Below are 286,283 nucleotides of genomic sequence, written 5' to 3' on the forward strand. Positions count from 1 at the left end.
GGGTGCCACCTTGCTTTCCCATGACCTCGAGAGGACCTAACATAACCCACGACTGATTCCTCTAGACCCTGCCTAGAGGACTGGGTCTTTCAAAGCTGCACTCCCCGAGATGGCTATCAGGAGCTCTGGTTCTCCTGGACAGTGAGATCTAGAGCCTCTTCAAATGCTTGCAGACTTAGGGGACAGGGAGAGGGTTACCCTGACAGTCATTTCCATCCCTACCCTTTCTCTTTGTCCTCTAAAAGGAAAGTCTTCTTGAATATTATGCTTCTTTGCTGGGAGAATTCATATGTGAGTAAGTGTTTGTTTTGAAACAGGGTCTTGCTATATATTCCAGGTTGACCTTGGTCTCACTATGTAGCCCAGGCTGGCCTCAAACTTGCAGCAATCCTCCTGCCTCAGCCTCCCTGGCTCTGGGATTACAGGTGTGCATGCACCACCACATGGCTCATATGTGCTTAATGGAAACAAACTCTCTAAGAAAGTTAGGAGAGCACTAGAATTTGCACCTCCATTTTACACTCCCCTCTAAATAATTGCCCAGGTGGGAGCAGATGGGTTACCCTTGTTCATATGAATTTTCCTCAGAAGAAGAGTTTTGGGGAAAATTGTGGGTTCAGGGCTCTAAACTGGGGCTTCATGATTAACTTCAAGCAATCAATGAAGCTTTGAAAATTATCTCAAAATTTTGGTGAACATTTATATATTCTTCTGAGATGGGGTTCATAGCTTTATCAAATTACTCAAGACCCCTCGCCCCAGCATGGACTCCAACATGCTGTAACTAAACTAGTTAAAGATCCCTGCTTGGATTTGCCTGGGCTTCTCTGGCGAACCAAGGTTTTAGGGCAGTGGAACCCAACAAGTTCTGCCCCAGCTCCCTTGTCTCTTCCCTCCCAAGACTGTTCCCCCTCCTGGCCATGACTTCCGCAACAGCGGCCACACAGTCACCACTGGGAAGTCACCTGGAGTCTCAGTGCTCAGCTGGATCACTAGAAATCTAGGTGGGCCAGAGAAGACAGTGGATGTTGACAGGGAGGGAGGAATAGAAAAGCTGAAAACTAATTTGTTTTACTGGAGGGAGACAGGTCTCCCAGGAACTCCCAAAGCATGGTGGGCCAACTTGAGCCTTTCTAGGCAGCCTTGCCAAGCAGGAGTAAGGAAACCCAAGGACGTTTTTCCCCAGAGACTGCAGTGATGGACACACTCTTAGGAAACCACTGGGTCCATGTACAATGTGAACTCTAGAGGTGACAGTGTCCTCTGTAAGGAGGCTCAGTCTTAGATGCCTTCCATCAATGACCTTGTTAGATCTTCTTTTTCTATAGTATATTGTTACAGCCTTCCGAGACTCCTCCCCCACCCAGCTGCCACTTCATGGCCCATCTTGTGCTGAATTTTACCCCACGATGTGTCCAGGTCCCGGGGCCTGGGGTCTTTGCAGATGTAATTAAGTTCAAAGGAGGTCATATTGGGTTAGGGTGGCCCCTGATCCAGTCACTCCTGTCCTGGTAAGAGGCGGGAAGTTCAGATTCAGAGACCTGCCGATGGGAAGGGAGATCATGAGACTAGGAGGAGGCAGGGACAGGAGTGAAGCCGGGTGTACAGGTAAAGATCTGGGGACTCCTGCCAGCTGGACAGGCTGTGGCAGACTCCCCTCGGAGTCTCCAGGGGGAACCCCTGCCTGGTTCACTCAATTTTGAATTTCTGACCTTGAGAATTGTGAGCCATCTGGGAGTGGTGATGCAGGCCTACAATCCTAGCACTCTGAGAGGCAAGGCAGGAGGATCTCAATTCAGCTACAACCTAGGCAGCTTAGTGAGAACCTGTCTCAAGTAATTTCTTTAGAAAAGCATGGGAATGGCTGGCCATGGTGGTACTCACTTGCGATCCCAGCACTCAGGAGAATCACTGCGAGTTGAAGGCCAACCTGGGCTACACAGAGAATTCAAGGCCAGTTTGAATTACATGGTGAGACCTTGTCTCAAACAATTAAAAGGATCTGGGTGTGGTGGTACATCCCTGTAATCCCAGCACTAAAGAGGCTGAGGCAGGAGAGTCACTGTGAGTTCGTAGTCAGCCTGGGCTACACAGCAAGACATTGTCTCAAAAGAAAAGAAAAAGAAAGGAAGAGAAGAGAAGAGAGGAGAGGAGAGGAGAGAAGAGAAGAGAAGAGAAGAGAAGAGAAGACAAAAAAAATCAAGAGAGACAGAGTCTCTTTAAATTGCTAAATTAGCTAGGCTGGGCTCAAACTTGCTAGCTTCTGCTTCAGCCTCCCATAGTGCTGGGGATTACAGACACCACTGTACCCGGCTCATTTCTGCACTTTGAAATTGCAACTAAGCATCCTCTATGGTAGTGTTTTGTTTTGTTTTTTGTACCAGGGATCGAACTCACAACCTTGCACTTGCCAGGCAGGCTGAACTAAATCCCGGCTGTGGTAGAGTTTTTAGCACAATGAAAGGACAGAACTTACACGCAGCCCTGGTAATGCCTGGCATCTGGCTGGCATATAAACTCCCTAGTTACAGCACTCGCACGGGCAATTTCTGCCATCCACAGTGCTGGTAGGAATTGCTGGTTTCCCAGCCTCCTAGCTGGGAGGTCCTGGGGAGCCTCACTGTGCCTCAGTTTCCTCATGGGTGAGACAGAGATGTTGGCAAGGGTATCACGGTAGTGCTTAGTCCAGTGTGGGCACTCCTGTCCTTCCAGGGTCCACTGCATGCAGCAACAGCTTTTGCCCAGCTGTGTGATTCCTTTTCTCTTTTTAAAATTAATTTATTGTATTGGTACATGTTAGATATACATAGTGATAACATTCATCATAGGGAATTTGTACCTCTACATGATTTTGCTTCTTTTTTTCTTTTCATTCCCCTCCCTTCCCTTCAACCCCTCTTCCCCTCCTTATTTTACTGTGTTCCTTTTCCTGCATGAGTGGTTGTGCACTCCAGCTGGAAGATTTCCATTCGGCTTGTGTCCACAAGACTCGAGTTGGGGCCCCTTTGACCTTGTTCTGGGCTGGATCCACCACTGCTACACCATGCCTGTACTAGGTGCTCAGTGGATTGCTTTTTGAGGACAGGGTCTCACCATGTAGGCCACGCTGGCCTCAAACTCTCTGATCCTCCTGTCTCAGCCCTGAGTGCTGGAATTACAGGCATATGTCACCATATCCACCTGGCAGATTTTTTGTTTTTTGAGATAGGGCTTCACTATGTAGTTCAGGCTGAAGTTGAACTCACTATGTATCCTAGGCTGGCCTCAAACTTGCAGAAAACCTTTTTTCTGAGCCACCTGAGTCCTGGGATTACAGGTACATACCACCACATCTGCCCAGCAGACTTTTAAATTACTAAGAGAGTGTCCATGAAGTGAACAAACTAAACACTTATGCCTTGAGATCTACCTTTGAAACAGTATCAATGAGGCTATGGTGGCTTTCCTAACAATAGCCCATCCTGCTTTCTCCACAGTGTTCTTTTATCTTGCTTTTTCCTCTTTACTTGGCCTAAGCTCACTCTACAGAGCCAGTCTCTTTCTCTCCCCTCCCCCTCCCCTTTCCTCTCCCCTCCCCCCGCCCTCTGTGTCTTTTTCTCCAAAACAGGGTCTCATTACATAGATCAGGCTAAACTTGAACACTACATAGCCCAGGCTGGCCACAAACTTGTGGTGTACCTCCTGTTTCAGCCTCCCAAGTGCTGAAATGTCTCTAGCTCTACACTTTTTTCAAATAGACTTTGGGGGGAAAAAAGTGTCCAAGAGGCTATGTGTTGGTGCACATCTGTGATCCAAGGTCTTAGGAGACCCAGGCAGGAGGATGGCTAGGAATTTGAGACCATTCTGGGCTACTTAGTGAGTTCTGGATCAGCCTGAACTCAAACAAACAAACAAAAACAATATCCTATGGGGGCATAGGTCAGTGGCAAGGCACCAGTTATGTGTGCACAAAGCCTTGGATTTGATCAATCTCTAACACCTCAAAAAAAAAAAAAAAAAAAAACATGCAACACCAACATCAATTTAAAGCAAGAATCCAGAGAAGAAAGATACCTCAAGCTGGGCATGGAGGCACACACCTGTAATGCCAGCACTTGAGAGGCTGAGGCGTAAAAATCACTGTGCATTTAAAGTCCAGCCTAAACTCACTACGGGTTGCATAGTGAGTTCAACTTCAACCTGAACTACACAGTGATATCCTGACTCAAAAGCAAAAAAATACTAAAAACACCTCAAAAGAAGCACAAGAAGCAGTCTGAGGGGGCTTGAAGACTCCCCATGCCCCGTGGTGGGCAGGTTGGAGCTTGAAGCACCAGGGTCTCAGCCCGCTGGCTGCAGACTGACTCCCACTAGGGCCAGGAGCCCCACTTCCCTGCCTTGCCCTGTGGAGAAGCTGAGCTTACCGGATCTGGCTGTAGACGCCCCTGCTCAGGAATCAGGCAGATACAGCCCTGAGGCGCGGCCCTTCGAGTTCCTGCAAGCACAGGCCTGCCTGGAGTGGTGCCTCTGACACACAGCTGTGCCCCCTTTCCACTGAGACCTCAACCTGCGCCAGGACGATGGCTGCCTCTGCTCCTCACTGTCAGTGGAACTTCTGAACCTCCGTCCACCAGTTTAGTTACACTGCCAGCTTGCTTCGCTATGCCATTGTGGGGGACGCACGGCCTCTCCAGCTCCCTAAGACACCCGTGCTCTAAATGCCTAGAGGCTGTGAACAAGCTTCGTGTATGGCCAAAGGGACTTTGCTAACGATTAAGGTTAAGGGCTTAAAATCAGGAGAGTATCTTGCACAGCCCTAATAAACCAAATCTGATGGGTGGCACGCTCTTTTACAAGCCTTTTTCTCGCCAGGTGTGGTAGCAAACACCTGGAATCCCAGTGCCCAGGAGGTTGAGGCAGTAGGATCTCAGCCTGGGCTACAGAGTGAGTTTAAGGTCAGCTTGAATTACACTGAGTCCCTGTCTCAATCGGCCAGTTTCCTCAGGCTGCAAGCAATCGAAGGGAGAGGCATTAGAAAGGACTCAGGTGGCCGTGGCTGGCTCAGGAAAGCAAGAGTCCACATGGAAGAACCAAAGACAGGCTCTAGGAACTGGAGGGTGTCCCCAGCTGACAGCCAACAAGAAGCAGAGACCTCAGTCCCACTGCTGCAAGGAACAGGGAACACTGTCAACAATTTGGAGGAGTGTGGGGTGGATTCTGCCCAGAGCACCCCCTTGTTTTCTGCCGATGAGAGGAACCAGCCCAGCCAGACAAACCTCTGAGCACCCCCAGGGATGTGCAGTAATAAAAGGTGTGGATCTGGAGCTCTGTGTCTGTGGCACCTGGGCTATGGTAGCAATAGAAGACTCACAAGGCCAGTGAGCTCGGCACCGGCAGGAGCAGCATCCATTTCTTCACCTGCTGAGGGCCTGGCCCTGGACAGGCGTGCAAAACACCCCGTCGTGGGAATGAATGGAAGCCCCCCGCCCACCCCGACCTACTGTGCACCAGGCCTTGATTGGGATCCAGTGCTCCATGCCATAGGCTCTTGGGTGTCCCTGCAGTAGAGAGAACACAGGCCTCGGACCTCTGACCCTGGATTTTATGTCCCCATGGGTAAGTGGCAGCCATTCCCAGAGACACGATCCTGACCCTCTGTACCTAGTGTACGGCTCCTCTGAAAGTAAGCCAGACTGCCCGGGAGAGCGTGTGTGTGTGTGTGTGTGTGTGTGTGTGTGTGTGTGTGTGTGTGTGCCAGGTGTGGTGGGCCCCACCTGTAATCCCAACTCTCTGGGAGAGTTGTCAAGTGTAGGCGTAGGCAAGAGGATCTCAGATTCAATCCTCATGTGGGCAATGTAGCAATTTTAATGAGATCCTGTCTCAAAAATAAAATAAAGGGCAGGGGGTGTAGTTCAGCGGTACAGTGCCTGCCTGGCAAGTGCAAGGTCCTGAGTTCAATTTCGGTTACCAATAAATAAATAAAATAGCTGGCAGTGTAGCTCAGTAAGTCCTGGGTTCAAGCTTTAGTACCAGCAAAAAAAGAGTGTGTGCAAGACAGGGCACTGCAGGCAGCTGGGACTGTTTCCACGTGAGTGTAACAGTGCAAACACATTGGTGTGAGTGAGTACAGGAGCCATGCTTCCTAGAATCCCACGTGAAAAATTGTAGGACACCCAATATCTTCAATGTGACATTTGAAAAGATTTTCTTCTGCTGTTGTTTTGTTTTGTTTTTGAGACAGAATCTCACTGTGCAGTTCAGGCTGACCTTGAGCTCACTATGTAGCCAAGGCTGGCCTGGAACTCTCAGCCATCCTCCTGCCTCAGCCTCCTGAGTGCTGGGATCACAGGTGCGCACCACCACGCCAGACTGCAAGAGTTTTCTTACATGGTTCCTTGAAAGAATGAACTCTATAAAATTTGATTCATGAAAACTCCACATTTCCCACCACTTTTCAGGGATGCTATCACTATGGAATGAACTAGACCTGCTTGGAAAAACAATGATCTTAAGCTTGGCACTTGACAGCGTCTCAAATTATGACGGCATTTTCCTTCCAGACAGCTTTGTTCTTAGTTCAGGCCTGGCTCAGAGGCAAACATCTCTGCACTTGCAAACAGGGGCTCTAGAAGCAGCCCGTTGCTAGGGAGTCCTGTTGCCTAGAGTACTTGAGACAAGTCAGAATCCTGGGACCAGCCAGGCCAGATGCCGCACGCCTGTCATCCCAGCACTCAGGAAGCTGAGGCAGGAGAATCACCACCAGTTTAAGGCCTGCCTGGGCTCCATAAGTTCAAGGTCAGCCTGCACTACATATTAAGATCCTGTCTAACCAAAACAAAAATCTGGGATCAGAATTTAGAAAACTTTGAGGTCTTTGAATTAAACCTTATGAAGGATTACCTGGTGATTAGCCAGCAAATAAATATTTAAGAGACTACTGCCTGCCAGGGGCTAGGCTAGCCCTCCCTGAGGCCTCCTCCATTTGCTAATGAAGAGCTGAGCACTGGCTCACCCCAAACCCAAGCCATGCTGTCCATCACCCCAACTCACCGCTGTTGAGACCCGCTCTCCTTTGGTGCCCTGGGCGTGGGTTCTGTCCACCAGGAGCACACAACTTCCTGCAGCAGGGGGCCAGGCCTGGGCTCGGAGGCCGCTCCCACACCCCACTGCCCTGCTCACCCTCCAGGGTACTCGGTCTGCTGAAACCCGCTGGAGTCACGTGTGAGAGGTTGTGCCTGTCTGTGATAACTTTTTCTGAAGCAAACCTCTTCCCCAGGACTGGAGTACAGCTGGGATATGATGGAATTGGGCCACTCAGAAGCCCCCAAGGGTGCTAGAAAGACCACACTCCTTTTAAACAAGCCGATTTTTTTTTTTTTTTTGGAGGTATCTTTGTTTGTTGAGACAGGGTTACAGGGTCTGGCTATGTAATACAGGCTGGCTCTGAACATACTATGGAGCCCAGGCTGGCCTTAAACTGATGGTGACCCTCCTGTCTCGGCTTCCCAAGTGCTGGGACGACAGTCCTGTGGCGTCATGCCTGGCCAGTCCCAGGATTCTGACCTGTCCATTAAACTCACTGTGGAGCCCAGGCTTGCCTTGCACTCACCGAGACCCTCCTGCCTCAGCCTCCCCAGTGCTAGGATTATAGGCATGCCACACCCGGCTTTGTCAATGAGGTTTTTAAATCCTGAGAGCTTCCCTGGTTTGTGCCCAGCCCTCAGGCTGAGGGACACACAGATGGGTTGAGAGGAGACATCCCCTTTACTGCCCTTCCCTTAGGACCCCAGCCTAAGAGAACCCGGCCAATTCGGGGCACTGCAGGCCTCTCTGTCGCCCCCTCTAGACAACGAGGCCGAGCTCTTCATCAGTTTGCTCCCCGCCGCGCCCCCTCGCGGCTGACACTGTTGGGACCTGCGGGGCCATGAGCTGAACTCTGTACGTGGCACAGCTAGCTGTCGCCTTCAGGGGCTCCGCTGTGAGCCGTGGGGATGGAGACAGGCATACCTTGTCCCCCTGTGTTACCACCGCAGCCTCTTCCCGCGGGCTCAGGAGAGAGGGAGGGAGGAGCGGTGTCAGTTAGGGCTGCCGAGCGAATGCTCGGTTTGGGGAGAACCAGCCTGCCCCGCAGTCCCCTGGGGCCTGGCCCTGTTGCCCCTCTCTCCCCTCCAGCCCCACCCTTCTATGCTGATTCTGGAGGACCATTTTCGTGCCTTCTCCTTCGGTGATGAACCTCCCTGGCACTAGACAATACCTCCTCTGGTGTGGCTGCGCACAAGCCTGTGATCCCAGCATCTGGAGGCTGAGGCAAAAGGATCGCCGTGAGTTCAAGACCAGCCTGGGCTACAGTGGTGAGACCCTGTCTCAGCAACAACAACAAGACAAATAAGTTTTTCTCTGTGTGACAGAAAGCCCAAAATGACAGTAGATTAAATGAAGTCACTCCATAACTGAAGGCCGGAAATCAGCTCTCCAGGCTAGAAGAAGTTCCAAAGGGCAACGTTCTTTGATCTGGTTCCACAGTGCTTTGCACAGGGCTGGAAGAGCTGCTGAGCTCCAGGCACCGTGGATGTATTCTAGCACAACAAAAAGCAGGAGAGAAAGACGAGAAAGTTTTATTTGTTTGTCTTTGTCTTTTTGAGACAGTTTTGCTATGCAGTTCAGTCTGGTCTTGAGCTCACACTGTAGACCAAGCTGGCCCAAAGTCTAGGCAACCCTCCTGCCTCAACCTCCCAAGTGCTGAGGTTATGGGTGTGCACACCACACCCAGTCGAAACCGGAAAGTTTTGACCTTTTCCTTCGAAAACACTTTCAGAATATCACACGAGGCACTTATATCTTAGTAGTCAGAACTTTATGTCACAGGCACAAGGAACAGCCAGTGACACTTGGCGATGTTGTCTTTATTCTTGGTGGCCAGAAATTGGCATCATTAATGAACACAGGATAATGGGTTTGTGGGACAACAAACACACCTGGCTATACACATCCTTGCTGAGGATATAATATGTGACTATGTACCCCAGACTGGCCTCAAACTCACAGCAATCTTCCTGCCTCAGCCTCCTGAGTACTGAGATTGCAGACATGAGCCTCCAAAGCCAGCTCAGAGAAGCATTTCTTTTTTTTTTTTTTTTTTTGTCTTTTTCCTTTTTACCGGTACCGAGGATCGAACTCACGACTGCCTGCTTGCAAGGCAGGTACTTATGCCGCTGAGCTAAATCCCCAGCCCCTCAGAGAAGCATTTCTAAGTAGATCTGCCAAACCTCTCCACTATGTCCACAGCTCATGATGTTGGAGAGTGACTCACAGAGTTCACCAGACCACAGATCTCCATATTACTAGATGGATTGTTTACCTAGCAAACTATGGTGACCACATGGCTAGATATTTTATATTTTGGCAGTACTCAGGATTAAATTCAGGGTCTTGGTACTGAGCTACATCCCTAGTACTCTTTTATTTATTTAGCGACAGGTTCTCAATAAATTACCAGGGTGCGACTTGAACTTGTGATCTCCTGCCTCAGCCTCCCAGAGTACTGTAACTACAAGTGGTGTTTGCTGCCATGAACCATTTACCATCTTAAAGCCTGGCATGGCGGGGCATGCCTGGCATCCCAGCACTCAGGAGGCCAAGGTAGGAGGGTGGTTGCGGGTTTGAGGCCAGCCTGGGATACACAGGCAGGCCCTGAATAAAGGTGCCCCGCCCTGCCAGGACTGTTGTCAGCAGCTGCAGGCAGGCACTGTGTACCAAGCCGGCTCCTGCTGCCCTGCATGAATTTACAGCGAAATGTTAGGGGAGTGTGGCAGAAACAGCGCTGAACAGCAGGACCCAGCAGTGCTGCACAGGACACTCTGGGAGGTGCTGCCTGTTGTCTGCCTGAAGCTGGGACCAACTGAAAAGGCAAGGTGTGCTTGGTGCCAGGAAAGTGTGATCTCTCTTCTCTACTGGGGAAGCCACCAAAATCAAGGATGCTCTTGCCAGAAATCTGGAGCACAGCTACACGTCTTGTTATGAGGATGCCTGGCTGCTCGGGATGACTCTGAGTGACACTTGGGAGCTAGGCAAACTCCCGAGGAAGGAAGCTTTTAATACCTGAAATTCCACCTGTTGGTGGTGCACACCTGTAACCCCAGCACCCGGAGGGCCGAGGCGGGAGGATCGCTGTGAGTTTGAGCCCAGTTTAGGCTACATAGTGAAATCAAGGCCAGCTGAACTACATAGTAAGATCCTGCCAAGAGAGACAGAGACAGCCCGAGAGAGTGCAATCTACTGAGTGAAGTGGTGCATCAGGACTTAATACATACAGCACAGTTGTGTTAAATTATGGGCAGACAGAGACTTGAGGTAACAACACTAGCAGTCATATAATGATGGAAAAGAAACCCCTCTCAACCTGCTCCTGGAAGGAACACCCAGAGCTCCCTGCCGACCACAGATGAACCCCACAATATGCCCCTTCACACACCTTGCGATGTTAGGCTGGGCTGTAGGATCCGATATTCAGAATTCATGAAATTACCCACTGCAAAATCTAGTTGTAAAAATCACATCATTCAATGCTAACGTCGTTCTCAGAAGCCTTCAATACAGAGTGCTTTGCTCTCAGCCTTCCCTGAGTTTGAGTGGGAGACGGAAATGGTCTTCCCCGGAGAACTTGGGAGCAGAACTTGGGAGCGGAGGCGTGTGTGGCAGCTGCTCAGTAACAAGTGAAGAATGACACTTTCTCCCTTTTAGAGTACACTGTGTCGGCTGGCGCTGCTTTTTTTTTTTTTTTTTTTTTTTTTTTTTTTTTTTTTCTTATGTGAAGCACCAGCTTTGCAGCACAATGAGAAACACGTAAAATATTCAGCTTCTCTAAGAATCTAGGTACTATCTCACAGTAGGCTTTGGTAGTGTGCACCTCTAGCTCCAACAATTAGGAGGCTGAGGTAGGAGGATCACCAGGAGTTTGAGGCCAGCCTGGGCTATATAGTGAGTTCAAGGCCAGCCTTGAGTATGTAGCAGAACCGTTTCCAAGAAAGAAAGGAAGAAAGAAAGAAAGAAAGAAAGAAGAAGAAAGAAAAGTTACTGTCTTAAGGAGTATACTTTTTTGGAGTATACTTTATTGTTAAATATATTTACATTGTTGTATAACTCATCTCCAGAGTTCTTTCTGTTTTGTGAAACTTTGTACCAATTAAACAAGAATCATTGGGCATTGTAGTGCATGCCTATAATCCAGCACTAGGGAGGCCAAGGCAGGAGGATTGCCATGAGTCCAAGGCCAGCCTAGGCTACATACTGAGACCCTGACTCAAAAAAAAGATTAAATTAAATAAACAAACAGGAACCTTCTGTTCTCCTCCTCCCAACCTCTGACAACCAATCAGCTGTCTGCTTTGTGTCTCTTTCTTTTTTTTTATTTTAAAGGTGGTAAAATACAACAGAATAAGATGGAACCAACCGAGACAATGCAGTGAAACTGGTACAGAACTTCAGAGCAGGATACTGGGATAGTAGTAATAGGTATCACAGTATACCTCATTATCTTCACAATAGTTGTCCGTTCAATCAGGTATAGTAAAATCAAACCAAAAACAGAACACTATAAAACCACTCAAACAGAATATTGAATAGAGCAGAACAAAGCAAAATAGTGAAAAAATATTTACCTTCAAGGAGAAGATAGAAAGAAACCCCCCCATATTTGCTATAATGCGTATGGTCATCCTCCCTTGAGATGCTCAGACTCTGGCCCCAGGTCAGCATCCAGTTGCTAACAGGGCAGGGGTGGGGGTGAGGAATAGGACGTTAGATCCTCAGCCAGAGCGAGCGCTGGTAGGCTCATGGGAGACGCTGACTTGTTCTCTCCCTGGTGCACGCTGTGCTTTGCTTGTGCCAGGGCCGCTTACCAGGAAGGAGGGCGTGTTGCTTTCTTACTATTTTGTGTCTTTCTGAATCAGACTGCCGGGCATGGTGGCACACTCCTGTAATCCTGGCACTCAGGAGGCTGAGGCAGGCAGAATGTTGTAAATTCGAGACCAGCCTGGGCTACAAAGTAAGCCCAAGGCCATGCTGAACTGCATAGTGAGACCCTGTCTCAAAGAGACAAAAGAATCTGACTGCTCTTGGGACCTCATTAGGAGGCAGTCGTTCAGCATTTCCTCTGTGTGCCTGGTGTCCTACACTTGGCCTGATGTCCCCATGGTTCACCAACATCATAGCATGTGCTGAGTTAGAACTGCCTTTTGTCATTTAAATAGTGCTGCGAGCTGAACCCAGGCCCTCCCGAATACTTCACAAGCTACCACTGAGCTGCAGTTCCCAGACTGGGTCTTTCTGAGTTACACAGGCTGGCAGGTTCTGTTTCCTATAAAGGCACCTGTGTTATCCCAGGCAGCAGAGCTCCAGGACCCCTGCCTCAGCCTTCCAGAGTGCTGGGATTACAGGCATGCACCACCACGCCTTGCTATCATGTTTATGGGGTGAGTGAAAGAACCAGCTCAGCAGAGAATGTAGTGTTTTTGCAGGATTTATATAGTGAAGAAACAGTCTCTAAGGGGCTGGGAGCCCGCTGGCATATGAGTGGGTGTTTGCCTGTAATCCCAGCACTAGGAAGGTTGAGGCAGGGTGAACCCCACAAGTTCAAGACCAGCCCAGACCACATAGTGAGATCCTGTCTCAAAGAGCACAGATCAAAAAAAAAGAGGCTGGGGCTTTTTCCAAAGTCAAGAACTTGATCTTGGGCTGGAGATTTAGCTCAGCAGCATAAGTGCCTGCCTTGCAAGCGCATGGTCCTGAGTTTGATCCCTGGTACTGAAAAAAAAAAAACAAACCTTGATCTTGCAATGTGCCGTGTGGCCACCCAGTAACGAACCTAGCTTCCTGTGGGCCTGGGTGTGGGGGGCTGGTCCGCCCACAAAAGTCATAGGGACTGGGAGAGCAGGCACATGGAATGCAGAGTCCGAGGTCCCTGATGCATTGTTGCCCAGAGAGGGGACAAGTGGCCCTAGCACCCCTCCAGCAATGACATAGCCCCCTGGGATCCAAGTCTTGCCAGCTGCTCACAGGCTTCACAGCTGAGTCACTTCCAGTGAGGCACAAGACAGCACCTCCATCTCTGGGAGCTAGGATAGGGCTGCCTGGGAGGTCAGAGTCACGTTCTGTATAATGGCACTGTGCTTAAAGGTGTCCCCCAAGGTACATGTTACAAACTTCACCCCTCAAAGTCATACTTACTGTTATTTGGAGGGGTGCCTTTTGGGAAGTGACCAGGTCCTGGGGCTCTGCTGCCTGGGGTAATACAGGTGCCTTTATAGGAATGGAAACAGAGCCTGGGTTTGTGGCACTCACTTGTAATTCCAGCACTCAAGAGGCTGAGTCAGGAAGACTGCCACAAATTTAAGGTTGGCCTGAGCTACCTAGTAAGTTCAAGACAAGTCTACACAGGGTCTTCCTGAACACACTATATAGCCCAGAATGGCCTTGAACTTGGGGCAATCCCTCTGCCTCAGCCTCCTGAGTGCGGGGATCACAGCTATTCACCACCATACCCAGCACTGCCCATTTCCTTAAATCCCACTGGCCCACGTACCTGCATGAGTTCTTTCCCTTCTTGTCCACTACCAAGTTTCCCTCTTAGGACTCTGTTCTCTCTATACATTCTCAGCATTGCTTCCCGTATTCACCCACCTCAGCCAGTACATTCTAAATAGATATCCGGCCAACATTTTAATTTTCTTATCAAAGTAATCATTTGCATAGCTTTAAGAAGTTGAGGAAGATGCAAGAATTATGAAAAAGACAGCCAGACACCGTTTCACTGGGTGTGGGGGCTCCCAGGCTGTAATCCCAGCACTTAGGAGGCTGAAGCAAGAGGATACATTGTCTCATGATAAAAACAAAGGAATGAACAAATCCCAAACAAAACAACAAAGAAGCCAGGGCATGGTAGTGCACACCTCCAAACCTGAGCACTCAGGATGCTTAGGCAGGAAGGCACTGCTCTTCAAACTGCTAGCATAGAATTAATTTTTTTAGTTTGAGGCAACTGTCTTCCCACTCACCCTTCCTGGTCCCCATTCTGCCAGTGTAGTCAGCTGATAATTTGGGTTAAAACAATGGTCAGTAAAAGCAAAACAAAAAGTTAGTCACTGTTTATATTATTACTACTGTGTAAACACTATTCCTGTTTATGTATTCTCTTTTTTTGGTGCTGCAGATGGAACCCAGAGCCTTGTGTGTGTAGGCAAGTGCTCTGCTGCTGGGTTTCAGCTCTAGTCTGCTAGCTATTTATTTGTTTATTTATTTAGTTGGGTTTTTTGTTTTCTGAGATGGGGTCTGTGTAGTCCAGGCTGACCTTGAACTCACTGGCATCCTCCTGCCTCAGTCTGAAATCATTAGCTTTTAAAATGACCCCCCTGACTGGGCATGGTGGTGCACACCTGTAATCCCAGCACTCGGGAAACTGAGGCAGTTGTAAACTCAAGGCCATCCTAGGCTACAAAGTGAGTTTATAGCCATCGTGAACTGCATAGCGAGACCCTGTCTCAAAAAGACAAAAAAAAAAAAAAAAAAAAAAAAAGACCCTCTGGAGGCAGGCATGGTAGTGCACACACAGCTCTCTGAGTTTATTTTTGTGAGGGTGTGGGGAAAATTGAGACAGGGTTTCTCTGTGTAGTTGAGGCTGGCCTCAGTATCTCAGAGATCATCGTGTGAGCCACCACACTGGCTCTCAGCCTGCTGTATATTCATACTGTGAGACATATGGTAAACTATATTTCTCATTTCATGCAATTTTTTATTTTGCCTGGAATTACTATCCCCCCACACACACTTAGTTTTCTGTGCATTTGAAACCACACACTTGCTGTTGGACGTTACCCTCAGTATGTCCTGATGACATTCTACCAATTTTCCTTTCTCGAAGAAGTCTCTTGGAGTTCTTTGATCTAATGCAGTCGCAGGCTTCAGCAATGCATGGACTGGTCAGCACCCAGAGTGACCAGAGCAGAGCTTTGAGTGAGCCTTGGAGGAGCTGTCCAGATAAATTTTTCAGTGGATCTAAGGCTGGATTTCTGAAGAGGGAGAGGTAGTTAATGTGCACCTGGGTTATATGTGTGTGAGTGACAAGGTGATTTTTTTTTTAACTGTTTTATGGCTCCGTGGCCTGTAGGCTGTAGGTAACTTTTATTTGCTCTAGATTTTGAGTTACCTTTGCTACAAATGCAGGCCCATTGTTGTTGCCAGTGATCAAGGCTAGGCTATAACTAGGGATGTTTTCTTACAGCAGGATCCTATAGATTTATATTTTCTTCTTAGTACAGGTAAGGGATGGGAGGTAGGGGCTGGTGACACAGATGCTGAAACCTGAGCTGGCTGCAGGGATACAGGTGCCAGCATAGCAGCTCGAGCTTGCAGAACATATGGTAGGGGCAGGTCTGGTGGCTGGGGTTGATGTTTCAGTCAGTTGTATCCCTGTAGGGGCCTTAGGTCTCTGGGCTACATTTTTTGTGTCATTGGTGGCAGGTTCCCAGACAGCAGCAGGAAGCAGTTTGCTCTGCAGATCATCCCTGCAGGAGAGTTTGGCCAAAATAGTTTTTTCCAAGCGGCACTGATTGGGATCATTCCCAGAATATCAGGCCCTGATCTCTAGGGCTTATATGAGATAAGTGGGCAGGAAATACAGAGGCTGAATGGCTTGTAAATTGGGGTTTAGTTTATATTAAGGGTATCATGTGACCAGCTGTGCATCACAGTGACCAGCTGTTTCTAGGAGACAGGAGCAACTGGAACTGGAACAGGAACTGTTACCTGGGCAACTGAGAAACTGAAGCACACTGATAGGAGGTGGGCATTTTCTCTTACATTATGAGCTCTGGTCCCGATTCTTTAAGAAAATTTCTCCATAATATTTTGTACTTGTTATTTTCTGTGTGAACTATCAAACTATTTATGCCACACATGTTTCGGATCCAGTAAAACACAACCATTGGCCAATGCTTTGTGTTTCAAGCAATACAGTAGTTGCTGCATAACTCAACAAACATACCTCCTCCACCTTTGGTTTCGTGGTTGAAAGTTTCCATTGCAGTCTTCTGTTCTGTTGAGGTTTCCCTATCAATATTTCCCTCATGTTGAAATGTTGACATCGGCAGTCCCAGTTTGCTTTTATTGCCATATACAAGGACAATGTTGTATCTTTCTGAAATTCAAAGATTTTACGATACAATTCTTTGTTTTGAAGTTGCAAGATTTCATTTGGAATTTCTGCTTTGTTCCTGTGCCGGTCAACTTCTTAGTAAATGTAACATCAACTGGAAACTGATAAACCAACTGTCCGAATGTCACTTTCTGGTTAGTTTTGAAGATGGGAGCAACAAGTCTGTTCACAATATCGTTGGTTTTATCACTATGCAAATAAGGACCTGATGGCTGAGTTCCAGAATAAACGTCTAAGCTAAAGAACAGTAAGTCTTCACATCTGCAAGGGCATATTTTGATCCATTGCTTTTCCATAAGTCCTTTACATTCCTGTGATCCCCATGAGAAATCTGTAATAAGTACACCAGACCTATGAATGCTTTCCATTCAGCTAGCGTAGTGGCACTAGCATTTCAGCCTTTAAGTATTTCACAGCATCTTGTAGCATTTCACCTGTCCCAGTTCCCAATGTTACATGGCAGTGCTGACAGCCTCTCCAATACATTTCACTCCTGCCACCATTTTGCAACATTTTTGCTTGTCAAATATGTACTCACATTGCTGATTTTTTCTTCATCTGAATCAAGGAAGTCTGTATTCCCTGTGTCTGTATCAGTCAGTTCTGGCTCCATTTCACTGTCACAGGAACTTTGGTTCACAAGACCAATGTCAAAGTCATCACCATCATCATCATCACCCATACACACCTCTTTTCTGTTATGAACGCATATGTTTCACCATAATGGATCATCTTTATCTTCCATGTGTGAGTAATCTGATAATTCAATTTGATCTTCCCCAAAACTTGCAATACTGATTTTTCATGTGCCATTGTACCAAATTGGGCTACTTTTACCAAGAAGAATCCAAAGAAAACTCTTTTTTTTTTTTTATCAATACCGGGGATCGAACTCATGACTGCCTGCTTGCAAGGTAGGCGCTTATGCCGCTGAGCTAAATCCCCAGCCCCCAAAGAAAACTCTTAAAGAACAAATCCTGGAGTGGTGTGGGTCTACTGGACCCTTTGTGATGCTCAGGTAAACATACTCCAAACCAGTTAACAAGAGAGCATAAAAGTGGGTCCAAGTCACATTTTGCCACTTTTACACACATGTACACCCACTGCCATTTGTCACACCAAGTTGGTAAGCACAGATTGCTGTCTCCAGGTGAGGTACTGAGATGCATGGCTGCTACTATTATGCTGAAGTACAAATTTATAGTAGAAAAGCAAGGGATGGGTCCACTGAACCCAGTCCTGTGTTCTAAGAGCTTAAGCCAGCCACAGCACTCTAGTCCTGCCATCTCTCCTCACCAGTACTCTGGGGGACTCAGCTCTGCTGTCTGGGTCTCGTTTCCTGTTGTCTTTTCTCCTTTCTTACCTTATTTGGGGGAAGCATAGCCTTCAGCAGCCTCCTGAGACCATGAAAAACTATTCTGAATTATAAATGACTAAAAATGTTTTTGCATAGCTTTACCCTTTTTATTAGCAGGGTCTTGCTATGTAGTCCAGGCTGGCCCTGTGCTCACAGCCATCTTTCTGCCTCAGCCTCCTGAGTGCTGAGATCTAAAGTTTTTTTAATAGGTGAAAGCAGGCCAAATTCATGGCTAAAATTGATTGTTTACTCTATGCTAACACAGTGACAAATTCTTTAATCCTTCCTTTTAAGAAAAGCTTAACAGGCTGGGGATTTAGTTCAGCAGCATAAATGCCTGCTTGGCAAGCATGAGGTCATGAGTTTGATCCCCAGTACAACACACACAAAAAAGCTTAACATTTTTCCTACTCAACCAAATGTGGTAGACATCTTTACATGTTGGTAAAGACATATGTCATCTTTTGTGTGACTACTCCATCATACAGTGGCAAGCGTTGTAAGTGACAATGAGCTGTCCTGTGCATATATTTTGTCTTTTTTTTATTAGTACATGTTTGGAGCACACAATGAGTGCATTCTTTTGGTATCTGTACATACCATTAATGTTTTTCTAGTCAAGTGTGATGGTGCACTCCTGTAATTTCAGCTCCTAGAAGGCTGAGGCAGGAGCATCATTGGGAATCCGGGGCTAGTCTGGACTATGTAGTCGGACACTGTCTCAAAAGACCAAAATAATAATAAAAGAGGAACATTTTGATCTGTGACCTTAGTATATTCACACACACACACTCACACTCACTGCACCATGGAGTGATAGCAGCTGGTGTTGGCTGAGGAGCAGTGTCCCACCAGGTCATGCACAGAGGCTCCTGAGCCACAGCACAGGGAGTGGTGACTGTAGTCGCTGGGGGTGCAGGAGCCGAGTGTCCAGGTCCTGCCTCGAGCATGCGCATCAGGTCTGCAGTGCCACATGTCCCACCTGCAGCCAACGTGGGTCCTGCTTTCTTGATGCTCTTGTGATACTGTGCCGCTGGCCTTGCTCTGGGCCACTCTCCTGGTGGTGGGAAGGAGTACCCCAGGGCCTCCACTTCCCTCCCATCCCACACTCTCCTCTCTGCAAAGATCCTGGGGCTCCTCATTCTCTTCCTTTTTCTCTCCTTTCTGGCCCCCATGGCTGTGAACCTTCAAGTTTGGGGCAAATCCTTTGTGTTTTTTGACACAGGGTCTCCTTATGTAGTCATCGGACCTCAGACTCAGTATGGAGCCCAGGCTGGCCTTGAACTCGTGTAACCCTCCAGCCTCAGTCTCAGAGTGCTGGGATTACAGGTGTGCACCACCACCCCAGCTCTGAGGCAAATCCTTGGTGGTCTCAGAATGTGTCCTAGAGGGACTTTCACCCAACCCAGCTGTCAGTGTTGGAAGCTGAAAGCCAGGGAAGGGCATTGCCTTTAGTGCTCAACTGTCACCTACAGGCAATTCAGAGCTGCCACAGGCAGCCCAGAGCCGGGGCTGGAGTGGAGTCCCTCATCTGGGTGGCCAGGGAAACTACCTGCAGGAGGGCAGTGTCCTGACTTCTCACAGTGATGATTCCTACTGCCAGGGTTGCCTTGAGGCTATGAAATATAAACAGAGTAAATGTTTGAGCAGGATTTCTTTGTTTGTTTGCTTTTGTTTTGAGGCAGTCTATATAGCCCATACTGCCTCCAATTTACAGCAGCTCTCCTGCCTCAGCCTCCAGAGTGCTGGGATTACAGACATGTGCTACAGCACCCGGCGCTAGTGTTTTAGATCTCTTCTCCGAAGGTCACAGGTGTTTATCACACAGGACTGAGCTGGTGGAGATCACAGACCCACCTGTCTTTCTAGACTAATCTCTTCTACTCTGCCCCTGCAGTTTCCCCTTCCAGTGTCCACAGACAGACTTGGGCCTTCCTGATTTATGGGTTCCCCTTTCCCTAGCTAGGTCCACCTGGTAATGATTTTCTTCAGAGTAACCCAGGTGTCTCCGTAGGGACAGTTTCTGCTCCAGTCTCCATGGCAACACTGAGTTGCCATGGTGACTCGGAAGCTGTTATTGGAGATCCTTAAAGAAGCATTGCGCTGCATGTTGAAAGCCTTTTGCTCTGGCTCTGGTGTTCGGGTCAGAGTGGGGACCCAGATTGCAGGTGGAAAGAAACCAGGAGGCAGAGGGCTGGGGGTACAGCTCAGCAGCACAGCTCTTGCCTGGGAAGTGTGAGATCGTGAGTTAAAAAAAAAAAAAAAAAAAAAAAAAGGTGGAAATTTTAAAATAGTTAAAATAGTTACACTACTGATTTCTCCAAGTTCACTGAAGAGAAAGATTTGTGCTGGTATTGTTTGGACAATTGAATGCAGATGTCTTGTGCTCTGGGTGAATGAATTGGGGATGACAGTATGCAATGTATGTACCATTGTTGCCCCCTGATTGATGTGTTTTGAAATTTTTATGTATTTAGTTGTCGCTCTTTGAAATAAAATGGGTTTGAAAAAAAAAAGAAACGGGGCAGGGGTCAGGCTCATCATGGGGCTCTCTCTAGGAGGATGAGGCATGGGGCTCTGGAGGTCATCAGTTGGGTCTATCTTCAGCCAGGTTGCTTGCACCTGAATGCCAGCTAGGTATGACCACAGGACCACGAAGCCACGCACAGGGATTTGGTCCAGGCCTATAAAGCTCCAGGGTCCACATGCCTTCTTGAGCCCAGGGGATGAGGCAATATAAGAATGAATACATGAGGGGCTGGAGATTTAGCTCAGCAGCATAAGCACCTGCCTTGCAAGCAGGCAGTTGTGAGTCGAGATCCCCGGTACCGATAAAAAGGAAAAAGGCCAAATATATATATATATATATATATAAATGAATACATGCTTTCCTATATTGGTTTATTTAACTAATATTTTAAATATTTTATTAACAGTTTTTTGGTTGGGCTTTGTGGTATGCACCTGCAATCTCAGCTAATTATTTAGGAGACTGAGGCAAGAAGACTGCAAGTTTGAGCCCAGCCTGTGCAATTTACTGATTTAGACAGTTGCTTCAAAATAAAAATTAAAAAGGGCTGAGGGTGTGACTCAGTGCAAAGGCTCTGGGTTGGACCCCTGGTATCCTGGAACCCAGGGCCTCTTACATGGTAAGCATGTGCTGTCCACTGAGTCACACGCTCGACTCCCAACCTGGTCAATATATTTATGTTTTTTGAGAAAGGGTCTCACCATGTAGTTCAGGCTGTCCTTCAACTGGTGATGATCTTCCTGCCTCAGCCTCTTCGGTGGTAAGATTATAGGTGTGTGTCACCGTGACCAGCTTGAATGAGTATTTGACAGTCACATTTTTCATCAGCTTGAGAACACTGTGAACTGCTTGCTACTGCTGATTTAAATGGCAGTGTTTTATATGTGTCCATATATAACACTTATACCGCACACTTGAGGGATAACACTGAAAGAAGGGAGAGAGAAGGCCGCTTGTAGGGGGTGAGGGTCTCAGCCCCTTCCATTTTTCCATCAAGGCCCCTGGTCTCTCCCCCCACCCCGAGTGTCTCCCCCCACCCCGAGTGTCATCTTTGTCAAGCCAAAAAGAAGAAGAGGAAGAGGAAGAAGAGGAAGAAGAAGAAGAGGAGGAGGAGGAGGAGGAGGAAGAAGAAGAATCAGGTCCTGCTGGGCATGGTGGTGCATGCCTGTAATCCTAGCTTTGGGGAGGCTGAGACAGGCCACAAGGTCCAGGCTGCATAGTGAGGTCCAGGCCACAAGCCTGGGCTGCATAGTGAGGCCCTGTCTCAAAACAAACAAACAAATACACAAAATAAATGCACATTTAAAAAACCAAGGGCTAGGGCTGGGGATTTAGCTTAGTGGCACAAGCACCTATCTGGCAAGTAGGAGGTCACGAGTTTGATCCCCAGCACATACACAAAACAAAAAACCCAGAAAAACCCAACCAAACAAACAAAACAAATCAAGGTTTGGGCTGGTGGTATTGCTCAGCAGCATAAGCACCTGCCGGGCAAGTGCAAGGCTCTGACCTTGATTCCTGATATCCCGTCCACCAAACAAAAACAAAAAACACAAAACAAAAACCCAAAAACAACTCAAGGGCTGTGCCAATTGTACTTTGTGGTCACCTGGTTGGACCCAATGGAAACCACCTTGCACCCGAGTCCCTTGCACCCGAGGAGAATGTCACTCCTCAACTACTGTGGTAGGACCCCTCCTACATGTTGGGTGGAAGCTTTTTCTTTTTCAGACACGGGTTCTCTATGTTGTTCAGGCTGGACTTGAACTCATAGTGATCTTCCTGCCGCAGCCTCCCGAATGCTGGCCTGCAGCACAATGCCCAGCACTGATTTACAAAAGAACTGGCAGGACTTTCAGAAGAAAGAAACTTAGAGAAGTTCGAGGTGGAGGAAAGGAAGTCACTCCTAGCTCCATCCTTCCGCCGCCCGCGTCTGACCCCACAGGCAGCCTCATGACCAGTTCCTCGATGGAAAGACAGTCAAGTTCCAGCTCCCGGGGCAGCCTGTTATACAGCAAAGTGAAAGAACCACATTAGGCTGGGGATTTAGCTCAGCGGCATAAGTGCCTGCCTTGCAAGCAGGCAGTCGTGAGTTCAATCCCCGGTACCGATAAAAAAGGAAAGAGACCAAAAAAAAAGAAAGAACCACATTAACACCTGTATGTCACCTGTCCATCTGAACTCTTCTGATCCTACCACCCATAACTGAAAAATGAGATCATGTTGACTTTATTGGCCAATTTAAAATGTTATAGATGGAGCAAAGTGCCACATACTTGTACTCCCAGCCCTCGTGAGACTGAGGCAGAAGGTCCCCATGAGTTTGAGGCCAGCCGGTTACCATATTGTCCCCGAGATGCCCCTGAGCACGTGGTGAACTTCACTCCTGCAGGGACTATGCAACCTTGGGCACAGTGCAGAGGCTCAGCAAGCACTGTCAGGTGTAGGCATCCATGCATTCACCTGCAGGGGTGCTGGGGTTATTGCTCTGTGTGCTCAGGGCACAGCCTCTGGAATCCATGCCCAAAGAAATGAGATCAGGACAGGCTGGAAGCCAGGACCACCCAGCCTGTGGGGCAGCTGAGGAGCCAAGCCAGGGCCGGTGGCTGCAGCGTGACCAGCGTGTGGGACGTACCTCAGCCAATCTCACCTGGAACCTTTTCTTCCATCCCTCCTGAAAATTTTTGGATTTTGAACCCAGGACCCCTGCACTTAGCTCATCTCCAGCCCTTTTGGAAATTTTTATTTAAATTTTTAATTTTGTACCTGGGCATGGTAGCATGTATGCAATTCTAACACTTGGGAGGCTGAGGCAAGAGGATCAACTAGTTTGAGGCCAGCCTGGGCTACAAAGTGAGACCAAGGCCAACCTGAACCACATAGCAAGATCCTGTCTCAAAGACAAAAAAAAAAAAAAAAAAAAAAGTGCTGGGAATTTAGCTCAGCGGTGTAAGTGCCTGCCTGGCAAGTACAAGGTCATGAGTTTGATCCCCAGTCCCTAAATAAATAAAATTTTTATTTTATTCTTTTGGTTTGGGGACTAGGTCTCACGATGTAGCTCAGTGATCCTCCTCCCTCAGTCTCCCGAGTGGTGCAATTACAGGCATGTGGCACTATGCCCAGGTATTTTATTCTTGTCAAACTGCTAATATACCCAGGCTAGGCTTGAACTTGTGATTGTTGTGCCTCAGCCCTCTAGAGTGCCAAGATTGATGTGTGCCACCATGATGGCTCCATATTCCTTACGGGTACATTCACAGCTGACTGGACTGAGCCAGTTTTATTGAATTTATTTTATGAGGAAAAAGACAGCTAAACTTGGGCTCCTGGTTCTGGCTCAGTGACACCCAGTGCCAGGGATGCCATTCACTGCCCCTGGGAGTATTTCTCACCGTCCAAGTCACAGTGGGGGTGGGGCTGCCCAGCACACAACGAGGCTGTGGCAGGGGAACTTGCTTCATCAGGAGCTGGTGCACTCACACAAGGCAGTTGCCCAGCTTCGCAACCATGGGGACAATGTCACTGTGGTTTCACACTAATATGTTTCCCCATTTTCTGGTGGGAGTGGAGCTCTGCCAAGAGACCGCGGACCTTCAAGAAGGGGTATCATTACCTAGTGGCGGGCTCAACCCGCCTGAGCCAATGTGAACACACACAATAGACCCTGTTGTCAAGCTAGGTTGGCTTACGCCTGTAATCCTAGTATTTGGGAGGCTGAGGCAAGAGGATCACGGGTTTGAGGCCAGACTGGGCTATGTAGCAAGTTCAAGGCCACCCCAAACTACACAGTGAAACCCGTCTCAACCAGGTAAGCGCCTCCAGCGGGCGCCAGAACCAGTCAGGGTCTCTTATGAGCCTACCAGGGTGTGCGCTGAGAATCAAACATCCCAGCCCCCACCCTGCTTTAGCAACTGGGGACAGAAGTCTGAGCATCTTTCGGGAGGATGACCATGTGCAATACAGCAAACGGGGGTTTCCTTCTAGCTTCTGTTTGGAGGCAAATGTTTTCTCTGTTTTGGTTTGTTACCATTATTTTGCTGTACTCAATATTCTCTTTCAATTGGTTTTATAATGTTTTTGGTTTGATTTCGCAATACCTGGTTGAATGGACAACTATTGTGAAGATAACAAGATATAGTATGATACCTATTACTACTATCTCAGTATCCTGCTGTGAAGGTCTGTACTGATTTCACTGTGATGTCTCTCAATTGGCTTTGTTGTCTTGTTCTGTTGTATTTTTATTACCTTCAAAATAAAATTTAAACAAACAAATAAACCCTGTCATTGAGAACTAGCTTGGTTTGGTTTTTCTTCAGTACTGGAGATTGAACCCAGGGTCTCTGCACTAAGCTACATTCTTAGCCCTTATTTTTGAGACATGGTCTCTCTATGTTGCTAAATTGTTCAGACTGGCCTGAACTAGTGATCCTGCCTCAGCCTCCCAAGGGCATGGGTCACCATGCCCGGCTCAGCTCACTCTTAGGATCAGGTCCTAGCCTGTCCTGGCAGAAAACCCAAGGCCAGGGCTGAGCAGATGGCATCTCCCCGGGGCCAGACTCCTGTATGGAGCCATGTTGTCCCAAGCCGGCTCATCCTCATGGGGCCCAGACTGACCCGTAACCCCTCCTCACAGACATGGCATACCCATGCTCCAGTGTACGTGACGCAGCAGCAGTCCTGCTGCCAGCAGCACTGGAGGGACAGGTGACTGTGGGGGCCTGTGGCCGCTGAGTGCCACTGATGCAGTGCACTGAGCTGGGCGTCCTCCCTTCCTGCGTGGCCTAAGCCCCAGTGCTCCTGGGTCTCTCTAGGTCCACGGCTTCCGTCGCAGGCCAGATCTGGGAAGGCTGCTACACGTGCGCATGCATGTGTGTGGTCCCCTCTGTGGCTCTCTCAGGTCACGGGAGCAGTACATAGCACCCTCGCTGGAGTCCTGCATGTCTGTTAACTGCTACAAGCTAGCTTCGTTCAACAAGGAGAAAACAAAGGAGAATGACGTTTTCTACACCACAGACCCAAGGTCTCAGATCAGCCTGGGATGGCTGCAAGCAGGATGCAGGGCCACACAGCACATTATCTTGGTTTTGAGGCAGGGTCTTGCTTTGCAGTGCAGACTGGCTTTGAACTCAAGTGATCCTCCTGCCTCGGCCTCTGGAGTGCTGGCATTGCAGGTGTACGGTACCATGTCCAGCCTCGGCAGCGCTGGTCAAGACCACAACAGACCAGCTGTGTCATCGCAAAGTAGACTCCTGATATGCAAAGAGCTCTGGGCAGGGCCAAGCCAGGAGTCCCGGTTATCTCACCCCAGGGCAAAAGAAGAGCCAGAATCAGGGCACCTATTTGAGCAGGTAGGCAGGGCTGGGCGGCCCCACAGGATGCTCCTCACAGGGCAGAGAGCTGAAGTCACTGCCACTCTTCTCCCTGGCCCTGCCAAGCCCATCAACAAATTCGGCATAGAGAACACATTCTCCCTGGCCAAAGCGGCCGCCTTCACCCCTTCTGGTGCTGAGCCGCAGATAGAACTGCGGTGAGGATTAGTTGCTGGCTTTCCAGGATACCTGGCTCTTCTTCCTCCCAGCCTGAGCTTGGCTCTTTCGGGAGCCTGTGAAGGCCAGTGGGTCCCCCCACCCAGCTGCTGCCTGCCAAGCCCTCCTGCCTCACTGGACCAGCTGTGTCCCCCCCCTCCTCTGGGGGACCCTGCAGGCCGCCAGCCCTGTGAACTCTGGTAGCAGATAAGCAGACCCCTCAGCAGGGTGTGAAGGCTGGTGCTGGGTCTGGACCAGGTCCATGCCAGATTCCCTCCACTGTGTCTCCACCGCAGCAGGCTGCTCCAGGCCAGGAGGATGGGCTTGGCCTTTGTCAGACAGCTCCTGTGGGGTGACAGGGAGATGAGGCCATGGGGCAGCTGGGCCTCACACCCGAGCATTGCAGCTCAGTGACAGATTCCACACGGCAGTTTCTCAGCCACCTCCACATTGGCTTTCTTGGCTTCTCTGGCTTCTTGGATTCCAAAGTGAAACAAAACAACAAAACCTCCAAATCCTCAAGTGGAACAAATAAATAACTGATGATATTTACACAAGGAGCGAGGGTTGGGGAACTTGGATAGGGTCCCGGCCCCCAAAGGGCTCAGGCCTCGCGTACGGCAGGGTGGCTGTGACTGACAGAGGGGGGTGGTGAGGCCACGGGGACCTCATCCCAAGTCCCAGAAGGTGCTGAGCCCCACAGACAGGTGATGAACAGCCAGACGCCCAGGCTCCCAAGTCACATGGCACAGGCAGCGAGGACACATGTCCCAGCCCAAGGAGAAGCCGCTCCCAGGGATGTCAGGGGCCGCCTGGGGTCACCCGCGCAGGCTGGGCCTCGGGGTTTTGGCGCCAGCTGCCTACATCACAGGAGTGGAGTGGGACTATGTGACCAGGGGGATGTGGAACTCATTTGTGTCGAAGACCAGAGGTCTCCGTGGAGGGTTGGGGTCCCTGTTGGCCTTGTGCAGCAGCTTGAAGAGCCCAGTTCCGATGTTCATGGGGATCCCCATGATGATGCACTCGGATACCCCTGCAACGACAAGGATGGGGTGAGAGAGTGTCACGCTTGAGGGTTCTGCCGCACAGAACTGGCTGATCTGGGCGCAGCGCTTGCCTTCCCTCCTAGAACTGGGCTGTATGTGGCTGGACAGGTGGGGAGGACGGCGCCTGTTCGCATGCAGTCCAGCACTCTGCTGGGGCCGGCTGGCCTTGGGAACTGCAGCAGGCAGCCTCTCAGGGCTCTACTCAGCTTTAAGAGGCGCCTGCTCTCTGAATCAGGCAGGAGAGGGAGGGCCTGCTATATTCTGTGCTCCCGAGGCCCGAGAGCCAAAGTGCCACGCAGAGAGCCACCACGAGGTGAACGCTAGCTAGCAGTGGCTCACGGTGTGCTGAGGACTAAGAAAAGGAGAAGATGGGTGGTGGGTGGCCATGCGGCGCCGGAAGGGACTGACTGGTAGCAGGGGGAGCAGCAGGCGGGGGGACCGCAGGGCTGCAGCACAGGCCTAGCTTCCTGCTATCAGGAGCGGGTATCAGGTCACAGCCTATTTTCGGATTTTTTTTTTGGTACTAAGGATTGAACTCATGACCTTGTGCTTGCCAGACAGGCACTTAGCCACTGAGCTAAATCCCTAGCCCTATTTCTTTTCTTTCTTTTTTTCTTTGGGTCGTACCAGGGATCCAACTCATGACCTTGTGCTTGCCGGGCAGGTACTTATGCTGCTGAGCTAAATCCCTGGCCCCACAGCCTATTTTCAGGCAGGGTTGTTCTTTTTTTCTTCCCCCTTATAGGGTCTCACTCTGTAGTTTAGGCAGACTTGAGTTCACAATGCAGCCCAGGCTGGCCTCAAACTCAAGGTAATCCTCCTGCCTCAGCCTCCTGAGTGCTGGGATTAACGCGCTGCCATGCCTAGCTTTTATTTCTCTGGTACTAGGAACTGAGTCCAGGGCCTGTGTGCTGAGCTACACCCCCGCCCCTTTTTGTTTTGTGACAGGGTTTTGCTCAGTCACTGCCCAGGCAGGACTTGACTTTGTGGTCCTCCTGCTGGACCTACAGGCGTGTGCCAACACACCAACTTGCTCTTCCTTTTGTTGGGGTCTTGGCCCTCCCACCGTCCCTGCACCTCCTTTGGGTCCAACTCCAGTGTCTGATTTTTCTTTTCACCTTTTACATAGTGGTGCTGGGAACTGAACTCTGGGCCCTGAGGACGACAGGTGATACGCAGCACTGAGCTGTGCTCCCAGTCCCCACCTCCCTTTTTCAGGAGTTGTCATGCAGAGTGGGCATGGAGCTGCACATCTGCAAACCCAGCTGTGTGGGGAGGCCTGGTCAGGATGATCCCGAGTTCAAGGACAGCCTGGGGCATTTAGCAAGACCTTGTCTCAAAAGAAAAAGAAAAGGTACCCCCTCCCTCCACTCCTAGTCTGTGTTTACTTTTCACTATTCTAAACTGCTGGGGGTCAAATCCAGGGCCTGCACACTCTAGGGAAGCACCACGTACACAGCTCTGCCCATGCGCCTCATGAAAGGAAAGGATTTGCATTGGGGGAATCGCTGCCGCTGGCATTCAAATCAGTCCTCCTCGAGGTCCTACCTGACTGGTCCCTACTTCGCAAATCCAAACAAGCAGAGGTGATGCAACAGAAAATGGCTGCTGGGAAGCAGAGCTCTGGCCTGGGATCCCTGCTGGGGATAAACTTCTGAGCCCTACTATTCTTCACCAGCTGCCATCCTGCAGGGTCTTGCTGGAGACAGAAAGTTGGGAACAGAGCCCAGAGCTTAGTCCCCACCCGGTGACGACAGCACCTCCTGCACTCCTCTCTGGTGGCAGGGATTTCCTTGCTGAGAGGGGCTGGATGTCACCTCCCTGTGGTGGCTCTGATGAGGGGATCCTGCATATATGGTGCCCAGTGCAGGGCTGAGCATCACAGAGGACATGCTGCTCCTTCTTCTGAAAGACGGGACAGTGAGACACCCTGCCACTGTATGGGTGGCCGTGCCACCTTTGGGTCACACAGAGGGTGCAGGGTCAATAGGGCCAACGCCAACCTTGAGGGGGAAAAAGATTTCCATGTGTCCGGACCGGCAGAGCAGCCTGTCACACAGCAGGAGGAGGGGACATAGCTGCTTCTGCAGGTTTAGGAGGCTGGACTGCTAGGTTTCAGTTCTATGACCTGTGACTTCTTTTTGGGGGTGCTTGGTAGCAAGGTCAGGGCCATTCAACTGCTCAGCTCCATTCTCAGCCCTTTTTAAATTCTGAGACAGGGTTTGGCTAAGTTGTCCAGGCTGGGCCACACTAGCTTCCAAGTAGCAAAGATTTTTTGTTTTGTTTGGTTTTTTGGGACAGGATACTGCTATATAGTTCGGGCCAACCTTGAACTCACTTTGTAGCCCAGGCTGGCTGGGAACTCAAAGTGAACCTTTTGTCTCAGCCTCCTGAGTGCTGGGATCAAGGTGTGCAACACTACACCCGGCTGTGGTTTTATTCTTTTTGGTACTGGAATCAAAACCAAGATCTTGTGCTTACTAGGCAGGAGCTTGTGCAGCTGAGCTATGTCCTGGCCTATTCTTAAAAAGAAAGAGTCTGCTGCTTCATCTGCTCAGCCTCTAAGAAGTCCCAGCCTCGGCCTCAGCTGTGAACAACAGACACCTCTGGCGAGGCTCCCAGAGAAAACCTAGAAAACCTACCACACACGGAGTCCTTCTGCCCGAAGTAGGCTGCGTCAAAGAGGTGGTCAGCTGTCTTCTCGAAGGAGGCCAACATCAGCACGCTCTCCTTCATCTTGGCCAGGCCGAACCTGGTGATGCCCAGGACTTCACCCTGCACCAGGGGACACAGTTAGGGGCACCAGTTACGCACCTTCCAAATGCTGTGTAGCAAAGCACAGAGAATCTCACTTGTTAAAAACAAGAGTACTTATTTCTATGATAGCTCAAAGAATCAAACAGAGAATTTTTGTCTGTTTGGCAGTGCTGGGAACTGAACCCAGAGCCTTTGCAAGGAGCAAAATTCCCTTCCCTTTTAAATTTTGCCACAAAGTCTCAATCAGTTGCTAAATTGCCCAGGCTGGGTTTGAACTTGGGATCCTCCCACTCAGCCTTCTACAGGGCTAGGATTACAGGGGTATGCCACTATGCCCAGCTTAAACACAAAACTGAAAAACTTCAAGCAGGAAGTTAATTCACTTTAGTGACTTCCATTCAGAGGGGTTTTTTTTTGGACACAAAGCCTCACTATGGAGTTAGACTGGCCTTAAACTTCTGACAAATCCTCCTGCATCAGCCTCAGAGTGCTGGGATTACAGCTGGCTTTGCTACCGGGTGAAACTTGGGGTCCCAGGGGCTGGGGATTTAGCTCAGCGGCATAAGTACCTGCCTTGCAAGCAGGCGGTAGTGAGTTTGATCCCCGGTACCGATAAAAATGAAAAAGACAAAAAAAAAAAAAAAAAAAAAAGAAACTTGGGATCCCACACAAAACCCCATATCCAGCTCAACTCTCTGCCCACAGTTCTCAGGCTGGGATGTTACCTGAGCACCTGCCCTGACAGACCTCGCTTGTGGTTAACGGCGACATCTTATTTCCCTCTTGCCCTGAAACAGTGTTCTGCTGAAAGGAGTTCTGGGGAGGCCCAGGCAGCTGGGCGATGCACCCCACGCACCTTGTAGGTCATGAGGTCGGACAACAGCATCACGTGCCTGCGGTCGATGCTCATGCCGTGGTTGACCATCGTGTACTGGATCTCATTGATGATGGTCGTCCGGGCTGCCTCGATGCCCAGAGTTTTCTCCACCTGCAGAAGACCGGGGTGAGTGCGGTAGCCATCCTGGATGTGGGGGTGACTTCCGCCTGCTGCCTCCTCAGCCCAGTAAGTTCCAAGCGAACTTGGCTGTTTCCTGAGATTGTAGGGAGGCCTGGGCTGTGGCAGTGAGCAGAGGAGCCAGCCTGCAGATGGCAGAACGGCTGTGCGATACCTCATAGGTATTGTTGGAGCTTGTCCGGGTGCCTTTCACGCCATGGGTGGCCATGACCGCCCGCAGGTTGTCGCCCTCCACCAGCAGTTTGTACTTCTCCTTCCCACTCTGCTCATCGATGTGGATGACGGCTCTGGACACCTCAGGGATGCCCTGCACCACCACCTGCACCCGAGACAAAGACACCCAAGACTCACAACCTAAGAGCTCAGAACCACTGTGCTGTAGGACTGAATACCTGGGGTGCTGGTTAGAGACCTCCACTAGCCCCACTCCCAGCAGGGTTTACCAGTGCCATGCTGGACTGCAGGGGGCCTATGTGCTGCTGGGCAGCAGGGAGGGAAGCATACAGTTTCATAAGTGGACAGAAAGGATGCCAATGGCATGGCAGTGTCACGAAGGAAAAACCTGCCAGGCACGGTGGAGCACGCCTATAATCCCAGCACTCAGGAGGCTGAGGCAGGAAGACCACTGTGAGGTGAAGGCCTACCTGGACCACGTAGCGAGACCATGTCTCAACACACACACACACGCGCGCACACACACACACACACACACACACACACACACACACACACACACGAGACAGAAAAAGAGGAGCAAAGGAGACCCTGACTGATCCCAGGGAGGTGTGTGGTCCCCTCCTGGTGACCGTGTCTGCCCTCCCCACTCACCTTGGGGAGCTCCTCTTTCAGGAACTGCAGCACGTAGTACATGGAGCTCTTGCTGCTCTCACGGGGGGTGACGCACACCACAGCCTCGCCATGCACGGCCACATCGCCGGGCTTCACGCGCAGCTTGGAGGTGCAGATGGAGTAGCGCACCGACTCGGCGTTCACCTGCGAGCAGCTGTGTTACCCACTAGTTGTGGGGCGCCCCTGACATGTGGCTCCACCCGTTCTCTTGGTTATCGGCCCTCTAACAAGCCTTTTCATCATTTTACCCCACATCACCCACAATGTGCAATTTTAATACCACGCCTGTCCACGGTATTCTGTGTGGACAGTGTGGGGATCTCCAGTAGTCATCAACATACACTGCTTTCACCCCAAGAATAAGCCTCTGCTCCAGTGAAAATTCCTGCTCATTATAGGGCAATACACAGCCCTGCAGGCAGTGCCAAGGAGGCTGAGGACCTAGAATCGGGGTCCCTTAGCTCCCATGTGCCTGAGAAAGGCTGACAGTCACTTGGCTGCTATCTCTGAGACCTGTGATCACAACACTATGTCATGGTGACCGGGCACTGTGGTGACTGGGCACTGTGGTCTATAGGTTTTAAAACCAACGTGAAGCTCTGTCCCCACCCCAGACTGTCAGTGCCTGTTCTAGGTTTAACAAGTGTAGGCGACTCACTTCCAGGCGCAGAAGCCGGATACGCTCTAGGGACAGCTTGACCAGGATGAAGCAGTCGTCGGGGAGGAACACTTCTTCAATGTACTCTGAGATCTGCGGTCCCGGAGTGGAATGTCAGCCAGCCCTGATCCCTTGCTCTGGTGCTGGCCCTGGCTTGCTCATCGCCGTCACCCTCCCCAAAAGGATTTCTTACCTCCCCGAGGAGGGTTTTCTCAATCCTGCCTTTCACCAGGCGAGCATAATCGGCGTCGTCATCCTTGTCCAGCTGGGCCGTGATAATTGGAGTGCTGCGAGGAGGAGACAGGCTTAGGGCACAAGGAGGGGCCACCTGCCCAGCACTGCTCTGCTAACCCTAAGTGCCAACTGTGATCAGCATGTGATTACTTGCAGTTAGGCGGCAGCCTTGCGGCAAAGGTTCCTTTGCTCTCATTCAGCTGCACTATCTTGGGAGCAGCTGCAGAAAATCCTCCCTGACAAGGCCTCCCCAGCTCTCCTCTCTGCTCCTGAGAAGCAGTTCTTTCTGTTCTGTTCCCCGTCAAGTGGGTCAACTTCCTCCATCTCTGTCCTGTACACCTCCTACCCCTGACCCTGGTGGTCAGCTGGTCCTCTCTACTCTGGACACGTGCTTCTGGGGCTGATGTGACCAGCCAGACCTCCTGCCATGCTGGATGCCACTGCTGCTGATCTAGAACCAGGCATAGCTACTTTTCCTTTAATATACTGGTTACCGTTTGTTAGATGCGCATCACAGCAGAAAGCATCCTTTTGTCACTGCAGGCAGATCACCCACAAATCCTACCATGAAATCAGCCGGGAGGTCACAGAATGACACGCAGTCAGGCTTGGTGAGGTCAGGAACAATGACATCAAAGAGATGAACTCTCCGGACAGCACTCTGATTTTTCTAGCCATTTGTAACACGTTCTTTCACATGATTTGTAGCCATAAAACTCTACTGCTTCCATTTTGTCCTAATCTGACTTTGTCACCCTCCTCTTTCTTTTTGGAGATAGGGCCTAGGTATCCCAGTCTGGCCCTGAACTCAGATATACCCTCTTGCCTCAGCCTCAGGCCAGCAGGACTATAGGTGTATGGCATTAGGCCCAGCTGCCTCATCTTCTTTAAATGGCATTTTAAAATAAACATGGCCAGTACTGCAACTGTGGCCCCGAGTGTGAGACACCGCCTGCCCCTCATAGCACCACAGGTATGGATGGGACCTGAGGGTCACTGCTTCCCACACAGCCCAGCAGGGAGCCGGCCACCTGATGGCCTTGGAGGCGTTGATGATCTCCTTGATGCGGGGCACACCCAGGGTGATGTTCATGGAGGCCACGCCCGCGAAGTGGAAGGTCTTCAGGGTCATCTGGGTGCCCGGCTCGCCAATGCTCTGTGCGCACAGGGCACCCACAGCAGAACCCGGCTCCATCTGCGCCCTGGAAGGAAAGGTGGGAAGAGCAGGTGATGTGACGGAGAGAAGCCGGGCAAAGGTGCTGGTGACAGGCTCTGGGTTACTGAAGATACAGGGCTGCTACTGGGGCCAGGAAAGAAGGGGCAATAGGCCAGGCTGTGCCCGTGCCAGAGGAGACGCCTGGCATACACTAGTGTGATGTCACAGGGAGGCTGGCAGCACATGTGAGTGACAGGCCAGCAGTCATGCCAGAAGACGCACGGGACGCTTCTCTACAATTATTTCCCCATTGTGGTGCATTCGGCCTCATGACCCCCAGAACTCTTACAGGAGAAGTGGCAAGGCACACCCTGGGGTGGTTCTGTGCCCATGGGACATGCAGGAGGGACCCCTACCTCATGTACTTGTCCCTGCAGGTCTCCAGGAACTTCTCTAGCTGGGTGGGTGTGATCCGGTCCAGCTGGTACAGCACTCGGGGCTGGAAGCACAGAAGCCAGATGCACAGTTAGGGCCAGAGGCACCACCAGCACCCGAGTCCTCCCACGTCTAGGAAGGCCGCTACCTCTGTCGTGCCGTTATCATTGATGCCGTATTTGTCTCTGGTTTTCTTGATCTTCTCAGAAACCCCCTTAATGAACTTTTTTATTTCCTGAAGGATGACAGAGCAAATGTCAGTTATTTCTCAGTAACCTGGATGATGTGATTCATTTTCTAAGGTTTAACAAAATACTGTGTGGACACTTGTTCTACTACAGGCTTTCCAAGGGTCACCATCCCACACGTGCCTGGACACAGACTCCCCAGCCAGGTGTCCTTGGCCTCTACTCTAACCACTCTCAGGCCTTGCTGCTCGCAGCCCACCTCCCCACAGGGAATGGGGCACTGGTTCCCTGCCCTCCTTGTTCTGCACATGGCAGGCCCAGCTGGATTATTTGCACTTTTTGCGTCTAGAGTTTCTCCTGACGCTACAGTGAAACTTCCCTGGCAGGGAAAAAGAACGATAAGCAAAGCATACAGAACTCAAATTAGCCATGATCAAAAAATCTGTAGCCAGGCATATCATAGTCACAATTCCAGAAATTCCACACCAGAATAAAGTATTAAAAGTTGTTAGGCGGGGCTGGGGATTTAGCTCAGCGGCATAAGCACCTGCCTTGCAAGCAGGCGGTCGTGAGTTCGATCCCCGGTACCGATTAAAAAAAAAAAAAAAAGTTGTTAGGGAAAAGAAACAAATCCTATAAAGGAAAAGGAAAGCCCATCAGAATCACAGCTGACTTCTCAGCACAAACCTGCCAAGTCAGGGAGAGCTCTGAGTGAGGTTTTTCAAGCCCTAAAGGAAAACAACTTCCAACCCAAACTGATGTGCCCTGCAAACCTATCTTTCAAAATTGATGGAGAAATAAGATACTTCTTCAATAAAGAACATTTGAGGAAATTCATGACCACCAGACCAGCACTCTGGCATGTTCGGAGGGACATCTAGAAAGAGATAACAAAGACTACAGCTCCATGAACCCCAAAAGGAGGAATCTACCAGGTAAGGCAAACAATTAAATGGGGGGAGGAGGAGCCCACAACAGAAAAATAACACTACAAGCACAAGTCAATACATATCAGTTACAACCATCAATGTTAATGGTCTCAAGTCACCAATCAAAAGGAACACACTGGCAGACTGGATCAAGGAGCAAGATCCAACAATATGCTGCACACAAGAATTACACTTAATTAAAAAAGAAATTCACAGACTGAAAGAGAATGGAAAACAGTATTCCAGGTGATAGACAGGAACCCAGAAAAAAGCAGGGGGAGCTATTCTATTTGCAGGCAAAGTGAATTTCAAGCCAAGACTGATTAAGAGAGACAAAGAAGATCACTACATCCTTGTAAAGAGAATAATCCAAGAGAAACAGTTAACAATCATAAATATATATATATGCACCAAATACCAGTGCACTGCAGCTATGATGCCTGAGGTAAACACATCGAGGAAGCATAGGTCTGGAGACATCACACGCATTTCAAGAAAACAAACTGTTTCAGAGACCATGTCCTGCTGGCCCCGGCCTCTGTCTCATGATCCCACCTGTCCCCAGCTCCATGGTCCCTTGCCATACACAGCCCAAACTCCGCCATGGCTCCTGGACACCATTCTCCCAGCAGACATGTGGCTCTGTAGCCTCCATCTATTTTAACCTTGCAAAAACAAACCTCTGTATTTCCCTACAGGCTATCCTGAAATTTCTAGTTATTCTCTTTTCTGAGAGCATACACTAGAACCTTATTTTTTTTTTTTTCTTTTTAAGTTCTGGTTTATGTTGCCCAGACTAGACTTGAATTCCTGGGCTTGAGTGATCTTCCTGCATGAATTCCTGGGGCTCTGAGTGTGGATCATCAGGGCTGGCTGGCTATGTTCTTCTGTTTAAACACTGGATCCTTAGTTCATAGGCTGTGCTAGCCCGGTGCCGCCTGGCTTGTGAGGCCTCCTCATGAGAAACACAGTGCAGGTGACCCCTCACTGAAGGAGACCAATGCATTTCCCAAAGTCTGCTGCCAGGGTAGGGATTTCTGTGATGTCATCTCTGTCTCCAGGAGCCCAAGTGGCCAAGGGCTTTCTCTTGACCGCCTGTGCTGGCCAACTCTTTCTTCCCACTAGGGAAGTGTAGGGACATGTGGAAGGGCTTTCATCTAAGAAAGAACTTTCATGAATTTGCAAGAACTTTACATTCTCAAGAGACTGCTTTCGAAGGAAATTCTCCAGACCCATTAATCAGGAATCCGAGGCTCCATTTGCCGATAGTACTGGTTATTATAGAGGTGGGGGAGGACGTCCCTGGACGGTTCTCACTGTCCCTGCTCTACTGCTCAGTGGAAGGAAGGGCCTCTTCCCCACTACTGCCGCTGCCCCTGCCACCTGTCTGGCCATGGCTGGGCCCTATGCCCCGACGGCTGCCATCTGATGTCCAGGTGTTGAAAGCTGCCTCACCTGTTAGCACGGGGAAACAGGTAAGCTCGCAGCTCAGAGGCAGTCATTTGGGAGGAGCTCTGACCCCAGCCACGAAAAGGCAGACACCAAACTATGGTCTGGCGGGCACTGGGGATTACTTCTGGCATTACCACATGGACAAGGGAAAAATGACTTTTCTTACACAGAGGTTAGGACAGAGATCCTGGAAGTTTGGTTAAAAAAGACAAAAGCCGATCTGGTGGGAAGAAAAGCTGAAGGATGGTACTAATAATTGGGTTAAGTCAACAACTCACCATCCTATAAGGAGCCCAGACCGGAGCCCGATGAATTACTCAGCTGTGACTCTCACACTCAGGCCATGCGTGCTCGGAACAGTGGCAGCCCGGGCCAGGCCCTGGGCCACTCGGGCTGCCTCTGGCCCTCAGCTCTGGTTTAGGGGGGGCTGGAGAACATTTGACAACTGAGACAGGGCTGCCCTGGCCACTGGATCTGACACCCACCTGAGCCCACCAGAGACAGGGACTGGAGGGCAGGGACAGGCGGTGAGTCTCCTTCATCCCAGGTCTGCCACGTGGTGACACACGGTGCGGACAAGCCAGCCTCAGTAAACAGAAACTGCCTGTCAGGGGGTTACCAGCAAGAAAGGAAGCAGCATGAAGCGCAGCCTGTGCAAGCCAGAACCAGAACCGGAACCAAAATGTGCTGCCTCTGAGGCCAGCAAAGTCCTGCAGCCCCCCAGGTACTCTCTACGCTTGGCCCTCACACCATGCTAGCACAGCACCTCTCTGTACTTCTCATAGCCCATCTCAGTTAAAGTCTTTCCGGGCAGCCTGGGGTTTAGCTTAGTGGTATAAGTACCTGCCTGGCAAGCTTGAGGTCAGGAGTTCAATCCCCAGTACCAAGCAAAAAAAAAAAAGCAATCAATTATTTACTTAAGCTGGGAGTGGTAGCTCATGCCTGTAATCCCAACACTCAGGAAGCTGAGGCAGGAAGATCCTTATGAGTTCCAGGCCAGCATGGGCTACAAAGTGAGCTCAAGGCCAGCCTGAACTGTATAGCGAGACCCTGTCTCAAAAAAACACACACACAAAAATTCTTCGAGGGCAAAGAGAAAAATAATTAAACATCAGCCTGCAGAAAAACCAAACTGCAATTTAATTTATTAAAAAGAGGGAGAGGGGCTGGGGATTTAGCTCAGCAGCATAAGTGCCTGCCTTGCAAGCAGGCAGTCGTGAGTTCGATCCCTGGTACCGATAAAAAGGAAAAAGACAAAAAAAAAAAAAAAAAAAAAAAAAAAAAAAAAAAAAAAGAGGGAGAGGAAAAAAAAAGACGAAAACTGAAGGGAAAAAACCAAAGGTACTCAGGCCAGCCACAGCCTGGAGGTGACCCAGCACACCTGGAAGAGGCTCTTTCCTCCTTGTTCGAATCCACACAAGAGACAGAGACACAGAGACGGATGGAGATGGAGGGGGAGGCAAGGACTCCCTTAGCACAAACACTCTCCCTTGAGTTTCACTGTGTTACCCAGAGAGAAGCTCTTTCCAGCCTGCTCCTCTGCTGCACTGGAATTATAATCACCGCACGAAGGCAGCCATGAACTGACCACTCCATCCCTTCATCTTTGATCTGAACCGCAGCCCAGAGTGTGAAGGACTTCGCACATTGACAAACCCCAAACAGCCAGTGAGAAAATCCCTAAGAGGCTATCACGGCAACAGGAAGAATGAGGAAGGCTTGATAGAGGGGTGGACTGCAGCAGTCAGGAAAGAGTGATTTAAGACACACCCTGGGGTGGCTGAGGAAGGAATGGCCCCGGGGTAGGAAGCGGGCAGGGGCCGCTGACCCCGAACAGGCTCAGAAGCCAGTTTTCTCACAGCTCATTTGCGACAGACAGACAGGGGGTGTGGTCTTGGTGCTCACCAGTGAGGCTCTGTGTGGACCATTTTGAGCCTCTTAATATGGGAACAGTTGTGTGTTAGTTAAAAAGCAGCCACTACCAGGGCTGGGTGTACCTCAGGGCAGGGCGCCAAGGCCCTGGGCTCAATCCTCAGCACTGCAACCATGAAAACCCCCCAGCACAACAAAAGACCCCAACAACCAAAACCCAACAAAACTCATCAGATGCAGCTGCGGTGCTCGGCACACAGGCCCCTGGCGCCCACGGGTGGGCGGCAGGGCAGTGCATACCTGCAGGAAACTGTCCTGGCAGCACAGGAACTCGTTCTTCTTCATGATGGCCTCAGTGCTCAGGGCCAGCTCGTTTTTGCTGAGGGCAGGCTCACTGGGACACGGGTACACGGCCTGAGGACGGAAAGGAACGGCTCAGGGTGTGGGGTGGGCAGGAGGGGTGGCACACAGGAGAGAAGGTCCTACGGATCTCCCAGCTTACCCACTCGGGCTTTGAGCAGCCTGTCATTTTTCTCCCCACAAACTTCCCACCTTCTCTGCCTGCCTCGATCTCTGAGACAGGGTCCTGCTACGTGCTTCAGGCTGGCCTTGAACTCGCAGTGATCCTCCTGCCTCAGCCTCCTTAGTGCTGGGATTATAGGAATGTACCCTCACATCGGCTTATGCCTACTTTCCACATGAAGGTGAAAACCAGATAAACTGATGCTCCCTCTGTCTTGTGCAAAGACTTCCTCCTTTGGAGGATGCTGTTCCATTATTTTCTGACATCTACCCCAGCCCAGATTGACTTAAAAACGTACACTGTTAAACAACAGCAGCAAACTCAGACATTTCAGAAGTGAAATCGCTTTCACGCCCCTCAAGCTGCTGAAAGTCCTTGCACCTTCACTGGCTGCATATCTTCCTACTGTGAGGCCAGGTCACTGCAGATGGCTTCTCCACTGCCAGCACCACGGAAAAGCACTTCCGGCACATTCAGGGGGGAACTTCCGTATGTGGGACTGCTGGGTCAAAAGGCTCACGCATGTTAATCCAGATCAGTGCTGTCAAACCACCCCTTGGGGGTTGTTCCAATTTAAACTCCCAGGTGAAGGTGTGAAATGAGCCTGCTCTCTGTGCCAGGACTTACAAATTGGTCTGTGGTGTGCCACTAGACACAGACAGAAACAAAAGCCTTACAACTAGCATTTGATTCTTGCCGACACTAGACTTGCAAATAAATACTTTTGGGGGCTGGGGATTTAGCTCAGCGGCATAAGTACCTCGTGAGTTTGATCCCCGGTACCGATAAAAATGAAAAAGACCAAAAAAAAAAAAAAAAAATTTTTTTTTCCTTTGAATACTGAAAATTATGTAGAATAACACAAGGAGAAAAATATTAATTCCTGCTTAGGTGGAGGTGCCTAGAGAATGAAGCTCATGTTCCAAATGGCCACACGACTTTAAAAAGCCTGCAGCATCTTACTCTGATGTTGTCCAGAACCCTCTTGAACTCCAGAGGCTCATCCTTCCCCTCCATGGCCGCAGGGTCTAAACCGTCTCCCCCGTAAATGAACTGGATGATGTCGCCGGTGGAGCTGCGGACCGTAAGGTCGTACTGGGAACAGAGGTCTTCGAGGGACTTGACAAGCCGTCTCTGAAGGAAGAGAGAGCACAGCCACATTACTGCAGCCCACCCACAGAGGGTGACACACACAACTCGGAGTACAGGGGTGCAAGCACTTTCAATTCTTTGCCCACCTAGGGTTCGACCTGAGGACCTGTGCAGACGAAGCTCTACCGCTGGGCCACACCCCCACCAAGGTTATGATACAAAGGGCTCTGAGAGGCTGAGGCAGAGGATTTTAGCTCCAAACCAGCCTGGGCAACACAGGGACTTAGCAGGATCCTTTCTCAAAACACAAAAACTGAGAAAAGGGCTAAAGTCTAAGGCTGTGGCTAAGTGAAAGGCTGTGTGTTCAATCCCCCGGACTTCGATCACGTAAATGCATTATTGAGAATCCCTTTAAATGCCTCCAGACCCTGAGAACACCACCACGGGGAGCACCGGCCCAGCTCGGGCAGGGAGACTGGAAACGCGCTCCAAGCTCAGTGCCCACACCTGGAATTCGTGCAGTGTGAACTGCACTGTTCCCCAACTCTTCTGCCTGACAGATGAACTAAGGCCATGTTTTATGTTTTCAAAACAATTTAAGCCAGGACTCCTGCAGACGTCGATATGAATTACAGAGGGCCAGAAGCAGCCCCTTTCAGCGAAGGGGCAAGAAGACAGAACAGGGATCACACCAGCAGGCGACACCCACGTCCTCAGGCGGGAGGAGCCTGTGGACAGCAGCATCTGGCCACTCAGGCAACCTGAAATCCTCCTCGGGGCAACTAAACCACAATCCCGCCTTGCCAGGTGGACCTGCTCTAGGTTATCACGCTGCTCTGCAGTCACGCTGTCTACTTCAGAAAAGATAAGGACAAAAACCAAAGCCAGAAGCCCTTCACCTCGGGAGCATCTCAGAGGCTGCTGAGGCTCGGAAAGCAGCAGCACAACAAACTGGAGGGGTTTCCACCAGAAGCTGATTATGAGCATCCGCCAGTGCCCAAAGGGCCACAAGAGAGGCCTGGGGACCAGTGTCTGTGACTCCATTTCCATCCCCTCTTCCTTCCTGTGTGCTGGCCATGCCAGTCTCTGGCTCTGCAATCCTGGTCTCCTTATGACAAGGGCCAAGCTTCCACAGAGGGGATGGAAGGACACAAGGCACTGGAAGGAGTTAAAAACATGAAAGACGGTGGCTGGCTGCAGCTCAGTGGCAGCTCTGGTTGCATGCCTGGCACAAGAAAAAAAAAAAACTCACCACACAAGTACACAGGGAATCATGGAGGGAAGATGGAATCATTGGAGACTGAAAAGAAAGCCTTGCTGTGGCCTCATGAAGAACACAGAAGGGATAGTGTTCAGTCCTCGATCACTGGGGGCATGTTTCTGGCAAGGAATAAAACTCAAGTACAGGCTGGGTGAAGTGGCACATGCCTGTAACCCTGGCATTTGGGAGGCTGAGCCAGGAGCACTGCTGTGAGCTCAAGGCCAGTATTGCCTATTATGTAGTGAGCACAAGGCAGCCACATGTGAACTTTACAGCAAGACCCTATTTCCAAAAATCCTTCCAAAATTCTCAAGAAACAAAAATCCCCCACTTTGTCCCTTGCCCCAGTCTGTCACCAAGATGAAGCAGCTTCCTCTCTAATGTTGTTGGTGAAGCCAATGAATGTCTCAATACTGAATGACGTAAAGAGTTGTCAGGTGGGCACTGGAATACTCCTGCCAACTAGAGGATGTGTGCTGTCACTCCCTCTCCACATACTGGGACTCAGGTGTGGAGAGGTTCCGTGGCCTCGTCTTGGACACTCTATGGCACACGCCCCTCTTTAGTGCAGCTTTAGGCTGTGTGACTCCAGCCTGACCTTGGTCACTCGAGGAACACACAATGATGCTGAATACCTAATTAAAACTCTCCCCTTGAGAGAAGGTAAGGTGGAGCTCACTGTGCAAAGCCTGTACATACTGAGCAGCCGAAGCTCCACGCCCTGTCTGCCTGGTGCCAGGCCTCTTCTGTTACCTGCATGTACCCGGTCTCCGCTGTCTTCACGGCGGTGTCCACCAGGCCTTCCCGTCCAGCCATGGTGTGGAAGAAAAACTCGGTTGGTGTTAAACCAGAATAAAAACTGTTGGCCACAAAGCCTTTGGCAGCTGGGAGCTAGGGAGGGAATAAAAGAAAAATCAAACAAAAAAAGAAGGCTCAAGGCCCATGATTCTTTTTTCCCTTTGGTACCAGAGATCGAACTCATGACCTTGTACTTGCCAGGCAGGTGCTTACACTGCTGAGCTAAATCTCTTGCCAAGGTCTACGTTTTTAAAACTCATATAGGGCTGGGAATATAGCTCAGTGGCATAGCGACTGCCTGCCAAACAAGAGGTCCTGAGTTTGATTCTCGGTACCAAAAATAAATTTAAAAAACCCATACAAATTAGAAAATGCCCCACCTTTAGCCTATAAATAGTCAGGCAACGTGTTCTCATGAGACAGTAAGTACTATGGCCCTACCTAAAGGAGATGTGACTCGGACAGATCGGCTTCATTGGGGGCAGGATCACCAGGTTCCAGCAGGATGGCACTGGTGCCAGGGGCAGGTCAGTGGCCCAGAGGAGGAAACCTAAGCTTGGGCTGGCATGTGAAAACAGGGGCAGTGGGGCTGGGGGTTTAGCTCAGCGGCGTAAGCACCTGCCTTGCAAGCAGGCAGTCGTGAGTTCGATCCCTGGTACTGATAAAAAGGAAAAAGACAAAAAAAAAAAAAAAAAAAGAAAACAGGGGCAGTGCAGGGCCTGAGGGCAGCCCACCCGGTTCCCTGGGAAATGACTCTCAGGGGCATACCTGTCTGCCTCTCGAACCCAACCCTCTGCTGCTGATGTTTGTAGGGTTACATTCTGTGACACTGGAAAGGTCCTAAAAGTGGCCTGTAGTGCAGGGCACATGACACTTTGAATGCACTGGTGATCGTACTCTACACTTTAATGGACAGACCCTGTGACTGTGAAATCTACCTAATGAAAAAGCACACGAAACGGTGCAGAGCTGTGGGTCTGGACTGGTCTTTATCCTCAGAGGATTGTTTGGATAAATAGGACTTTAAAACTCCCCTGATCCACTCCTGCTTACCTTCGAGTGTTTTTCAAAATGCGGCAAGGACCTGTTTTCAAAGCCATCTGGCACTCGGGAGCCACTGATGGCCTGCTGTCCCACGCAGGCAATCATCTGTGATATGTTAATGAAGGAACCTGGGGAGAGGTCCGGATTGTAGCTGTCTGCTCCATGCATGCAGACTCAAGGGCTGACACGGGGAGAGGCTCAGCAAGGCCCATGCTCCACGAGCTCCTGGCCCCGGTGCGGTGAAGGACAGAGAGGGACAGGATGGGGAGCTGTCACTCAAGGGGAGGACAGTGAGGGCAGTTGGCCCAGGAGCAGGACCGGGTTGAGGGGAAGCCAGGTGAGTCTCCCTCTCCCTATCTGCTGTACTGCAGATGTACCAGGGCATTGCACATGATGGGCAAGTTTTTCTATTACTGCACTACAGTTCTAAATTCTTTGAAAATTTAATCTTGAGACCAAGTATCCATAAATTGTCGTGCAGGCTTAGGGTTGGGATCCTCCTGCCTCAGCCTTGAGTATCTGTGATTCTAGGTGTGTGCCACCACACATGACCAGCTGAGTCACGAAGAAAGCAGCGGCCATCAAGTTGGCCTTCTGAGGATTTACAGTTTGGACACAAAGGAGGGCTGGGAGGGGGACTTCAAAGTGGGCAGAAGAGCAAGATGCAAAGATGGAGGAATGGAGCCAGGCATGGTGTGACATGCGTGTAATGCCTGTACTTGGGAGGCTGAGGCAGGAGGATCACAAGTTCAGGGTGAGCCTAGACTATTATTGAGTTCAAGGCCAGCCTGGAATACATGGCAAAACAAAACAAAAATACTAAGACAAAACTAACAAAAAACACCCTAAGTGCCAAAAAGACAGAGGAATAGGAAAGTGTAGGGTAGATACCAGGTACGAGGAACAGAAGCAGAACAGAGTAAAAAGCAACAAAGTTATAGACTGGACTTTATCCCTCAAAACCCCACAAGAGGCAGGAGGCTGGAGGCTCTCACTTGAATGCAGCACTATGAAACTCGGGGCTGGGTACCTAAGAAGTTAATTTGCCAGAGGACTAAACACATTTCTAAGACATCCCTAGATTCCTTCTAAGATCAAGACTGCTAACGAATCCCTCAAACCCATAAATCCACCCACGTTATTCCTCCATAGCAGTTAAGCTTCCTAAAAAGCAAAGAATTGAGGAGCCCCTTTCCATGGCTCCCAGCCTGTGTGAAGCTGCGACTCTCACAGCCCACGCGCAGGGGCCTCGCACCTTTAGAGCCGCACAGTGCCATGGTGAGGGGGCTGTTGCTCTTGTCCAGCTCTCGGAGGCAGGCACTGCCCGCGTGGTCTCGGATCACTGACAGCTCCTTCAGGATCAGGGCCTGGGGGAGGGAGAAATGCTTTAGGGTTGTGCTCACTGGCTCTGCAGGTCACAGAGGCTCAAAAGCAAGACGTCAGATTTCCAATCTGTAATGTTTTCAAGCCTTAAATTAAGGACTAAAACCCCCTTGTTTAGACAAATCCCCGTCTTCTACAAAGTTCTGGAACTGGTTTGTAGAGCAAGAAGTTTTAAAGTCACAAAAACTGAAAATTAGTTACAGTCCCCAGAGGAGGCTGCACATGGTACTGTGTGCAGAGCTGCTGGTTAGAGGGATTGCTCCAGTCACTAATGCAACTTGTCTTTTTTACATTTTCTTTTTCTTGCCAAGCACAACTTGAATTTGCATCAGCTGACCATGTGCCGAGGTGACCCAGGGGACCACTTGGGTCCACATGTGTATACACCTATAACCACTCTCACCCAGCTTACCACACTGAATCAGTTAGGATGCACAGCTCTGTTAAAAACCACTCCTGACATATGTCTGAAATCTCAGCACTCGGGGGGCTGAGGCAGGAGGACTGTGGTGAGTTCCAGGCCAGCCTGAACTGTGTAGCAAGATCCTGTCCCCAAATCCAACCACTGGCCCTCCCGAGGCCTTGTGACATTTTCTAGCTAGGTTCTCATAAGCCACACCCACTTCGCCCTTTTACTAAGACTCAGTGAGATCATGGTTGAGCTAACAGTGATCTCCCACGATTCTGGTTTCTCATGCCTCCAGCCACTCAGCTCATTAGGAAGCTTCCTACTGCTTAAGCAGCCACCCATTCTCACTTTGGTAAGTCTCAGAGCCACAGGTGTAGGAGAGGGCAGAAGAGACCCCCAGTCGGGTACTCCAGATTGCCCAGCTGCTGCCCAAGTGCATGTCAGTCTCTTGGGGGTGGCAGTGACTATGATCCACACTGGGGGTGCCTTCAGTTAAGCTGGTTCCAAATGTGAAGGGTGGTGGGCTGGGGATGCAACTATCAGACATGACTTTTCCCTCTCCTTGTGTTCCCGTCTTTCTCTCTCTAGTTTTTTCTTTGGCTTTTTGTGACAAGGTCTCGCTACGCCAGGTTGGCCATGAACTTATTGCGATCTCCCTGCTTTAGCGTCCCGAGAAGTGCTGGGCTTTGAGTCCTGTATAACCACACTTGGCTCCAGCCTCTTTAAGTACCACCCAAATGAGGCACAGTGGCACACACCTGTAATCCCAGCTCTCAAGAGGCTGAAGCAGGAGGAGCACTGCAAGGTTGAGGCCAGCCTGAACTACTAGCAGATCCTATCGAAGTGAGACCATGTTTCACAAATCCAAAAAGACTGTTTGCTCAGAGCTGTGCTGCAGTTTCTATTAAAGAGTGCTGAGCACAGGGAAGGCAGAAGCACTGGGGCCACAAAGGGCCAGGAGTAGGTCAGAATAAGAGCAGCACATGTGGCCATGTAAACAGACGACTTAGAAGCCAGAAGTGATGACCTAACCACAGACCTGGCCTTGTTCACACATGACTGCACAGCGAGACTGCAATGCACGCAGAGCCACTGCCCTGAGTATCCTGCTCCTCTGCTACCTTTTTCCAGGGCTTGTGGCCCAATCCTACAGCTCCCCATGAAGCTCCTGCTAGGCGTGGCTGTGGCGGTCCGGAAGGGAGGGCTGGCCTCACCTCCAATGTCTCCTCGGCGGTACAGCCGGGCTGCTGCTGAAGCCTGCCCGTGTTCAGAGCCTCGATGTACTCGTCGCACTTCTTGTAGCCGGCATTCAGGAGCTCGTACTTGGCCTTCAGCAGGCCCTGGCCAGGGGTGACATCCCCAATCCCAATCGAGAAGCCTCGGTTAGCTGTGAAGAACGGCACACGGGGCAGAAGGGGCATGAGTGCTACTCAGGAAAGCTATGAGAGGGAGCACACACCTGTGCCATCAGCACGCCCACCTGTGGGGACAGGTCCCGCACGGTCCGAGGTCTCCATGCATGCCTGCAAGTGCATGGTACCAAGCCCCGCACCTCCTGTTTCTCTCCTACACACACTTGCCTATGATAGTTTGATTAATAAATTAAGTACTAGGGGCTGGGGATTTAGCTCAGCGGCATAAGTACCTGCCTTGCAAGGAGGCGGTCGTGAGTTCAATCCCCGGTACCAATAAAAATGAAAAAGACAAAAAAAAAAATAAATAAATAAATAAATTAATTAATTAAGTACTGTAAGAAATAAACAGCCAGGCACGGTGGCACAGGTGGTGGCACTGGACATTGACATTTCATTACCTGGTGCCTAAAACACGACCAGATGGCCAGGGACCCATCAGGAAAGATTTTAACATGACAGACAGAAGACAACAAGCACGCTGAGAAAGGAAAATGAAAGGATATGGGAAATTCAGGTAGCAACCATGGTGAAACTGAGTATTCTCTCAGAGGAACCAGAGAAGACACGTCTAAACAATAGAACAAGGCAGAATGCAAAAGCCCAAAACTAACCAACCAGTAGGACAGAGGAAAAAACTCCCACCTACGTGCAAATAAGAAAAAAAGATATGTGTGCCTAAATATATCATAAAAAAATTTTAAACTATGAAAATGTTAAGATAAAAATGAACCTAGACAAAAAGCAACACCTCCCCCCAAAATAAACCTAAAGAAATGTGGACCACTTGCCTGTAATCCTAGCATCTGGGAGGCAGAAGCAGAAGAATCAGAGTTCTTCTGAGGCCCGCCAGGGGCCTGTAGTAAGTTTGAGATCAGCTGAGCAAAAACCAAAATCAAAACCAAACAACAGTACCAAAACAAGACAACAAAGTAGGTAAAGACAAGAAAGTAACAGGGTATCCAGGAGCTCTAAGATGCAATTAAGGAAGTTCCAAAACAGAAAGAGGTGAAAACCAAGGCAGAGATCAGCGAAGGAATAATACACACAGGTGTCCAGAACTCCTGGACCCAGTGCTGCACAGTAAAGGCACTTAGTGAGTGGTGCAGCTCACCTGTAGAGGGCGCAGTTAGCAGGCAGCAGGCCCTGACTTCACTGCCCAGCCTGCAGGGCAAAAGCTTAGCCAGTGCAGAAGGCAATGAACAAAAGACCTGCAGGGAGTGTACTTACTATGAACTTTCAGAATAAGAGCAAGGAGAGAGGATCCTGCATGCCGGCAGGGGGGAATAACAGTTCCAACACAAAAGTTGAACAGCTATATACTTTAACAATTCTCAAAAGCCAGAGTAGAGCAATACCTTCAACAGTCTGTAGAAAAATAGTTTCCAATCTAGAATTTTATACCTAGCGAAACAGCCACTTGTTTATATAGTAGAATAAAGTTGTCGCCCTGGTGTGCAAGTCACATGGTACGTATGTCTCATGCTCAAAGCACAAGCAGAGGAGGGGTCGACCACAGCTCCAGTCCATTTGGGTGACTAGGCTGCACTCAAAGGGTGCGAGGGCCGTGCAACAGCAGCACAGGCCTTTCGAGTCACATGGCCTCATGTGGTATAGCATGGCACTATGTGCTTCTGAGCACCACATTAGGTTCCTCAGTGACACCAGAGAGCTTAGCTGTGGATAGTGGGTGGGGGCCACAATCAGGGGTGCTTGGTGGTGACACTCACACAGGTAGACAGGCGCCAGCCTGGCGAGCCGGGACATGGCATCGGCGGCCTCGTTCTGCCCCCAGTCCCGCAGCAGGATGTAGAAGATGTTGTTCTTGGAGCCTGAGCCCAGGGTCCCTTTGTCCATGCTGCCGCACATCAGCTCGCTGTTCTGGATGGTGACGTCTGCAAGAACAAAGCTTATTTAATTTTGGTTTTCTGAAATAGGATCTCACTAGGTAGCCCAGGCTAGCCTTGAACTTGCAGTGATCCTCCTGCCTCCGCCTCCCCATGCTGGGATGACAGGCATGTGTCACCATGCCTGGCTTACATGTCATCTCTGGGATGTTCCTAGTATCAGAGGAAATCACGTATGGCAAAATGCTTTGCTAACTGTGAAGCAGGCCACTAATCACCTAAAGTCCTGGAGACTAACAGGATGTCATGAGTAGAACAACAACATGAAATTCTTATCCAGAAAGAAAAGAAAAGCTAGACAAGAAGCTAGAGTGGGTGGAGTGGGTGCTTAGCATGTGTGAGGCCCTGGGTTCAATCCCAGCACCACAAATAACATAAAGTACATCTCTATTTGAGGCAGAGTCTTTGCTGACTATGCTGTCAAGAGAGAAAGAGACAGACCGACAGACAGACAGACAAAGACTGTTCTTTTTGCTGCTGGAGACTGAACCCAGGACTTTGTGCATGCTAAGTACCCATTCTACACTCCCAGGAGGTAACTTCCAAAGAAATAAACCTAAGTTAAAATGATGCAGGACAACAGAAATCCTGACCTTCAGAGACTCTCTGCAATCCAGTGCCTCGGCATGAGCCCCAGGGAGTCATCCTTCTCCATGCTCGAGCAGCCCGAAGGCCTGCCCATTAGTGTGGTGTGGTGAAGAGCTTTTACCATAATGGTGTGGCTGGGTGAGATTGCTGGAGACTATGCTTGGGTAGGGCTGCTTTGGACAGACGCAGATGACAGGCACCGAAATCCCCTTCCCGTTAGACCTGGTCTTCATGTTACCAAGCAAACTGGGGGCTGGGGCTGGAGCAGTAGCGTCCACCTAGCATCTCAAGTGAGGCCTTGGGGGGGGTTTGATCTCCAGTACCAAAAAAAAAGTCTTGTGAATTTAGTAGTTGTATCTTCTGAAACAGAGCACAGTTTGGGATCCTATGTGAGCTCTACACTCAACATAAATGGGGACTGACACCTGAGAGAGGATGTACAAGCTACATTTTCCTGAAGGTTAAACTTCCCACCAGAGGCTGGAGAAACCTGGATTTGCTCCCTGTTTCTGGGGCCCAGTGAAGCTGATTCCTGGCTAGCTCTGCAGCCGGTCCTAGGACCCCCGCCCCAGCCCAGCTCATCCACTCACAGGAATCGTTGACGCAGAGGTCCTCGCCCTTGCCGCAGTACTGCTTGCCCTTGGTGCGCAGGTTGGCTCTCACCGGATTGTCATCGCTGGGCCTGAGGATGACGCTGAAGATCTGCTTTCCGGTCCACAGGGTGACAGGCTGAGGTGCAGAGGAGGCCAGAGAATCAGGGGTTGCGGTTGGTCTCGATAGTTCTTTAGGTAAGTTAAGGCGGGCTGGTTGAGACTGCTCGCAGGGCCGGGCCCCACCCAGACACACTGGCTCCACCCCACCATCCACATGGACTCTGACGCATGTCCGAGTGCACACACCTTCAGGATGGCAGGGTGGGGGAGGCGAACTTTGACTTTCTCATCCTTGCCCACCAATATGGAAGCGATTATCTGGCAAGCCTTGGCTCGGTCGAAGAAAGTGTCCTTGAGCGTCAGCAGGTAGGCCCCTAAGACCGTTGCCGGCCAACACAGAGCGGAGAGGGTGAAACCAGGAGGGTCACGGCTTTCAGCCTTAGCATCGGGCTGGATGACCACCAAGAGCCTGAACTAAAACACAGCTAGGGCCGGATACAGGGCTCAGTGGCACAGCGTCTGCCTAGCAGTGGGAGGTTGGGAGTTCAATTCCTGATACCAAAACAAACAACCACACACAGTGGCTCCCTGGCTTCCACCTCCCATTCAACTCTGGGCTCCCTGGGCAAGAACATTTTATTCACTGCTGTACCCAACAGAGGGCCAGACACTGGGCCTGGCCTCAGCCCAGTCCACAGTAGGAGCTCAATGAGCACCTGCTGATTCAAGCCAAATACTTCAAGGAGGATCACAAGCAAACTCAGCGAACACACAGAATTAAATGACTCCAAAGCTCTTCTGGTCCACAGGTATCACCGTGAGCAAGAACCACTGTTAACCACTCAGAGGTGCTTTCCAGAGGGCTTCGCAGACCTACCTGTCAGAAAATCCTGAATAGCAGCAATGAGCGGCTCCCCGTTCCTCGGGGTCACGAGATTTGCTTTTGTCTGAAGGTAAAAGAAGCACAGCCCATTAGCCACGCTTGGCTGCAGGATGCTCCCACTCACCGTGAGCAGATAGCCAGCCTGAGGTGCCGGAGCCGGGGCCTCTGCTCCCAGCTCCCTCATCTGCCCACACCACGGGAGAGGAAAAACACAGCAAAACTGACCCAGGAAATTCACAGCAGCACCCAGAGGAGATTGCAGCAGGGGTGTTTCGGAATTCTAGAAAGACTCTGTAACTCACTTCATTTATTCTTATAAGTAAGTGTACTTCCCCAAACTATTTTTTTACTCTTGTGGATGATAGGAAATGCTGTGTTCCACTGAAGCCAGCCAGTTTCATGTTATCTCCACAATCATGTTAAATTTCTCTCGGTTGAGACATTAAGTTTTAACAACAATTGATTCAATGACAGATTCTAATTCTGTGGGGCAGGGCTGAGGATGTCACCTGCCTAGCACACCAGAGGCCCCGGGGTCCACCCCCAGCACCAGGTGGTGGTGGCGAGGGGCAGAAGGAGGGAGGAAATCTGCCGTGGCTCAGAGCCCAGGCACTCTGATGCTGGGGTGGGGGGTCTTGCTGCACCTGTGGCTTTTCTGAACTCTTTGCTGTCACTCCCTGTGACAGCCACTTCTCAAGCTCCTCCCAGGGTGCTGACACTCAGCTGTGTCGGGGCCAGGACTTGCAGCCGGCTCCTCACCCTGCTGACTCAGGAAGCCCTGTGGTGGGCCCTTAGGTGGTCCTGGGCTGACCCAAGGGTGTGGGTGCAGGAAAAGCCCCATACTGTGGGTCCTGAATGCTGTGGCTCGAACCCTGGTGAGATTCTAAACATGACTTTTCTTATAAAAGTAATACATGTCTGTTATAGAAAGCAAAAAACCAGGTGAGCTAGTGCATGCCTGTGATCCCAGTACCTGGGAGGCTGAGGCAGAAGGATTGCTAGCCTGTGAGTTCGAGGCCAACCTGGCTACAAAGTGAGTTTAAGCCCAGCCTGAACTGCACAATGAAACAACCCACCCCCAAAAAACAAAACAAAGAAAGTCCTATATATGTATACAAGTTAAAACTATGCACAGAATAGTAAAGGTATTAGTGTTAGACTGGAAATGGTACCAAGCAGGGCTGGAGATGTAGCCCAGCGGGTTCAATCTACAGTATTACAAAAACCGAAACAAAAACAAAAGAAACCATGACAAGTGTTGTGTAGGTAGGGATACAAGCCTGAGATATATCAGTTCAGCGGGGCACAGTGGTGCACCCCTGTAACCTCAACATTCTGGGAGGCTGAGGCAAGAGAACCAAAAATTCAAGCCCAGTCCAGGCAACTCAATGACTTACATAGATCTTACCGCTCTAAAAAACTTTCTAAGAGGGGCTGGGGATGTAGTTCCACGCAAAGGCCCTGGGTTTAGTTCGGTGTTCAGAACGTAGGAAGCCAGAGCATCAGAAAGAAAGGCTGAATCTCTACACCTGAGTCCCTGCTTGGGGATATTAGGTTCAGGAGGACAGAGCTCTCTTTCCCAGCACCGTGCTGCAGCAGGGAGCATCAGCCGGCACTGCAGGGAGAGCCTGGCCCTTGTCCCCCAAGACCCCATTGCAGTGATCCCTGCAGTTCACAGCAGCCACTCGTTCCCTGAGTGTGAAAGAAATGGTGGAGTCATTAGATTGCTGTCAGTGTGACCTTTAAAAAGACAGAGAAGCATGCAACAGGCCTCGGGAAGGCTTCCTTTCAGAACAGTTCAGGAGAAGGTAGTGGTGCTTAAGGGCTCTTCAGTTACTGGCAAAGCCCCAGCAGGGCACCATCTCCCACTTGGTATGCAAGGTCGGTGTTGTTACGCCTTTTTAGCCAGGAGGGACTGGGGACTGAACCCAGGGCCCTAGCACTGACCCACATCCTTGGTCCTCTTGAATCTTTTGAGACAGGGCCTTACCAAGCTGCTGAGTTGCCCAGACTGGGCCGACTCATGAGCATCTTGCCTTAATCTCCTAGCGTGCTGGGATTACACGTGTGCAGCACCACATCTGACTGGCATTTTTCTCAGCCACGGTCTCACTATATAGCTCAAGCCTGCCTCAAACCCACCTTGGTCCTCCTGCCTCGGCCTCCTGAGTGCTGAGATTACAGGCTGCGCCACCACACCCAGCTCATTGTTTCAGAGCGGGTCCTCATGTATACACACTGTATTTTATCCCACAAATCCATATTATAGGTCAGAAGATACCCTTATTCTCCTAAAAAGCACTTGCAATGACTGTGGGGGATGAGGTGTCACTTTGTAGGCCCAACCCCCTCTAACCTGCAATTTACAATAGCCGCCCTGGTATGCGAGAAGGAGGTAGAATAGGAATGCCTGTTCTTAGTGAGCCCTCACCCTCTGGAATCCATACTGTGAGCTGGCTTTGTTTTGCAGAAGTCTTGAGGAAGTGGCTGGCCACCCTTTGTGACACTAACAGCAGACAAATTAACAACATTCTTGAGCTAATGAATTTCTTCCTGGGCTAGAGAGGTTATGAGAACTGGTTGTGATTATTTACCTCACTTAGATAGCTTTAGAATAAACATTGTAGTCTGTCACGTTGTAGCTTGCCACAAAGAATGCCTTTTCACTACTTAATTATCTGGGCTCTGTGAACTGATCGGGTTTACTATATATGAATCCTAAAATAAAGATTGTGCGTACAGTGCAGTGCAGTGCAGTGTAACGCGGTGCAGACAGCAAAGGTGTCTCTCCTGTCTTTCTTTTCCAAGCGCTGTACCCCCCGTGTCCCGACAAGGCGTGCGTGTGTGTTTACCTTGCCCGGAGTTCAGAGTGCCCTAGACACTCACGACAAATGACCACTATACCTTATTACTATAACTTCTAAAGGAGACTGTTCAAAGGCTCAGAAGAACAAACAGCTCCCGCCATGACACCCCAGGCAGCCAGTGGCCTCCAGAACAGCACAGCCAGGCTCCCGGGCACTGTCAGCAGTGCTGCTTCCACACAGGCCACTACCCTGCCCTTCCTTCCCCAGCGCCACCCTGGCCTGGCCCTACCTACCCCCATGAGAACCAGGGCCTCAGCTTTGGCTTCTTCCGTCTGGGGAAGGTGAAGGTTCATCTCGTCGCCATCAAAGTCGGCATTGTAGGGGGTGCAGACGCACTCGTTAAACCGGAAGGTGCGGTGGGGCTTCACCCTGGCCTGCGGGGCACCAAAACCAGCGGGGACAGGACTTAGTGCACAGCGGGAGGCCCCTGTGTCACCACTTAAAAAACGGCTACCCAGACAACTGGACTTTCGATGAAGGCCGTGCATGTCTCACGGGCTTCGTGGTGACACATGGGTCACCTCTGGGCTCACACAAGGTACCCTTTATTAAGGCAAACCAAGGCCACGAACATTACACTATGAGGTGGATGCAGACGCGGGAGCTGGGGTCAACAGCTCCCAAGGGCCACAGGGTCGCAGTTTTGAGTACCAAAAGTTTCACTAGAGAAGGCAGATTAAAGTGCAAAGCTCAAATAAATCCCCGAGTTTATAAGGAGAGAAAGAGAGAGTGAAAACAAGTCAGAAACCCAAGCCGGTCTGGCTGGAAGTCAGGGAGCAACAAGCTTTTCATCTCTAAAATGACAGTAAAGGAAAGGAGGTGGCCATTTACGTTGCACTCCTGCACAGACCGAAGCTCTGGGCAAGCAATGAGCCCTGATGCTTCCCAGCACAGAGAGGACATCTTGCAAGACTTCGGGGGACACATAGGAAAGGGAAGAGAGTACAGAACTGGGGTTCACCTCACAGACCTGTGGCATCTGAACTTCTGCCTTGGCGTAATGAAACTGGGGTGGCTGGAGCACAGGAGCCCCCTCAACAGAGGGGAGCACATGGCACCCTGGGGTCTCCTCCCCAGCAAGCAGCCCCTGATCTGACCTTTCTTCACACTGATTCCAGCTCGCAGGAGGAAAGAACCGAGAGGCACCTATATGCCACACACGGTCACAGGCGGGGGGACAGAGCTGCACTCCAGGACAAAGGAGCTGGCTTCTTCCACGGCGACCATGAATTATGAAAAGGAAGGGGGGTTTGCTGGGGAGCAGCAGGCTGAGCCCCATCTCCAGTGAAGGCAGTGGGCACACATTGCACCCTGACTCTGCCAGTCTCATGAGAGAGCTCAGCAAATCTGCATAAGGACTGGAGAACACAGCCACTGAGGAGTGGCTGTGTGTGTGCAGGTGTGATCAGGACCTGGGTGACACACACTGTTCCTCACAGGAGTCAGAGGAAGACTCACAGAACACTAGGCAGGGAGCTTGTCACGGAGAACGTGAAGAACAAAACGGGGTGGAGAGTCTCCAACACTTTGCATATGAAAGATAGAAATACAGCCCTCTATTCTTACTACTCTCCTATCTGTTTTTTCTTTTTCTTTTTTTGTTTTGAGACGGGGTCTCACTCTATTATCCAGACTGGCCTTAAACTCGCTGTGTAGAACAGATTGGCCTTGGAACTCAGGGCAATCTTCCTGTTTCAGCCTTCCTAGTGCTGAGATTATGGGCATGTATCAGCATACCTGGTCTTCTGTGTGTATTTGAAACATTTCAAACAGCCCCATTTCTATTGAAAATGCCCGAAAGTGCAGGAGGGGAAGAGGACGTGAAAAGCATGAAGAAGTGTCACCTACATGTGCCAACTCCACACCAGGAATATAATCATCATGTACTGCAAACATGTGCTAATAAAAAATAAAATTACAAATAAGCCAGGTGTGGTAGCATACGTCTGAGATCTCAGCACTCGGAGGCTGAAGCAGAGGATTGCTGTGAGTTCGAGGCCAGTCTGGGCTTCACAGTGATGACAAAAGCAAAGAGCGACCTCACACCCACCAGATGCGCCATGATGCTCAACTTGTGCAGCGAGGGCTGCCGGTTGAAGAGCACCACGTCCCCGTCGATGAGGTGCCTCTCCACGATATCACCGAACTTGAGCTCCTGGGCCATCTTCTCCCGGTTTCCATATTTCAGAAACCTGAAGGTACAGTGGGAAAGGTCACCTGAAGTGGGCGCTGTCTCCTCAAAGCTCCCCACCTGCCGAGCAGGGTCCTTCCCAACACTGGCATTCAAGGAACCCAGACTCCTCTGTACTCAGTCATGTGCTACCCCACGTGTTGGGGACACAGCCGCCTGGGCAGCCGACTCCACAGCTGACGGTAAGAACCTCCCCATCTGTAACTGTGGGAATGCGAACCAAAGGGGTCTTGGAGCCACAGAATTAGGCATTAACCAGCTTCTCCCCCAGGGACCCGGGCTGCCAGCTCATCTCGCTGCACCCCTGGCTCACAAGGACGGTGGAGGAAACCTGGATACAGAAAACGACCCGTACTGGCCTATGCCTCTAGGTCCAATTACATTGTTATTAAAAACACTGATGGGAAGGGTTGGGGATGTAGCTTAGTGGTAGAGTGCTTGCCTAGCATGCACAAGGCCCTAAGTTCAAACTCCAATACCACAAAAACAAAAACAAACAAATCAAAGGGAAGAAAAAAAATTTTTTTTTTGAGTCAGTCTTGCTATGTAGTTCAGGCTGGCCTTGAGTTCATTATGTAGCCCAGGCTAGCCTGATACTCACCAAAATCCTCCTGCCTCAGTCTCCTGGGTGCTAGGATTATAGGTGTACACTACCAGGCCCAGTGAGAAGAAAATTTTAAAAAAGACAGAACCACCTAAGGGAAATTTAAAATTAAGCTGTTTTACTGCTGGTCTTTGGCACACAGCTATTACCCTAGCACCTGGGAGACTGAGGCAGGAGGGCTGCCTTGAGTTCAAGGCCAGCCTGAACTACATAGGGAAACTGCCTCAAAAACAAAAACAAGGCCAGAAATATAGGTCAGTGGCACAGTGCCTGCCTGGCAAGCTTGAGGTCTTGAGTCTGATTCCCGGTACCAAAGAAAAAGAAAAAGAAAAAAAATTTACTCAAACTAAACAGTGAGAGAAGTGGGATAGCAAAGTGATGAAAACAGGACATCATGGCAATTTTAATTTTAGGAGTCTAGAATTTAGCACTGAATATACCCAGCCAATTTCTGCTCGGGGGCCAGGTAGTATTTGCATGTAATCTACGCTCAAACAGAGCAAGGAAACCAGGCCCGTGTCATCTGTCGGCCCCAGGTGCGTGGCTCTGAGGTCTGAGCTGGGCCCACGAGGGCTGGGCAGCAAGCGCTGGCCACGAAGCTGCACCTGGGCGCCCCGGACTCCTAAAGGAGCTTCCCACAGCTGCGCTTCCGCTCACGGCTTGCTGCCCGGGCGGCTGAGAGCGCGGGGGGCACTAAGCCCGTGCTGACTATACGGGGAGGTGGCACCTTTTCATCTGCGTGTGTCTCTGCTGGATGAAGTTGGCCCCCGGGTGAACTTCAGGGCCATTTCGAACCAGTTTCCTTAAAAAGTTGATGTTGGCTTTGTTCACCTGTGGGACCACAATGAAAAACACGGTGAGAGGCTTATGGGTTTTTTTGGCACAGGGGCTTGAACTCAGGACCTTACGCTTGCCAAGCAAGCACTTATGCCACTGAGCTAAATCTCCTGTCCTGCTTGTGGGTTTTTATAAGCTGCCAAGTGAATTGGATCCTGGCCTTAGCAGTTTTTCATTCACTGGTACTGGGCATTGAACCCAGAAGCACAAGACTGATGTACATCTCCAGCACTTTTTTATTTTCTGAGACAACGTCTTGCTGAGTTGCTGATTTGCCTAGGCTGGGCTTAAACTTGCAATCCTCCTGCCTCAGCCTCCTAGAGTGCTGGGATCACAGGGGTTCCACCCATGCCTGGGCTTCCTGTGGACATTCAAGGAGAAAAAGGGGAACCAGCTGGCAGCCTGCTGCCTACACTGTCAAGTGAAATATCAGACTGGCACGCGGGAGCCTACATTCAGTCTCCCTGAACTGGAGGCCCAGCCATGCCCCTCCCTGGCCTTTGTTTTCTCATTTGTAACAAGAATAGGCTGGGCTGAGATGCAGGGAGCTTCTAGCACACTGTGTGGCCCTGAGAAAGAAGTGGGGATTTCATGTGTGATTACTTACAAGGGGTTAAAAAGCTGTGACAGTAGCCAGGCATAGTGGTGCATGCCTGTAATCCCAGCACTTGGGAGGCTGAAGTAGGAGGATCACAATGAGTTCACGGCCAGCCTGGGCTACATATTAAGTTCAAAGCCGGTGTGAACTACATAGGGAGACCCTGTCTCAAAACAAAACAAAACAACCAGAAACAAAGTTGTGACAGGAAGCCTAGCACCTTGGTGGATGCCTATGATCCCAGCTACTTGACAGGCTGAAGCAGGAGGACCGCAAACATACTATTTTGTTAAAAACAGATAGGGATATAGTTCAGTGGCACAGGGTCCCTGGATTCAATCTTTAGTATTGAGAAAGAAGAAGTTGCAGCCATGCCCGCCGTGGCCTTGTCCTATAATTTCTTGGACAGCTGCCTGGTGGAGCAGCATTCTCAGAAAAACAACTTGAAACCTGCATATAACTCATCTGAGCAGTCGGCACTGGTTTACCAAGGCACTAAGTGGGAATCTCCGGGGTATAGCTCAGGCCCTGCAGTCATCCTGGTTTCCAGAGAGGGGAAAAGAAGGCCAGGAAGACCATTTCCACTCATGCCTGTGAGCCGAGGACAGGTGCCTCGCCTTTCCGATGCAGGACACTGGCCTTGAAATACTTAGATTCTGGCTCAGTGATTCTAGTTTTAAAAATACCTCACATCAAGCAGGTGAACCAGGAGCTAGGAGTGGTGCTGACCACTGAGTTGCTTTAACAGTAATGTCATACATGCTCCTAAACCAACCGGCAGGACTGACCCTCACATAACCAAACTGCGGCAGGGGTTTACCAGGGACTTACTAGCCCCTGTAACTTGGAATACCAAACTACAGTACAAAAGACCGGGTTTCTAATGAAGACTTGGGCAGCTGCGCGGTCCCTACCTTCTCAGGAAAAGTAAGGATTTTGGCCACGTGAACTGGGACGGCGACCTCGTCGATCCGGAGGTTGGGGTCAGGCGAGATGACTGTCCTGCCGGAGAAATCCACTCTCTTCCCCGAGAGGTTGCCTCTGAACCGCCCTAAACCAGAGCACCGCGTGTCATACACCCCCCCCCCCCATACCTTGTGTGCTGTTTAGGCCCAGGGTGAACGGTGAGCTCAGTAAAGTCTGGGAGCCCCGGGAAGAGACAGCCGGCACTCACCCCCCCAGCAGGGCACCAAGCTAGGCACCAATCCCCGCACTCGGGAGGCTGAGGTAGGGCGGTGGCTGTGAGCAGGCAGCGGCTGCTCGGGAGCCTACCCTGCTTCCCCTTCAGGCGCTGCACGAAGCCGCGGGTCCATTTCTTGGGCGCCATGTTGAGGGGGATCCCCGAGAGCTCACTGTTGATGTAGAGGGCGCACTGCAGCTGCAGGAAGTCCCAGTCCTCCATGATCATCTGGGTCTTGGCACCGGAGATGCGGTGCTGCGGTGGGGAGGGAGCGTGTCGGTGGGGAGGGAGCGTGTCAGTGTGACCTGGGCAGGTGCCGGGCGGGTCAGGCTCGGGGGATCGGGGGCTCAAGGGTGCACCGACCTTCTTAATCACGTCGTTCAGGAAGATGATCTCGGTTAGCTTCATCGTCAGGTCATCCTCGTTGGTGCCGGACTTCAGGTCGCTCACCACGGATGGGCGGATGCACAAGGGCGGCACCAGCAGCCTGGTGAGAATCAGGTCAGAGGGCTTCCCGGCCTCTGGGTTCATGAGCAGCAGGGGCACGTCTTCAGCCGGGATCCTCTTAAACAGGTTCAGAACTATCAAGGGGTTCAAGTTTTCCTACCGGAAGGGGAAGGAGGGGATGCTGGGTTAGTCCACGCACGGCTTTCTGTGCACCTCGACACCAGAGCCCGAGAGCTCAGTGCCCGGCAGGTCGTGCTGGGAGGGCACTGAAAGCCAAAGCCCACGGGCCCTTTGTTCCAACTATGGAGGCCTCTCATGATGAGTGCAAAGGGCGTGATTTCAGAACTGACCATGAAGATTCTGCTATGAGGATAGCAGAATCTACGAGGTGGTAGCCCTCACCTGTAACCCTAGTACTGGGGAGGCAGAGACAGGAGGATTACTACAAGATGGAGGCCAGCCTGGGCTACTTACATGATAAGGTCAAGGCCAGCCTGTACTACACAGTGAAATCCTAACTCAAAATCACCCTTAAACAGCACTTGGGAGGCTGAGGCAGGAAGGTCTTTGTGAGTTTGAATCCAGCCTGGTTTACACAGTGAGTCCAAGTCCAATCTGAACCACATAGTGAGACTCTGTCTCAAAAAAGAGACCAAACAAACAAACCAACCCCTAAAGGCCCCAAAACATAACAGTAACACTTTACAAGTACAATTAAAAATCTGGTATTAAAAAAGCACTAGGGAATAGGGCCTGAGGCTGTAAGCCTAACTACTGGAGAGGCTGAGGCAGGAGGATTCCCGGTTTGCAGCCAGTGGAGTGAGACTGTGTCTTAAACAACATGAAGTGGCCGGGAGGGGGCTGCAGACAGCCTGGCTGCGCTCTCGGGTCCTGGGGCTGAGCAGGTGGCAGCCGCTCACCTGAGCCCTCCCCAGCAGCGGCTCCACCTCCTTGTTATGCTCAATGGCCGTCTCGAAGGACTGCAGGAAGCTGGACACCATGGGGTCCACCACCTTCTTGTTGGTCTTGTACTTCTCGTGGATGATCTTCAGGAGGCCGCACTTCTTCACCGTCCCTGCAGGGGGAGACGGTGGGTGAGGGAGAGGACAGGTTAGCCAGTGGGGTCAGAGTGGGCACCTTGGCCCAGGAAGCGAGAAGAGCCGACCCAGAGTCCCAGGGAAGGAGGGCGAAGGCGGGCGCAGGGCGACACACCGTTGAAGGCCCCGCAGTGGTGGCACACGCTCTTCTTGCGGCACTTGTCCGAGACCTTCTTCCGCAGGCCCCGCTTCTGCAGGTAGGTCAGGCCGGGCCGCTTCAGGTGATCCAGGAACTGCTGCCTCTCCTCCCGGGACAACAGGATGTGGCAGCAGGTTTTGCAGATCATCTTTGAAAGAGGAAGCAGGAGCCAAAGGGTAAGCGACGAGGAAAAGGTCACCCCTTTTCTGCACACCACCCCTTGTCTTTTTGGTTCATCTATGCAGTTCAGGCTGGCCTGGAACTCGCTGTGTAGCCCAGGCTGGCTTTCAATTCGGGGTGCTCCTCCTGCCTCAGCCTCCTGAGTGCTGGGGATTATAGGAACGCGCTATGATATCTAGGTCAGAACCCTACTTCTTACAAATCAAGGACTGTGTGCTTACCTGTAAGACGCCGATGACGGCCCGGAAGTACCCCACATGGAAACATGGCAGCTCCAGGTCAATGTAGCCGTAGTGGCCCAGGCAGTCAGCCAGGTTCTTTCCGCAGGTCTCACATGGTCGGTCCTTCTCACTTGTACCCTTTGGGTGAAAGCACAGGTGGTGACCAACGGAGATCACAGGGCAGGCCAGCCCACCCTCTGCACGGCCAGGGACTCAGCAGGACCACGGGGAGGATGCAGTGCTGGCATCAGAACTGTGCTGTGTGTGGGGTGGGGCGGGGCTCACCATCCTGTGGTCCAGCACCCCATGCAGCAGCGGGGCGTGGCTGTTGTCCTGGCTGTACAGGTTCTTGCTCACCACCTGGATGTGCGCCTGCTGGCGCATCTCCTCTGGGGACTTCATTCCGAAACAGATGTGGCTTCTGCAGCGAGAGAACAAGGCAGCACATCAGAGCCCACTACCAAAAAATGCCGTCCCTCCATCTCCCTCCCCAGTCCCCGCCCCTCTGGAATGAAGCGCACTCACGCCTCTGCTGACATCCCTTGTCCTGCTGGCAAGGCTTCTACTCTCCCTATCAAATGCACGCTGCTCTCCAAGGCCCCACAGGTGACCTGCTCACAGCTGAATCTCACATGAGGTTCCTGTCTTACAGCTGTGTGTGTGGCTTTAGAAATCCACTCCCCGAGGCTGGGGATTTAGCTCAGCGGCATAAGCGCCTGCCTTGTAACCAGGCAGTCGTGAGTTCGATCCTGGTACTGATAAAAAGGAAAAAGACCAAAAAAAAAAAAAAAAAGAAAAAGAAATCCACCCCCCCACACCGTCTTTTTGATCTTACTTATGTAATTCAGGTTGGCCTTGAACTTGTGGAGGTCTCTCTGCCTCAGTCTCCCGGTAGCTAGGATTACGAGCCTAGCTTCCCTCTACCCAATCTGGAAGTCCTTCTTTTGGATCTGGTGACCCTGCACTGAAATCTTCTCCCTCTCTGGTTCCTGCATCTTTAGTCTACCTAGGGCTATGATCCTTCTCGTTCTACCTGCTCCTCCGAAGCCACTGTGTTACTCGGGTTTATACAGGTGCCTGTCAAATCTCTACTGACGAGTCAGCTACTTCTGTCCCCCTGCACACACATCCCCTCCAGACAGCTCTACCTGGATACCTCACAGGAACCCCTACCTTGGCATATGCAAACTCAGCCCCAGTACTTTCTCCCCTGTATCTGTCCCTCCTCATTCTTCCAGTAAAATGGATCTTTGCTGTGTCCTGGGTGCCATGGGTACAGATCAGACACACAGGGAAGATCCCTGCCCACATGGAGCTCATAGCACAGGACAGAAAGACGAACCCAGGCATGGCCAGTTCTGCAGCCCTGGCTTCCTTACCGACCATCTAGCATGGATGGAACATATTTAAGGAGAAACTGCATTCCTGTGAAGAAGTATGAAGCACCAGCTTTCCCGCACCCCTTGCTATTATTCTCTTGGTAAGCAGCAGAACAACAATTTACACACAAGTTACATTGCATCACGTATTTTCAGGAATCTAGGGCCACACAGAGTGGTATATGCCAGTAATCTCAGCATTCAGGAAGCTGAGGCAGGAGGATCCCTGACAGTTTGAGGCCAACCTGGGCTAAACAGAGAGGATCCATACCCAAGTACTCTACCCAAGTACTCTTGCATTTCATTACAGGACACGCGCACCCTTGAACAGGTCTCCTCTTGGAAGGATGATGGTACGCAGAAGGAACAGATGCAGAACAGTTAAAATAATGTGACGTGGTAAGAGTTTAAGGAGATGACTTTACATGGCTGCCAGAAAGCCTCTCTGGAAAATGGGCATTTCCACTAAATTCTAACCTCAAGGGAGCCATCCATAAAGCGAATGGGAGGACGGACATTTCAGGCAGGGAGGATGACTAGGGCCAGGGCCCTAGGGCCCGCACAAGCGTGGCACTGTGATTGTCTGGGAACCAGCCAATGCAGTGGAGCACAGAAAGCTCACAGTATAAGATGAGATCAGCAAGGCACACGGGGGCTGGGTCATGCACAGCCTGGGAACTCTGTAGGAAAGCTAAATTTCAGTGAAATGAACAGCTGTTACAAGAGGCTTTTTATGCTCAAGGTGTCATAGTTTAAGTCTGTTTCTTAAAATACGACTGGGGTTAATCTCACACTTGCCACTGAACTACATCCACACCCTTTTAAATTTTGAGACCGAGTTTCACAAAGTTACCCTGACTATACTCAAAACTGGGATCCTTCTGCCTCAGCCTCTTGAGTAGCTTGGATTACAGGTGTGTGCCACTTCACTGGCTCTGTTTTGCATATTTTTTTGTTCTGTTTTGTTGTTTGGAGACAGGGTCTCACTATGTAGTTCAAGTTAGCTTGGAACTCACAGTGGTCTTCCTGCCTCAACCTCCCAAAGTGCTGTTATTTCAAGCATGTGCCACACACCCAGCTCTGATTTCATTTTAGTCCAATCATTTGGATTTGTAAGACTTTACCCTATCTACAGTAGCTACTTGGGTGGGTGTGAGAAGCAGGGTGCTTACAGAGACCACTTGGAAGGTCACCAAGGCAATAAACCTACTCCAGTCAAAAGCAGCCAAATGTGCCAAAAAGGAATTCTGTCTGTCAATCTCATCTCTCCCTTACTTTCTCTCTATCCATCCATTCTATTTTTCACCAAGCCTCTCAAACACATGTGGATGACTGTCCCACCCTCCTGCAGGGCACCATCATCCCATGCCCAGGTTGGTGCCATGGTCACCATGATCTCTCTACCTGAATTCTTTCCCTGATGAATCAAAATAGATCTTTCAGAAATCTTATCAAGATACTCTATTTATTATTTTAGATTTTTGGAGACAGTCTTGAATTCACTAGGTAGCCCAGGCTGGCCTAAAACTCATGGTGATCCTCCTGCCTCAGGCTTCCAAATGCTGGGCACATGGGTATGCATCACCATACCCCATCTTCTCCCCTGCTTAAAAAGTTTTCGAAGAGCTAGGTGCGGCGGTGCACTCCTGTAATCCCAGCACTTGGGAGGCTGAGGCAGGAGGATTGTTGCGAATTGAAGACCAGCCTGGGCTACAAAGTGAGCCCAAGCCAGCCTGAACCACATAGCAAGACTCTGTTTCAGAAAGACCAAAAAAAAAAAAAAAAAAGAAAGAAAGAAAAAAAAAACCCAAACCAAAACAACAATAAAACAAAAATTCATCGAAGGCTCATCACAGCTTGCAAGATGATCCCTTTGGTTTGAAGCCTCCTGCTTTGTTCTGCCTGGATCTATTAAATGGCCTGAGAACTTCCTCTGATTGCCCTTGTACTATGTGTACCGCACCCAAGGTTGACTTGTCTCCCTTCTCCGATTGCAGGAGGCAGCGAAGGTCGGATTCCCGCGGCATCCTTGGTGCCCAACCTGAGCACAGCGCACGGTACCTCCCTCACTTCCCACTGTGATAATGATGCGTTCACTTTCCACTCAGGAGCAGTGGCCTTGACTCATAAATATGCGCGTTAGCAGAAAGGTAAAACACTCACTCCAGCCAGGGGCAACTCTCTGCTCCCTTCCGAGACCATCTGCCAATTTGGGGCTGGCAACATCCTTCGGATCAGCAAGTCCTGCCTCCGTGCGAGGTGTTTCTTGGAAAAACCCGAATTAGCCCCGGGGGCCGCCCCACATCGCTCCCCTACTGCGGAAAGACTCGCCGAGAGAAAGGGGTCCTCAGTCGAGCGTGGAGGCGCACGCCTGCAACCCCCACCACCTGAGAGGCTGAGGCAGGTGGGCTGCAAGTTCCAGTCCAGCCCGGGCAACTTAGCGAGACCCTGCCCCAAAACAGAAAATCAAAAAAGGGCCGGGGATGCAGCTCAACGGGAAGGCCCTGGGTTCAGCCACCAGCACTGCAAAACAAACCACCGCAACGAAAAGGGCTCTTGGTGTGACTCCAGGATACTTGCGCCCGCATCGCCCAGCCTCAGCACCCTCCCCCGCCTGGCCCTTCAGCTCCTCTCACTCCATCTTACATTTTCTTGGCCACATCTGTCTCTCGGAACTGCTCCTTCACCATTGTGCTGGCTGCCCCGTCGCCCTCCTGAGGACTAGAGCGCAGAAACGAAGTTCTCTGCACCTCGCGGCTGCTGCTGGCAGCCCTTTCAGACAATTGTGGTCTCCCTCGGCCACCGTAGAGCGTCCCACGTGTTTGCTTCCTCTTCCGGGGCGTCTGTCAAGAGCGGCTCTGTGTGCACCGCTTTTGCTCTCTCTTTCTCCATCGCCACCTCGCGGCACCTCTTTGAAACTGCACCGAGGCCTCCACAGTGTTTTAAAATCCCATTTCTGGTCTACTTCTCCAAGACCTTCTTCAGACGGAGGCGAAAAAAAGTAGGCACAACCTTTTGCATCCTGACCTTTAGATGTCTGGAGAGCCAAAAATTGCATCTGGTGGAATTTTTTTTGTATCAGGGATCCAACTCACAATTTTGCGCTTGCCAGGCAGGTGCTTATGCCCCTAAGCTAAATCCCTAGCCCTGCAAAATCTTTATCAATATCAGTATTTTATGAATTAAGAACCTATAACTGTTTAAGAGAAGTTAGGTGCTAAAATCAACCTGCCCAGCAAAGAGAAGACCACTATTTAGTCAAACAAAAAGGAAAAGATGCAGAAAACGGCTGTACACGAGCGCCTCAGTTTGTAAAGTTATTTATGGTGGTGGAGATGGTGGTGATGGTGAATTTAAGGTCTTTTTTTCTTTCTTCTTTTTTTTTCAGACAGGGTTTCACTGTGTAGTTTAGACTGGCCTTGAACTTACTATGTATTTGAGGCTGGCCTCAAACTCAGGGTGTTCTTCCTGCCTCAGCCTCCCAAGTGCTGGGATTACAGGTGTGTGCCAACACACCTGGATTATAGTCTTTTTTAAAACCTAGTATTGAGGGTTAAACTCAGGGTCTTTGCAGTGAACTATATCCACAATCTTTTTTCTTTCTTTCTTCTTTTATTTGGGCAGGATTTTCCAAAACTGCCCAAATTGTACTCAAATTTGTGATTTGTGTCTCAGCTTGAGACAGTGCTATGATTACAAGCATGAAGCATCATGACCAGGTAAATTACATTTTTTTGGTGGGGGGGTTTTGTCTTTTTGAAACAGGGTCTCATTATGTAATTCAGGTTGGTTTTTAGCTCACAGCAATCCTCCTGCCTCAGCCTCTCATATACTGGGATTTCAGGTGTATGCTACTAAGCTTTGCTGGACTTTTTCTTATTCATTGAACTACTTACATAGCATTTACATTCTATGGGGTACTGTAGTTAATCTAGAGATGATTTAAAATACCTATGTGTGAGACAGATTACCTTGTAGCCAACTAGCTGGGTAAGTGGGTGTGACCAGTCAATCATGGAAATCCAGGACTTGGTCATCAAATAGTTCCTAAACACTGTGCCTAGACCAATCAGAAAGTGCCATTTTCAATTCTTCTGGTGCTAAACCAAGCAGGTTTTTGATAGGACAGCCTAGATTTGACATCAATATGAGGAACGGGATATGAAAGACCTCTGCCATTATCCTCTGGTCAGTTAGCTTTCTCAGTGTTCCAATCTCACTCTGCAGAGCATACATCTCTTCCCCCCTCCCCCTCCCCCCTCCCCCCTCTCCCCTTCACCTCCCCTTCCCCCTCCTCCTCCTCCTCTTCAGATAGGATTTCACTACGCAGTTCATGCTGGCCTTGAGCTCACTTTGTAGCCCAGGCTGGCCTCAAACTTGCAGTGATCCTCCTGCGTCAGCCTCTGGGGTGCTGGGATTACAGGTGTGCGCCAGCACACTGGGCTTGCAGAACATACTTCTTTTCTTATCTCTCATAAATATAAGATCTTGCTATATTTTTCATCCATCTTGTCCAGTTCTTTGTTCAGGACCCCAAGAACCTGGAAAATGTTTACTGAGCCCCAGGCCCTGGTGACATGTGGAAGCCAGGTGTGGTGCACATGTTTGTAATCTCAGCTATTTGAGAGGCTGAAGCATAAGAATCACCTGAGCCCCAGGGTTTGTGGCCAGCCTGAGCTTGTCACAAATAATAATAATAATAATAATAATAATAATAATAATGATAGCATATGGGTAGATGTGTATAAATTATAGGCAAATCACACATCATTTCATATAAGGGACTCAAGCATGAAGGGTTCTGTTTTGGGCATATAGTGGATCCAAATCCCTATGGGTTCAGAGACTGACATAGCAGATTAGGGTATAGGAAAACAGCTAGCCAAGTGGGTGTACCAGGAGGCATGTGCCCAAACCGTGCACTGGAACCAATCAGAAAGTGCTGTCTTCTGCCGTGGTAGCACGTCACATGCCTGTAATACCAGCACTGGGGAGGCTGGGGCAGGGGGGTGGCTGCAAGTTTGAGGCCAGCTTGGGCTACATTATGAGTTCAAGGCCATCTGAACTGCACAGTGAGACCCCATTTCAAAAAAAAAAAACATACATGGACACACAGACACACACACACACAAGCGCTGTCTTCAATTCTTTCTTGGACAACTCAAGATAGCTAAACTCTGGTCAGCCTGGGGCCACAAAAGATGGCACCACTGAACTCAGGGTCTCCGTGCTGTCTCTCTCTTTTTTTTTTGCTGTGCTACCTGTATCACAGTGGTCAGCTCTTGCCCCATAGCATGTGTTTTTTTTCTACTTTAAATTGATCTATACTAGCTCTGCAGAGCATGTTTCTTTTCTTACCTTTAGTAAATGTAAAACCTTGCTGACTTTTGTGCTTGCTTTGTGCAGTTCTTTGTTCAAGACAGGAAGCACCTGGAAAGAATCTATAGGAGTCTCCAAGACTAGAGCAAGATTGGGATGAGTGATTTACCCATCACTAGAGCTCAGGAGGAGGTCCTGGATTCAGTACCACCGTGGAACCCTTAGAGATTGTGTGACTTTGGGCAAGTTATTTACCTTCATAAATCCTTCTTTCCTCATCTAGAAAAAAGCTGAGGACTAAGTATTTTTCTTTTTTCTTTTATTTTCTATTTTTTTATTTTTTAAGTACTTTATTTCTTATAGTTGATCAAGTTAAATGGCAAAATAAAGTAATTAGCAGGTAAGGGGCACAAACCACCCACCCAAGGAGAACTGATTTACTATTCTGGAATGCTCAAGCAGCCCTTGGAGCCTGCATCCTCTTCTGGGCTAAACTTTTGAGATTCTCCTGGTATCCCTTAGACCATGGAAATGTATATTTTTTATGTATCTGTTCCTCCTTAAGCCAAACAAATTTTTGGATCATGTGAATACTAGATGTGCACTTCTTTTTTTTTTTATTTTTATTTTTTTAGACGTGCACTTCTTAAGGGCTAACATATGCAGGACAGTACAAATAGTTTATAAACTATTTAGGGCCGGGTGTGGTGGTGCATGCCTATAATCCCAGCACTCGGAAAGCCGAGGCAGGATGATCGCACATCCTGCCCCACCTGATGCCCCACCTGATGGCTTCAGGCCATCCTGGGCTAAATAGACAACCTGTCTGAAAAAAACCCCAGCGAAACAAACAAAAATCTTTTAAATCAGACAATCACCATAAAAATCTTAGATAACATACATATGCATTACAAAACATGCAGTGTGCCCGGTACCGATAAAAACAAAAAACAAAAACATGCAGTGTGGTACACGGGAGACAATAAAGGTTTTCAGTTTCAGCCGCTTCCCTAGTTGTAAGAGCTATTGAAGATGTCTTACGAGCCTATCTACCTCTAGCTGGATGAAAACAGTTTAACTATAATTCAGTCTAGAGAGATTTTTTTTTTTCTGGTACCAAGAATTGAAGCTGTGCTTGCCAGGCAGGCGCTTATGCCACCGAGATATAACCTCCAGCTCAGAGACATTTTGAATAGGAGAAATTCAACCGAAGGAATTGAGCTGAAACGGAACACGTAGGTTCCTGAATTTAGCCTCTGAAACTATTCTGCTTCCCGATTGGCCAGTCCAGCAGCTCAGGGGTGTGGCTAAAGGTCATGGAGGCGGGGTTTTGGGCATTTTCAATCAGGCATTGACGCGGTCGGCCTCCCCGCTGTGGATACGCCCCCACGCTGGCGCCGCTCGGGGTCCTTCCGTGCGCTTTGATACGATTGGCCGAGGGAGAGAGTTTCTCTTTTCCTCCCTGGCTGTCTGAAGATCTGTTGCCATCATGGTGAGTCGCCGCAGACTTGAGCGGTCATCCGCCCCATATACGAGCCATCCTTCGTCCCTGAGTCCCGCCGTCGGAGCTACAACCTCCCGTAGCCCGGCTGCTCTTCTCTGGTTGTGTCTTTTGGGGGTCGGTCGTGTAGGCTCCCAGAGCCGCTGCCGAAAGTTGGGGCTGGCTGGCTGCGCTGTGGCATCGGACACGCCGGGCTTTGGGCTTCAGGGCCTCACAGCCCGGGACTTTTGGGAGCGATTGCCGCGCTGGTCGATCTCATGCAGCGCGGTGGATGGGTGGGAGAAGCTTCGGAGGCGCGTGTCCGCTGCAGCCTCCAGTTGCGATGTGCAGCTTGCAGATGACGGCAGCCCGCGGGTGAAGAAGGAGCCGCCGGCCCTCGGGCGAGTGGTGGCGAGTGGCACCGCATCTAATTGTAAACTAGAACACTTTTGGCCGAATGGATTCTCCTTTCCTGTTGAGGAAACGGAGGTCCCTCAAAGGGATGCCGCTAAAAGGTGGGCTAGCCCAAAGGCGTCTCAGCTCCATCATTAAAGGCTCGATACTTGATTTAACTCACCTTGAAGCTATTTTTGTGCTTATCCTTAGTTTTCAAAAATTAAGTATCTACGGGTTCAGCTACTGAAATGAAAGAACATTTTTTAGCAAGTCACTGGTGACAAAGCCTTTGCCCCCCAAAGTTTGGTAAATTTATTTCTGGTCAACATAAACTTGGCAAACGGCTATCTATCTTGGTACATAAAAGCTGTTGGGTAATTCAGAAAGGAACGTGGTTTTCTTGTAAGGCCTTTGAGGGCTTTTAAGAAAGGTAATGGGTCGTTTCCGGTTTCCGGTTTGTGCAGGATTATAACCAGAGTTCTGAGAGTTAATATTTCTGATTGAGTACAGACATGACTAGGTTGGAGGTGATTTTTGCGCCTAAGGAAACAGTTGGCAAAGTCTGGGGACATTCTAGATCAGCACCACAAAGTAGTAGTGTATAGTGATTGGAGACCAGGTGTGAAATAGACAGCACCCGGCCTCCCCAAGAATTACCCAGATTAAAGTATCAGCAGTGCAGATGTTGGAAAATGAAGTGGGTTCGTGAACAACTATAGGAATCCAAGCAGCCAATTGATAAATTTGAAATTTAATTAGCTGAGCTCAGGATTGCTCCTGTACACATCCCGCTGTTTCAGAGTCCCACCGAGTGGTCCCGAATTGGAAAGTAACAGAGCTTTTAAAACCGAGAACCACAAAACATCCTGTTAGAAATAATTTAGCTAGAATCTTTAATTAATTTTTGGTTGACACCTGTATCCTGCTGCTTTTGTTGAGCAGGTTATTTTTCTGTTGTGAGTACAGCTTGTTCTTTTCTTTTGGAATTGTACTCCAGGTAATTTTCCATTCTCCTGAGTCAAATACAGGGCACCAGATAAATGTGGGCTAAAGATAGCATCAGTTATGCCAAGTTATAACAAAACACTTCCCGAGCAATACCTGAAATTTAGAAAGGGAAGAGATTTACAGATGAACAGAAAACTGGAGTATGGTTTGTTGGTGCTGTGCGAGGCATTTCCTGGGAGGTTGGCACTGTGCAGTGTGTTCAGTGTAGGTGGGAATTTGCCCTTTTCCTCTTCGTTGGAACCTTGCTGTCCATGTCTGGTGGCTTTTGAATATTTCTTTCTTTTTTTTTTGTCTTTTTCTTTTTTATTGGTGCCAGGGATCGAACTCATGACTGCCTGCTTGCAAGGCAGGCGATTATGCCACTGAGCTAAATCCCCAGCCCCAGAATATTTCAAAAGTTTAAGGGCATGAATGTGTGTAATCCCAGCCTTCAGGAAGCTGGGACAGGAAGATATGACCAGTGTGAACTACATAGTGAGAGCGTGTCTCAAAATTGAAGAATTGAAACTGAGGAGTTGCCTTTTCTTGTTTTATCTTTATTTATTCATTTATTTTTTGAGACAGTCTCACTATGTAGTTCAGGATATGTGGAGCCCAGGCTGGCCCTGAACTCAGTGAACCTCCTCCCTCAGCCCCGAGTCCTGGGATTACAGGCATGAGCTGCCTTGCCCAGTGAGTTGCTTTATGAGTATTACTGAATTCTAATTAGCCATCTGGCTATTGACTGTTATGTTAGTATAGTTGTAGGTAGTGGGAAGTTGTAGTGCCAAGCAAAGCCTGAATCCTTTTATTGACCAGTATTCTAACATTTTCAGAATGACACAGTAACCATCCGGACCCGGAAGTTCATGACTAACCGACTCCTCCAGAGGAAGCAAATGGTAAGGAGGGGCGCATCATGCCGTGGTTAACTTATTCTTTGTATTTCATTATAGTTACCACTAAACTTGTTGTCTTCTCTTAGGTTATTGACGTCCTTCACCCTGGGAAAGCAACAGTACCTAAGACAGAAATTCGGGAAAAACTTGCCAAAATGTACAAGACAACCCCAGATGTCATTTTTGTGTTTGGATTCAGAACCCATTTTGGAGGTGGCAAGACAACCGGTTTTGGCATGATTTATGATTCCTTGGATTATGCAAAGAAAAATGAACCCAAACATAGACTTGCAAGAGTAGGTACCTTTGGTTTGTTCAACAGCCACTGCAGGCTTAGGGTTAGTGCCTTGGTGCCGAGGGTGTTGTAGAATGATCAAGACCACAGAGTGTAGGAGACCAACGCGTAGACATCTGAAAACGCAAATGGATTAAAATAATCTTTTTTATCAATTTTTAAAAAATTTTTTTTTATCGATACCAGGGATCCAACTCATGACTGCCTGTGCAAGGCAGGTGCTTATGTTGCTGAGCTAAATCCCCAGCCCCTAAAATACTCTTAATGTATTGTGGAGGTTCAGACTTTGAGACTGGAATTTGAGTGGAGGGCAGTAAAATATAATTTATGGAGATGGGCTGGGGAGCAAATAACAGGCCGAGGTTGGAACAGCAACTTGGTACCAGATCTCTGAGGTCTTTTAATACCAAAAGTGAATTCAGACAGCAGGATTTTGGTCCTGTACTGAGCACCGAGCCCTCGAGTGGATTTCAGCTGTGAACGGGGCCAGCTACTTAGCTTGTAGCTTAGTGGCAGGCGCTCTCTGGGATGTGTCTTTGTCCTGCCCCCTTCATCACCCACATACTTTGCTCCAAGTTACTGGGTTAGTCATGCTGTACATCTGTAAGGGAAACAGGTGTCGTAGGTACTGCACTGTCATCATTGGGGGTCTGGGGAGGCCTGGCTGAGGAGGGATTTGAACATAAGATCCTTATAAAACCCTGGGAATCGTCTGCTGGGCCCCAGGAACTACAGATTTAAGAGTAGAGGGGGCCGGAGGTTTAGCTCAGAGGCGTAAGTGCCTGTCTGGCAAATGCAAAGTCCTGTGTTTGACCCTCTGTGGCCCCCCTCCCCCCCCCCAAAAAAGGAGTAGACAGTGGAAGCTGGGCCTGGTGGCATACTTGTAACCCCAGTGCTCAGCAGACCAAGGTGGAGGATTGTAAGTTAGGGCCAGCTTGGGCTACAGAGTGTGACCCTGTTTAGAAAAACCAAAAAAAGTAGACAGTGGAGATGAGTAGGAATGTAGAGAGGTAGAGTTCTTGGTAAATAAAGGTTTCGTGGCCTCCTAGAGAAGTACTGAAGTGGGAAAAGGCCTCTAAAAGAAAGCCAGTTGGAAGGTGTTTTTTTGGTACGTGGGCTTAAACATGACTTTGCAGGGGGCCACCTTCTCAGGCCCCTCCCCACCATTAGAACTAAGTTTTCTGAGTTGCCCAGGCTGGCCGGAAGCTGAGATCCTCCTGCCACAGCCTCTCAGTGCTGTGATTCCAGACAGGTGGTGTCTTGGAAGTGGGAAAAGTTTGGGCTGCATTTCATAATTCCCAACTTACACAGTTGGGATAATGATGCATAGTGTTACAGATACTGAATGTGCTCTTGTCTCCTGTAGCACGGCCTGTATGAGAAGAAAAAGACCTCAAGAAAACAGCGGAAGGAGCGCAAGAACAGAATGAAGAAAGTCAGGGGCACTGCGAAGGCTAATGTTGGGGCTGGCAAAAAGGTACAGATCGCAGGCGATGCAGGAGGGTCTTAGTTTCTGGAAAGAAGCGGTTGTGTTTTCTTAATAACCTTTCTTAATGTTTCTTCTTTCCCTCTTCTGGATTACAGAAGGTAACGTGCTTGGAGATGCCACCTAGCACAGTAGTGTCCTTGACACCCAGTAGAGTAGCTTGGCCCACCCTTGTCAGTGCGTAGATCAACCAGCACGGGGGCCACACTGGTCAGGGATGTGGTGCGCCTCAGGTGCCTCATGGGAAGGTGCTGACTCCTGATTGGCACAGGCAGCGGGAACAGACTCGTTCCCTGGGGCTATTGGTTTCTCATCATAGACTCTGGTTTCCAAAGCAGTGGGACCAGTGTGGCCCGTGCTTACCTGGCCACTGGAGAGGCACCCTGGACCTTGGGGTTGTGTGTTTCTCCAGTGAGCCCAGACTCCGGTGATTTTAATAATGATAGCAGCTTTTGTATCTGCTTTGCTAGCTAGTTATAAATAGTTGGGTGAAATTAAGGTGCTGGGTTATGAAAACAAATAATCAAGTGTTCTGTAAACTCTTTTTTGCCTTTTTCCTCTACTGTCTTGGATTACTGTTCATCAGAAATGAAGTGTCTGGCAGGTACTGAGATTGTAGCACGGTGTGGGGTTGCAGCGCCTTCACTGAGATTGCTTTGATGCTTTTTGCATGTTGGCTTTGGAGGAGTGTCACACACTTCACCCCATAGTATGATCACTTACAATGCCAGGGCCGAGTTGTGAGGGTACCATATGAGCCAAGCGCACATTTCGTCATGTAGTGTTTGGAAGTTAAAAGGTGCATGTTGAGTGGTGAGGACTCATTGGAAGCAGGTGGGTACCGCAGCCCTTGTCCCTTTCTGCTGTCCTGGGAAACACCATGCCCAGAGTCCCATCCTCTGGAAACGTGGGTGTTAGCTCCTGGGAGGGGCCCTCATCTGCGCAGCACTCTACCCTCTGGAGCTGGGGCACCAGTGGAGTTTTGGGCAGCTGTGGTAAGAAACTGGTTCCTGGATTTCTGCTGGCATCCTCAAAGCTGATGTTTGCCATCTACTTCCATTTCCTTTAGTATGTACCTAAACTCCCACTTTCTGCTCCTCCCCGTCTCCTGCATTTGGAATTGAACCAGGGCCTCATATAGGGTACACAAGTGCTCTACTGTGAAGCCACATTCCTAGCCCTTTCTAGCCCCGCCCCCCCCTTTTTTGGTAGAAAAGTTTTTGTTAGTGGGATATTATATCAGACTGGTAGCACTTTTCCTACAAGCATGTGCTCAGAATGGCCCACCATATTTCAGATGCATCTGTGTAACACATAGATAATGCAAAGTGGTTTATTTGGATAGTTCTCAATGATTTCATTGTGGTGTTCAGGATAACTGGAACAAACATCCAACATCAGATAAATTTTTGCACATTTGAACAGCCTACGTGTGTAACCTGTGAAGTACGCTGAGCCGTGCCATAGGGTTTGAAGCTGCAGAGGCCACTGCCTCTGACTGGCTTTCCTGACTCCTTGCCTGGCGAGGCAGGAATCCCAGCCTGCTTGGACACCGATCACAGAGATGTCCAGAGCACAGGGTTGGCAGTGAGCTGCTCTGCTGGTGAGAGCTACTCTGTAACCAGTTGTGTTCCTCTGCCACAGCCTCGAGTACTGAGATTACTGGTGCTGCACCACCATACGCAGCCAGTAATGTTCATTTTTTTTTTTTTTTTTTTTTTTTGTTTTATTGAGACGGGGTCTTGCTATGCAGTTCAGGCTGGCCTTGAGCTCACTTTGTAGTCCAGGCTGGTCTCGAGCTCGCAACATCCTCCTGCCTCAGCCTCCCGAGTGCTGGGATTACAGGCGTGAGCCACCATGCCCAGCAATATTCCTTTTAATTCAGTTTGGAGTCTTGTTTGTTTTTGAGACAGGATCTCCCACTGAGTAGTCCAGGCTGGGCTTGAATTTACAGGGATCCTCCTGCCTCAGCCTTCAGAGTGCTGGGATTACAGATGTGCGCCACCACACCCAACAAATTCAGTTTGGTTTGATGTTAACATTGATGCTTATTCTTACCTCTTAGGTGTAATGGAGTTGTCTTTTAAGCCTAAGTAGTCTCCTAAATAGGAATTTTAGTCTTTTTACTGCAGTTAATTCTGCTTCTTGGGCTGGGGATTAGCTCAGTGGCACAAGTGCCTCCTGCCTGGCAGGAGTTCAGTCCCTCCTGGTACCAGGAAAAAAAAAAATACTGCTTCTTGATTTCAGTATTAATTTGTACTACTTTGGGCTGTGTTTTTTTGTTTTTTTTTTTTAAAGTATTGAACTGAGCTTTAAAAGGGTTGCCTGACCCTTTTAGAGCTCTTCCACTAGGGCAGGCTTAAACTTGAGCATGTGGGGAGTCTGAGGCCTGAGGTCTGGGTGGAACCAAGGATCCAAGGCCTGGCTGTCACCCAGACCCCGGCAGTGGCCGGGATGGTGGGATGGTCTCTCTGCTGGCACGCCTTGCCACCTCATTAACATCACAACACAGCTAAGATGTGCTCATAACCCGGAGGGGGTGATTCAGTGATTGTGTGTCAGAGAAGTATTCTGGGTGCAGTTATAAAGCACAGAACGGTCATATGAAGGTACCTGATTGCATGCACTTAACTGCAAGGTTATTTTGGAGTTTGGAAAGGGACCATTAACAAACTGTTTCTTTTCCTCTCTTTCCCTTCCCTGCCACTGATTCAGTGAGCTGGAGATTGGAGAACAGGTATAATTCCAGTTCTTAACATAGATGAGTAGATTCCCTGGTTTATGATGCTGTAGTGTAAAAAAATCACGTGAAATAATGTTTGTATGTAGATTTGCAAATGCTCTGAGGAGTGGTAACCTGTTAAAATACTAACAGTGACATGACTGTTTTGTTTAATTGTTTTTAAAACTTAGTAATGTTTAATTTATTTAATTCCTAACTTGAATGTGTTTGTTGTTTCATTTTTGTTTTCTGTTGCTTATGCTGTCTCACAAATGTAACGACCCTAGGTCACTAATGTCTGTTCTGCATGAATGTTGTTCATTTTGGAATTTCTTGAAGACTTGAAAGGATTTCAAGGCAGTTGCTGACTAAACTTCTCCCTCTTGCTTCACAGCCGAAGGAGTAGAGACTGCAGTGCCTGTCTGTGGTGACGCGCCTTTTTCTCGGGAAGATGAATAAACTGTAAAAGCTCCCTGTGTCTGGCTGTGTGGAATCTGTGGGCAGCGGCTTACTGGGGTGTGACCCCCATGCAGGTTTCCCTTGGTGGCTGTGTTCCTGTCCGGCAGGCACTCAGGCTTGGGCGGTGGGGGGGGGTGTTCTTTCCTCTTAACAGCAGGAAGGGGTCCCAGAGCCCAATTTAGTTGTCACTTCAGTTCTTTGAGGGCTTTGCTAGATGACACTGACTGGATCACATCTTTGTTTGCCATGGAGTAATCAGGATCTGTCACCTGTATTACAAGTTTGTATTTAGTGGGCTGTGGGTATCTTTGTGAGTGGGCATTTGAGGGCCGCTATGTTCTGCTGAATAGGTGGGTGTGTGTGTGCTTGGTGGGTGGATAAGTTGTCTGACTCTCGTGACTTCACAGGGTTATGCGTGCCTCTTCATCACATAGGGTTGTAGGATGGCTGTTAGAGGTGTCCATGTGAGCACTTGAGGTATCAGTCACTGGGCATTTGCATGGTGGGACTCTGGACTGAGGGGTGTTGCAGGGTAACCAGGGCGGGTTAAGAGTCAAGGAGCTTGGGTGTCTGAGCTGGGGAGAAGATTCATTGCTACACTGGACCATTTTCCCTGAGGGTTATTGATTGGTTTGATCTTAGGAGGCCCATGTGGGAGCCAGGTGTGGAAGTGCTATTAGGAACCATGTCGGGATGGTCTCAGGAAGCAATGGACCACAGGAAGACCTGGTTGGTTAGGCAGGAAGAGAGCCTAGAAGAAAAAGAAAGTGTGGGCGGGTATACCCTGGAGGGCAGAGGCGGAAAGAGGTGTGGGGTGGCCCTGCAGGCTGTGGGGCGCTTAGAATTGCTGCACTTGGGGATCTCTTAGGTTTGTGGGGCCTATGGCCCTGTTCTCTGGCTTGGGGATCTGCTCCCTTGCTAGCACCAGGTGAAGAAGGGGCGCTCTGCTGGTGGGGGCAGGCGTGGAATGCTAGGCCCGTGAGCTTGGGTTTTGTGCCCAGAGTGGCTGGCTGGGGATGGTGTGGGGGCAGGATCTTAAGTGCTGCCGCCTCTGAGCTGGGGGGAGGGCCCTGGAGGGCCACAGGCAGGGTACTGTTGGGGGCCTGACTCAGAGCAGGAGCAGGAACAGAGCGAGGGAAGCAGTGCAGTGCAGGGAAGGGTGGGAGGGGTCTCTGCCCCAGCTGGTGTGCGGAGCAGGGGAGCCCCAGTGGGTCGGAAGTGGGCATCAGAGGCCGAGAAGCAGAGGCTTTGCCATGTGCACAGCGAGGGCTCATGCAGTCTCTGGAGAAGAATTTCCATCAGGTTGGGATGTTAGCAGAAGTCAGCATGGCTGTTAGACTTGGGTGGCATTTTGAAACTTGGCATATTTTACATGAAGATCTGGATTTCCAGCCCCCTGAAATACCAGGTGATCATGCCCTACCTGCCTCTGTCACGACCGTTGTGGTCAGAGGATTGCTTGGTGGTCCTTGTGTTCTTCTCCAGCCTGCACCCAGTCAGCTCTGTGGATTGCTGTCCAGTCCATGTGTGTGTTTTGTGGAAGTCACTTGGTCCTTTGTAGGGCTTCCAGAGGCTGTGCTCTGGCGTGCCTGGTCAGGCTTTTCTGAGACAGGACACAGTGTCGGAGAGCAGTGTGAAAGCTGAGGTGCGAAGTGACTATGTGGCAGGAAGTGAGGGCTTTAAATTGTGGACAGTTGTGATGTGGAACTTGGGGATTCTTGGAGATGAGCACTATGGGCCCTGTAGTAACTTGTGGCCCAGTGTTGTCAGCAGGCTTGGGAAGACCGCGGTGAAGACTGTGAAGCCGACTCCTTAGTGTACTGCAGAGAGCACATCCTTCCCTTCCTGCGGGGAGCATAGGAAGCTGGCTTAATGAGGGTGAGCAGGGGTTTTGGTGCTGCTGGGGGCTGAATCCAGGCTTGGTGCATGGCTACAGGAGTGCTGTGCCACCCAGGTTTGAAGAGATGAGAAGGAAGCTAGAATTAAGTTATAGAAAAGGGGCGGGCAGTTGACCATGTTTCTGCATTTGGAGTGCCACTTTTAGGTTGAGGTTGTTCTTGCACCACCGTCTTTGAGTTGTTTCTGGCGGCCTGTGCCTAAATGGGCAACTCTGCTGCTTCCACCCTGGCTGCCCTTAAACAGCATGTATGTGCGCAGAGCTGAGGCAGCACCTGTTTTAAGCTACATGAACAGTGATCTCTAATCTGTGCAGAGAGGTCTTGCCTGCCTGCGCAGGAGAGGGTACAAGCAGCTGTCGGCATTGCCGGGCACCAGCTCACTCATTCACTGCGCACCTGCTTTCTGGTGGACATAGAATAGCATGTCAGGTTTGTGAGTTGTCTTTGTGCAGTGTGCTAGGTAAGGTGCCTTTGCTATGGGGATATTGAGCAAGAATTAGGTAACCAATGAAATTATTTACTGAGTTGCTGCTTGTGTGCTGCCAACTGGTGGGCAACTTGTGACACCCAGCTCAACTGAATGAGCGTGGTGCTGGGTATGGAAGGCCCACCTGAGGATTGTTGGTAACAAGAAAGGGAGAGGAAGAAAGAGGTGGTGCTGTTGATTCTCCTGGAGGAGCTTGTCACGCTGGTTTTCCGGTTAGAACTTGGAGGTCTGGTCCTTGGCTGTCAATTGAGGGCGGCTGTGGTTCTTTTAGGGGGAGTCCTGGTCCTTGAGTGTCACTTCCTGGCTCCAGTGCAGATCACTCAGCCTGCTGGCACAGACTTTCTATCCTCTACCACTGGCCTTTGGGCCTTCCTGGTGCAGATCCTTGATACAGACTTGCATGATACAGGCTTGCGTGCTAGCCTTCAGCTGGACTCAAGGAGAAAATTCCTATGGCTCTAGGTCTCAAGCCGGACTTGTGTGCAAGATACTGTGGTAAGATCCAGAGCCTCAGCTGTCTTCTTTGGAGCTCTGCTTCATGGGTGGGTCTCTTGCACTCTTGCATTTGAGTCTGGGTGAATATTACAAAACAATCTTAAAACTTTTGTGACCTGTATTTAATCTTTTGCCTGGTAAACTGACTATAACACTGTGTACCAGTCCCTGGTGCGTGGGGGTGGTTCTGCAACCTGGGCAGGTAACCTGCTGCTGCTGGTTGTGGTGGTACATGCTGGTAATTCCAGTACATAGTAGGCCAAGGCAGGAAGATTGCTGCAAGCTCAAGGCCACGGACTACACAGCAAGACACTGCCCCAGGACCCATCCCCCCCAAAAAAGTGGTCCCTAACCTTAAGACTGAGGCTAAGCAACTTGGGTTCCAATGACCTGGCTTCTGTCCCTTACCATGGAGTAGCAGTGATACTATTAATGTGATTGGAAACTAGAGCCAAAATCAGTAGCAGAAGGCTGGGCCCTAAGAGGTTTCTGGGAGAGATCACACAAATGGGGCAGCACAAAAGATCTACAGCCAGACATGGTAGTACATGCCTATAATCTCAGCACTGTGAGGCTGAGGCAGGAGGATTGTTGGGCGTTCCAGTCTAGCCTGGACTACAAAGAGTTGAAGGATAGCCTTAACTATAGTGAGACCCTGTCTCAAAAAGCGCAAAAACGCTCACACGATCTAAATAGAAGTACAGGAACAGGAGTCTAATTTGAGACCAAAAAATAGTGTGGGGAGGCAAGGTGGGAGCAGCCTTCCTACAGGGGAAAGAGACTGAGAGGGTAGGAGCAGGCAGCAGTCACTCCCCTCTGCATCAAGATCCAGGGTCTTGACTGATGTGCCGGGCAGGGTTGCACAGCATGTTGCTGGTGGGGGGAGTCCATTTCTTAAAGGTGTGAGGTTGGCTGTGTGAACACAAGATGCTCCCAGTTCTGAGGGCTTTGCTGGGCTCTGGTGGCTGACTGTCCACGGATTCGGATTTAGCTGTACTTGAGCCAGACAGATTGAGCCCCCCCTCCCCCCCAGTGTCCGTGGCCTGGTGGGCCCTTCATGCAGGGAGTCCCTGGAGGGAGCAGACAAGACCAGCAAAGGACTTGTGCAACTTTTGGCTGAGTACAAGAAAATGCTGGAGATAGGCCAAGGATATCACCTGCCTGACAAGTGTGAGGTCATAGAGCCCGACCCCTGGTACAAGAAAAAAAAAAAAAAAAAAAAAGTGGAGAATTAAATGCTCAGCTCTGGGCCTACCATCCTTGTTACAGCGGAGTTCCTCCTCTGCACGGGAAATACTTAAGCTGTGACTGCTCAATGTGTGCACAGGAAGGGGCTGACAAGGTGGCGTCCAAGCAGTGCCCCTGGAGAGGACAGGGCCTGGGCAGCCAGGTCCTCACCCTGCAGCAGCCTCCCACCAGCGTGGCCCTGGTCCCTGCCCTGGATGCGCAGAGGACCTGGGCTTGTGCCTCCCAGGCCCTGTTACAGTGCAGACTCACTGTGGGGTAGGGGGAGGTGGGATGTGGTTGGAAAGAAACCCTACCCATCTTTTGCAGTGACCTGACCTGTGTGGCTCTCATGCACTGGAAATAATAAGTTCCCTGGTGATGCAGCCAGGTGGAGGATTTCTTTTCTTTCTTTTTTTTTTTTTTGGTACTGAAGATTGAACTCACGACTGCGTGCTTGCAAGGCAGGCACTTTGCTGCTGAGCTAAATCCCTAGCCCCAGGGAATTTTTGACTAAAGATTCTGTAAGGTTCATTCTGCCTCAGAATTCTGTGTCTCTAGTTAGGATACTGTCCCTGTCCCCAGGAAACTGGTAAGTGAAAGGTCATACGATTCCTTCTAATAAAAATAACGCTGCCCCTAGTGTAATCTCTAGTACTTAAAAGACTCAACTAGCAAACATTGGAGAGCATTTATGTGCTAGGTACTGAGCGAGATAAGCATGAATTTAACCTTTTACACTCTCGGAGATACATTTAGCCCTATTGTTTTATTGAGACAGAATCTTGCTGTGTAGCTCAGGCTAACCTCAAACTCTGATCCTCCTGCCTCAGCCTCCTAAGTGTCGGGCTTGTAGGCATGCACCACCATGCCTGGCTACCCCCATTTTTCAGGGGAATTTGAGGCTCGTGTTAAGGAACTCGGTCAAGGTTGCACAATTCTGAAGGGCATTTGTGCCGAGTGTCTATGGGTGTGTAGTCTGAGGCAGAGATTGTACGCAGGTCTGTACAGCTCCATCAGCCTCATCTGAGAACCTGCTAGCAATGCCAGCTCTCAGGCCCTGAAACAGAAACAGGGTGCAGCCCTGTGGGTGATCCTGATGGAGCTAAGGGTGCAGGAGAGCACTGCAGAGGGAATAGCCCAAGGCCAGGAACCACAGTGCTGCCCACGCGTGGCCTCCCTGGTGGGGCGAAGGGATCCCCACAGCCTCCCACAAGGGGGCACTGTGGGCACAGGCTTGGGGGCTGCGGGCTTTGTTGTCAGAGTCCCTCTCCCTGTGTTAGCCCGAAGAAAGCTGGGTGCCAGACGCACGGGGAGGTCATCCTTCTTCGGGAAGGTCTAATGGGGGCGGGGTTCCTGTTTATAGCATTCGCCCCTCTTAGGGGAGCTGGGCCTGTGGCTTTCGGCTGTTCACTCGGGCCTGGCGGTGTCTGCCCATCAGAGCAGCGCAGCGCGGTCTCTGCAGTTCCTGTGTACCCAGCAGCTTCTGCAGCTGCCCAGCCGGGCCTTTTGCAGTTTCTCTGGGGGACAGAGTGTCAGGAGCCCAGCAGTCGATTGTGGCCAGCGCTGAGCTCCATGGTGCTGGGCCTCCGCCGCCTCGTTCTCAGGCAAGCTTGGGTGGGGACCCTAGTGCAGGGTGCCAGACCGGTGCTCAGCCTTCGTTCTGCCCCACCACGCTTCAGGGCCTCAGTTGTCCTTCCCTAGGGTGAGGAAGTGACTCTGAGAGGGATCCTCAGATCTTCCCTGGGGAGCGGAGGACAGACTTGAGTCATGCTCCTCAGAGGCCCCAGGTTTTGAGGGGAGCCGTCAGCCCTGTCACAGGATACCCATCCCCCTCCCCCTCCCACCGTGGCCGCTTCAGCTCCTAGGGATTCGCTGCAAGGCGGCAAGGCGCAACCTATCAAATTGGATTTTTTAGAAGTCCAGATCTATAGACACCCAGGATTTGCCTCTACATTTCTGTTGTGCGTTGTTGGGAAGAAGGGAAGATTTACGCGGAGCTCTCCTTTCCTTTTCCCTGCAGGCTGTATTTCTTTTGAACGCCGCTGCTGGGGGTGGGCGGGGCTTCGGCATCACCTCCTTAGTCTGGGCCGGGCACAGGTGCTCTGTGGCCAGTCGTCAGACCAAGCTGCTCAGGGCCAGCAGGTCTCTGGCACTGTAGTGTTGTAGATGTGTGTTTTGCATGGCCCAGAGTCGAAGGGGCTTCAGGGGAGCACCTGGCTCAGCCCTGTGCAAGGCACTACTGGCTATGTGCTGTTTGGGAACCCCCTTGCTTTTTTTTTTTTTTTTTTTCTTTTTGAGACAGTATCTCACTATATAGTCCATCAGGCTGGCCTTGTGCTCACTCTATTGCCCAGATAGGCCTTGGACTTAAATTGATCCTCCTGCCTCAGCCTCCCAAATGCTGGGATCACAGGTATATGCACCATATCTGATTAAAATCTTTAAAAATTTTTTCCCCATGGCCTCACACAAGCTAGGCAAACATTTACTACTGAGCTACAGACCTTGCTCTAATGATATTTTTAGTGTGTTATTTTTCATCTTTTTTTTTTTTTTTTGTCTTTTTCTTTTTTTTATCGGTACCGGGGATCAAACCCACAACTGCCTGCTTGCAAGGCAGGCACTTATGCCACTGAGCTAAATCCCCAGCCCCCCAGTGTGTTATTTTGAACTTGCCATTCTTCTGTCTCAGCCTCCTGGGGGTACAGGTGTGTGCTACTGTGCTTGTGAGATTAGGACTTTTTCACTCAGAGCCACCAATGCAGCAGGGTCAGCCCTTTCTTGACCCCAGCAGGGCCCCATGCTGTGCCTGGGCTGTGGGTGAGGCTCCCATCCTCCACAGAGGCATGGGGCACTAGAAGTCAGCTTGTCATTTTGTTTCTCTCTGCTGCTGGGGATGTGGGGTACTTTAGCCCAGGCCTTGGGGACAGGGATCTGGGAGACTCTTCCTGTGTTAAGAGGAAGGGAGAGGGGTTTCTGAACAGAAGCTCTGATGCCTGAGGGAGAATTTACCACTGAAAAGTGGGGGTAGGGTGGGGGTGGTGGTGGTGGGGGGCATTGCTGGGATTGTGTGAGGAAACCTTTCCACTGCAAGCTCAGCTTTCTGTCCTCTCAGGGTACCTGAGGGGGGTCTGGTCTCCCTGTGGTCTCTAACACTTATTATTTAGCCCCCCCCTTTTTTTTCCATAGTGGGCTTTAAACCCAGGGCCTTGCACATGTTAGGTGAGTGCTGATTTTTAGCCACTACTCAATTGAGTGTGAAGTGTGGTTACTCATTAAGCTGGCCTTGAACATAGCAGGTAGCTGGGGCTGGCCTCAAACTCACTCCTGCCTCAGTGATCCTCCTGCCTCAGTCTCCTGGGTGCTGGGATTGTAGGTGTGCACTAGTGTGCCCGGATTTAGTTGTGTCACTTTGGAAGCCAGTTAAAAGAAGCACTAGACCTGAGAAGACCCCAGCTCCGTTCGTGCAGGGCTGTCCTGGGAGAAGAGTGCCGTATCTCCCGGAGTGTGGAAGAGGCTGGGAAACAGGTTTGGCCAGATGGGAGAATGCTTTCCAAACTCAGAGCCGACGAGAGGGAGGGCTGCCTGGGACAGTGAGAGTCCATCAGGGTGGATGGACAAGAAGACTGGCTGCTTCCTCAGCGGCCTCGCCACAGGCCCGGCTTGGGGGCTTTTAGGGTTTCCCATACCTCCAGCACCCGAGAGCTGTGGCTGCTTCTGACTTTGTAGGGACTTCCTGTCCGCACAGCTGGGATTGCTCCCAGCCCAGATCTGTCATGTCTCACAGATCCCGAGGGCTAAATTTGGAATTTAATAACAATACTTTGGATTTATGTCGCCTGTTTCCTTGGAGGCACTTCATCTGTTATCCCATTAATTCTAATGTCCCTGGGCGGAAGGTGAGGGAGGGTGAGACAGGAGAAGGAATCTTCTTGGCTTCTCCACCTCCTGAAGGTGACAGAGGCAGCTAAAGAAGGAACAGCCACTCCACCTCGCCTCCTGAGAAGGGGCTGTCCGCTTCATGAGGCCCACTGGGATGAATGTTGGAGGCATAGTATATTGGAAGGTTGAGTCACAAAAAAAATTTTTTTAATCAAGTCTCACTGTGTAGTCCAAGCTAGCCTTGAACTGGTAGCAATCCTCCTGCCTCAGCCTCCTAACTGATAAGATTACAGGCCTATGCTACCACACCCAGCTTTCTACAACAAAGTCCAACAAGGCATGTAGGATCCAGCATGGGTAGGAGCAAAAGGCCCCAAGGTGCAGTGGGAGACCAGTGTCTGTGCAGAGGTTTGTTTGGAGGCCTTATAGGTTGGATCCTGGGGTAAAAGGAGGATGTATTTGAACCCAGTTTGGAAAGTGTATGGGGTGAACCCTGTACTTACACTCTGGCACCCAGTTTGGTCTAATCACCTACTTCCTTTTTTTCTTTTTGTTTTTTGGTTCAGGATCTTACTATGTTCAGGCCGATCTTGAACTGCCACTGATCCTCCTGCCTCAGCCTCCTGGGAACTGGGATTATTTGAGATTCACCTAGTGGGTGGTTTCCTATTTCCTAGCCATGGGATGCAGCTGCTGCCCTTGCAGTGGCTCACTTTTCCCAATGGAAGGGTGGCCCAGGGTGCTGCTGGAGAGCAGGATAGGTCCCCCAAGTGTGCCGGGGGTGGGGACTGAGGACTCACTTGGAGGATGAGCTCTGCTGGACCTGGCACCAAGGGTGGGCAGGAATGGGAGAGACGAGGCCCCGGTGGGGGACTCTGCTGGGCAAACAGAAGGATTTTGGGGTTCAGGCTCCCACCACCACCTGACTGTGACGTCCACTGCAGGTGTTTTCATTTCAAGCCCTGGGATTTGGATTTTGGGCTACCCTAGGCAATCGGTCCAGCCAGCAGTGCAACTTCCAAGCTAGGCTCCAGCTGCTGCTCACCACCCCTACATTAGGCGAGAAAGGCCCAGAAACCATGGCTCAGTCTGCAGCATGCGGCCATGGGAAGTCACCCTGAAAATCATGTTCTGCACTCTCCTCCCCTGGTCCCACATGAAAGTTGGGGCCGGGCTTTAAAGCACAGGGAAGGAATTTCCGTGGCAGGGACCATAGTAGGCCTGGGGCGAGTGTGGAAAGGGGCCTGGCAGACGTGGGCAGCGGTGTGTGCTGTTGGGTGTGGCTCAGCCACAGCACTGTCAGTGGCAGAGCCCCTGTGTCCTCCTCCACCTGTAGTGACAGTGTGGGTCCTATAAGCTTGCTCCTGTCTGGATCCCCGGCTCCTCCTCTCACCAGCTGGACCCTGGAGGCTCCTGTCACCTACATTCCCCTCAGGACCGGGCTGGGAGCACCTCCAACAATCCTGGGACACCATGAAGCAGCACCTGTTGACTGACTGACTGATGGACTGGGGCTGTGGCTGTGTCAGGACTGGGATGGGGGAAGCAGAGGTAGGGAGACATCCAGTGGCTGGGCCAGGAGCTTGGGAAGGAGATGACTTTGGCCGCTAGGCCTGTGAGATGCCAAGGTTTAGCAGCTCTCCCCCACGGTGGACAAGACCTGTCCCTTGAGAAGAGCCGTTAGATTTAGTTTTCCATTCCTCTCTGTCCACATGGAGAAACTGAGGCACACAGAGAGAATTTCCTCCTGAGTTGGGCACGGAGCCCAGCTCTGCCTTCTGTATCTCCCAGCAAACTTGAGTGTCCGTGGGGGAACCCTATGGAGGGTTGAGTACTGGAAATGTACATGAGGGGCTTTCTCAGTGGTCACTGTGGCGGTGGTCGGTGGGTGCTAGAGTGGCCATGGCGCCAGAACAGTGTCAGTTGGAAGCTGAGATGCTGGCTTGGCAGTTCATGATCCGTTTTGGCACGCTACTATCCCTCACCGGATAACTATCTTGTGGGTGGGTGGGTCTTGATTGGCATAAGCCAGTGACAGTACGGCATACTGCATGAGCTGTAAGACCTAAGCCAATCAGCGCATGGAACAGCCCCGGCCAAAGGGACTGACTCATGTTGGTCCAATCAGAGTTGGTGAGGTGGTTTACTTGACTGTTGGGAAAGGATCTCTCAGGTTCCAGATGGCCTAGCGGGCAGATGTAACGCTCGGATGCACCACAGACATTTTTCTGTCTCCGCCTGGGGACAGAGTTGACCTTTGGAGCAAAGAAAAGCTGAGAGGATATCAGAGAAACAACCAGATCCTGACCAAACCTGCCTATAGAATTTATATCCCTGGCCTCTAGCTGTGGGGCTAACAGGTTTGTTCAAGGTAAATAACTGTTAAATACATCATTTAAAGTAGTTTACGTTGGTTTATCTGTTACTTGTTGAAATACATTTTTTGTTTTGTTTTGTTTTTTTGGTTTTTTGTCTTTTATCGGTACCAGGGATCGAACTCACGACTGCCTGCTTGCAAGGCAGGCGCTTATGTCGCTGAGCTAAATCCCCAGCCCCATATTTTTTCATTTTAATAAAATTTATATGCTAGCTGTTGTGTAAACCTATAATCCCAGCACTTGGGAGGCTGAGGCAGCTGTGAGTTCAAGGCCAGCCTCAACTACATAGCAAGACCTTGTCTCAAAGAAAAAAAAAAGAATTTATATTGTATAAGAGGTGATCAAAGTATGTGAGTGGTTAAATTAAAAAATTATTACAGTAAAAACCATATTGCCCCGAATCTCCCTCAAAATACTCCCACTTAGAGCACACTTATCACATCATTCTTGTCACTTTCTGAAGCACTTCTTAGTTCTGTTTTGTAAATGTCTTTATGAGTGTGATAAAAAATACAGTGAATGCTGCTGCCAACAGGATGTCCAACAGGAGGACTGGCTCATTAAAAAAGAGGACAGGCGCTGAGGAATTAGCTCAGCGGCAAAAGCCCCAGCCTGGCAAGCATGAGGTCTTGAGTTCCATCCCTGGTACCAAAAAACAAACAAACAAAAAACCCCCAAAACAAAAATGCTACCTCTAAACACATGGGACTTTTGGGGGACATTCTAGATCTAAACTGTGATAGTCCTCATCTTTTTTATTCACCAGATCTGTCACTGTGTGACTTCTAGCTCTTCCCCAAAGTAAAAATACCCATGGAGCCAGCTTAGCACACAGAGATAGCTATAACAACTCAACTAAAGACACTCATAAAGGAGACATCCTGAACTGCTCCAGCAAGTGGCAAGAATGGTGAGAGAAGTGTTTTTAAAACAAGGGGGATCAGGCTGGGGATTTAGCTCAGCAGCATAAGGGCCTGCCTTTAAGCACCTGGTTGTGAGTTCAATCCCCGGTACCGGTAAAAAAATATATATATGTACAAAGAAAATAAGTAAACCAGGGGGGATTGATGGCAATGTGTCTTTTACTGTAATAATTGGTTTTTAAAAGAATTTAAGCATCCACCATGGTTTTTGATCAGATCTCATATTGAAGATTTTTCTTTGTTTAGATTTGGTAGCATAATAGAGAAGAGAACTATATGGTCCTCACCCTCCATGAGCACAGAATCTAGAAGCCACGAAAGGAGAAACGCAAACATCACACAGAGTCACACAGACACAGCCAAGGTGAGTAGCAACAAGAACACAGCAGTGTCTTGGCTGGGTCATTTACTCCCCAGGACTCTGCTTTGAAGATCTAGTTTTGTGTGGCTTTCTCCATACTTTGTGTGAATCCAAGGAGTTCTGGAAATTCTCACTGATCTGTGACCAAGGATAGGGACAGCAGTCAGAGACCACTTTGAGTGTCAGAATGGATAGACAGAGCATTTACGTTAAGGAGCGTGACATGTCACTGGTGGTCTGTGTAATCCTAGCATTGTCAAGGAAAATAGCCTCACTGGTATTTGGGTGACAGGTAGTGATGGGCCGTGAGGGTGCAGTGGCAGAGTCAGTGTGGTTTTTGCTCAGGGTGGGCTCTGAAGCTCTGCCCGAGTCCCTATTTAGGGAGATGCCATCTCTCCACCAAGCCTGGAGGGTGAGTGCTGAGATCTGCTGAGTGCTTTTTTCCTGACAGTGGGGCAGCGTGGGCTGCCAGCATGGTGCCCAGCACTGTCAGAACCATGGAGATATCTGGCTTCCTACAAACTAAACATCATCACTGCCTTGTAGAAACCGGGCTGAGGAAAAGGGTGACTTCAGGACAGGGCAGAGCTGACACATGCCCCCTTGAGAAGGACACATTCAGAAGGGATGGCCCTGCCCACTCTGGGTGGGTACCTGTGAGTGAGTGGCAGGTGGCTGTGTGCCGTCCCATACATGGGGTCCTTTACCTCTTTTTTCCTTTTGGAGAGTGGTGACCAGTGGGCTCCTTCCTGGAAATCTATAAATGAATTAAAAACATCAATTTATAAAGAAAATCAAGTGTGTTCAAGACCACTTAGCAAACACATCTAAGCACTTGTGATGAAACAGCACGAATGCTTCATTAATGCGATAAAAGCCATAGATTATGGCAGACCTGATTATATATAATTCAAAGTAGCAAGGGACAGACATCTGTCACAGCTGTGCCATGACAAAAATATTGGGATGGGGCTGTAGCTCAGTGGTGGAGAGCTTGTCTAGCATGCACGAGACCCTGGGTTCAGTCCCTGGTACTGGACAGATAAATCTGTGATTGCTATTTGCCACAGAGTCACTGGAATGGTTCTAATCATGGTAAGATGAATTGTTATCTAAAATTACAACTATAGGGCTGGGAATTGAGCTCAGCAGCACAAGCGCCTGCCTTGCAAGCACACAGTTGTGAGTTCGATCTCTAGTACAAAACAACAACAACAAAAACAAAACAATTTTAAAATCTTACAGGATCATAAAAATGAAGTTGTAATTTTTCCTACCCATGTTCTTAGACCTTGTTTATTGAGACAATATCTTGCTGCATAGTTCAGGGTGACCTTGAAGTCACTAGGTGGCCTACGTTTGCCTTAAATTCATAGTGATCCCCATGCCTTGGGCTCCCAATTACTGGGATTACAGTCATGTATTGGAAGCCATTGAAGCTGGAAACTAACCACAAATGCAAAGCTGGGGCATGGCCTTCTCAGGAACAAAGAGTGCCTGGGGCAACCACCTGAAGAAGCTGCTTCAGCCCAGAAAAACACCTAGCCCCTAGATAATCCAAGAGATGGGTTGCTAGGCGAAGGCTACCAGGTGATATTGTGTTGCTAAATGTATAAATGAATGGTGGGAAATGGGTGTCTTTCCTCCCATCAGGAGAGAGGACTCCACCTGGTCCCAGCTTTCTGTGTTTTGTCTTCATTTCTTTACCTTCTCTCCATCTTTCATGGTGCTCACCCTGGGAACCTCCAGAGCCTCGTGGGTCCCAGCAGGCGGGTGGGCTGCTTGTATTCTATCCATGGATCTCCTGGAATGTCTTTGGATCCTAAATGAAGATTCCCTGAGTGGCAAGGGCTTGCCCTCATTTGCGTGTGTGTGTATATAAAATTATGTAGGTATATGCATAAAATTACATAGGTGTATGCACCTATATACCCACATATTTGGGAATCCACCTACACACACACATGCACACACACACACACACAGAGAGAGAGAGAGAGAGAGAGAGAGAGAGAGAGAGAGAGATATGTGCCCAGAGAGACACAAACAGGCCCACTCCCAGGATGTGGGGCCACATGCACACATCTCTCTCACAAAAAGTGTGTAAACAATGCACACTTACTGATTCATGCCCATGGAGCTGCAAGGCACAGGTTCACATGCCCAGTGTGTGGACACACAGCCGGGCTGTATAGCCAGACCTTCCCCCATGCAGAAGCCCCCGAGCTGCATGTGGCTGCTGTGTGGCAGGAGTGTGGACAAGGGAAGTCAAATTTACACCATCTGGATTCTGTCCCCCGGCACCAAGGAGCTGCAGAATAGTGTCCAATCCTCTCTCCCAAGGTGCAAACCAAGGAGCCAGCAAAGTCCCTAATCTGTCACCTAATGGGTGACAGGGATTTGCTCAAGTCGCTGTGCCAGCAAGCCAGTCCATTTGGTCTTATCTGACCTCATGAGGGCTGCAGGACCGTGGGCCCAGGACAGTGCCATGGTGCCCTCAAAGGAAATCATTCTTCATTGGTAATGAACATTATGTCTGCAGCAACTAATGGCCCAACCTCCTATTCAGTTTATGTAAAGTAAAACAGGCCATATGCTGCTGCTTTCAGAGTTTGGGTGTTTAAATTAAATGTTGTTTAATGAATATTCAAACCCATTTGTTCCAAAGTTGCGCTCAATGTGGCAGCGGCTTTCATTCCCCCCTTCCTCGAAGCCCCCTCCCCGCACCAGTACCCAGGGTATTAAGCCATTAGAACAGGGTGTGAACATCCAGGCATCTGTCTTCCAACAGAAAGTTGGATATTAAAATGCCGGAGCAGATGACAGTATAAATAAAGACATACAGTGAGAGGCTGGTCTGGTGATTTTTTTGTTTGGTAATTAAGACTGAGGAGGTTTTGACTTAAGTTCTGTCTTCCTGAGGAGCAGAAGTATATGCCGAGTCCTGTCCTCCTCTTTGCTTTGCCCAGTAGCCCAGGGAGCCCAGGGAATGGCATTCACGCTGGAATTTCTCTCTGTGGAATGGGTTGAATGACGAATGTCAGCTTGGTGGCGTGAGATGCAAAGTGGTTGCCAGCCGCTTCCTCCTGCTGAACGCCGTCTCATTTTCCTCAACCCTTGTGGAGTGAAGGCCATAGCTTTATGCCCATGGCAAACCTGCTACAGTCCAGAATGACAGGATCTTGGATTGAGCCTCTCCCCTTCCCATGGGAAGCCAGGCTGGACTTGGAGCAGGCGGGTGTGAGACAGTAGCATTTGCTCTGGCCACCTCCTGGTCCTCCAGCGTGGGAGGCCTCCTCTGGACTTGAGGCAAGGCTTGCTGTGGGCAGTGGCAGGAAGAATGGTGCTCATCAGGGTCAAAACTCTACTCTGGCCCTGTCTCACCTGTGCCTTGCTTCCTTGTGACTGACCATGTAGTCTCTGAGTAGACGGTGGGGCTGGTGGGCAGTGTCCAGCTCTTGGGTGTCATTGCCTTTCAGCCCCTGGAATGGTGCCTATCCTATCTCCTTCTGGGAGGTAAACATCATTTCCCTGGGCTCTGCTGGGCTTCTGGCCATCTTGCAACCTTTGTACCTCTAAGGGACTGCATAGGAAGGACCATGAGCCAGATGACAGGGACCTGCATCCGCTTCTTCCTAGGCTGCCATACCCCACTGGGGGCATGGGCTTCTCCAACAAGCCTTCCCACACTCCATGTTCACATATACCCCCTAGCTGGGGGACCCAGGCCTGCCTCTCCCACGCTCTGCCTCCCTAGACTCTAGTGCCAGTTCAGTGCTGCATCACAAAGGCTGCAGGTTCTGCAGCTCAGTAAGCACCCAGCTGGGGAGGGAGATCCCAGCCTCCCATCTTTTGGGCACCCCTACTTCAATGAGCTAGTCTCTTGGAGCTTCTTCCTCAGGCTTTGAGGCAACTTTGTATGCATGATGGCTCGCCCTCCTTTCCTGTCCCCAAATTACCTCCCAACCCAAGAGCTCACCGTGCTTTTTTCTGATCATACAAATGGAAGACCCTGAAGCCTCCCTCGCCAGCCCTGAGCTGTTCCATGGCCCTGTCTCCACTCGGACACTCCACCAAATTTCCCTCATCTCTTCTCTTTCCTCTCCTACCATCCAAGCCAGCACTTTCTCGACTGCACGAAATAGCCACACAAGCATTTGTTGTGCAACTACTGTGTACCATGTGTCAAGTGCGGGGGTTTCCAGGGCAGCCAGGAATGGGACCCGGGAGAGAGGGTCAGGGTGATGTGGTGAGAGTCAGAGCAAGCACGGGGTGAACACAGCTTGAACCGGGATAGCCAGCAGGGGAAGAGGTGTGCAAAGGGTGTCGGGGAATGGGAGTCGCAGGAACAGGTTGGGGAAGTTACGGGTTTTGAAGTGTGAAGCACCAGATAGGGAGAGGTAAGCCGCGGGCTGGTTTCCTGTCTGTCCTGCACTCCCCTCTTCAGCCACACCAGCTGTGACTGACTTCAGCAGCCATGGCTGCTGCCAGCCATCCCACCGGCGGGGAATGATGCGATGCAGGTGCCCATTACAGAGCCTTACCTTAACTTACTTACTTACTTTCTTTCTTTCTTTCTTTCTTTCTTTCTTTCTTTCTTTCTTTCTTTCTTTTTCTTTCTTTCTCTTTCTTTCTTTCTTTCTTTCTTTCTTTTTTTCTTTCTTTCTTTTCTTCCTTCCTCCCTCCCTCCCCCCCTCCCTCCCTCCTTCTTTTCTTTCTTTCTTTCTTTCTTTCTTTCTTTCTTTCTTTCCTTTCTATACTGGATATCAAACTCATGACTTCACGCCCACCTCAACTTTTCTTTTAGGCTTGAATTCTTTGTTTGAATTCAGAGTTTTTCTTATCCTTGATTTCCCTTTGTTTTCTTGGGCTGTGCATTTCCTGCAGGATCCAGAGACCAGAATGTGGTCCCTGAGCAGGCTGTCCGTTCAGCTGTGTCTCTGTTCATATTGTCACTTTGCACATAGCAGGACACACACCCTCAGGAAAAGGACCCGCTTGTGTCCCTGTAGATTTCTGCCTGGCCCAACCCTCCTGTACTCTTGACTTCCACCCACTCACCCACTGACAGGAGGGTTGGGACCTCCTAGGAGAGGGATCTGTTTGTTTCTTTTTTGTTTTTGAGACAGTGATTTGCTATGGATTCCTGGCTGGCCTTGAACTCATAGCAGTCCTCCTGCCTTAGCTATGCAAATGCTGGAATTAGAGACACACACCACCATGCCCCATTTGTGACTCCCTACTTTCTTTTCTGGCCTGGTTGTACAGGTGTGTGTGTGTGTGTGTGTGTGTGTGTGTGTGTGAGAGAGAGAGCGAGAGAGAGAGACAGACAGACAGACAGACAGACAGAGACAGACAGAGAGAAAGACAGACAGACTGAGAATGGCAAGCAAGCTAGTGTTCCAAGCTTGGAATCTATTCCTGGGCTCAGAGGAAGCTGATATCCCTCCCTCCCAACTGACCTGGCTTCTAAATGCCTATATGTGCTTTATCTACAGCAGAAGTTTAGATCCTACTTTAATAGAAACCCTGGTCCTGAGCCCACACCAGGCCCAGACTCCCCAGAGTGGTGGGTGAGACTCTCAGGATAAGTCTTCCTTACAACCAGAGCCAAGCAGTTCTGGAACTCAGCATGCTATGAGGAAACCATTCATTTGCTTCTTTATTCTTCCAATCTGTACCGTAGCCTGAGCTGGGAACTGGGGAGAGCAGAATGAATGAGATTATGGCTCTCGTCCTCCAGAGGCCTGTGCTCTAGTGGAAGCTGTGGGAGGGTTTGGGGATGTGTGTTGAATGACTTTGGGTAAAACAGCCAGTCACCTGCACGGGGTGAGGAGGGCTGACATCAGTGAGACTCTTACCAAGCTCTTTCTTGAGGTTGACTGTGTCATTTGATTACGTCCTCATTTGGGACAGAAACACCCAGCTTGGCTTTCCAAGATCCGTAGAGTCAGATCCTGTTGACCCTGGACAATTCCAGGGATCCTTTTTATTACTTAGGGATAAAAATGATAAAACCTGAAGACCCCTGTATAGTCCTGAAGTAGTGACGAGACAGTGTTCAGGGCAGGGACAACTGGTATACCTGAGTCCACGAAGCTTCCCTCCTGGTTTCTCATGAAAAGGAGAGTTGGCTTGTTTGTGATGGTGAGATGGCAGAGGAGACCAGGAGCCAGAGGCTTCGTCTGTGTGACTGGAAAGCAGTGCTGCCTCCCTAGAGTGGCTGTGGTATGCACAGGGGACATTATTTCTGAAAGCATTGAGGAAAGATCAGTTGTGATACAGTGAAACAGTACTCAGACTTCTGCCTGAATTTCTTATATTTCAATGAGATTTCCCCTCAGCAGCAATGAATTTCTCTTTCTTTCTTTTTTTTTGAAACAAGATCTTGCTATGTAATGCAGGTTGGTCTTGAACTGCTTTATGTAACCCAGGCTGGCCTCAAATTCACAGCAATCCTCCTGCCCCAGTTTCCCAAGTGCTGAGAGTACAAGTGTACAACACCACACCCAGCTAGCAATGAGTTTCTTAAAACCAACTATCTTCTGGGAATGGTAGTGTATGTCTGTATTCCTAGCACTTGGAAGGCTGAGGCAAGAGGATTGTAATGAATTTGAGGCCAGCATGGACTACTTAGTGAATATAAGGCCAGCCTGAACTACATAGTGAGACCCTGTCTCAAAGAAACCCAAAAAACAAGCAACCATCCATCCATTTTACAAACTATCCATCCATTCAACCATTTGTCCATCCATCCATCCATCCATCCATCTATCCACTCACCCATCCATCCACTCATCCATCCATCCACTCATCCATCCATCCATCCAACAAACCAACCATCCATCCTTCCACCTGCTTGTCTGTTCATCCATCTGTCCATCCATTCATCCACTCAGCCATTCATCCAACCAGCAAACAAGTCAACCAACGAACTGGTCAACCAAAAAACCAATTCCATCTAATCCTTCCCCCATCACAGTACCTACGTGTTTCTGGCAACTTAGAATGAAAGGTAGATAGTGAACAGACAGCCTTTCACACAATTTTACTTTAGAGACAGTATTTTGTTAAATATTTTCTAAACCACTCCAGCCAAGAAACAAGTTTATTCTTCTTTTTACTTTTGTGCTGGTACGCATTCTCTACTACTGAGTTATAGCTTCACCCTGAGGTGAGAAATGTGAGCAACACAAAGGTTAGGTAATTGTTCCGAGGTCACAGAGCAACTCAGGAGCAGAGTCATAACTTAAAGCCAAGCCTTTGACTCCAAACAGCCTGCTTGCCAATAATCCAGTGGCCTTGCAGGGCTGTATCTTTATGTAGTGGAGGAGAGTCTCAGTTTCAGGCAGTCAAAACAATCCATGTCCTGCCTGGGCTGAGACTTCCTTAGCACAGGTCAGCAAGAACAAGAATATTTCACAGATGGTTCTTCTCTTCAAGACAGCTGCACCATGAGGCTCTGAGCCCTGAGGCAGCATAATCTGCAGACTCACCCTTGGAATAGGAGGAAGTCTGTGCAGCTGTGGGTACTTTGGGCCCTTGAGAAGGACCTTGTTTTTTTTTTGTCTTTTTATCGGTGCCAGGGATCGAAATCACGACTGCCTGCTTACAAGGCAGGTGCTTATGCCACTGAGCTAAATCCTCAGCCCCGAGAAGGACCTTCTAACAGCGTGGAGTCTATCCCTGACCTAAGAGGAAAGAGGCGTTGAATGATGCACCCAGCTCCTGGGTGAATGACCCAGAGCAGGCAGCAGGCTCATGGCTATTGGCAGCATCACTGGGTACGTGGAGTACCACCCACTAGGCCTGCTCCTGTGTGGGGCTGGGCACTGCCCAGTTAATTTAGATAAAAAGGAAAGCCAGCTGACTTGTGGAAGCTGGACCTTAGGGGCCAATACACAGAAAGATGGCTTCTCTGTCTGCCTCTCTTTGAGCTCTGTCCCATCCTCCTCACTGCCTGCTCCTGGCTTCCCCATTTGGGACACCCATTCCTCCAGCTTCCATCTGCAGAACACTTAACTCACTGTCATCGTGATGTCCCATAACCCCAAACCTGTCGCCATCTTACTTGGTTCAAACTCTTTCTTTCTACATGTTACAATTTCAAGCCAGGTGAACGGTTCCATAAAAAGATGTGAGGAAAGCCAGAGGTGTCCAATTCTGGAAACATCCTGCTCACCCTGCTTCAGAGACCCTAAAGGAAAAAGCACAAGACACAGGAGATGCCACCATCCTAGAGACCAAAGTTCACCTGCTTGTTCTTGTTGTATTTTTTTAAATGAAATTTATATTATTTACACACAGTGGAGCACTATTCTGCCATAAATAAGGATAAACTCGATCATTTGTAGAAAAATGGGTGTACCTTGAGAACACAAGCCCTGGCTTACCCTGATCCCCCTCAGAGCCGGGGCATGGTGGCCATGTCTATAATCTTGGTACTTGGGAGGCTGAATAGGAGGAACACTGTGAGCTCAAGGCAGCTTGAACTACACAGTGAGACTCTTTCTCAAAAAACAAAACAAAACAACAACAACAAAAAAAAACAAACAACCACAAAAAAGAACGTGGAGCTAAGCTATAAGAAGGTGGCTATTACTGATGTACATTTCTTGATGTGGGCCAAGCATCTTTCTGAGCACTTCCATGCTGTAATTTACCTCATGCTCATAACAACCCTATGTTAGAGTTGATGCAGTTGAAGCAGATAGGGTAGTGAGTTGCTCAAGGTTGCAAAGCCTATTAGTGGCACAGCAGTGATGGACCACTTGCCTATCTCCCTACTGTGTGACCAGGGAGTGGGACACTTCCCAGGGGCGTGGTGCCTCCTCCTGGGTCCCTAGGAGCTGCTGGGGGTGTTGCACCGGCGCCCCACCAGCCTGTCCTGCTCCATCATGCCAGTCATCAATCCCTTGTGCAGCACAGCTGGGACCAGGCTGCAGACCCTGTCTCCGCTGCTGTGTTTGCACACGTCTGATGAATGATCCTGCTGCTGCAGCTCGAAGGGCATCTGTGGAAAGTGGTTCTGAGCAAGATGTTTGGAGACCTTTCTCCACATCCCATTCGTCCTCAGCCATCAGGGGCTAGAGTGATGTAGATGCTTGCTAGCAGCCCCGTGGGAAGCTGGAGTCCAGAGGTTTCCAGTCTGGAGTCAAAGGGTGCAGGGGCAGGGCTGCTCCTGGGAAGTCATATCCAAGATGGCCCAGATGGTGTGGGGTTCATCTCTTCTCACTGTGCACAGGAGGAGACACCAGGATTGTTCAAGACAGTAGTGCAAGGTCAACCAGCATTAGTCCTGGGATGGCACCCTGAAGATCAAGTCTGGCTTTTGAGATAGCTGCTATCATGCATGGCACCCAGAAGGTCCTTTGACTATCCTGATCAGCCTGTGAGGTGATTGTTACTAAATCCGTTTTACAAGCAGGCATGGTGGCACATGAGTGTAATCTCAGTACCTGGGAGGCTGAGATAGAAGCATTGCCCTGAGTTCAAGGCCAACCTGGGCTACATATGAGTTCAAGGCCACCCTACACTACATAGTAAGACCCTGTCTCAAAATAAAACAAAACAAAATTCAAGATAAGGAAATTGAAGCTCAAGGATTTGGTTCCAGATATGTTTGTATTATTCCTCATGCGTCTCTTTAATATTAAGACCATCTTTGTATCCTCCAGGACACTTTCCTTTTATGCCTAGGCTGTTTGTATAGTGGCAGTAATTCCTGAAACTACAGTCACTCTTGAGGTGGTCAGGCCTGCCCGGAGAGCCTGGGGTCAGATCCAGCTCCTCTGTGTTCTAAGTGTGGCCCAGAGCAGTCCTTGCAATTGGGGAAGTCTCAATTTTGACTTTGTAAATTAAGGATAGTAATGTCAGACCTGTAGGGCATTTAAAAAGATCACATGACTCCATCCTTTGAAGGTACTTATAAAATACCGAATATGTAAGTGGGAGCCACTAAGTTAGTATTGTTCATAAGGAGTACCAATATTCACTATCGAGTCTTAGTCTAAAAATCTGAAATCAAGTTTTTCCTATAGCTTTTGGCTTTCTTTTCTTTTAAGGTAGAGTCTTTCTATGTAGCTCAGCATGGCCTTGAACTTGCTTAGCCCAGGCCAGTCTTTAACTTGAGGGGATCTTTCTGCCTCAGCCTCCCACCACATCTGGCTAGGCCTGGTTATTAGGGTTTCATTTATGTATTGTGGTCTACAGTTGAGTAATGGGCCTCCAAACACCCCACTCCTAATTCTGGACCCTGTGAATATGTTACCTTACCTAGCAAAGGTGACTTTGTAGACATGGTTTATGAGGGTCTTGTGATGAGGAGGTAATCCCAGGTTATAATCTGAAGGGCCCCATGTAATCACAAAGATCCTTGCAAGAAGGAAGCAGGAGAATCAGGGTTAGAGAAAAAGCTATGGCGGAAGCAGAGGTGAAAGACAGAGAAAGATTTGAAGACTGTTTACTGCTGGCTTGGAATATGGAGGAGGAAGCCACCAGCCAAGGAACATGGGACACCTCTGGAAACGAAGAGGCAAGGGAACAGATTTATCTACAGCTTCCAAAAGGAATGTAGCCCTGGGCTCTCACTTCCAGAGCTGTAAGACAGTGAGTTTGTGCGTCCTAAGCCACAGATTTTGGGATAATTTGTTACTGCAGCAATAGGACATGAAGGCAAGAACCTTGTTGAATATTTTGTATTCAAGTTCTATCGGCATTTGTGTGAACCTGTGCTGGGCCAGGACGATGCTGGGTACTTCCACCTGTATGCATTTTTGTGAGGGGTGATTGAAATGCATGATGAATGTTTAAATTAAAAGTAGTTTATTACAATACAATGCTCACTGCCATAAATTCCCCTCAAAATGTCTCTCCTGTTTTCAAATATACTTTCATTGTTCTTATGGTTTTCCGAAGCAGTTCTGGGAAGTCAGTCTCCTTTCCTGGGTGTCTTTACAAGCTGTGATTAAAAATACCGTGAATGCTGCTGCCGAGTGCCATCCAACAGAAAGGCAGGCTTGTGAAAACATTATGGGTTGTCCTCATCCACCTTATTCACCAGATCTGCCACTGTACAGCTTCTGGGTCTTCCCCCAAACCAAAATGACTGTGAAAGAGAAACGTTTTGAATAAATCAGACTTGAGGCAGCTGCAACAGGGCAATTAAAGACACCCAATGAAAGAGGACTTCCAGAACTGCTTCGGAAAGTGGCAAGAATGTGGGATAAGTGTGACTGACTCAAGGGGAGTGTTGCGAGGGGTTCACGGCAATGTGTCTTTGAGTGTAATAAATTAAAAACTTTAACCTCTCACTCCAGTTTTCAATCACACCGTGTGTAAGTAGCACGTGGTGTGGATGCAGGGAGCGTGGGCTTTGATGTAGAAGATCCTCCAGGAATCTCAGCTCTCCTGCTTATTAGCAGAACGGTCTTGAGCCATCATCTGGCCTCTCTGACCCATGCTTTCCTGTGCCTCAAAGGGACATTTCACACATGGAAAGTACTTACCACACGCTCAGTGCTGGGGTGATGTTCGCTCAGTGTTGCTGCCTGCATCTGCCATCAGATGCTGTGCCCTTTTGCCTGGTGAACGCAGTCTCTTGGGGTAACAGTTAGGGCCTCCTGTCTTGGGGGCTGTCTTGGGTACAGCCAGCCCATCCCACAGTCCCAAGGACAGAATTAGGACCAAGCACTGGGGAAGAACTTGCTTTTGGCCAGGGTTTTCCAGGAGTGGAAATAGCTGCTTGGACCTTCTTTATTTTGGGGGACTTTGGTATCATGACTGTCCCTGCTCAGTCTCACTCTGTAAAGGGCTTCAGATGGGCACTTCTGCTCCTGGGTGGGTGGCTGTAAACAAGGATTGCATTGGCAGTTCTTCATTTTTCATTCTACTTGGAGCTGCAGGAAATGGAAGTAACCAAAGTTGAGTTTAATCTCATAAAACCTTGGCCCCCAGCCTTCATTTTCATCCAGATCATCTGCATTTGATTAGAGTCCCCTTTGGAGGTCCTGTCTCATTCATTATGTCCCTAATGCTCTCAACAGGTCTCTCAGGGAGGCGCTAGTATTCTGTGGCTCCTAATGTTCAAACATGATGCACAGGAAGCCATCCCAGCCCCAATTCTGCCAGCCCCCATCCTGACTGGCCAGGGCTGCTGTCCGAATGGTTACTCATTTGCATAGTACTCCTGGCTCTCCCCAGCCTGCAGGTGAGAAAATTCAGATCGCAGAAGGATGTATGCAAGGTTGCACTTGGACCTCTGAGTCTGAGAACCCATGAGCTCTTTTCTCTGTCCGAAATGCCCGTCTTTATGGCAAATTAAATCACCCTGGCTTTAAAGACCCTATTACAATGCCTTGGTTTCTTTTCTTTTTACCACCTCGGAAGCGGCTGTAAAAATATTAAAACCAATTGCCATCATCTTTCAGACCGCTGCATTTATGAGATGTAGCTTTCAAATGAATGGAAATAATCGGAAACTCCCTCCCCGTTCCATTCTATGGGGGCATTGCAGATTTATACAATATTTCTGAAAGCTCTTATAATAGGGCATATGCACTTAGGGCATTAATGAAGTCGGCTCGGTGCTTGCTAGTCTCATTTCATGGAGCTAATTGTTAAGTGTTTTGCATACTTACAATTGAACTAAATTATCCCAAGCTAGCTGGTTTCAGGAAGTGTTAATTATATTTCAGTAAAGGAAAATCAAGGCTAAAAAATCATCCACTTAGAGCTTATCTATTTATGAACATCTCATTCTGGAGATCTCAAACATATATTTTAACGCCATGTGGAATATTGAGATTAATATTTCTTTACCAAAGAAACCTTTATTCTTGCCTTGAATAGGCACCCTTACCCCCCCTTTCCAGGGTTATTCAGCAGTGTGTCTGGAAGTTGAAAGAAGCCTTCTTTTGTATTTCTGGCGCCTTGGATCTTTAAGGTGGATGCCAAGAACAGCATTAGCCCCATTCATCTCAAGACCAACTGGCCTTCTGTAAATGATATTAAGTAATTAATTTATGGGTCCTGCACAGGCCACTTAGGACCAGGTGCTCCTTGGCTGCTGAGGTTTGAGGAGGTCATTTGCATGGGAGCTTTCACCCATGACTCAGGTTGGAGAGGCTGAGTGGCAAAGGGCTGTCACCCAGGTCTCAGTGTGTGGGTGGGAGAAGAGAGGTCTAGGTGGAGGAGGGGAGCTCATGGCACCTGTACTGCCCTTTCACACTCTTCTCTTCCTTTTCAGAGGGTAAAAGTCAGAGTGAGTGCCTGACAAGCTCTCTGAGTTCATTTCGATCCAAAATTCAATTTCTCTCTTTTCTTCTTTTTTTGAGATGGGGTCTCACTATATAGTTCAGGTTGGCCTTGGACTCACCATGTTGCCTAGGTTAGCCTCAAACACACAGCAATCTCCCTGCCTCAGCATCCTGAGGGCTGAGATCATAGGTGTGTGCCACCGTACTCAGCATTAGTCTTGTATTTTTTTTAGCTTTCTGTGCATTTGCTCTGCCATACATTCTTTTGCTTATATGGTACGCATAGATTGGGCTGTGAAAGGTGCCATAACAGGAGAGATAGCTCAGCCCAGGGGCTGGGCAGGGGGAGCTGAGGACTACAGAGCACCACCTGTAGGGTTGTCACAGTACATGGATGCAGTGGTCCCTCTGTATCCACAGGGGTTCGTTTCCTATGATTTCCCAGTGGTACCGTCTGAAGACACAACTATATAAACGATGCTGTATTTGCCTGTAACCTTTGCAATCCTCCCATCTACTTAAATCATTTCTAGATCACTCATGATACCTAATACAGCATAGATGCTGTGAAAATAGTTGCTACACCTCATTGTTTAGGACAAAATGACAAGGAAAAAAGTATGTACATGGTGAGTACAGATGCAATCTTTTGTTGAGTCTTTTCTGTCCAAGATCGGTTGGATCCTCCCATGTAGAATGTGTGGGTTCAGAGGCACAAGTGTAGACCAGGTCATCAGAAACATCTGAAGGGTTCATGAAAACCCAGAGTGCTTGGCCTACCCTGGAGTTTCGGTAGATCTGGGAGGGCCGATATTGACCCATCCAAAAGGAGGGCCCAGGAGGTCTAGGGGTCACCTTTTGAGAATGTCTGTAGAGAACGGGGGATGTGGAAAGTTATACCTGGAGACCATCTCAATTTGCATATAAATCATAGGCATCATGGTCAATTCTTTCTGGATGGCATCAGATGAGACAGGTTTCCCCCATTGTAAAAACCACTTTATCTCATCAAAAATGACAGAGAATAACCCATGTACATTGAGCCATGGATGTTGCGTGGCTGGCTAGGATCCTGTTCACCGCATATCACCCTTTCAGAGCAAGAGTCAAACCCACGTTGCTGCCAAATGACAAGCACATCTTCTGGAGGCCTCCAGGGATGGCTGAGCATCACGGGACCTGGGTTGGAATGACTTTGTGGGAGGGTAGTGACATGAATGCCAGATCTTGCATCCAGGTCTGCCTTGCTATTAGCCTACATTTGGGATCTGGATTCTGCCCCCTGGAAGAGAGAGGAAGGGAGATCATAAAGCAGAGGAGCAGGAGGAAGAGGAGGAGGAGCAGGAGGAGGAGGAGGAGGAGATGAGGGGGATGATAGTATGGCTGTTTACCTGGGACTGAAAGGATAAATAGTTTCTGGCACTGAGGCAAAGGTGGGGTGAAAAACATTTTGTTTTGCTTTTGTGTTTTGAGATAGTCTTCTTGTGTAGTTCAGGTTGGCCTTGACCTCACTGTGTGGCCCAGCCTGGCCTCAGACTTGCAGTGATCCTCCTGCTTTATTTAGTCCCCTGAGTGCAGGTATTGCAGGTGTGTACCACCATGCCCAGCTAAACATTTTGGGGAGAGGGAACTGCAAGGTGCAGAGAAAAAGCAAGGCTTAGGGCTTGGTGACAGTTGCAGCAAGGGTACAAAAGCCTTGACTATTAGGTCGGGCAGTGAGGCTTCACTCTGAAACACTGGTGATAGAAGATGCTTGAATATTTTTTTTTTTTTGCCTTTATTTTCAGTGATGAATCAACCAACCCAGAGCCTTATACTACACCCCTGAGCTACATGTCCAGCCCCCATCACTTGATATTTTATGGAGTGGGAGGAGAACAACTCAAGAATTGCTGTTGTGTGGAACCGGGTGACAGGGGAAGTCTGGCAGGGCTGGGAGACCAGCTGAAAGTGAAAGGAATTGAGATGAAACACAGTCGTTGAGCTCTTCAGCAGTAGTGGCCACATTTTGAGGGCTGTGTTGCCATGTGTGACTGGTCACTACCATGGGGTGGTCACCTGGAGGACATTCTGGTTATTGCAGAGAGTCCTTTTGGACGTCGCTGCTACAAGGAATGCAAGTGGGATTCCCTACTTCAGTCAGAGAGGGGAGTGACCCAAGGAGGACCAGAGAGGAACACTTCCAAGGACAATGTGTGGGTGGAGCTGAGAGAAGGGAGGTGACAGAAAGAGAGAGAAGAAGGCCCTGACCACCTTTGCCCCCAGGAGCTGGATGTCTGCACACCGCTGCCTCTGCTTTCATACCAACTCGTTTGTGTGGGCTCTGTTGCTTGCAGTGATTGCTAAACAGAGGCCCCCATCTATCTATCTGTCTGTCTGTCTCCAGGATGGGCACCTATGTGGTGCTCAGTAAAGCTGACCAGTTGTCACATTAACGAGGGACCAGGATGATGGAAGGGCAGAGGAGGATGAGGCCAGGGGTCTCCTTTCATTCCTTCTCCTTCCCCCTCGAAGCAGATGGATGTCCTAGGGACTGGCGAAGGAAGAATGTACTGTCTTCTCTTACCCTTCTGGCAGCCAACACCCCTCCTCCTACCTCTTTCCCTACTGGTGACATTTTGCGTGGAGGGCACTGTTTCTGATCGTCCCTTGCATCACACACCCGCACATCAATTCAGGTGGCAGCTTAGAGCCAATTAAAATTTATAAGCCACAGGTAGTGAGTGAAATGCGGAGGATTAATTTTCTCTGTGGCGTTTTCATCTGTGTAATGTCACAGGCGCTCCTCCAGTACCCGTAGGATGGAGAGGAGGAGGCACCTCCCCCGCCAGCGTTGGGATGTAAATGCTCTAATTGGTCCCACTGGGCTGGAGTGGGTGTGGCTCCACCTCCTCCCGGCCTGGCAATGAGCAGAGTCAGCAATCTGGGCGCAGGCCATGCTCCCACACAGCCCTGCCATCCTCTCCCGACTGGTGAGGAGCTGCCCGGTCTCTGGCCAGGCCCCCTTGTTCTCTGAGCGATCCCCAGGGAGCCAGGCATGAAAAGGCTCCTCTTGGGCAGGACCACCCTCCCCGGAATAGCTTCCTGGAGCTTAAGGATAGAATCTTTGCCAATTAGGTGGGCAGCAAAGATGCATTCAAGTTAATCCGGCAGCAGTGCCCACCTGTGCCAGAGAGCCCACAGAGCAGGGAGGATTTACCAGGGAGGAGCTGTAACCCAGGCAGGTTTCTGAAGCTTTCTTATAACCTAGAATGAATGTCAACATTTCTCCGTCTCGGGGCCCTGCGACGTGTAGGAAGAGTTCAGTGTTACAGCCAAGCCCTCACAAACGATGCCTTTATGATTATTGCTAACAGTAATGATAAAATATCCTCCTGGCTCCAAGTTCTAGTCTTCATGCTTTCCTTGGCTTCTGTGAGCCTCATCCACCAACACCAAATTCCTATCTTGCCTCCTGCCTGGGGTTTGTGACAGTGAGGAGGGATGGTGGGTAGGTGTTATGATTTACATTCATATGGCCCCTCTAAGCCTCATGCAGTCATGGATGGGGCTGAATCTAGTGTTCGTGATTGGCTTATTGTCTAGTGCTAGGACTGATGGTGTGTGTTGCACCCACCTAGGCACAGAGCCAATGTACATTGTAATGGCAGGAAGAAGGTATGTCTTTCTCTTTTTTGCTGTTTGGGGTTGCTGTCTGCAGCTGTCATAAACCGCTGCCCCTCAGCCATGTCATTTTGCCTTGGAGCCAACTGAGTATGGACTGAAACCTCCAACCTGTAAGAAATAAACCTTCCCTTCCCTAACTTTGGGTGTCAGGTATTTTGTCTCAATAATGACAGAGAAAAGTAACTAAGACAGTAGGTCACCATGAAAAGGATGTGCTCAGTGTTGGTCAGGGATTATCATCACCACAAAGCACAACTGAGGGCCCAACCCTGCAGAGATAGTGGCTTAATCCATTTTCTGGGGCTGTAACAGAATACCTGAGCCTGGATAGTTAACAAAGAAAAGTGGGTTATTGTGGCTTGTGGCTCCAGAGACTTGCACAGGTATCAGCTTGCCTCTGGCAAGAGCCACATTCAGTTCTACAGGTGGCAGAAAGGTGGGGACACGTGGAAGAGAAGAAGGGGACAAAGGAGTAGCCCACTTTACAGTGTCCTGCTCTAGGGGAAAGCAACTCATCCTTTCAGGAGGGTGGAACCCCATCAGCCCTACCACCCCTTTTTTGTTTGAGATGTGTCTTGCTATATAGTTGAGGCTGGCCTGGAAGTTGCTATGTAGCCTAGGCTGACCTTTAACTCATGGGAATCCTCCTGTTTCAGTGTCCAGAGTGATGGGATTACAGTCATGCACACCTGGCTCCCAACCACCTGTTAAGGCCACACCACTTCTCAGCTCTGTCCTTCTGGTGATATGAATGTGAAAGGAGATGACCCTTATTAAAACCACGCAGATGGCTCCCTGCTCTAATGACCTGGGGGAAGAAGTTCAGGACAAAAGCTCCTTTTACTTTTAGAGGACCCTGAGACATCGGAGTGAGCCTTAGTCCAGGTTCACTGTTGCCAGCAGCAGACATTGACTCTGGCTGATTTAAATGGTAAAGGAATATGTTGAAGGAAAACAGGATGGTTCAGGGCATCAACAGGGAGGCGGTGGCCAGGTGGCAGGACCACAGGCTGAGCCACACAGGGCCATGTCACCACTGTGCTCACTGAGTGTGTGCCTGGGACCCTGCTTGGGTGCCCCGAGGAGCTCCTGGTATAGGTCCTCTCCTGCCTCTTCCTCTCCAAGTGTTTTAGTTACTTCCCTCATTGCTGGGTCAAAATGCCAAAAATGAAGGCTGCAGAGGTTGATTTTTGTCTCATGTTTCAGTCCATAGTCGGCTGGCTATGGCAGAGGAGCCTGTCAGAGGAGAGCTGCTCATGGCATGGGGACAGGAAGCAGAGAGAGACGGGCGGAGCTGGAGAGCAAGAGAAACCCTTCCAAGCCCTGCTCACCCTGACCAGACTCTACTCCCAAAAGCAAGCCAGCTGTACTACCTCATAATCCAATCACCCCCAAACCCACCTATGATCCACTGGAGAAAGACTGTCTTCTGAGAACTCACAAGGTAGGATCATTCATGGCATCGAGACTTGGATGTGGGTATGCCTGCTAGTGGGGAGAGTGTTACCCACTTCGTGCACTTGCAGCAGCTAAGCCAGGATCTTGGCTCAGCTGCTGCACAGGATCAGAGCCAGCTCCCAGTCATGTGCAATGTGAATAATTTGGGGACGGGCTACTGATTTCTGAGGTAGGGAGAGGCTGTGTGGTCCAGAGAGCTTTTCTTCCTTGCCCAGGTTGAAAGAGCTCAGGGTCAAAGATTCTAGATATAGATTTGTTAGAGCAGATGATTCTCAGAAACTTCCTCCCTACTTCCTTGGAGGGAGGAGGAAGATGCTTTTGGCATGCTGGGCAGCAATCTCTCACAGCCTGGTCCCATTTCCCTCTTGTCATTACCAAGTGCCAATCAGGTCAGAAAAATGACTCAAATGAACATTCTCTGCTTCTTGAAATCCCCTATTCCTATTCCTTTAGGCCCAGTTCGAATGGACTCTTTTCCCAGTGCAAAGTTCCTAGTATGGTCCCATGGGCTGGAGCTCTTTGTTGTGGCATAGCTAGAACCCCAGGCAGAGAAAGAGTGAGTGAGAGACAGAGAGAGAGATAGAGAGAGAGAGGAGGAGAGGAGAAGGGAGGAGAGGAGAGGACAGGAGAGGGGAGAAGGGAGAGGGGAGAAGGGAGAGAGAAAGAGATTGAGAGATTTCTACTCCTGTAGAGCAGGGTCTCAGTTTGCATTCTCTAATATTGCTCACCCCTGGCAAATGATAGGAGTGCAGCAACATTTTAGGATGTCTCAAAGGTGTCCCATCTCATTTCTTTGTGATAGAGGTGCTGTATGGGAGGCTCCTCCTATGGCTAGAACATGGGGTAAAGGGCATGGAGAGGCCAGAGATGAGGCAGGGTTCAGAGCAAGGCTGGGGAAAGGAGGCTTTGTCCTGGAGCTGTGGGAGGAGGCCTGGGAGAGGCTGAACCACCGTGTCATACACTGATTCTGTGGCAGTGGTAAGGTGGAAGGCCATGGCTGCGGGTAGAGGCTGGGTGGGGAAGGACTGCCAGGGGACTCACTGTTCTAGTGACACGGTATCTGGATTGGATCACGTAAACTAGTGGTCAAGGAGAGGAAAGAGGAGGAGGAGGCAGGAAGAAGGGGCCAGTGGCCTCCCATGGTAACGCACAATCTCAAGAGAGGGGTCAGAAGAAGCCTGAAGACCTGAGAGGTGCACCCTTTATAAAGAGGGAGGGAGTGGGCACTCTACAGCAACGGAGGACTTTGACCTGGAGGGCAGGGAGACGGGGCTGGACAGCAGCCTGGCAGCCTGGGGTGATGGTTTTCCAGATGGGGGTGATGCTGTACTGTGCAGGGAGACAGGTTGCCGTGGGCTGCAGGATAGGGTGGTCCAGTATAGGCCACAACTGCAGCCATTCAGCAGCTTGCAAGACACAAATAGCCGGAAGTGTGCACAGCGTCCCTTGGCATTGTTAATTAGCCCTGAGACACTGTTCCTTTCGAGGGGTGACCCCATCACACCTGAGCTGCTGCAGACCTACCTGCTCGGGAGGCCGGCGGGGTCAGCCTGTCCACGGTCACCTGTCCCCCTGTTCTTCTTCAGCAGTGCCCCAAATAATCATCCAGTTCCCATCCCCGGGCCCCTCCTTTCCAAGGCGATGGCACTCAGATCTTATTAGTTAAGAGGGAGACTGATTTGCGTAATGGAAAGTCACGGAGAGAGAATGTGGTGTAAATGTTAATCGTTTTTTTAACTTCGCATTATGTGATCCGTTAACATTAATATTTAATTTAATGCAGTCAAAAGATTAATGCCTATGTTTATTTCTAAAAAAGGCAAGGATGCTTCAGGCTGCTTTTTCAGCTTGCTTGAGCTTTGGGGGAAAAAAAATAAAATAAAACAAAAACCCACCCAGCACAGAAGAAATGTATTCATGCCACAATAATACAAATATCCTCTCCCCACCCGCTCTCCCTCCTCAGCTCCTAAAAATAAGCCACAGGGTTCTAATGGGGACACTGATTAAATATTCGGCTCTGTAATTTATGCCCAAGTAAATCCCAACAGGAACCAGAGGCCCTGGAAATCTGTTGTGAAATAATTATCCTGAATGACATTGTGGCGATGGGCTGTGAGGGTGCTGTCAATAATGCATTAGCCCAAATCTGTTTGAAATACGGCAAGGAAATTACACGATCTTCATGGGAACCTGAAAGAATTATCAGTAAACAAATTTAATCAACTTGATGTTATGCATACCACTCAACCTCTTATTATCTGATCATCTGGGTTTAGAACACGCCGGGGAATTGAATGATGCGGGCTGCGGGGCTGCGGCTGCATGTGTGAGCGTCTGTGTGTGTGTGTGAGCGTGTGTGTGTGTGTGTGTGTGTGTGTGTGTGTGTGTGTGTACTTGATGGAATCAGCCGCAGGTCTCTGCATTTCCTCTCCTAAGCTGCATAGTATTTGCATTTTTCTCTTCGCCTGATCGCTGACTGCCAGCTCTCATACCGCTCTGGTCCTTGCATTCCTCTTCCCTTTCCAGGGTCCAAGGGCTCCATCTGCCTTTTACTTCCCTTTTGCCTTCTAATGAAGGGTGGTCATCCCTACTTGGGCCACCTGGGGAGATTATGGCAGAAAAGAAACAGTCTTGCTGGGTATAGTGGTACATACCCATAATCCCAGCACTTGGAGAGCTGAGGCAGGAGATTTGCTGTGAGGCCAGCCTGCGCAGCAAAGTGAGACCCTATCTCAGAAAGCTTAAAACCTGCACCGAACAAACCAAACCAAAATCCAAGCAAACAAACAACACTAAGCCAAACCAAACCTAACCAAACCAAAACAAGAAAGGCCTTATTACCCTGGGTTCTGGGTGAGGATCTGACACTAATTTATGGGGTGCTCTCACTTGCATCCCTTTCCATCTCTGCGCCTTAGTTTTGCCACTTAATAAAATGGGTCTTGGGCTTGCTGGTCCTTGTGATTTCATGACATTTTCCTGGGAGTGTGGCAGCTTATCATTTGCTTGGCTTGTGCTGCTTGTCTATTGGGGACTGCAGGGGGAAGGGGTGTCTCACACCCACACAGAAAGTTGGAGGCAGTCTCCACAAGAGAGCTTTCAGAGCTACTTCTTATAACCCCTCTGCAGCCCAAGACAGAGAGTCATTTTCTGTCTGCATGAAAAGCCAGGAGAAGCATTTCTGAACCCCCTGGGGCTGGGGTCAGGGAATGTGGTTGGCCTTCCCAAGTCTGCAAATCCTTTCTCACCCTCAGGCCTGGGTTTCCCTAACAGGGGGAGGCGGCTTCCTTTCCTAGCTTTGCATTCTGCATTGCTGTCTAAAGTCCCTCAACTGCCTTTAACTTTGTGCTTTGAGGAAGGCAGTCTACTGTCCACTTCCAGGCTGTCAGCCTTCCTTTTACTTCCTGTGAAGGGGGAGTGTGTTCTTGGGTACCTGTGTCTGTTCCTGTCCTTAGCATTGGGCAGGATAACAGTGACACTTCCTGGAGACCAACTACACACTATGCATAGAGCTGACTTTCCCATAGGGCACCAGGAATTAAAGACAGGGCCTTGATGAGAGAGGTGCCCCTGTTATAAAGAGCCAGGAGCAAAGGGTTACTGACACCTGTCCAGGGTACTGAATAGGTTCTTCTGTCTCCAGCCATCACTGCAGGCTGGACCTGCATCCCACATAGTCCCAGCCTAACAAATGAAAGCCTAGATCTGATGTTGTTCAATATGGAAGTCAATAACCCATGGTGGTGTTTGAGAACTCGAAATATGTTTCTGTTGGATGGCGCTAATTTAGGTATTAAAACCATTTATATTATAAGTGGAGGGAGTCCTAGGAGGTAATGTGGGGTCTCTCTACTCCCACTTCTCATGCAAGAGCTCCAAGGCAAGTTTCTCCTCCACCCCATGTGATGGTTTCTAAAAGAGAACCCAGTCATGAAAATGGAGGAAGAGATCTTGGAGGGAGGAAGAGATCTTAGAGAAAGGAAGATTGGCACCTTATTTCATTTTGCAGGCAGGGAAATTGTTACTGCCCTTTATTTGCGTACTGGACAGGGTATAAGATAACTGGAGTGGTAAAGGTAGAATTATGGTCTCTTAAAGATGTCTGGGTACCCACTCTGGCAACCTGTGGATATGCCGCCTTATATGGTGAAAGGGGCTTTGCAGACCTCATTAAATTAATGACTTAAAATGTGGGATCATCCTGGATCATCCAATTGGGCCTAATCTAATCACAACTCCTTGGGAACTGAGAACTTTTCTTGACTGTTGTCATAGATGGGGTGATGGGGTGAAGAAGAGGCAGGAGACGTCAGAGGTGTTAAAGAACTTGCCTTGCCATGGTAGACTTTGAAGATGGAAGAAGGGGGCCACCATCCAAGGAATGTAGGCGCCCCTGGCAGCTGAGAACACCACCAAACCAGATCCTGTTCTGCAGGAAACATGGCACACAACCCCTTCTGGCTTCTCTTGCTGGCAAGAGAACACGTTCAGGTGGTTTTCAGCTGCTAAGTTGGTGGTAGTTTGTCACAGAAGAAACAGGAAACAAATAGAGATGGTGGGCTGGAGAGAGGGTGCTGAAGCCTTGTGTGGATTGCTCACGAGTTGAGTGTATATTTTGAAATGCAGCCACATGCACTTGAGCTCTTCTGCTGAGGCTCAGCCAAGCAACTGGCTGCAGGGGAGGCTTTGGGGCAGTCCCCAAGGGTGGCTGTGAGAGGGTCAGAGGGGGTCATGTGAGCAGCTCTTGGGCATGTGCAGTGGAGCTCTCTTCCTGAGGATTCTCCTGAAGAGCTCATGCATATGTTCCGAGATGCGTTTGGGACTTACTACATAGAGACAGTTAACAAAGATGGTAAAGAGACTACCACACTAGAGCCATGCAGTACTAGTTAGATAGGCTGGGTTTTACTAAGTAACAAATAGCCCCAAATCATAAGGTCTTAAGACAATGAAGATATTTCACTATTTGTTACAGCTTGTGTCTAGAATTCCCCTAAAGCCTCACAAAATCATAGGTGGGGCTTTTTCAGAGGTAGCTGAATCTAGAGTATATGACTGATCATGGTGCAATGTTAGAATATTTTTTTCATGCTAGAATTAAGGGTGCTAGGATTAAGGGAAGGTGATTACTAATCAGTCTGCTAATTGGCACCACCCTAACCCTGGTAACCAGCACACAATATAAGGGACAGAAAGACGTTGTCTGTTCCCTTGTTTGTTGCTTTTGCTGTCTTCTCCTGCCATGGACTGTTTCACCTCTGGGATTCCCCCTCTGCCATGTCACCATGCCTTGGACCCAGCCAATTATGAACTGAAACCTCTACAAACTGTGAGCTAAATAAACCTTTCCCCCTTTAACTTCAGGTGTCGGGAGTTTGTCTCTCAGCAATGAGAGAAAGATGACTGAGACACGGTTAGGGTTAGTCTGACTCTGTGCATCCTGATGCAACTCAGACTCCTATGACAGTGACTAAACCAAGTCACAGGGGTCCACTTAGCCTCATGGGACAGAAAATATAGTTTCACCATGTGTCTGGAACAGGAGACATTTACTGACCAGCAGTGGCGACCGTCAGTTGCCCTCCCTATCGTTTCCATCCTGTTCCCAGGCCCACAGCAGGAGAGAGCAGGAGAAAGGAGCAGCAGAGGAAGGGAGGCCAAGAGAGGAGGCCTTGCCTCTCCCCCATGGCAAGACTGCTAGTAAGCATGGGAGGAAGCCGAGGGTGCGAGCACTAAATTAGATGTGCAACTACAAGTTCAGGCCAGACTGGACTTTCAGTTTCAATATCGAAAATGAAAGGAGGCTGGGGGCTCTTCCTGCAATGTGACTGCAAAAAAGGAACTAAAGATTCATCAGCGCATGGATGAAGGCAGTGCTTAGAAAGTCGTGAAGCTGTTTTTAATGTGCAGTCCACTAATTTCAGACTCTGTTAAACTGTCTGCCCATGCATTTAATCCTCAACATGATCCTTTCCAGTAGCCCCTATTATTGCCTTCATCTTTACATACAACAAAACTGAGGCTCAGAAGGAGCAAGTAACGTGTCCCATAGTGCAGAGCAAGCAGCTAGCTAGGACTGGAACCCAGATTTGTCTAACTTGTGGCAATACTCCTGCCTCAGCCTCTCACGTGCTGGGATTACAGACATGCATCGCCATGGCCAACTTTTTTTTTAATGGATGCACTTTAAATATCTGCTTTACTGTGCCGTTACCTTGATGTAAGTGACTTTTCTGGACAAGGAGAGACATGGCTGCAGTGTCATCCCTTTTGTGGGTAAAAGACTTAACAGAGCCTCAGGATGTACTAGAGGGACCCAGCATTTCTGCCGGCTTCCTCAGTGCCGGGCACTGATAGTACCTGCCATGCGTTACCTCATGGGGCCCTCTCTTAGTGACTTTTCTAATTGCGGAGACAAATTTGACACCCAAAGTTGAAGGAGGAAAGTTTTATTTAGTTCACAGTTTGTAGAGATTTCAGTCCATAATTGGCTGGCTCTGAGGCAGGGTGGCACACGGCAGAGGGAAGCTGTTCATAGCAGCAGAAGACTGCAGAAATAGAGAGACAGAGAGGAAGAGGGAGAGGGAAAAGGTGAGGAGGAGGGGGAGAGAAGGATTAGGGCGGTGCTAATCTGGTCATTGGACTGAGCCAGCAGTCACCCGCCCTTAATCCCAGCACCTTCAATCCCAGAATTGCACTACAAATCAACCCCACACTAGATTCAGCCACCTCTGAAAAGACAAAAACAAAGCCTATGACTGCTTAAGACTTTCTGGGGGACATCTAGACACAAACCATAACACAACCCCGGGGTGTTCTACAAGTAAACAGCTTCCTGCTAGGAGGCATCAGCAGATAATATAATTTGGCTAACATTTGAGGAGATAGTAGATTTAACCCAGGTGTAGAGATGTGCAGCTGTAGTCCCAGCTCTTCGGACACTGAGGCAGGAGGATCACTGGGAATTTAAATCCAGCCTGGGCTACATAGTAGAGTTCAAGTCCAGTCAGGAATACATAGTGAGATTCTGTCTTCCAGGGGGAGTTGGAGATTTAGACCTTGATTTCAGAGTTTTCAAAACACCCAGCAACAATGTCCCAGTGAATGAGTTTTGGAGGAGGGAGAGGCCATGCTTGTGTGGTGCAGTGGAAGCCAGGAAGGTGGCAGGTGATGGTGCTTTATTAAGCACTCATGGGAGTTTGGGGACAGAGTAGCCAGGTCTGATGGGTACAGAGACTGTGTAGGAGCAGTGGAAGCGAGAGGAGAGCCGGGTGCAGTCAGATGGGAAAGCCAGGCTGAATTTGGTGCTGTTCTCTTGAGCCCTGGGGACTACATCGAGCGAGACCTGGCACCCTGATGGTGGTGTGAGGAGGAGAGGGAGAGAAGGATTAGGGCAGCCAGGGGTGCTGGGGCAGCTGCTCAGGGTCATGATCCTCTTAACATAGAAGGTGGGAAGCATGCGAGGCTTTGATCAGGCAGAAATAGTCCTCAAAAGTGAGGCATGTTCTGGGCTGGAGGAGACAACAGGAAGTGTCCCAAAGGCAGCAGGACAGACGCCACTGCATGGAGATAGAGAGGTGGCACCAAGCAGCACTGAGCAACATCCTGAGCCCTTTTTATTTTAGCCCCTTAGTTTATCTGACTCCCTGTGAGCCCTTTCCTACAGGGGATCAGAGAAATGCAACTCGCCAGTGGGTAGGCTGCTGGTCTTGTCTGTCTCCTGTCCATTAAAATGTTCCCATTCTTTATTTTTATCTTCCCAGCGAGACTGTTTAAATGGCCCTCATGGGACTGACTCAGGGTAAACACTCAGCCTCCTCTCCAAGATGGCGCCTGGCTGTTGGAGGAGTTAACTGCATCCTCCAGGCAGCAGGGAGCGGGGATTGGTTCTGCAGAGCACCCTCCATATCCAGGGACTCCTCTGATCTGTCCCTTGATGAAGGTGTGATGGCCTCTTCTGGTCTTCTGGGAGAGGAGTTGCTGGCAGAGTCTGTGTTGTTGACTGTGTGTCTTCAGGACACAATTTCCCGGTTCTGTGGCCTCTTTTCTTTGCTCTCTGGCCTCCCTATAACCTCTGAGTGTTCTCTGTGATGAGGAATGGGAGTGCCACTGGCATTTCCTGCAGTCCCTGCTGTGCTACCACCCCCTGCCATGTTGGGAAGGCACGGATGGTTGGCTTTTCCTGGAGATTGCGCCATCTTGCTAGTAGACACAGGAAGTAGACCAGAAGGCCTTGGCTTTCCATTCAATCTGGAATGGAAAGGGGCGGCTTCGGGAGAGAGGAAAGGGAGAACACACTGGTCTCACCTTCAGATTCTCCTCCTTGACTCCATTTTTCTTTCATATAACACTCTAAGCAGTAAGAGATGAACACCCTGGCTTTATGAGAAGTATCCCGCTCCAGGCAAGACGGTTCAGGGAGCTGACTGTTTCCTAAATTGTAGAGATAGACAGGTAAGTCAGGCTTGGCCAATCATATTCCCTGATTTCATTGGTCAGTACTGGTTCAGAAATGGACATATGACCCATATTGGTGTTGGCCAATCAGATTCCTTGACTCTGCTGGCCACTGATTGGTTCAGGGATGGACATGTAACCCACATCTGTGCAATGAGATGCAGCCCTGGGGACTTGTTAAAACTTAAAATTTTTAAAAAAATTTTATTTTGAAAGTGGTAAAATACAATAGAACAAGACAAATAAAGCCAACTAAGATTGTACAGTGAAATTGGTAGAGAACTTCATAGCAGGTTACAGGGATAACAGTAATAGGTATCACAGTATATTTCGTTATCTTTACAATAGTTGTTCCTTCAATCACATATATCAAAATAAAATGAAATATAGAACATTATAGAACTTATCAAAACAGAATATTGAATAGAGCAGTACCATTAATCAGAATAGAGCAAAACAGTAATAAAAATATTTGCCTTCAAAGAGATGGTAGAAGGAAATCCCCCTTATTTACCATGGTCAACCTCCCAGGAGATGCTCAGATTTCTGGTGCCCATTTGCTAACGGGGGGAACAAGATATGGGGGGTAGGGGAAGTAGGATGTTTGACTCTAGGCCGTGCACCAGTAGGTTCACTATTGCTTAGCAGGGAGGCATGCTGGTTGCTTGGTTTCCCAGCTTCATAAATTCCAACATGGTGTGGATTTCAGAACACACTGGTGGTTCTCCCCCTGGAGGGGCCATAGTCTGCCACACTGCAGCCACTTAACAGGGAGGGGAGCTGCTTGCTTGGTTTCCCAGGGTCCTAAGTTCCAACATGGCGTGGATCTCAGGAGCCGCTGGTGGTTCTCTCCCTGGAAGGGCTACAGTCTCAAAACTTATGATTTTTTGAACCACTGTCTAATTTACACAAGATCTTTAGTGTATAGATCTTCAGTGTTTAATTTGAATTTTACAAACATATATTTACTGTGTAGACAACACCCAAATTAAATTAAGACATTTCTATCACTTGAAGAAATTCCCACAGCATCTTTTCCAGTCAGTTCCAGAAAGTTTCTTCTTGCCTCTGTTCAGTCAGCACTACCTTATCCAAGCACACACCAGGGCCAACCACTGTTCTGACTTTTATTGGCAAAGATTATTTTTCCTGTACTAGAACTTTCCATTCTGGAATTTCACTATCTTCCATGATCTCTTTGCCTTAATCTAATGTCACACTAGTTTGATTACTGTAGTTTTATAGTAAATCTTGAAACCAGGTGGCATACATTTTCTTACTTTTTAAAAGATTACTTGAGGTATTTAGATTTTTAAAATTTTCATCAACATGTTAGAACCACTTTTTAAAAAGCCCCATATTTTGGTACTTGGTGACAGGGTCTTTGGGAGGTAATTAGGGCCCAACGAGGTCCTGAAGGACAGGGTTGGTGCCCCTAGAAGAAAAAGCAGAGAGCTTCTTCCTGTTTGCATGGACAAGGGCCAAGGGCAGGCCATGTGGACACACAGTGAGAAGCTGGCTGTGTGTGAGGCGGGAGGGAGTCCTCACCACAGTGGGTTGGTGCCCTGGCCTCAGATTCCAGTTTCCACAACTGCGAGAAAACAAACCTCTGTCCTTTAAGTCAGTCAGTCTACGTTATTTTGTGATAGCCAAGTAATCTAAGTGTAACTTGGTATGGCAGGCTAATATACTGACCTGTTGAGTTCAGTGTTCAAAAGCTCCCTTCCTCCCTCCCATCCTTTCTCCTTGCCTCTCTTTTCTTTCCCTCCCTTGCTTCCTCCCCCTCTTTCCTGCTTTCCCCTTCTCTGCCTTTATTCCTCTTTTGCTGTTTCCATCCTTTCCTTCCTTTCGTGTTTTCTTTCATATTCTCTCCTCTCCTTCCCTTTCTTATTCCCTCTTTTTCTTCTTTACTTCCCTTCCTGTCTCACTTCCTTCTTCACTACATTTTTTTAAATCCTTCTCTTCTTCCCTTCATTCATTCCTTCCTTTTTGGAGAGACAGTCTGAACACACATGGAAGGACACCAATGTATTTCATGCCATGGCTGGAGCGTGGTCCTGCCCTTTCGGACACAGCAGATCTCTGCAGTTTTGTTGCGGAGCATAAAGATCTGTTGTTGAGGCCAGTGATGTCACAAAAGCACACAGCTTTTGATGGCACTTGTTATGTAACCCAGGAAATATTGCTGTCTTTGTTAAGCGCTGTTAGTGTGGATGCTCCCTCTGATGAGGTAAGGGGTGGGGCAGGAGTGGGGAGTGTGTGGGAAACACCCACCCTGTTAGCACTGAATCTTCATTGGCAAGAGAGGCAAACCTAGCTCGTGTGTTTCCCAGACACTTGGTTCTCAAGGTAACGCTCTGAGATGGACAGTATCATTGTCCCATCTCGGAGATGAGGAAGGTGAAGTTTAGCGAGTTGAAATGTATAAATCTAGGCCATGAGACAGTGACATTGAAACCCCATTGTTCATGCTTCCTATTTGGAGACTCTGTCTTGGTTTCCTGTGGGCCGCACATGGTGAGAGACAAGGGTTTGCAGGGACCAAGTATGAATCTCACCATTATATCCAGCAGATATTAGAAGAGCAGAGACAATGAGAAAATGATTGAGCACAGCAGAAACATCTTCATGGAATGATGTTAAATTCAAGATTCAGGAAGAAAAAGATCAGGAATCCAGGAGCTCCTTAGGAATTCTCAAGGTCATAAGTTGTTCCTAAGAGTCCCTTGTTCTTTCTTTTCACTCACTGTGTGTAGTTAAATTTTTGATTAAGAATTAAGAACCATTTAGTTAGTAGAGTGAAATTATTGCCCCTACTGGATATGAAAGCTTGGGAAAATGCAGGCACACATTGTTGTGCAGTATTTGAATAATATAACCTTGAGATTTCTTAGCAAGGTCAACAGCCCCATACAGAACCACATGTCAAAACTGCTAACTTAAGGACTTCTTTTGATTTTCTAAAACTTGCTATTTCTTGGAACACTACTCATAGGATTTGTGCACTGTACACTGTGCAAGTGAGCATGTACATATTTGCTTTATTTGCAAGAATAATTCACCTTGCACAGCAAAAGTACGACAAACACATCCTGCTGAAGGACCACAGCTACAAGTGAGACCCACCAGTGTCCCTTCAGCCTCCAACTCCAGATGTCACTTTCTTGCTTTTGACTTTTCACTTGATCTCAGGGAATTCCTTAAAACCAGTCATGTCTCTCCATTATTGAGCTTTAATTCCTACGTGAGAATGGTGGTACTTTTTTTTTCTTTTCCCCCTTTCCCATTCCCCCTCTCTCCCTCCTTTCTCCCTCTCCTCCTCCTCTTCCCTCCTTCTCTTCCCTTCTTCTCCTTCTCCTCCTCCTCCTCCTTCTTTCAGGGTCTTGCTATATAGTCCAGGCTGGCCTTGAACTCACTGTGTAGCTCAGACTGGCTTTGAACTCATGGTGATCTTCCTGCCTCAGCCTCTGGAGTGCTATTACAGGTATGCACCACCATGCCCAGCTCTCTTGTTTTCTGACTGACTTTCCCTTATAATTGAGATTTGGAAAATCATTTAGATGTCCTGAGACATTTAAATTCAGGAACTTTTTGTTGGTTTGTTTTCTTGGGGCAGGGTGTCTCTATTTAGTTTAGGCTGGTTTTGAACTCTAGATGTAGTCCACATTGGCTTTGAACTTGTGGAGATTTTCTCGCCTCACCCTCTGGAGTGTTAGGGTTACATCTGGTGAAGCTCCACCTTGTGAAGGCACCATCACCCATCAGCAGTGGTGAGCAGGGACCAAAGCCTGCGTGCATTAACTTTTGGCAGAGACATTTCAACGTGAGATTCTGGTATCCACATCTACCTACCTCCAAATACAGGCCTGGGTGTAATTCCCTATCACTTACTGGTTGATTTCTCACTGATGTTGTAAAATTTAGAATGACCATGGTTTCCTCTTCCTTTTGGCTACAGGAAGCATCGTCTGTAGCTCTGCAGAAGGGCACAGTCTGCCTTTCTGCATGCTGGTCACACGGCTTGCTTTATGCTTTTCCTGCCCTTTCACCCCTTCGTTGTTCATTTCCCTCTCTGCGTCGGACATGTTCATTCAGGTCACCTCACATTTGGATCTAATTAGCTAATTAACTGGGCCCAGACTGAGAAAGTCTAAGAGTCGGATGTGCAGAGCAGTACAACGTGCCACCATGTGAGGTCACGGGAGGGGTCATCGGAGGTGTGGGAGAGGCTGGAGGACCATTCGGCTTTAAGAGCTCGGCAGCTCCCAGCTTTCCTGATTATAGCTTGGAAGTAGGTCATTGTCCTGCTGTGCCCATAGCCATCCCCCAACGAGCTGCACCCTTGTGCTCCTGATGAAACCTTCATCCCGCACAGGCCCCCATCCTCGGGCTGCACAAGCTAATGAGACTCTGGAGCCTGGGGATGCAGGCTGCCTGGTACTAGCAGCACAGATGACATTAATAGCATGTGACTAGCAGTGGATTGATTGAGTAAGCAGATGTTAAGGCTTGGGCTGGTAATGATTCATGACTATTTGGGAAAAACCTGATAGGGATGCTCCCACTCTGAGAATTAATTAGTTTATGCTTCATCAGTTGTATTGAGCAGAGCGTAAATAGCCCTTCTGAGTATTGAGCTCTAGAGTCAGAGGAATTAGCATTCCTTGCACCTAGCCAGACAGGAGAAAGGGTGGGGGCCTTCTAGCCATAGAGGAGCAGAGGAGGAGCAAGGGGACAGAGGTGTGGGTATTTGATACTTGCCTTCCCAGCATCCTCCTCTCTCTCTCTCTCTCTCTCTCTCTCTCTCTCTCTCTCTCCCTCACCCTCTCTCTCTCCCTCTCCCTCTCCCTCTCCATCTCTCTCTCTCTCTCTCTCTCTCTCTCTGTCTTCCTCTGTGTGTGTGATCACATGACCAAGGCTGGGCCAGTCCTTGGCCCTGCATTGCCTGGACCACAGCGGTTGGTTCAGGAATATGTTTGTGTGACCCACTCAGTTACTATGAGAGTCCATGGGACATTTTCTGGGAATTTAGGGAGAGTCATTCTTTCACTTTTCCTGAAGAGGAGGAAACTGCAGCAGCCGTTATGGTACATATATATTAATTTTGGTCTGTTGTTTTGACCTTTTGAGATGGGACTGGAGGTCTCACTAGGTTGCCAAGACTGGCCTCAAGTTGTTTGCCTCAAATGATCCTCCTGCCTCAGCCTCTTGAGTAATGAGTTATCAACTACCAGGCCTGGTTCCATATTGTGATGATAGCTCTTAAGACAAGGAGTCACTCCCAGCCTTGGAATTTCCCCAGCTGGTGCCAAGAGCTGAGATAACTGTCCTTACTGAGACCCATTCAAGTCATTAAGTTTATGGTGACCAACCAGCTGCTAACTGGAACAGCTCATCTCCTGCATTTTGAACTGCAGACTGATCTGTCTTCATTGCAAGCTTGACTGTCTAATCATTTTATTCCTCAGCCTAAAAAATCCTCCCAAGCTAGACACAAGGATGGAGACCTAGAGTCCTACGATTTGGGAGGCTGACCCAAGAGAATTGCTTGAGCCTCAGAATTTGAGGCCAAGTCTGGGCAATGCAGTGAAACCTCAGCTGAAAAGATTAAAACCAAATTCTCCCAAGCCTGCAAGTAAAAGGTCAAACACCTTTGTATGGCATTCAGGAGGTTACTGGTTCAGCTATGAGGTCTGATCTCCTCCAGGAGTCTGGAGTCCCACAGTCCCACTCTGTGTCTTCGCATACACTCTTCCCTCTGTCTGCAATTCCTGTCCCATCTCTGTCAGTGATGTCATTGTCCTCTGTGGTGATGTCTCTGTCCTTTCTCTCTTAAAATGTCTGGTAGTCAAATATTGGTCCCCTCAGATGAACTTCTGAATTCCTTCTTTGAATTATTTTCATGTATTTCCTTTGTTTCACATTATGGATATTTCTTGGACTTTGCCTTTCAAAGTTCTTCTTCTGGTGAATGTTATTTTGCTAATCTCATTCTAATTTCCAGCAACCTTTCTTGTTCTGTGTTTCATTGTACAGTGAACTTGCTTCATGGATGGTGTTTTTTTGTTTTATGAATGAAATAGCTTCTTGAATTTCTGTGCTTTTCTGTTTGCTGAATGTTCAAAGATTTGAGGGGCTGGGGATTTAGCTCAGCCGCATAAGAACCTGCCTTGTAAGCAGGCGGTCGTGAGTTCTATCCCCGGTACTGATTAAAAAAAAAAAAACAAAGATTTGGACGAAGACCCTTGGCTTGATCAAACTTTAGTCAGGCTTCTGAACTTTCTCCTAGGCCCATCTGTATGTTTCCTCATACACTCACTTTTAATCACAAATTCTGCAAAATCAGCTTAAGAAATAACCCCTGACCTATACTTGGTAACTCCCAAATCTGACTAAAATTCCTTACTTTCCATTCTTGGTATCTGATCACCTAAATCTGCCTTCAACAAAACAGTCTGGTTGCTTCAGTCAGAATTCGCCATCAGACTTGATGTCTCCTCCAAGTAATTTCCATCCGTTGGCTTCCTGCTCCTTTGGCTACAGGTCCTCCTTTGACCCTGTGTTTTGAGAATGGAGCCCAAGTGTGTAGTGGGGTCTCTTCCCCTCTATTGCAGTGATCCCAAATATAATTTGTCCTTATTCACTTCTTTTAGCTTTTGTCTGCATCTTTCTTTCTCTCTTTCTTTTCTTCTACTTCTTCATTGGTTCATTTTTCTTTATTCTTGGTTTCTCACTCTAATGTTGGAGACTTGCTTCACATGTCTGCTGATGCCTAGTTGTCCACGTATCCCTAAGCAAGAGGGCTTGGGAGCACTGAGGTCATAGGGTGTTTTAGTTTATATCTGGATGTCCTCCCAGAGCCTTGTGAACTAAAAGATGAGGCTTTTGGAAAGTGACTGGATCAAGGGGCCTTTGACCTGACTTGGTGTTGGCAGGTGGGGCCTGGTTGGATCTCTTGACCTCTCTCTGCTTTCTGTCTGCCCTGTCTAGCTCTCCTTCACCATGCCTTTCTGCCATATGGAGCCAGCCAACTATGCATTGAAATAAACCTCTCCTCCCTTAAATCGCGGATGTAAGGTATTTTGTTCCAGTTTGAGAAAAATGACTAAGACACAGGGTCCCCCACGAGGCTGAGCAGGAGCTGTTATTACTCTGGGAGGGCCTGAGCACAAGCATACAGAGGCTACACTGTCTACATGAGCTGTCATCTTGCCAGCCAGTTGATTCCAACTCCTAAGAGCACATTCTTGCTCCGCACTGGGTGACTTGTGCTTTGATGTAGGGCCCATTGGAGTGTGGGATGGTGGGATGAAACAGGTGATACTCCTTATAAAATCTTTCAATAAACTCCTGTCTTTTCATGCCCTATTTTGCCATTCCACCTTCCTTCTAAGGTGGCTACTCTTAGTCTTAAACTCTGCTTGGTTGGACATGGCAGAATGGCTGCCTCATTGGTGGCACCCTATTCTTGTGTGTTCTAGGCTGCCTCTCCTCCCATCCTAATTCACACATTTCTGTTCCCTGGAGGAACAGAAGAAGATAGGAATGCCTGCTCTCAGCCCTTCCATTCCATACTGTCCTGGCGGTTCTAGCCAGATTAAAACTCAACACTGCTAGGAAGGATTTGATGATTTATAACTGAAAAGTATAAGAAGTTAGGCCTTGCTGGGTCTGTTATCATCAGGAGTATCTTGAGGCTCTGCTTCGCCCTGTGTTAGCTTACTTCTCAGGCAGGGTCTCCAAAAATGGCCCAGCAGCACCAGGCCTCCTGCTAGCAGCTGAAGTATAGAGAAGAAGAGGTCCTGGCCCTCTTCTCATTGTCCCCGCTGCAGATTCCAGCACATCAGTGGCCTGATTACTGTGGCCGTGTCACTTTTGGATTCATTTACTAGTTGGCAAGATTTTATTTTGAGGAAGGGCTTGACTGGTGCTGAATTTCCTGAAAACATCTCTTGTCTTTATACATAGTGATTCTTTGCCTGGGTTCTTGGGTCACATCTTGCTCTTCTCCAGGTCCTGAATTCTGCATGAGTTTCTTTTCCACCTCTGGGCACCCACTGCTGCAGAGAGGAACACTGGGAAACCTGAGAATGTTCCTTCATTATTGCCTTGATTACTTGGCTCAGATGCTCTTTGGAGTTTGTTTCTTGAGTAAATTGGTCTGAGATCACAAATTTCAAACTAAGCCTGCAGTTTTCCAGGTCTTCTCTTATTTTAGGGTTATCATCTGTCATATCTTTGACTACTCTTCTGTGTTTTCTTCTTCAGGAATACCAAATAAAAGCTTGCTGGGTATCATTTACCTGTCCTTCTCATCTGTCACATTGTTTTCCTAACATTGTAAGTCTTGATTCTTCTCTTTCTAGTTTTTGTTGCTTCAAAGCCATTCACGTTTCCATAACTAATTTTTTAGTTTCCTTCTATTTCTTTTTTTAAAATTGGCATTAATTTCTTGTCATCAGCTTCAGTTTTACACTTTCCTTTTCCTTTCTTAATTTTTTTTTTTTTGAGACAAGGTCTTACTATGTAGTCCAGGAAATCCATGAACTCATTGTATAGCCCAAGATACTCTCAAACTTGTAACATTCCTCTTGCCGGAGCCTCCCAAGTGCTGGGATTGCGGGCGTGTACCACTATGCCTGGTGCACTTGTCTTTTTCAAAGAGCTTATGTTCTTTTAAATTTTTTTGGCAATCTACAAGAATCTCTTGCCCTCTCAGCCCATGCAAGACCTGATGAGGGGAACATGTAAAGATCCAGGGTACATGAAAGCCATGCTGAATTAGCTCACAAGCATTTATTTACTCACAGAGCATTCTGAGTCATCATTTCTGAATCCAAAGTTTGGTTGACTTAAAAGATTAACTTTTTAATAAATATTTTTGCTTTTGATAACCATTCCCAAAAATTTTTTTTTAAAAAACCAGACCAAATGACTGAATGTCTGTTTATCCTGTACTGTTATATGGTCACAATATTTAACCTTTTTTGATTTTTGTAAGGGCTCACTGCTAAGAGTTTGCCTTGATTCTGAGAGGAGACCTTGGACTTGGAGTTTTCAGCAATTCTGGAACTGTTAAGACTTCGGTGACTCTCAGAGATCAGCTTTTACATAATGAGATGGGCATGAGCCATTTGGGACGGGTGGAATGTTATGTTTTAGATTTAGAAAGCCCCCTCCCCCTCAAAGACTCCTTTGTCAGAGTGGGGCTTTTGGATGGTGACTGAATCATGGGGACAATATACTTATTAGTGGATTGATTCATTGATACAATTCATAGCTAACTGGGCTGTTAGGAGGTGGGGCCTCAGTGGAAGAAGTGTGTCACTGGGGATGTGGCTTTGGAGGGTGTCTCTCCTACCTGCCTCCTCACTTCTGTCTCTGCTTCTTGGCTGCCATGACGTTAGCAACTTTTTTCTGCCGTGTACTTCTACCATGATATTCCTGTCTTAGAGCTGGTCAGCCATGAATCGTAACTCCCAAACTGTGAGCCAAATTAAATCTCAATTCCTTGAAGCTGTGGGTGTTGGATATTTTGTCCCATTGACAGAAAAGCTGATGAATACAGTCTCTTAGTCAGCTAGGACTGCCAGAACAAAATACCGAAGGCTAGGTGGCTTAACTAACAGGAATTTATTTCTTACAATTCTGGAGACTTGAAGTGCACAGTCAAGATGCCAAGTGGTCTGTGTCTGGAAGGTGGGTTGGATAACTACCTTTTTTTTGCTATCTTTACATGGCCTTTCCTTCATGCATATAGTTGAGAGAGAGAGAGAGAGAGAGAGAGAGAGAGAGAGAACATATATTCTAAGATGTCTTATTAGGTCTTTGAGACACCCCACCCTTATGACCTCATCTAAACCTAATTTTATTCCCCAAAGACATAATTTTCAACTACCATTGTAATAGGGGTTTTAAATGCCAACATATAAGCTTTGGGAACATTATTAGCCCACAGCACTGTGGTATTATTACTATTACCAAGTGACAACACCTAGATTATATAGAGAATCTAAAATTACAGATACTATTTTAACTCACTCATAGCTAGATGAGAGAATTCCCCCTTAGTTCCAAGAAATCAAAACTTTTCCAGAATTTTTTCCCCCCTGTATTCAATTTGACACAGAACATGCCCTGTTCAGGGGTAGGATAGCAAATATAGAGAATGATTCTGTCTCCTACCCTTAAAGATACAGCTGGGGTGAAGGAAAGAGCCCTATCTTTAGATGATAGCGTCCACCTGTCCAGACAGGAGACAGGGCTTTGAGGGTGGTGTGACACTGGTAATGGAGACCTGAGCCTATTATCTGGGAATCCAAAAGGTCTCTGAAGAGGAGCTACTGTGCCCACCATATGCTCAGGGGCAGGCAGGAAATTCCATCAATGGTGACACAGTGGCAGCCCACACCAGATAGTTTCCTGCTACATCAGGCTGCTCCATAGAGGGGCCTTTGGGGAAGAGGATGTTTTGTGTGGAGCCACCTTGGACGAGCTATGTTTTTGTGGGAAAATTGAGGTCTTCACAAGCTAGAGCACCCAGAAGCCAAATCCCTATATGCCTTCATGATGTCACTACAATCCCAGCAGCTCTTACAAATTCATGGCATATTTTGCATGGGTTAAACTCACTTCCATTGAGTTATATGCTTTGTTATCACTACAGGCAAGAGGCTTCAACCTATATACAGGAGACAGGCTGAAGGCCCAAAGGAAAATTCCTCATGAGGTGGCATTTGTGTGGAGGACCAGTCTTTCCAGAAGGGACCCAGGCCATTACAGTAACTTCCACTACTCTTGTGAGGTGAGTAGCTATTCATCAACACCCAGTATGTGATCTGTGTGCACCAAATTTTCTAAAAGAATACATTTGCTGTCTGTTGGTCTTCATGGACATTTACTTGCCATGGAGGACACAGAGGTCCAGAGAGATCTGATCTCTCTCTCAAGGTCACACAGGTAGGAAGTATGAGAGCTGGTGTTCAGACACCGATCTGTCTGACCCCAGAGATCATGGGCTTTCTGTCAGGCTAGGAAACATGTGCTTGAAAAGTAGAAAATGGTGTTGATGATCTCTGATGTCCACAGGAGACTGAATAACTATGCTCATCCTTGGGGTGGCTCCTGGGAATCTGTCATATTACTCGTAGGAGTTTGCTCTCAAGGAGATGTGGGGCTCCAAGGTTGCTTTCTGCTCCTGCCCTATGAACTTGGAGGCTGGGTTTTCAATTGTAAAGAGTTATGCCTTGCCACGTGGGCCCTGAGTCCAGATGGAGCCAATTGTCATAAAGTATCTTAGAAAGCCAGTCATCCTGTCATCTCTTTTACTGGTATGATGATGCCCTTTTGCTGAAGACACCTGTGTGCTCCTCTTTTGGGCACTTGTGCTGCAGAGAAATGGAGCAGCTACTGGAGAGGAAAGTGGAGTTTTGAGAGGCAGTTTTTCTTTAATAAAAACCTGAGTACAAAGCGATCCTAAGCTAGAAGGAATAGAGAGAGGACACAGGATGATGCAAGGAGACAGGAGAAGTGGCCAAAGCCATGGCCTGGAGTGGGCAAGGGAGGGAACTAGACCACAAGATGGGGGTGGCTGTAAGGGGACACTGAATGGGACTGTGGTGATCCTATACTTCTTGCACTCTCCTGCAAGAGCCCTGTAGCTTTGTCCAAGGGAAGACTGGAGCTCCATTTCTCTTAGAGCCTCAGTTTTGGTCTCTGGTAAAATTTGGGTGATGCTACCTCCTCTCCAGAGTCACAGGAAGTATTACACAAGCAGATGCAAGTAGAGCCCTCAGCATGGGAAATAAGAGTGGGCTCATTGCTGCACAGTAACGGTTACCATTGCAGTGTGCTTTGTGCCAATCTTTCACCAAATGTAGAAATAAATAGTTAAAAACAATATCAGTCTTCACATACTGTTCTGTTAGATGCTTTCAGCACTTACGTATATATTAAGGACAGTGTGCCATGTCATATAGTTAACTGTGACAAAATTCAAAAGCATATGCAGTTCATTCTGGTAGGTGGGCTAATACTTCACTTTAACTAATTCCTATTGTAGACATCACATAAGCTGTTGCTTGCTGTTTTGTTATACACAGCACTGTTTTGAACTTCCTCGTGGCACTTTTAAATTTTATTTTAAAGGGGATAAAAAAGAATAAAATCAATCAAAACAAACCAGTGTAAGAGATATAGGACTTCAAAACAACAAAATTAACAATAATTACCATAATGCCTTTCAATGGCTTCAAAATTGCGGCAGATACCTTTGGACATAGTTAAAAAATCAAACAACAAAATAGAATAGAATAGAAACAATAAAAACAAAACAATGAATGCAATAAAGGATTTTAAAACAAGTCAATAGTAAATCGAGAATTGCTACCTTAATATATCTTGCCATCCTTGAAATGGCTTCTCCTGCCATCAGATTTAACATAATCAAACAGAACAAATGAGAATAAAACCCAACGTAACAAAACAATAGAAATGATACAGGACCTCAAAACAAGACCATAGGGAATCAACAATGGCCACAACCCTCAGAAGGAGATCCCCACTAGATGCCACGCTGTGAACTGATATCCTCTGAACCTATGAGCAGACCCCTGGCCCAAGACCTGCAAGGTCAATGAAACAGTAACGCACCACAGGCATCCAATTGCATTTCACCTCCATAGCTAGCATCACAGCCTGTGTTTCTCCAGATAAGGCAGTCACATACAGGGGGGACGAGGGAGGATTGGTACTTCTTGTTTGCCAGCCTGCATGCTGGAAGGGGTTTGGGTCTAGCTGTTCCCAGTCCAGTGGTGGCCCGTGCATGGCGCTGCTTCTCAGACTGGGCTTGTTTGCTGGTGCAGCATTGTTCTGTCTTCCCCCAGTCTGCAAATGGCATTGACTCATGGGGAGAGACTTGGGTCTAGCTGTTCCCAGTCCAGTGGCAGCCTACGCATGGTGCTGGTTCCCAGACTGGGCTTGTTTGCTGGTGTGGCATTCATGACACTATTTTTATTCCCTTTTATTTCTACCAGTGCAATTGCAGCTGAACTGAGAATGATGTTTTTCACCTGCCTCTAGGTAGAAGGAAGAGAGGGGATTGGAGCAGTGCTGAATGATGGTACCCAAAAAGATACAGGAACTGGTGTGATGTTGTTGCCCTCAAAACCCAGGCAACACATCCCAACAGTCTCAGGCTACATCCATTTGCTTATGGTTCAGACCATTGATGAGATGTAGGTAAAATCTCCTAGATCCTTGACAATTAACACAGACTTCTGTGGCTGGATATTCCTCAGTTCAATACTGTTGTCTCTCTGGAGACAGCATCCCATGCCACAAGTTGAGGGCCCAGGCCTCCCCTTTAGATAGTAGGTGTAGGGACCAGATTGTCACACCTGAGTTTCTGGCTGATCATGTATAAATCAGGGTGTGCACACCCCCAGCTCAGATTTGATTAATATGCTAGCATGGCTCACAGAACCCAGAGAAATATCTACTTCCACTTACTGATTTATTATACAGGATGTTACAAATGAAATTGATAATGAGCACTAGTGAAGAGGCGGTAACTCAAATTGGTTTTTAGCACTCACTGTGAGATAGGAAAAGGGTGGAAAATTAATTTGACTCTCGTGTTCAATGGTGGGGTCTTTGGAGGTGATTAGGATTAGGTAAGGTTATTGGATGGAGTCCTGGGATTTTACAAGAAGAGGGAAAGAGATCAGCATACACACAAACACATAACACAACAAATTTACACACACACACACACACACACACACACACGTGACATGCTGTTTGAACTTCCAGCTCCCAAAACTGTGAACTAAGTCTGCTTCCTTCATAAAACACTCAGCTCAGGTATTTTGTATGGTAACAGAAAATGGACCAATTTAGATGGATAGGGCAAGGTGTTGGGGACGATTGGCGCTTCCGTGCTCTCAGGTGATTTGCCTTCCAGGACGCTTCATATGTTCTGGTCTTTGAAAGCTGTCCAAATCCTGTCCTTTGGGTTTTCATGGAGGCTGCATTACATAGGAATGACTGGCCATCGATGACCACTGTAAACGTCAGTCCTTCTCTTCTCCTTGGAGGTTAGGAATGGGGCTGAAAGATCCAGTCCTCTAATCTTGCCTAGTTTGTTCAGGTGACCAGCCGCCATCCTGGAGCCACCCATGACTGCCAGCCATGTCACCTTTTAGCACACTAAAGACACCACTTTGGAGATTCTAAGAATTTAGGAGTGTATGCTGGGAAACAAGATCAAAGGACAAAAGTACATGTGTGTGTGTGTGTGTGTGTGTGTGTGTGTGTGTATATAAATGGTAGTGAAGTTTTATTAAAGGTTGAAAAGAAACAGCCTTTGCAGAACAAGTTTGGGCCAAATAACTGTCGGAAAAGTAGTACACCCTACAGTGTGAGGGTGGGTCAGCATACAAGACAGAACACAAATATATATTTTACAATATAATAATACATATATAATTTAAAATTTTCCAGTCACCAATAATATTCTTTAGCAAAGTCAACATACCCAAAACATTATGACCTCAACATGTAATCAAAATATAAACACATTATTAACAAGACATTACATTCTCTGCCCCCCCCAAGTACTAAGACTTTTAAAAAATCTAATACAGGGCTAGGAGAATAGCTCAGTGACAGAATGCTTCCTTCAAATGTGCAAGGTCCTACTCTCAATCCCTAGTACCATAAAAAAGATTTAAAAAAAAAAGGGAAACAAAGATCTACATTCAGTTATACATAGGGGTGGTAGATTGTCAACTGGTGGTCAGCGTGTAACACTCAGCTGAACTGAGTCAGTATGGTGCTGGGTGTGGAGGGCCCACCTGAGGACTGTTGCCAACAGCATAAAAAGGAGACCTGGAGAAGTTGTGGGGGTGTTGGTTCTCCTGTTGCCATTGGTTCTCCTAGAGGAGCCTGTCGAGTTTCTTTCCTGATATGAACTTGGCTGTTAGCCTCAGAGGAGCTCGGGTCTATGCCTAAGGGTGGCTGCGGTTCACTTTAGGGGAGCTCTGGTCCTTACCTTGAGCTTTGCTTCCTGGCTCCAGTGCAGATCCCTCAGCCTGCTGGCACACACTTTCTAGCTTCCACCGTTGACCTTTGGGCCTTCCAGTGCAGATTCATGAAATAAACTTGCATGCGACATTGTTCTGGGCTCTAGGCCTCCAGTTGGACTTGTGGGGGGCATTGTCATGGGCTCTAGGTCTTCAACTGCTCATGGAGGACATTGCCATAAGATCCAGGCCCTCAGCTGGATTCTTTTGGTCTTAAGTGTGTAGACAGATTTCCTGTACTTTTTTGTACCGGGGATCGAACTCATGACCTCACGCTTGCAGGCAAGTGCTTATGTCAGTGAGCCAAACCCCCAGCTCCAGCACTTTTTTGTGTTTGGCTATTTGGGTGATTATTATAAAATAATTCTATAAATTATGTGTCCTGTATTAAATTGTTTTCCTTGCAAACGATGACTACAATATGTGTGTAATATAGTGTGATAATTTGATACATGCATACAATGTATAATGACCAAATAAGGTAATCAGCATTTTCATCTCCTTAAACATTTGTAATTTCCTTGTATTGGGAAACTTTGAACTCTTCTCTTCCAGTTCTTTATCAAATATATAATAAATTGTGAACTGTATTCACCCTATTATGCTATAAAACACTAGCCCTTATTCCTTAGGTCACTGTATTTTGGTACCCATTTTCCAAACTTTCTGTGATCACTATTTTACTAAGCTCTAAATCTTTGAGATCTAGTGTGTGTTTTATTCTTCCAGCACGTCCTGGTAGAGATGCTAAATTTTGAACAGTTAAATTGAAATATAGTTTTCCTGAAACAGTAACTTGCATTTTGTGGGAAAATATTTTATACTGTTTTAGTTTCTTATATCTTAAAATAATTAAAATTCAACTCAATAAAATTTTGTTTCAGCCATGTGTAGTGGCACACACCTGTAATCCAAACTCTTTGGAGGCTAGGGCAGAAGGATTGTAAGTCTGAAGTTAGGCTGGGCAATTTAGTGAGACTGTCTCTTAAAAAAAGTCAGGGTTGTAGCTGAGTGCTTTCCTGGTGTGTGAATCCCTAGTCCTGCTCCCTTCCCCATGCAGCAAGTGGTCGTCATGTTGGATAGTGCAGGCCTGTGCCTTTGCCTCTCGAAGTATAGTTTCTGGACAAATAGCATCTGCATCTCCTGTGAGCTGATTAGGACTGCAGAACCCTGGGCCCCACGTAATTCTCTTGAGTCAAAATTCATATTTCACCAGATTCCTCACATGATCCCTGTGCTGGCTTCTGTTTGAGAAGCCTTGGTCTAGATTTCAGGCCGTGAGGTGGGGGATTGTGTAAAAATACACAGTATTGTGTATTTTTCATAAAAAGAGAAGCCTCCAGGAAACCATGGTAACTTCCTTCCAACTTTTCAAGGCTCTTTGTGTGTGCAGTCTAGAGTGGAAGGGCTAAGGCCACAAAGGAAGGGGGCTGGGGTAGGAAGGAGGGGACTCAACCCTCTAAAGCTCCCATAGCATGATCTCACTTCATTCTAGTACTGAAAGACTTCGACTTGGAAATAAATCAGTTAATCTGATTTTAAATCCCACTTCTGCGAATCATCATGTATCTGAGCCTCAGTTTATTATCTGTAAAATGGAAAAGTAATAACTCACTGCCAGGGTCTATGTAATAATGGTATAGGCAAGAATGATTTCTCCCCACTCTTTTCTTAATTGGTTATATGGATGAATAGGTTTCATTTTGGCAGATTTGCTCATGCATGGAACACAGTAAGGTTCATATTTGCTGTAGCTACCGAGGTATTTCTGGGCTGGGCATGGATTCCAGTCTCTATTATAACTACTTCTCGTAGACTGGCCGAGACTCTGCCTGGGGAAGGATGGTTATAACTGCTTTTAGCAGGCTTGTGGTTTGAGGTGACAAGGTACATTTTTCAGTCCACACCAACAAACCCAGCCCCTGCGTGCCTGCATCCCACTGAAAGCTCATTTTTTATTTACAGCTTCAAATTGATCTGGATCGATCTATCCTCAGACCTTTTCATCAGGCAAGTGAAAACAGAGAAGCAGGAAGGGAAGGCTGGGGCACCTCCACACTCCCTCCATCAGTGGGTGGTGCTGGGGCGCTGGTCATCTTCCAGTGACTGGGACGAAACAACGTCAAAGCAGAGCCCTGGGTCACTCAGGAAGGCAGGTGGGTACCCTGGTCCAGAGCAACCTTTCACATTTCCCTGCAAAAGACCCCATCACCAGCTCACCAACCACATCTGGACTTCTGTCGAGTAAACAAAGAATTTCTACTGCTCTCAGGCAGGCACTAACATTAGCCAAGTAAGGGCTCTTTGGGGACTGGAGAAAGGAGGTTTGCATTTGAAAATGAACCACTGTACATGGATTTATGGCATTGCTTTTCTGACAGAGAGAGGGAAATATTTTTCTCTGGGAGATTAGAATTTACTAGTGGATTCAAGTGTAACTTTGGAGAGTGGCGGAGGTATTAGATGTGGCAGTATCACGGTATTGTTTTATTGGCAATTAGATTTCAAACTGGCACGAATGTATGAAAATAAGGCTCAATTATGGGCCTGTGAAGTTTCCCCACCATCTGTCAACAGTTTGCTCCTTATGCCACAGCATGTGTACCTTTGGAGGGGAAATGATTTAATAGCCCAAGTGAAGAGGTACAGCTCACCAAATCATGCTGGGGTTTATAGCCAATGCCTGCATTTATGATTTCTGATGCAGGGAAAGAAAATTTAAACTTGAGCATCCACATGTGGGTACACACACACATATATGTGCGTGCACACACACATTCCTCCCAGGGACTAAAACTGTCAGAAATGCAATGTAACTTCAAAAGAAGCGAGCTGAGCTTTCCCAGTTTATAGCTGCAGAAAAGTATGTCCAGGGATAGCCAGTGACTTATCCAAATGATTTGGGCACATGGTCAGAGCTGGAGCGACAGCCACTAGGACACTTTGGGTGAGAGACAGATGTGCTGGCAAATGTGTAAGAATGAGTTCTCTGAGAAAATGAAGAACCGGTCTGTGGTTCTTGCCTATGTCTGTGGTGTAAACACCCAAACAGTGACTGATTTCCATGGTATCAGTGTGATGTCACTGAATGCAGATTGTATGAGTTGGCTTTCTTGTTGCTGGACATAGTAGCTGACCCCTAATAGCTTAAAGGAAAAGATATTTGATGTGGCTCACAGTTCAATCCACTGTAGACTCACTCTAACTAAGGGAGAAATGATGGAGGAAGAAAGTTGCTCACCTCATGGCAACCAGGAAGCACAGAGAGAAGGCAGGAGCCAGGGACAAGAATACAGTCTTCCAGGATATGTACCCAGTAATCTTTCCTCTCTGACTGAGCACCACCTTTAAGCACATGAGACTTGTAGGGAGACGTGATAGATCTAAACCCTAACATTCCATCTTTGACCCTTGCAAAAGGATTATGCCCATCTCATTATGAAAAATGCATTTAGTCCATCTCTAAGGATTGCCAGAGTCTTAAACGTGTCACTGTTGTTCAAAAGTCTAAATCCAAAGTCTCCTTTGAGACTTATGGCAATGTCTTAGCTGTGAGCCTATAAAAATAAGAAAGACAGTGAAACACTTCTGGCATACAATGGCAGAGGGTAGACATTCAAGTTTGAAAAGGGTGCAATAATGGCATACAAAGGAGTAGGACCAACACCAGATCAGAACTCAGTAGGGCAAACACTTAAGTCCTGTAATTCTAGGTCCATCACCTAAGGCAAGTTGTGGTGAGATGTGAACTCCAAGGGGCTTGGGCAGCCCTGCTCCATGGCCTTGCTAGTTGTAGCCCCCATGGCCTCTCTCGGGCTGGCTCTGCTCACGGCCTGTACTTTTCCTCAGCAGATGTTCCAAATTCATGGCATTTGCGGTGTCCTGAGGTCTCCACTTTACCTTCAGGTTCACTTTTCACAGCTTCTCCCATTGTCATCTTAGTGGCTCCTCGTGCTGGCTGTGACCCTGTCATACATTTTTGCCTGGTCTTCTAAGCATTCTGAAATCTGAGTGGTTGTATCCTTGATCCTGAAACTCTTGCATTTGCCATGTGTGGGAAATCAGCACCACATGGATGATGTCAAAATCTGCTGTGGTCTGAGCAGGAGCCTGGGCCTTTTGGACCATGGCTGCGGTGGCCTCTGAGTGCCTGGATGGCTCAACTCAGGGAGATACTTCCCTAGGTGACTCTGAATGAAGTGGGAACTTTGGAGCTTTCTTCTTGAATAGTCTTTCAAATGAATTTAGTCTTTTACCTTCCTGAGGTTTTGCTGGGTGGGATCTTTCAGTCATTTCCTAAGATGCACTGAAGGCATATTTCCTACAAAGCAAAGTTCTTGTGCAAAGTTCTAGGCTTTTTCATGTTAATCCTTTCAGCAACCATATTCTCCTTGGACTCAACTTTATATACCCTTCCTTTCTGGCCAAGCTATGAAATTTTTAAATTCCACTTTTTGCTCCTGATTCTCAATATAATTAAGCACAGCTGGCAGTGTGAATGCTGGGCTGCATTGAAATTTCCTCCCCCGGATCAGTTACTCTACCTCTCTTTAAATTCAGCCTCACGCACAGTTATAAGAGATGGGCAAAATGTAGACAAGTTCTTTGCCAGAAATAAACACACATAATCTGCAGTCCAATTTCCAATACAATCCTAATTTGCATCAGAACACTGCATGCCTGGTCTTTAGTATTCAAATTCCCATCAGTATCCTGATCTTCTGACCAGAAGGGCCCATCAGGTTCTCTCACAGAATTCTAGGGTTTCTCTAGTCTGCATCTCCAAATCTTTCCTTTTTTCTTTCTTCCTTTTTTTTTTTTTTTTTTTTTTTTGAGACAGGGTCTCACTATGTAGGTCAGGCTGGCCTTGAATTCACTATAGCCCAGACTAGCTCACAATCACAGGGCTCCCCTGCCTGTCTCCTGAGTGCTGGGGTTATAGACATGCACTGTCACCTCCAGCTACAAATCTTTTCAAATTCTCCTTGCAAGTCAGTTTCAAAGCCTTCTGAATCACAGCTAAGATACAACCAGTAGTGACAGTAACAACCCCACTTCTCTTGGAGTAATTTTCTGTATCAGTTATCTTTTATATCACTGGACCCAATACCCAGCACCTACAATGTAAAGGAGGGTTTGTTTAATTTGGCTTATAGTTCGATCCACAACTGGCTGGCTCCAAGGCAGGATAAGCATGATAGGAGGGCATGGTGGAGGGAAGCTACATATTGACAGCATCGAAGAAAAGTGTGGGGGCAGGGACAAGAATACAGCCTTTTGGGTCACACACCAGGTGAGCCAACTCCTCTGCTCAGGGCCTGTCTCCAAGCACATGAGACTTGCAGGGGCTTTCTATCTATCTATCTATCTATCTATCTATCTATCTATCTATAGTTTATGCTTAAGATTTTTAACATCAAAAGAAGTCACAGAAACAAGAACTATATTATGATGACCAAGCAGCATGCTACATGAGAAAAATCAAGACAAAATTAATTTATAAAGTAAATGTACTAGCACAGAACAAGTACAGTAGTAGATATTTAATCCAGGCTTCACATGCATAAAATGATCTGACCACAGACTTTATAATAAATTAGTTCCTAGAACCCCAAAATGCCAACCATTCTGACTGCAAAGGGCTTTATCCCGCTGGTGAGCATTTTGAGAGAACTTCTATATAATAAGAAAAACTGGTATGACACTTAAAGACTGCAAAAAATAGAATGCAGTTACAAATGTATTTGTAATGCAATTCTGCCTAACATATACACTGCAAATCTTACTACTGAAAAAAATTTAAAAACGTAAGATCACCCTGAATGAAGGTTAAAACCTCATCAAAGAAAAATGCTTGTCATTTGTATATCATTGGTAGAAAACTTTTAAGACTTGTTGAGGGGAACAGGGAACATATCTAATGAAGTCATTCATTTAAGATCCATTCAAAAATGTTCATGAAGTTGGATCTGGCTGCTTATACCATCTTGAAATATTTTACCATGAGTACAGCTTCTATTCTTTTCTCAAAGTGAGGTCCAAAGGCCTGAAAGAATTCTAATGTGGGCCCAGTAGTAAAAATCACAACTAAACTCCCTATGTGATTTTTGTACATACTGAAATGCCCCATAGGAAAGGGCAACACTTAAAAGAATGGTCATGAATATAAATATATTTCTGCCATGTCAGAATTCTCTGTAAGTTTATGATGTGAATATCGCTTTTCATTTTAAAACAAGTCCCAGGCATTAAGAGAAGCATTTAGACCTCACATACAAACATGTGAATGTATGTAAACATTTTCTTTTGAGGTTTCCACTACTTTCAAATTAAGTTATTTGAAAAAAAGACAACATAGGATGACAAGTCTTGGGAAACTTGTATTTCTAGTGAAATGGAGCACCTGAAACAAGATAAAAGGATAATTTCTTAAATGCTCACACATTTTAAATCATTCTAAATTTAAACCTAGATAGCATCCCTAAAATTAATCTTACTGAGATTGTGCTATTGTGACTTACTTAGATAATCACAGTTAACTTTTCAAATCCTTTGCATAAAGATGGTGCTAAAATAAACAGATAATGCTGTATCTGGCAACTATGTAAATGGATTGCTAACAATTAATTTTAATAAAAGTCTGAAGAACTCTACCCCTAAAATAAATCCTACTGCCTTTTCTTCTTTTTTTTTTTTTAAAGGATAAAACCAAGGAACATAAAACAGAATAAAACCAATCAAAATAAACCAGTATAAGTGACACAGGACTTCAAAACCTTATGAAGTCAACAATAGTTACCATGATGTCTTGTTGTCTTCAAAATAGCTACAGATACTTTCAGACATAGTAAAAATCAAGCACAATACAATGGAATAGAAATAATAAAAACAAAACAATGAATGCAATAAGGAACTTCGAAGCCAATAATAAACCAAAATAGCTACCATAATGTGTCTTGCTATCTTTTAAATAGCTGCACATGCCATCAAATTTAACATAATCCAATAAAACAAAAGAGAATAAAACCCAACCCAAAAATACAATGAAAATGATATGGTTTCCAGGCAGGGATCACCTCCTACTAAGACCTGGTTCTCTCTCCCCACAGTCTGCAAATGGTGCTGACTCACGGAGAGAGGCTTGGGTCTGGCTGTCCCCACTCCAGCAGTGGCCCATGCATGGCGCTGATTTCTAGGCAGGGATCACCCGTGAGTGAGGCCTGGTTCTCTCCCCCAACAGTGGGCAAATGGCACTGACTCATGGAGAAAGGCTTGGGCCTGGCTGTCCCAATCCAGCAGAGGCTCATGCATAGTGCTGATTTTCAGGCAGGGATCACCTAGTAAGACCTGGTTCTCTCCCTCTGGGGTCCGCAAATGGTGCTGACTTATGGAGAAGGGCTTGGGTCTGGCTGTCCCTGCTCTCTGGCAGTGGCCCGTGCAAGGTGCTGATTTCCAGGTGGGGATCACCTCCTGGTGAGGAATGACTTTCTCTTCCACAGTCTGCAAATGGCCCCTATTATCTATTTCATGTGTTACTAAAGAAAAAATTTAACTGAGGAGGTAGAATTATAACATATGTGTTTGCTGTAGATTTATTCAAAATGCTTACTAATTTTTGGGTTCCCCTGAAGACTACATAAATTGGGACTTAAAAGGACAGGTAATGTATGGAGACAAACAAGCATAGTTAAGACTTTCTACTTAAATGACAAATTATTTTCCCACAGAGTGAATAACAAAAAAAATATTACACATTCTGTCTCCACTTAATAAATGGAAGAATGTGTTTACAAGCTTGGCCACCAAGTGAATGCCTCCTTCTTATTTAAGTCAAATGACAAAAAGCAATTCTATCTACAGAACAATAGAGAATGTTACAGTAGCATCCTCTATTGTAGACTATAAGAACTAATTGCTACATTTAAATATAACTTCAAAAAAAAGAGCCTAAAATAATTAAAATTAGACAATTATGAAATGGTTAATTCTATCCAGGCTGGTAACAAATTTTCCCAGGTATTAAATGGCAACATAAGCAGAATGCTTAGTTGGAAAATGAGGATCAGACACTTTCTTCTTCATCCTTCAAAAGATGATTGATATACTCAGCACCTGCAAATTCATATTGATCAGTGTCCCTTACCATGTCATTATCACCAGGAGGGAGCCAGATTGGTTCATTAGTAAACTGAGGATCAGAGTTGTCCAAACCAAATTCCTCAGAAATATTTGGTCTAAAGAGAGCTATCCCACTGTATCTCAGCCAACGCTGAGTATGGATGTTGGCAGATCCTGTTTGAGGATGACAGCCTAGTCGTTCCTGTAGGTCCCTGTTCAGAAAGCTCTCTAGGACGCTTGGAGCTTTTACAGATAGAAAATGTGGGATGTGAATTTTTCTTTCCAAAACAATTTTCAAGAGCTATTTGATTGAGTTTTCATAAGGGTTAGCAAAGCTCTCAGCAAGATGAAATGGAGATTTTCTGACCAACATCTCAAACATTAGTACTCCAAGACTCCACTAGTCAGCACTGAGACTGTTACCTCCCTCTTAACTTCTGAAACTAAGTATTTTGAGTGCCACAGAAAGCGCTCATCCTGTCTCCTGGCCGTAATCTTTCCTCACCCACAGGACAGTCAATGAGCTTAACATGCACTTCTGAGTCCAGTAATAAATGGTCCAGTTTCAAAGTTTATAAAGTATTCCTCTCTCATGAAGATAATTGAGTGCCAAACTGACTTCTGCAGAGTAAAATCTGGCATGTTTTCCAGGAAGTATTTTTTGTATGTAACACATTAGATCTTCTCTATTTGTATAGTCTAGAATGAAGAATAGTCTGCTTTCTGTCTAAAAACATGAATGCAGTTCAACAAGAAAAGGATTTGATGCCTGCTCCAAAACATGCTTCTCTGTACCTGATCAATATAGACAAGCTCTTTTCACAACTTTTATTGCGTAAATATAATTTTTAAAAATTGAACCAACGGTAATTTGTGTAACTTCCTCTTCCTGTTACCTAGAGCAAACAAGTCTTGAAGAACTAAACAGGATAAAGCTTTGCTACTTTCCCTGGTGTTCCCTGCCTCATTCTCTTCATCAATTTGTCCCAAACCCTCATGACTTGAAGGCTCATATGAAATGACCGTCTGCATGGTCTGAAGCCATTGGCATCATGGGTTCTGGTGGCAAAGAATGTTGCCCTCATTCAACTGTGGCAAGTCTGTGGCCTAAGAACAAAGACTTTCCAGTTGAAACACTTGTGTTACCTGGTTTCCAAATCCCCTTATACCGTCTGTGCCTATGGCAAAGTGAGAATGCCTGTTGAAACATTCGGCTTGAAAAGTATGGCCATTTGCACAATAAAGCTTTCTCCAGAGGCATGCACCTCTGTAGTAGCTGCATTTATCTTTTGAACAAGGCATTTCACAATGCTCTGGTATACAATGCAGTGCATGAATTAAGAGTTGTTTATCCTTCCTGGCAAGCATGAGGTCCTGAGTTTGATTCCCAGTACCAAAAACAAAACAGAACAAAGAAACAAAAACAAAGAACCCCAAAAAGAGTTCATTATCCTTGTTTAGCTCAGAAAGCCTGTAGGCTTCTTTTAACTTCAGTGGAGCTGATACTCTACACAGGTCTCTTTTTTCATCTACCAATTTCATGCGGAAAAGCTATTCATTGTCAAAAGAGCACACATCTCAAACTTCGTTGCCAAGGCCCTTAAAGGAGAGGAAAGTCTCAAAACTTGTTATCATGTTGTCTCTTCCCATAATCAGGGTCTTTTGGGTGGAGATGTAGATCATGGAGGTGCTGGGGAAGAAGAGACCATAGATGGGATGCACTTCTTCTCAGGAGAACTGGCACAGAGGGTGCTCAGCAGTGGCCTGACTGCCTGTACTGACCATATAGATTGGACTTTGACATAGTCACTACCAAGTTATTTCTGGGCCTGGGCCTGGCTGGTTATATGAGGCTTCTCAGTATCTTTTGGGGCCTGTGGCTATGACTTTAGTCTCTCACCCTGGACTACTCTGATTCTGTAGGCTCTCTATCTGTCCCTGGGGAGATCTTCTAGGCCTGGTGAAACTTGCCTTTGGAGTCTTTCCAGTTTCTGAGCTGAGGGAGATTTTTGTGTTAGTACCTTGCTTTTGGTAGCTCACTGTTGCTTAGTCCTGTGGAGACCTTCCTAGGGTGTCTGTGACAATTGGGTGGTTGCTGCAGTTTCTGGATGGAATCAGTTGTCTGTACCATGTTGTCCCTAAGGTTATCTTCAAATGGCTCAAATTGTTTTCACATAGTGTTTCTTTGTCTGAGGTCTCATGGCTGCAGCTTGCTGTTGACGGTCTCTGGCCAAGTGAGCTCGGGAGCTGACTCTTACTGGAGTGTGATGGTGTTTAACAAAAACTCCTAGGGTTCTGTTTGGGAATGTTGCCAAGGAAGTAGGGTCATGCCTTGGGGTTCTACAACCTGAGTCTCCTCACCCCTTATCAGAAGAACAAACATGTGGCTATCTTTTTCTTCATAGTAAATAAATGGCCACTTACTTATTTTTTATCTATCTAAAAGATAGATATCTTTTAGATATCTAAAAGATAGAGGTATCTTTCTGTTGAAGCTGAATTCAGGTGCAGGGATGTAGCCTGGCCCAGGCATGGCTGAACTGAGGATAGGAAGATGCCTCAGGGAGCAAGCTAGGTCATAGCTGAGGCCACCTGGAGACTTTCTTCTAGAATACTTTTCCTTGATTAGCATTGTCTGTTGCTCTGAGGGGTCCTTGAACCCTTCCCAAGGTCCTGCTCAGGTTTCCTGCCTTTTCCACTCAACTCCTTCCTTGTTTTGAATAAATATGGGCCACCCAGAGACAGTCTGTCTGTCTGAGCTATCAAGGTTATGAGCTTTGCAGAGGATTTTGGTCTTCCTGGAGCCCTAAAGATCATACTGCTTGTCCCATTCATTTGTGCCTTAGCCATGCAGTTGTTTGGGGGATTGGGGATCTAGGCCCAGACCTCAACAGCTGGTTCCTGAACAGGGACTTGACAGTGGAGACATCTGCTGTGCTCTTGGGGTGGAACATGGCCCCTGATGAGCATCTACTTCATTTTCTTCGGAAAATCCCCAGGTAAGTTATGGGGAATTCCCTGTCTGAAATGCAGCAGAAACATGGGGTAGGGCTGCTTTTTCTCCCTGTGGATGCAGGCCATGTTGTCCCTAAGGTTATCTTCAAATGGCTCAAATTGCTTTAAAAGCTTGGAAAAGAATCCCTGAAGCAACTGATGCTCAAGGTTCCTTTAGTACTATTAAACAGGAGGCCACTGAATCTTTCCTTACCTTTATAGGAAGATTAAATAAAGCTATTGAATGGCAGCTGGACATAGCAGCAGCCTCTATTTTAAAGCAGTTGGCATGTGAAAATGCAAACCAAGACTTCAGAAATGCTTTAAAAGATGTTTATGTGAAACCTGCTACTACCTTGGCTCAAATGATTTCAGCTTGCCAATATATAGGGACTCAAGCACATAAAATGCAATTGTTGGCTGCTGCTTTATGGCCTCTTGTGACTTGTTTTAATTGTGGAAAACCCAGACATGTACACAAAGATTGTAAGGCAAAACCTAAAAATAACAGACCAGGTATCCGGTGTCCTATCTGCAAAAATGGGAATCATTGGGCCAGCCAATGTAGTCAAAACTCTCAAAATAATAATAATAATAACAATAATAATAATAATAATAATAATAATAAACAAAGCCAATCATTAGGAAACCAGATGGCAGGCGCATTCCCAGCCCAGGAACAACAGGGAACTCCCTTCACATCACTTCTTCTAACAATCCGCTCATGCCACCAAGGGGTGCTCTGGTATAGATATATTGTTGGATGAACCTATCAACTTGGAAATCAATTTGGAATGGGGTGCTGGAGGTGAACAGGTGTTCCAGCACTGAGAGCATGTGGTACAGGAGGTGAGCTAGTTTATCAAAGGAGCATGGTATGAGTACATAAATGAACCCTAGGGAACTTGGAATTTCCAATTGGAAATAAAGTTCCTACTGCTTTTCATAGTCCTTTACTTCCCAGGACAACAGACCTACTTTTTCCCTGCTCACATGCATCAAAAAGAGGCATTTTTGTGATTCCCTGTGCTCTTGATGTTGATTAGACTGGAAAATTGTTGCTTCAATTGTGGTCTGTCTTACCCATTCAACTAGAATCTGAGGCCCAACTAACTGTCTTGCCTTAGGTCTCCTCTAAAACTCGGGATGTTACTTGTGGAAATCAAGGATCCGGCTCTCCTGTGGTGGCTGCTGCTATTCCCCTGGGAGATGGATGCCCTACCCTCTCTTTAGCTATTGACCACATTTCCTTTTCAGGTTATAGCTCCTCTATTCAATGCTTTATGGGGTCACGCAGATCCTACTGATGTGATCTCTGACTCTCCTTCTCTACAGCAGGCCCTTCAGAGCATTGCTCACACACTCACTGCAGTTACGGTGGATCAAGTCCCAAAGGGCTGCCCTCTCTCCTTACTCATTTTTCAGCCCCTTTGCTCACAGCAGCTCTTGTTGCCATCCAGAGCAACCAGGTATTTGTTGTTGAATGGTTGCGTTTTTTGTTTTGTTTTGTTTTGTTTTGTTTTTTGAAGATAGTCAGATGCAACAGAACAAGACAAAGCCAGTCGGGACAGTGCAGTGAAATTGGTACAGAGCTTCAAAGCAGGATGCCAGGATAACAGTAATAGGTATCATAGTATATCTCATTATCTTCACAATAGTTTTCCATTCAATCAGATATAGCAAAATCAAACCAAAAACAGAACCTTATAAAACCTATCAAAACAGAATATTGAATAGAGCAAAAACAGTCAGGATAAAGCAAAACAGTGAAAACAACACTGGCCTTCAAAGAGATAGGAGGAGATCCCCCATATTTGCTATACTGCATACGGTCATCCTCCGCGGAGATGCTAAGACTGCTGGCCTCCAGTTGCTAATGCGGGGGATGGGATGTTTAATTCTCAGCCTGTGCTCCGTAGGCTCACAGGAGATGCTGACTGGTTCTCCTCCTGGCTCACCCACTGCAGCCACTTAGCAGGAAGTGGGGCTTGTAGCTTTCTTGCTCAGTGCCCTAAATTCCAACTAATGGTTGCATTTGCCCCACTCACCTGGCTGTGGTTTATTTCACATTACCCAATGTCTTTACCTTCCCAACAGTACTTGAAATTGTTCTAGTTACTGCTTTATTTCCCCTTTGCTTGCAGAACCCCTACAGTCCTTTCCAAGATCCTTTTATATGAGACCTCCTGCTAACTGGCCTGTCACAAATCTGACTGGTCAATTTTTAGTTATACATTCTAAATTTGCAAGAAATTATTGTAATTCAATTTGATTAAGGATGTGTTTGAGTGCACTCTGATATTGTAGGATGTTTGTCAGTCTGTCTGTGTATTGTTTGTCCAGTCTGTTTGTGAGCAGTTGTGAGCTAGTGATTGTTCACATGTGTAGAGTAAAAAGCACAAGTATCTGTACAAGAGTGCCCATGAGGCACAGAGTACCTGGGAAACGCCCTGAGGGCATGGGGTGCTGGAGGTGAACAGGTGTTCAAGCACTGAGAGCACGGGGTGTAGGAGGTGAGCTAGTTTATCAAAGGGGTGTGGTATGAGTATATAAATGGGCCCTAGGGAACCTGGAGAGTTCTCAAGGATCCTGATGGGCTGTGTGCTTATTTCTGTGTTTGTCTGAATCTGCACAGATCATCTATCAGATCATCTGTCCATGTTTGTCTATTTGTTTACTCTATAAACAGCTGTTCCTTTTATTTTGTGTTCAGCAATTTCTCTTTTTTCCTTTTTTTTTTTTTTTTTTTTTGCATTTTTGGATCATTTGATCAAAGGTTTGATTGAGTTGTGAATTTACAAAACATGCTTCTACCTTGGTTGCCAGCTGGCCCAAATGATGTAAAGACTGGATGTGTAAGTGTGATATATATTGTTGTTTATTGTGGACTTGAGAGTGTATTTAAAAAAATAATGGGTTAAATATTATGTTTGGGTTTTTCATAAGATCAAAAAAATTAAGATGGGTAAACAAAATCCCTTAGATTGTTAGACGGGACTCCAATTGATAAATAAGAAAGCAGCTGCCTGGAAACATTTTTAACCAGTTCATGTTTATTGATTGGAGGCCCCAATAGTCTCCATAGCCTTTTGGGAGACACCTCAATAAATTTTCTTTAAAATATATTGTTGTGATGCACTCACATTGGTCATTGTTAAAAGATTAAATTTTCTAGACAATAAGGTTCTTATTTAAAGATGCTCTGATATAAGGGTTTTCATGTAGCTATGACAATTGTTACTAACCTGGTATATTAATGTATTCATGCTTCCAGATATACTGATTTTCCAAATTGTAAAATGGGGATTATATATGGTAATAGACTTTTTTCATGTTCAGACCTGAAGCTGGTTCTGCTGGTACCAAAGACTTGTGAGATTCACATTCTACTAAAGGTCAATAAATTGGAGAGAAGCTTCTTATGTATTAGATAGGGATGATTGACTAAAAGGGATATTTTATGTCAAAATTATAATTTGCATTGTTACAAAAATGTCATAATTGTCATGATACAATGGTATATACAGTTTTGATTTCTGATTTGCTGTGTAAAAAGTGTAGCTGTTAACACTCTGTAGGTATTCAAATGTTAAAAGTGTCCATGGATAGTAGAAAATAGGTTTCATTTAATGTTCTAAGGTGCTTCATATTTAGATAAATTAGTAATGTTAAGCTTACTGCCTCTAATATACTGTATTGTTATTAATCTTTTCTTCTGGATGTTCAGAAACTGATGTTTAGAGACCAAAAATTAGATATACAGATGGGCTAAAAGGATAGCCAGTATTTTGGCCCCAGCCCTTCAAGGTCAGTGGGGACCCAGGACATTAAAGAACCTCTGCTTGCACCATCCTAAGATACTCAGTGAGTCCCCAGTCTTCTGATCAAGAAGATTATGAGACCACAGAGGAAAGTGATCTTCGATGTATGGTGTGCCTAAGGAGAGTCACCAGGAGAAAAAAAATCTCCCAAGCTTTGATAGAAAGCAACTTGGTCAAGCAATGGCCACGACTCATCCAGATGGCTGACACTGATAGAGGAGCCAAGAGGTGCTATGCATGGTTCTAAGGTAATTCCTGAGACGATTTAACTGACCTTGATAGAAAGCAAGAAATGCGGGTCTTAGCTTAACTGGGTCTTGAACCTCTTGCAGAAAAGTATAATTTCAGAAGGTGTAGTGTAATGCCATAGTGAAATGTTAGCTGTAAAAGCTCAAATCACTAACACCTTCTGACAATTGCTGGCTACACTGGTAACTGACTACTGTTATAGACTGATGGACTGTACTGGGTTTCAATTGTGGGATTTCTCCTAACACAACTTCTCCAGCTTCAGCTGGTCACCTGTCTCAGGGAACAGTGAAACAAAAAGGAGGAATATGTTGGAGCCCTTGAAGTTGAATACACACGCCGGGCTGCGGCATGGCCCTGGGCATGGCTGAACTGAGAACAAGAAGACGTCTGGGGGGCAAGATAGGCCACAGCTGAGGCCACCTGGAGACTTTCTGCTAGGATAGTTATTCTTGATTAGCATCATCTGTTGCTCCGAGGGTCCTTGAACCCCTCCCAAGGTCCTGCTCAGGTTTCCTGCATTTTCCACTCAACTCCTTCCTTGTTTTGAATAAATATGGGCCACCCAGAAGCAGTCTGTCTCAGCAATCAGCGTTACAAACTCTACAGAGGATTTTGGTCCTCCTGGAGCTCTGAAGATCATACCGCTTGTCTCATTCATTTGGGCTTTCGCCGTGCACTTGTTTGGGTATCTAGGCACAGACCCCAACATCTTTCTATATGTCCTCTTGTCTAATCTCTAATGTATCTTAACTACTGTATTAATATTTTATGTTTGTTCCAGCAATACTATTATTCTTTGTTCAGAATGATTTTTAACCTGCTTTAGTTTGTTTAAACATAAATGAAGATATGGATAACTGCATGTATGTTTAAGTGTATAGGATTGACAACCATGTTACTAAGTTTCTGTTGGACAGTTGAACAGACCTGTTTGCAGTCTCGTTGTTTGAATTCCCACTTTATATGTTCCACTTTTGTATCTTGAAAAACTATTTGTAAAACGACAATATGTAAACATCAACTAGTGATTTCTTACTGTTTATTTTTTTCTCTGAACGTATGCATTATTTCTACCTATTTTCTGTTTCATTGAGTCTTTCTTTAAATAAAATTAAAAAACAAAAACAAAAATATTTTATGTTTGTGGTACCAGGTCTTGAACCCTGCATCTTCACATTGAATTACGTCCTCTGACATGTTTGTCAGATACTCACTGAGTGACAGTGTGAACTTACTAAGTCACAGCATTTGTCAGGTTGGACTCCACCTTAAGATCTCTTTGCGTCAGCCACTCAGAATATTGAGATTCTTCCCCGATTCAGTTGCAGTTTAAAAGCAGCAAATGAACATGTGTAGATACTGTATTATTCCTCTGGTATGAGAAACTGGAAGTGTAAATAAGGATCAAAATGTGTTGTTTAAACAGGTAGGAGAACTAGGGATGGGGAGGGAGAAAGGAATGAAGGAAAAAAAATTAAAACATGATGAGAAAAGAAGGAAAAAATGGAAACAGTTTTCTGTAAATTAGGAGGGGAAGAAAGTTGAAGGGAGAGCAGGGGAATAGGGAAAAAAGATGAAGCAAGATATATCATGTACAGGTACAAATTCCCTATAGTGAAGGTGATTGTCATGTATACACCTAGAACATACCAATAAACTTAATTGGAAAAAAAAAACAAAAAACTAGAAAGCTTTCTGTGATATTAGGTATTGTTGACATTTTCACTTCTAAAGCAATATATGTGCACTTGTACTTCCCATGTGGCAGGCACAGGGCAGAGGGGTCTTTTCCATACAAAGGAGCCATTTTCTCTGAAGGTGCAGTGCTGGGTATTTATATTTGGAGAGCTGTGAAATTTTAGGATACTTTTTTTTTCTGAATTGATTAGGTCATCATTCTCAGTGAAATAGGGAATACTAAGACATTCCAGAAATTTCTAGAATATTTTCCTTAAGAGGGAGAAATGTTGATTTCAAACCAGCTTCAGGGCCAGTGCTTGGTGGATCCATAATAGGTGGCAGTTTTCACATGTATACAAATTATTCATTCTTAGCTAATGAATTTAATGCCAAAGCGTAGTGTTCAGTATTATGACACAGAATGAGGCCAGCCGGCGTGTGGTGACTGCATGGCAGATACTCTTTGTAGAACCTAGACACTGTCATCCCACTGGGGATGGTGAACACATACAGCACTTTGAATCTTTCCTAGTAATCACTTCCTGTCCTCGCATCCCAAGCAGCCCAGGTACCTGTGTCCCAAGTGGATAGCACGCACTTTCTAGATATGGGAAAGCTGTAACCATTCAGTGTGTAGTATTTTTGTTTTCTGCAGAAATTATTCCATCAGCATAACTCTGCTGGCTTTCCTGTGTGCTGTTGCTTGTAAATGGTTGAACTGTCACTTGCCTTTTTTTTTTTTTTTTTTTGGAACCGGGATCCAGCTCATGACCTTGCACTTGCTAGGCAGGCCTTTATGCTGCTGAGCTAAATCCCCGGCCAAACTTGCCATTTTCATCTGAACCACAAACTGTCACGCACCCATCTGCTGATGGCAATTTTTGTTGTGTCCAGTTTTGACTTCACCACATTATTAGGCTTTCACTGGGATCTGGTGAGAGTCACCTCCACTGCTGCTGCCTCTGACCCTGTGGAGGTGCTGTGCTGTCCCTCTGCTGACATCTCCTCACCCACCATTCCATGCAGAAGGCCATGGAGTTGGGGAAGGGATGTGATGGGGGACCTGGTGGTTGGCACCCACCACCTCCTGGCCTTCCAGCTTCACTAACCCCAAGGTGGTCTGGCCAGGCAGCAGGAATCACGGGAGTCCTCTCACCGCCCCTAGTTATGGCTGCAGCTGTTCCTCCACCACATGTTATTTTAAACGTTGGAGATCACAATCCATTTCTGAGTAGGAGCTACATGGACATTTACACTGTATTTTGCTTTATTACATATATGGTACATACATTTGTACACATCACATATTTCATATTTTTATTTTAAAACAGCAAAAAGGATAGAAATATAGAATTAAAAAAGTAAATCAACAGTAGTTAATACATTGCATATTGTTATCTTAGAAATATTTGTTCAGGTTACAAGATCTAGGCATAAAGATGATCAAACAAAACATACTTCCTTTTTAAAAGTCTAGAGGATTCATGAAGTAAGTTTGTGTCACTGTTAGTAGCAAAGGTTCACCCTGACAAACTTGTCTCTGTGGTTACCCTGGAAAGTCTCTAGGGCCTTTGGAATTTGCTGTTTATTCAGAGTGTGAATTTCATAAAACCACGAGTCTCATCTTTTAAGGAGCCATGCGTGGTATGTGGGTGATGCTTGGTAAGCATTAGTCACATGCCATATTATGATGCGGTAAGAAATATCCCCAAGCCAAACTACATATGCCAATAAAGATTATGTCTCACCTGTATATTTTGTCATTTATTTTGTGTATGACTTTGCTCCATGGTTATTCATCCTGGGATCTTGTCTGATGGGACAGGCTCCCTTTGCCCCCTGCACCATCTGGAACATGATGTTCTCACGGTGGAGGGGAAAAGAGTGGAGGAAGAACTTTGTGAGGTACTCTGATTTCTGTTTAGGACTGCTTCTGCTCATGTGCCTTTAGTCAGCATGAGTCTCATGGCAGGGAGGGCATCTTGTAAGTCACAGAGCCCGGCAGGGGCTGATGATGAATCTACTCTGTGACAGCTTGGGAAATGGTGATGCATAACAATACACAGCCAGCAACATTGTTAATGAGAGCGTGCAGGAAAATAATTCAGCATTGTCTGGATGGTACGATGCCAGGCTTGGGTGTGGCACCTCAGAACCCCTGCATGTGTGCACTGTGGAATGTGCACTGACACGTGTACAGCAGCATGTCTGATGCAGCACACAGACCTTCACAGGTCAGACACCTGCAGATGGGTGAATGGATGTGTAAATCAGGATGCACTTACACAAAGGAATACTCAGCAGCTAGAATGAACAAGCCTCAGTCATTTGGAACCACATCGCCACCTCTTAGAAACATACTGCTGAGTGATATAAGCAGATTTTACGTAGACCACATGTAGTGCGATTCCAATGTTATAATTCATTCATGTATGAAAACACCATGCTCAAAACATAAAGGAATGATACCCACAAAATTCAGGACTTCTTTGGATGGGGGAAGGTATGTGGATAGGCTGGTGAAGTTACTGGGCAATGTTCTATTTTTCTAGTTGGGTAGAGAGGAGGAGGTCATTTTAATACTGCACACATTAATCCATATTTGTTGCATTTAGTTTTTTCTTTGTGAAAATATCCAAATGTAATTGGAAAGAATATAAAAACAATAACTACGAGATGGGTACGGTGGTGCATTCACTCTGGGAGACTGAGGCAGGAGGGATGCAAGTTTGAGCCCAGCCTGAGCCTGTCTCAAAATAAAAACATTACAAAACAGGAGCAGAGGACGTAGCTCAGTGCGAAGGCCCTAGGTTCCATCCACAGTACCACCAAAGCAAATCAAGCCAAGCCAAGCCAAACCAAATCAACAATGATTACCACCAGGAGGGGAAATCATTTGGAAATGAGCTGTCTCAGGAAAGTGAAATTTCTGGAAGTAAATTTAGCTAAGTTGATTTTCATGCAGTGCTTAGGGATCTGGAATTTGCAGGGAGCAACGAGTGGTTTGGTCCTTTGAAGTCCTGTGCCATGGGCCAGGAGGAGACTCATGTATCCACTGGGCACAATCCCATTTTCATGAGGCCATGTCAGGGGCTGAGGTCTTTGGAGGATCCCTGTCCCAGAAGTAGATATTCTGAGTCTCCAAAGCTAGAACCTGCAGTGGGTGAGAGGTTGGCAGGTGGGTCTGTCCAAGGTGCTTCAATCTCACCATCTGCCCTGAGAGTGGGTCCTGTCTGGATGTTTGGAGAAGCCTCCATTTTGGTGTGGTGGTAGAATGGAGCAGGCTGCACCCAGGGGGCTAGTCAAGCAGGTCCCCTCTCCTGGCCACCCATGTGGTGCTGACTTATAACTATTTCCAATCCAGTTGACTTCTGTAGATTCCTTCACCTGCTGTCCAGTCTCAGGATAAGCAAGGACACTTCAGCGTGGAGATCCTAGGTCTCTCTCAAAATAGCTCCAGAGCATGGCACCAGTAGCCTCTTCGCTGAGTACATTTTGCCACTGTGGGAATCTCACCTTGCTGTGGTGGTTCCAGGGGTCCTGGTGAGGTCTGGGCTATTTCCTCAGTGCAAGGAAGGTGGATGAGGGTATGGATCCTGCAGAGGAGACAGAGAAGCAGCCAGGCTGGAGGCAGGTGTCCCACCTTCAGGGTTACCTTAGAAAAAAGGTAATTTTTCTTGATCCAGTGCACTTCAACAGAACTAGGTCTAGCTTCAAGTGGAACTGGATCCAGAGTTCAAAAAATATCACAAGCTTTCTGTTTCTTGATTATCCTCTTAGTGTTGGCTTTATTCTCATGGGCTTCCTCCACCCTTGGTTCACAGTTCTCCTAGAAGCTTCTAGGGGTACACTAAATTCTTGTCAGAAAGAAAGAGATTGTTTCTCCCTGTTCCCCTATCAGAGAAGCTCTGACACTCACTGATTGGACTGGCTTGGTCATATGCCCCTCCCTAAGCCACAGTGTTAGAAAATGCAGTACACTAATTGGAGGAGCCAGGTCACATGACCTACATGTTGAACAAATAGAAGGATGTATTAACTTCCTTAGGGCCCTGTAGATCTTTCAGTGGAAATCAAGCACTCGAAAAGGATACTCCAAGAGTCACAAGCACATGGTCCCTCTTCTCTCCTGATGCTGCAGTGAATGCTACTCATATGGAGGAATTCTTTATAGTAGTGGCTCATGGACTTTATTGGCAGCAGATGTAATTTTCCCTTTGGTTATTTGTTTGCTAGATTTATGTTTTTTAAAACTTAAAAAGTTTATGTTTCACCATGAATATTCTCAAACACACACACACACACACACACACACACACACACACACTGTGTAATAAACCTCTACCCTCATTCCTACCTTTCCGCTTCTACCACTGTCCTGTGATGATTCTTGGCTTTCAAAAGTTTCAGACGTGTACACAGTTGTACCCTGAGTTTTACTCTTGTGGTTCCTCCCACTGTCTGAGCATACAAAGAACTCAGATGAATGTTCAGGAGGTTTTTTCTTCTGCTGCTGCTTTTTGATATAATGCTATGGAGGGAGGCTCCAACAGGATTTTCTCTCAAGGATCTGATAAACTCTGTTTATTGAATGATCATGCAGTTCTCACAGGCTTGTGAAGCATCTCTGATCTGATATCAGTCCTTACAGGGCCTGTGCCAGCTTCTGACCACCTATTCTGCTTGACCTGTGTGTTCCTGCTCCATCACTAGTGTCCTGATTCTGTAGATGTGTACAGTTTTCACTGCTAATAAACTTAGTTCCCCATCACTATGTTTCTTTGTTCAACATTTCCTTGTCTACCTTTATTCATTCTTCACATGACACAATTAGCTTGCCATGTTCTAAAGCACCTTTCTTACGATTTTGATTAGAATTGGTACAAGCTATGTGCTGAGTTGGCAAACATGATCACTTTCCTCCAAGGTCACTCCTTGAACCCAGAAATACGACATGAATCCCATGGATTCTGGTCTTGCAGGTCCTATAGTAAAGGATAATGCTGTTATCTCCTGTGAGGTTACTCCTGGGTTGTTAATATATTTTTCTGTGTTTATGGATGGGAGAGTGAAAGCTTCTCATTTTATCTTCTTTATTCATTCTCTCAGCCTTTTTATTTTTATCGACTCCAAATGGCCCTGAGTGTTACGAGGAACCCACACCTCCAATTTGCAAGATTTGACATTTGCTCTGAGATGGAGTCTGGTGTGGAGGAAAGAGTGTGAGATGACTATCAGGACATCGCATGCTACTGTCCTTCTGCTCCTGGCTGAGTGTCCTTGGCCAAGTTTGTGCTTGCAGAACGCTTGTGAAGGGACATGGATTGATGGCTTCGTTTTTCATCTACTTGCACATGCAGCATTTGTTTCAAGGCTCCCTCCTCTTCTCCAGGAGGGAGCAGCTTTCTCCTCCATGCTTAGGTGTGGGGAACAGAACCATCCCAGTGAAGCTTCACTAGCACTGAAGCTGAATTAGCCAATGGTAACCTTTTTATTTCATTTAACATAGACTATGTGAACTAATCTAGAGTCCTCAGCCAGATTATCGTTTTTTTTTTTTTTTTAAAAATTGAAATACAGATACTAGGTAGCAGGATTAAAACAGTCAAGTTGTGTTGAGTACTTAGCATTGTCAGGCACTAGATGGTTACATTCTGGGTGTTACCACATCACAGCTCACAATTTCCTGATGAGAAATGAAGGAACCCTTCTTAATGTAAAGATACCAAACAGTGCAGATGTGGGCCAGGTGCCATTCTAACCACAGTGTTCCATAGTCTGCAAAAATCAAGTATCCTAACAATGCTCCAGGCCAAGGAGTCACCAGAAACACAAGTCCAACCCCTTCCTTGTTGTGGTTCAGAGCCTGCTTTGGTGAGCAGGCAAACTGGAATGCACAGATGCTGTTAGCTGCCTTCTCCTCCTCTTACAATTTTTAGCACCCCCAGAGCAGATGCATCTACTGCATCTTTCTTTGATGTTAAACTTTGACCTGGAGTCTCTGCCACTCCTTGCTCTCCTGACAAGATCCAACAAGACTGATGGGCTGGCTTAGCCCTAGAGGACTGCTGGGTGGTGGGGAGAGGACAGAGAGCAAAGGGAGCACGGAGGAGAACTGGGGCAGAGGCTGCAAAACCTGACATGGTGGTGATGGGGAACAAGCTCTGGAATCAGAGCCAGAGGAATCTGACACCTGGTACAGCTCTCTTCAGCTTTCTGTACCTCTGTTTCTTCAGCAAGTGACTGGACGCCCCAGGTAGGCTGGAGTGATGATAGAACTGGGTGGCCAGTCTAGTCTAGACTGGGCCAACTCAGGCATGTATCAGTCCAGGTTTTCCAGAGAAACAGATATAACACAAGATACACAAATGATAAGAAATTACAAAACTGGCTTACGATGGCACAGAATCGGACGAGGATGCCTGCAGGGGGTGTCTGCACGCTGGAGGCTAAAGAGTCCAGCCCGAGGTACAGAGCTTACTACAGTGTCCTTTGCAAGTCCATTATCAGGAGGCCGATAAGTCTGTGATTGAACGCTGAAGAATCTACGATGGAAGAGTCCACGACAAAGGCTAAAGAGTCCCAGGTGGAAGTCAGTCTTGCTAGAAGCCAGGAGACCACGTCCAAGCTGAAGGCGTGGACTGGGGATCCTCATTTGCCTCTTACTGTATGCAGGCTGCTCCCCCGGGGTGGGCGTGGCCCTCACACCACCTGCATGCCCTCCTCTCGCACAGGCTGAGGACGTTACAAAGTAAGGATCCTGGTCCTTTGCTCAATTACTTAACTTCTGACTTTCCCAAATAGTCCCAGTGAACAACATCCCAGAGCAGGAAGGCTTGTCCTCTGCATTCCAGGGTTCAGAGCGGTTGGGTCACTTAGTTAACTGGTTAGTCTTCTCAGGTCGACACAATGTATCACCCATAACACATACATGGGATAACATCTTTTTTATTTGCATCAATAAACTAGAGGAAGGAGATAAAGGGGGGGGGGACATGAGGGTACAGTATACAGTCATTCCTCAGAACCCATGGGTTTTGCATCCAGAGTCAACCGACCTTGGATCAAATACATTTGAAAAAAAAATTTGCATCTGTACTGAATACATACAGACTTTTTCTTGTTGTTATTCCCTAAACAATGTTGTATAGCAACTCTTTACACAGCATTTGTATTGCATTAGGTATTGAGTAGTCTAGAGAGATTTAAGCTGTACAGGAGGATCTGTCCTAGTAAAATGCAAATGCTACCCCAGTTTTTAGCAGGGACTTGAGCACCTGTGGGCTTTTGTGTTCTGGGGGGAGGGGGTCATGGAGCCAATCTTCCCTTCCCGGGATACCCAGGGTGACTACACAGCTGGGTGTGTGAATGCATGTGACTACTTAAGGGCTCACAAAGAATGCCTGTATTGCTGTGCATGGGGGTAAGAAAATAGGAATGTATCAGTGTGTTGGATTGTGTACATTTGTACAGTGGTATACTTATGTGTGTGCATTTGTGTGTGGGCACATACGGGTGTATGTGGTTATGGGATTGCACAAGTGTGTGCGCAGGTCTGTGTTTTGGGCTCTATAAAAAGTGCCTGAGTTGATGTAAGCGAGTGGCTGTGCCCGGGTGTGCGAAGATATGAATGTGAGTGGGTGTGGGGAGGGCCTCGTCGGTGGAGCTGGGGGCCTTCCTTTGGCTGCTGCCAGATGGCCCAGCAAATGAGGCCCCTCTGCCACCTGCCTGCCTCTCTCCCTGGGGCCCGCTTTCTCTCTCCAGTTCTGCTGGCGCCACGCTGCTATCACCGGCACTGCCTCTCTGACATTTGCTCCCCTTAGCTGCTGTGCGGGAGGGTGGCGTTGGGAGAGCTGGTAGACGAGGGAGGCCTGGCCTGCACTGCTGTGCAGGAGGCAGGCGGGGCTCTGGATAGAGTGTGTGCGTGCCTGTGTGTGTTTGTGTGCGTGCGTGGGCGCATGTCATTACCAGGCAGACAGGCAGGCAGGCAGGCAGCCCAGCCCGCAGCCCTCTGCAGCGCCTGGGCTCCATCCGCAGGGTGGGCAGGCAGCCCGGGGTAGCAGGGCCTGCACTTTGCAGACAGAAACGCCAGATGGTGGGGATTTGGGGCGGAGTGGGGCTCCACGGCCTGGCTGCCAAGGGCAAGGAGGTTTCCGAGGCTTGGGAGAAGAGGCCTGGCAGCGCACATGTGCTGCTGTGGGTTTTTTTTTCTCCCGGGGAGTGGTGTCACGTTTTTGCATATATCAGGATATATTTCCCTTTGGACTTCTATCAGCTTGTTAAAAAAAATTGGTCATAACGCTTTAGCGATTTTGATATCAGGAGAATAAATGTTCCGGCAAAGGAGCCAAAACATTTTTTTAAAAATAGAAAATATTTATTGACGAGTTATAAAACTAGCACCAGATAAGGCAGACGTTTGTGTGCAGAGTTTGGCTTGCCTGCGAGCCACAGGGGCGCGGCCAGAGGCTGCCTCCGGTTCCCCGAGGCTCGGCTTCCACCTCCTGGCTTCCACCTCCTGCAGCTTAAACTGTCTTTCCCTTTTAACGCGCCGCACTGGAGGGAATTGTCCTCACCGGATCCAGTCCTCGAGATTGCCACGAGCTATCGGTGGGCACGAAGCTCTCCCAGATGCCACGGCACAGGTGTCGGGCCCCACAGCAGCGTGTCTCCCAGTGCCTTTGAACCCACGGGGGTGTGGGGTGCGAGCAGCACAGACCTGGGCAGAGACCAAAGGCATTTTCTTTCCTTACTGGCGAAGGGAAACAATGAGAGGGGGTGGTTTTCTCTGAGCGATGTGTTTGCAGGCTGACGTCTGCTTGGGAGGGTGGGTGCCCATTAGGGCTTTGGGAACAAAGCTCAGGAAGGAGACACTGCATTGGAAACAGGTGGTCCTCTTCATGGCCCTGAGGAACAGCCTCCCTGCACACGGGGCGGGCGCTGCGGTCCCCAGGCCCCGGAGCCCGCAGCAGCTTCCTGTTGAATCAAGTCCAAATTCCTTGGCGCACAGTGCAGGCTGTAAACATTACCCACCTCCCTGCCTCTCCTCCCTTTCAGTTGCTCATCTATCACTATAACCTTTCTAACGTGCTCCAGGCTCTAAATGCCATTTACTTTTTTTTTTTTTTTCAGAGCAGAAAATATTTATTGACAAGCTATAACAGCAGCACCGAATAGGGCAGAGAATTAGATGGGCCATCTTTCATGCCGTGTTCTCTGCAGAGGTCGCCCGTCTTCCTCCTCTTCCTGCCCCAATCCTCTCCGCCTTCTGGCTCAGCTGAAATGTCATCTCCTTTTCTCTTTTGGGCTCCTCCTTTGGATTCTAGACTGAAAGAATTCTGCTTGTTTTTTAGCCTACATGGTTGCTTTCTTTTCTGAGGTCAGAGGGACCAGCTTGGGTTCGTGTCAGTTGTCTTGGCTTCTAGCAGGAATCATAGCAGATGGGAGGTGTTCTGTTTGCTGAATGAATAAATGAAAACTCAACGACAGTACTGGCTTTCTTTTGTAATTCAGACCACTGGGCAGACATACGATGATCTCATCTTGGAAACAAGCACTAATTTGCTCAAATTATTTTCATGATCATCCCTCCCACTATCATTATCGGGTATGTATGAGTGTATGTTTGTGGGTATGTGCACCTCTATGTGAGATAATGCTGACCTGTCCTGTGGGCATGGAGTCTGCAGTGAAAAATGCAGAGATAGGTTTCACCCAGGAAATAAGAGCTGTTGAGCCTAAAGATTATAACTGTCCACCTCTCTATTAATCACCTTTCCTATTGTTGGGAACAAACACCTGACATCCATAAGTTAAAGGACGAGAGGCTGTAAATTGGCTTATGGTTTCGGAGGGTTTAACCCATGATAAACTCTCTCCAAATCAGGAACATCGTGGTGGAAAACTGTGAGGGAGAAAAAACTGCTCACTTCATAGCAGCCAGCAAACGGGGCACAGGGGACAAGTGCCATCAAGAGACCTTCCCTGGAAAGGCATGCCTCAGTGACACTCCTCTAAGTGGGTGCTGTTTCCCACTAGCACACACAGCTCTGAATACCCGTGGATTAACCCACTGGTGAGTACAGCATCCCCATGATCCGTGACTGCCCCAAGCTCTCTTAACCCAGGGAAGTTAGCAATTCAGGGGAGCCGGCACAGTTCCTTGCACAGCCCATCTTCTACTCTTTGCATCTGAGCCTGACCTTCAGCCCCATGTAGCATGTGATCTCTCCCCCAGCCTCATTTTTTTCCCACTGCTCTTGCACCTTGCAGCACTATTTTGGTGAAATGTGTTTCTGCCCCAGTGGACACAATAGGCAGGCAGCAATGCTGGACCAAGTGTATACCTTGTCAAGCCCTGAGGATAGAGGTGGAGAAGCAGGATGCTTCCAGCTGGGAGCTCACATGCTACAGGAAATCTGTGTCAATGGACACTGAGGACTTTCTAATCCATCAGTAGTGACAGGAACACATTAGCTCCTGAAACACAAGGGAGAGAGAGATTTTTATACCAGAGAACTCCTACTCATCCTTTAAGGTCCATGCCAGCTGCTCCCAATCTATAAAACCTTTTCTGCTTTCCCAAAGAGCAAGAATCAGGGAGGAACTTTAAATGAAGTGAAGGCACAGAGTTTGAGAGCCTCATGCATTTGGGGAATGGGGAGTAACTAGATATGGCTGGAGCATGTATTTGGGGAGTGTGTGTATGTGTGTGTATGTACATATGTGTGTGTATGTATGTGTGTATTTGCATGTGTGTGTATGTGAGTGGAGGGGACAGCAGGTGATGATGATAAACTGTCATTAAGAATATTGGCTACTGCACTAAGGGCTTTGAACTTAACCCTTCATAAAGCAAGGGGACCCTCTGCGGGGCTGGGCATAGATCTGTGTTTAGAGAGATGCCTTGATGCCTATGGGAGGACTAAGCTGAGCAGAGGAGAAGGGCAGGTGCTTATAGGGAGACATATTTGGGAGGTGAAGTTAGAAGAATTTGGTGGCCATTTGGATGTGCAAGAAGATCCATGGCAGTGCCCAGGTGCAAGGCTCAGCAACCTGATGGCCTGTGGCTCACATATGTGGAGCACAGGTGGCTGCATGCAGTGGTTGAGCTACAGAGTAGTGGCATAGCTTCTTTTCTGATGTTCTTTGTGTGCTCTCATTGTTGTCACAATATGGTTGCTGTGACTCCAGATAGCTCACCTATATCACAGGTGGTATAAAGAAGAGGACAGTGTCAGGCCCATCATTGTCTTGAATTTGAAGGACCAACTAAATGGTCAGAATTATTGCTAGCCGATTTCTGCTTGGGCCTCATTGGCCCGGTCTGGATCCCACTGCTCCCTCTAGCTGCAAGGGAGGCGAGTAACAAATGAATAGAATTGTTGCAATTGGCTCAGATCAGTGGCGAGCCAGAGCTTCGGGCTGGGCACATGATCATGCAAGAGCAGACCAGGGTTGTGTTAGCCAGGAGGGTGACAGAATGGCTGTGAGGGTGCGGGATGAGTACTGAGTTGGTTCCTGACTGTGATGGCCACACACAGTGAGAACACAGGTCAAGGGTAACTCCAGACTTTGGCCCTGTGATCTAGCAGTGATGCTAAGTCCCATGGTTGGGCACCTAGATGCAAGCTGCTGCTGACTTTTGCCTTCCACATGCAAGTCAACTATCACTTTGAATCACCCTGCGTTTTAGGTTCTGGGTAAGATTTCTTCAATGCTAGGGTTCCTTGGACCTTGAATGCATTTGTTCAAAGCAAACGTGACCCTCACAGCTTCCAGAACTCCTGAATGGCTCTCGGTTATTCTGGCTCTGAGCCCCTGCTGAATTCAGTTCAGTGATGAACCAGGGGTTCCCATGCTGTTTCTGTCCTGCAGATGTGGGAGGCCAAATGTCAAATTCAACCCTTTCCTCACTCCTCCTCCTCCTTCTCCACACACACACACACACACACACACACACCATTTTCTCAGGGCATAGGTGTCCTCACTGTAGGGTTGTAAAGGAGTGAGTTACACTGCAAAAATGTGAACACCTTAAAACTTAACATTAGACTTCCCCCTCTCCCTCCTAATTTTTTCCCTTCTCACTCCCTTTCTTTTCTTCCTGCTTCTCTTTGTGTTCCTTGATTGCTTCTGTGAGTTGAGTTCCAGCCTTCCTCTGTGCTTTTTGATTCTCTCGCTGTGTGTCTCTGTGTTTCTCTGTCTCATTCCCTCCCTCCTGTCAGCCCTCCCTGTGTCTTGGGAAGCACACATACTGTGTCTCCAACCCATGGTCCTTGTGCTGTGCCCTTGTGGCCTTTGTGGGTGCATCTGTGCCACTTTGCTGTCAGCCACTTGAGCACAGCCCGGCTGTTCTGGCTTGGTTCTAGATGTCCCCCTAAAGCCTCATGTGGTCATAGGTGGGGCTTTTGAGGGGTGTCTGAATGTGGATCAAGGTTGTGTCATAACTAAATGAGTTGAGCATCATTCTGGGTGTGGATGATGGAAGTTCCACCACGGGCACAGGTGGCACCAACCAATAGGCTTGTAGCCTAGGAGGGACACAAAGGACAGAAAGAAGGCAGGCTCACTGCTTGCTGTCTCACACTTGCCCTGCTGTGTTTCTCCTCTGTGACGCCAACCTGCCTTGGAGCCAACCAACTATGGACTGAAATCTCTACAAACTGAGCTATGATAAACTTTTCCTGCCTTAAATCACGGGTGCCAGGTATTTTGTCTCAGCAATAAGAAAGTAACTAAGACACAAGCTTAGCTCTGGACTCTTCCCGGGGCCCCACTGCACACCTGGAGTGGGCTCTGCAGCATCTGCTCCAGCCGGCTCTGTCTGCCTCTGGAGCAGGAGTCTCTGACGTCTTGTTGGGAATGGGTGTGCAGAGTTTGGGACCTCAGGAGTCACACCCATTCCTTTCCCCTCAGCAGGTTCCTCAGAGGAGAACCAGACCCCTCTGGCCAGGTTGCCCACACTGAGGCTGTCCAATTGCAAGTGGCAGGGAGCAAGCTTGCTCCTCACAGGGCATAGGGAGGATGCAGGGAGCACCACAAAGCTTCCCGTAGGAACTGAAGAAGCCAGGTGACATGAACTCATCTGTGCAATCTCCTTTTCTTCAAAGCACAGCCTGGAATGACCTCTCCAGAGGTAGGATGCTTTGCTGATCCCGGCCTTCTCATTCGACAGTGCAGAGGGGACAGGAGTGGTGACATCCAGGTCTTATGGATGGACAGACTTCAAAAAATCCTCCGCAGAGGTCTGAGGAGGAGAGGAGCAGCAGCAGCCAGGAGAAGCTGAGGATGCTCAGGTCCTGACGGCCTGAGCAGTGACAGGAAGAGCGTGTGTGAACCCTTCTCTAGGAACACCCCCTGTCACTGTAGTGCCATAGAACATGCTGGGGACAGGAATCTACGAGTGAGTCTGGTTCCTCCACTCTCTGCGGAGTGATTTAAGCCCTTCCATTGCCTGTAGGGCCCCTCTCTGTACCTTGGTTTTAAATTAATTAGATGTGGTTTTTTGAGGAAGTCTCACTCCGTAGTTCAGGCTGGCCTTAAAGTCATTATGTAATCCAGACTGGCCTTGAATTTGCCATGATCCTTCTGCCTCAGCTTCCTGAGTGCTGGGATTACAGGTGTGTACCATCAGACCCAGCTAGAGCCACAATGTCTACAGTGTGATTTCATGACACCCATGCTTAGCAAAGTGCCTGAGTGTGGTAAGAATTCAATCAATGTAGCCATCATCACATCCTTGTCACCGATGACAGTGTTACTGAGAACTCACTGTCCCCAGGCTTGATGCCTCACACCCTAGTAATAATTAACACATTTTGATAATAAAGATTCTAGGAAAGAGCTGCAATCATCTTATTTTACAGAAAACAGAGGCACAGAGACGTTGGTAACTTTCCCAAGGACAAACAAGGTAGTACTAAGTAGTGGAGACAGATGTGACCCCAGGCACGCAGGTTTTTACCCACTTCTCTCCAGTTTAGAATTATTATTTAGGATCATCAGGAAGTCCAATAAAAACAGACGTTGGTGAGGCCATGAGGTAAAGGAGCCCTTCTTCATTGCTGGTGGGAATGCAAACTAATACAACCACCACGGAAAATGGTATGGTGATGCCTCAGAAAACTAAAACTGGAAATTCCATTTGGCTCAACTGTTCCCCTTCCAGGTATCTTCCCAAAAGAATTAAAGATATCACATCACTGAGAGGCATGCCTGACCATGTGTATAGTAGACAATTCATCACAGGTAAATCTTGAAGGTGGCCTATTTGTCCCTCAACAGGTGAATAGATAAAGAAAGTATGGTATTTATGCACAGTGGAGTACTACTCTGCCATAAAGAAGGGTAAATGTGAGTCATTTGGGGGAAAATGGATTTACCTCAAGACCATAATGTTAAGTGAAATAAATCAGACATACAAGTTTAATTAATGCATGGTTTCTCTTATATAAGAAATCCCAGGCATAAATAGAGCAAGATAAAAGTAATAGGAAGTATGGAGATAGATCTTTACAAATGGGAAGGGAACAAGAGATGGAGGGAGAGAAGGAGGGCTAGAGGATGAGAAAAGAATCCAGATGTGATATGCACATGTGCCAATTCTTCACAAGGAACGTAAACAGTATGTACTACAAAAAAGTACTAATAAAAACTGAAGGGAATATCCCGCTGTAGGACCCGTGGAGCACAGGAGGACAGGATGAGTGCAGGAAGCACCCCAGCTCCTCTCCCTGTTTTCTGCCAGTGTCAGAAGCCCAGGAGGAGATGGTGAGTCCGGGAAGTGCTGGGGTTTCCTGTGTGGCTGCGAGGTCAGACCAAAGGGTCTTGAGGTGGGGACAGGTCTCTGACTTGGGGTGAGAGGTGACCAAGCAGCTCCAAGGTCGGTGAGGCACCATTGCCTAGCTTTTTAGCTTTGGTCTGAGGCTAAGGCTCTAGGCCTCCTGACTGTCCAGTGCTTAGAGAGCTCCTAGCTCACGGTTTCCACGGCTCTTTTGCGGACTGAGTCCTGTGAGTGGTTCTCCAAGAGTTTCACGATCAAAGAAACCTGCGGTCCTGTCCTCCTGCAGCAGGTTCTGCCAGGGTCCTGCCTGTGTCTCCAGGGAGCTGTCTCTCAGCCCAGAGCCTTCTGCAGATCCATGCATTCTGTACTTCTTCCTCCACAGTGACTGGCAGGTGCGGGTGGACATGAGCCGAGCCGGGCTCTCTCCCTCTGTCGCCTGCATTCCTACCATTGACCGGGGATCTCGGTGAGGGATTAATGCCCAGCTGCCAACAGAGAAAACTGGCTTGACGATTCTTTCTCTGGGGCTGCTTTCTCTTCCCTGTCTCTCTTCTTTTCCTTACCAAAGTTTCCCGGGGTCACCTTCCAGCTAAACTACTTGCACTCAAATCCTTGGATCACATCCTGTTTTAGGAGGAATCCAGGGCCATATGGCTCCTCTCAGAGATTTCTGCAGCACAGGAAAGGTTTCAAGGCTTGAGAGGGCTGTGGGCAGGGGCTCCTAGTTTGTGCTGCCATCACAGGATGCCATAGATCAGATGGCTCAAGGGACAGATATTTATTTCTGGAAGTCTGAGGTGAGGATGCTGGCACCATTGGGTGGATTGTGGCTTGCTTCTGCTTCCTGGCTCATGTATGGTCATCTCCTTCCTGTGCCTTCATGGCCGAGGGCAGGGAGGGTATGGAAGCAAAAGCTGTCTTGTTTTTTCTTCTGAGGATACTAATTTCACCATGGGGCACCATCTCTGTGGTTATGCTTTTGAGGGTGCACAGCAGTCAGCCCACAGTACAAGGAGACCTGTTTATCTTTAACACAGGGTGCCCCAAACTCGGCTATATCCACACCACAGGCAGCAAGGCTCTCACCTTATCCTGCTGGCCATGGTGAGGTTAGCTGAGGCCCAAAAAAGAGAGCTTCTGGACTAGCATTGGACCATCGACCCCTTCATTCCTGATAGAGGGACATTTTCCAGCCAGGTCGCTCCTCACGCTTCTTAGCTGTAAACTGCAGAAAGTAACACTGACTCCAACATGGGTGATGCTGTGCCAGTGAAGAACCCAAGTAGGCAATGGAGGATTATAGTGGGAAGATGTGTCTGGATAATGGACATGGAGGGCGTGTTTCCTCTCTTGGGATCTGAGTGCTTAGTGTAGGGGACAGGGGACAGGAATATCTTCAACCCACCAAGTTTCTCAAAGCAGATTTCTCCATTTGCATTCCCATCAACCCCAGGGTGAGCTGAAGTCAGCCTAGAGGAGAGCTGGAAGCGGCATGCGAGGGCTGCATCCATCTCGGAACGAGCGAGCGTACTGATCTCATTTCCATGGCCACCGGAGACAGCCGGGAAGATAACCAGATGTTCCCGCATCCTTCCTCGCTCCTGCTCGCTTGCTGGCTCGCTCCATCTTTTTTTGTAAATTGAATTTAAAGGGCCTGTTTCTTAGCAACAGCAGCAATCAGGGGTTGCAAAGTCCATTTCAGGGCTCGGAGTTTCCATAAACAGATGAACTTCTCGGAACCAGCTGGGGATAGGGATGGGTGGCAGGGCCACAGGAACAGCCCTCAGTGTAGGGTTGTCTTTTGAGGACAGAGGGTTTTCAAGTGACTCAAGGTGAGGGTAAGAGGATCATCGGGGCCACTGTTGGCTCCTGGGCACATGCGGCCTGTGAGGCTGCAGAGCTCAGTGCAGAGGTCCCCACTTTGTTGTGGAAAAGTCCCTGTCCTGGGTGCTGTGAAAAGTATTCTTGCTGAAATCCCAGGAAGCTCAGGTCTGACACAGGTCTGGCTCAGGTGTGAAGCTCAGTGATGCTGTGTTGTGACCTTTGGCAGGTCCTGATCGTTTCTGATCCTTGGCTTCTGTCCTGGTCAGAGAGGTGGGGACACAGCCTGGCCAAGCTGGGGGACAGAAGCAGTCAGGCTGTGTGGGAACTTCAAAAAAGGACCATGAGTGGTGATTATGTCAGATCCCTCCCTCAGGTTTACAATGTTTCCTCCTCCCTGACTTTGTGTTTCCCTGAAGGATGTGGACAAAAGTTAGAGGGAGGGGAGCCTTACATAGTCTTTTGGTTGAGTATCTACTAATGCTAAGATGCTCAACTACTGAGGTTGAAAACTGACAGCCCATGGGGCTGGAGACTGCTCTCACGGTGCTTTGTATTTTGTTGAATGAGTTGCTAGCAGTTACAGATTGGAGGATTTCACATGAAGCCACGATTTCCAGATCCTAGGAATGATCAGAAGGAGCCATTGGTACACTGCTCTTCTAGAGCTAAATAGATGTGTTCCAGTTGGATGACATAGGCATTTTGTGAGAGTCCCCACCATGCCCAGCTGCCTTCTAACTGTGGTCTCTTTGCTTGTTTCATATCTGCCTGGTTCTCCGCAGCACCCGAGTTGGAGATCCTTTCTTGACCAACACCTTGGACGTCTGCAAAATGAGGATGCAAATAAAATCTACCCAAACTCACTGTTATTAAGATGAAATAGCCGTGCTTGTAAAGTGCCAGGCATACAGCAGGCATCCAGACATTGGTTTCCGTCTTCCTTTTCAAACTCTTATGACTTTGTGTCATTTGACTCCTTCAGAGGACAGCCTTTGTCTGAGTGTGAATTCCTGCTGCTATTCATTCATTCTTTTAGATGGTCTTGTGCCAGGGTTTGTCTTCACAAGGTGCAACTTCAAGCCTTGGATTGGTTTTTAAGGTTGTAATCTAAAAACAAACAAACAAAAAAAAGGATAAAAGGAGGTGACCTTAGCCAAGACTTTGACATCTAGCTGTCCCAATCCTGTTCACGGATGCAGAGATTAATTTGTGTGAGGCATCATGGGTCTGTGTGACCAGGGTTTAAGGATGCATACGTGGCAGCCAGGAGAAAGCTCGGTCCTGCTTCCTGGAAGCAGAACCAGGGATTTGGGCGCATGTGCTCTCCTGAGAGAGAGCTCTTAAGGAAAATCCTTCAGTGGAGAGGACAAAGCAGGATAGAGAAAGAGACTAAGTCGATGTGAAGTCCTGACAAGGTCTAACCCATGTGGGGTGATAGGACCCTGAATGGTAAGTCACATTGTGAGCCCCTTTCTTCCCCAGGCCAGAGGCGTGTCCTCCTATATCCCAGCATCAGTCCAGCACTGCCTGGGACACCCACTCTGGGAGGGGTCATGCCTCGTCTCAGTGAAACAATGTCTATTGACCAAGGAAGGTTCGTTCCCTTGAGAATGGTGGCTCTGAGCAGCCAATACTCCCAACAATGGGGACCTGAGTGCTGGGTCCCAACAAAAAGGGACCTGTGGGTCACCAACAATGCCTGTCACAGTGCACCATTTGCATTCTCAGGTCTTCTTGATTCTGGCATTTAGCTCACCCCCTGGGACCAGTGCCTCCAGAATTCTATGATCATGACTTCCAAGGAAGTGCATTAGAGGAGGGTTGGTAGAGTGAATTGCTGTAGTTGCTTTCAAGGCCAAATCGATCACCACGGTCTTCCTCCTCCACTTCCTGCTTCAGATTTGTCTTGTCCCTGGCTGGAACTTCTGCTGTCTGAGTAGACTTCCTGGTGGAGAACTCAGCTATGAGTGGTTGGTTACAACACCCTTGTCAGGCTCTGAGTGATTAGCAGGAGGTAATCATGGGCATGTGGACACCCAGAGGCACTCTAGTGGATCCCTTGAATTCCAAACGCAGTTCTCCATGCTCCCCTTATGTGGCAGCAAAGCCACGCCTCCTGAAATGATTGGGACAAGTACACTTGACAATGGGATGACTCTATCTGTGGCTACTGATCTATTAACCCAGTAGCAACGACTGTAGCTAGGTCAATCTGTGTGAGGGCCTGTACCGTTGGGTTCAGTGTAGCTGATGGTGAGTTTGTGCCACAGTGGTGGCTTCTGTCTGTGGGCCCGCTGTGCAAGCCAACAGTGGACAAGCACTGAGGTTGGCCACTTTTGCCTGGTGAAGTCCCTGTGGACGCTCACTGGCCTGTGTTAATGTATGACATGAAGGTCTCCCTACTTCCCCAGTTCATTCCTATGCCACAACTCCAGCCTGTTTGTCCCTGACTTTCAGTTTGGTCCCTTCTAGTTTCTTGTCTTATAAGCGATGCCATTTTCCAGTGCAAGCCAGTCACTGTGGGTCCCTACCTTAGGCGCTTTTCTCTTCGTGTCTTTCTCTCTGATCTTTGGGAGGATTTCAGGGCCCCCAGTATGGGACTATGGTGCAGTCATATCCACTTTTAGCTTGTGCCAACATGTGGGAAGCAAATGTGTGTTTTTCCTTCTTCCAGCAGCTGGCTTTGGAGAGCCTCCATCAGACCCTGGAGCGACCGAGGGAGAGAGGTTGACACTAATGCATTTGGAGACCTGGAATTTGGATGAATTGTTTGTTCAGTTGCTCCTGCCCTCTGCCCCTGTTTGAACCTGATCCTGGATAATGCATGTCCATCTTTAATGGATGACCAGCTTTGTGTGACATAGTGGGGCTGGCAGTCCCAGATCATAGCAGGCGGTTCTGGTGTGATAGTCACTTAGTGTCCTGTGGTCAAACATGGGTCTCTGCCAGGGTCTTGGCTAGTAGCATGCTAAGAGCTGTTTGGGAACAGCATGTGCTTTTCTGCTGTGATTTTCTCCAGAATCCCATGGGTCTGCTCTCTTTTTAGTGGTAAGAGGTGCAAGGTACAAACACTTGTTCCTTATTTTGAAGAGGAGGTCCCTTGCTTAAGACTTTCATTACACATTGAACATCCCTAATCCAAAAAATCTGACATCTGAAACATTTCTAAATCTGGAATTTCATGAGCACTACCATGGTGCCACAAGTATCATATAAAAAAACTACCTTCAGGCCCTATGTATTGTGACCCAGAATGACAGGATTAGCTAGTATAGTAAGTGACAGGGGCTGTCTCCCTGTGTTCTTAATCTTTGAGTGTGACTTCTGCTATCATCCCAGGAAGGGATAATTTTGATTTACCATCTTGGTCCAGGGATAGGAGAAGCCTCAGGTTTTCACTTGACTTCTGTTCTATATTACTGATCAAAAAATCATCATGAGGTTCTGCCAACTGCCGAATGCACTGAATTCCAGCTACACCTTCTGGATCCAGAACTGCAAAGGACCAAGGGCTTGCAGCGCCTGACTTACATTTCATTTTTCACCTCTTCCACATGCCTCTATTATAGAGGCTCTATGTTGGGTCCTGAGTCTCTATAAACCAGCGTCTGCTGAGCTCTGGTATCTAACGCCCTGCAGAAGGTCAGGATTTCCTCAGGGCAGTTCCCTCTTGCTCCCAGTAGCTGCTATAGGTCTACTCCGGGAGTGAGTGTTGTTTACATTGACTGTGGATTTGCAGGGCTCTTTTGCAATAGATGGGTCTGAGTCTGAGGACTCAGTCTGAGGACTAGTATAGGTCGGGAGGCCGGGTAAGCACTGTGTCTTTCCAGTGGGGATGGAATCCTAGCCTTTTGCCGATTCATCTTTCCAGTGGCTGCTTATTTATACTGAGCAATACCCTTGGTGGATCCTGGAACTTCATGTTCTAATAGCCATTACCAAAGATTAGAGGCCAGTACATTTTTCATTAAAGTGCCAGCCAGAGGGTAAGTATTCTAGAATTTGCAGATCCTGCCCTTGAAATTAAAAAGCAGTCATAGATCCAGAGTACACCCAATAAAAATTTACATACAGTCATGGGTGGTGAGCAGGATTTGGGCTGCAGGCCATGGTTGCTGGTATCTGCTAGAGATGTCTGGAGAAGGGGGCCTTGGCTTCCTTTATCGCCCCTCAACTTTGGTACCCATAGGTTGTCATGTGCACTTTGATTCTGCAAGTCGAGAGCCACTCCCTGCCTCTGTGATTGCAGAGGTTTAGCACCCAGATTGTCACCAGGGAGCCCCATTATTATCCAGCACTGCTGCTCACAGGTCCAGCTGCTGAGGACAGCCAGCACTGGTCCCTGAGCAATGCTGGTGTCCTCTCCTGTCCTTTTCCCTTTGGAAGAGAGAGCATCCTCAGGGCTCTTCTGAGGACCTGAGTGTGCTGGTGGTCTGATCTCAGCCTTCTGCTCTATTGTTTCTCTATTTCATTTTAATAATTTATTGAGGCAAAATGCACACAACACAAAATCCAGCCTTCTAAAGCAAAGAGTTCAGTGGCATTTTAGTTCATTCACAATGTTGTATAACCTCCACCCCTATCCAATGTTGCAAAACATTTCCGTCACTTCAAAGTAAAGCTGCTTTTCCTCAAGCACCTTCTCTTTCTGCACTCCAGCCCCCGGCAGCCAGCAGTCTGAGTACTGTCTCTCTGGATTTATCGAATGTAGGCTTTTTACAAATGGGTTTATATAATTCCCCTTATTAAAATAGACATCACTTCCTGTGTGAGACAGTAGTACGTTTTTGAGTTTATCTATATTATACCCTGTATCAGTACTTATTTCTTCTTCTCCTCCTGTTCCTTCTCTTCCTCTTTCTCCTCCTCTTTTTCTTTTTTTTTTTTTTTTTGTCTTTTTGAGACACTATGCAATTCAGGCTGGCCTTGGCTTTATTTCATAGCCTAGGCTGGTCTCAAACTCACAACGATCCTCCTGCCTCAACCTCCCAAGTGCTGGGGTTACAGGAGTGCACCTCCATGCTTGGCTGAATTTATTCCTTTTCATGGGTGAACAGTACTTCATTATCTATCTACCTGATCAATCAAACAATCAGTCAATCATCTACCTATTGCAATTTGTGTATCTACTCATCCTTTGGTAGACATTTGAGAAATTTTCAATTTTTGGCTATTATAAGTAGTGCTGCTACTCAGTATTTGTGCACAAATACTTGCTTATATATCTGTTTTAAATTGTTTTGAGTACATGTCTAGAAGTGGGATCACATGCCACCATGCCCGGCTTCCCCATGTTTTCGTTAAGGGTTTTCTGTTTCTAGCTCTTATAGTTAATGTAAAGGTCCACAAGAGATAATCCTTGCATGTGTTTTGTATGAAGCAGGGGCCCAGCTTCATTCTTTTGCATGTGTTTATCTTGTTGATCCACCAGATATGTTGAAGAGATCATTCTTCTCTCTTTGGTGTTCATTTGCAAATCAGCTGGATATATGACTATTTTTTTGGACTCTCAGTTTTTTCCCATTTGCTACATGTTTATGGTGATACTGCACTGTTTTGATTACTGTAGCTTTGTAGTACATTTTGAAATTAGGAATTGTGACTTCTACAACTTTGTCCTCCTCCTCTACCTCTTCTTCCTCCTTCTCCTTCTTTGTGGTACTGGGAATTGAGCCCAATGCCTTTGCACTGAGCTACATTCTCAGCCCTTATCTTGAGACAGAGCCTCATTAAGTTGGCCAGAGTGGACTTCAAATTGAGATCCTTCTGCTTCAGCCTCCCAGAGTTCTGGGACTACAGGCATGCACCATCATGTCTGGTTCAGCTTTGCTCTTCTTTTTAAAGATTGTCTGACTACTTGGCACCTCACTGCTGTGGTTGGAAAATGGTTTGTGTCCTCTGAAACTCACGCTGAAATTTGCCACTGTGCCAGTGTTGGGAGGTGGAGCCTTTAAGAGATAAAATGTCATAAAAGTGATGAATGACTTTCTCAGGGCTGGACTGGATCAGTTATCTGATGAATGGGTTGCTATATATAAAGCAAGGCTGCCTATCACTTTTTTCTCTCTCTCACATGTGTCTGCTTGCCCTTCCACTTTTCTGCCATGACCTTTTGCCCTACAAGGTCCTCACCAGAATCCTCGCAGATGTCACTACCTGATCATAGACTTCTTGCCCTCTGTTTTTTATAAATCACCCAGCCTCAGGTGTTCTGTTATAGCAACGGAACATGCATTCATACACCCTTGCCATTCCGTATGAATCTGAGGATTGGCTTCTCCAAAGCTCCTGGGATTGTGATAGGGATTGCATCAAACCTTCATCTCTTTTGATTGTAGATGTTAAGCAATGCTCTTGTTGGTTCCCGGTGACTTCATGTTCTTACAGCTGCCTTTGTACCTCTGAGATCAGCCTACGTTTTCAGAAAGTCGGTATGTTAGGATTTGAGGGCCATGTCATCTGAAACAGGAGGAATCTGGGGACCTCTTCCCTCAGGGTGCTGCAGTAACTGCAGGCATCACCCAGGGTTAGAATCACCCCCTGGAGAGCTCAGTCCTGACACAGATGGTGCCCCACACAGCAAACATCCATATTGCTTTTTTATCCGCCTGCCCCTTGACCTTTGGCATCTCCTTTGGCATGTGGCCCCTGTTCCTGCTGGTTCTCTCCTGTGTATAATCTCTCTCTTCCCTTAGGAGTACTGAAACCAGGCTGTGATTTGGTCCCAGTTTTGGCTTCAGTGACCAGGAGGGGGGTGAGGACATGTTGTAAAGAGGCCCAGCTTTGTGCTTAATGGCCTTTTGTGTCTGTGCAGATGTAGATCAAGACCCAGGGCACTGGGGAGGGGGCATCTGTCATTCAGCAAGGAAAAGAAGGCATTTTTAACTGGCCTGGTGGCTTCAGGAAGACTGGGGATTCAGAGTTCAATTGAATGTATACTAAATATCCCCAGCTTAAGTTTCAGGCTCCTGTTTCTTCCTATCAGGGCATTAATTTGATGTATGAGCCTTACCAGGGCTGAGAAGGTAACACTTTCTAAAGTTTCGCTGCTCTTACTGCTCGGTTCTGTGCCTGGCCCCAGCTCTGCTGCCTTGTCTGACTGCAGGAGTTGAGGTCCGTTTTCAATCCTATTGGGAAAGCTTTCTCGCTCTCACCATTGCTTCCAGCTGGTGCTGTTTGTCCCATGTGTGTGTTTTTTCTCTCCAAAGCATCCGGTGTTCAGTAACAGTTTAACCCTATTTGACTGTCTTCAGCTTTCTTTTCCTCCCGTGACCCTCCAGAGAGACCCTCTGAGTTTGTGTATCCCTGTCCACCTGGGCCTATCCTGGCCCCCAGGGTGAGTCCTGGCTATTGCACTGCTGTTACATGGCCCAGACACACAGCTCCCAGCTGCCTCCAGGCTCCCAAGCTATCATCCCCATTCTCAGATCTGCTTCCTAAGACACCTGGCACCAGCTGTCCTAGGCTTGCGGTGCCTGAGAAAGGGCTCCAGAATGTGTAGAGGGAGGGCTCATCAGCAAAGTTGTGGGGAGGAAGTCAGGATGGGTCAAGGAAGGGGCTGAGCAAGGAAGGTAGCGTCTGGGCTGGGCCTGTCCCATGGAGGTGGGGCTCTGGAGCAGCAATCACACCGCAAGGTCACCTGCTCTGGAAGCAGCTGGACTTCTGTAATCCCAAAGTCAGTCAATGGCTGTGGGTGTCCCTGTGATGGGGTGTAACCTCTCTGGCAAGGCGCCTATTTTTAATCAAGAGCAATTCTCTGCAGAAGAGCAGCTGTGGATTGCTGTTAACCAATGGGCCCAGTAACAGGGTAGGTGGGCATGGTAATCAGGGAGTCACAGCATGCACTGCAGAGAGGGTGGCATGTTCTGGTGACGGGGATGTTTCTGCAGGGCCAGGCACACATGAGCATTCAGGCACTGGTGGACCCTGCAGCAGAATGTTGAATGGAGATAGTGAGGAGTGGTTGCGTTTTAGACATATATTTTAAAAAGAGCTTTACTTAAGTGTGATGAGCATCTGGTAAGATGCCCACGAAGTACATATTCATGTGAGCACCACTATAATCAAGATGATAACATTGCATCAGCTCTGAAAGTTTCCTTGTGGACCTTGAGAACTCTCCCTCCTGTTCCTTCTCATACACTTTGTGTCAATCCCAGCTACACTGATCTTTCTAGGACCCTAGGTTAATTTGCCTTTCCTAGACTTTTGTCTAGGTGGAATAACAGCGTATAATTCCCCTGCTTCTCTCACCCAGCATTGTCACTGAAATTCACTCAAGTAGTTTCTTGTTTCTGTGGTTCATTGTTTTTCCTGAGCCATCCTCCACCATATACACATAACACACTTTGTGGACTCAGCCACCTGCTGGTGAGCGTTTTGGTTTTCAGTGTTGGGCAGTTACGATGAAAGCTATTTTGAACAGGTGTGTACAGTGTTTGTGGTGGCATACACCTTCTTTCCTCCTAAGTATCTGGCTGTGACTCGCTGGATCCTGTGATGAATGCATTTGTAATTTGATGAGAAACTGTCACCTTGTTTTCCAGAATGATTGTACCACTTTACCATTCCTACTAGTAATGTATGAGAGTTTCAATTCCCTCTCTCCTCACCAACACTTAGCATGGTTGTTCTTTTAAGAGGTAGCCAATTGAGTAAAAGATTTGGGTACATTTTGAGGGCAGAACCTGCGGTATTTGTAATGGGATAGCTGTGGAATACAAGTGATAAATTAGTTATCCAGCAAACATAGGTGCCTTCTGTATCTTGGTACTGTACTAGGGATGGAGAGGTGAGTACAGAATAGAACAGAGGTGATCCTTTCTCCTCATGGAGCTTACACCCTGTACCTCTTTCATGCTTGACTTGGGAAGATTGGATGGTCTGGGGCTCTGACAGGAGTAGGATGAGGAGGTGAAGGAGGGACAAGCACACCTGATGGAGGCAGTGAAGAGCAACTGGGCAGAGGGTGAGGTTAGGCTCCAAGGTATAAGGACTAGAAAGCTGATGTCCTGACTTATGTGTTTGATTCCACACTGAGCAGCCTCAGTTTCTTTCTCCATTTGCAAAGCAGGAGTCAGGGGTACTTTAGATAACCTGAGATGTCTAACCAGCCCTTAGCTTGGTCTAGACACTTCGGACTTTGCTAACATTGAGCACATGCACTAGCTTGCCCCTGAGAGCATCCCAGAGAGCCTGGGCCCTCAGCCACGATCCACGCCTTCTTTTCCACCCTCTCCCACTGACTACGGGAAGACTCTCAGCCTGGCGGCCCTGAGCTGGAGAGGGGTATGTGAAGCATGTTGGCAGCTTTATTTTCGGAGCCTCCCTTGGAAGATGGCTCAGTCTCCCTGACTCTGTGGGGAGCTGAAGTCAGCTATATTTAGGAGACACAGCTGCGTCCCACCCTCCTGCGTCACTGGGTTTCAGCCCTTGTGCTGTTTGGAGGGAATGCATCACTTTTGCCTACGCTGAGTTTTTTTTAATCTGTGGGTTCCCCCAGGAGCAGCAGCCCTCCAGATTTTGAAGCTCTGTCTCATGTGCTCCATGGTGAGGCTAAAGAAGTACCACGACCTGCCAGCTTGGTGGCAATGGTGGTCTCTATCTCACTGCGATGCTCATAGCTGGGAGTGTGGTTCACATAGTGCCCTGGGTGTAACCATGGCAACCATGATGATCCACATTTGTTCAGCATTTTTTGTTTACCCAGTGCTTTTCCAACCATCACCTACTGCAGTCTCCCGATCTTCATCATCATCATCATCATTCCCATCTTCCCTAGGAATGAAATGGAAGCTCTGAAAAGCCTCAAAGACCTCCTCTGAGAAGCTGCCCAGGACTTCCTCAAAGAGCCCTTGTGAGCCTGGGTTGCAGGGTTCCAAAGTCAGGGTTCTTTCTGATCAATGGTTGCACTAATTTTGCCATCTTATGGTCTCTGTCTAGCTCACCCTGCTGTCTGCCTGCAGAAAGTCTGCTTCTGCTTCGAAGGAGATTCAGATGCCACCTTCTCTCTGGGGATCCCTCTCTGGTTCCTCCAGGTGAATTTGAACTCCTGTCACTTCACATTGCAAAGCAGCAAGTAAGGGGTTCAGAGTGTGGGTTAACAAAGGATAAGTGGGTCACCCAGACACAATGCACGTTCTTTACCAGACCCTGTCTGTGTCCCAACAGCCACTGTCCTGATAGTGACATGATGCCTCTTGTGCTGCTTCACAGGCTTCGTCAGGCCAGGAACCATGGTCTATCTTCTCTAGATTCCCCACATCACCTGGTCACACAAGCACATAGTAAGTGCTTAAGAAATTTCAGTTGGATGGATTCCAACTGAATTCCGTAACCCAGTGGTCCCCAGAGCCTGGGTAGTGTTTGACATTGGACAGATCTGTGAGCGCACATCCGGCTCTATATTTGTGGGTTGAATGACCTAGGCTGTTCTCACGAGCCTCAGCTTGCTTATCTGGAATGTGGAAATGGTCACAGGATATTAAAAGATTTAGCCACAGACATTATTATTTGAGACACTGACACTCTTGGCAGGATAGCAGATCAGTGGATATGTGACATCAGCTGACACCACAAATAAGAAGTAAATGGATGTTCATGACGCACCTGCCATGTGACATTCTTTCATTTATCCAGCTGACTTCTGACCCATTTAGAGGTGGCATGGCTCGCTGGGAACCATGTCAGAGAATACGAGGGTCCCCGCATCTTCCCTTCTCAGGGTCACAGCTGTTCTTTGATGGTGGAGGGGGACTTCTTCACTTTCTGAATGGAGAAGTTCATCACCATCCCTCTGTACCAGCAGAGCTATAGCAAGACATAGCATGGAGAGTCTGAGTGGCCTGGGAAGAGGCTCTGTTCCAGGAGTCTGCCACTGGGGCTGGGGCTGGCCAGTGCATGCTGGGTGGGGCCAGGTGGCAGGCAGAGCATGGACCTGATGCAAGGCTTTGGCCAGATTGGCCCTCTGTAGCTGGACAGCCCAGAACCTGTGAATATCCAGTTGGCACATGGTCTAAGACTGGTCTTGCTAGCCCATAGGGACACAGTCTGGGGCTGGCTCTGGAGCCTGGAAGTGACTGCAGTGGCACCAGGCAGACTCCTTTGCTGTCAGCAAGGCTTCATCAGCCTCTGACAAGGGCTGGACCACTCGGCCCTGGGGCTGCAGACACCGACACAGGCTGATTTCCCATGGAAGACAGTCTCAACACAACTGTCTGGGTACGCTCCAGGACAGTGGTGGCAAACCTGCGGCACATATGTCGCAGTTAGCTGTTTGTTATCCTTCAAAGCTCTGAAAGCTTCATCATCACTGTTTTAGAGGGTGGGGAGGGACTCAGCTCTCTCTGGGGAAAGCGGGGCGGAAATGAGGAGCACCCCTGGTTAGCTCTGTGTCCTGGGACATGGCAGAGACAGTGCTGAGCCCCCCAGTCTCCCAGAACCTCTGCCTTGTCTGGCCTGTGGACTGTGGGCAGAAGTGCAGTGGGTCCTTTCTGGGGTACAGCATGGAGAGCTGGGTTGTGGGACTGCAGTGTCTCTCTGCTGCTGCTATGGTGGCACAAAGTGTGAGTTTCAGGAGGAGGTGGCTCTGTCTGTGGAGCAGGGCCCTTCTCAGACCCAGATGGCTGTAAAATTGTGAGCAGGGAGCAGCAGCTCCTGAGATCTGCACCATGTTGGAACTTAGGACATCGGGAAGCCAAACAAGCAGCTCCCCTCCCTGGTAAGCGGTGGTGGTGTGGCAAACTGCGGCCCCTCCAGGGGGAGAACCAGCAGCAGCTCCTGAGATCCGCGCCATGTTGAAACTTAGGACGCTGTGAAACCAAACAACCAGCCTGCCTCCCTGCTAAGCAATAGTGAACCTACTGATGCACGGCCTAGAGTCAAACACCCCACTTCCCCTATCCCTCCTCCTATCCCTCCCGTTAGCAAATGGGAACCAGAAATCTGAGCATCTCCTGGGAGGTTGACCATAGCAAATAAGGGGGACTTCCTTCTACTATCTCTTTGAAGGCAAATATTTTTATTACTGTTTTGCTCTATTCTGATTAATGGTACTGTTCTATTCAATATTCTGATTTGATAAGTTCTTTAATGTTCTGTATTTCATCTCATTTTGATATATGTGATTGAAAGAACAACTATTATAAAGATAACAAAATATACTGTGATACCTATTACTGTTATCCCAGTAACCTGCTGTGAAGTTCTGTACCAATTTCACTGTACGATCTTAGTTGGCTTTATTCTAACTTGTTTTGTTGTATTTTGCCACTTTCAAAATAAAATTAAAAAAAAAAAAAAACCACATGGATTAGGCCAGAGTCTCTGAGGTTGTTTCACCAGCAGTGCTAACTCTGAGCTACCCGGAAAGGCTGGGGGTGACGTTGTGGGGTGACACTGATGCTTCACAGACCAGGCGTGGCTTTTTTGTCCAAGTTCCATTCATACCCGTGTTCTAGGGATCAGTTCCACACTAGACCCCAGTCAGTACCTCACCAACTTTCTTGCCTCAACTCATGGAGCCTACATGGTTAAGTAACACACTTACGGCCACCTGGGGGTGAGTGGCAGAGCTGTACTTATAACCTTTGTTTGAATAAGTTGTGTGAAAACGGCTGCTTTTTTGTAAAGTGAATTCCATTTGCCCATCAGCTTTTCTTGATTGCTCGTTATCGTCTTGCTGCTTATTTCCTTAGGGAAGTTCAGGCTGGACAGTCATGGGCTGGGGAAACTTCTTTACCCTTGTAGCCAGGATGCGGATGCCAATGAAGAAACACTGAGATGTGGTTGCAGGAAGAAGCTTGAGAGGGCCGGGATAGATCTTGAGGTAAAAAGAAGACTTTTCAGGAAAGGGGATCATGCCTCTTTTCCTCCTTCACTGTGTTTTGCAAACTAGAATTTTTATATGTTGGAGATTAGGAACGCAGTGAAGCCTGTACATCTGTGTGTGCATATGGTCTTGTGGTGTGTGCGTGCATTTTGGTGTGTCTCTGCAGCCGCGTGTGTACCAACTGTCTGGATTTGCAACGCATATTTTCTTCATCAGTGTGTACCTAGTTAATTGAGCTTTGTGATAGTGCTTGATCCATCCGTAGAATGAAGAAAATAAGGGAAAGTGGGAATTCATTCTGTAAAACCATAAAATTTTCTGGAGGTTTTCTTAGGCCTCAGGAGCAAGGCACTGACAAGGACTTTGAGGAGGACGGAGCCTCCTGGGGGAGATAAGATGCCAAACAACGGTGGCCCAGAAAGATGCTGATATACATTTTGTGTGAGGATCCACCAGAAAGGAAGGACTGCTCAGTAGGTGGGGTTTTCCCACTTGATGCTGGGCATCTGGGCAGGCCCCAGGGAGAGGAGAGGGAAGGATGCATGTGTTTGGCAGAGATTTGGGGTGGGCTTGGTGTTCCTGATGCAGACAATGGCTCGCACTCAGGCAACATTAACCTAATGCACTTCAATAAAAAGACTGAAAGAAAAAAACCAAGTGAGGACCCACCTCTAATTACCTGGAAGATGCAGGAAGGAGAATTGTTTGTTCAAGGTGTCCCATGAATTTCGTCTTTCCTGTGTGTTCCTGAGGTGTGTGAGGCTCTGTGGTCACAGGATACACAAGTCTCCGGCCCCACTGTGCACCACTTTCTCCCTTGCCTCCTAGGGGCGCGGTTTTTGCACCCCTCTGTAGAAAGGAGGGGTGCTGCCCGCCAGCCTGGAAAACACATTCTCAGCACGCCACGCTGCGGCCCCACAGAGGCCCCGTTCCAAGAGGGTTGGAAATGTAATCACAACAGTTTTTATTAGCAAAAGAACAGCAGGATCCCTTCTGCTGTCCATATGGACAGATCCCGATGGGTATTCATGAAACACTTTGCTGCGGGAACAGGCGTGCGGCAAACTCCTCGTCCAATTACCTTTGAACTTGGCTTTTTCGCTGCAGTGGCTGCTGCATGTGAAACATCTCACACACTCTCTGGGGCGGGGCGGGGGTTGTCTGCCATCCTCTGTGTGGGGTTCCTTTGCACTGGAGCTGGGCAGTGGTGTCTCAGACAAGACCCAGGAGGTCGAGGTCTGATCACTTATGGATATCATAAGTGGTGGTCAGCTCAGTATCATCTGTTCTGTGTCAAAGTTTCCAGTTAATTGGAGCCCAGCACAGTTTTTGGAGAGGCCCTTAGGCCTTTTGGGGCTTGGGACAAGGGGTGATCACACAAGGTCACATGGTGGTTGAGTAAAGAGCTTGCTGATCTACACATTATTTCCTCACCTTGTCTGCATGCTGGCTGGTAGAGGACAATGGGCATAGTGACCATGCAGCCTGTGTGCTTGGGGACATTCCTAATCCCACCCGCTACCCCCTTGTGCATCTAGTGGTACATATCAAATTATATGCTCCAATACTAGGAAAGAAAATGAGAATATATACATCTGAAAGGAAGTCACTGTGAAGGCAGGAAGAAGCTTGTGCCTGCTGCAGATTGTAGGTGCCTGACCTTGACAGTCATTGGCTAGAGGGGAACAGAGAGCGTGGATCGGTGGTGTAAAGTGAGCCCATGCTTCTGAGTTTGCAGCAGTCGGTCTAGGAGGAGGGCCAGATAATGCAAACACACCATGCCAGCCCCTGTTTTGTGAACCGAGTAGTTCTGCCCTGGTTATCCAGGCCAGAGGACCAAACAGACAGCTGTCATTTTGTCCACTGTGCTGACTAAATCCTGGTAGTAATATTGCTGTCTTCTTGTGAGATCTATCGTCTCCTGCTTCCAGGCAGTGGCTTGTCCTGACTGGTTTCCATCCTCTGCCTCTGGGAGTGGATATGGGACTTGGGTCTGGACTAATACAGTCCCAATGATTCACTCTGGAATGGCCTACTTAGAAGGAGAGGAATCTTTCTTGGACCTTTTGCCAAGTCTCTCTTCAAGGGAGTTTTCTGGGAAGGGGAAATGTAAGTCTGGCCAGGCAGTTGCCACCTGGGGTAAAGCTGCTGAGAAGGTCTCCATTCTGATCCAGCTGGGTCCCCAGAGCCACACCATCTCTGGTGCTTGGCACCAGCATGATAGATGCTCTTTTGTGCTTAGGCTAGGATGACAGCTTCTGGGGTTAAGATTCAGTCAGGTGATCCTCTTTCCAAAGCACGGACACTCCTAGGTCTTTTTCGCTCTGTTTTTCAATCCATCACCCAAGGCCTCCCCTGCCTGGCCAGGCATGGCTTCCCCGTTGGCGGGAGAACAGTCAGACCTCTTCCCTGGGTGTGGTGTCACATATGGCCATGTCAGATGGTCCTGGGTACAATCCTGGCTCGCAGGAGCGGCTCATTAAATGCTGTGAGTAATCTGCCTGCATACATTTATGGGGTTTTCCATTTCCCACCCCTCAGGGCAGAACCAACTCAGGGCTTAGTCAAGAGTGTGGGTTTGGGAATCAGAGAGGTCTGGATTCTTGTTTTAAGTAACTTAGGTAAGTTATTCCACCTCCATAAGCCTCAATTCATCTAGAAGAATGGGTATAACGACACTTCTCCCACACTGAACAAGAAAGCTCATGCACAGCGAGGCTTAGCCTGTCATGTTCCATATGGGAATGTGGTATTATTTGTAGAAATTCCTCCAAAGAGGCTTTTAAAGTTACTCCACCAATGCCCAGCTATTTTTATTCCTTTGGTTTCCCAGGGCACACTCTTTCCTTTATCTTCTATTCCCTTCTCCCAGTATCCCCAGGGGCTGGCATTAGTCTGTTTTGAGCTGTGCATTTACTCAGCTAGAGCAGCTATGGGTTAGGTCTGGAGGCTCCTCGAGGCAGGAACAACACCCAGGATCCCCAAGAGCTCAGGGTTACGAGAGCATGCTGCGTCTCAGCGCCCATCACCTTTGTTCCCATGATGCTTTGTTTGCAGGAAACACTCTTGTTTCACCTTGAAGGTGGGAAGATCATCCCTTCGCTTCCGTTAAGTCTTCCCCAGTATCTACTTTGCTTAGAGTCTGGATGTCTCCAGCTCAGATTTTCCCTCTTACTTGCTTTCTGCTCAAGTGCTCTAAGTAGAAAGAAGGGACATGTGATAGCATAGATAGTATAGAAAGCAACAGTGAATTCTATCATTCTTATGGAAATGAAAAGAACCAGAAAAGTCAAAACAGTTTTGAGAAAGAACAAAGAAGAATTACATTGACTGACTTAAAAGCTTTTTGTAAAGCTCCAGGGATGAAGATAGTGTAGTACTGGCACCTAACAGACAAACAGATGATTGGAATAAAACTGGGAGTTCATAAGTAGACCCCCACATATACAGATAATTGATTTTTGACAAAGGTGGAAAAATGATTGTTGACTTTTAAAAAAATGAATCATGGAACAATTGAAGACTCATATGCAAAAAATAAAATGAACTTTGATCCACAACTTACACCATATACAAAAACTGGGTCAAAAGGGTTATAAGCTTAGATGTAAAACTTAAAATATAAAACTTCTAGAAGAAAATACTTGTGGCCTTGGTTTAGGCAGAATCCAAATGTATAATCTGTCAAAGACAAAACTCCTGAATAGAATTTCATCTAAATGAAAATCTCTTCTATTCTTTGAAAGATACTGCCAGATATGAGATATGAGAAATGAAAAGACAAACCATAAACTGGGAGAAATAGACCTTTCAATGATAGGCAAACCGGTAAAAACAAGCGAAATATTTGCATGGACATTTACCTAAAGAAGATATGCAAATGAATAATAAGCACGTGGAAACATGCTCAACATCATTAGTCACTAGAGAAATGCAAATTAAAGTCACAGTGAGCTATCGTTACACATCCTTATAGAGTGGCTAAAATTAAAAAGAATGACCACACCAGGTGCTGGCAAGGACATGAGGAATTGAAAATTTCATCCACTATTGGTGGGAGGTAAAATGCTGAAGTACTTTGGAAACACAGTATTTTTTTAAATAAAATTAAACCTGTACCTACCATAGAATCTAGTCAGCCCACAGCAAGCTATTTACCTGAAGGACATTAAACATATGCCCACACAAATCTTGCTCAAAAATGTTCATAGCAGCTTTGATTGTAATCACCAGAAAACTGAAAAAGATCAAAATGTCCATCAGCAGGTGACTGGACCCAGAATTTGTAATCTGTCTTCATAGGGGAATAACTTTCAGTAATAAAAAGGAACAAACTATTATTGTGTACAATAATGCTGTGAACCTCTGAGTGGAAGAAGCAAAAAAGTAGATATCATATGATTCCATTTATACAAAATTCTAGAAAATGCAAATCAACCTACAGTAACACAAAGCCGATCAGCAGTTGCCTGAGGGTGGGGGCAGGGGGCTGGCAGGGAGGGGCAGGAGGAAATTTCTGGGGATGATGGATAAGTTCATTATGGTAATTGTGGTGATGGCTTCTTTGGTGTCTCTATATGTCAAAACTTATTAACATGTACGCTTTAATTATGTGTAGTTTATTGCATATCAATTATATCTTAATAATGCTGCTGAAAAAAAGAGAGAATATGGCTGCCTGAGCAGCACCTGCATCAGATAAAGCGGGACGAGAAAGAGGCTGATGATCTGTGTATTCAGGGAGAGCTGGACCCACCTGCTGGCTCCCAGGTCCACTGCTCTGGACTTGTCCCCCTTTACCCCTGCCCCCCAGCAGTGTGTGCTCCCTCTGTCCTCGTCACCACTTAGATTCCACTCATTGTTGTAGATACGGGGAGAGATTGCCACCTCCTTGAAGCCTGCTGCGATCACTCACCTATTAGTGTTTTCTTCATCTGATGCACTTACACGACATTAGCAAGCATGATGGGTCTTGCTGAATAGGGCACAAACAAGCTATGTGCTTGGGTGGCACCAGGGACCTTTCTCCCTTGGGCTCTTGTGAAGCTTCCACCAGTGTTGATTCTTGCTTGTTATGGTGTTTTCCTTGGATGGGAAGGGGCACACACAGGTGTCACATTAGTGACCCGTGCCTTCACCTACCTCGTAGCCTCAGCCACGGAAGCTCCCCTCTCTTGGTGCTCACCTTATCATGATCAGTCTACTCTCTTCTTCTCTGCAGTGATGACACACAGTTATTTGCTGGGGCCACTGCAGTAGGCCTGTTGCTGGTTTTCCTCGGTCTCTCCCCTGCCCCAAGCAACCTATTCTCAACCCAGTACCAGAAAGACCCTTCCAAGGGTCACATGGCCATGTGCATAAAACTTCCCTGACCCCAGAGCTACTGCTTTGGCCCACACCCTATGGCCGGGGCTTTTGTAGAGAGTCTTCCGTCCATACCTGTTTATGGCAGTTCCTTCCTCTTTGATCTTCCTCTGCTGCATCTAGATTGCTTTCTCAGCATGCATCCCTAGTATTTATTTGGTTCATCAATGGGATGGCTGTCTCCCCACCTCAGCCAGGAGCACTGGAGATCAGGGAATCAGTCTGTCCCTCACTGCTGTATGCGGTGCCCCCAGGACCGGGCTCTCAATATCTGTTGAATGAATGAATAAATCACAAAGGAACTCAGAGCCTGGCCTTGGACAGTATCCTTTGTCCCAGTGACCTTCAGACATGAAGATATATTTTCTCATCTTACAGTGCACATTTCTGAAGTCAGGTTGGCTTTACTATTGTTGTGTATGTTGAATGTGGCTATATCTTTTCTGCAGAAAACTGCTAACTTAGTGATTATTCTTGCAACAGAATGTATTATGTCTGGAAATTGAAGTCATGGGCAAATCTTTGTGTTGCCTACTAAATGGCATGTTTAATAGGGGAACGCATCTGGCCCTTGGTTCTGGAAATTTCCCTGTTGTTTCCCAGCCATGACACCTGCTCTGTGACCTTGCTTTTGTGAATAATCAAATATTTAGTGTGTATATTATTCATCTAGGCATGCAGTTTTCTCATGGCTCAGACTGTGAGCTTTCTAGGGCAGACATGGTGTTTCACAGTTCACTTTTCAGGACTCAGGCTGGGCATAGAAAAGGAAAGGGGTGTAGGAATCAAAGAGAGATTGGTCTGGTTCCTGGCTATCACTAGGTGTCCCCCTGTTATTGGATTGGGGGTCTCAGGGTACCTGTGCCAGGCTCTGGGTATCTCAGACAAAGAAATGGACAGGCCACTCAAAAAGAACAACAAGAAGAAGACTTATTAATTGCAGGAAAAGCAAAAGTTCACTCTGCAGGATGAGAGCAGGCCAGTAGGAAGAGCTTATGCCCTGATAGTGTCAGGTACTGCGGTGTCTTAAATCCTGGTATCGTGGTAGGACCCACAGTGCACCATGGAAAGGAGTCGGCCGTGTACCTGACTTGGTCCACCTGTTGGAAGGGAGAGTTTTTGATCATACAAGATTCTTAGGGGAAGCGCGATAGTGTCCAAAGCAGGGTAGAGAAGGACTGTCAAGACAGCAATGCAAATAAGTCTGGATGCGGACCAGGGTCACATGCTTTTGGTTTTGTGCATGCTTGGGACTCTCTGGGAGACAGGAAGACCTTTGTCTGTTGGTTTCCTGGTTTTTTCTTTTTTGGGTACCAGGAATCAAACTCAGGACCTCGTGCTTGCCAGGCAGTCACTGTGCCACTGAGTTCCATCCTGACCCCGTTTCCTTATGCTTTGACATAGCTGTCCTTGCTCAGTCTGATTTCTCAATTCCTGCCCCCGTGGCTTTCTGTCATTTACTTGTCCTTGCTCTGCCTTCTGCCTCACCCCTGGTCCCCACAACGTCTGGTGGCACAGCCACAGGGTCTCTTAGACAGCCCAGGCATCGTGGATCAGCCTGTCTTGAGACTCCTGAGTTCAGGTCTCAGGGTTCTTGGCACTGAGCACTGGTTCCTCTCTTTTGAGCTGTTTGAGTCCAGTTGCTGGGGTTCTGCCTTATTCATCAGACAAGCCTGCCTCTTTCTTTTGTAGTATCCTACTTAGCATGTTCTCAACATGCACCCCTATCAGTAATTGCACCTCTGTTCACTTTACTGCTGTCATAGCTGTCTCCTCTACTCAGCTGGGAGCTCTGCCATAACCCATGACCAATGCACCCAGTGCTGCAGAGCAGACACCTCCCTCATTCCATTCAGTCAGCAGGCCTTGGAGCACAGCCCCACCCAAGTCCCTGGACCTCCATGGGGCTGAGAAATGGTGTGGTCCAATGATTAGGAATGTTGATTGGCCAACTTTGGCTTCATCACAGCTGGGACTTTTGCTAACTGTGTGGCTCTGGGCAGGTTGGGTTCTCTTCTCATTGTCTCAGTTTCCTCATCTATAGAACGATAAGTAGAACACCCAACTTGTGGGATAATTGAAAGCAGAAGCTATGGTAAGAAGACAGATGCTGCAGTAGGGTGGGAAGAAGGGGCAGGAAGGGAGAAAGAGGTAGGCCAGGGAATTCAGCAGCAGCGATTTAGCATCCAAACTGAAGTGGGGTCAGTATTTCACAACTAGCACCTATGGTGTCATATAGGCACCTAGCATGATGCCAGGCAGAGAGGAAGCTCTTAACTCAAGATAGCACTTACCAGTAGCAAGCTGGTAAATGCTGGTAAACACTGGCTTTCACGAACTGTAGTTCTATAGTGTTTGCCAGTTTCCGTGGTGTTGGTAACTGCTACCGATTTCAAGCTACCAACATGGTAACCAGGAATAGAAGGTCCACAGGTAGGCAGGTAATTGGGGGCGCCTGCAATAGAATTAGGTTGGCCTGGCCAGCTACCTGGTGTGTAGGGAAGAAACGTGTGGCTGCTCCATACAGAATTCCCATCGCACAGACACAGTGGACACGGCCCATAGTAATAAAATGAAGAAAATAGAGTATTTTCACCATTGTTTCAAATATAGTTTAATTATAAGTTTACATATTTGATTTGTTAAGAGTTTCCATGTTTAATAACTTTCTGAAAATTTAACAATGGCCACTTGAGCATCTCTGGTGGACCTTTGCATGGCAATGACTGTTCTACCTACCGGCCCAGCTGCCAGATCTCTACCTATACGCATCTTTGAGACTTCTGGTCACTTTCCTGTAGCTGGCCAACCTGATTCTATTGCAGGCTGCCTACCTGTGGATCCTCTATGCCTGGCAGGAGGGCCCCAGGTATGTACCCCATCCAAGGGGACACATTGGTCTCCTCCTCTTTTTCTCTGACCAGATCACCACCTCCTTGATCCCAGTATCCCTCCTCGGCTGCACTCGGGCATTGGGATGGTGCTAATGTGGGGAGGGGAAGACAGTGTGGGTAAGAGAAAGTCACACTCTGGTGTTGTGAAGGAGAGAGATGTCATGTTTCTTCACAGGGCAAGAGAGAACCAGCTACAAAAAGAGGCTTTGTCTCCCCCACCTCCTTTACCAGGCTGTTTGCTCCCCCTCCTCTTGGCTGCCATCCTTAGCATTTCTGCTGGCGAAGATGCTTGGCAAATGAATCTCCCAAATGCACAGAAGTTTCTCCTGCCAAATTCAATTCTCCAACCAGCGATAAGTGCTCACCACTGGCTTGTGCAAGCAAAACAAAGCACAAACCGAGCAGTATGAGCAGGAGGCACTGGGGATGGGAAATTTATGGCCCTCTGGAACCCTGCAGATCTGCACATCACAGATCTATCAAATGAATTAAAGGACCAAAGAAAACACACAGGGGCTGCCAGGCAGCAATAAACACTATTGAGGAAATGGTACATGACCTGGTTCTAGACTTCCTCCATGGGCAAACCTCATCTCAGGATACCTGTTGGAAAAAGTGAGGAGCTGAAGGCTCTTCAGGGAAAAGGGACAGCACTGGTACACAGGGCTGTCCTTGCTGTGTGTCTAGGATGAGAAGGAAAGAAAAGAAAGAAAGCTAGGCTTGGAAGGTAGCTACGCATAGGGGAGAGAACTGAGACTTTGGATGTAAACTGGCTTGGCTCAAAAACTCTCCACTTGTATGACCTTGGCCACGTTGGGGCCCATCTCTGAGCCTTGGGTTCTCTATATAGAGAAAGGGACACAGGGGTGTGATCGATGCTGTTGGGGCCTCATGTGTATCACTTGACATTCACCATTTCTTGCCCAACCTGGTGGCTTCTGATGAGCACCTGCAGATATTGGTAAAAGGCACAGGGACCGACCCGGCCGTTGTGGGGAGGTGATGTCTCCCATGACTCTAGAGCAATATCTTCTAGCTCCTTGGTCCTCAGTGAGATGCTTGAGGTACTTGTGGGCCTTTGGCAAGCCCAGTTGGACAGAGCCCCCACACCCTCCATAATGGAGTGCACTGTGACATCCTCTTCTTTCCTTCTGACTGGTGCTTCCTAGGACCACATCCCAAATGAACTATTTGCGTTGGACCCTTGTCTCATGGACTTCTCAGGGAGTCTAACTAAGACTGTTAACATATTAAAGGACAAATTGGAGGGTGAAATGAGAGAATGTTTAAAATCCTCAGGGAAAAATAAACTACACAGCAACCCACAGTAGTAGAGACTTGACCAGAACTGGTTTCTCTCCCTTTCTTTGTCTTCCTGTCTCTTTCCTAGGATGACTCATATACCCTGCAGCTTTTCTCTCCAGCTCCCTTATCATTTCTCCATCGATTGCTGGAGCTCTGTGCATGCGCGTCGAGTAGGCAAATGGACAAATGGGCGAGTCACTATCTGCAGGGCCATGTCTTCATGGGACATCTGAGACTTGGTGGGATGTGTAACTCCCCACGCACAGGGCAGAAGTGGAGCCTCTGGGAGTTCTTTTGGGGGCTAAACAGACTCAAGGATTAATTAGCTAATGCCTGTGGAGTGCCTGGGGAATGTCAAGTGCCGAGTGTGAAGTGCCATCACTTGAGCTGGCTTCCCTCTTTAAGCCCTCCATGAGAGATGCGTCGATTACCATGCATGGAGAAGCGGCTGCCACGTCTCCAGTTGTGACTCTCAACTGGGCAAATATTTACGGTCCCCCTTGGCATATAGGATCTCACAGTTCCTGAAGACTGTAGCTTGTAGCTTGGCCCAGGCTCAGCGGATAGAGATTTGGGAGGAGTCTCTGGGCTGACGGCTCTTCCACAGGGCCCACATGGAAATTTTGTGCATGCTGAGCACCTGCTGGGGACCATCTCTCCCATGCACTCATCCAAAGCCCTTTCCCCACTCAGGGTCCTTCATTGATCATCTGTCCAGGGCAGAGGACTAAAACCATCTATTGTTCTCCCAAGGTTGCTCTTCCTCCTGCTCAGGGTGGCCTCACTGACATTAAAGGATTTTTGGTCATCACCTCCAGTGTCCAGACATCTCCCAAGCTGTTGGGATTCTCTCTCTGCACCAGTTTTGGTATCATCTCCCCTGCCGCCCCCTCCACAGACTGCCACCACCCAGACTCAGCCTCATCCTTATCCCTGCTCTGTCGTGCTCACCTCCTGGCCTCTCTCCTAGCCTCCTGTCTGCTCTCCATATGGACAGCAGAGGCTCATTCTGAAATCCAGTCCTCACAAGATCCCTCCCTTTGTGAACATTCCATGGCTCCCTATGGCTTTCAGAACAAAACTCAAACTCTGTCTGCCCAGGGTTCCGCATGATTTGGTCTTAATTTACCTCTTTGACCTTATTTCCAACCCCCATTCTATGTTCCCATGGCTGACACAGCCTGATGACCCCAGGCTCAGGATCACACCTGTGATGGGCCATCCGGGCTCCCTCCTTTCCACGCCACATATATGCTTGGAAAACAGATCCAAGTTCACTTTGTCCTCCTCTTTCCTCTTATAACAATCTGCCTGTGTCCTAGGAGGGCTGAAGAGGCATTTTGGGTGACCTTCTGTCTCCTGTTTCACATGACTGAGATGAGAGAGTGGTGCGGTTACATGGCATTCCCTTTATCCATAGAGAAGATACTTGTGTTTTGTCCCAGATTGCCTGCTTTCTGGTTGTTACCTATGTGTACATGTGCGTGACAATCTGTGTCCCCTCCCTATCTTTAAGGAACTCCTTGTATCTAATATTTTTCCTTGATGCCAGCAAGTATTACTTCTTGAGTGCTTATTGAAATAACATAAACTTGGAGCTTCAGAGATGGTTGTGTACGTGATTACCTGTGGCATCTCTTCCATAGGATGTGTAGGATACTCTGGAGTGTAGGCATGTAGGAACTCAGACTTATTTTTTAAGCCACATGGAGGAGTAGGTGTTAGGAATCCAGGGGCATCAGCTGCCCTGCTGGGCTGGGAGCTGGGGCACCGAGGAGGTGAGATCCAGCTGGCTTTACAAAGTGTTTCCCTCACCTCTGGAAAGGGGACAAGCCTGGAGTTAGCTCAGCTGTTAGACAGCAGCCTCAAGTTTGATTTTGGTTGCTTGTTTTTTCTCTTTCCTTAAAACTAAGCAGAATGGAGTAGGGGTCCTGAGCCGTACACCTTGGGTGGCCCCAGAAACACTGAATCACCTAACTCCAAGGTTCTATTGGATGAACTCCCATGGCTGAGTTGCCCAGGAGCCCTGCCAGGTCCTGATTTAGTGATCTGCAACTCTGTCTAACAGCTAAGGTCTCCTGTAGTTTCTGTTTTGCTTGCTGGTGTTTGTAAGAAATTGAGCTGATATTTGAAAATGGTAATTTTGCATTTGAGTTCACATATCTGGTTTCCTTTAAAACAAAAAGATTGGGAGGATCACCGTGAGTTTGAGGTCAGCCTGGGCTACAAAGTGAGTTCAAGGCCAGCCTAACTGTATAGTGAGATCTTGTGTCAAAAACCAAACCAAAACATCCTATCCTCGGGGATGGGGGTGGGAGGAACCAACCAAAGGAAAAACAAACAAACAAACAAACAAACAAGCAAATGAATTATAAGAACTTGAAATACTGGGCCTCTTAGTCCCAGAAGACACCAGTAATCTGGGGCTCATGGTGAATGTTGTTTTAGATAAGGCAGGGCCACTTGACTGGCTTCCCCCATTAACTGTCCTGACCTGTGGCTTGGTCTTAGGACATGGTCCAGAGCAATATCTTTGCCGCAATGGAAGGCTTCCTGATCAATAAATGAGGACAGAACAAAGCCACAGAATTATAGACTATCAGGGTTGGAAAAGCCCTTTAGAGCTTTGTTTCTGCCCATTTTATCTGTAGACTTGAACCTGGAACCCAAGGCTGGACAGGGACTTCCCAAAGGTCACCCCATGAGTTCATAGCGGAACAGAGAGACTCAAACCCTGGTCTCCTTCTGCACGCTAGGAGTCTCCCCTGGCTAGGGACAGTGCTCCTGTCTCCCCTTCCTTTGTGCCTCGCATTTCATGGCCATTAGCTCCATGGCAGACCTGTGTAGGAGCCGGGGGAAGCAGTGATGGGGAGGGGCAGGGAAGCCCAGGGCTGCTCTGGAGAAAGGCTGAATGCAGGGGCGTTCAAAAGCCACTGGGCACTGAGCAAATTAAGCCACGCCTGTCTCTGTTGCCCGGGTATTCTTTGTGCACCGCGTAATGCCATTGTTCAGACAGAGCTGGCGGCTGGAATGCACACAGCCTAAGCAGGTAGGCAGCAAGCAGGAGAAGCCGGAATATTCCAGCTTGGAAACGGCAGCTGTATAATAAAGAGAGGTTGATTCTTCTCTGGGCCCTGTTGTCCCTTCTCCCCGCCTCAAAGCGGCAGCATGAATCAGTTCACCGCGGCAGCGGTCCAGGCAATGGGACTCGCATCCCCATCAGCTACCTGATTGCGGTCCCTGGATGCAAGAGGCACTGCATGTGCCTGGCATACCAAACCGCCTGCCTCTGTGTCGCAGCTGCCAGTAATGAAGACCGCCAGCCCCGCCTGGCCCTGCAGACAGAGTTGGGCATCCTTCAAGGCCAGCACTGCCCTTTTATCTTGTCCAAGGTTCTGGGACGACCACTGAAATCCTGGTGTGGCTTTTGATGGGGGGCCACCAGCCTGTCTCAAAGAGTCCCTGACAGCCCCCTCTGGCCCCAGGCAGACAAAGGCTGTAAAGGAGAGGAATTGCACGCCATCTAGACACTGCTGTTACTAATACATTATTTTGACACACAATGAACTGCAAAATTTGCTCAAAGCAAAGAGCTCAGGCCCTTGCAGGGTTCCTATGACAGCTTGAGCAGAATTCAGTCCTGTGCAAATCTCGCCTTCTCCAAAAGGCTGGGGATCGCTGGCTCCCCACATGGATGCTACCTCTCTCCAGGTTGGGGGTGGGCACTCAGCTTGCAGTTGGGGAGGGCCCAGTACAACCTGGAGGACCTGGGCATGGAGTGTGTGTGGGGAAAGCCTGCACAAAACCTCCCAGCAGAGCACTCAGACAACAGTCTTCCTAAAATGGTGGTGTTTCTCCTCTGCTGACAATAGCCTGATGTGAGCTCTCCCGGAGGTGGGAGGAAGCTTGCGTTGCCTTTTATCTCCCGTCGCTTTGAGAGGGGAGGCGATGGGTACAGAGCATGGTGGGGAGCCCTAGAGAAGCCATTCTGCAATGAAAGGCATAATCTCCAGCTCCCCCAAAGCAGGAGGGGAAGCAGCTTTTATCCCCCGCCGGTGCCCCCCATCCTGGAGATATCTGAATAGGAGCAAAGCGAAGCTCGGAAGGCGAGCTCCACACGGCAGAACGCCACACAATATTGTGTCTCCCCAGGAACCCAGGGGAGGCCGTGGGCATCCTGCGTCCTGCTTTGAAACCAATCCTCCAATCAGCTATTTAAATAAGAAATATAATCTCACTGAATGCCGAGAGCTGTCGCTCTGAGATGCTTCCATTGACGAGGCACTTGAAGAAAGTCCCCAAGCTGCCAGTTTATCAGGACAGCCAGCTTAGGATCTTTGCTGGGGAAAGAGAAGTACCAGAGAGGAGGAAGGAGGATTGGAGGCGGCTGCTGGAAATCAGTGTTGTCAGCAGCTCCAGGGAGTGAAGCGCCCGCACCAGCCCCACGTTAGCTTCTCCACCTCAGAGGGGCTCAGGGTCTTATACCCCCGGAATGCTCTGTGGGGCTGCTGTGGGTGGGGCATGAGGGGCTGCAATACTTTGTTCCTCTTTTTAATTTGAGACAAGGTATTGCTATGTAGTCCAGGCTGACCTTGAACTCACAGCAATGCTCCTGCCTCAGCCTCCCTAGTATGAGAATTAGAGGGATGCATCCCCATGGCCAGCTATCATTATCTTGAAAGCATCCTTTTGAGTGTCTACTGAGTTCATTGCTCAGCATCTTTTTGTTTTGTTTTGTTTTGTTAAGGTCAACTGGGTATTAAGACCAGTGTGTGACCTAATGAGACCTGGCCAGGTGAGGAGGAGAGGCATGTGTGCCCCACTTGACTGAGCCTCCCACCTGCCTTCGGGTCCAGCCTGGCCTCCCCCGAATCTTCTGCCACATTCTTGTGGAGTGGAAGGGCAGAGACCCGTGCCCCTGAGGCATGTGCTTTGTAGGCCTGGAGTCAGTCTCAGTAGGTGGCCCGAGGAAGTTTGCCAGTCACATTCTAGCTTTTGGTCCAGGAACAGTTTACTAATCTGGAGCCTCAGATTGTCTCATCTGCAAAATGGGTTTTGGGGACCAACTGGTGTGCAGAGTGGCCCAAGTCTGGCAGGAGGCTGGGAGGGGAGCAGGAGTCGGAGTGGGAGGCTGTCTGCAGGAGGTGTGGGAAGACTTGGGAGAGAAGGGGAGGTGAGGGTGATTGGGAAGGGGCTCAGAGGGGAGAAATCAGGGAGCAGGCAGATGCAGGGAGCATGGGGAGGTGACACAGCCTGTTTTCCTCCACATGGCTCTGAGTCACCCCAGACATGGAAGATGAGTTTGGCTTAGAGGCAAATAGGTGGGAAGCCTGGGAAAGGAAGAAGCCTTGGCAGGTATGACCATGTTAGAGGACAGAGTGGAGCCACAAAGCCCTGGCAGCAGCGTGGAGACCGCATGTACCCCATCCGGGAAACAGGGCAGGACCTTCACTCAGTCGCACAGCAAGCCCCTGACTTCCGTCCTGTCCTCAGGGGTGGTGTCTCTGAGCACCACGGGTGTCTGGGGCACTTTTTTTCTTTGTGTGTCTTCTGCACCCCTCTGACCTTGAGCTCCTGGTGATCACACTCCCGTTCTAGAGATGGAGAAGCGGAGGCCCACGTAGTTCAGAGTGTGGCCAAGGTTACTGCCCCAGGAAGTGTGGACCTGAGTAATGATGACCAGGAGACTGTTTATCCAGGGCTCACTGTGGTCTGCCTGGTGGGTTTCACCTCACTGAGCCCAGAGCTACCCACAGGTATGGAGATCCCTATTGCCCTTAGATGTGTGAGCTGATATTCAAGGAGGTTTGGTCCCTTGTCCACAGTCACTCTGAAGGTGACTGTGGGGTGGCATGGAGCCCAGAACCCCTTCTTTCTTTCTCTGCTCTGGGTTGGGCTGAGGTAGAGCCGGCCAGGTACTCAGGAGAAGGGGTGGGATTGCAGCATTAATACCAAGGGCCCAGTGGACAGAGAGGTAGCCAGGACAGAACTGGGGACCACACCACAAGGGGAGGACTGGGGTCGGGGCCCTGGCTTCCCTGCACATGGGGACAGCAGCCAGGCCAGCTGCACAGCGTGTCCCTTACCCTCCCTCCTGCACACAGTAGGCGGTTCCTGCTCTTGAACCCACAATCTGGCCTCATTTCTGGGGTCACAGCTCCTTTCCCAGGTACTCGGGCCTCCTGTGTTTCTCTCTTGCCTGGGGCAGTAAAAGGGACCTGGCCCCTTCCCCTGTCTTGAGTGGGGCTCTCGCCCCTCTTCCCTTACACACCAGGCTCACACAGTGGTCCCTGTCTGGTCTCACTGCCCGGCAAACCCCTGGCCTTGTGCAGCCCTGGCTTGTGTGAGTTCTGGTATCTCTGGCCGGATGAGGAGACTTTTATGTTCCTTGACTGTCTTGGCCCAGGCAGAGCACTGCCCGGTGGTGCTTCCTGCTTCTGTGTCACCCTCCAATGCCTACTGGATCTGGGACACAGGGAGCAGGTGTGTCCCCAGACTCAGTTCTCCCCAGGACCCCAAGTCTCCAGGAATAATTGATATGATGAATGAATATATGATGCCATATATAGCCAAGACAGGATCCCCAAAGATGGCATGAGTTGTGGCTCAGGCACCAGAAGTGTCCAGCAGAGAGGAGGCCCGCGGTGTGTAGGGTCTGAACGCCTGGTGAATCCGGATCCCAGTGCAGGCAGGCTGTGTGCTCTTCACCAGCACCAAGGCCCAGAGCAATTCCTCTACAGGGATGAGTGGAGAGTGGTCCTGGAGGTTGTGTGGGCACTGAGCTTGCCAGGGGCTGGGTCAGAGGAGGACACATGAGGCTCCCTCTGGGGGCCGAGGCCCAGACTGGAAGCAGGAGGCAGGGGGCCTGAATCAATGGGGCCTGAGGCTATGGGCGACACATAGGACATAGACAGCTGTCTTCCAGGTCGACTCCCTGGCCTGGCCTCCACCCTGACCCTCAGAGTGTGACTCCTTCATAGCCAAATCCAGTACCGACCCCGGGTCTGACTGTGTGGTGATGCCAGTTAGGGGGGCTGGAATACAGGTGGGAGTGTGAGGGGCGGGACAGGGAGGAAGCGGCCACCTCCAGCCTGTGACTTGCTGCAGTGCACCGGTGCTTTTGGCCTCAGGAAATGCGCTCAGAGACCTGGCTTCAATGTCACATAGGCGTCCCCACCCCATTCCTGGGTGTGGGGCTTTGTGACATGGCCCTAAAGCAGCACTTACCTTGGTCCTTGTGTGGTCAGTGGAAGTCACTTGCAGGAGAAGTGCCCACTGTCCAGTGTGGACTCTGTGGGACCTCAGGGTGCTCCTGGCTGTGAGACCCGATCATCTCCCTCTTTACTTGGGACCTGGGAAGCCCAGAGTCGCACGGCCCCAGGGGGAGCAAGGGACAAAATAGGGGTGAGCAGGGGCGTTCGGCCACCAAGAGGCCACATATGGTCAGGCGGGATTTTGCTCGTTGCCTCCATGTTGTGTTTCTTAATTTAAAGTGGGAAATTCCATATTTGGCACCTCATCAATCATTTTTGTGAGCTCGGCTCCGCAGAAACCACGAAAAACATTTATATTTGCGGCTCAAACTGTTGAAAATGTAAAACAATTTAAATAATATTAACATTTTAACAGCCTCCACTCATGGCTCTGTAAAATTAACCATCATCTCTTGGAGTGTTTGTTAAAATTCAGCAGCGTGGAGAGCGCGTGTGTCTGGGAGGATGGGAGGGGAGATTGGGGACCCTGTGGGAGGTCCTCAAGGGTGGGTGCCACTCTGCTCCTCAGAGCCCACACCTTGCCAACAGGGCAGCCCCCTGTAGTGGGGACCGTGGATGAAGACTCCCCTAGTAGAATGGGTTCTATGACACAAATGCATCAATGTACAGTGACACAGATTCTCTCCTCAAAGGACCCATTGGTGGGGAAGTGACCAGAAAAACATACCCTGGAGTGTGGGATTGGCTGTACATGACAAGGAATGCTAGTGTCCTGGGGCTCATCAGAAGGTGGGAATCAGGAGTACTTCCTGGAGGTGGTGGCATCTGAGATGATCCTTGGCATGTGAGATGCGGTCACTGAATTAGGACAGATTAAGGCGACCTGCAGGCTGTGCCAGCAGGGAGCACGAGGGGCATCAGGGCAGCCCTGCACCAGGCTGGTTTTGTACAGGGTGTGTGTAGATCTGGGATGGGTCCCTAAGATGGCAGTGCAGGAGAGAGGTGGGCAAGGTGACACCCACTGGGCCTGGGTGGCCCAGGGGCAATGAGCTTAGGAAAGCCAAACTGTATGGGAAAGTGACTTGTTTTCATATAACCGGACAGGAGGACGGGATCTTCCATGGCCTGGTGGAAAGAATCAGGCCTTGTGGTGGATGTTTCAAGTGGAGGAAATGCCTTCAGGTACATTTCCAGCTCTGCTCCTTCTTAGGAGTCATGAGGGTGTCATGGTCAACAGGTATGTCCCACAGATGCGGGTGACAGGTGCATCAAGAATTTACTTGTGCAAAGGGACCCTTGCAGAGGACATTGGCACAGTCCTGCTAGAGGGCTGGGCCTGACTAGATCCCACCTCCCCGGTCCTGATGTCTGCCCTCTGGGATTGTGGACTGAATCGTGTCCCCCTCACGGTCACTTTCTCATTGCTGGGACATGATACCTGCTGCCTGCAATTTAAAGGAGGAGAGGCTTATTCTGGCTCGTAGTTTTAGTCATTAGTTTCTGGCTCTAAGGCAGGAAGGCATAGTGGAAAATTCTGGGTAGAAGACAGCTACTCATGGCTTGGTGACCAGGAAGAGGCAGGGGAGGAGAGAAAGAGAGAGAGAGACAGAGACAGACAGAGACAGAGAGAGACACAAGGAGAGAGACAGAGAGAGACACAGAGAGAGACAGAGAGAGACACAGAGAGAGACAGAGAGAGACACAGAGAGAGACAGAGAGAGACAGAGACAGACAGAGACAGACACAGGGAGAGAGACACAGAGAGACAAAGAGAGAGACAGAGAGAGACACAGAGAGACAAAGAGAGAGACAGAGAGAGACACAGAGAGAGAGAGACAGAGAGAGACAGAGAGACACAGAGAGACAGAGACACAGAGAGAGAGACAGAGAGAGACACAGAGAGAGACAGAGACACAGAGACACAGAGAGAGACACAGAGAGAGAGACAGAGAGACACAGAGAGACACAGAGAGAGACACAGAGAGAGAGACAGAGAGAGACAGAGAGACAGAGAAAGACACAGAGAGAGAGACAGAGAGACACAGAGAGAGAGAGAAAGAGAGAGAGAGAGACAGAGAGAGAGAGACAGAGAGAGAGACAGAGAGGAGCGGAGAAAGGAGACAAATGCTTCTGATGGCCACACCTCCTAAGGGCAATTGGCGATGGTGCCCCCCTAATCTGATCACCTTGCAAAAGCCTCACCTTTGAACTCATGAGACACCGGGGAGACAGCCACATGTAAAGCATGATACCTCCCAATGCAGTTTGTACTTACCCTGAAATGTGACGTGCTTGGTGACAGTGCCTGTAAGGAGATGCAGGAACTAAGGTTCAATGAGGTCCTCTCCTCCCTGCTCTGGTGCAGTAGGACTAGCAGAGTCCTCGTGAGAGGAAGAGAGACCCCAGAGGTCCCAATCAGTCCAGGAACACTCAGGAAAGGCCAGTGACCCTCAGCGAGAAGGCCACAAGGCAGGAGGAGAGCCCTTGTAAGAAGGAAGCCTCTGACCACTTGATCTTGGCTGCTTTGCCTCCAGAGGGCTGAGAAGATGAATCTGTGTTACTTAAAGCTCCCAGTCTGTGGTACCTGGTGAGGCAGTCGGAGAAGATTAATCCAGGACCCACATTAATATAGGACCGACATGTGGTGCGGAAGATGCTGGGTTTGCAGGTAACTGTGCAGTAGGATGAGGGACAGCGCAGCAGTGTGCACAGGGAAGGCCGCACAGGGCTCAGGCAGGTGGCCATCAGGGGAGGCTTCCTGGAGGAGGAGGTGGGTACCAAGCCAGAGGTAGGGGAGCTGGTCCCGAAGTCAGGGGAGAAGAGTGTTCCAGGTGGAGGTGTCAGGGAGATGGCAGGTTTTGGGACCCAGTCGAATCCCATGTGACTGGAGATTAGGGTAGAAAGAGAGAGTGAAGGGAGATAGGAGGCAGAGGGAGCCAGGAGGGGACGCCCTGGTGAGGACAGACCCTTCAGAATCTTTCTGTTTAGAGGCTCTCGGGTGCCCTAGGACTTTGCAATGAGCAGCTAACTGGCTGTGAGTCCTTAGGTGATCACTTAACCTCTCTGCACCCCAATTCTGTCATTTGTAAAATGGGATGAAGGGCCCTGCCCACCTCCCAGTTGTTTTGTGGGATCAGTGAGCGGAGGCCTGTGAGCGTGCAGCCCCCCCCGCCCCACAGTGGCTCCGCAGCGAAGGTGCCGTTATTATGTAAGCACGCTGACTCCCCATCAGAGCAGCGCGGTGTCAATTGGCATCTTGAGGGATGTCAGGGAATTGCCTGCTGTCTGAAGCTTGTCATGGAGACCTGTCTTTTCACTGTGCTGCTTTCATATCACTGCTAGCTCGATGAAAGGAGGGGAGAGGATCTTTGATATGTCTAAATATTCCGCTCCCACAAAGATGGGAGGAATTCCGAGGCAGAGCTATTATTAGAGGCCGAGCTAGAAGCAGGCGCCTTTTGTGGAGAGTGGATAGCAGCTCCTGTAAACAGCCTCTTGTGCTCCCAGCCAGCCGGCCAGGCGCTGCAGGCTTGGGCAGGCAGGCGGTAGGCGCCCCAAGCTTGCTGGCTCCATTGTGATTGTGCTGACCTGGGCGGGGGACCGGCTTCTGCATCCACTTTGCTGGACACCCGAGTGCAAGTTGCTTACCCTCTCTAGGCCAAGAAAGACAGTATAGCCTTACTAACAACAAAGGCTTTTATGAAGAATAAGATGCTATGTAATTCAAAATTCTGGGTGGGCCAAAGACGTGCCTAAGCACAGGTTGCCAATGTCCTGGCTGTGATGAGGCCAGGGAACTTCCTTTTTAGGAAGGGTGCCCTCGGGCTTGGTTCTGAGACCTTGCATGAGAACCAGCTGGTTGCTTTGAAAAATCAGATTCCCTGGCACTGCTCCCGGCCTGGACTCAGGATCCTCAGGGCGAGGACCTTTTCCTCAGCAAGCTCCCAGAAGGTGTGGGTGCAGCTTGCACAGCTCTGGCCCTCACTCCGGCAGCTATGAAACCTAGGCATGGGTCATCTGGCCTGCAGATGGCGTGTTTTCAGGGCAACTAGGGCAGGGCATCCTGGTTGGTCCATGACCAAGTGAATCCAGCCCTTTCTCTGTGCATCTCTAGGCCATGCCCAGCCCTCCAGGAGCCATGGAGGACGTGGCCAAACTCTTGGTCCTGGTCAGCCACAGTTGGGGACTGCATTTGCCATATCAGCCCTACCTAACTCACTGGGTCACTGGCTCTCAAACCCTGTAGAGACCAAATGGGGACACTTCGGGTGGGTGGCAAATAGGCCATGTTGGGCTCATCTGTAATGACATAACAGAATTGTACTCTCATAGAATTCTTTCCACAGCCTCCTGGGAATCTGAGCTGTCACCTGACTGCATTCCCTTGTTTCAGGTGGGGAGATGGGCTGAGGAAGGCCAAGCTAGATGGCCGCTTTCACCAGATGTCTCATCCTGCTGGATTAACTCTGGCTCCCTGGACCTGGTTCTTGGCCACCATCCTGGGGCAGGTGGTGGTCTATCCTATTGACCTTCAGGTTTGAAGAAATCACCCCTTTGCTTAATGCAATGCACCCTATTCTGTATCACCATAGCAAAGATTCCAGGATAAGCAGAATCATACTCTTTCCCTGGCTGCTCCCTGGAACTCCCTGAAAAAACTTTAACACCCCCATGCTTTACCTGCACTCTGGAGCCATCAAGTTGGTGTCTCAGGAGCAGAACCCTGGCTTTATGGACATTCTCATACCTGGGGTTCACCTGTGTCATCTTTTGAGCAAGTGATTCTTAAGCAGGGGTGATTTTGCCCCCACCCTAGGGGACCGATGGCAATGCTTGGAGCCATTTCTGATCACTGAACCAGGGAAATGTTGTTGGCATCTGGTGGACAGAGGCCAGATTTGTTACAAAACATCTTACAATACACAGGATGCCGAACTGCATGGGCTGATGTCCACAGCCTCAAATGTCCTTAGCTCCAGGACTGAGAAATCCTGCATGGAAGGATGGGGTGGGCGCAACTTTGCTGTTGGCTCTGCCTTGTGGACACATATCCTCCCATTTGTGTGCTCCCAGCCTTTCTGACAACTTCCCAGCTGTGAGCAGCTCTCAGCATATCGGCCTCCTGCAATTCCTGCCATGTCCAATACCAGTCAATGAGACAACTATCACAGTCACCCTGGCCTTACATGCTTCTAGACGGAAGGAGAAGGCGGGCAGCCCCAGGATGACTGTAGGTTGAAGGCTGTAGTCACATCTGGAGATGGAGCGATGCGATTTGGCTGCACAGGACGGACACCCAAAGCAAATGTTTACTTCTTTGTTATGCAAACAAGTCTACTGGAGGGGTCCAGGGTGGGAGTGAATGGCCATGTGTTATGAACCTAGGCTTGTTTCGGCTTGATGCTTCTCCCAGTTGCACACAATTTCCCCTGTGGTCTAAGATGCATGTTGGGGCTCTGAGGACAAAGGCACCCAGCACTCCTGCTTTCATTTTGCTCCTGTGAGGAAGGCAGGTAGGTGTTTTTCATGTTCATTTCACAGATGAGGAAACCGAGGATTGGGACGTTGTATATGTCAGGACTGGAACTCGGGACTTCCTTTCTCCAGGAGAGTACTGAAGGGTACACAATTCCTTGACAGGTAAGCCGTGGATATCTGAGATCTGGAGGAGTTTTTCTGAGGCCTTCCTCCAAGGCAGGCTGTAAATATACAGATGCTTGTGCTCTGATTTGGAGCAGTTTTATGGGCAGATAGTAGTTCTCAAAGCATCCTAAGCCAGCAGCACTGGCAGCCTTGTTAGAAACTTGCCAGAAAGGTAAATTTCTGGGTCCTCCAGATTCACTGAATAAGAAATTCCTGGGTGTTGTAAGAAGCCTCTGGGGGGTTGCAGTGTTCGAGAAACCCTGTTCTAAGGGATTGTGGAGCCTGCTGTGCAGATAAGCCAGACCTAGGGGGAGCTGGAATCCAGGACCTCAGCTAGGAGTCAGGGTTGATGGATAATGTCCTTGATGCTCAGCTGAGTTGCTGGAACAAAAGGCCTCCAGAGGAACGACCTCTGGAGGTAGGAGAACTCCAGGTAGATGGCAGCTCTGTCCCTTACAGTGTTCCAGGGACCTGCGAAGTCTCTGCAAAGATTTCTGATATGGTAGGAAGGATGACTCCACATTGCAGTCCTAGGGCACTGTCATTGGTTTGTGCACACCGGGAGGAAAGGACAGAAAGATCAGAACATTCTGAATGTGTCATGTTGGAAGCAGTAGACACCTTACCTGCATCCTAGAATTTAGTCTTGTGTGAAGGAGGTGGGGAAATTCGTCCAGCTAGTCAACCTGTGCACAGCTAGTTACGCTTTCTCCATCCCCATGTCTCATCTCCCCACAGTCTGTCCAGAGGTCTTTGTGCATGCTGTTTTCCCTGCCTGAAGTGCTGTGCCCTCTCTTGTCACCCTTCCTGAGCAGTCAGAATACTTCCGGCTATCTCTGTGTCTGCTATCTCTTTGTCTCCTTCTCTGTGATCCAAACTGGGTTTGCATCTTTGATTTCTTAAACCTTCCTGGGCCTGTGGATCCCATCATCCCTAACCTAGACCAGCTATCTCAGCATCAGCAAAGAATTTGTTAGAAACACAAATTTCCTTACCTCACCCCATACTTGCTTACCTGGTGCTATGGGGGGGGGGTCCACCAGCTTGGATTTCAAAAACCTTCCAGGTGATTCTCCTGCACAGTAAAACAAGAAATGGTCCCCTGGGGGTGAAATCTGGGTACCTTGAGGCCTGTAGGGAGCATGGATGCCGCTGCACCCACTGAGAACTGGAGCTACAGGAAAGGGGTGGGGGCGAGGAGTGTGAAGGAGGGAACAGACCAAGACTAGGTCAAATGCTGCAGTGTGTGAGGAGGCCAGTGTGAAGTGTTGCATAGATGCTTTTTTTTTTTTGTTTCTTAAATCTTGTTTTGCCTTTTAATTTTAGAAGAAAGGAAACTGACACCCAGAGGGATTGCACCTTTTGGATGAGCTTGAGGCCAAGCTGGAACCAGGAATCAATGACCATCCAGTGGCTCTTTGGTTTCTTCCTTATGCCAAGCTTTGTGTTAAGTGCTGGGCACTTAGAACGTGTGTAATGATATTAAAAGCCTGCTATTAACTGCCAACCATAATATTTCTAATCCTCACGAGAAGGCTATGTGACTAGTATTTATATCAGGGCATGTTAACTGCTTTTGCAAACAACCTTAAGCTTTCACGACATAGTTGCCTGAGGTATTGCATGGGTGAGATCTTCTTGCTGTCACTCAGGGGTCCAGGTTCTTGCTGTCACATAGTTCTGTCACCTCTCAGGGGCACATGGTTTCTGCTGGCAGGTGGGGATATAAGAGGGCGTGTGGGAGTGTGTAGATGGGGCTGGGCATATCGCTTCCATCCCCCACTCTACCCAGGACTCAGGCCACCCTGCCAAACCTGACCACACCTGGCCACACTTGACCCCAACTGCTGCTGGGAGTAAAGACTAGAGGTGTGGTGATGAAAGAGACTTGAATTGGATTTGAGGACCCAATTTTAAAGGGAGGGGTATTGAAACTAACAGATGTAAGAAGTTTGTCTGAGGTCAATGAGCCAGCAGGAGGCAGAGGGAAGATCTGAGTCATTTTCTCCTTAAATACAACATCTGATACCTGCAAGGATTTGAAGGAAGGGAGGCTTATTTTAGCTTATATGTCAGTGGTCTTGCATGGTTGGCGAGCTCCAAGACAGCTCAGCATGGCAGAGGAGAGCTAATCATAGGGTGGCATCTAGGAAGGGGGCGGGGAGAGAGAGAGACAGACAGAGAGAGAGGTGTAAGGAGATCTGGGGAGGGAGATAAGCCTTCCAGGCCATGAGGGAGATGAGCCTTCCAGGCCATGTTTGCAGCAACACACCACTTCCCACAAGACTCTTACCTCCTAAAGCAAACCAGCTACACCTGCCCACAACACCCAGTCACCTTGCAAAACCCCCACCTTTGTGCACATGAAGCCTTTGGGGGTGCAGCTAGACATAAACCATAACAGCAAGATTTTGCTTTTATGTTTGCTAAGGCTGCCTAGCAAAGCCCCCCTGCAACTGGCAGGATTAAACAAACAGCTGGACACACTGTCTTCTGCTTCTGAAGACCAGAACTCTTCAGTCAGGTTTCAGCAGTGTTAGTTCCTCCCGGGAGCTCTGAGAGAGTTCCTAGTGACCTTAGGGGTCCCATGGCTTGTAGGTGGCCATCTGTCTTTTCTCTATGTGTGTGTATGTCTGTGGTCAAATTTCCTCTTTTTATACAGATGTCAGTCCTGCTGGGTTAGGCAATCTAAAGACTACATCTTCACTTGATTATCTACAAAGATGCTGTTTCCAAAGAGGATGATTTTCAGGTCCTGGAGCTAAGACTTTCTTGTCTTTTGACAGTGCTCAATTCACCCCATAGTAGAAATCAACTCAGTTTCTCTGAAGGTGTGATGAGTTGACTTGGAGCATTCAAAGCAGGTGCTGTGGTTTGGATTCAAAATGTCCCTCAAAGGTGAGTTAATGGGCTTTTGCTGTGGCCAGTGCATCACAATGATCTCTTTATTTGTTCATAGTTCTATGGGCTTGTTAGCAGGTGATACTAATTGGAGGAAGTGGGTCTCTGAGAAGTGTGGATTTGTTCCCTGCCCCTTTCTTTGGGTCTTTTTTTAATTCTTTCTCTGCTTCCTGGCAGCCGTCAGGTGAGCAACTCCTCCCTCCCATTCCATTGTTTCTACCTTACCACAGGTATCAGTGCAATGGCACTCACTGACCATGGACTGGTACCTCTAAAACCATGAACCAAAGTAAACCTTTCCTCCTCTAAGATTTTTCCTCAAGTATTTGGTCCCAGCGATGAAGAATGAACACAGTAGGCTTCCAAAGGGGTAACATTCACATTGGGCATGGAGGAAGGATTCGGAGTTCTTCCAGTGGAGGAGCCAGAAGAGAATTCTAGACAGTGGCACGTGTAAGGTTGTGTTCATATTTTGTCACATGTGCACAAAAGGAACAAGTTCTATTCCTTTTTAGACATCCCAGAATTCAATTGTGGCACTAATTCAGGCAGCCTTCCTCCCTTGAGTCTAAATTGGCAGAGTCTGATTGCCCAATTAGAGACAAACAGCAAATATGTATTGAGTACCACTTGGTGACAGGCAATATGCTGCGCCCTGGGGACTTAGCCATGAATAAAACAGAGTCTCTGCATCTAGGAGCTCACAACCCAGGTAAGCATATGCGATTCTGTGTGAGAAGACAACTAATGAGCTTAGAAGAAGTCACACACACTGTGAGATTGAAATATCCAGTGTTCCAGTAAAAATAATTTATACCAGGAAAGGACATAGCTGCACAAATCCCCCTCAGAACCCTCCCCTTGGCTCTGAACACACTTATCCCATTGTTCTGGCCACTTTCTGAAGCAGTTCTGGAGTCCTGGTTCCTGAATGTCTTTATGAGGTGTGATTGAAACTACAATGATTGTTGCTGCTGAGTCCATCCAAAACAGAGCAGCAGACTTGTTAAAACCACGACAGCATTGTCCACCTCTCTTATGTGCCACACCTGGCACTGTGCAGCTTCTGGCTCTTTCCCAAGCTCAAAGTGACCGTGAAAGGGAAACTGTGAATCAGTGCAGGCCACTGAGGCAACCGTAACAGGGCAACCAAAGACACTCATGAAAGAGGACTGCCAGACTGCTTCGGGAGTGGCAAGCATGGTGGGATGAGCGCGTTGGAAGTGAGGAGGAGGATTTGTATGGAAATTAATGGCAATATGTCTTCTACTGTGATGGGTTAAACACAATATAAATACTCAGTGTAGTTTTTGATCATGATTCATATATTCTAAGTTTTCAGTGAGGAGGAGACATATGAAGCTTTACAGTGGCCAGAACAAACTTAGGAGGCTTCCTTGTGGAAGAAGACTCTTAGGATGGGATTTAAAGAGGTGCTCCAGGCTGGGCCAGGACGGAGCCATGTCCTGATGACCCTGCTCCCAGACTTGCAGGGATAGCAGGCGTGGTATGAGTGCCCTTGACTCTGGTTGGGTGCCCTGAGATGAGTCTGAGGACTGGGAGAGTGACTAGGTAAGGCAGCCATCAAAGCCTGCAATTGTCGTGCATGCCACAGAGAGACCCTGGGAGGGGTGGCCCTGCTAAGAGCTCAGCCCTGTGGACCCCTTGTGGCAGACGCTGATGGCAGTGTCACTGGCTGGTAGCCTGGTCCGCAATGATTAAGTTAAATAACTGTTTCTGTGGAGTGTGGTGCTCTGCAAACTCTCCTCCTCTTCCTCCTCCTCCTCTTCCTCCTCCCCCTCTTCTGCTTCTTCCTCTTCCTCCTCCTCCTCTTGTTGGGGGCTGCTTTCATCCTTGGCAACACCTCCCCCTGTTCCTGGAGGATGTACCAATGCCTGCTGTCAGGGCATCACCCCAGGCCCAAGATACTGCCCCCCACTGAGCCACCCTGGGTTGTCCCACCTCCCCTTCCTCTCCTACACTGGAGCAAAATGACATTGACTGGGCAGAGTGGCCGTTCTCCTGCTGGGTATGGAAGGGCTCTGAAGACAAATGTTCTGCTTTTTGAGTGTTTAGGAAAATTTTTAAGCAGTAAAATCCTAGACTTTGCAAACAAGTGTAGGGAAGGAGGGTGGGTGAGCCATGAACCCACCCAGGGGAGTTGTGGGGTCCTCTAAGGGAAGAGTCTCCCACCCCAGTCCACGTGTGTGTTGGTTTACCAAGTTTTAATTTTACAGTACAGAATGAGGACCAGGTGAACTGAAGGCTGCTGTTGCCTGTGAAGAAGTTGTTGTAGTCAGGATATTTAGGACTTCTGGCTGATGGAGTATATCAGTGGGGATTCGACTCCCTGGGAACTTTCCAGGTCCTACTGACATGGTGGTGAATGCTTCCATCCATCCAGGAGGGGCTCTCCTGGGAAGGCCTTGGGTTTTCCCTCAGGCCGCCCCTCTGCTTGCTGCGGTGACTATGGCTTTTCCAGACGGTGGCAGCCTCTGGCTAAGGGACTCCATCATTTCTGTGTTCCCAGAATTTGGCCTAGGTCTAGGTGATGAGAAGGAAAGTCCTCGCAGGGCTCCGGCCCTGTGCCCAGCAGTAGCAGACCCTAGAGGGAAACTGAGGATGGGCTGGTCATTGCCCCAAATGTGTGCCCAGAAGGGAAACAGAGTGGCCAGCAGGAGGTGCAGTGTGGACAGAAGATGGGCTGGGTCTTGGGGATGGATGGGAGTTAGAAAGTCGGTGGGAGGGAAGCAAGCCATTCCAGGGATGAAAGGCAGCATAGTTCTGTAGCCAGAGGTACCAAGGACTTCAGGAAGTGTGTCCTGTCCCACCTGCCCCTGCTTGGTTGGTAGACAGCACGGTCTCCAGGTCCCAGATGAGGTTAGGCGGTACCTTTCCGGGCGGGTGCTTCTCCATGGTCTTGGGATTGGGTTAGACCTTGGGAACACAGCAGGGTTCCCCATCCTCAGGAAGCTCACTTTTTTTTGAGGAGGAAGAGAGAATAATCAAAAAGGAAAGCAGAATGAAAACCAAACCAAACCACTTTAGACAGTGCTCATTGCTGCTGAGACAACAGAGGAGGATAAGAGGGAAGGGTTTGGGGGTTGTGTTGGAAACGGGGGTCAGAGAAGGCCACTCCAGGCAGGTGCTAGTGGGCCAGATGGGGAATGTCTGCAGGAAGAACATTTCAGACAGAGCAAGCTGTTTGTGCAAAAGCCCTGGGCAGGTGGGAACCTGCATTATGGGGGAAAAAAAGAAGCCTGCTATGGCTAGAGCCCAGTAAACAGTAAAGGAGGCAAGGAGAAAGAGGAGGCTGGGGTGGAGAGGTGGGACCAATCAAGCAGGCCTGTGTCAGGAGAGGCTGAGGCTTTGGAGGTTTTGTAAATGGTGCAGGCGAGTTTGGGACAGGCTTGCTGCAGCTTCTGATATGCAAGCACTGCAAAGACAAGAAAACTCACTGACAAAGTGCTGGAGCACGGTGTATGCCGTGAAGATGAATGGGCAACTGTGCAATGATTTGAAGGATGAAGGAACAAGTGATAGGGCCAGAGATCTCTGAGGGGAGTGCACCAGAGGGGTGGGAGATCTCCTGGAAGAGGAAGGGGTCAGGCTCTGGTAGAATCTGCAGTCTCGAGGTCAGAGGAACTTCTTGAGAAAATGAGGGGACTCTGGGAGAGGGGAGATGGCCTCCTGTCATCTGTGGAAGGTCTAGTGATGTCCTTCCCTCCCCACGCTGTGTCTACCTGGAACCTCGTAAAGTGACCTCATTTGGAATAAAAGCCATTGCAGATGCAGGGAAGCCAAGAACCTCTGGATTCGGCTGTACTCTAAACCCAGTGACATGTGTCCCTAAGAGATAGAAAAGTCCCGAGACACAGGGAAGAAGGTGATGCAACCAGAGGTAGTGGCTGAAGGGATGTGGCCACAGCCAAGCTGCGCAGAGGTCACAGGCTGCTGGAGAGGCTGGGACACATCCTCCCCTCGAAGAGGCTCTGGAGGGAGTGAGGCTCTGTGACACTTTGATTGTGGACATCTGGGAGCCCCCAGAATTTCAAGGAACTATGTACATAGTTCTGCTGCTCTTAGCTCCTGTGTTTGTGGTAATTTGCAGCCGCAGCCCCAGAAAAAGAATCCAGCACCCAAGGAGAAGCATTCATGCACATTGCTGGGAGGTGACAGTGATGCCCCTCTGCTGGGATCCCACTTGGAGAGCTCCGTGCTGTTCCTGTTTTGCTGCCCCCACCATCTATATTAGAATAAGATTGAATTTTCTGGCTTGGGTTACTAAGCTTTCAGATCTGGAAACTGTGGCCATTCATCAGCTGTCACGGGGTGTCGTAAACAAGGGGCTTTAAAAACCGTATTTGCTTTTTAGGGTGATAATCCTTGGAGGTGAAGCTGGGAGTTATACATAATGCATGCATTTTAATGGGCCGCGCACTACAGCCCTCTTTAGTTGGAATGATTCGTTTTAATGTTCAAAATAAATATCAGAGACAATTTGCCAACAAAGCTAATTTTCTCCGCCCGCCATTAACTTAATCTTTATACCTCAGCCTAATGACAGAGGGGCCGGGGGCAGGAGGGGGGCTTTTCGAGGCTGCGAGTTGTTGGGTGGTGTGGTCACAAGCCTCAGGGTGACCGCACCTCTGGATTTGCACAAGACATTCCTGGTGCATGCCTGATGTCCTGGAACCATGATTCTGAGGTTGAATCAGTTGACATTGCCAGTATTCAAATGCTTTTGATGGAGCAACATACAATTTGATGAGTTGAATCTAAGTCTAAAGATGTTTCCTAGTTCCTGTGATAAATAGGTGGGTCATGTTAAATATGCTCTTTATAGGTGGTGAAACTGGGGCCCTATGAACCCAGAGCATTGTCTGGGGAGCTCTATGACCATTAAAATTGTCCCCCTCTTTCAGGTACCTTCTTGGGGTGCATCTCCATGTCCTGGTCCCCCACCCTCAGCACGTACAGCTCCTGCCTGCTTCTGTGTCTCCAGCCCCAAGGACTTCCTGCTGTGTTTTGCAGGCAAATCTCAAAGGCCATATTGCATTATGCCCTGGGTCTCCTGTGGTGACTCTGTGTGAGGTCACCACAGGGCTGACCATCGCACATCGGAACATGGAACCTGCAAGAATTAATCACCTGTGCTTACTGTAGTTGATTTTGGATGACTGATCTATAACCAAGGCAAGAAAGGATCCAGCATTTTCTTGAAGCTCAGTGAAGAGAGGATAGGGAGATGGCACGGATGACCCTCCCGGTATTGACCGAGTCTGACTTTCCCAATTTAGGTTGTTATGCAGTTGCTGGTGAGGGGAGGTCTGGGCACACACATTGGGGAAACAAGGGATCTGCTGAGTGCAGCTGATTTTAAACCCCAAACTTTCCTTGCCAAATGCTGCCCCAGTCTGTTTTGTGTTGCTGGAATAGGATGCCACTGACAGGATAATTTATAAAGAAAAGATATTTATCTCTATTTTTGGAGACTAGAACGGCTGCAGCTGCGTTGTCCCATGGTGGGAGGTGAGAGACCCAACTTGCTTTACAACAAGCCCACAGCCACCTAACCAACCCCTTCTTAGAGAATAGGGTTAACGTGGGCCCAGGGGCAGAGCCCTCCGGGCCTAGTCCCCTTCCCCTGCTTGGTTGTATTGGGAATGACTTTCCACCCACTCAAACCATAGCAGACAGGGAGCTTCCCTCTCCCCCAAGCTCCAGGGAGCTCCCAGCTCTTCAGTGGTGAGGCCACAGGGGAGGGAGGACAAGAAGCCCAGGCGTGGCCCTCTGCCTGTCCAGGGTGAAGCTCCTGTTGGCCTCCACAGGCCCTCTTCCGGAACATGGAGTTTAGAATGGTTTGTTCTTTCCTTTGTTCATTTAATAAACAAAGAGGCCTTCAGTGCCAAGGGTTCTGCTGTATGTCAGGATAAATTCACCTAAAAATTCAGGTTTAATGGAAAGGTAAGACAGAGCTCCTGGGCCCTGCGTATTATACCAGGCAGCTGCCAGCTGCTGTGGGCTGCGGCTGCCCTCCCTGGCATCACCTTCATCTAGCTCATGTCACTTGTCCTTGCTACCTGAATGGCCCCAGCAGCCGTTGAGTTTGAGAGCCCTAGATTGGTCTCTGCTTTCCATTATACCAAAGCAGGGCACGCAGTAGGTGCCAAAGAAATGTGCATTATTTATTGCAGGAAACTGACTGTAGACGGCTCTCTTTGAAAGGACCTGGTCTCTGTCATATAATTCCACAGTGCCAAAAGTGTGTTCCAAAGGGATCAAGTCCAGCCCCTTCCTCAGGGGGCCTCAGATCAGGCCCAGTGGGTGTCCTGGAAATGGATACACAACCCCATGGGCACAGCTCAGTGGGGATGCAAGCTCGCCAGCCACCTGGAAGCCCTCGGGTACATCCACCAGCCTCTGCAAAGCGCATGACCTTTGGCACGGAAGTGCTCACAAAGGTGCAAAGATACAGATGAAAGTCGCTGTCTGTGAGCATGCGTAGTAGCACCTAGAAGCCACAAAAATGCCCAGGAGCCAGCCTAGGATGGAAGATGCAGCGCTCTCTGCCCAGTGGCTGCTGGAGGGACTCGAGTGAGTGGGTTTGTGCTGATACAGAGAGAATTCGAGCATTTTCAGCAGAACAAAGCAAGGAGCAGAACAAGACTGGGTATGAACATATTTTGTAGAAAAGGGCGGATGAAAGCCTGGCCTTTGGTACACCTGGTGTGAATCCTGGCTCCACCACTTGGCAGCTATGTGCCATGGGTAAGTTGCTGACCCTCTCTGGGCTTAGGTAGCCAGACTGTGCCATGCAGATCATGGTAGCGTCTCACCACAGAGTTATGAGGAGTCTGTGTGCTCCTCTATGCAAAGAATGCACAGGGCTGTGCCCAAAGCGAATCTGCATTCACCATTGTTATTACTGCCTGTGCAAATGTGACTCTTCATCTTTTGGAAGAACACAACACATTAGCAGGGGCTGCTTTTGGAACCGTGGGAACTTGATTTGAGAGGGGTTGCTTCTTTTTTATTTTATATCTTTATGAGCAGCTCAAATTTTTTTATCAAAGGCATTTTTATACTTTTATATCAAAATAAAACTAACCAATCTACCAATAGGGAGGTGGATCTGTCTGTCTGGGGTATAGGGGAGCTGGGAAGGTTAAGTGAAGGGTTACATTGGAGTTGGACCATATAGGAGCATCCGGGCAGAGAGAAAGCCTGGGGAACAGGCATCCTGGGTAGAAACGCTAACCCAAGTGCTAGAGTCCAAACCGGACTTCACCTGTCCAGCTGTGAGACCCACTAGGTGGAGCCGCTCAGCTGTCTGAGCCCTTGAGGTGCCGGGTGGGTGAGGATCCAGCCTCTCCGGGTTAGCAGTGAGGACTCAAAGTGCTGTGCTTCGATACTGTGGAAGTGTGGTCGCCTCCTTTCGAACCTCCTTGCATTACTGTCCCACCGGACACCAGGAGAGGAATCTGCATCACTGTGCTCACCAGGCCTGCCCTGTTCTCAGCCTCCTGGATGGGAATGCACGTGCTCCTGGGTACCCTGAGGCCATGGCCCTGCAAAACACCCCTCTCTCCCGAGTCCTGTCTGTACCCTCCTCTAGAGCTTCGCTCTCCACCTGGCCACAGCTGTGCCTCTAAGTGGATCTAGGGCTTAGGCTGTGCTCTGGCCTCCAGCCCCACAAGGTGACAATCCCATTCTTCAGACACAGAAAATGGAGACCTCCAGAAGACAGATGCTTTGGTCTAATTCCCAGCTCTCTATTGACCTTAGGCTCTGCAGTGAGGAGCAAGCAGCCTTGCCTCTCTGAGCCTCAGTGTCCTGCTCTACACAGCAGTGAGGCTCACAGCGCTCCTGGCAGAGTTGCAGAGGAGGTTGTTGGAGCCACTGAGTGGGGCCTGAGTTCTGTGGGGCTGTGAAGGTGCTGGTGGCCCCTCTGTTCTTATTCGCTTCCCAGGAGACAGAGCAAAGAGGAGGGTGGGGTACGGAGATTCCTTGAAACACTAAAGCTAAACATTCCATTGGACCCAGCTACTCCTTTCCTAGGTAATTTCCTGAAAGAGTTAAAGACATTGTTTATAGTGATCCATGCACACCATAATAGCGCAGTCTTGGAAATGGCCTACGCGTCCATCACTAGATAACCGGTAAAGAAAATGAGGTATTTACCTACCATGGAGTACTACTATGCTATAAAGATAGATAAACTAGTCATTTGTAGGAAAGCGGATGCATCTTGCATCTTGTAATCAGTTACACAAGATTAAGTGTTCACAGGGTTTCTCTTATATGAGAAATCCAAAGTATGAATAAATCACAGAGCAAAATAAAAGATAATAAGATACACAGAGACAGAAGTTTTGCAAAGGGGAAGAGAATCAAGAGATGAAAGGAGAAGAGAAGGGGAGCAAAAGAATTAGATGTGTTATGTACATGCAGCAGCTCCCCAAGAGGAAGGTACTGCAAACGTGGCCTAATCAAAATCAAAATCAAAATCAAAATAAAAGCAGTCCTTCAGGTGGTTGTGGTGGGTGCAGGGTGTCTCTCTGGGACATCATCCCCCTCCTTCTCCCAGCCACCTCCTGCTCACCCCAGGTGTGTCCACTCCCCTGGCTGAGTTAGCCCTGACCTCTGGTCCCCATGGCCAGGCTCCCTCTATCCAGAGAGCTCCTGGGCTAGAGTTAGAAGTTTGCTGCGAGGTGGAGGATCCTATCTGCCTTCAGGATCAGTGAGGTTCTTCCCTGAAAAGTCTGAAAGGCAAAGCTAGTTGGGTCCCCAGGAGATACGGAGAGGGGACTGCTGTGTGTGGGCCTCTGATCGCAGGGGACCCTGGCTCCCTCATCGTCCTGTGGGGCAGCAGGGCCTCTGATCTACTCCCTTCCTCTGAGCTTCCAGCCAGCACCCTCCTCCTCAGCGCTCGGAGCTTCACAGAAGCTGCACGGCAGGAGAGAGGCTGAGTCAGAGTCCCTCTGACCCCTCTCATCTCTCTAAGGCTTTTAAAGACGGAAACGCTCTGGTGGGAGTGTCTTGCACACATTTGAATTCTTTAATGTTAAGCACAGCTCTCTGGCTTGAAGACCAGAAACCCAGGCAAGTGGGGATCAAGGCACTTGATCAAGGTTCTCGGGCCACCATGTTTCATAGCTTTCTCCTCCGGATCAGGGGCCACTGCCTGTCCAGCTATCCTGAAGAGTAACCCCCAGGTCAGTCTTGGGTGAAGCTGTCCACTCCTCGTCCCACTCAGCTCGGGTCCCCCCATTGCTCCCACACTTTTGGTCCTGTGGGATCTTGGTTACCACCCAGCAAACCTCTTCCCTCCTATTCCTAACCCAGCCCTTGGAGAAACCCTCCCTGACATTCTAACTGGGAAGGTGCTATGGTTTGAACTTGGTTGAATGTGTGCCCCAAAGGCTCCTGGATTGCAGCTTGGTCTTCCATGTGGAGATGTGGAGAGACAGTGGAATCTATGTGAATCGGGGCTAGTGCGAGGTGGTTAGGTCACTGGGGTGTGTCCTTGGGAAAGATTATATTTGCCTGTAACACTGGTTGGTTCTTATCAAAGACAAGATGGAAATTGGTATGATACAGGGGCAGTGCTCCATGCCAAGCCTTTTAAGACAAGTTTTACATCCCAGAGTCAGAAAAATACAAAGGTTTGGAGCCCAACAGATCTCTATTTAAAGCTTAGCTCTGTGGGCATTACCTTTGGAAGTTGGGCAACATTTTATCAGTTCCTGGGCCTCAGTTTTCCATCTGAAAAGTGGGTACACAAGGGTTCATCTCAAAGCATTGTTGCAGGAATGGTGAATTAGTGTGTGCAGTGCACAGTTTACAGTATCTATTATAGACTGTCTGTGACAGCTTGAATACGAATTAGAAACACAAACAGCCACTTAACATGCCTGTCTTATTTTAGCTCAAGTTACAAAAGTATCCATGCCAGTGATGGTGAAGCTTTTACTGCCCAAACTGCCATCTAAAACTCACTTATTTACCACAAAGTGCCAGCACTGCAATTAGATCTGAATGCTGAGGTTTCAGTTTAGAAAAAATCAACTGTTATATGATGTTTGGCTGCTGGGGTGACTTGGCTCACAGGCCAGCAGAAAGGGGTCTGTGTGTCCACCGCAGCACACTTGCCATGGGTTCATCATTACTGATCTGTATTATATTGGAAGATAAATTGATTGGAAATGAAAAGTCTTGTCCTTCCACATTAGGAGTTTGAGAAGTCTTGCCTCAGCATGGAAGAAATCTCAAAAACAGTGTTAACTTATCAGTCTACCCTACCTGTTCAATCTATCTATCTATCCATCCATCCATTAATCCATCTATCCATGTATCCATTTATCTGTTTTACCCCATCTATGCATGCATCCCATCCACCCATCTACCCATCCACCCATTCACCCATCCAGCCATCCACCCATCCATTTACCCACCCATTCATCCATCCATCCTATCTATTCATCCCATCCATTCATCCATCCACCTATCCATTTATATTTTACCCCATCTGTCCATGCATCCCATCCATCCATCCATCCATCCATCCATCCATCCATCCATCTATCCATCCACCCACCCATCCATCCATCTCCCCACCCATCCATCCACCCTTCCAATCATGCATCAACTCATCCATCCATCCATCCATCCATCCATCCATGCATGCATCCATCAATCCACCCCATGCATCTATCCATCCATTTACCCACCCATGGGTAGAGGCAAGTTTACTCAGGAAATTAGACCCCACCTCATATAATATTTGGGACGGGGTGAGAGGAGCATAAGAAGCCCTGTCCTCTGGTCCTATCACTTGCCCTGTCTGGGTTTATGCCTTCATCTTTGTTGGGAAAATCTAGGCAAAAATCTACATCGATTTTTCATCTTCCTGAAATTGAAAGTCAGGAATTTGTCCTCCTCGTCATCTAATTTCCTCTTATTATGAAACCCAGGAAAATGACAAGTAATTGCTTGAAGATGTTAGAAAGATTGCATTTTGTTTTTGCAACTATCAGCTTAAAAATAATGTTTAAGAGATTATGAATGGGTGATTAACTATTTTTTCCATTACTTCTCTCTCAAAAACAAAACCACAATCATTGTGATATGCACAGTAAAACAGAGGCCTCTTGATCCGAAACTCGGCGAGAAGATAAAAATACCTATCCCACAGGGCACAGTAGCCCTTTGGGGGAGAAATGTTTACTTTCAGCTCTTGGGGAAGACAGAACCGAGGGAGGGGTGGATGTTGTGCAAAACAAACTTCTCTCCGCCACTAATTCCTCTGCGGTCGCCTCCTCCCTCCCGTTCTTGGGGGAAGAGCAGTTAGAGGATTGCAGTCAAACTCCCTGTTTACTGCCTTTCCTGAGTCAGTTTGTTTTGGGTGAAAACAGTCTGATGCGGCTCCCTCGCGCCATTCCCCTGGATGTTTATCACTTAAGAGGAACAATTTTAATACCAACATTTGCTGTACAGTATGAGCCATAAATGTGATTTAGGCTTCCCTTTATAATGGACTCTATAGGCGATTGCGTAGGCTCCAGAGTGTTCCTCCAAGTGGTGGCCATGAAAGTGAACAGGCTTTTCTTTTTTTCTGGGAAAGTTTCCCTTTTCAAGGCCTCTTGAAATTAATTGAATGCAAACTGGGTGGATGAGCTGCTCTGTACATCTTGCTGATGGGGTGTCTCCAGGGCCTCAAGATGTCTTGGGGAGGATCAGGCTCTCGGCAAGGCCCTGGAGGATGCGGCGGAGGCTGCCTGGGTGTTCAGAGGTTGTTAGGGCTGTGGTCTCTCTGGGCCCAGCTTTCCATCTGCAGTGGCTGGGGGTGGTGATACTGGTAGGTCTGCTGGCTGGCAGGACCAGCTCCCCGAGAGCTTGCTAGAGATACGGACTCCTTAGCTCTGCCCAGTCTGGCTAAGTGGGGCAGGGGTTCAGATCCATGGAGCATTTGGGAAGCCCTGGCTCTAGGGAGCAGAGCTGGAGTCTGTCAAGGGTTTTAGTGGGCTTCCAGTCCAGGGAGCCCAATGCCCACCGAACGCTTAGGATTCAAGTTGGCGTGTGACAAAATTAATGTGGTGGCTTGGACACCACAAAGCCAGGTTACATGGTGACAGATTGGGGTGCCTGTCTTGGGCTGGTGAGCAGCATGGTACCTCACTGGAAGATAACACCAGCCTGTACATTCAGAATTACCTGATGGGCACCCTCCTGTGTTCAGGGCCCTTCCTGCACACCACACTTGCCTGTGTCCCTTGAGTGGGTGGCGGGGAGGGTATGGACATGCCATAGTGACCTGTGGACTCTTCAGCCACTGGAGGTCTGTGTAGAACCGAGTGGATGTCCACACCGTTTCAGGTGGTGGAGCCAGGCAATGTCCTAGGGGATAGCAGGCACAGCAGGTGAGGCTGACCTCGGAGGTGTGTGGGCATCATAGGGACTGCCAATGAGGCTGTTCTCTTTTGAGAAAAGACCCTTTTTGTCCCACCTGTGGTCCCGTACAGTTCCTATCCTGTCTGGGTTAGCCTGTACCTGAACTTCCCATGGCCTCCTTCCTCTGCATTAGGAGACATCACCATGGGCACAAGGCAAGGAAAGCCCGCCTGTGTGAACGAGCTGCTTCCTGCTGAGAAACACCTCCACTGGGGAAAAAATGGGATTAATTTTTATCAGGAGCAGCCTAGGCTGAATGTGCAGTTTTCAAATTGTTGACTATGATATTAAGTAACAAGCAGACTCCTGTCCAATGGATGTTATTAAAATTAACTGTTTTAGCACTACATTTAGAATCAAAACCAATCTGTCACTCCTAAATTGGTTTCTTTCAACTGCTATTTGTGGGTAAAATGAACAGTTTTAACAATTACATCTCCAGTGCAAATCATAAACTTGATTTACGGGAAAACACTTAATTTACTGCATTTGACTGTGCACCAGAGCTGCCAATTATCTGATGGTAAATTTCCCTGCTTGGTTATTTGGTTCTTAGCAGCAGCCTTGGTCCCCTTTGCCTTGCTAACCTGTGGGCACCTGGGGTCTCACCTGGGGGCTGGATCCTGCTTGAGGCTTTGGCGTGGGGAGAGTTGGGTATGCAAAAGCAGATGAGGGTCCACAGGGAGCTGGGTACTTGAGGACCCTCTGTTCCACCTTGTCTCATATTGTAAAATTTTGGGGGGAAAAAACTAGCCTTATTTTACCCAACTGGGGCTCACCTCCAAGGAGGGAAATCAGAGAACATTGGAGCAGGAGGACTCTCAGAGAAATCAACTTCATTCACTCATTTATTCATTCATCAAACACTGTTTGAGCAACCATTTATCCAGGGCCAGGAGTTGTAGGTGTTGGGCGCAGGCGCTCAACATACCATACCCCACCCGGGACTAAGGACCACGCCAGCTTCCGCAGTGCGCTACGTCCCTCTTTAAATTAGCCAACCCGTGCGCACTTCGTGCTCACTCCGTACTCTGTGGCAACTCCTGATTGGCCACAGCTGGATATAGTAGCCAGAGCCTGCGTCCCATTCCCGCCCTGCTTCCTCGTGGCAGCCTGTGATTGGTCACGGCCAAATATATAAACCAGAGCCCGCGTAAATAAAGCAGCAGTTAACTGTCGTCCACAAGAGCGTCTCCTGTTTCATTGGGGCTGCGCTGGTCAGTAGGCTCCGGTATCACTAATGGACCCTCCTTGGACCCTGGCCTCAGTGAATTTACTAACAGGAAACACAGGTGCTGGACAGTATGATTTGGTAATAGGACAAATCTCCTTCTGATGGCTGGTTGTTAACCAGCTGAAGTACTGGAGTACCCAGAGGCGGGCACTGTATCCAGAGGTGGCGGGGTTGAAAAGCTAATGTGCAGGGTGTCTCTGCATATTCCAGGTTGGCTTTGAACTCACGGTGGAGCCCAGGATGGCCTCCAACTTGCTGTGATCTTCCTGCCTCTGCCTCCTGAGTGCTAGGATTGCAGGCAGGCATCACCACCACGCTACTTTTGGAGAGAAATGTGGGGTGTTTCCAGGGAGGGCTGCATGGTCTGGCGTGGCAGGAGCTGAGCAGCGGGACTTGGAGCCAGGCCATCTTTTTCAGGGAGTTTAGAACTGCTCTGATTTACAGCTGAAGCCCTTCTGGGGCTAGACAGGTAGAAGTCTGTGAAAGTCTGCAGGGCCTGTGAATGCTGAGAAGTTATAGACTGGGGTAGGGGCGTGGTTCCCTGGTATTTTGAGAAGTCAGAAAGCATATGCAAACCATATGCAAATGAGATCCCAGGCAGCACCTGCTGTGTGCAGTGGGGCTTCAGCGCTGCAGTGGGAGGGCTGGTTCCTTTCCTCCAAGGTGAGAGGGGTGGTGCCTTGTGACTCAGGCAGAGTTTAGGGGGCATCTGAGGCAGCACTGGGAAGGAAGTTACCCAAGACTTTCCTTGCCAGTTACGTTTCTGTGGGAGGCGGTGTTCCCTTGGGAGAAGCAGAGACCGGAGTGCAGGGCCAGCAGGGCAGGATGAAGGCCCTAGTCCCCACCTCCAGGGAACCCAGGCCTCGGGAATGAAGGGGTTGGTTCCCTTTGTGTGTGTGTGTGGGGGGGCTGGCCTGGGCAGGCTGGAGTTTTCCTCCCCTCTTCCAGACCCACTCCCCTGTGCTTTGTCCTCACAGGAAGAATCCTGGGCTCTCAGAACCAACAGCCCAGAGTCAAAGTCTGGGGTGCTCTCTGGACCTAACATGGCCCAAAGCTTCCTGAGATGGTGGTAGCATCCTGGTCTCCTCCCAGAGGACTCATCTTTGTCTCCCCAGCCTCCAAACTGCGCCTAGATGCTTCCCAGGATGTCTGTGATTGAAAACCTCTGTCAAATCTTTCTTTCCTCGGGAGCTCTCCTGAGATGCAAGAGGCTGTGGACCCTTGCCTGGGTTGACAGAGAATGAAGGGCTGGGCCTGGACCCAGAAGCTTCCAGACTGGCTCCTCAGGGCTCCTGTGTGGCCTCAAATACATTCCTTTTCTCCCTGTGCCCCAGCAGCAGGCCAGACAGTTCACATACAAGCCCACCCTGCAGAGTGTAGCTGCTCCTAAGCAGCTGGAAGTGTGTGTGTGTGTGTGTGTGTGTGTGTGTGTGTGTGTGTGTGTATGGGGGGACCACATAGGGTGTTGGTAAGTGGGGCAGGGCAGCAGCCACTTGACCGCCATTGCTGAGGAGTCACAGGGCTTCCCAGTTTCAGGTCCCCCCAGAGCCCCACCAAGAGAGGCAGGACCCAGCCACATGGTAAGGTTGTTCTGAGACTCAATCCTGGGTGCATGGGGAGCTGTACCAGCTTCCCCTCTGCCCCTTCCTTTTCTCCTCTTCCCTCTCTCCCCACTCTCGGTCTCTCTGCTTTCCAGCACGCTGGCTCTCCCTCCAGGCCTTCTTGCTCAGCCTCTCTCGCCTTCTCTGGGGCTGCTGGTCCCCTCTCCCCTGCTTCCCCTCCCTCATCTCCCTCACCCTTCTCCGTGGCACCTGCTGCAGCACTTCCCCTCTTCTGCCCATCTGTACCAGGTCTCCCCTCTTCCCTCAACTCAGTTCCCAAATACTGAACACTTTGGGGAAACTGAGGAAGGGCCTCAGACAGCTGAGAGTGGGAGAGGCAGGAGGGGAGATGTCAAGAACAGCCAGCCTTCAGCAGGTGGCACTGTTGGGCGACTTTTGCTTGGGAAACATTTTAGCACTAAAAAAACCACTGGAATCTATTGGCATTTGAGAGCTTTTTTTTTTTTTTTTTTTTTTTTTTTTTTTTTAAATAAAAATAATGACTCTCATTTCCTGGGCATCATTAAACAAGGTGCAGTGTTTGTGCGAGCGATGCGTGTGATGTGGATGTGTGGTGTGTGTGTCTGCATGAGAGTGTGTGGGGCTGGAACACAGGGTGTGTGCACACGTGTGAATGCTGGCGAGACCTGGGTGACCAAGCCTGAGCGCTGGAGAGGCATTGGTCTACAGATGGGACCATGTGTGTGTGGTTTCAGCAGGAACTGGAGGTCCCACGCGCGGTGTGTCCGCTCACGCACACCGTAGGTTCAGGCTCCGGTCTGCGTCTCTGCGTGCGCACGTAGCTGCGGGTGCGTGGGAAGCACAGAGTGACTGGTGGTGATGTAATGCAGTAGGTAAGACGGAGAGCCCCAGAGTCAGCTGTCCTTGGGGTTTAAATTTTGGCTTCACATTCTCAGCTGTGTGATTTTGACCTTGTCAACTGATGTCACCGAGCTTCAGATTCCTCACCTGAAAAATGAGACAGTAGCAATCGTTGCCTCTCTGGATGATGGTGGGTTATTTGATTTTTTCTTTTTGAGACAGGGTCTTGCTTTGTAGTTCCGACTGGCCTTGAATTCACTATGCAGTGAGTGCTGGATTACAGGCGTGCACCACCACCCTTGGCTGTTTGGATGAGGGTGGGGATGAAACAGGATCATCATGGAAAGATCCTGGCATGGTGCCCAGCATGAGTTGGAGCCCAGTGGCCTCAGACCCGCGGTTCTGCTGTCCAGCTCCTCTGCTGGCTCAGTGGGCCTTCTGAACCCAGTATACCTTGCTGTGCTGGACACACCAGGACTATGATGTCCTCCATGGTGGGGACCCAGCCAGAATAGGCCCTATGGGTCAGTGACCCCAGCTTCTGATGTAACAGGAGAGGAGAGGCCAGCGCGGGAGCCAGTAGGCTGTGCACTGGTATGCACGGCTTCTGCTTCCCCAGTTCGTGTGTGAGGACCACGAGCCAGGCCGGGTTCTCCTTTGCCTGGTGCCTAGAGGCCAAGGGACTGACGATGCCCTGTGCCCAGGTTTCTGGACTCCCAGCCTCCCCCTCCCCGTCTTTCCTCTTCCCTCTCTCTTCCTGGTGGCCTTCCAGCTTGCAGCAGGCAGTGGAGTGGGGAGACATTATCTGGTCTCTATGGAGGTGCAACAACCACTCCAAATTTAGGAGCTTTGAGCAATTTATTATTATGGCTCCCAGTTCCTGGGGCTGGCTAAGTGTTCCAGGGTCTCCTCTGAGGTTGGTGGGGACTGTGGATACACACATCTGGCCCTGCATGGTCCCTGGCTTCTTTTCCTATGTAGTTTCTCTTCCTTCAGGTCCTCTGCATGTGACTTGAGTCTTCCTCAGCACAGTGGCCTCAGAGTGGTGGCATTTTTTACATGGCAGGTCTCTCCTAGGATACAGGAAGTGCTATAGGACGTGTCCTCCTAGGTAAGGGCCTGTGGGTGTTAAAGTGTCACTTCTCATGGCTTCTTCTGGGCAAAGCTGTCATGGATCCACTCAGAGTGCAGAGGCCACAGAATACAGCCCCTTCATGGCCGTGTGGCCAGAGAGCGGCTGGGTGGGTGACAGTGCTGGAGGTATCATGGAAGAGCAGTTAACATTGACAGTGATTGTGCCCACCCCACTGAGCTGTCATCGGGCATACAGAGCTCGATGTGGCTGACATCAAGGCCCCGGGGGTGCTAGCATAGTCATCATCCTTCTCTTCCCTCACTCAGGAAGATACTGAGGCTTAGAGAGGTCAAGGGACTGTTTCTGGTTTGCACAGCTCACAGACAGCAGACCTGAGCTGGAAGGTCAGCCTTCTCCTCTATGTTGCTCTCTCTGCCCCTCTGCGTTTCTCAGACCCAGGAGAAGGCTAGAGCAGCCGGGAGGAAGAGACGGTGTGAGAGGAGTGGCAGTCCTGTCCCAAGTTCCAGGTGCCCCCTCGCCTGGCTTCTCCTGGGTTCTTCTGTCCTAATTTGGCCCCTCCAGCTCCAGCTCCTGCTCCTGCCCTGAGGGTGGAGGTGGAAGTGCTCTGGCCTCTTCCAGATTCCCAGACGCATTGGTGCTCCAGCTGCCCCATGAGGAGCTGCACCCCTCCTGAAGAGGTAGAGGGAAACTGAGGCTTAGAGGGGACGTGTGGTCCTCAAGGCTGTACTTTGACTTTTCCAGCTCTCCCAGGGCCCACGTGCACTGCACCTGCATGTGTCCCAGCCCTGACACTGCCGCATCTCTGGGGCTGCCTGCTTCATTGGGTTCACCCCTTATCACCTCACTGCCACTATGTCCTCCAGCTAGCACCCTCCCCACAGCAGCACCAGCTTCCATCCCAGAACTCTGGTCCCACTGTGTCTGGCTCTCATCAGGCCTTTCCACAAGCCCAGGATCCCAGTACTACTGGAGGTGCCCATGGGGCCTTAGCTTTCTTTATTCCATCATATTTATTGTGTCCCTTCACTCTCACAAAATCACCTTTTTTTTTATCAGTACTGGGGACTGAACTCACGACCGCCTGCTTGCAAGGCAGGTGCTTATGCCACTGAGCTAAATCCCCAGCCCCCACAAAATCATTTTTAAGCATTTCCCTTTGTTAGAATTCAACGTGGCCTGAGTTCAAATCAATCCACTCAGTGGCTCTCAACCTTGTCCACTTAACCTCAGTTGACCCCCAAAAGTCCTTGTCCCTAGCATTCCCTGCTGCCTCAGGCCGCCCTGCTGTGTCCAGACACTCCATCTCTTCCATGTGGTTCAGGCAACAGCTGCTTCAGGGCCCCCAAGCCAGGTGCCCTGGGCTGCGCTCTGACCCTGATCTCTGTACAGTAGGTTGATGGGGTGAGTTTCCGTCCACACTCGACTCCATAGGAACCTAGGCTCAACCATAAGCCAGTGGAGGGTCAGGTGACACATTGGCTATAGGGTCTCCTGTGGCCTTTCCCTGGCCTGGGACATGCATGTCCTTATGGCTGATCAGCAGGCAGTGCATGCAGGAACATTGAGAGGAAAAGGCATTTTGACCCTAGGCCAAGCAAGCCTGCTTACTTGAGTTTTATCTGGAGGTGGGAAGGGCACCTTCCTCCTTTTTGCTTGGGTGTGGGCATCCCTGGCTCTCAGGACAGGTGATACCACTGGTGCGCACATCTGCCCCGCATTCAGTGGATGTGAACTTGGATCACTCATTTTCTTTCTTTTTTCTAGGGGGAAGAGCATAGGAACCATACTTTGGCTACAGGAGGCTAGATGCAAGGAATGACTTTCCTAGTAGTGAGAACTGTGGGCCATTTGACTAGATTCCAGGACAGGTTCTAGACCCAGGGGACTTTCTTTGTTGTCCTGAGGGACTTAGGGGTGACGGCATCTCCCAGGGGTGGATGAGATGAACCCTTTGTCTTTTGTGTCCTTGAGATTTCCAGAGCTTCCAGGGTCCCTGGGGCTTCTGGGGGAGGAAGACCTTGCACACCCAGGGCAGGAGGGCGGAAGAGTCCCACTGGAGAGGTCCATGTGGCAAGAACTGACCCCTAATCTCTTTGGCTGGGTCTGTGCTGCCCAGATGAAGGGAGGCTGTCATGCCCAGCTGGCTCCTCCGGCTCTAGGAGTCACTTGGGGGCCACTCCCCCCGTCACTCGAATGCTGCGGTTATTTTTAGCACTGGGATGTGCAGAACATGCTCAGAGAAACAGAGTGGAAAATCTGACACTCAGACTCACTGGGAGGAGACCCAGCTCCTCTACCCGGGCACCGCTCACGTGTTTGATTTGCATCTCTCACGTTTCTTGGAACAGCCAGACTTTGGATTCCAGCAGGCTCCCTGGGAAGACGTGCAGCCTCAGGTCCACGAGTGGCCCTTGGACTTGGCCACCAGCCATGGCTCCTGATCAGACCTGTCATGTTTCCACTGACCCTCAGAAAGAGACAGTGCAGGTCTTAGGCCTGCCGTTGGGTGGGGGAACACACACAGGCCCAAGGAGGGTGTCCAGGGGCCTGCTTGGGAGGGGTACTGGGCAGAGGGGACAGCTCCCTGCCTGGGCGGCGGCAGAGGTTGTGGTGGCGGCGGTGTAGTGGATATTTAATTAAAAATTACTTCATGTTTTTCCTCCTCTTATTACAAAAACAATATATGCTCTTTGGAGAGAAAAAAATTAAAACACAGATAAGCAAACAGAAGAAAATGAAAAACACACATAATCCTAGCACTCAGACACAAGCCCTGTAAATATTTTGGTGTTTTGTTGGCTATACCACCAAGCCTTTTTTCTTTCGCTTCTTTAGAACATTTTCATTTATTTTTAATTACACACGTAATACAGGAACACATTCCCGTTTGAGGAATTCAAACAATACAGACCATGCTGAAGCCTTCTCTCCCCCTCTACAACCCTGGCTCCCTTTCCAGAGGAGTATTCATGGTGACAATTTCCATGTATATCGTTCCTGATCTTTAGAAAGTGTGCAGACACATTTATATCTGTTCACACGGAGATGCATGGGTTTATTTTTAGTGTGTTAGGATATTTTTCCCCCTAACACAAATGATATCACACTGCGTGTATTGCTCTACACTTTGATCTTGTCACCCAACTATTAGTCTCAGGGTCCCCTTAGTGTCACTACACGTCGTGCTACCTCATTTGTTGTAACTGCTGGGTGGAGTTCCTTCTTCGCATGGACCTGCTGGAGTTTATTTAGCTTCCCCTTGTGATAGAGCTGCTGGATCACTTCCACTGAGCCTCAGGCTTAGTTTATTGGGACAGTGAGGATTCTGTTCCTCCTCTGGGGTCAAACTGGAAACCAGAAATTGCTGGGCAGTCTCTTTTTATACATACAAATTAGGCGTGGTGGTATATGCCTATAACCCCAACACTCGGGAGGCTGAGGCAGGAGGATCGTTGTGAGTTTGAAACCAGCCTGGGCTACAAAGTAAGCTCAAGGCCAGGCTAAACTGCATAGAGAGAGACCCTGTCTCAAAAAGACAAAACAAAACAAAACAACATAACAACAAAACCTTTTGCACACACAAAGCATATGGGAGCATCTGGGGCCAGTGCTGTAAGAAACTACCTCCTCCATTTTCCCATGCTAATAAGGCACTGTGACAGTGTCTCCCATGGTGAGGCCCTAACAGGTATGCCTAGGGATAAGGGACAGGAAGCCTGGGGTACTGGTGAATGCGTTCAGGATAGAGTCAGGGAGTCAAGGAAATGCTCTTGGACCTCACCAGTGTCCCTGTGCCATGAGGTGTCCTGAAGCAAAGGGACAGGTTTGTCTTCATTTAGCCTAGCTCTGCCCAGTTGGAAAGCTTCGGGTCAGGAAGCACAGATTGTAGTAGACAGAACCGAACCCTGCTCATGTGCCTGGCTCTGCCTCTTCAGTGCTGGTCTGCATTCCCCCTCCTTGGGCTCATGGGATGTGCTGCCTGAGGGCTTGCTCTTGTCGTGAGTATTGGGCCAGGCCAGGAGTACTAGGGACTGTCACTGTCCTGGGCCCCAGCAGCCCCAGTGAATGGCTGAAGGGATCGGGCAAGATCCTGACTCCCTCAGGCCTCGGCAGGAGGACTCAGGACCAGCGTTTCCTGTTGATCCTAGGTATCCCCAGAGGGTTGTGCTCCGAGCCCACCGTGGATGCTGACATGGAAATGTGTCCACTACTGGCTGCTGTCCTTCCTGGCCTCACTGCCCTGCTTTCAGGTCCACCTGCATTTGAGTCCTGGGTCACTGCAGGGAGAACCCAGCTAAAATCAACTGACTGATAGGCACCTGTGCACAACTTCATGCGAATGTCCTAAGTATTTCTCTCAGTTGACCCAGCGCAACTTCACAGTAAAGCTTGTCTGTGTTTTTTACTTTTCTTTTTTTTTTTTTTGCTATTATAACCATTCCTTTGAGGGACATCCTTCAGCTCAACACCTGTGCACATGCTTAGTTATGCCTTGGGGACCCTTCCTAGGCATAGAGCCGCTGGCCCCAAGGCTTTGACAAGGATTTGTGGCATTTGGGACTTCTGCTTGCCTTGTCACTTTGCAGCTCTCAGTTGGTACAGAGGAGCCAGCCATGGTCGTACCTTGGGGAAGGCAGGCTGGAGAAAGTGCCTGGCAGGGCCCGTGAAGACAACTAAGAGCCACCAGCCAGTGAGCTCACAGGAGGAGTCTGGAGCTGGGTGCTGAGGGTGCTTCCTCCCAGGTTCTCATGCTAAACCCTTCTCATCCTGCAAGGTCCAGTTGACACCCCTTCATCCCTTGTAGGCCCCATCTCCAGGCAGCATGAGACTTAGAACTAATCCCACGCCATATCCTGTAGGGTGTGACTTGGTCTGTAAGGATCAATGTTGTGCATGGAACAGATGTGCCCATTGGGGCTTAATAATGCTGGAGGCAGGAGAGTCAGGGAACCTGGATTTGAATCCCACCCTTTTCTGGGTAAAGCCCTGAGCTGGGCTGGATGCAAATGAGCACAGTGTGGGTCCTCTCTGTCTCCTTCTCAGCCTCTATGCCAGGACCCAGCATTCAGCACAGGGCTGCGGAGACCAGCGCACCTTTCTCCTTCATCTTCCAGGTGTGAGTTTCCGGAGACAAATACACCCTCCATTGCCAGCCCCTCGATCTGTCTAAACACAATTTGACATGCGTTGCTATTAGCTTAGCACCTTATCAAATAATGCGGCCTGATCGAGATAAAAGGTTTTACAACCCTTGCTGCCTTTGTTTCTGCCTGCATTCACCCGCAGAGACAGCTAATAATTACCACCAAAGACAAAGAGAAATCTATACGCTCAGTGTGGAGGTTCCTGTGTGCATGTTAAGCAGCAGCCTGAGGAGCCAGAGCTGGGAGGAGAGGCCCCAAGTGCAGCCTGAGCAGGCTGCATTGGGGCTTCAACCTGCAGGAAAGGGTGGCCCGTGAGGGCCTGGGGTCCTGGTTCACCTGTTTGTGAGGCCACTCTGGAACTTGATGCTGTCCAACACCAGAGGTGAAGAGAGGAGTAGGAGGAGCCCCCAAACTCTGGCCTGGATGTGCTACAGCCTGTTAGGGAGGCCGGGGTGAGCTGAGGAGAGAGTCAGAAAGTACTGGGGTACCCACGCTCAAGGCTTCTGTCTTGGCTCTGCTGTTGGGTGGCTCTGGGACCTTGAGCAACCTCTAGCCCTCTGTGGGCACAGCCTTTGTTTCCGGGACTCTGTGGTGGGCATATGAACACTTTGACCCTAGTATGAGTAAACCAGGCTACTGTCAGGCAGCTGCGTGCTGTTCTGGGTGTCAGCTGTCCTTCTTGGGGATGAAGGGTGTCGGGAGACAGGAATGGGCCTCTCAGGCAGGAGATGCTCTTGGGTGTATCTGCTCCATGGCCAGGCCTGGGACCTTAAGAGGGAGGAGATGTAGCTCTTGACCTGAGAGCTCTCCCACGGAGACAGTTTTCTGCCTAGGTCTATCAAACACAGAATGGGGGATATTTGGGGACTAACTCAGTTTCAGTGGGGTTCCCGGAGGAAGAAGATAGGTGCGCTATTGGGGAAGGAGCTTTAGTTGCTAAGTGGGGTGTGTGCAGGGACAGGAATTGGGATTACACATCCGGAAGGTGGCAGGGGGTGGGAGCCTCTGATGGAACCATCTGTCTTCAGCATCTGCAGACTCTCCAGGACATGAGGGCCAGGGCTCAGGCCCTGGACTCCCTCTCTTCCCAGTACTGACCTGCTGTGGGGAAAAGCAGGGTCATTAGTGGGTTACTAAATGTTTAACAGCATGTGATGAAGGAGAAGGCCTGACCTGTAGCATTTGCCAGTTTCATGGTGTAAATCTCCCATCATGGCAGAGTCCAAGATGTCAGTAAGGGGTCACTGTGTATGGAGCTGCGAGGAGATGAGCTTGCCCTCTTTTGTGACTGAGAGAGGGTCATTTCCACTATACACAGGGTGGAGTCCAGTGTGGACCTGTGGGATTAGGTCAGCAGTATAATGGACAGTGGGACTCCAAAGGCAATGGACACGGTAGCAAACGTCTCCTCTATCCTCTATGCCTGGCTGGGGCAGACATCACTAATCGACTGTACCTCTGCCAACCCAGGATCCTTCTTATCCAAGCAGTGTAGGCAGCCATGATGGATTAATTATTGTTAGTATGTAAAACGTCAACTCCTTTCTGTTGATGATCCAGACAAAGCTCTTGCAGATCCCGCAAATGGAGAAACTGAGGCCTTGGAAATGGCAGAGACTCTCCAGTGACTGACTGCCTGCTCTCTGTTTCCTTCCTTTCTTTTCTTTCACTTGGCTGCACTCTGACATGGAAGCCCTCTCTGGTGCCTGACCTGGCCCTCTCCTTGAGCTTCCGATAGCTCTCTGCCCTCCACCTGGGCCTGGATTGCATGTATACCTTGGAGATACTGCAGGGTGAGTTCCAGGTCACTGCAATAAGGCAAAAGTGACCAGGAAGCAACTCACACAAACTTTTTGTTTTCTGGGTGCATAGGAAAGTTGTATTTATACCATGCTTTATTTTGTGTGCAGTAGATTGTGTCTAAAAACAATGCATATCCCTTAATTTAAAAATATTTTATTGCTAAAAGATGTTAACAATCGCCTGAGCTTTCAGGAAAGTGGCACCAACAGACTTGTTCCATGCAAATTGCGGCAAACTTCAATCTGTAAAGAAGGAAGAAGTGGTGTCTATGAAATGCAGTAATTACAAGTACAGTAAAAAAATGGAACCCTGCCTTTGCTCTCATGCTGTCCCTCCACCGGGGACCCCTTGGAGGCAGGGCCATGCTTCCTTTTCATCCAGTAGCCTCTGTTGCTGCAGTTGAGGGACCCAGCATCTCCCTTCTCTCCTCTCTCCAGAGCCATCACCTCCTGTGTCAGGCCTGGGAGATCTAGGGAGGGGCCTAGGCCTCTCATTCTTGCACTGCTCCCTGTGTGTAAGAGAACCTGGGGCTTTTCAGATCCAGGGCACCCACATGGACTCTGACTGATGCCTGCAGGAGGACAGTTTATCAAAAGGATATCAGGTGCCTGCTCCATCATGGGAAGCCTGAAGAGCTGATCTTGGTGGGCCAGCGGGGGCTGATGGCACCATGGCACCAGGATCATAGCCATTGCTACACCACAGAGGGTGTCCTGGAAGACTCTGCCAGGCTTTGCCCTTGACGGCTCTGTGGGCCTTGAGGTAGCTCTGCTTTTCTGTGAGTCCTTAGATTCAAAATTCCAGGCAGCTGCCTCTGAGCACCCAGTGCAGATTGCCTGAGACACTATAATTTTGGGGGACCATGTATTAATGCACTAGGGGGTAAGAGTATCTTGGCCCCACCTGGGAGAGTGTGAAAGTCACAAGTTTGCCCTCATCCACAGTGATGGTGGTGGTGCCCAGGTGGCCACGAGCAGTCTCCCACTCATTCACAGTTGTTCATGGGGAGCACAGGCCAGGGCGCCCCTCACGTGTAGAGGAGTGGGTTGAGGTGAGAAGCAGGGCTACTGACTCATCTGTCACATCCTCCAAGGTTGCCCCAGGCATGTGAGGAGCTCAGGGAGGGAACTCAGTGGGAGTGTCCTAGCACAAATGAGAATGCTTCTCAAGGCTCTGCTGACCCCTCATCCCAGGTCCCCCAGCTCCCCCTGCCTGGCTGCTTTCCCAGAGCCCACCTCATCATCATTGGGAGGTTCTTGAATATGGGGCTATTTGCAAATGGCATTTGGGGTTGAACTGTGCCTGTGTGGGGCTCACAGACACACAGATGGCTCTAGGAGAGTGTTACAGAACCCTCAATCTGGCCTCTTCTCTAATTGTGCAAAGTAGGAGGAAGACCCTCCTTCCCCAGCACCCCTGGTCCCCAAGGACTCCTGGAAGGAGTCTGATGGTGTGGTCATGACTCAGATCTTTGCCAAGATGATTGGCTATTCCAATGCTCTCCAGGCAGCAGCCCTGCCAGGAATGAACAGGTCCTGCTGTGGGGGTCATACAACCCTTGGATGGTCAAGGGAGATTTGGGGACAGGGCTCTGTTGTGTGTGGGAGCTTGGGCACCAGCAGCAGGAGGGCCCACCTGGGCTGAGGCAGAGGTAGGCAGGAGGCAGGAGGTTGTGATTCAGCTCCGTGGGGGTGCTCCCTGGTAGCTGAGGTTAGGAGACTGGGTAGGTACCATTTGTTTGCCTTTGCTTCCCCCACAATGTGGAGCCTCTGCATACTGGATGGTGCCACCTGTCCCTCCACCAAGAGCTCATAACAGAGGGCACCTGCAGAGAGGATAGGCCTGGCATCCTGACAAAGGTGCAGGTGGCAAGGGGTGACAGGCAGTGTCCTGATTGTCAGCAGCGCATGCTTCTCCAGACTAAGTGTGAGTGCTGGGGCACCGGCTCAGAAGAGTGGGCTGTGCTCAGTGTCATTGTCACAGAGCTGCCCTTCCTAACTGCTGACACAGCTCTGTCTTGGGCCCTCCTTTGTCCTTGATCTGGCATGAGAACGTGTCTGCATCCCAATTGACTCTATGCTACAGGAACTTACATCTCTGGATGAAAGATGTCACCCTGTCCCAGGCAACACCAGAGAGGCCTGTGGCTGCCTTATCCACAGGGACAAGCTAGAGCTGCACTCCTGTCTGTGGGAAGGGAAAGGGCATTTATTAAGTACCAACTGTGTACTGAATGTACTCTTCCTGAGCCTTTCATACCCATTTCTTCTCATCCTCACAATTTTGGAATAATATGATATCATACTCCAATACTCCCATTTTAAAGACCAGAGAAGGACTTGCCCATAGGAATGCTGACAGGTACAGGCAGGGCTGGGAGCTCTATCTGGGCCTTCCTGCATTCATCACCTCTTTCTGAGGGACAGAATGATCAGAACTGAAGGGCAAGTCAGATCCCCGTAAAGCACATTTCCTGGGGTGTGCCATGCAGACCCTTTGTGAATACGAAGGAGGAATGCTGCCTAGGGTATGGGCCTGGGAGAGGGGTGCAGATTCCCCTCTTTCCCAGTATGAGCTTTCAGAAGCCAGGGAAGAGCTCCCCTCTCCCAAGGGCTGGCAGCAGTACTTAGACTTCCTGTATCCTCCCCTCCTGTAGAACTGGAAGTGATGTCAGGAGCGGACATTTGCATCCCTCACTTTATGGAAAGGAAAACTAAGGCTCGGATAGAGAACTGGCTCAGATTCCATATGAAGAGTCACCAAGTCCAGGCAGCTGCCCCTTGCCTTGAGCAGCCATTGCAAGTCTGAAGACCCTGACATGGTCGAGCAGGCCTCATTGGCCAGGAAGCAGAAGTCGCTGAGGAAATCCTGCAGGCAGACTGGTGTTTAGATGGTAAACTCTTTGAAGTCTCTGCACATGCTTTTATCTTGTTGGGCCAGTAGAAAGCTATACCTGGCATTTTGACCTGGGTTGATGTTTGGAAAGGCAACATGAAGTGGTCTGAAGTCCCTGAACCAGCAAATGCAGCATAGAAGGCCCCGAATGTCTGGACCCCTGGTCTGGTGCTCCTTCTGTAGCCTCTTTTGGGCAAGCAGCAAACACACAGGGTGCGAGGCCTCCATGGCTTTGGGAGAGAGCGTGGACCTGGAGCCATAGAAATCTAGAATCAAAAACCTCCTCTTCTGCAAGAGTGAAGTCTTGAACAGCTTCCTGTGTGCGATTCAAATTCTATCTGGCCCCTGTTTGCAGAGGTAGCCCCTCCCCTCTCAGCAGCATTACAGGATAGCAAGGTCTTCCCTCTCTCCCACATTGCTGATGGCACCAGAAGGCTGGCCAAGCTCCTGGCCACCTCTTGAGCAGGCACAGCAAGTCCTCTGGGAGACTCACTCTTTCCTTTTGCACACTCCAGCCCAGCTGTGAATCAGGCAGACCAATTTGGAGTCTTGGCTCTGCTTTTCTTGTGACCTTGGGCATGACACTTTGCTTTTTTGAGCCTTAATTTCTTCATTTGCCGATGATAGTGACCTTTATGGATTTCTGTAAGCATTAAGTGAAAAAGGGGTGGACAGTGCTTAGTATGGTGGTTGGTACAGTGAAGAATTCATTTTTTAAAATTTTGGTACCAGGAATCAAATTCATGCCCTTGTGCTTGCCAAGCAGGTGCTTATGCTATGAAGTTATACCCCTGGCTCAGTGCAGAACTCAAACCAGGCTAGGTACCACTCTTACAACCTCTTAACTTGTAAGCTGGAGCCTGCCTCGCAGAGTTTGCTTTAGGATAAAGGGTGGTGGTCTGCATAAGGGCTGAGTACAGCCCTCATTTTGGGCTCAAAATCAGGTTGGCCTAATAATGACATCTGCATTTTGTCACTCACACTGCCATCCTGTGGGAGGTGCCTATGGAGTGTGCGAGACATGAGTTCCTGGGTACTACTCTCCGGCTGCCCAGCTGACACTTACACAGGTGCCTTTATCTTATTTATTTATTTATTTTTGCTGATCTCAGTGAAGCATATCAAGATATTCCCACATGCATGGAACAGAACTAAGTCAAAATGGATACATGAATAAGTGGATTCTTTGTGCATATGACAAGAAAAGTAGAGATTAAGAAAGAGTTTAGAGCCTAAAGCCAGACTAGAACTGTTAGAACAGTTTAGGTAGAACATTGCTAGTTGGATGACCTTGGGCAGGTTGTGTTAACCCACATGGACCTTGGTTTTCATGTATGTCAACAGGGCTACCATGTGAAGATGAGGTGGTGCTTAGTACATGGTAAATGCCGCATTACTATGCACTGCTATTTATTCCAGATCTTTGATGGTTTTGGGCTCATGAGTTAGGGGTTCAATGATGTAAGCAAAGTGTTGGGTTTGTCCTATTGTTTGCTCTGCCTCTGTCCATGTGTGGACTGTATCCCCAGGCTCATACCCTCATGATACGTGATGGCTGCTGCTGTACTAACCATCATTTCTTATACAGCACTGCACAAAGCCAAAAGAGAGAATTTCTCTTTCTTTTGGAGATGGGAAAATTTCCTCTTTTTTTCCTTTTCTTTCTTGTTTTTTTTTTCTTTTGTGTGTGTGTGTGAATGGGTGGCAGTTGAACTCAGGTCCTCAGGCATACTAAACACATGCTTTACCACTGAAGGAAGATTTACTTACATGACATTCTTGTAATGTCATTATCATGGTTTATGTCGGAGGCCCCAGGCCTCATGCGTTTGCATTATGTACTTGTGATTGGTTCATTGTCTAGTGCTTGGATTGGGGGTGTGAGTGCTACCCTGGCCTAGGGGTGGAGCCAGAATGTAATGTAATGGCAGGAAGAAGGTGTGTCTGTCTCTTACTGGTTTCTGCCTTGCTGTTTGTGGCCACCATGAACTACAGCCCCGCCACGCCACCCTGTCTTGGAGCCAACTGAGTATGGGCTGAAACCTCCAAAAACTGTAAGAAATAAACCTTTCCTTTCCCAACTTTGGTCATCAGGTATTTTGTCTCAGCGATGAGTTAAAAATAACTAAGACAGTCATTGATTGGAAAAGGGGCAGATACGTTAGCTACCTAGGGAGAGTACAGAATGGAATTGATGCAACTGACTGAGCCCAGTCCAGCATCTTCTTCCTGAAACCACTCATGCTTGGACCACCTTAGGGTCCATCATGAGAAAGAAGGAAAATGGAATCAGGAACCGATCCATGTGCTTCTCAGTAACTGCCGTGGGGTCCCAGTCACTTTGTGAAGGATCTGCCATTGTTTTAGGGTAGAGTTTGCAGGTATTGAGAGCTTTGTAACTGGCCCTGCAATCTCCCTGAGATGGCACTGACTGTCACCCAGGTACAAGGTAGTGCAGATGAAGCCTGGAGGGGAGCCATCCAAGGGCTGGGCTCAGACCTTGTGCACACAGCAATGGCAACTTCCTTTTATTGGATAGAAACTTCCACTTCTCTTCTGTTTTCCTCTCCCTTGTTCTATGAGGCAGGCTCTATTTTTATCTCTCTTTGCACATGGAAAAGCTGAGACAGAGAGAGGGAAAGCACTGTAGTAGCACGTGTTATCAGTCTTGACCTCTGTCTAACCTTTGGTCCTTCTCAGAGGTCATCTATGGCACTGGGGACATTGTTGAACATGTCTGTCACTCCCAGCAGCAAGCTGCCATGTGAGGGTGGCCCAGAAGTGCTGAAAGATTAGTGCTCACGGTTCTAACCCTCTAGGAGCAAGAGATGGGGTCAGTGGATACTGCTCCCCATCTTTTCTGGCTTCCAGCTGTGTCCCAGTCTCCAGGTGCACATGGCAGGAACCTGTTTACACAGGCATAGCTCGTGTGGCTGTTCTCTCTTCCCTATGCTCATTTTCCCCAACTCTCATCTGGACCTCCTGGTATTGTGCTCAGATTCTGGATCCAGTAGCTGCTGTTGGTGCAACCCAAACTAAGTCCCTCATCCAAGGTCACAGGACTGACAGATGGTTCTGAGACACACACCAGGTGGGCCAGCCTTGAGCTGGAGCTCATGATCACTGTCACTGGGAGAATCAAGAGAAAAACAGGAGCCCCCACTCTCCAACCTCAACCCCACCCATCTTCAGCCTAACCAGTGCCCATGGTGGCTGCCATCTGCCTGTGCAGTTAGCACGCCTGATGTTCCTATGGGTGATGGCTTGCTGGGCTCTGACACCAGTAGCAGTGGCTCATAAACTGCCTGATGGGCTGGGACCAGTGACCCGTGAACTGAGTGGAGCAGCAATTTGGCCTACCCCAGCCAGCTTCAAAGGAGCGATTATGGACCATCCAGGAAATAATACATTTCATGGAAAAGACCGTAATTATGGAGTATTGAGTAAATAATATGTGCTTTTTAAAAGTCTGCAATTATGTATTTATCCTATCTGTAATTAGGGAATTTTTAAAGGGTGCATTATAGGTAATTTAAAAATAAAATAATGATACTACTCAAAGCAAACATCCCCAAACAAAGACAATTTAGGCCACCCCAAACTCAGCGCAGGGATGATTTTGGGTGGTGGAGCTGTATGCTAGACTTTTGAGAAAACCACACGGCCCATGTGTGACCTCAGTGGGCAAGGTCAGCTTGACCCAACCTTGGCCTGATATCTAGAAGTCCATCAAAGCTAATATCCTTTCCCTCCATTGGCAGTCTCATTCTTCAGAGTTTTCTTTCCCTCATGATATAAACAGCAAGTGACTGCTATGTGCCAGCAGCTCTCCTCATCTTCATTCTTCTAGAAACTTCTGACACAGCAGGCGTGAGTCGTGTGTGGCACTCTGAATTTAATGAGTGAAAATTCACAACATTTGGGCATTCAGTTCCTCAGTTTCACAAGCTACATTTCAGGCCTTCTGGAATCACTTGCTGCTAGAGATGTTGTGGGGCCTCATTGTTCTAGATAAGGAAGATATAGGAAGCTTCATCATTCCAGAAACTTCTATTGGAAGCTTTGCTTTAAAATCTACTTTTTAGCCACATAGTAGATGGCTCATATGGTGTAGACCTTGTTTTAAACAAGTGTCCTGAAAAGAAGCTTGCTCTCTTTTCTAGAAGTTTCTTCCTCAATGGCTTGCTTGGTGAACTTCCCCTCTGCCCATGACACCAATGTCACTGTGCTCTCTCTTTCTTTTATACTTACCATTTTACCTCCCCTTCCCCTAACAAGCTGGGGTGCTGTCTCATCTTAATGATACCCCTTCCCTGGCCAGCATCTAGAATAATTTGGATATAGAATGTTCCTCCAAATATTACTGCATTCAAAGGTTGGTCCCCAAGGTGGGGCTACTGGGAGAGAGCGACATCTTTCAAAAGTGGGACCTAGCAGGAGGTCACTAGATCACTGGGCTATGACTTCAAAAGGTCTTTATGGGACCCCTGCTCTTTGTCTTCCTCATGGCTTCCTGGTTGATGATGTGAGCAGTTTTGCTTCATGATAGCTGTGTTTTAAATTACAAGACCTACATACATGGAAGATATTTATGTATTTATTTGAGAGTCTTGTGTAGTCCAGGCTGGCCTTGAGCTCACAGTGATCTTCCTGCACCAGCCTCTTGAGTGCTGGGATTACAGGCGTGTGCCACCATGCCAGTCAATGTTTACTCCATTGAAGCAGAATCATTTTAAAGAAACTGGCAAAGTCTTTGAGAGCAAGAACTGATGTGCCCATAGCTGGGCACAACATGGCAGAACAAAGCCATTGCAGTCAATGAAATCACACTCTTGGTGAATTTGGTGGCCTCTCTTTCAGCTTTGTGAGATGAAACAATAGTGGTTCCTATCTGGAAGGGCCATGGCTGCCATGACCCAGCAGAGTGACTGAGGAGACAGCCCTCTGTTTAGTACCTAGCACATAGTAGACACTCAAACTTAGGTAGAAGCAGCAGCAGTATGGTGCTCTCCCATGACATGTGCCATGAGTGTGGCCATGATGGGGTGGGCTGTGGGAAGGCATGGAGAATGTGGCACTTCCCTGTTAGCTGGCAGGGTATGAGGGTGGGGCCTGTGGTTTACAGTGGAGCTAGGAGCTTGCACCTCCTTGCTGTGTCTCCTTTGAGACTAGATGGGCGGTCAGTCTTGCCTGAATGGTGGGGTGACAGTTGGAAAGATCTTGTCAGATCCCATCTGAATTCTGAGATTGGTTATCACTACCAAGAGTTCAGGAAAGCAGCCCATGCCACAAACCAGCATGGCTGTTTCCATCTCCATGCTACTAACAAGGGCTAAGGATCCCCTTATGTCTACTGTCACTAGTATGCTTACACAAGTATGGTGGAACCCCTTTGGGGCCTTGTAAAGCTGCTGTCAGTATTGGGAGAGGGAGGAGAAAGGGTTCTCAGGGCCCAGGTGTTTCCTTGTTGTGTTTGCTTGCTTCTGGCAAGACAGAAAGGAGCCTACAGGATGTACACAGGTGGACCTTGTATTGGTCAGTTTTCCTATCAGTGGAACAAAATACCTGCCACCTACAGCTAAAAGAGGAGCACATGGTGTTGGAGGGTTCAGTCCATGGTTATCTGCGTCCACATCAGGAATATCATGGCAGAAGAGTGTGGCAGAGCAAAGTTGCTTGCTTCATGACAGCCAGGAAGCAGAGTACAGGAGAAGAGCACCATCGTCCTTGGTTTCACTTTCTTGTACTGATGAAGGCGGACTGGCCACAGTCCTCCCACTTGAGCCAAGCATTCAAGATTCTCTGATATGCAGGGTCTAGTCCCTTACCAGAGTCTGCTCTGTTTCCACCGGCCTGTGTCCCAAAGTCACTGGTTTGGCAGACCTGGGAGCTAGACAACCTTGAGCCTCTCCATTTAGGAGGACCCTCCCTATGTTTTTTCCCTAGGACTGGAGGGGTCCTGCCTACCTCATCCCCCACTGAGATCCTCATCATGGCTGCACACAGAGCACCAGATAATCAGCTATAAATTATTTCCACATGTGTTTCTCTCTTCCAGGGAAATAGTATAATAGCGCAGTCAAAGAATACGGCCGTCAAATCTCTTACTGGCTGTGTGTCCTTAGGGCAGACTCTGTGCCATCCTCATCCATAACCTGGAATCATTATACCTGTGTTGTGGTTGCTGACTGAATGAGAAGGTGCAGGTAAATCATGCAGTAGAGTACTTGGCACAAAGCGGACAGTTGATGCATGTTAACTGTGGCGAGGCAGGAACATCATGGTGGGAGGGTGTGGTGGATGGTGGTTGTTTACTTCATGGCAGGAGGAATACAGGGTGAGAAAGCCAGAGAAAAAGGGGCTGTGGACAAGATGGCATGTTCGGTGACCTATTTCCTCCAACTGGGCCCACCTCCTAATAGTACATTAAGTGATGAACTCCTCAATGGGTGGATCCATTGATGAAGTCAGTGTCCTTATGATCTGATTGCCTCTCTAGGCCCCACCATGGACCACTGCTGCATTCAGTCTCAGTATGAGTCTTTGGGGAATGCTTCATGTTTGAGCCACAGCACACAGAATGGAGCAGTCTGACCATCATCTCATCCATCCCCAGAGGAGTCAGGCTGCCTGGTGGGAGTGATGGGAGGGTGATGGAGAGTTTATTTGGGGATATGGGGAAGGTGGGATCTTTCCACTCAATTCCTTCCAGACGCCCCTCCTCCCAATTCAGCCCCACTTCCTGCCTTACTGCCTCTCTCCCAAAGGGATTCCAGACTCCCAGAACCCTGATCAACATAAACCTTGGGCCCTTCAGGCAGGTGTCACCCACAGGGGTGGTGGGCTTATAAGGTAAGGATGTATAAGATGTGACAGGCCCGGAATTAGCAATGCAATTCCTCTGTCATTTTTATCATTGGCCCCTGCAGGGAGGAGCTGATTAAATGGATATTCAACTCTTTGCATTAATGTGCATCCAGCTTCAATTTGCATTTCATTAGCTGCACAAAAAGCATAATTTTATTATTTGCCGTTGGAAAGCAGATCTCTGCTAACAAGCAGCTACATGCTGTTACTGAAATACAGTGGGACTGACTTGCTCCACTGCTTGGCTGGCTCTTCCATCCCCATACCCTCTGCAGAATTCTGCAGAGATGGGATGGAGAGATGGGATGGCAGAGTCATAACCTGGCTGTCAGAGGGCTCTCCTTGTCCAATATACTGAGATTGACTGCTACGACCTTTTGAGAGAGTCACTGTCATCATCAAAACAATAGAATTGCCACTGCTAAAGTGAAATTTCCACCATCATAACCCCCCTTCCATCACTGTCACCATAGTTACCATTTCATCACCACCTCTATCACTACATCCAACTTGAGTTGCCACCACCACATCTTCTCCAGCATCATCTCACTCCTGCCATGTCAGTATAGCCATGACCACAGCTGTTATTATTGCCATGACCATCACCACTTCCATTACCATGATCCTCATCACCTCCACCATCTTCCTACTTCCATCACCACCAGTTTCATCTTCTCAGTTATCAGCACCTCCATTAGTTACTCTCTATTGACACTACCATGGCTAAAACCATTATAATCACCATTATGGTGTCACTCCCACCACTACTGACACCATCACCACCGTTATCCCAATCTTCCACCACCATGGTTATCACCAGTTCCATCACCACTGCCATGATAACCACCATCATCACCTCTACCATGCTAACCCACTGCTACTTTTACCACCACCATCATGCCTTCTATTACCATCAGCACCATCACTCTCTCTACCACCGCCCATTCCAATGACAACACCATCTCCATCATCCTCGCCCCACTACTTTCTCACCGCCACCTTCCCAGTACTTACAACTCACATCCAGCATTATCACTGTCTCTGTCAACAGCGTCCAAATTCTCAGTTGTCGCCATTCCTACTGTGCCTGATATCTGCATCTCTACCGTCAATGCCACCATCCATATCTTGTCCACCTCAGTTGACCATCACCACATTGACACTGCAGACTGCGTATTTTGTTTTTAAATTTGAAATCGCTAGCACTGGAATCTTTCTTTGTGTCAGAATCCATGGATTTGAGGACCCTGTGTGAGGCTGATGGAAGAAGCAGGGTTGATAGAGGGATGCTTAAGGATGGGGTCACCAATGACAGGGCACCTGAAGGTGGAGCAGAGGGCTAGGGATTGTAAGATTGCTACAGTGAGAGCATGCCTTGGAAGGCAGATAGGATTGAGCTCATAGTCACTGTGAGGCCTGACATGGGTTACTTTTCTGAACTTTAGTTTCTCATCTGTCAAGTGGGACTTATACAACCCTTTCATTGACTTGAGTGCTACTGATACTAAGATTATTAGTGGGAAAATTGTACTGCTTTCACTGAGTTGAATCCTAATTAAATGACAACATGCGTTTTGAGGATCTGTGTAGTGGACACATCAGTTCTCTGCCTGGATCTCCTTGGACAGCCTTAATAAGCCTTTTATGTCTAGCCAGCTTCTGCCCCAAAGCCTGCAGAGCAAGTCTCTTCCAAGGCCCACTCCAGACCCTGGCAGCAGCTACGCTCAGAGCTTCTGGGAACTGGAAGTGCCCCAGAGTGGTCAGCGAGTGCAGTAGACAATGGTGACAGAACCGAGGTCCTTTACTTCCAGACAGGGCGGGCTCAGTGATATAATCTCACTCTAGGGCTGCCCACAGGATTGAAGTGTGGTTGGACGTCACTTGAATCTTATCATACTGGCTGGCTTCTTCCACTCACTGGACTTCAGCGAGTGACTTCTTACACATCACTTCCAATGCATCTCCATGTTGGGGTCTACAAGCGACTTGGCATACAGCAGGACTTCAATGTGTGGAGGTCCATTCCTCTTTGTGTCACATTTGCCACTTGTATTAACTACTAGAGGGTCTCACATACACCGTTTACTGGAGGTATGGGCTAAGCCCAGGAGTTTTCAAAGTGGAAATTATCACCCTGTTTTGTGAGTATAAACGTTAGATCCTCATGCAAGATCATGGAGCTGGTAATTGGAAAAGGTGGTCTGTGAACTGTATGTCCCAAGGTGAAGTCCAGCCCCCCTCCAGCTACTCCAGCCTGCAGAGTGCTCAGAGCTCAGGCCAGCGTCTTGGTGGAAGCTCAGTCTCTAAAGCTCTCTTTGCCTCACCTGGGATGCCCTCTTCCCGTCCATTACCTTAAGTACCTTCCTGCACCATCAGCTGGAGCAGGATTGTTTGCTCCATCACCCAGAGCCCTCTCTTCCCCTCTATCATCTGAAATATCATCTCCTACTCCATCACCTGGAGCACTTTCTTCGTGCTCCAACACCCAGAGCATCATCTTCCCACTTTATCACAGCGGGATCACCATGGAAGATGTGACAAACAAGCTGATTTAAAAGGAAGACTAAGCATCAAAAGAAATCCTACTCTCTTGGTCGCAAGTTCTGTGACTTTGGCACATTAGTTAGTCTCTCTGAGCCCTGGTTTCCTCATTTTGCCCTCCCACTCACTTGGCAAAGCAAGGGCTGTTATCACCCCAAATTGCTGATATCTGAATCTCGTAATAGATGCTGTGGGCAAAGGGAGAGAGAGAAGCCTAGAGAACAGTGTTCCCACCTCCACTTGCCAGCTCAAGAATCTTCTAGCCGCATTTCTGACAAGATACCTTTGACTGTGGCTGGATCACTTCTCCATGCCAAAGATCTTGGCATCCTGCAGAGAGTCTCCTTCAAGCCCAGGCTGATCCTCTAGAGCTGGTGAACTTCCTGTCATTCTGCTCCCTGGGTCTGGTTCAGTTCCTGGGGTTTTCAGAATGGCCATGCCCTTCATAGATTTGAAGACAGCTTCTGTGCTTCAAGAGTGCTTTTCCTAGTCTGGTCCAATAGGAGAACAAAGGCTGGCCCCTTGCCTGTCCCTGCCACCCAGGTTTTTCTCTAGATATGTGCTTATACACCCTTAGCTGTGGTTTAGATAAAACATGTTCTTCCAAAGGCTCACGTGTTCATAGGCTCATGGAGGACACTTGGATGATGGGGTGCTATACTCATCAGAGGATCAATCCATTGATGAGTGCCCAGCCCAGTGTGCTGTAGGGAGGTGGGTGACCTTCCTGTTTGGAGCAGGAAGGTCAGTGGAGGTGACCTGGAAGGTTTCTTCTTGTCCCTGGTCCCTTCCCCGCTCTTTGCTTGCTGGCTGCCATGGGGTGAGCAGCTGCCCTCATTTATTCTCCTTTATCATGCTCTTTCTGCCTTGGAATCAACCAACCATGGGTTACGCTCTCTGAAGTCATGAACCCAATAACTTTCCCCTCTTTTACATTATGTATACTGAGTGTTTTATCCTCTTAACAAAATCTAACATCTGTCAAGAAACTCTGTAGTGTATGGCATTTACCTCTTACTTGCTTGGCATTCCATGAGATGTACTCATCTTAGTGACTTCACTTAGTTCTCCTTAATCCCTTTCCACACAGCCCAGGGTCTGACCCAAAAGAAGGCCTCAAGAGCAATACACTAAGGTGGCCTTTGGAGTCAGGGAGACTTGAATTCAGATGCAAGCTCCCTGTTATCTGTGGGGTCTCGGGCTTCTATGCTTCTTTAAGTCTCAGCTGCCTTGTCTGTGAAATGGATCTAATAAAATCTCTCCCACCTCCTGGGGTTGTTAGGAAGATCAATTGACATCATAAATAGGGAGTGTCAGCTCCTGCAGTGGTCTGCAGTGATTGCATACCTGGAACTGAGGTAGCCAGCACCTGTTCCTTGCTGGACATGGGTGAACTGATTTGGGCATCTGGGTGTCTGGCCATGAGCTTTTGGGGAGAGCTTGCTCTGAGCATCCCAAAGCATTCTCAGCCTCCTGCCGCCTTGTCCTGCCTGTGCCTGGTGCCAGCACATGGCTGTCTCTTGCAGGCATGAGGCTGTACATGCAGGCAGAATGGAGCAGGCCCACGCTGGCACTGGCTGGAGTGCTGTGGTTAGACTGTATACTCATGTCCAGACTTCAACGGGAGAGAGCCCAGAAGCCAGCTGAGCCCACTATGGAGCTCCTAAATTGGCGCCCCATGGAGGAAGCTGTCTGATTCCACAAAGGCAGTATTTCTGATTTTCCACAGAACTGAATTTAAAATGCACAAGACAAAAAAAGTGAGATTTAGGTGATCTGATAGGGGCTCCAGGCTGGCGTACCCTTTATACACATCCACTCCTGAGGCTGTATTGGTGAGATTCAGAATTTATTGTCTAACTGAAGCACTAATTACCAGCTTTGTCTCCTTTGTCTTGTAGTCCTCTTTTCAAATTTATTTTGTCTCCCCACTCCCACTGGCACTTAGTCACTCCAGCTCTTGAAAAGGAAGTTGTTGCCTGGGCTCTGGTGGGGGAAGACATCTGGATTTGGCTTGTTCTTTCTGGGCACTTTGTATTAGCAGAATGACAAGAGGATTCTAATGTATATATATTCATACATGTGTTGTTTTCATTTTGTCAAAGTTATATACACTTACGGCTTAAAAAGGAGAATTCTATGAGATGTATTTTTTCTTTCCTCCATGACTTTGTTTTCTCTAGAGCCAATAACTATCTCATTCTTTCGCACTTGTATCGCCTATTTTTTTCCCCATGAGGCAGGGTCTCAGTGTGTAATCCAGCTTGGCCTCAGATCCTTGTGATTCTCTTTTCCTAGCCTTCTGAGTGCTGACATGAAGGGTGGGCGCCACCACACTCAGTTTCTTTGCTTGCCTATTTATACACTGATCACTTCAAGGTCTGCTGCTTGCTGTGCCTCCTCTATCAGCTTTGCAGCCCTGAACGGTTTCCTAGTGCCTCTTTAGACTTCAGTTTACATCTCTGTCTTGGTGGGACACACCCTGCAATAGCTTTTCAGAAAGAACGTCTGGGAAGCTTATTTGAGAATCACATTTGATTATTTGGTTGGAGATGGAATCCAGGGTTGAGTTCTTTTCCTTTTAAAAATATAAAGACCTTCACCAATACCTTTTGTTTCTCAGTGATATAAAGAAATGAATGTCATTCTTCTTCCTCACTTACAAATATATATATCACATATCTTTTATTGAGAAGTTTGTGGCTTTCGTTGTCGTCAGACATGTGAAAGTTAGCTTCACTGTACTGTGGTGAAGACCATACAATAGAACTTTTAGTGTAGAAACTCATGCTCTTCAGTTTGGGGAAATTTTCCTAAATTATTTCTTGAATGATTTTCTTTCCTGTATTTCTTTGGTTCCGTCTTCCTGAGAACTTCAATAATTCGCATATTCGATTTCCTAGATTGATTTTCTAACTTTATCTTTTGCAGATCCTTTTCCATCTTTATTTTTGATTTCCCTTTTTTAGTTCATGCTTATCTTCCAAATCTTTTATTGAGTTTCACTACTTTTTCCCTTTCTTATTTTATTTTCAGATCATTTTCTATCGCATTCTGCTAAAGCACAGAGTCAACAGACTAAGGTCTTCCATTGCTGTCCTTTCTCTGCAGAACAAGTGCTTGGCTTTTAGTATCCAGCCTCATCTCATTAAGCCTCTTCATGTGACCAAAGTTGCAACTGCTCCAGCCAATTCACCATACTGGATACACAAACACACATGTGTATTTGCTCAGACTGATACTTCTTTCTACAGTCCTTTCATTCTGGCTGCGTTCACAATTGATTTTGGCCCTGCCTCCCACTGAATTGTGAAGTCTCTGGGGGCATCAGCCACCTGTATTATCAGCACCTGCAAAGGCTTCAGCCTATGGCAAGTAGGTGTTTAATCAGCACTGATGATGGTTGATGAACATGTTGTGTATGTTGAGTGCACTCCTATGAAACCTCTGGACTACTAGTCTGGTGGGTCCAGGCATGAGTCCAACATGATTGCTGTACTCAAATGTTACACACACACACACACACACACACACACACACACACACCATGACCATACACAACTGACAGTAATCAGAACATTTTGAGAGAGATGTAGCATGCAAGGAGAATTAAAAATAAAACTTCCAGCCAGCATACACCATGGTAAAAACCTGTAATCCCAGCTGCTCAGGAAGCTGAGGCAGGAGGTATTGAAAGTTAAAGGTCAGCCCGAGCAATGTAGTGAGACCCTGTCTCAAAATATCAGTAACAATAATGATGATGATGGTGAAAGGTAGGGAATGTTTTGTGTGATAGAGCACTTTCTAGCATGAGTTTTAGCTCCACAAATTAAACCAAACCAAACCAAACCAAACCAAACCAAACCAAACCAAACCAAACCAAACCAAACCAAACGAAACCGAACCAAACCAAACCAAACCAAGCAAAAACCAACTAAAAGTCCTGCCCATTTCTTCTGGTGAAACTACACATCAGTGCCTTTGTCTGGGATATCGAGAGTTCCTCTCCTTTTGGTAATCTTTCCAAGCTCCTGTGCCCTCCCTCCTCTTTCCAACACTGAACAGAAGTTTCCAGAATGCCACTGTCTGTGAACAGGAACAAATGGGGAAAAGTTGAGGTCTCTGAGTTCAGGTAACCTTGAGCCCAGGTAGGGTCTGTGCTCAGTCTGAAGGGGACCTTTCACAGTAGTATCTGTGTCCTGGGTGGCAGACTCCATGCAGTGCTGCAGATCTGAGAGCTCACTTACACCTCCTAACAGATCTACAGATGGGTGTTGTCATCATCTTAAGCTTAGAGAACTAATGAGCAAAACTCAAGGAAGGTCCGAAAAGGTAGAGGGAACCAGAACTGGAGCTAGACCTAGGTTGAGGTCTGATGATTCTGTTTCCACACAGTATGGAGGAAAAACCCAGGGTGAAAGGGATCCTAACCTTATGTGGAAGCAGCTCAGGGAAATGAGGCAGAAAGGTGAGTTGCAGGACTCCCAGGGCTTTTGTCCTTGCACCAGGGCCAGATAGGGATATGATCTAGGAAATGACAGTGTCTTTCTATGCATAGCTTTTGTACCATGCTGGGGTGGTGGCATGGTAAGGAGCTGGGATGTGGCCTCTGTTGGCAGCTGACATCTTCAGGCAGGTGGCAAAGCAATGGGCAGTTTTGCTCAGGGAGATGGAAAGAGGAAAGGGCCCCAGGCTGCCCAGCGATACCCATGCTTCCTTCACCCCAGAGGAGGCTGTGCTGCCTAAAGCCACATGGTGAGTGGGACCAGGAGTAGGCTACGGCCTGGTTCTTCTCTGGTCCACACTGGGCTACTCCCAGGAATCCAGGAAGGAGCAGCAGAAAATGAATTGGGAGGGAAATTATGGCCTTATCCAGAAAAGTCAAAGATGCTCAACCCTGTGACCAGTAAGTCCATGCCTCTGAGCGGTAGCTGGACACGTGTTCCAGGGGACATGGATGACTGTCTGTGCAGCATTTCTTGTAGAAGGATAACAGAAAGACACAACCCAAAGGTCCATCACAGCAGAATGGGTGAGAAGGCTGTCACACTGTGGAGGGTGAGGGAACCACAGTTATCCCTAGATACAGCTCAGAAATGCAATGACCAGTGACAAAATCAAGTCTTAGAAGGACACACAGCGTGATTTTGCTTTTGGAAACTTTAAAAGACATGCAAACCTACTGTTTAGGCCCACAGTAGTGATCGAGTTCAGTGTCAAATGCATATAAACACATACAGCAAAATGAGAAACAAGAACCAAGGAATGAGAAGAACACAGTTGAGGATGGTGGGTTGTGATGGTTAATCTTGAATAAGAACCCCATAGCACAGTAGTTTAGAACAGTTCTGGGTGTGGATGATGGATTTACTGAAGAGCGAAGACCCACCCTGACTCTGCACCAGCCAATTGGCTTGCAGCCCGGATGGAAGAAAAAGGGAAAGAAGAAAGTCTGCACATTTTGGTCGCTTGAAGACCCTCCAGCCTTTGCCATCGCCTTTGGACACTTGTCCAAGGTTCTACGGCAGACTCTTCAGCCTTCCAATGCAGACTCTTGGACTTTCCAATAAAGACTCGCATTGGCCCCTGTAGTAAGGTCCAGGTCTTGCATTTTATATAAACTTATCTCACCTCTAGTGAGCCCTAACTGATCCAGTGGTGTTTGTGATTACTCTTATGGAGGAGAAAAGGAACCGAGGTTGGGAATCACACAAGGTCCCAAATAGTGGTCAGGTTCAGTATACACAACTGGGTGATGGGTATATGGAAGGGAAATGAGTGTTCTAATTTTAATCTCATGAACATATTAGAATTGTCATTTTGTCTCCTCATAAATGTATAACAGACATAAAGGGGATACTTTTATAAAATACAGATAAGCAAGTAAAAAATAGAAAGCATTTGTGATCTCACTCCTAGAAGAGAAATGAGACCACCTTTGGACATAGGTCACTCTGGGCTGTCATACAGTGTTTTGTTGGTTCTTGTGTTTTTTGTTTTGCATTGATCTCTATCTGGATGTTGGTCTGGCTGAGAGAACCTGGATTGGATGGTTTTTCCTGAGGGAGACTGGCTCATTGTTCATCTCCATGCCCAGAAGTTGCCTAAATAAGGGTTTGTCCTTTTGTTTGGTTGAAATGGGAGGAAAAGGTGGTAGGGGATTTTTTTTTCTGGGGCACAGGGGTGGAGAAGAGGGGAGATCCTTGTGTGGTGTGAAGAACTGGATTTTGGCCTGGGTGGACAGGAGATGGGGCAGACTGATGGGGTAGAGTTATCAAAAGACCCTGTTGGGGCCCTGTGATCAAGGAGGCCCACTGTGGGGTCCAGTTCCATCACAAGATAAATGTATGCTGGCACCAAGTGGTAATGTGGATTGGGGGCCAGGAAACAGCCTCCCAAGGAGGCAAGCCTCACCTAGCCCAGGGTGGCTCCACCTGTACAATGCCTTCTTAAATGGTACACAGTCCCCAAAAAGAGGTAGTCAGGCTTCCGCCCGAGAGTGTGAGGCACCCCTTCTGTCTTCCAGCAATGCCTGGAGGAGAATTTTGGAGGGAAGTGATAACATTTCACAGTTAGGCAGATGGAAGCTTAATCAGGATTTGAATATTAGTGCTAATCTAAGTCTATTTATATGCACAGCTGTCATTAAATAATATTTGATTAAATAATATTTAATGGTTGCCATAGTATTCTGTTCATTGGGTATATCAGGGTTAATTTATCTGATGTATCATTGTTGGGAAATTAAGTTGTTTTTCTCTACAAGCAACTCTGTAATAAGTATATGTGAACATTTGTGACTATTTCCTAAGGAGATATTCCTGGAGGTAGACTTACTAGGGCAGTGGGTTTGCAAAATTTTCAGACTTGTGATGTGAATTATTAGATTGTCACCAAGAATTAGTATGAGAATTTATGCTCCCACTAGCAATAAATAAAAGTACCTGTCTTTGCATACTGTCACTAAGATGAAGTATTATTATTTAAAGATTTATTTTGCAACTAAAGCAGTCAAAAATCATGATGTTTCCTTTACACTCGCATTTCTTTGCTTTTGCAAGAAGATAAACTTTATTGTATGTTAATTGGGTACCAATTCTTTGGGACATTACCCATCGATATCTTTGGCCATTCTTTTTTCTATCTGGTTATTCATATTTTTCTGACATAATATGAAGGGCTCTTTATAGATGAGGGTAAAACTTTTTATCATGTTTTGAGTTTTTTGGTTTGTCTTTTACATTTTGATATGGTTTTTGTTTTTACTATTATTACAAAATGATCTCAAATTTGTAAAACCCACCCCCCAGACCTATTCAAGAGTAAGTTGCCGACCTGATGACCAATCATCCCTGTTTAATGTAGAGCGTAGAGCGTATTTCCTCAAGCAGGGATATTCTCCCACAGAACCACAGTGCCACCATTAAAACAGGAAGCTAAGAGTGTACATGGACACTATCTGTTCCTCAAAACCCATTCAACCTTTGCCAAGTATCCCAGGAATGTGTTTGATAGCAAAACATTACAGTCCGGAATCACATGTTACGTTCAGTTGGCATGTCTCTGTAGTTCCCATCTGGGATGGTTTCCTGAGTCGGCCTTTGACTTTCACGACCCTGACACTTTTGAAATGCATAGGCCAGTTCCTCTGCTGAACACCCTCCAGCGTGTTTTCTCTGCATTTCTTCCTGACCAGCTTCAGCTCCTCCATATTTAGCAGCACATCCAAAGGGAAGCAGAGTTCTTGTTCTAGCCCATCAGATTACGTGTAATTTAGATATTTCTCATTACTAGAGGGTGAAGCTTTGACTATTTGATGGAGTTTCAAACCAGTTTTCCCTGGTTTCTTTACTGTGAAGTTATTTTTTTCTGTTTATAATTAGCAAACATTTTATGAAGAACTTTGAGGGAACTTAGGACTCTGGAAAGCCAAGCCAGCACCTCCCCTCCCTGGTAAGCGGCGGTAGTGTGGCCCACTACAGCCTTTCCAGGGGGAGAACTAGTAGTGTCTCCTGAGATCCACGCCATGTTGGAACTGAGGATGCTGTGAAAACAAATGACCATCCTGCCTCCCTGCTTAGCAATAGTGAACCTATTGCTACATGGCCTAGAGACAAATATCCCACTTCCCCTATCCTCCTTCTCCCCCACCCCCCGCCCATTAGCAAATGGGAACCAGAAATCTGAGCATCTCCTGGGAGGTTTTGATATACGGGATTGAAAGGACAACTATTATAAAGATAATGAAATATACTGTGATACCTATTACTGTTATCCCGGTAACCTGCTGTAAGTTCTGTACCAATTTCACTGTACGATCTTAGTTGGCTTTATTCTGACTTGTTCTGTTGTATACTTTCAAAATAAAAATTAAAAAAAAAAAAGAACTTTGAGGGGTATCCTCTGCCATACCCCTCTGTGAATAATGCAAATGTGTGCCCTGTGCCACTCTATGTTGACAGTGTTTGACTTTCTTTATGATTTTTTTTTTGTATGAGGGATTCAACTCATGACTTTGCACTTACCGGACAGGTGCTTGTGTTGGTGAGCTAACTCCCTGGCTCTTTATGATTTTTACAGGGGCTCACAGCTGCCTTAAGTCTTGGAGGAGACTTTGCACTTGGGCTTTTTAGAAATGCTGAAACTGTTAGGACATTGGCAACTCTGAGAGTTGCACTAAAAGCATTTTGCATAAAGGGATGCACATAATTTGGGGGTTAGGGATGGGATGTTGTGATTTATATCCTGATATTCCCCAGCTGCCCCATGCACTCATAAGCAGATCTTCTGGAAGGTTGTTGGATTATGAGAATTTATACTGACTTGCTGTAGCAGGTGGGGTCTTGTCAGAAGAGGCAGATCAGTGGTGATGTGGCCTGGCAGGGTCCCTCTCTGGCTTCTTCTTTCACTCTCTCTTTCCTGGATGCCACACCACAAACAGCCATCCTCTGCCATGCCCCCATTCAACTCAAAGATAATATGAATATTACTCTATATTTTACTTCAACATGGTTTATTTTTCATTTTGGTGCTTAATCTATCTAGAATTTATTTTGAAGTATGATGTGAGGTAGGGGTAGAGTTCAAATTGTCCCACTGGTCATTATTCCTAAACTATAATCCATTGAGTAGCCCATATTTCACACAATTATTTCCCATATTAACATTTCAAATATATGAAGTCTGATTCATTGTTCTATCTGCTAATTTTTTCACCGGTACCATATTGTTTTAATCTTTGTAGCTCTAGTATATATTTCAATATCTACAGCACAATTATTCCTTCAATCATGCTTCTTTTTCCTCAGAAATTTAACAGCAGTTTATTTTTAAAGAGTAGTTTCTGTATTACCATGGTGTTTTTAATTCTTTTCTCACTTTCTCTGGGGAAAAGGCCCTGTGCTTGTGCTTTTTAAGGTAAGTATCTAACCTCTCTTTTGCAGATGGCCAGAGATATAAAAGCAGAAGACACAGACACACTTGACATCTTTCTACTTATCATGCTCTTTGCCTTTTAGTTTCACCCTCATTGACATCTTGGGACTTTAGGAAGGTGTGGTCGTTTTGTAGGCTACAAGTGTGAGGCTCCCATAGATTTTCCTCAACATCACCCAAATAAATATTGGAAACAGGGCTCAAACTCATGATCCTCCTCTTCAGCCTCCCAGAATGCTAGGACTATAGGCATCCACCACCATGTCTGGCTCACAGAGATTTTTCTAGAGCAAGAAAGTAGGAAATATTATAACAAAATCCAGTGAAGACCCTGCTGGGGGGTATTTAAATAGACTGTCTGGTGTGTGAGTCTACTTTCTGTTGCTAACACAGACTACCTGAGATGGAGTAACTTATAAATAAAGGATTTTATTTAGCTCACAATCCTGGAGGCTGGAAGCCCCTGGTTGGGCAGCAGCACCTGGTAATCACCATCAACTTGAGCCACATCCTAACATGTGGGAAAGTGGGAGGACGAGCAGCTGATGTGGGAGAGAAAAAACCTCAAGGATTGGTCTCCTTTTATTACAAACTACTCTTGGGTGGAAGAGCTCTTTCTCCTGAGAAGGGCATTAATCTGTGTTAATAAACTAATTGCCTATTAAAGGCCCCACCTCCCAACACTGCCACAACAGCAGTGAAATTCCAGCATGAATCTTGAGGGGCAGCTATACTTTAAACTCACTGCCTCATTCTAGACATTATGTCCCTGACGCATGGTCAGTGCTGCTCCCTGGTGGACCCACATTTTCACCTTAGCCTCCCCTCTGTGGTCCATGCCTATGGCTTGCCCCACAGCAGCCCCTTATAGACCTCTTCAGCATCTCCTGCCCCTGGCCTATGAGAGCTCAGCCCCACTGCATTTCCCAGTCACTGTCTCAGAGTGGGCTCCCGTTATACCTGCATTGGTCCTTCTTTTTACCTATCCAATCCTTAACAACCAGGGCCCCCTTAGCTCTGCAAGAGAACAAAGATAAGCAAATCGTAAAGTGGTGAGGTTCTTGGGTGAGGTTGTTTCTTCTCCCTCTAAGACCTTTTTCCTGTTTGGTAAATTTCAACTGCCAGAAAGAAATGGAACACTACTTGGTTTTGGTGGCAAGAAGAAAACATACTCAATACCTCCTGGGGCCAGATTTAACCTCTGGTGCTATCCCATAGGCAGGATGCTCATCTCCATTTGCAGAGGAGGACACCGAGGCTATGCTATTTAGAACTTGTGCTAAATTCTGTAGAAGGTTTGCCTGGCTTTTAGGCCAACTCCACAAATGAGGTGTTAGCATCCTACTGTGCACCAGGCAACGTGCTTGGGGTCTGTGGCTGCCTCCCTGTTGCCAGGGATTTGAGAAGATCAGATCAGAGGACAATTTTGGGGATGGTTTCTATGTTTCTGAGAGCCACTGTCTATTTTGAGTATCTTGTGTGCAGAATTTAGGAGGCTGAGCTCTGGAGCTGGTTGTGCGTGGAGCTATGGACTCAGGGACACACAGTGGATGTTGCAGTCTTAGCATGGTAGCTGGGTCAGTTGAGCCTCTTGTGTTTGTTGCTTTCTTCTTCCTGTGGCTCAGGCAGGGACGACTTGGGTTTGCAAAGAAGAATGAGGATTTCTGCCAGCTTGCTGACTGCCCTGGCCCATTCAGCCTCCATGAACTCACTTAGAACATCATTCTCCAGCTGCGGGCGCATGGTTCAGAGAGTGCTTGAATAGAAAACCACTCATTTCCCTTTGCGAGAGGCGCCCAAAGCAGATATTTCAATATATTCCAATTTAGCTGAGGGAAGCCAAGAACATGGATGTCGTTGCCAAGGAAACCACCTCCTTCCTTCCCATGTGCTATGCATACGCGTATCGCTTCATCTCTCTGCTCTCCAAGGTAATATCATAGTCTTGTGCTTCGGGAAGGGTTTTTTAAAAAAGGCATATAAAACCTCTTAGTGTCAAGAAGATTCATTACATGATCTCACTCCAGAGAAGCTTAAATTATTCTTTTTAGACCCTTTTAGGTCCAGAATATGGAAATGGCTGAGTCAGTACTATCTCTTGTAGCTCAGCTCTGTGTCTTGTTGGAAACGGTATTTCAGAAATAAACAAATCGGGCTATGAAGCTCAGGCAGGGTGCGTGTGTGTGTAATAATAAAGAGGCCATCATGTAGCTGTAATGTCACTGGCTAATCCCTCTGAGCAGATCTGCCAAGACCACCTTGATCCTGGGCCTCCCGCCCAGGAGGCCACATTTCACAGGGCAGGTTTCAAAGCCGAGACACAAGAGGATCGTTGTTGCAAAGCTACCTGTCAAAGGGTCCCTTGTTGAGAGCTGTGTGGGGCTTTCTGCTGCCCAATCTGTTCTCAGCCTTAAGCCTGGGGCTGTTTTTGTCCCACGCTGGGGTCTGGTCTCCTCTCCTCCCTAGATGCCATTTTTCTCCGTTCTTCCTGGCTGCCTGACATGGAGTGTTAACATCAATGCAAATCACCCCATGTCTTGTGGCCCCCAGAAGCAAGCGGGCTCCCCAAACTGGTGCTCATCTGAGGGCTGTGGACACTGTCCCTGATGTCACACCTTCCTCCTCCCAGTTCTCCTGGATTTGCGGGCTCATATTGCCCCCTGCAAATTGGCTTTAGCTTTCCTGTTTCATCTGGTAGCATCAGTCAACGATATTTGCTTATCTTAGTAATTCTTAACTGGGGACAACTTGGGCCATGTCTAGAGATATTTTGTTATGTCTGGGAGAAAACACAGTACAAACATCTTCCTATGAAGTGCAGTATAGCTCTATTGCTAGGAGATATCCAGCCTTGGAGGCCAATAATGCCAGAGTCTGTGGAACACTGCCTTGTACTGAGCTGTTTTCTTAGCCATGTAATAAATATTTATTAAGCTGCTACTGTATACTAGATTCTAAGCCAGGATCTGGGGACATAAACCTAACTGTCCTGGCTTCTGGAGGCAGGTGGCCATCTATGGCCATCTGCTGGGCCAGCTGTGGTCACCCCACGGTCTCTCCCCTTGATAAGCCTCCTAGTTAATCACCCTGCTGCTGACTGCTGCAGGGAAAAAGTCGGACCATGAAAACAACTTGAGACATGACAAAGGCCAAAGGTCTCTGTCATATCCAGAGCCCCAGTCTCTGCCCTGCCTGCCCTGGGTGGCATCTGGAAAGGTGTTAAAGGCTCCTCAGACTTTGCTCTGTGCTGCCTTCCCAGGTGGGACTTACCAACCTTCACCCCCAGGTGTTTTCTAGCAGCCTTTTCTCTGATGGGCTTGTTTTCCTGGAGTTCTTCAGGGTCAGGAGCGTGGATTTTAGAACCAGATGAATCCAGGTTTGAATCCCACCACTAGCACTTAACAGCTGTGTGACCTTGGATCAGTTACTCCATTTCTCTCTGCCTGTCTCTCTTTGTCTGTGGATGGGCACAGGAGCACCCCTATGATCCATATGGTAACTGCGAAGGCTGAATGAATTGCCATGTGTGGAGTTCTTGGTTCATGTATGCGCTGGGTGAGGTTTTTTTTTTTTTTTTGCTGGGTGAGTTTTGCAATCATTATTACGGTTACTGGTTTTCCAGCCTGCTGGCCTGAGGATGCAAACAAAGCCCAACCTTCCATCTCTCTTTGCCTCTTGGGAACCATCTGTTTGTATCTGTGGAACTACCTGAAGTGGCATCATTGACTGTGATGCCTGACTATGGAATGGTCAGGCATCAACTGCATTGAAAGAAGCCAGCCAGGACCGTGGAAGTGGAGCGTGAGATGGAAAGGCACCTGTCACAGGTCACTGCAACCTGTGCTCTTGGTGATCCCTGCACTGGTCCAACCTAAACAGTCAGGGGGACACTGGACAGAAGATTTCCTTCCTTTCCACTGTTCTGCCATCACAGCTTTCTGTGTTCTCTGGGGACAGTAACCTGCCCTACTCCTGGCTCCAGGGCTGCCATGAACCTGGCAAGAGAATCCACTGGAATATAACTGCCCCATGATTCAATCCCCTGCCACACACATGAGACTGTAGGGGAGCATGTTAGACCTAAGCTGTAACAGATATCCTCTTGGTGACTGCTGTAGGAGGCTTGTGCATGCCACTTCCTCCATCTGGAGTGAGAGGCAGATGCAGCAACCCACCACATCAGTGATGAGCTTGAGCTTAAGACGTCTACTGCTCAGAGCCTCACAGTGGCAGTGACAGCCTAGGATGGGTAGTCACGTTCTGTACTCCTTTCAGGCTCATGCCATGTCCTTGTACACAGTGTTAGTCCATTTGGGATTCTATAAGGAATTACAGACCGTGTAGCTTATCATATCTGAAATGTATCCCTTGCAGTTCTGGAAGCTAAAAGTCCAAAATGAAGACACTGGCAGAGTCAGTGTCAGGTGAGGGTCCACTTTTTGGTCACAGATAATGCCTTCTTGCTGTCTTTGCTTGGTGGAAGAGGTGAGCCATCTCTCTGATTTTTTTAAATAAGACCACTAATCCCATTCATGAGGGCTTCACCCTTGTGACCTAATCACTTTCCAAAGGCCCTGCCTTCTTCTACCATGATGTTGTGGGTTAGCATTTCAGTCCATAAGTTTGGGGAGGATGCATATGCTCAGGTGCTCCTGGCCTGTGGGCAAACTCAGCATCACAGGCTCTGCATCCGGGCGTCCCTGGTGACAGGTCAGCAGAAGTGCTTCACCAGCTATATGGCTTCTCTAGCCTCTGGCCTGGTGGCTGGGGTGGGTCTGGGGCATCTTGCAGGGTGGTGGGTCAGTGAAGCTTAGGGGTCCTCCTTAGGAGTGGCGACTTAGGGCCAGGGAGTGCACGGCCAGTGCTGAATGCCTTGGCTTCTGCCTCCTCTGCCGCCTGCTAAGTTGCTTTCACACCCAGCGCTCCCTACTCTCCCAGCTCCCCTCTCAGATTCACTTCCCAGCTTCTGTACTTTATGACGCAAGGACTCGGGTGAGGAGACTCATTAAAGTCATTATTCCGTGCACAGAAATGTGTCTTTCATCCCATTCATATTTAATGTTCCTCCCACTTGATCTTTTGACGCTTTTTAATTCCTGATATTACACAACACACGCACAGCTTTCACTGGGGAGTGTGCTTTCTAGAGATTTGTCATTATTTCTCTCAGTGTGAGGAGGGTGCCTTGTGAAGTATTTAGTGATCTGTCAAATGTTCCCATATTTTGGGATTGACGCTGTCTGATGCTGTCGACTTTGAGTGATTGCAGGGATTGGTGACATTGGGATAGGAGGAAGTGAAGGGATAGGAATAGGGTCAGCATTCTTGTCCCATTGGTCATTGGTGCTCTCTGGAGCCAGGTGTCCACCTGTGAAATGGGATGAGCCATGCCCTATGGCTTGCTCCAGGCCTCACACTTGACATCAGCTGGGCATCTTCGGGTATAACTAGTAGTAGTGTAATTAATGTAATTAATTCTCCATGAAAAGATTGTTTTGGGAGAAGACAGGACTACCAGTAGCCTCCCAGAGAAGGCTGAGGAGCTGGCTCTGGGACAGTCTTCCTTTAGCCTTTGTGTGTAGGGAGGAGAGAGAATGGCTGCCATTGTGGTTCTTCTCAGCTCCAGATTCAGATTCCAAGCAGAGACCACGGATTGGTTCAGGCTGGGTCATGTGACCACAGAGAGGCTGCAATGTTTTGATTGACAGCTCCTCCAAAGAGGGTAACGGGCTTCCTAAACTAAGAGGTGATTTCCAGAAGAAGGATTGTGGATTCTGGGTAGGTCAGATTACAGACATCTTCTATTGATTCCAAACAGTGGGCAGACGAAGATGCTGTGAAGAATGAGAGAGGAATAAGCAGGGTCTTCTGGCCCTAATCTTCTACCACAAGACGCATTTCTGGGCTTCAGGGATTACCTTCTAATGCAGGGTTTCTCTGTAAACATCTTTAGCTTTGTGGGCAATGTGGCTTGTGCTATAATACTGCAAAAGCAACCATCGACTGCCATCAAGAAAAAACTGATAAAAAATGTTGGCAAGGCTGTGGGGGAGAAACGAACGCTTCTCCACTGCTGATGGGAGTGTACACTGGTGCAGCCACTATGGAAATCAATGTGGAGATCCCTCACCAAACTAGGATTGGAAATTCCATTCAACCCAGCTATTTCCCTCCTGGGGATTTTCCCAAAAAATTTGAAAAGATCATGCGACAGTGATATATGTGCATCCAGGTTTATAACGGCACAATTTGTAATAGCTAAATCTTGGAAACAACCAAAATGCCCATCAACTGCAGGGTGGATGAAAAAGATGTGGTACTTTATACAATGGAATATTACTCAGATATAAAAAAGGATGATTTTTGAGGCCTTTATAGGTAAAGAGAGGCAACTTGAGACTATCCTCACAAGTGAAGTAAGTAAGTCTCGCATTTGTAAATATTACATTGTCTGTAGTGTAAAAATATTATAAAAACTGAAAGAGTAATAAGATCCAAAATACATAACAGATATTGTAAAAATGAAAGGGAAAAAAGTGCTCTAAATGATACAATTATATGGATGTTCAAGAGTGTAGGATTGATGAGCATATAACTAAGTTTCCATTAGATCACTGAACAGAATGATTTGCACTGTCAATGTTTGTGTGTCCATTTTTTATGCTGTGATTTTGTAACTTGAACAACTATTTCTAAGAGGACAACATGTAACTTATCAACTAGTAATTTCTTAATAATATTTTTCTTTGAAATTCTGTATTATTTCTACCCTTTTTTTTCTGTTTTGTCTTGTTTTTCTTTCTTTTTTTCTTTAAATAAAAATAAAAGCAGCCATAGATAGCACGTCAATGAGTGGATGTGGCCTGTTTCAATAAAGCTTTATTTACAACAAGCAGCATCAGTTATATTGAGTCTGTAGGTCACACAGTGCTGTTTTGGTTTTAGGTGATTGCTGTCATTTCATGGCAGAGTTCCCCTCTACCTTTAGGGACCCATGTGACCCCCATGACAGAGGTCTTCCAGCTGCAGACTCTCCCAAGCATCCTGGGGAGGAACAACAAGGATCTACCCCAGCCCTGCAAGGCAGCACGTGCAGGGTGGACCCAGACATCTGAATGGGAATGGCCCTCTGTGGTTCTGTGCTGGTCTTCCGATCGTGTACAGGAGATGAGATTGTCCTTCAGCAAATGTGGATCCAGCACATACGGCATGGTGGACTTACAGCCGTGGGCAGAGAGGTGCCCCCCAGGTCGGGGGGCTGGGCACTGGATACTGGGCACAGGTTTTGTGCATGGGCCAGGCCTGTGCCTGGAGGGGAAGCTGACTGTCCTAGTGCTGACCTGGCTTCCCTAGTCGTCAGTCTCTTTCCCATCTGTGCTCTGCTGTTAACCAGTCAGGAGGGGACTTGATTAGAAGTCCAGGTGCGCAATCAGAGACATTCAATTCCTGCAGAGAGGCAGTGGGGTCTCAGAACAGGATTCTGTTTTTATCTCTGAAAGGGCTGCACCCAAAATCCTACCTCCTTTCTCCAGCTATTCTAATTGTCTTTCTAGCCCACAGACATGCTTTATACCCAACTCCCTTTCTCCTTTGCCTGAGAAGGTGCCCACTTGTGTGTCTTTCTTGTGATGCTGGGGCCCTGACAAACCTGGTCTTTCTTGCTCTACTGTTGAATGGGACTAAAGCTCCAGGGAATGGCTCTCTTCTATTGTTCCCTGTGCTTTCTTCTCCAGTGGAAATCCTAACCCTGAAATCTTTGGTGACCCTTCTGTTGACAGGTCCAGCCTATAGGCGCCAATTGAACCCACTTTAGCCATAAATAGAGGAGTGGGCTCCTATGGTGTGGCCTTTGGCCCTTTGTTTCTGCTCTGTGTCTTGGGCCCAGGCAGGGTCTTTGTTATGATGGGAGGCATCCATCCCTGCCCACATGTCACCTGTCTTTTCTGGCAGCAGAGTACCCTCTTCTTTGGGAATCTACTCCATCCACACTCTGAGTGTGTGTGGATCGGGTGGGCCAATGCCAGCATGGGTATGTGACCCGATCCTGGCCACTCAGAGTGTCAGGGTGCCTCTGGCCACAGGAACTGGCTTAGGGATGGGTCTGTGGTGATGGGACGAGTGTGGGGTCACACAGAGGACAGAACTCTTGGGACTTGGGGTTGGGATGTTGTCAACCTGGAGCTTCTGGGATCCATTTGGTAAGGAGAGTGTGCCTGAGAGTGAACATAGCACAGGGGAAACAAAGGCAGGAGGCTGACCCAGAGAGCACATCCGGCAGTGGGAGGACTCCCAGGATGCTGTGACTTAGGCCAGAGGTGGTTGTCATGACCTCTGTTGGCCAGGAATCGCCAAGGATGACCCCACTGATGTTGAGTTGCTCTTGAGGCATTTCTGAGTGGTGAAGGCTGAGCACAGAAATAGCTCCCCATGCTTGGGCACCCAGGAGCCTGCTCTTCCTCTGATTCCTCTCGCAGAGACTGCGTTCACCCACGGAGTCCCTTCTGGGGGACAGGCGAGCAAGCAAAGGTCTGATTACTACAGTCTGCAACTTTACGTGACTTAGAAGGGCACCTGATACGTTTGGAGTCCAAATAAACTCACCATGGAAGTGAGGTTTTGTTAGCATGCTTTCCTGTCTGTCACTTTTCTCTTCTTCAAATCTTGCTGTATCTGCCTTGTGCATTCTTTTAACTTCTTTCAGCTTTGTATAGAAAACAGAAGACGGTCTTGGAGGACCCCTGCCTCTTGCTACCAAAACTCTATGTGCAGACACTGCCTGCCATTGTGTCCCTTCTCCCCAGTCTCTTCTCAATCAAGATGAATGTCACCACTTCCTCCGGGGCCTGTAATTTGCTCCTGTCTTCAGGGACTCACTATATGGACTGTCCCTCCCATTGCTCTGACTTCATTCACATTAACGTGGAGGTGTGTTTGCATTTTCTCCACATCTGCAGTGCAATTCTTTCCTTTCAATTCCCCGCAGCTACCCCCAGCTTCCTTCTTACCGTTCTCTTCCCCATTCACAAACTATAAAAAATGGTCCTTACCTTGCTCAAACTTGCAAAATGCTTCTCTCTTCCAAAATCTCTCTTCTTGGTTTTCACAACATTGAGTTATGCAGGCTTTTTCTGCTCTCTCCTCTTCATTCTCAATCTCTTTTGAGATTATTTTTTCTCTACCTGTACTTCACAGCAATGGTTTCCAAAGTTTGAAGTCACTAAGAATCACCCAGGGCATTTAAAAATGCATATCAGATTCTCAGGTCCCACATCTCATGCATTTTGACTGGATGGTGTTCATGAAGGCCCGGGGATCTGCATTTTACAAGTCTTCCTGGCTATGTGATGCACAGTGCTCCTTGGACCTCATGTGGGGAAATCTTGCCACAATTGTTGGTGGTCCTTGGCTTGGGCTTTCTCATTTTTCCCATGCCTATTTCTTTTGCTATTGCATCTGGCTTAAGCCATCAAGTGCCAAGTCTGTCCCCAGCCCTGCCAATGCTCTTGAGCTTCAGAACCAAACATCACCTCCCTGTGGACATCTCTGCCAGGGCAGGAACCTCTTATCTTTTCCATGCTCTCTTGTCCCTTCTCTGTGACTGACACCTTTACTCACCCAACAACCCAAGTGACAGACCTCAACTTCCTCTATTGCATTGGCTCCCAGCAAAAATCCAATCAGTCCTCAGCCCTTCACACTCTACCACTGGTGCTCTTTAGGGCACCAGTTGCTCTTCATTTCTGAGGCACAGGTGCCCAGCACCCTATCATTTTCCTCCAGGATGAGTCTGTATTTGGGCTATCTCTCTCCGAGCTTACTCTATGCCACTATTTTCTGCCCAGTGGTCACAGGGCCTCAGTGTGACCTTGTCACTTTCCTCCATTCAGGCCTTCCGTGGTGTCCTATTACCCCTACCTAGGCCAAGTCCACCCTGAAGGCCACTACAGGAGGCCATCCATGGTCCTCTTTACCTCCAGGTCCTCATCTCTGTGCAAGACCCAGGAGCCACTGTTCCAGCCTGGCTCAGTCCTGGGGCTGGGTGGAAGATTCCAAGGACCATGGCCCAGTTTACCTAAATTTGTGTCCTTGGGGTAAAATACAAAGGATCACATTGTCCATCATCCCCAGTATGTCAAGCTTCGCTAATGGTTCAGTGGCACAAATCAAGAGGCACAGGTCAAGTGCAAAATCTGGAAACACAATGTAGCTCCTGAGGACATTTTTGCTGACTTACGCTGTCCTCAGCCTGAGTCTATCACCAGAGGTCTCTGCACAATGTGTGAGAAGCTTCCTTCTTAAAAAGGGAGCTATTTTGGTCATGAAAATCTGTGATCGTTGCAGTTTTGGATAACACTTTCAGGCAGCCACTCCCATAAATCCATAGGTTCCAGGTTTGTTTATCATAGCAGCCCTGGACAGATAGGGTCCGTGAGCTGCTAAAAGCATTCCACAGATAAGAGCCCTTCTGCTCCCCAGCATCATTAGGGGGCTTACCAGGGTCTCTCTCAGCAGCTGGATTATGACCAGGTCACTTTTTGTCTTGCCAAGGTGTCCCTCAGAGGGTGGAGAATGCTTGGCAGGTCCACAGTTAACCCTTCCCTGCCTGATCCTGGCTCTGTCCACTCCCTCCATGGGGAAGTTTTCAAGGCACGCAGCCTGGCTTCCTCTCTGCTTGTTCTGTACATACTTCCTGGAGGACCTTGTCCTCGGTCGGTTTCTGCAGGTTCCTTTCTCCAGGCAATCTCCCAAACAGACCTTTCTCCTCCCTGGAGCCTCAGCCCCACCCATCCCCTGCTCATGGCTGCTGTGTGCTTCAGGTCTCTGGACCTGCCACACCCAACACTTTGCTGCCTCTCTGGCTTCATCTGCCTCTACTGGCCCCTGTCAGGTCAAGGGCCCCCAAACTACCTGGTCCCCAGAATCCTTAGGTCATCCTGGTCTTACCCTTTATGAGCCCTTTGTCCTAAGGGAAGTCAGGGATGCTAATCTGTTTGAGGCTCAGAGTCCACAGGTGTAAATGGATGTAGAGGCAGGATCTACAAAGCCATAGTAGGATTAGACAAGACCACGTGTTAAGTGCTCTTCACAGTGACTGGCCCAGGAAGTGCTCGATAATCATCAGCAAGGGTCTCTGTTTCTGGTTCTCTATCAGAAATTCTGCCACCTTTATTCTCACCCTCTTCTTCTCCTTTTTTTTTTTTTTTGAGATAAATGCTTTCTTTCATATCTTAAAGGTAGGTAACTTTTTAGTAAGCACATGGAGTAAAACATTGTATAAATATACCAGGAATCTGTTCAATCTTAGTTCAAATAACACTCCTGTCTGTTGACCAAGGTGTAGAGAATAGGAGACACCATAAATTGATAAATTTAGCAACTGACTACCAATTTATTTTAAAATTTTTATTGATATGTGTTTGCAATTGACCATGATTGGCTTTATCATGGGGAGCTGGCACACACACGTAACACATCTTAATTTTTCACTTCCCCCTCTCCTGCTAAGATATTAAATCCTGGGCTTCCTGCACCCCAGGCAAAGGCGCTATCACTGATAATTTGGAGACACATTCTCATTAAGTTGCCCAGGCTGACCTTGGAGATGCAGTCCTCTTGCCTGACTTTCTGAGGAGCCAGCACCACAGGGGTGCACCCCTGGACACAGCTGGTTCCACCTACTTCCTTATGGACCCCCTTTCCATCACCATCCTGTCTTTTTGTCTTCACAGCTGGCCTCCTGGCTTCTTCTACAGTTCTCTCTCATCTCTTGTTTTCTCTGTAGCCATAAAAAAGTTTTTCTCTATCACACACCTGATTATGTCACTGCCTTCAAACTCCACAAAGCTCTTGGGAGCAATTTCAAGCTAGAAGCAGCCTAAGAGGCTGATGTGACCTAACTGTTGGGCTCACTGGACTTGTGGGTTGCCTGACTGTCAGGATTTGCCAGATGTTCATTCTGCCTGGTCTGAATCCATCACAAGTGGTCTCTCACTGCTCTCCAGCTCCCTGGTCCTCTCCTGTACTCTGTGTATCCCTATCAGAGCACCTGCCAGCTCTGCGGTGCCTCCAGGTGGCCATCAGGGCCTCGTGCTGGACTGTGGGCATCAGCAGGGCAGGGCACAGGTTGCTGGGCTCATGTCATATCCCCAGTACTTTGCACAGTGTCGTGCAGAAGCTCAGTCCTCAATATCACATGATCAGAGTCATTGATAGGTGGCCAGGGTAGGTATAAGGGGAGTGGGAAGCTCAAGCAGGGAGCCAATGGGGTGTGGGGTTTCCAGTGTGAGTGGATTTAAGGTGTGCAGTGTTGAGAGAGCACTTGATGAGTTTGTGTATTGTATTAATGAGCCTGGGTGAGCTTGATGGTGGCACTGGAGATGAAGCTTCTACCCTCTTGTCCCATGGACTTGGTGCCCAGCACTGACTCTACTCTGGGGCTGGAGGAGTGGGTGAGCAGCATTCCCAGCCATCTGCATGGAGCTCCTTGCACCTTCTGTGGTTCATAGCAAGGAGGCCGAGGTGCCAGGTGGGGAGGCGAGTGAACAGTCATTTCTCTTTCGCAGTCCACTTTCTGTGCTTATGACAGAGTTCTGGAAACTGGGTGGCCTACAAAGAGGCTCATTAGCTCTGCTGACTGTTTTCCTCTCTGCCTGTGCTCTGCTGGCTCTGCAGAGGGAGGACCAGGCCTGCTCAGAGCATGGGTGAGGCTGGAGAATTGCAGGGAGAGGGAAGTGGGGTAGGGGTGGGGCCCACACTCCAGGCTGGGGCTGGTGCCTTCCCAGCCCTCTGCAATCAAATCTGCATCAGCACTGTGAGAATTAATTCCTCCTCGAGTTTCCCTTCAGATAGGTGAGAAATTTGTATGCCTCCTATTAACATAATTGTGACCCATTTCTTGTGCAGTGACAGCACTGGTCTGATTTGCTCAGAGCATCTGCCCTGGGCCCCATGATGAAAGCTGACAAAAGAGAAGCCCACCTCCACCCTTCCCTTGGTGCTTGACAGCGCTCACATTCATTCTAGCCTCGGATGGGCTCACGAGTCCCGGTGAACCTCACCTCTGCAGGGTGAGTGTGTGCTGAGCAGAACTTAGAGTGCGGGCTGGAGGGCTTGGGGCTGGGACCTGGACCTGGGCCTGAACCTGGTCTGCCATCTGATAGCCCTCCTCTCTGTGACACCTTACACCTGATACCAGCTCATTCTGAGTTGTCACTGATGGACCCTCGGAATCTCCCATCTGGCTCCCATGTTCAGGTTGGAGGAAGGTTCTAGAAAGTTCTCTAGAAGATTGAGTTTAAGAGGCCCGGTCACTGGTTAGACAAAGGATCTTCTTAAAGATGCCTTCTTTCTTAAAGGCAAGACAGTGGCCTAGCTCATAGCTCTGACCTGGCCAGTGTGCCTGGTGGCAGGCATGTGCTGGACACCTGGGACCAGGCATGGGACATTGTGCCCATGTCTTTGTTTAGCCCCTCTTGCTGTCATATGTCAATCAAGCAGCTCATTTTGGCCGGCAGCAGGGTAAGGGGAAAGAAGTCTTCAGTCACCCAGAGCTCTGTGTGTGCCCAGCTCTGTCCCTGCCTGGACAAGCATTCCTGCCCTGGGATGTGGCCGTGTGTCCTGCCTGCTCCAGCCCGCAGGTGAGAGTGAAGAAGTGTCCTGACATCGTGTGTCTCATTCTATGCCTTCCCTCTCCTCCCCGTCTGTGTGCACATTCCTTGAGTCTTCATGGGGGACACCAAGGCCATTTGAGAAATGTCACTTTCCTGAAGGGCACACGTATCCATGGTGGGGCAGCTGGAGGCTTGTCCAGAAATTCCTTTGCTGTAGGGGTTAATGTGATTGACTTTCAGATAGCCTGATTCAAATGAGGTCCTTCGAAGATGGATTGTGAAGTGTCTATCCTTCTCCCGTGGTGGCTGTGGGCATTATGTACTGATAATACTTCCTGATCTCCAAGCAGCCAGCCTGTTTTCTGTTCCTTCTAAATTACTCAGTACCCTCTGGGACCAAGGATATCAAAAGGAGGGAGGGTCCTGGTAGATAAGGCAGCTACTCCTCAGTGCTAATGGAGGCCACCAGTGATAGCCATTTTTCCCCCGCCATGCTTACATGCACAGTGGGCACAGAGGGATGCTGTGTGACCTCCTACTTCCTGACCAGTTCCATGCTCAACCTGTAGATAGGCCCGGGAGTATCTACCTCCAGGAGGTGGCAGCTAAGTAGGGAGACATCTGTGGCAGGACAACTGATAATGCCAGGACCAGGTGGAGACCGACAAGAAGCAGGATGGGCCAGCAGCACTGGGTGAAGGGTATGGGATGGGTACAGGTGCAAGGGACTCTATATTTACACAAGATTTTAAAATGTCACAAGACTGTGAGCTTGTTCACAAGCCCAGGGGAGGACATTCTAGGCAACAAGTGTAAAGGTGCAAATAGTAGGTGTGCCTGCCTGTGTGTGCATACGTGTGTATCCATGTGAGTGCAATTGTGTCACTGTGCATATAAATATGTGTGCACATCTAGGTATATGCATGTGTGCTTTCACACGTATGTATACACATTCCTGTTTGTATGCATTCATGTGTCTGTTTGCTCTTGTGTGTTTTTGTGTGCACCAGTGTGTGCATTTGGGTATGCACTTGTGCATGTGCACTCACATGCATGCACAGATGTATTCATGTGCAGGCAGCTGCGAAGGCCTTGAGTGTCCTTAGGCATGGTGGGAGGTCACAGAGGGGTTGTGGTAAGGGAATGGTGTGCTCCGGTCTATTTTGGCAAAACTAATGCCGGTAGTGGTGCAAAGAACATGTGGAAGGCTGCCGAAAGGAACCAAGAGGGGGAATGGCAAGAGTCTGATCCAGGCTGTGACACCAAGGATAAAAATAGGGGACAGGCAGAGTGACCAGAACCTGCTGACCAAGTGATTGGAGTACAAGGAGGGGACCTCGAAGGAGAAGCCAGTCCATTAGCCAGGAAGGGCCCTGCTGAAGGCCTCTGGGTGTGGTGTGATGAATGCACATGATGGATTTGGTGAGCCAGGTCCCACTGAGTGAAGGAAAGTTCCTGGCTCTGTCCCTTCCCCTCTCTTCTCTGCTGGCTGCAGTAGCCAGCTGCCGGCTGCTACCCACCTGCTTCATGGTGCTGTGACCTCTTCTAGGAGTCTGGGACCAGACAGAGGCTCTCGCGTCTCAGTCATTTCTTGGGTGTTAGGGCAAGGAGCTCAGGGAGAGTCCTGAGCTTGCCTGCATGTGTCTGTGTGTGCAAAGGCAAGCAGTTAGAAAGGCCACTGCCTATAAGTGACAACTTCTAGCCTGCTTCAGTGGCCCTGTTTGGCTTCTCCATTCTCCTGTCTCACTGTATTATATCTCCTCTGTTTGAAATCTGGAGTGGGGGCTTGTCTCTCCCTGATGCTGACTGAGGCAGGTGCTCAGCAGGGAGGAGCATGTGGCTGCAGGAAAGCAAAAAGCGAGAGGGTGTGGTGGGCAGAAAAATATCCCTCCAGAGATGGCCATGTTCTCATTCCCGGAACCTGTGACTATGTTCTGGAGAGAAAGGGGCTTGGCAGATGTGATTAAGTTAAGCCTCTTGAGATGGGGAGATTATCTTGGATTATCTGTGTGCGCCCCGTGTAATCTCAAAGGTCTTTACAACAGGATCGTAGAGAAGCAGAAGAGGGGAGTCAGGGAGGAAGGAGAGACATTGGAAACAGAGACAGGAAGGATGTGATTGCTGGTTTGAAGGTGGAGGAGGAGCTATTAGCCAAGGGATGCGGGCAGCTTCTAGAGGACAGAAAAGAGGGCTCAAACAGGTTCTCCTCAGGAGGCCCCAGAAGGAGCATAGCACAGTCACATTGTGATGTTAGCCAGTGACATTGCTTCCGACCTGACCTCTGCGACCGTGAGAGGATAGATTTCCACTGTGTTCAGCCCATAAGTTTGAGTTACTCACAGCAGCCGTGGGGAACGATCACAGCGACCAGGCATCAAGATAAATGTAGATCTTGTTCTGCAGAGCTCAGATTATCGAAACCCAGGAGCCTGGGTAGATGTGCTCAGTGCGTGGGCTTAGACTGTGTGGGGTTCAGTGCCAGGCTTTCCAGTAACCGGCTCTGTCACCCAAGCAAAACCTCTCAGTGTGGCAGTGTTTCTGTCTCCCAAAGGTGGGCTCAGTAGTCCTCAGCCCATCGGGCTGGTGCCAGGATGGAATGAGATGGGGCTGTGAGACTGTAGCCAGCGAGGGTTACGGAGAGATTGTTCTCTTACTTGCTCGGCATCCTCCTGGACAGTGGAGCCTCAGTGGTCACATCTGCTACAGGGAATTTCTAGTGTCCCCCACCCCCACCCCAGCTCTTCCTCTGGAGGAATAAGTCGATTTTTGGATATGATGGGTCAGAGAGAACCGGACAGTAAATTTGGTCCCGTGTGCTCCTCCTGGGCTGGCATGGGGCTCTCTGCCTGCCTGCACTGGGGCAGGCACTTGTCCTTGCTGCCCTCCCTGCCCTTCTGCCATTCTCCTGCAGGCCTGCCTGGATCCCTGTCTCCCTGCTCTTGTTCCTCCGTGCTGAACTCTAAGCACTGGTTATTTAAGTGACAAATTCCTTGAAATGCTACACCTTCTCTGCCCATGCCGACTGACCTCCTCCGGCCCAGCTGCCAGGTATCGATTTCTCCTTTAAATATTACTGCAGCCCAGGAGCATGTATGGATTAATTGATGAGGCTAGGCTTGTACCTGCACACTTCATTAACAGCTGCTACTAATTAGCGGAGTAGTCATTAAGAGACCTACTGGGGTTTGGAGGATAATAGTTTTATTTTTTTCCACATGATTCTAAAGCATATAATAAATTGGGGAGTGAAATGCCCTGGTCTCAGGTTGAGATGGAAGTTGTGGGTGGCCAGGACTCAGAGCCTGTTCCACAAAAACCAGAGAGGCTAGGAACTCATCAAAGAGGGCCAAAGCAGAAAGGGGCTTAGGGGCGTCTGGTCTACCACATGTAGTTATTGTAGTTGGGGCAAGGGCTGGGCCTCAAGCTCAGGGACAGGGAAACAGTGCTAGGACAAGTGCCCAGGCTGCTGGCCTTCCTCCAAGCCAAGAATCTGCTTGCTAAATGAAGATTTTGCTGCATATATTTGGATAACCTTGTGGAAGAGGTTTGACCAAGCACATGGCCGCATCTTCTCCCTGTTCTGATCCTCCTGCACTTCTCCCAAGGTAGAATTGCTTCTCATCTCTAGTTCTGAGTCTTCTTTATCTTGTCCATGTCATCCCACATTCCCCTCTCCCAGGACATCCTGTGGCACTTGGATCCGAGCCTGTCTCCCAATGGGAAGGATGAAGCCACGGACCCTTAGGGTCACCTGGGATGATGGAAATGCAGTGAGTGGGATTAGTCCTGCACTATGTGGATTAGGGCAACTGCTGACCCTGTCTCGTGCTTTGTCTTCACTGGTGCATAATCAGGATCAGGGACCTGTGCACCTGGAGGAGCCAGTCCAGGTCTTGCACAGAGAGCATGATCATCAATAGTGGAGAACAAAAGTCCTTAAATGGGTAGTGGCCCTTGGGCCCCATAGGCAGGCATATCTCTGACCAAGCCATTGTGCTGTCCCCCTCTGACTTGAATTGTGCACTGTGCACACAGTGAGAGACTGCATAACAAAGGAACGAAACCTTCTCTTACACTTTCCTCCTTGCTTGAGAGAGAGTGATTGTAATAATTCTAATCTCTGACCTTCCCTGGAAGCTTACTATGCATCAGGAGATGCTATGCTAAATGCTTTACACACATTAATTCATTTTATCCTCTTGACAGCCCTAAGTGGCAGGTGTTTTTTATAGTGATTCTTATTTCATAGAAATGGAAAGGAATGCACTAATGCGCCCATGGTCATGGGTATGTAGCAGGCAGAGAGGAGCCCTGCCATCCAGCTGGAGTCTGTGCCTTTGCCATGGGGCTCTTGAGAGCTACGAGAGACTCTGTGCCCCATTGCATGCTGTGTGCACAGCAGCGGGGTCCCCCAGATGTCAGCGGGTTGACCCAGAATGGGCACTCACCATCCGACCCATGGCCTGGCCCTAATGCAGAGCTGGCTGAGTCTGGTTTCTGTCCTTCAAAAATGAGGAAAGGCTGAGTCTGAGAGTGAACAGTCACTGAGCTCGACTTGGGGCTGGGCACCTCGCGTGGTCACCAGCTCTGAGTGAGTAGAAGGGGGACGGAAAGATGCATGGATGCCATAAGACAGACGCCTGGTCCTGGAAGCGTGCCTCTGTCCTGACACCTCCTGGGCTGGTTCACATATTGTCTTCTCCTGGGGAATTCTGATGCGCATATGCATTGTTCTCCACCTGAGGCTATCTTTGAGTCTCTCAGGTTAAGCTGGCAGTCTTTCTCTTCCTTATAAACAAGAGAAATCTGATGTGAGTGGGCCCCCTATCAGCAGCACCAAAGTACATCCACACCGTGCATCTGTCCACCAAGCAGGCCTTCCACATGAGACTGGTGTCCTGCAACAAGACCTCTGGGATTGATCAGCACGTAAGGTATTTGGCTTACATTGCCTATTTGGACACAGACATCTGTACTAGTTCAAGTGAGGACCAAAAGTTTACAGAGAACCAAAGTTACTTTCTTTCTTACCTTACAGTTCTGAAGTGGGTGCCCCCATTGGCGGTGGAACACACGCTCAGTCATTCTATGACTCGGGTCTCCCAAGTCATTGCCTCGTCATTCTGGAGGCTTGTTGCATGTTCAGTGCTGCAACTGGCCCAGCTCTGCCAAAGCCAGGAGTGAACACAGGGAAGTAAGAGGTGATTTCTCACCTTGATTCCATTCCTTGGAGCTGGTGATCTGTGTAGCTGCAAGGGAGGCTGGAAAGTGTAGTCTTGACCTAAGGTTGGCAAGTGTTTTCTGGAATGGACTAAATAGGATATATTTTTAAATCTATGGGCAATAGACTCTATCTTGTAAATATTCACCTCTGCTCTAATTGCTTAGAAGCATCATAGATGATACTAAATTTGTATTCCATCTACTTTTCATGTATCACTAATATTTTTTAATTGTTTTCAAACATTAAAAAATATAAGGGCCATTTTTAGCTCATGGGCCTCTGTATAGAGATGAACTGGGGTTCAATGAGCTGGAACAACTATACCCTGTTCTGAAGCATGCCTGGAGTGAAGACAATAAAAAAGCCACAGTCCCCAGTGCCAGAAAACACTGGAGAGGGTGTCAGTGCAGAATGTGATGGTGTTTCCTGATGTCACCTAAGGAAGTGGACGCTACCATCCAGCCTCCACTCAGCTAGTCTCCAGCACTGGGGACACTGGTGTGCAGAATCGGGTTGTGCCCTGCAGAGCAGAGTCCTGTCCTCCACAGAGTGGCCACATGTCACTTCTCTATCCCTGTGCTGGGCTGGTAGAAGTTGTTGGGAAAAATAGACTCATTCCGTGTGCGTACATTGCTGAGCGCATGCTGTCAGTCAACTCAGAGATGTGTATTTTTAGCATCCACTATGAGTTTTTCATTCTGTGTCACAGAATAATCAGAACCAAAGATAGAAAATGTCACCAAAGGGTGCTAGACTGAGAGTCAAACCAGTGTCAGGTTGAGTTCTGGTTTTGTCGGGTCCTAGGTGATCTCTAAAGCCATTTGATCCCAAAGGGCATGGGGTGGCTCTTGAGTCTCTGACTTGGGCTCCTCGGGGTGGTGAGATAGGTCAGATGATCTGCTCTTGTGTGACATTCAACAGTGGTGACCCTTGGGTTGGTCCTGTGACTTCTGAGAGCTTTTTCCTGAGGAAGGGAGCAATGGCGTCCTTGGGAAGTTCCTGCTTTCTCTCTGACCCTCTGTATCCTTCCAGGCCCACCCAAGCCCGCCTCCTCTGACATATTTTCCCAGGTTTCTGCAGGCACAGCCCTTTTCTGCCTTCTGAGGGACCCATGTATTTGAACTTGACTTCCGGTCCTAGGTGTGCGGGAAATACCAAGCTACTTACAGCTTTAATGATTCCTGAGCCCCAGGTCCTCACCTGACCTCACCCTACCCTTGCTTAGAAAGCCCATCACTTGTTCACTCGTCCTAGCCACCCTGGCCACCGCGTCATCCCCTGCACAGCCCATAACTGTGTTTCTGACTTAGGTTCTCTGGTGCAGGTCTGGCCCACGATAGCCACCTTCCAGGAAAAGAGGCCTGGAAGCCTCCACCTCCAGCCAGGAGCCCTGTGGCAGCCCTGTCTTCTCTGGCCCTGGAGGGGCAGAGAGGGCAGCATGAAGCCAGGCCGTGCCCTGGGCAGCCCTCTTGGGGACCCTGCAGGCTTCATGGGAGCTAGCCGTGATGTCTGATGTCCACCCTGCAGAGGGACTTCATCAGGGACATTAAAGATACGGTGAACTATGTGCTGCTGGGTTAAAGTCAGCCTTGCTGCTCCCATTAAATACCTGAACTAGTCCGTGTGATATATGTGTTACTGTGTGATATCACTCACTTCATTCATTAATAATCCACTCGTGTTCTCCTGTCTTTAGCAATGTATTTCTCCTCTGGGTGCGGGTGCACAGGTGCCGATGAGACAGAAATAGTATCTCTAGTGTCCTGGCACCTATGTCCTGGGGTAGGGTGGGGTGGGGGACTGGACTAACTAACCATTCTAGTTGTTCTGTGGGCTGGCAGCCTGAGTGTGGAGTTGAGGGTGTCCGGGAAGCTGCAGGGTATGTGTGTGTGTGCAGGGTGCAGGGGTTCAGTGGGCACCAGACTGTCCCTGGCAGAGGGACCACAGGTGTGGAAGAAGGCAAGGATGACAAGTTGCGGTGACCCTTGTATGGGGAAGGTAAGGAAGGGCTGGGTAGGCGAGCCAGAGTTTAGAGGCCCCACTCAAGTGCTAACTGTGTTTATTTTAGTCCTAGGGCAAGGGACACCCAAGATGCTTTCTGGGCCACTGGGTACGGGGTGGATTTCTGTTTGGAAGGGTTCCCTTGGCTGCTGTGTACCATGGGCAGAGGACGATGCAGTGGAACTGTTGCGGGGACCTGGGGGGACATGTGGATAGCTGGGATGGGGTGTAGTGGGCAGCAGTGAGCAGAAAAACTATAAGGAGGAAGAGCCCACAGCCCCTGGATATGGGGAGAGGAAGCATCAACCGTCCCTAGGTCTCGCATTTGAGTGGCTGGGAGGGGACGGCCTCTGTCTATAAGGCTGGGAACAGTGGGAGCACAGGCTTTGGGGGAAGGTGTTATGGTTTGTATCTGGATGTCTCCAAAGCCACATGCATTCACAGGGGATTTTTGGGAAGTGACCAGATTTGTGGGTGTGATATTCATCAGTGAATTAATCCACTGAAGAGCTTGTAGCTAATTTGATTTGGGGAGGTGAAGAGGTGGGTCACTGGGAGCGTGGCCTGGAAAGCTCTGTTTTTCTCCTCCTTCCTCCATTTCTCTGTGCTCCTGCTGCCCTGCCATGAGCTCCTTCTCCTCTGCCCTGCCCCTCTTTTGTGCCGCCCTGCTTTGGAGCCAGCCGACTAGGGACTGAAACCTCTACAAATGATGAGCCCAAAAACCAACCTTTTCACCTCTAACTTGTTGGTGTCAGGTATTGTGTCTCAGGGATGAGAAAGAAACTAAGACAGAGGCCATTTTCCAGGAGCCTATTGAGTGCATCTGGAGATGAGATGTCCAGTGGAGCCATAAAGATGAGGCAGTGTCAGAATCAAGACAGAGATGACTCTTGCAGGGGACAGATTCATCTATCCAGGAGCAGAGCAAGCCCAGGGAACTTGGGATAGAGTAGGGAATCCTTCCCCCATGCTCCATGGTTTCTATCTACAGATGAGACTCCTCTTTGTTAACCAGAGAAAAAGCAAAGACAAAACTCTGAGAGAACAAAGAAGACATGTGGAAGGACTGGGCCATTCCTGCTCTTCTCAACCCCAGGGCCTTTGCACCTGCTGAATAGACTCTTGGACCATCTCTTCCCCAGATGTTGGCTACTCTTTGGGTCTTGTTTTCAGTGTCATTTTCTCTGAATGATGCTCCCTGATTGCTCCAAACCACACTGAACCACCTCAGCAGCACCTGATTTGGTTCCCTTCACCTGCCAGCACTCTGTGGAGTCCCTGCTCCTGGACTTTGTGGGTGTGCTTCCTCTTTCTCTGGGTCAGAGTGAATATCCTGAGTGACAGCATCTACGCAGTCTCTAGCTGCCTCCCAGCACTGGCCCTGGCCTGATTTATCTCATTCCCATCTCTTCTGATGGGTCTCAGCTGCAAGGCCTGAGGGTGGTCTCTCCCTTTCAGATCTCTCTTGAGCCAGCTGTGGTGGTACACACTTACAACTCCAGCGCCCTGGGAGGCAGAGGCAGGAGGATCGCAAGTCTGAGCCCAATTTGAACATCAGAGTGAGCCTGTCTCAAAATAAAAAGTTTAAAAAAATGAGCTGAGGATATAACTCCGTGCAGAGGCCCTGGGTCTAATCTCCGGTACTAAGACAGAAAGCAAAAACCCTCACAAATTCAAAAGTCTTTGCATCTTTCTGTTACTCGCCTCCACCACCTCTACCTGACCCCGCCCAGCCCATCAGCAAGTCAGCCACGTCCTGCTTGGACGCCTTCTCTTCCACCTTCCAGCCAAGCATCTTAGACCTTAAGGCCAGCTCCCAGGACACAGCTGCCTCCCGCTAGCCCCCTGCCCTTCTGGTCTGGAAGAGCAGTCTGTTTTCTCCTAATGCATCTCTGAAACTGCAGACGCCTCCCCAGCCTCAGCACTTAAAGCCAGAGCCTCAGCCCAACTGCTTCCCAGGCCCCAGTTATCCCAGCCAGCCTTAATTAATTGTAAAATTGATTAAGCAGCCCCCTTTGTTAGACTGGGCTGGTGTTTATTTGTATTTTCATATTACTATCCTTTTATACTTCTCTGGGCGCTTTTAGCTCTCTACTGACACCTTTTATTGGGGAAATGTTAATTTAAAAATCATCTATAATGCAGGTGTCACAAATCAAAGCTGTTCGGTAATGAGTTGCTCTTATGTCGTATAAAAACAATTAATTAAAACCCTTTCTGAGAGAGCCGTGCCGGCAGATTTGTGTTTCCCAGCGTCTCCCCCTCGACCTTCCTTTCTAAAGACCCCTGTGCTGTCTGTGGGCTTCCATGGGCCATGTCTCCTCCCACCTCTGCCCGGGCACGGATGCCCTGGTGGAGGTGATGGGGAAGATTCCTGGAAGGGTTGGGCCCCACAGTACCATGTGCCATAGGGCACAGAGAGGGATTTCGCTGTGGTCACGCAGCGATGGGGTGGCCATGCCGGTCTCAGAACAGCTCAGAGCTATCGGCATCCTGTCCTCCTCATCCCAATGTGTCTCTCCAGCTGTTGCTGCTGCAAAGCTGGTGGTCCAGGGACGTGGGGCAGCCGCAAGCACTCCAGTAAATACGGCTCCTTTCTCTTCTTGCTGATCAATTTAGCTCTTAGGAAATGCAAGCTATGGCTCTAGCTCCTAATCCCGCCTCTGATCCTGATTCATCCGGTACTTTGGGCAAATTACTTCTTGGTTGGCTCCCTCTCTCCCCTCCCCCCACCCCTATCTCTCCAGCACTGCGTATTGAGCCCAGGGCCTTTGCACTGAAAGTACATCTCCAGCTCTTTTTATTTTGAGGCAGTTTCAATTGCCCAAATCGGCTCATATTTCTGATCTTCCTGCCTCTGCCTTGAAGAGTGCGGGCCACTGCGCCAGCTTATTGTTTAAAGTTTAATATAGAATCTCTATACGTTGTTGGGTTTGAACTTGCCATTCTCCTGTCTCAGTCTCCCAGAGAACCGGGTTCCAGGGGGGCACTCTCACAGTTTCTCTTTACAGAACCGTGCATTGACTCAGGCCAAGGCAGGCACCACTAGGATGCACAGGTACCACTCTTGTGTGCCTAGGCCTGGTGGGACACAGGAGCGTGGGAACAGCCTCTGTTGTCCCCGGATGTTCGGGGGGCAGACTTGAGATTGTGTTTGGCAAGAGAAGCTGGAAATTCAGTTTGTGGTTTTCCAGTGCTGCCAGGGTGCCAGCCGGTGGCTGACCTGCCCCTGGGTACCTCCTCAGCCTCCCTGCTCTGCTCTGTCTCTGGGGTGATCGAGGGCTGTGTTATCCAGGTTTCTGGGGTGCAGTGGGGCTAAGAGAGGCCATGAGGCCGGATGGGAAGGAAGGAGGGTGGAAGGCAGGAGGAGCTGGTGCATCCTGTCTCTGCTCTGGTAGTCTCTGCCCTGGCCCAGGTCTTTGCGACCTATCAAGGTCCTGGCCTGCTGGTTCTTCCTGACCCTGGGGCTCTGGTAATAGCATCTCCTTGCTGCCATAGCTGCACTGGTGCTGAGTGCAGGGTGCTCTTTCCTGTCCTGGATCCAGGTCACTCTGTTTAAATACCTAGAGCAGTCTGTGACTGACTGACTGGGCTCTGACCTGGGATGTTGGAAACCTCAATACTTAACACTGCAGGGATGAAACTCTTGTCTGTGGGTGGGTTGCACTGGATTGGAGGACACCGGTCACTTCCTGACTGCTTTGCATTAACTGAATCCCAAGGTGGGGATGGGACAATATCAGTGCCTACATCATGGAAGCTTTGGGTCTTATGAACAAACAAACTCTGCAGGACACCCGAATTCTGGCCTTTGCTTAAAGCTGCCCTCTACTCTATGCCTGGGGCCTCCTCCTGGTGACACGGTGGCCCGACTCTCAGTCACCTGGGATGGGCTGCACATAGACAGTGAATCCCTTTGCCGGGTCCTCTCCTGCTTTCCACAATTCTCAAACCACAACAGGGACGCAGGCAAGACCTGAATCCACACTGCCTTACTGGAACTGACTGAGGGCCCTGCACTGGATCAGGGGCAGGAGACGCCCACATAGGAAGATCTCACACCACCCTGCATTGAGGAGCCTGGCACACATTCAGGGAGTCATCAGGCCCTGCCAGTCACAGGGTGACATGAGGGACAGTGTGTGAGGCTGCCCTGGGGACAGCTTACCTGGACCCTAGAGTTTTGCCCTTAGGTCTGCAGTGCTGCATGCAGTAGGCATGCTGATCCTTCCTCTGACACCGCATGTCTGGGGACAGTCCAGCTCCAGACGAAGGCAGCGGGCTGCATGATGCGGTCCTGGTCCCCTCCCTCTCAGGGCCAAACCCCTCCCACCGTCCTCTGCCTGTCTTCCTTGCACGGGGCTGTGAAGTGTCTAATCCAGGCTTTTATCTGGCACCCACAATTATAATGTCAAGATTGAATAATCTGCCTTTATCTCCTGGGTGACAGCCATGTAGAAACTTCAAAAGAAACAGTTTTGCTGGCATCTAACGGCTTTTGTTAATTACTATATCCCAAAGAAAATGAAATAAAAGAGGAAGAAAAATGATATTTCTCTGTGACAACTTTGTAAAAATATCAGTGATGGAGTGGCATGGTTTCAGGGCTTTAACTGTTCATGCAGCTGAGATCAGGCCCAGCTCGCCCCCCTGGGGTCCAGCGCTGGAGAGCATCCAAGGATGTGTGTTTGCACACATATGAGCACACAGGGACATACATGCACACGCATGTGTACACACTCACATTTGCTTACACAGACTCCTTCCCACGGACACTCACACGCTCAGCCCCTTACACAACCGTTGCTGTCACACTCGTAACACACATACACCTACACATGCACATGGGTGTTCACAGCACAGGAATTCTTTCCCTGGCTGGGTGGCTCAGAACCTCTCCCATGCTCATGGGGTCCTCCCAGGTCCGTGCTGGAGTCACAAAACTGTGGTAGCTCCTCCCAGGCTAGCAGGGAAGACACCGGGTGACCTGCCATGTGCTGGGTAGACCCATGGAGATGCTGTGGGGAGAGGATGAGAGTGCGGGCTTTCTGTGCTAGCATGTGGTGGCTGTGTGACCTTGCCAAGTCATGCAGCCTCTCTGTGTGCTGAGATCTTTACCCACAGAGTGAGGATAAGAAGACTCTTGCATAGGATGAGGTAACACGGATGAAGAGTTCCTCGAATGGTAGCATTTATTAATTTACTTATCTGTGCCAGGGATGCACCATTGAGGTACACTACTAGTCCCATTTTTTATTTTGAGATGAGGTCTCACTAAGTTGCCCAGGATGGACTTAAAGTTGAAATCCTCCTGCTTCAGCCTTCCTAGTAGGTGGGGCTACAGGTGTGTGCCACCATGCCCTGCTGCCAGCTGCTATTTAGAGGTGTGTAGAGTGGCTGGTTCTGCGTGACAGTTTGGAGCCTGGCATTTACAAAAAGTCCCCCATTTTATAGTTGAAGAGGTGGGGGCCAGGCCCAGGCACCAGGTCTCCTGACCCCACCAGGCCAGGGCTTTTTCTTCTGCCCCCAGGCTTGCTGCATATCAGAGGAGCACAGCAGGACCCCAGAGTCAAAGGGCAGCTTCAGGCACACGTGGCATCTCTGCATGAGGAAGTAGCTTTTGAGTTTGGGACCTTGAAGGTTACAGGAAAGAGCCAACTCACTCCAGGTGAGGAAACTGGGTGTGCAAAGGCTCAGAAGCTCGGCAGGGCACACGTGTGTCATGAGCAAGCATGAGCATCTTCTTGGTGAAGCGTTTAGAGGAGAACAAGGTGGCAGAAAGTTCTGGAAGGTGGGCAGGACTCTCCTCGGGTTCCATTGTGGGTATGGGGCCTCCGGGCACCACCAGCAGGAAAGAAAGGGTACAGGGTCAGTGTGGGGTCCTCCAAGACGCAGAGGCAGGGAGCAGGCTGCACTGGGTGGCAGTGGGCACTCCTGTTACGCACACTGGCACACTCATGTACACACACACATCATCTGCTCAATCATCAATATACACACTCATAATACACAGTAGTGTGCTCACTCGTGTGTTCACAGCTACACACACATGCACACACAGGCATGCACACACTTTCCTCATCACTGACTGAGTCAAATTCTCTCTCTCTGCAGTGGCCCCACCCACCAGCAGGGGTCAGCAGAGATGCCACGTGTGCCCAAAGCTGCCCCTTGAACTCTGGGGTCCTGCTGTGCTCCTCTGATATGCAGCAGAGCCTGGGGGCAGAGGAACAAGCCCTGGCCTGGTGGGGTCAGGAGACCTGGCGCCTGGCCTGGCCTCCGCCTGCCTCTCCAACTGTAAAATGGGGGAGTGAAGCCCTTTGGAAACACCTCTCTCGTGACATTGTTCTGAGATCTTCATGACACTGCAGAATCACAGACCTGCCCGCAGAACAGCAGATTTGTTTCAAAACAAAAGCACATTTTTGGGTAAAAGTCAACAGGGTGGCGCCTATAATCCCAGCAGTCTGGGAGACTGAGGCAGGGGGGTCACAAGTTTAAGTCTTATCCGGGCAATTTGGCAAGATTGAAAAAATAAAAAGGGCTAAGGATATAGTTCAGTGTGAAGGTCCTGGTTCAGTTCCCAGCATGACAAAAACAAAAACAAAAACAAAAAATAAAAACCCAACGCCCCAAATCCAAAACACTAAAGTATAAGTCAGTTGAGTGCCAGGCACGAGCTAGGAGCTGGGAGGACTTTAGCGGAGAGGAGAAGATGCCCTGGGAGCCCTCCTCCTACCTGCGTCCTGCTGGAAGGAGGCCCCTGGCGGGTGCTGCCTCCAGAGACCAAGGAGGAAGCAGGAAACTGTTGGTGGCAGGAGGGATGTGTGTGCAGGCTGAGCCAGACCTTTGTCCAGGCCTCTGGGACAGGAGGGGACAACACCCCAGGCGGGAGTTCAGGAAGTGCGGGGACCTCGAAGGAGGGCAAAACGGGAGGGCCCTTACAACCTTAGATGAGGCTTTTTTTCTCTTTCTTTGAGAAACTTGAGTGCTCAGTAGAGGCAGGAGGTGTAGGAAAGGTCTCGGGGAGGTGTTCTAGGGGCACAGCTGGCCTTCAGGATGAGCTGGACCCAGGCCTGGGCGATTCAGGTGGTTCATCCACTTGGTTTTCTTCTTCCTCTCCTCCTTCTCTTCTTTCTATCCCACCTTCTCTCCCTCCCTCCCTCCTTCCTCCTGTGCTCCTCCTCCTCCTTTTACATTGCTGTTTTCCTGAGACAGGGCCTTGAACTCCTATTTCAAACTCGTGGCAGTCCTCCTGTCTCAGCCTCTCGAGTGCTGTGATGATACATCTCCCCTGCCCCATTACTTCTGGCTTTCTTGTCACATCTTTTTCAGTCTCCTTCCTCCTGGCTGCTATCTGGCTGTGAAAGAAAGCCACCACCCCTCCTCAGCCTGCCATGACTGGATTGGGAGACCAGGGGTTCCTGAGCAGGGGAGTCCTGATGGCCCCAAGTGGGTCTACCCAGGTGTGAGGCAGAGGAGGGGCCCCAGGTGGGCAAAGCAGGATGCAGTCCTTGGCAGGACTGTGGATGTCTGGCGAGTTGGTCTTTCTCTCCTCCTCTGAGGCTGTATCCTCAGAAGCTTGGCAGAAGAAAGCACTTGGATTGATGGCACAGGAGCTGTGGCAGAGGGAGCACTGGGTTCCCAAAAGACCACCCACACTGGGCTCCTGAGCATCCCATGGGCCAGAAGTGAGATTCTCACCGGCCATGGGGAATTTGAAGCATTGAGTCTCTGCTCCTCAAGAAGAACTGGAGAAATTCTCCTCTCCTGCAGGAGAAGCACTTACTCCTTGCATGGGGGGCACAGAGAAGTGGGTGAAGAAGCTGGGGACCATCCACACTGAAGGTGGGAGCTGGGACAGGGAACTTGAGGCTCAGACTGAGGTGCCTGCTTGGCAAGGGAGGAGGCAGGATAGGGATGTGAGAGCCTTGGACTTTGTCTACCAACCTACTGCAGGGAGCAGATGTGCAGCTCAGAGCCACAGGGCTTGGCGGGGACAGGTACATGCTCAGTGTGGGGAGTGATGGGAATCTGAATCTGTGGCAACGCTCAGGGGAGCAGGAGCTGCAGCTCTTCATGAGAGCTCCTCCCGCGGTGGAGCCTCCAGAGAACACAGGAGGGGAGGGGAATGGGGGCCCTGGGAAAGGCGCCCCAGGGGGTTCAAGGCGAGGTCATGTGGGCTGTGGTCGCAGTGATTGTTTCCAATCTTGCCCTCAAGATATTTTCTAGGAGACCTCTGAAAACTTCTCCCCCAGATAAAGCAAGAAAGGGGCACCAACTTGGGCAGGGTCCCTCCTGGATTCTGATGGCCAAATGGGCTCCATCCAAGGCAGAGTTGCCCAGGGGACTCCGGGGGCATCTGGACATAGGGCACTGGACACTAGATTGCATTGAACTGGACTTCTGTGTATGTATTCTGCAGTGAGGTTCAGGTCACAGCACCTTCTGGGGGATTTGGGTCACAGTGTTATGGCAAGGGGCTCTTTCTGCCCTCTCTGGCCCTGGGTGTCTCGGGGTGGACAACATTTCCTGCAGTGTGCTTATCTCAGGGGTTTGGCGTCCTCAAAGCCTCGTGTTGCCCAGTGCTGTCGCCAGCATCTCCCCGTGCCCTAGCTAAGCCCCCATCCCAGGACCCCCATGCAGGGTGGTGGGGAGGGAGCCGGGCTTGTTTATCCCTCCCCAATTAACCCAGTGGGCCTGAGGGAAGCAGTGGCCCTGATCCAATCTCGGCCAGGTCTGGCGGCTTCCGGGGCGCCCCTCTTCCCAGTAGTCATTAGTCTCCCCCGCTGCAGGTAGAGTGACAGGCCAGCTCGGAGCTCCTGAAAAGGCCTTTGTTTTATCGCCTTCAGTTCAGATGCTTGAGAGCACTAGCAGGCCATATTTTAATCTCAGGTCTTTGCAAACAAAATCGTTAAAAGCAGATGGCTGTGAAGACTGCCATGAATATTAATAGATATTGAAAAAAAGGGCCCTTAATCTTTCCATAAATCTTCCGGGAGAGGCGGGGGAAGACGCAGAGGAGACGTGGGCTGCAGGGCATTCGGCAGGTACCCTGGTCCTTACGATCCAGGCGCCATCCTGACAGCTGCGCGGTGAGTACAAAGGCCGGAAGCCCCAACCCAGAGCTGGGCACAGAGGCAGGAATCCCTTCCTCCAGACCACGCTCTGCCCCACTCAGGCAGGCTGCTGCCCCGCTTCCCCCCCCTTCCTCTGCAGAGTCTGGAGTGAGGAGCAGGCTGTCTAGGCCAGCTGTGGGCAGGCATTGTGCTTCCGGTGTTCCACATAATGATGCTAACATTTATAGTCACCTACAGTGTGCCAATTTCTACTTACACTGGTCTCACAGCAAGCTTTGGAGGTGGAATGATCATCCCCATTTCACAGATGAATAAACCCAGAACGTAGGAACAGCTGGCTTTATGATGCAGTGAGTGGATGGAGCAGAGGAACTTTGAATCCAGATTTGCTTGGTCCAGAAATCCTGTGTGTTGAAAACCCGCTGGGACCATCTCATCCCACTGACACCCCTGTCAAAATTTCACCTGGATACACACTTGTGAATTTTGCCATTCACAAGGCATTTGTTTGGATTAGACACGTCCTTCTCCTCTTAGTCCTCTTGTAGAATACAGACACGCCTGGGAGAGGTAACCTATTAAGTGGCCGAGAAACGGGAAAAGCTGTTCAGCTGCATCATCCAGGACTGAAGCTGAAGTCTTAGCTCAGCCATTTCCCGGCTCTGTGACCTTGAGCAGCTGGTAAATTTGTGGAATCTGTTTCCTTTGGGAGGGAGAACAAGGAGTGATAAGACAATGCTGGGACGCAGGCAGGAAAGGCAGGAATCTGAGGAGTTGTACTTGCACCTTCCAGGCGCATGCGCATTGTACTGGGGAGCAGGGGAGAGACCCTGGCCGGGCACCAGCCTGCCTGAGTGGGGCAGAGGGTGGCCTGGAGGAAGGCATTCCTTGCTCTTCCGGGTCGTGGGTTGATCCCTGGTTGTTTCGTCCTCAGCCAAGGCTTGCCTTGCTTTATGCTTTAGACCTCATTCAAACAGCGTCTCCCTTCCTTTCTCTTCCCTCCTTCCTCCCTCTTTTTCTCTCTCTTCTTCTTTCCTTCCTTTCCTCTCTCTCTCCTTCTCTCTCTGTCAACAAATATTTCCTGCTCATTAGCTAATGAACTGGCCTGAGGACCTGATAGTGACTGCAAGCAGCTTGATCCTTGCACCAAACAAATAAACAGATAAATAAAAGACACTACAGAAGCACTTAATGAGAAACGGACAGGGATGGAGCTGAGGGATAACGAGGGAATCCATTTTAAACAGGAGGCCTCTCTGTACTCTAGGCCAGCTAAAACTAAGCTTATGCACCACAGCGTGACCCTCTTATGAGAAAAGCTGGCGGCTCTTAGAGGAAGTGGGTGAGGGCCAGATAGCTGGATGCTCAGGGAGGTTGATGCCAGGAATCTTTTCAACTGGCCTCTTCTTTACTACAAAACCGTTCAGGCCCCGCCCACAGGCCCCGCCCCACATGCCCCGCCCCTCTTTTGGCCCCTCCCCACACAAGCCCCGCCCACCCTGCCTATGCCCAAGGTGCCTTTATTATAGGGTGATTGTCTGGCTTGACCTGTGGTCTCAAAATGGGTTTATGCAAAACCCAGAAATGAAGGACTAGAGAGTGAGGTGAGGGGAGGTTTTACTGCCCGGGACTGGCAAGACTGGAGCTGGAGGACCAGTTTGGAGAGAAAAATCAGACAAGGAAGACGAACTCCATCACTCAAATACCCTTCCTCTGTCACTGTTCCAAAAGCAGCGAATTCTTGGAGCCCAAGAACAAAGAGGCCAAAGCTCGCCATGTTTCAACAAATATACTTTATCATACTGTATAATTTAAGGTATCATTTTATTCGGGTGACATTCAAATGTGTGAAAAACGGGTGCCTGTGTCGTGGCTATTAATGAAATCATTACGTACAAATGGTTATGCTTTACCAAGTTATTCATTAAAAGTAAATTAATGAGGGGGACGTCATTAAAATATTTCGCAATCATTACCAGGTCCAGCCTAACCCACTTTTATAAATATTCATCAACAAAAACGTGCCTCCCGAACTCACCCAGTAAATTAAATTCTCGTCTTGAAGTGTTCTGCTTCTATTAATGGCACTGGCCGAGGTACTTTCTTTGATTTGTTTTCCGGAACTTTGGGATCTATCATACAGAAATAATGACAAACTCTGACTAATCGCTGATAATTAGGCCAAATCTATTATTCCCGTGGTATTTACATTTTGATTACTATTTCCCCCCCAAAGGCAATGTCTTGAATCTATTCTAATGCAAGACAAAATAGTATACAGATTTGAAGGTTGGAAGGAAATTCAGAGATTAACTAGTCCAACACTCCCCTGCTGTTTGAATATCCTGTCGATCTCCCTGCCAGGCAGCCCTTTGGCACTGTGTAAAATGCCTCCAATGATGGGGATCTCACTGTCACTGAGTGGCTCATTGACTGTCACCTTGATCTGTAAACCATGCAATGTTTTAATGTTTCATGTGTGTCTAGGTAGTTCTGAACCATAGAGGGTGAATCTACAGAGACAGACTCAGATAAATTCTGTCTTTAGATAAGCTTTTCCTCAGTCTGAAATTCTTTTCTTCCTCTTTTTCTGTGGATGAACTCCTATGCATCCTACAGAATCCCCGCTCAGTGGTCATCGTCTCTGTGAGGCCATCCTTGACTGATTCCCAATCTCTGCTCCCAAGAGGAGTGACTGCACTGCCTTCCTACACCACTTCTATCCCTTCAGCACTTAGTACCTCCCATGGGAGTGGCATACAGGGAGGAGGGATTCAGATTCTTAGGAGTTTTGATGTTAGACTTTTTGTTGTTTTATAAATCTGTAGATCTGGAAATCTTTCCTTTAGCTCATGGCCCTCTTCCTCCATCCTTGGAGCCCAGATTCTTCCAGATTAAGTATTCAATGTCTAATCTTTATCCTCTGCAGAGGGCAGGCTGGGAATCCCAGAGCAGCAGGCAAAGAGGGACGGTGGTTGGAAGCACGGCCACGGTATCTGCCCTGGTCCCCAGTGCGTGGGCTGTGCTAGAGAATCACATTGTTTCTGTAAGGAGAGTGCTTCTGATTGCAGTGTTATTTCCAGGGCCAGGAGCATTGATTTGTGAAATGTAAACACTTGAAACCATCTACAGTGTCGGTCACCTTGAATTGCCATGGAAAAAAAATAAAGACGGGGATTTACTATGAGGGACCGGCCCACTTGATTACCAATGCGTTAGGAAGCCGTCCTCAAGGAGAACCAAAGTGTGATGGCGGCACCTCCCTGACTCCTTGCCAGGTCCTGGGAGTGCATGTGTGTTATACTGTGAGCTTCCACACTCACCTGCCTAGCCCTACCTCGTTCCAATGTGCCAGACCACACACTAGTCAAGGACATAGATGCCAGATTAAGACCATTTCGGCTCAAGTCTGGCTGGCCCTGTTCTCACTCTCTGTGCCTCATCGTCTCCATCTGTAAAATGGGTGCTTACCCTGAGACCTGAGACATTGGAGGTGATGAGCTCTAAGTGCCTAAGTGGGGCTGTGCTGTCAGAACTCATCTGTCTTTGGTCTCAGTACAGCTCCTGGCCCAGAGGATGGGGCCAGCTCTGCTGACTGTGTGGTCCAGGACATTGGGCTGGAAATGCTGCCCACATAGGGCATGAGTGCCCCTCCCTCTGGCCTCTCCTGGCTCTGAGAGTACCTGTGGGCACTGGGAACAACAGAAGCTCATGACCACCTGACTCTATGCTCTTCTTAGACAGAAGCCATCAGGTAAGATGACTTCCATTCTTCCCTCTGCACGGCCAAATTGGGGATCAGTGAGCTGTCCCACCATGGAATTGCTGTGGCCTATACTGGTTCCATTTTGCACAGACCTGCAGCTCTTTAGGAGCAGACCTTGTCCCCAGTTGTCTGTAGGGGACTGAGAGCCAGGCTGTTCCGGGTACATGGCTGATTCTACCCCTGACATGGAGAGCGCACTGTCTGTGGTTACCTCAGCAGATTTGGCATTGCCTCATGTAATGATTGATACAAATTGTGTCAATTTAAGAAGTTTAGAAGTTTAAGCAACTCAGCAGGGGGCCAGGTGCTTACTTTGTAAATATCCTCAGCCTATACAAGAGGAGGGTGCAGAGGTGGTGTGAGTGCTACACTCACCCTGGGGGTAGGTGGTAGCCTACTTCAACATAAGGGAGGAGTAGAGGCTTGTTCTCCCCCACATTTTTTTCTTGCTGCTTTTACCGTCTTCGGCCACCTTGAAGTGCTGACCCTGTGCCATGTGCTACCCTGCCTTGGAGCCACCTGACGATGGACTGAAACCTCCACAAACTGTGAGCTAAATAAGCCTTTCCTTCTTTAATTTTGGGTGTTGGGTATTTTGTCGTAGCAATGAGAGAAAATTAACCAAGACATCTCCTTCCACAGAAAGCCTTTCCAGTGGGTGGACACTCCTTACTGGCCTCTGCTGGTGAGTTGGGAAGGCCACCTGGCACTCTGTAGGTGTGATGGATGCAAAGAGGCTTCTTCAAGGTCACATAGCTGAGGGATCCAAGAGCAGCATTGTGGCTGTCCTCAGAGCCAGGGTCTCCTGGGCATTGCATTTTGCCTACACAGAGCAGGTCTGTCTACGTGCATGTTGGTGGGGGCTGTCAGGTGGAGTGGGCAGGAGGGGAGGTAGCCTTTGCAGGCCAATGGGCTTGTTTGAAGGACAGTGGTTCGCCAGGGTCAGGTGCTTTGATACTCAGATGGAGACACATGGGCTCAGTCAAACATAGATGAACACAGAGACAATGGACAGAGGAACACAGAGTGAGCCGAGATGGAGGCAGCTTCCGGAAACAAGTGGAGAAAGGCCAAAAGCATCGCACTGGTACAAGTTAGAGGTCTCAGAGAGCCAGAGAGATGCACAGAGACTGGAGCAGACTGAGACCCCAGGGGGAGGTGACCAGGGATATGGAGGTGCAAACCCAGCAGGACAGGGAGACAGAGCCAGCCACACGCTGCCCTGCTCCCTGAGGAAGGGCTAAGCCTGGAGAAGACACAGCTGCTTCTTACCACTTTTCTGACTTCAGGGTGGTGTGAAAGTAGTATGTCCATAGAAGCCGCAGCTGGAAAGTTGAATTTTGGTGTTTTCCCAGATTAGCAATACGTGGCTGGCGACCTCCCTCCCACGATGCTGGGCAGGGTCAGTGATCAGCAGCTGCTGGTCAGCCATGCCATCTCGAGATGAGCAAGTGACAGGCTACAGGATGTCCAGCTTGTTAGACGGGTGAAGTGCAGTTTTCATGTATGACATTTTTGTGACAGATGGATTTTTCTGGATGTAGCTCCATTATAACTTGAGAAACTTTCATTTATTGGATGGAACCCTGGCAGCCTGAGAGAATCCCCCAATGGTCACTTGGCACATGGCCTAGAAGCTGGGGGCAGAGAGTCTGGGGCAGCTAAGGAGGTGCTGGGTGAGGGCCACATCTTCCCCCTGCACCCACCCTGATGTGCAGAATGTGGCACAAGATGGGCACTCCTGTCCCTGCAGCTAGTTCCTATTTACTTTATGGAGCCTTGGAGGTGGTGACGGTCACTGTCAGGAAGGCCCAGCCTACTTCGATCTACCCTGCAAACCTGGTTTGCAGGAGGCAGTTAGCTTGCCCTCATGGGCCATTTCTGGCTACATAGCCAGTTATCACTCTGGCGTCTCCAAACCCACCCCACAGAAACCTCTGTGGGGGAGGGGAGGAAAACCAAATTATGTGTTTATAGTGATACTGTGGTGGTACATGCCTGTAATCCCAGCCCTTGGAAGGCAGAGGGAGGAAGATCGCCAAGAGCAGCCTATGTGTAGCGAGTTCAAGGCCAGCCTGTCTCAAACAAACAAGCAAGCTTTAGAAACTCCTGGATCAGGCCATGTGACTTTACCTGCCTCGTGTGCCCCATGTGTGGGCAGAGTGGGCACTGAACTCACCGGCAAGTGAACAGTCCTGACATTTCTGTTTCCGGCAGTGACCGGCCCGGTGAGGGCTTGCTGCGGCCCACACATTTTGCTGAGCACAGGTCTCGCTGTGCACAGCACTGGCCATGACGGTGGCGAAGGGGGGGTCTTAGGATACATTTTACCTTTAGAAGAGCTACTGGGGCACAGTGGGACCCTTGGGACACAGTGATCTCCCTCAGGTCACAGCTGAGAAGCCATGCAGCTGCAGCTGTACCCAGGTGCCTCAATCTAGGTTTGGAGATCCTGAAGTTTTATGGGGCAACTTTCCATAAAACCTGTGTGTGTGCGTGCGCGTGCACACCCGTGTGTGTGTGTGTGTGTGTGTGTGTGTGTGTGTGGTATCAAGGATTGAACCCAGGGCTTTCACTCTGAGCTGTATAAACTTGTCTTGGACAAGTTTATTTTGAGACAGGATCTCACTAAATCTCTACATTGTCCAAGCTGGGGTCGATCTTGTGATCCCCCCGCCTCAGCCTCCCAGAGTGCTGAGCTCATAGGTGTATGTACTTAAAACATACTTTTATATTTTTAATTGGCATACAGTTTTCTGTACCCCTTACACGCTCATGATCTCTTATCCAAATGCTTGGGACCAGAATTGTTTTGGAGTTTGGATTTTTTTGTTTTGTTTTGTTTTATTTTTTGCAGATTGGGAACATCTGCAGGTAGATAATGAGATGTCACGGGGCTGGGAACCAAGCCTAAACACAGATTTCACGTACGTTGTATATACACTGTGTGCCCAGAGTCTGAGTTTTGACTGTGACCTGCCACATGAAGCCAGGTGTGGAATTTTACATTTATGAAGTCATGAGAGTGTTCCAAAAGTTTTGGATTTTGGAGCATTTCAGGTTTTTGGATTAGGGCTATGCGATTGATTTGTACATCATTTGCTTTGCAAACTTGTCAAATCCATCGCTGGCCTTGTTACTGCAGCCTCCTCGATCGCCTTCTCCCTCTGAGTCACTCTCCACACACAGCGAGGGAGACATTTCCAAAGGCAAGTCTCCTTAGCTTGTTCCGGAGGAGGTCATTGGGGCTTCCCCTTGCTTCTGGGTATGGATGACAAAGCCCCCAGAAAGTATACCAGACCCCTGCCTAAGGCAGTGCTCATAGAGGGCTGAGAGATTAAGGCTGTGGCTTGTGACCTGCATTGTCTTAAATCAAAGAAATGGAAAATGTTGGGATAGAATTACAATAGAAACTCTCAGAGCTGCCACCTTGCAGGAGGAAGGAGTACCTTTGTTTCATCTGTCTTTAGAGCGGATGCCTGTGGGTGTCCTCCACGTGTGCTCTGTGTCACAATCTGGAGGCCCTGGAGCTCCTGGGCTCACCTGCCTCCCCCAGCCTTGTTCTCAGCCTCTGTCCACGCTGCTCGGTATCCTTTTTGGTTTTCAGTCAAAGGCGCAGGCTCGTCCCTGGAGTCCTCCTCCACCTCATCTTTCCCCAGTGCCTGATTGCCACGGTGGCACTGGGTATGGGTTGGTGTGCACAGGTCTTTCCATCTCTCCCTGTCGCTGCCCTTCTGACCTTCCTGCCCACAGCTCCCTCCCACAGGCCCTCTGGGCTGTGCACTCCAGGGGCTCCCATGGCTCTCCCCCTCCAGCTGGCTGAGCTTGATGCCTGGGGTGGCCGGGTAGAGAGGCACAACTCAGAAGGTGACAGCGACAATATTAGGAGTGAAAAAGATCAATTAAGCCCATCGAGCTGATTTGTGAGACTGATTAAATTAGGAGCCTCCCTGGGGGCAGATTTGCTCTCAGGTTGACAAGCCAGCTGCTGGCTGCTGTGCTGCGGGTTACTCATCCGCCCCTAGAGAGCGTGGGGCCACTTGGCTGTGCTCCGTGTGTGGAGAAGAGGAGATGACACTAGAAACCACTGCACAGCTGCACTTAGGTCAGACCTGGGCATTTCCTGTGCTTCCGGTGCAATTACTGGAAAGCCTGCAGGACGGGGCCGCCGTTGGTGTCTCAGGGGTCAGGTGGCCTGCGTAAGGCCACTCAGCTGGTAGATGCATGTGAGCAGGCAGAGTAGACAAGGGTGAGAATCCAGCCTCTCCTGTTGCTTCCATGTTTTTGCTCTGTTCCCATTTCTAGGTTCAGCATCCTGGTGGGTACATTCTCTATCTCCCTAGGGTCAAAGCTCTGGTTCCCTCAACCCCTCCCCTGTACTAGTCTAATCAGATCATCTCTCCAGTAATCTGACCCTTATGCCTGGTCTTTGACTGGGATTCCCTTTCAGGGTCTGTCCCCAGGGCAGCTCTGGCCAGAGCATCCTTGTACTTGAGAATATACTCCCTCCCCTGGTTCCCAGATAGGGGCTCTGTGTGTGTGTGTGTGTGTGTGTGTGTGTGTGTGTGTATACAATGAATAGGGGAGGTTTCTCCAGAGTACAAGGGCTGGAGGGGGAAGACCAGGCTGCAGAATTTGGTCATCCTTGACCCTTCCACACTGGAGGATGGAAAACCCCAAGAATTAGGTAACTGCATTTTTATATGGAAATGGAGCGAGCCATGCAACACTTTAGGCCTCAGATCCCCAGGAAGGAGAACTGCAGAGCTTGGGGGAAGACAAGAGGCTGGGGGAGGGCTTTGTGGGCAAGGTGGCCTTGGACCCCAACAGAGAGGCCAGCACCGGAGAGAGCCTTTCACTGAAACTTGAGCGGTCTCTTTAGCGTATGCGCCTCTGACAGAGCCTGGTTTTTTACAACCTACTCTTCCTTCTTCCTTGGAACAAGGAATGAACAAATAAATTAATTTAAAAACATACACAAGCAAAAACAGGACTGGAGTCACATGGCTGAAAGAGGCAGAATCACAATTGACACCCAGGTCTGTGGGGATCTAGAAATCTGGCATCCTTTATGAACTCACTGCTAAACCCTCACGAGTGCTGGAAATCAGGGTTAGAGCCAGCGTAACCCACAGGCCTGAAGGGCTGGTGAGAGTGGGCAGCTTGGAAAATCTGACTGTGTTGGGTCTCTGAGCTGTGTGATTGCTTGCAATCTGGTTGTGGCCAGGTTAATTTGCTTCTCTGTGGCTTACTTCCCCCCTAAAATGGGGAGAATAGCAGTGCTTGCCTTTTAGCATTTGAGGATGAAATACATGTGCATGTATAAGTAATTTGTAGCAACGCTTGCCCATCAAGAAGAGCCAGTCACTCACTGTTGCTTAGGATGGAGGCGTAATATGGGGAGTCAGGCCAGCGAGGGCCACCGCAGGGGCAAGACCTCTGACCGTGGGCTTTCTGCTACCTGTCTTGGTCTGTGGGACTATGCACTAGCGGTTGCTCCCAGGGGCTGTCAAGTTGGGCTACAGAAGGACCCTCATGTGGCGCTGTCTCTGCTTCTCAGTCTGGGAGCCAGTGAATGAATTTGG

The 286,283-nt window shown here is 48.6% G+C and overlaps 2 protein-coding genes and 3 long non-coding RNA genes across 8 annotated transcripts; 4 read left to right on the forward strand and 1 right to left on the reverse strand.

Annotated features, from left to right (window-relative positions):
* Positions 1-26,119: 26,119 nt before the first annotated feature.
* On the reverse strand, positions 26,120-64,692 carry Polr3a (RNA polymerase III subunit A). The gene is made up of 31 exons (XM_003473812.5): positions 64,532-64,692; positions 60,792-60,927; positions 60,507-60,644; positions 60,082-60,253; positions 59,790-59,944; positions 58,786-59,025; positions 58,515-58,677; positions 58,157-58,293; positions 56,535-56,638; positions 55,063-55,204; positions 53,246-53,386; positions 50,140-50,209; positions 49,509-49,636; positions 49,200-49,338; positions 47,845-48,009; positions 45,917-46,089; positions 44,166-44,277; positions 42,920-43,038; positions 41,822-41,959; positions 39,679-39,849; positions 38,493-38,606; positions 33,900-33,986; positions 33,733-33,815; positions 33,192-33,362; positions 32,120-32,213; positions 31,927-32,019; positions 31,248-31,412; positions 30,574-30,738; positions 30,261-30,392; positions 29,290-29,422; positions 26,120-26,634 (listed from the first exon to the last, which is right to left on the reverse strand). Exons 1-31 carry the CDS (start codon positions 64,573-64,575, stop codon positions 26,486-26,488), a joined length of 4,173 nt encoding a protein of 1,390 aa, XP_003473860.1. The 5' UTR covers positions 64,576-64,692; the 3' UTR covers positions 26,120-26,485.
* Positions 64,693-68,596: 3,904 nt separating this feature from the next.
* Rps24 (ribosomal protein S24) lies at positions 68,597-75,941 on the forward strand. 3 transcript variants are annotated; one of them, XM_003473814.5, is made up of 7 exons: positions 68,597-68,696; positions 70,904-70,969; positions 71,053-71,262; positions 72,628-72,738; positions 73,334-73,351; positions 75,463-75,484; positions 75,864-75,941. In XM_003473814.5, the coding sequence occupies exons 1-5, from the start codon at positions 68,694-68,696 to the stop codon at positions 73,337-73,339; spliced, it is 396 nt and encodes a 131-aa protein (XP_003473862.1). In that variant the 5' UTR covers positions 68,597-68,693; the 3' UTR covers positions 73,340-73,351; positions 75,463-75,484; positions 75,864-75,941. The 3 variants fall into 3 exon arrangements, with proteins under 3 accessions (XP_003473862.1, XP_003473861.1, XP_013012229.1); XM_003473813.5 differs by lacking the exon at positions 73,334-73,351; XM_013156775.3 differs by lacking the exons at positions 73,334-73,351; positions 75,463-75,484.
* Positions 75,942-83,095: 7,154 nt separating this feature from the next.
* On the forward strand, positions 83,096-145,818 carry LOC106028472 (uncharacterized). The gene is made up of 5 exons (XR_001202098.3): positions 83,096-86,288; positions 87,465-87,582; positions 105,708-105,945; positions 125,086-125,223; positions 131,468-145,818. It is a non-coding gene; the product is annotated as an uncharacterized LOC106028472 (long non-coding RNA).
* An 8,720-nt stretch (positions 145,819-154,538) lies between these two features.
* On the forward strand, positions 154,539-155,855 carry LOC134473824 (uncharacterized). The gene is made up of 2 exons (XR_010044284.1): positions 154,539-155,012; positions 155,500-155,855. It is a non-coding gene; the product is annotated as an uncharacterized LOC134473824 (long non-coding RNA).
* A 61,319-nt stretch (positions 155,856-217,174) lies between these two features.
* On the forward strand, positions 217,175-220,987 carry LOC106028542 (uncharacterized). Of its 2 annotated transcripts, none has more exons than XR_001202173.3 (3): positions 217,175-217,426; positions 218,233-218,347; positions 218,765-220,987. It is a non-coding gene; the product is annotated as an uncharacterized LOC106028542 (long non-coding RNA). The 2 variants fall into 2 exon arrangements; XR_002792215.2 differs by having other exon boundaries at positions 217,180-217,426; positions 220,097-220,987.
* Positions 220,988-286,283: the final 65,296 nt, after the last annotated feature.

The sequence above is a fragment of the Cavia porcellus genome, unplaced genomic scaffold, assembly GCF_034190915.1.
Source record: "Cavia porcellus strain 051 isolate PalLab524CR breed Dunkin Hartley unplaced genomic scaffold, mCavPor4.1 scaffold_28, whole genome shotgun sequence".
Taxonomy (NCBI): Eukaryota; Metazoa; Chordata; class Mammalia; order Rodentia; family Caviidae; genus Cavia; species Cavia porcellus.

What these genes read in the sequence shown, in the direction of transcription:
- Polr3a (XM_003473812.5), bottom strand. Translation starts at nt 64,575, where the DNA reads ATGGTGAAGGAGCAGTTCCGAGAGACAGATGTGGCCAAGAAAAT. An exon ending in CCGTCATCGGCGTCTTACAG is followed by an intron (nt 60,254 to 60,506) that starts GTAAGCACACAG and finishes CCTCTTTCAAAG; the next exon opens with ATGATCTGCAAAACCTGCTG. An exon ending in TCCTTACTTTTCCTGAGAAG is followed by an intron (nt 56,639 to 58,156) that starts GTAGGGACCGCG and finishes GTGGTCCCACAG; the next exon opens with GTGAACAAAGCCAACATCAA.
- Rps24 (XM_013156775.3), top strand. An exon ending in TCCTCCAGAGGAAGCAAATG is followed by an intron (nt 70,970 to 71,052) that starts GTAAGGAGGGGC and finishes GTCTTCTCTTAG; the next exon opens with GTTATTGACGTCCTTCACCC. An exon ending in CCAAACATAGACTTGCAAGA is followed by an intron (nt 71,263 to 72,627) that starts GTAGGTACCTTT and finishes TGTCTCCTGTAG; the next exon opens with CACGGCCTGTATGAGAAGAA.